This window comes from Misgurnus anguillicaudatus, chromosome 2 (genome assembly GCF_027580225.2).
Source record: "Misgurnus anguillicaudatus chromosome 2, ASM2758022v2, whole genome shotgun sequence".
NCBI lineage: Eukaryota > Metazoa > Chordata > Actinopteri > Cypriniformes > Cobitidae > Misgurnus > Misgurnus anguillicaudatus.
Window position 1 is genome coordinate 29,349,143 of NC_073338.2, and position 270,178 is coordinate 29,619,320.

General features: G+C 37.9%; 2 protein-coding genes and 1 long non-coding RNA gene across 6 annotated transcripts; 2 read left to right on the forward strand and 1 right to left on the reverse strand.

The window, feature by feature from the left end:
• The first annotated feature begins 37,118 nt into the window (after positions 1-37,118).
• On the forward strand, positions 37,119-38,702 carry LOC129442389 (uncharacterized). Its single transcript, XR_008643844.2, has 2 exons — positions 37,119-37,570; positions 37,713-38,702. It is a non-coding gene; the product is annotated as an uncharacterized lncRNA (long non-coding RNA).
• An 11,216-nt stretch (positions 38,703-49,918) lies between these two features.
• Positions 49,919-211,058, forward strand: dpydb (dihydropyrimidine dehydrogenase b). Of its 3 annotated transcripts, XM_073876471.1 has the most exons (24): positions 50,139-50,198; positions 50,229-50,290; positions 65,868-65,978; positions 71,761-71,843; positions 86,927-87,014; positions 87,226-87,387; positions 92,578-92,774; positions 93,821-93,902; positions 96,889-96,976; positions 106,820-106,927; positions 107,137-107,306; positions 117,847-118,057; positions 125,461-125,645; positions 127,473-127,688; positions 143,918-144,082; positions 147,115-147,183; positions 158,976-159,059; positions 168,540-168,662; positions 169,058-169,175; positions 177,466-177,608; positions 189,149-189,328; positions 203,925-204,074; positions 205,755-205,895; positions 206,239-211,058. In XM_073876471.1, the coding sequence occupies exons 2-24, from the start codon at positions 50,252-50,254 to the stop codon at positions 206,401-206,403; spliced, it is 3,078 nt and encodes a 1,025-aa protein (XP_073732572.1). In that variant the 5' UTR covers positions 50,139-50,198; positions 50,229-50,251; the 3' UTR covers positions 206,404-211,058. The 3 variants fall into 3 exon arrangements, with proteins under 3 accessions (XP_073732578.1, XP_073732566.1, XP_073732572.1); XM_073876477.1 differs by lacking the exons at positions 50,139-50,198; positions 50,229-50,290 and adding an exon at positions 49,919-49,943; XM_073876465.1 differs by having other exon boundaries at positions 50,131-50,290; positions 168,540-168,669; positions 169,065-169,175.
• Positions 211,059-224,299: 13,241 nt separating this feature from the next.
• Positions 224,300-238,680, reverse strand: ptbp2b (polypyrimidine tract binding protein 2b). 2 transcript variants are annotated; one of them, XM_073876478.1, is made up of 15 exons: positions 238,550-238,680; positions 237,901-237,931; positions 237,631-237,695; positions 235,881-236,049; positions 235,638-235,781; positions 234,800-234,961; positions 234,609-234,719; positions 234,109-234,307; positions 233,704-233,763; positions 232,934-233,049; positions 228,529-228,562; positions 227,906-227,998; positions 227,596-227,815; positions 226,475-226,549; positions 224,300-226,374 (listed from the first exon to the last, which is right to left on the reverse strand). In XM_073876478.1, the coding sequence occupies exons 1-15, from the start codon at positions 238,555-238,557 to the stop codon at positions 226,245-226,247; spliced, it is 1,617 nt and encodes a 538-aa protein (XP_073732579.1). In that variant the 5' UTR covers positions 238,558-238,680; the 3' UTR covers positions 224,300-226,244. The 2 variants fall into 2 exon arrangements, with proteins under 2 accessions (XP_073732579.1, XP_073732580.1); XM_073876479.1 differs by lacking the exon at positions 233,704-233,763.
• Between the last annotated feature and the right edge of the window lie 31,498 nt (positions 238,681-270,178).

Sequence of the window (270,178 nt, forward strand, 5' to 3'; positions counted from 1 at the left end):
ATTTTAGCGGTATCTAGTGATGAAGCTGCAAATTGCAACCAACGGCTCAGTCAACTGCTCACCTCCTGCTTTTGAAACACATAGAGAAGCTACGGTAGCCACCACCGGAAAAACATGTCATCGTTGGAGACAACTTAGTAAAAAAGTTTGTCTGTTAAGGGCTTCTGTAGAAACATGGCTGCACAAAATGGCGGCTTCCATGTAAGGGGACCCTTTGTGTATGTAGATAAAACGTCTCATTCTAAGATAATAAAAACATAACGGTTCATTATGAAAGGTCTTTATGCACCCCTGATAATTTAGTTTTGTATATTATTTTGCATTTATTTCAAAAGATCCTTCTAAAAATTACACACTGCACCTTTAAAATTCTTTGTTGTTGTTGTTGTTGTTATAAACACAGAAAAAAAACATATCATGTGGTTATATAATATTATAAACTTAATCAAAAGACAAATCAAAATGAGTATAACATTTATATCAAAAGGGTATAACAATTAATCTTTAAAATAATCTTACACTTAATTTCTTCAGTTTACATATGTACACTCATTTCACTTGATCTATGCATTTGCCTCCCTCTGTTGGAAATAAAGTGTATTACAATAATAAATAGGGCAGTAGGGAACAGGTTCTCTGTCTGTATTCTTTAACACCTTAAAGGTAAAGCATCTGTTTAAATGTGTGGAAAACAAAGGCTCGATATATTAATATGGCATTGTTTTATACATTATCAAGCTGTTGGCAATGTACAGTAGGCTAGTCAAAATAATATTTAACCTGATGTGTGCTTACATGACGGCCAAAGATACATTGTTGTGATTTTATCCACTTGATATATTTATTTATTTTAATTCTAATTTAACTGAAAAAGGCCAAACAGGGTAAACAACATTTAAAGTGGCATATTTTAAGGAAATATTCAGTCTGTAACAGGGTAAAACACTCGGGTTATAGTCACTATATCTGTTGTTGTGAAGTCAGTTGAAGTTAAGGTCAAAACGTATCACGAGTCAAAAGGTCAGTTCTGAGTGTGCTGCAGTAGAAAGTTTACTGTGCATGAAAAACAAACATTGCAAAAAAATTTTCATTTACTGCTTATATACAGTTATGTTCAAAATGATTTAAAATGCCCCTAAAATGGGTGTTTCCGCAAGACAGCAACCCCAAACACACAAGCAAGAGGGCAAAATCTTGGTTCCAGACAAAAAGGACTGAGGTTATTAAGTGGCCAGCTCAATCCCCTGATCTCTAGCCCATTAAAAACTTGTGGGGTGACATTAAAAATGCAGTTTCTGGTGCAAAACCTAAAAATTGTACACTGCTATTATTTTGAACATACCTGTAAGCACCAATAAGGATCCTTTGATGTTTTATTAGTTTATTTTCAAACATTCATTCAAAATTGAAAGCATTCAACTATTTAAATTTTTAAAAGAGAAACTATAGACCAGTTCAAATGATGTAAACAACGCTGGTCCAAAAACACTTCCTGTTACAGTTTGTGACAGTTATTTTTTGATTTTACATATATTATTATCTTTAAGATGTTTGTTTAACTTCAGTTAATTCAGGTTTATATGTTCTGTTGGTTTATTTTATCCCAACGTTTATCTAGTGTTAAAAAACGGAAACAGGAAGTGCTTCTGGACCAGTGTTGTTTACATCTCTTGAACTGGTCTATACACTCACTTAAAGGATTATTAGGAACACCATACCAATACTGTGTTTGACCCCCTTTCGCCTTCAGAACTGCCTTAATTCTACGTGGCATTGATTCAACAAGGTGCTGAAAGCATTTCTTAGAAATGTACTTGGCCCATATTGATAGGAGATTTGTGGAATGCACATCCAGGGCATGAAGCTCCCGTTCCACCACATCCCAAAGATGCTCTATTGGGTTGAGATCTGGTGACTGTGGGGGCCATTTTAGTGCAGTGAACTCATTGTCATGTTCAAGAAACCAATTTGAAATGATTCGAGCTTTGTGACATGGTGCATTATCCTGCTGGAAGTAGCCATCAGAGGATGGGTACAGGGTGGTCATAAAGGGATGGACATGGTCAGAGACAATGCTCAGGTAGGCCGTGGCATTTAAACGATGCCCAATTGGCACTAAGGGGCCTAAAGTGTCCCAAGAAAACATCCCCCACACCATTACACCATTGCATTAATGAGATTAATAATCCTTTAGGTGAGTGTAGTTAATTTTTCAACGAGGCAGCTAAAGTGCTAAATATTTAAATGTATGAAACATGGCTGCTTAAACTTTCAAACATTCAATTTACAGATGAATGGAAAATTAATAATTATACGATAAAAGAAAAAGAGACATCCACTGCTGTGTGTAAAAGTATAGTGTATTATTTCATACAGTACGATAGTCAGCCATGAAAAGGCAGCTGGTGAATTATTGTTCTCTGTTATATTAACAAAAGTGAGACTTATTGCAGGAACAGTCAGCCTGGAGCAACCTGAGATTAAATGTCTCATATACATCACAATGACAGAACAGCAGTAAAAACTCATCAATTACTCTTACATGAGATCAAATCTGTAACCTTTCAGTTATTACTTCAGATCCCTAACCAATAAACTACCACATACCAACCAAGAAACAAGGTCAAGCCAGAGACATTTATCTGGCCCTTGCGACGATTGACCTCACCATCTCAAACATAGCCTAATGCATTATAAATGTTACAATTTCTCAAGTGCTGGTGTGCCTACAGTACTGACTCACATCACTAGTTTGGTAGAAATCGCAACTGCGAAAGACTGTTTCTTGAAGTCAGAAAAGTGCAGATTATTACAAACAAAATTTCGCCAATTGGGTCATTCTACAAAAAAGGTGGAAATGCTTGTCCCTTGCTTTTGCAGACCCCTTAATCATTTAATTTGACCCAATAATCCCATAATGATATATTTAATAAATATAGACTGTCCTTAACATGATGAGAGAGTTTATTTATGTATTTTTCTTTTTTTCCTTTTTTAAACTTTTTTTTTAAATGTCTGGTCCTGAAAATTGCCCTGTCCCTCTGATCATACATGGAAGTTAAACTGTGTACTTATTATTTAAAACCATGTTTTTTATAAAACAAATCTAATTTAAATTTACCTTTAACCCTGTATGAATTTACTACAACACTGAAATGGTAAAAATACACTATTAATATGAATAATATCAAATAATTATTTGTCCCCCAAATTTATGTCATTGGTGTTACTCTACCCAAAGCACCTTTATTTTGAAACAATGCATCAGCTCTTTGAAGTTTTTCATGGGGCAAGAGGTCAGTGGAAGAAGTGCAGTGGAGGAAGGCAAAAGGTTTTTGAGATGTCTTACCTTATTTGTCTAAAATATCATGATATATCTAAGATTTGAGAGAAGATTTTTTGGATGTCATTAGTGTTATTCTTTTTTTATAGCTGGAGTGTTAAGATCTTTACATAAAAATACATTATACTGAATAAGTATGTGATTATTACATCTCTGATGAAATAGCACATGGTTAATGGCAGCCATTTTGTTAAAATGTTTGTTTTTTCTGTAAATTGTCATTGGTGTTACCGTCATTGGTGTTACCGTCTTCTCTAATGAGTACTTCCTAAGCACTATTCCTTTAACTGACCAACATAAAAGCATACAAACAAAACAAGATGGAAAAAAGTTTATAAGTTTTATCATATTCATTATCTATTATTATATTCTCATTTTGTCAGGTATTGAAGATACAACGTCATGGATTCTTTATTAAAATGTATTAAAAATTAAACATAGATTAAGCTTCCCGTTTTGCGGATTCATAGATTTGACAAGTTAATTAATGCTAGTTTTGGGTGTTTTGAAAGAAGTTCATTTAAGCAGATTTCCATCACCCGAATTCCACCTTTTCTGTAGAATGACCCAATTATGATAGACACCAATTTCAGTAAGACCAGAATTAAGATTAAATTAAGATCAGATGAGTTTATATTTATTTGAACTTAAATTAAAAAAAGAGTCGCATTAAAAGGCAGAGATGGTGCATTGGTTTTCAAATTTCTTCGAAAGGGAGCAACCATTTTTAAAGAAATGCATTTTGCCAATGGCTGCCTATAATGAGGCTGAAATTGAAAAGGTTTTTGTTGGATGGCTGCTTTTAAAATGTTCTAGCTGTCTGTAATTCACTTTGATCAAGACGTACTGCAGCTCTTTTAAATAGACTCTGATGTGGCAGTTTCTAGGACTGCACAGCTAATTAGGTTGAAATATAGAAAGAAAAGTGAACTCCATGCCGACGTGATTCTTAAGATTCACAACATAAAAGCAAACATTTGAATGGGAATTCATTGATAATTATGACGATTAAGAGTACATTTTCATCTAAACATATACAGACAAAACTTTTCTATAATGATATGTTTATAATATTATAGGTTTCATTCTTATATAATCACTGTAAAACATTTGCTGTAATTATGCAGCTGGTTGCAGTAATTAGTACAGTAACTTACTGTAGAAGATAAAGACTGAAAATGTTTCATGTACATTTATCTTTAAACAAACTGTTGCCAGTAAATAACATAAATGTAAAATCTACAGTAAGTTACTGGCAGCTACACTGTAAAAAAATTCCGTAGAAATTACAGTGTTATTGCAGCTGGGTTGCCGGTAACTTACCGTAGATTTAAATTTATGTTATTTACTGGCAACATTTTGTTCTAAGTTAAATTAACATTGAGCCTTTACAAGTCTTTGTCTTTACAGAGTAAAACTAAAAAAACAGCATCAAGCAAAACATTCTGGGAAACAAAATCTGAAGCAAAAAAACAGAAAAAGGTTGATGATGATTACTGGTTTCCAGAATGCTTTGCATGAGGCTGTTATGGTATAGTTTTATTCTGTAAAGATAAAGACTTGTTATGTTTTCAAATTTATTTAACTTTGAACAAACTCTTGCCAGTAAATAAAATACATTTAAATCTACGGTAAATTACTGGCAACCCAGCTGCAATAACATTGTAATTTCTACAGAATTTTTTTTACAGTAATATGATATAATATGTGTCTACTGATATGTTTGTGATGTGTTTTTATATTTTCTGCTGTTGTGATTTAACAAATGCTTTTACACCAACAGATGTCACTGTTGCCTGCTGTAATGTATTTGTGTGTGAAAGACAACTGGCAACCTTACATCAAGACGTTGAGAGCATTTTGCAAGAAGCTGTGTATTACAGCAACCGCTTGTCACATCTCCACATTCTCTAATGCAATTGAAGACAGGCAGACAGACAGACAGACAGGCAGACAGATGTAATCCTATCACATAATCATACTCAAAGAGCATTATACTTTTAGGAAATAGTTTTGATTTTTGATATTTTGCACACACACACTTTAAAAAATATGCAGCATTTTTGTCAAATCAATCAAGTTACTTTAACTTAAAATTTAATTTAAACAATTTAAACTTGAATTTATCAGTTATGTCAACTTTTTTGAGCCAAAACTTAAAATAATATGTTCCTTTTTTTACAGTGCAGCAGTAAACTCCTCTATCAGATGCATCTAGACTAATTCCTGTACTTTGAATAACCTTTTGTTGATCTGTAATTGGTCACGGTGAAAGATCCACACAGAAGGTCATTCTTTTGTTTAGACCGCCCAGATCGTCTTCACCTGATTTTCTTGTTGTCGATTCCTCCATTTCGCCGTTATACAGATATCCAGCACGTAACCTTCTGTTTCATATGCATTTATAATATGTAATCCCAGGAAGCGTCCTTAAAGGTCACGTCTTAAACTGACTAGATTATAGTCCCGCATGAAAAAGAGCACTAGAAAGGTCATCACAAGCCAACCATAACTCTTAAGACACTTTCGATAGATTTTCTCTTTGATTAATTTAACCATTATCTGCTCGCGACCAACGGCTGCTATGCATAAATATGCATTAACCCTGATGAATGCATCGGAGGAGGAAGGAATGAAGGCTGTGACGTAAATAAATTCACATTTCTGTCATGACCTCTCATCGCATTGATCCGAACCGTTATCCCGACATAAATTGTCGGAAGTCAAACCCTGAGGGGGGTCTAATGCGTTTAGAATGGATGGACGTCGTCTTGCCGTACGACTCGGGGACAAGATGTTACGAATGCGCAGGAGAGAAAATATTAAGACGAATGTTTCCTGGGACGCCACCTAGCACATGCCAATAGCGAGAAGGAGAACCATGCATCCTGATCCCAATTGAACCTGGCGGCACTGTCCCGTCCCTGGAGTGAGTCAGGCTCCGTACTCGGCCCTGCTTCATCACTGCCAGTCTTTAATCAGATCAACACTAACCTCCCCCTCAACAACAGCCTCCATACATCAGTTCCTTTCACGTGGCATTTCCGTCCATTTGCTTCATTAGTGTGGCCAGAGCAGACGGTCTGTTTAGAGCCTGAAACACATCGAGGTGAATGGGTGCGTAGGGATGGGTCACGACGATGGACATTCAACAGCTTATATTTGTATACATCGTCAAACCTGTACCTGTTACACTGTTGCCCAAATAAATATTTGGCTCATATTTAAAGACTTGTGTCGTGCTTCACATGCTCTGGAAAAAAATAAAGTGTCAGAATGAATTTGGGTAGGCTGGGTATTCACTACAGAATCCTCTTCTCATCTCCTTCCTCCTAGCTATTTTCACCATCTTTCCTTTTCCTTTTTTTCTCTCTCGTCTTCTCTCACATATCTCTCAGTTCATTTCCTGTGAACACATTCTCCTAATCCTCAGCGCGCTCTCGGCTCCTGCATGCTATCAGACAGTTCACGGGAGTCACATTCGCTCCAACACACACCGGCCGGGCCGCCTCTCCTCTGTCTGCCGTTACTATAGCAACCTGGCCAGAGCTGCGTTACAGGGGCTGCAGTGCCACTGCCAGCGCACTAAATGACTCCGATGTACAATTTGAAATTGATCGAGTTCCCTGGCACTTTGATTTGCCAGGTCTAAATTACAGGCCGTCTTTGGCTGTAGCACCTCACAGGTTAAAGAGCCCCAGCTTTAGAGTGCACACGGTGGTTCACCATGAATTTTGAGCCATGCGCTCACATGCAGGTGGATCGAATCAACAGATATGCTATGCACATCTATCAATGGGATAAAAATTAAATGCAGATTTTACGTTTTTAATACTTCTTAAATACTTTTTTTAAAGCTTAAATAAATAACTAATGCCTCAGATAATTAATTAAATCTATGTGTTTTTCCCGGTGTCTTTGGATATTCTTGTCTGTTTTAATGAAGCGCTTTCAGTTTGCTGGTTAATTAAGAGACATATTGAATTGTGATCAGGTCTATAAATATAGAGATACTGTCATAACAGTAATGAGTTATTATGTCTTTATAGATTTTCCTTACAAATAAGTTCAACAGAGTGGGTGTTTCACATACCAAAAATACTTGCGTCAAATTAGTCCTGACAGCAGAATCTAACCAGTAATGGTTTTCTTTTTTCAGCACAATGAAAACAGCTTGCCCTCTCTTGAAAGGTGTGCAGGAATAATGAATTAAATGTAACTTGAATGTGTTGTGTGCTGTTTTCAAACCCACCAGTTAATTTTGTCCTAATTGTGTTTGGCAATTAGACAACGATGGTTTGCTTTTAAATAAATAGATTATAACATGTTCTGTAATGTTTAACTTTAAAACTTTGGAGCAAAACTTTATTGTTTTACTTAAACACAGACAAAGAAATCAGGAAAGCTATAATGATGCACACTTGTCTTTGTGCGGTCAGTAACATTTTTTAAATAGTCTTAATATGTGCCATTAGATATGCCAATATTAAGCATTTTTATGGTCAACGGTCATTTCCAAACCGAATTGGAGTAAAATAGTTTTATTCAAAAATACAAGCAATTTATTTTAAAGCATGCAAGTACACAGTCACCTCTCAAACTGCTCACAAGAAGTGTTAGATTGAGTTAAAGGTATAGCAGAAGATTTTCGTTTTCCGGGTGGATCACCTCTGTTATTGGTCATCCCAGATGTCAATCATTCTGATGATATGTTGACGTATAACCGTCGTACGTGCTCGCCTCTAGGTTCGCTTTCTGCACATGCGCACTTTCACGTGTATGTGTGTTGTGCTACGGTTTCAACCATTCATTGAAGCTCGCGTTCTCGCTTTGTTTTTTTTTTCAAAATGTCTGAGGGTCGCAAGAGAAAAAGTGTCTACGAATTGTATGACAAGAAGAGAAAGGACTATAAAGAAAGAAACAAGACCAGAGTGTTTATGGGAGACTATTTTACACGCTGGCCGCTGGTGTGAGCTAAAAGGACAGGTTGGGCTTCCCACGCGAAGTTTCTACTGGAAAGGTACATTTTGTCATGCTATTTGGAGAAATCCTTTTAAAATCACTGCTAGTAAAAGTTGATAAGCTATGATTAGCGATGCTAGCCCTGGCACGAGTCACGAACCGCACAGACACGGTAAACATGCCGACAGCAACTTGTAAACAGAGCGAAGAGAAGAACTAGGCTATTTTTTTAAATATGGAGGGGCGGTTCTTTTAAATAATTCGGGAAAATCTTCCGCTATACCTTTAAACTACCTACCCTATCTCACGGAAAGTCGTGTTATAGTAAAAAAGAAAAATTTATTTATTTATTCGTACTATTGACATGATTTTCCGCTGTTCTCATGCCCCTGGTCTGGAGCATGTCTTTTTCGTGTCACCCAGCATGAATTTCTATAAAAAAAATTTCATGTCTGTGGCAAGAATTTCTTTATCGTGTCATTTTATATTTCTTTCCTCATAGTTTTTTCCTATTTTTAAATCATTGTCGCTTGGGGTTAGGGTTAGATTCAGGGTTTGTGTTAGGATGTAATTTTATGCATTCGTTTTTACGTCTTTCTTCTTCTTTTAAAACTAACTCCCCTGGAGTTGGGGTTAGGGGATGTCGCAGAAAGTGCTCTTAACCCTAACCCCAAGCGTCAATGGTAAAAAAAAATCGGAAAAAAACAAAGTATAAAATGACATGATAAAGAAAGTGACCACAGACACGAAAAACTGTATATAGAAATTTGTGCTGGGTGACACAAAAAAGACATTTGTGCTCCAGCGGCACGAAAAACACAGAAAATCGTGTCAATAACACAAATACATTGATCAAATATTTTGTGACTATAACACCAATTTTCGTGAGATTGGGTTGTAAACTACACATAAATGTTCAGATACACACACAGTTATGTTATTATTAACAGTTCTCAACACTGTTAGACTTAACTGTAATTTCTACAGTTACTTACCACAAAATGCCCAGTTAAATGCCATGTTATTTTCCAGTTCATTACATTTAATATGCATTGCATTATTGGTATTAACATTTAATTTACAGTGATTTACTGTATGTTTTGAATTTGCGGTAGACTGCTTTAAAACAACAGCCGCAGTGCTACTGTAGTTGAATAAAACAGTGTTATAAAAGCATATAAAATGGAAAAATAAAATATATCTCTGAAATGAAATACATTTGATTTGTTATGCTTTTAGCAGTAAAGCAAAGTTCAAAATGTGAATTGTTTTTCAGCAGTGTAAATAATTTAGCGAGAATTGTAGATAGAAACAAGAAAGGGATTATGGATAAATGCTTGACCGTCAGATCTGAATTGGACCTCAAGACTTCAAAACACTAGTGATGCCAAGATTTCGTTCCTCTGAGTGTCGGGAGAATGACAGAAGAGGCTACTTGGGGAGTGTAGCTAGGAACTTTTATTAAGTGGCACTGTGGTAGTGTTACAGACCTACAACACGGGTGATCTGGGTTTGATTCCCCTTCAAGGCAATATATTTTTTAAAACTAGGTTAAAGTAAGGGTATTATACTGTAAAATGGAACTGCGGTAAAGGCATCATACTGTAAAAACATGTACAGTTATGGTACTATAATGGGGCAAATACAGTAACTCACTGGCAAAACTTTGCCAATGTGTTACCACATATACACAATAAAAAGTCTAACAGTGTTGGTTTCATGTCTTTCTTCCGCTTTTAAAACTATTCTCACCTGGAGTTGGGGTTAGAGGTGGGGTTTGGGGATGTTGCAGAAAGTGCTTCTAACCCTAACCCCAAGCAACAATGGTAAAAAAAATAGGAAAAAACTATGAGAAAACAAAGCATAAAATGACACGATAAAGAAAATCGTGCCACAGACACGAAAAACTGTTAATAGAAATTTGTGCTGGGTGACACGAAAAAGACATTTGTACTCCAGTGGCACAAAAAACAGAAAATACACTGAAAAAAAATTCCGTACAATTTATAATGTTATTGCAGCTGGGTTGTCTGTAATTTACCGTAGATTAAAATTTATGTTATTTACTGGCAAGAGTTTGTTCAAAGTTAAATAAATTTTAAATATTAACAAGTCTTTATGTTTACAGAATAAAACTATACAATAACATATTTATACAGACATAAATCAGATCAAAATATTGGTTATCTACTTGATCTTTAATGATCGGTAGGTGCAAAAGTGTACTTTTTGAAAGGCTACCGCCCCAGGTAGGAACCATTTTTGATCATTTTCTGACAGTGTAGCATATTTTAAGTTTTGAGGGGTGAAAGTGGGTAAAAAAATTCCGTAGAAATTTGCAGCTGGGTTGCCGGTAACTTACCGTAGATTTAAATTTATGTTATTACTGGCAACATTTTGTTTAAAGTTAAATGAACATTAAACATTTACAAGTCTTTGTCTTTACAGAATAAAACTAGAAAAACAGCATCAAGCAAAACATTCTGGGAAACAAAATCTAACAAAAAACAGAAAAAGGTTGATGATGATTTCTGGTTCCCAGAATGCTTTGCATAAGGCTGTTATTGTATAGTTTTATTCTGTAAAGATAAAGACTTGTTAAAATTTAAATTTATTCAACTTTGAACAAACTCTTGCCAGTACATAACATACACTGTAAAAACATTCTGTAGAAATTACAGTATTACTGGGTATTACTGGCAACTAGCTGCCAGTAACTTACTGTAGATTTTACATTTATGTTAATTACTGGCAACATTTTGTTCAAAGTTAAATGAACATTAAACATTTTCAGACTTTATCTTCTACAGTAAGTTACTGGCAACCAGCTGCATAATTACAGCAAATATTTTACAGTTTACATTTAAATCTACGGTAATTTACCGGCAACCCAGCTGCAATTCCATTGCAATTTCTACTGATTTTTTTTGCAGTGAAGTCTGACCCAAGTGTGGATTAATGTATCACTGAATTTGACAAAAATGACCAGATAAATTTCATCTAATCTGAACAGTTGTCAGAGTTTTCTTTAAGACCCTTTTGGCAAGTAACAGGCAAGAAACAAGATGGAGAGGAAGTTAGCAAAATGGTTGAAATTCCTTAAAGCACCTTCAGGAACCCCAGGTCTCCCATTAAACTCTGTAACTCAAGTCAGTTTTGATTCTCCACAACTCTGCCATGTTCCTGTCTATCCTAAAAGAAATTTAATTAGCACACCCTCTTCTTTTACAGTAAATGTAAAGGACCACGAGGAATAGAATAAGTGTGTGTGTGGCATACAGATGTGCAAAGGAGGATGAGAGTGAAAGAGTAAGAATTTCAATAATTGGCTTATGGCAACTCCACAGTTCACCCTTACAAACTCTCCCATTATTTTCTGACCCCTCACCAGCTTCAACTCCCACACCTCCCATTTCATCAATCTCTTCTCTCATGCACTCTTTTGCACTTTGTTTCCATGTTGTTTTTATTATCGGCAGACAGGAGAAATGGTGCTGCCTGTGGATTGTGCGAGATCCCAGCTCAGGTCCAGATGTATGGATGACAGGAATTACGCTCGCAAAACGTGCATGGCATGGGACCTACATGTAAACACAAATATTGTTGAGTGAGAAGGGGTGGGAGGCAGCCGGGGGTGTTGAGTGGGATGCATCCTGGTAGCTTCAGTCTTTAATGAGGCCTTTGTGAGCAAACGGCAGTTTGGATGGATTTCATTGCCTCCTTCCCTCAAAGGTATTGATTTAAACTCGGCCTACAATTAGCATACACAAGGGACCGCTGCTAACAAAGACTGGCAGGATGTGAAAGCCAAAATAATGGTTGGCTACAAGCACACAGTCATAATTTTTTACAGTCTAAGCTTCTCTGCTTAGATCAGCTTGTTCACACCGCTAAAAAGCTGCTATGCCTTTATCAACACCCCGTTACAGTTTATGCTATATCGTGTCGCATTGTGTTTGGTTATAGTTACACATAATTACACAAGTTTGCCCTGATACAGCTCGTGGTGGATTATAACACAAAATAAGAGCGATAACAAGTCTGGAAAAAAGTCCAAACTTTGTTATTATGCACAGACCACATTGTTGTTTCATCTCCTCATTTTTATGTTTGTTATTGATAATTGCTCAGCAAGAGCATATTTTATGTATACATTTATACTGTTGTTTATGTATACATACCCCATAAAAAAGAAGGATATCACAGATGAGATCTTAATAAGCCATACTCAATATTACACTTACATTTTATTTAAAATGTATTTAAAATTTTAGGCAACCATGTTGAAACATTATTTGGGTCATTTTAACCCACCAATGTGTTCTGTCCAACAGTGACCCAGCCCTGGGTTAAAAACAACCCAGCATTTTTTAACTCAAACATTACTCATCAAATGAAAAAATATACATCTACATACATTTTACAGCTTCATACTCTCAATTTTAGAAAGCTTGGAGACTTTCGGCAACACAAGGAAGTTGAGAACAGTTCAACTGTATGCAAATGGCGGCCAACTTTCGGGAGTAACTTCCAATGACAGTGAAGCAGTGGTGGAGGTCCTGTCATGTTACTAGGTCAACCAAAATTAGGAACAACTTCTAACAATCTCATTGAAAAAGATGGGCGACACACAGCGAAAAAGTTGCTGGTGATGTGCACCCATAGCAAATTGATACTTAAAGCAATACAACTCCAAAACATCTCCTGAGCTATAAAGGATGAACTTCTGATCAACAAAATTATGCTCTGGGAAAGCATATTTTGGACATAAAAGTAGGTGTTGTACAGTATGTAACCATGACAACAATCAATACTTAAAGCAACACTATGTAGTTTTTTTACCTTTAAATAATGTCTCTAAAATTATTTCAGTGATAGAACAACTTTTAACTGGATAAATTGTACTGTTGCTGCAACCTGAGCAGCCTTCTAGCTGCTACAAGCACACTCTGAAAGTGACGGTGGATGGTAGGAAACACAGCCCCGCCCCTCCCCCTGCCTGCAGAAGAGTGTCTGATACCAGGCACTGTCGAGCTTTTCAACCACATGGGGGAGCTGTAAGTCATTTTTACATGGAAACTACATAGTGTTGCTTTAATGTAGTGGTCATTATAAACGGTTATATCACACTCATACACATTCCACGCATTATGCATCTGACCCAATGTTAAAGGAACAGTATGTAGGATTGTGGCCAAAACTGATACTGCAATCACAAATCTTGTGGCTAAAAATGGTACTGCAATCACACAACTGGTGGCCAATACACAATATGACAACATAAACATCAGTTGAGGGCTGCAACTCCAGTTTTTAAATGACAATATCCTGGCCAGACCACTGTTGTCAGTGATATTTGTATTTGAAATGAAAATGATTTCTTAAAGGATTAGTCTATTTTCTTAAAAGAAAAATCCAGATAATTTACTCACCACCATGTCATCCAAAATGTTGATATCTTTCTCTGTTAAATCAAGAAAAAATTATGTTTTTCGAGGAAAACACTGCGGGATTTTTCTCATTTTAATGGACCTTAATGGACACCAACACTTAATACTTAACTCAACACTTTTTCAACGAAGTTTCAAAGGACTATAAGCGATCCCGGGCGAGGCATAGGGGTCTTGTCTAGCGGGGCGATTGTCATTTTTTACAAGAAAAATAAAAAATATACACTTTTAAACCACAATTTCCCGCCTAGATCCGGTCCTCAAAGCGCAGCGCGACCTTACGCAATACGTCATGACGTCAAGAGGTCACAGAGGACAAACGCGAGACTCCGCCCCAGTGTTTACAAGTGTGTTGAAAGAGGACCGTTCCGACGTTGTTGTATGTCAACTGATACTGATTAATGTCTTTGTGTCAGTTTATTGTTTAAAATGGTCCGCAAATGTGCGTTTTATATATGTAACACGTGACCTCTCTACGTCACTACGCATTTATGTGAGGTCGCGCTGGACCAAAAGTTGTGGTTTAAAAGTGCATATTTTTTATTTTTCTTGTCAAAAATGACAATCGTTTTGCTAGATAAGACTCTTATGCCTCGTTTGGGATTGTTTATAGTCCTTTGAAACTCCATTGAAAAAACTGTTAAGTGTTGAGTTAAGTATTAAGTGTTGGGCTCTATTAAAGTCCATTAAAATGAGAAAAATCCTGCAATGTTTTCCTAAAAACATAATTTCTTCTCGACTGAACAAAGAAAGACATCAACATTTTGGATGACATGGTGGTGAGTAAATTATCTGGATTTTTCTTTTAAGAAAATGGAATATTCCTTTAATGTCTAGTGACATATCAGATCCATTTTATGATTAATTGATATAAATTTCTTACATACTGTTCCTTTAACTTTTGGTCTGTTTTTTTTGGCTAAACTTAACAAATTCCGTTTTGTTTTGATAAAGATGAAAAGAGGAGAGGGGAGATGGCTATCATGGATCAATGTGCTGTTCAAAGAGAGGTTTGGCAGCCAGGCAAGAATTCAAGGATCTTTAGCTAACATTCAATTCAATTTACGTATAAATTCAATTTACACAGTAACATTAGCTCAGTATAGTAGTTGATACGCTTTAGTTATGATTTGAAATAAGTTAATTTTACTTGTTATCAGAAATAATCTACTCTAAAGAGATTCTTTGCAGAAGCCTACCAAAAGTTAAGTTTGGGCCACAAAAGCTGTAAGTTTTGCTACTGAAACCGTATATGCATTTGACAGCACAATTATGTGATGCTTCAGATAAAGCATTCTATAGACCGTTTCATCAGACGCATAAACATTGCCGTGGTTAAGCGCCCGAAATGAACTTCTGGTTTGTGCTTGTTTATCAGTCTGGCTAGTTACTAAACTGACCTCTCGAACAAATACTTTGTGAAAAATACAAATATTTTGCTTTTCAAAAGACAAGGGGAGACTGTGAGCTGTGTGGATTTGGCAGCCAGGAAAGAATTTAAGGATTTGTAGCTTGAATACATTATTTTTACACATTAACATTAGCTCAGTGTAAGGGTTGATATACGCTTTAGCTATGATTTGAACTAAGGTAATTTATCAAATATAATCTACTAATCTACTATATAATCTACTGTTAGCGGCCCCTACGCTAATAGGATTTTGTTTCTCTCCGTCTCATCCTCGAACCCGAGGACATTGAGACAAACAGACCCAGTTCTGGCTGCTGTGGAGGTCAACACACCACTGATGTACTGGCCGCCCTTTAACGTGATGCCCAGCCGATGCCTGACCAACAACCACCGACGGAACACATTTAATCTCCTTATCCGTTTCTATCCTATATATATATATATATATATATATATATATATATATATATATACAGTCGATATATATATATCTCCCAAGGGGCTTTTTCCCTCCTAGGACTTTTTTCCCTCCTAGGCTTAAAAAGTCTGGGACGTTTTTCTCCTAGGGGGTTTTCAACCCTGGGGAGTCAGCCGATATTAGCTTAAGTAAGCACCATCTTCTATACGTTACATTATTAACACGCTCGCTTGTAAAGTTTATTCATATCCGCCACATTTTGCCACTTATGTTGTCTGTCGATTTTTCGGTGTTTTCCCCTGCTTCTATTAATGTAAAGCTGCTTTGAAACAATTACCAATTGTGAAAAGCGCTATATAAATAAAATTTAATTGAATAAAAAAAATCGTAAAAAAAACAGTAAAATTCCAGCAGCTAGGGTGCCGGAAAAATACAGTAAAATAACGGGCACAATAAATTACAGAAACTTTCTGTTATACAAATTTTTTTTCTGTAATTTTATAGAGGGACATTGTTGTTACTGATGCGGACGTTTAACGGAAGTTATGTTTGGTCCACAAAAGCCATTTGTGTTTACTTGTGTTTCTTGCTACAATAGTTGCTAATTTCTTGCTATTGCTAGTTTCTTAAATTACAAAAATGAGTTATCATTCATCAGACATCTACTGAGTGGCTATTTGCTATTATTTAAATTGAATATTTAATAGTACATAAAGTAGTGTACCTTGGAAGAGCTTGCTGTGTTTCTGCACCTTAATTCACTCAAAAATAAGCTAGGTGGTCCCCTTTAAAAAGTACATCTTTGTGTCTAAGAGTGCATATTAGTACCTCAAAGGTACACAAGAACCAAATATATACTGTATACACACATCTGTATATACATTTAATGGTACAAATTAGGACTTACCCTCTCAGTGACAGCTTTTGTACCATTGTTTTTGGGGAGTGTAGAGCATTGTGTTACTGTATAAGCACACCGGTCATGGGTATGATTCACACAAACATACTGACAAAATACACCCTTTGTTCCTCCGGATACAAGCATTTATCCTATTCAAAATGCAGAAAGCGTTCGTTTTGCTTTAATTTTTAAACTTTTAATGTAGCTATTATTTATTCAGCTATAGAATCTGCATATTTAGGCACGCAAAACAATAGCAGTCCATGCTGTTACACAAACCAACATAAATCCTACAATACACAAATGCCGTTGTATATTGGAAGTGTGTGCTGTAGAAATAAAATCTTTATAATAATAGTCTGAAATGCCAACACAATGCAAAGTGAACAGGAAGAACTGATTTGTCAGACACAGATGTGACAGCTTTTAGAAATGAGTATAGGAACAAGCTTTAGTCAGTCAGTAGCATGAGTCACCTGAATAAAGTCATAAATTCTGACTGGTTCTCTCGTATCTGATGTGAAACCCCATTGTCTTCTCATGGGTATATGAGAACAAACAAATAGAAATAAATAAATAAACGACACACAATACAACAAACAACCCACAGCTATTTAGAAATGTGACAGAACAGCTGTGGTGCCTGCTTCGCCTCAACGCCTCGGCCCGTTAATAAAATACGCTGGATAAATATTTAATCCCCTGTTGAAACAAAACAACCTGTGCTTTTTATTTGTCCTGCATCTGCGCATGAAATGCATGCAGCCGCCTGTGGTTGTGCATTCAGAGGAGAACAGGTTTCCCTGAACATTTGACAAAGACACGCAGGGAAAAATCTCATCCCACGGGGTAGGGAACGGCACGCTTGATACGCTTTCTTGAATTACGCACCTCACAAGATTTCCGTCTTTTTCAATCAAACTCTTTCATCTCCATCTGTCCCGACACTGATCATGACCTGATTTTTACACAGCGTTGGGACTCTGTGATCTCATTCCCAACAAGCACTCTTTATGTTAACACCAGGGAAGAGGATGTTATTGATTTGTCTCTCAAATGGATTTTGGCGTTAACGTGCTGGGCGCGCGACTTCCCAGGGATTTTGATTCTGCTGTCAAGACCCGCTTGGTGGAGGGGTTCGGTGGTAAGTTTAGGACCTGTTTTGGGCCTCAGGTCAGGAAGGTTCAAAGCCTTGACTTACAGTTCTTAGGTCACAGCACGGATCACAGGCTGCCGGGAGAGTGGCGTCACTCATTAAAGCCTTTACTTTAATGCAGTCTCTCATCCCAATTAACCACCACCCTGTTTAGAGCAATTAGTTAAGCTATTAGCACTCCGCTCGTGACTGCGAGCATGGAAATGAGATGAAACGGCGCTGCATTATTTATGAGGCGAGAGCAAGAAAAGCGCCTCAAACGGGCCTTTGGCTCGCTCTCTTCTCTTGGCCCTCTCAGCGGTTTAGCTCTTCCACACCATTGCCTCCGCTGGAATATGAACCTCTTTAGCAATTCCACTTTACAGTAGAAAACTACTGCACACTTCCAAAGCCCCCTCATGTTTAATGTATCACTCCATACTGCAGGCAGACCCTAAACAATACAACTGCCATCTTTAAAATCAAGGACGTACTGTAACCAAATAGTCAAGGCTAATGGGAAACAACAACAGTTAAATAATTCCAATTTGGCGTGCATATGATACGCCAGTCCTCCCCATTCACTTAAACTGCGCATCTTTTTTTGTCGTTTTATTTATTGGTTTCTGAATTTTTTTCTTTTTTTTAACAATTTTCGCTTGGGTTTAGGGTTAGATTTGAGATTTGCTTAAAGCTCACTTAACACACGCTGTTTCTGCATTTCTGATGTTAATCTGGAGTACCTATAGAGTAGTATTACATCCTTTATATCTCCGAAGAGTCTTAGTCTTTAGTTTAATCAGATTTATAAAAGAAAGATTATCTTTAGCGAATCTTTCCGAAAACGTAAGAAAAAATGAAAAAGAAGGAGTTGCTACCCCGGGAGGAGCGGTTACGGGTCCTCCAACACTATTTAACTTATGATTCACTACATGTTCGTGTCATTTATATAATATGTACGTGCCTATTTCCAACATAAGACCGAAGTCTTACTTACCGCATGCAACTTATGACCCGGTTGGGACTTTTCAATAAAATCCAGCGCATCAAACACACAAGCAAAACTCCGCTGCTACCCCGGATAATAAACTATATCCATTGTTTCCATAAGGCTGGCTTTCTTCTCCTTACATCCAAAAACACACTTCATCTTTCGTGCCATTGTTGAGTTTTGAAATGAAACAAAGTTGTCGCTTGATATGATGTTTGTAAGTTCTATCATCTCCCGCTGATTGACGGGTGGGCGGGGTTTTCTGGGGGAAGTGCCCATAAAAAGAAGTGATACGTATAGTAACCCCTGAAACGTCAGCTGGACCCGTAATCGAAAAAAACTTTCCGCAACTTGTACAAACCCCTGGCGAAGTGCATTCGGCACAGAAATACTCTGTAACGCGCCCAACTGTTTTTTTGACACTTTCCTACGTTAAGCATGAGGAAACAACTCTATAACTGTGTTAATAAGTCAGAATGCATGAAATACCATTGAACCACCCCTTTAAGGAGGTTATGTAATATACAGGTTTCTCCATGTTTTGTCTATTTTTAAGCCATTATCGCTTGGAGTTGAGGTTAGAACTGGGGTTTGGGTTAGGATGTCATTTTTATGTAACAAAAATTTGTTCTAACCCTAAACCCAAGCGGCAATGGTAAAAAAAGAACAAAAGTTGAGAAACCAATAAATAAAACGTCAAAAAACTATGCGCCGTTTAAGTGAATAAGGAGGACTGACGTATCATATGTATTGCACGCTTTTCATACTTCGTGGTATTTATACGCAACTCCATGAGACTGGGTTGCAATAAGGTGCTCATTTACATTTAAACTGATTGTCTTGAGAGATAAAATAGGGTCTAAATGTCTGAAAACACTAGTAAAAATGTGTCTATTTAGTATTTTTCTAAATCACATCAAATGTTCTTATTAACAATGTTCCTGTTTTTCATGTATAATTGTTCCTGTAACTCAATTGGTAAAGTACAATTGCATTAACAGCACAAATGGGTTCGATCCCCAGGGAACACACTGAAAATGTATACCTTGTAATGCTCTGTAAGTTACTTTGGATAAAAGCGTCTGCCTGATGCATAATGTAAATGCAATTAAATCATTTGTGAATGAGTAAGTGTGTGCAGATCCAACACTATGATTATCCTTGTCTCAGACTAAAATGCATGTTTGAGATGCCTTAATTTAAAAATATCTTGCATTGACATATCTTAACATATCAGTGCCATTGTTTAATCTCAAGACGCACACCAGTGTTGGGTTTTTTTTGTAAGTATGTTTGTAAAAACTAATGTTCTCTAATATAACTGTGGCCTAGATCTGGATTAATCCAAACCCTGTCTGCCCCTTATTTTAAACTCTTTTGGAGGATCTATTGTTCAGGGGTCCATATCTACTGCATACTCTGTGCACCCCACTAAAGGCGCTTTTCCACTGCATAGTGCCCCACGGTTTGATTTGGGTCAGGTCGGGTCAGCTGACCCCACTTTGGCTTGGTTAGCTTTTCCATTGAGTTTTGTAACACTTCGGAGTGGGAGGGATTATAGGAGTGTCGTTACATATTTGCGCTACCTACTGCTGTGACATCATACAAGTGAGAGCGCCGTTGTACATTCCCATACATTTATTTATTTCTCAGTCTGCCACAAAATTAAAATTGACCACCACAAACAGATGTTTACACATCGCGTTTATCACTACCTCTGTCTCACATGACAGTTTCTGTACAAACATCTGTGGCGTCAGTCGACGCGCCCCGCTGAGCATCATTTAAGTTTGCATTTAAGCATATAGTATATGTTGCCATGCGCATCGCGAATGTGCCGCCACAAACTGCAAGTCTGGAAAAAAACTGTTATGGTGTTCCTGATTCTCAACCTGTGGATGTTTTTCACCGCTAAAAGGGAGTTTGGGAACTTACAGCAAAGGACAGATGACAACATGTTTACTCGAGACAGCGCAAGCTAGAATGAAGGTAAAGCTAATCTTTTACATTATAGTTACGATTCTCTCAGACCAATCAGTGATCTACAGTGTTTTCGTGTCATGTTTTGGTATCAGCTTGGCTTGCTTGAAACCCCAACCGAGGTAGTACTAAAAAAAGTATCAGGTACTACGTACTGCACCCAGTGGAAAAGTCCCCAAAGTAAGCTGACCCGACACAAACCAAACCGTGGTCATATACATACAGTACACTCATTGAACCCAACAAGAGAGGGTACATCACTAAGTTAAGTTTTAAATGACAGCTTTGATAGAAAAGGTTATATAAAACTTAACGCTTGCTTAAACTGAGATATTTCAGACATACGGTACAAACCAGACTTTATATTCTTACACCCGCACACATGAAACTGCCCACTCATCGCTCACTGCCTGGCAGAAAACTATCAGAGGAGAGGTTTCTCCAATAACCGCTCCTCATTTACACAATGGAGTTCGCAAACATTCTCTGATCTTCATCATGCGCTTGTTTGAAAGTCCCAGCGTGACCTTTCTGTCGAAAGAAAGAACCTACCCCGCTGGTATATAGCTTCAGGACTATAGACTAATCTCACATAATTGATTCACTCTAAAGTCAAACACTGAACACACCTGCTCAGAAGTGCTTGTCCTTTCTGGACCCTCATGTCAATCATTTAGACTATACCGATCCCCCATCCATTTGCCTTTCCAGCACCTCGCAACAGGGAATGATGGTGACTGTTTCTTGTCCTAGTGTCTGTTGAGTTTCCAAATATACCCATGCTGCCATGAAGGAGAGAGAGAGAGAGAGAGAGAGAGAGAGAGACGGAGCCTCCCCCGAAACATTTGGAAGTCCATCTGTGAGGAGAGTTAAAAAAATCGGTGTTCTCTCTGTTCATCACTGGGCCTATCAGAAATTTCCATTACAGAGAGCTATGACTTCCATGCCAGCTGGAGTCGTATCTACCAAGCCCAACGTTTTTTCCTCCCAAAACTCCTTTTTCCTGTCTTTCTCTCTTGCTGTCTTTCTCTCCTTTTTTACAGCTTCATAAGAGAAGGCTGACGTTTTGATGCCGGACTTTGATTCTCTTTCAAACTCTCTCACTCTCTCATCCTCTCTCGCTGTCTCTGTGTCTCTCTCTGCCTGGTTTTATCTTGCTCCCTGCAGGCAATGCGTTGCAGTCCACCATGCTCGGCAGGGGCTGCTGGAGCGCTGGGGTATTTGAAGAACATTAATGATTCTAAACAGCCAGAGGAGCTGCCAGGAGTGGCCGACGCTTCGCGGTGCCTGGGTAGAAGCCAATATATGTGCTATATGTATAGAAAACATAAAACCGTCTTGGCAAGTCATCTACTGCCCAGCCACGGAGCGGGGCGACCTGCTGAGTGGAGCAAGACTAGAGCCATGGGCTTTAAAAACAGGCCCACTTGCTCAACCGACTCCATTTGCTCTGATCAAAATGGTTTTAGTTGGATGGACGCGTCTTTAAGAAGAACTGCAGGGCTTAGCTTGTGGAAGAAAGGCAAAAGTCAGCCGAAACCCGGTGTATGGTGGCGCTGACTGGATAATTATTATAGTGCTGTGTTGAGTATGCTGTATGAGTAATGATTCAAATGTGTTGGAAAATGGTCATCAATTATTCATAGAGGTGCTGTTTCTGGAAAATGGTACAAACTATTTTTTGTATTATATAGTTTTCATGAGCATGCAGAAAGATAGAACATGAACAGCGAGTGTATACTTTTTATAGAGGGAGATAGGTGTAGATCGCGGTGAAGTCTGGTCATGGATTAATTTAGCAGGCCACACAGCTCACTCATAAAACACTTTCCCAAAAAGAAAACTGATCCATGCAATCAGATTTAAAAGTCTATATTCAAATCAATAATAAATATGTTTGTATTCTGTTTCTCCGTCCAGTAGATTGATTGTAGGCTTTGAACAGGTACAAACAAGATAAACACTTTCAAAAAAAGGTACAAAAGCCATTCAAAAAATAAAATTTGTACCTAGAATGTGTCTATTAATGTGCTTATAACATAAACTCACCTAAAGGATTACACCTGTTCAATTTCTCATTAATGCAATTATCTAATCAACCAATCACATGGCAGTTGCTTTAATGCAGTAAGGGTGTGGTCAGAATCTGCTCAGTTACTGGGAATTTCACATACAACCATTTCTAGGGTTTACAAAGAATGGTGTGAAAAGGGAAAAACATCCAGTATGTGGCAGTCCTGTGGGTGAAAATGCCTTGTTGATGCTAGAGGTCAGAGGAGAATGGGCCGACCGATTCAAGCTGATAGAAGAGCAACTTTGACTGAAATGCAACCAAGGTATGCAGCAAGCATTTGTGAAGCCACAACATGCACAACCTTGAGGCGGATGGACTACAACAGCAGAAGACCCCGCCGGGTACCACTCATCTCCACTACAAATAGGAAAAAAAGTCTACAATTTGCACAAGCTCACCAAAATTGGACAGTTGAAGACTGGAAAAATGTTCCCTGGTCTGATGAGTCTCGATTTCTGTTGAGACATTCAGATGGTAGAGTCAGAATTTGGCGTAAACAGAATGAGAACATAGATCCATCATGCCTTGTTGCCACTGTGCAGGCTGGTGATGGTGGTGTAATTGTGTGGGGGATGTTTTCTTGGCACACTTTATGCCCCTTAGTGCCAATTGGGTATCGTTTAAATGCCACAACCTACCTCAGCATTGTTTCTGACCATGTCCATCCCTTTATGACCACCATACCCATCCTCTGATGGCTACTTCCAGCAGGATAATAAATGTCACAAAGCTCGAATCATTTCAAATTGGTTTCTTGAACATGACAATGAGTTCACTGTACTAAAATGGCCCCCACATTCACCAGATCTCAACCCTATATAGGATCTTTGGGATGTGGTGGAACGGGAGTTTCGTGCCCTGAATGTGCATCCAACAAATCTCCATCAACTGCAAGATGCTATCCTATCAATATGGGCCAACATTTCTAAAGAATGCTTTCAGCACCTTGTTGAATCAATGCCACGTAGAATTAAGGCAGTTCTGAAGGCAAAAGGGGGTCAAACACAGTATTAGTATGCTGTTCCTAATAATAAATAAATAAATCCCTTTTCTTGGACTACAACAAACACACGGATTGAATGCAACAGTTTACTACCTGGGATTGGTGACGTGAACAAGACCAACTTTATCTTAATTCCTCCCGCTTCTGACATGCAGCCTGTAAATTAACTCCTGTTAGAATTGCATTGTGACCGAATCTTTCAAACATGGTAAGGAGCATCACATTTCCGGCTGACACCAGAGGTATTCAGGCTGTGATTGATGCATATATTAGCTGGCTAATAAGGGACACAGCGCTTTTCAGATCGATGAGCTTTGTACAAAATCAATGCATTTGAGGAAGGCAGGATATCTGGAGCTACAAAAATGTATGATATGTTGAAAATAATGTGTTTTTACCATAAACAGCGCAAACACATAGTATTATATCAAATACACAAAATAACATTGTTTTTTAGCAATGAAATAGCTGCACTTTAAGCATAATTTACTTGTCTTTCTGACCCTCAATTGTAAATATGTTACAGAGTCTCATAAGGTTGCAAGAATTAATAATACATCACAAATAACAAATAATAATACAATTATGTAGTTTTTGATCCGAAAGTCAATCTATGATTAGCTCTTCATTTTGGCTGCACAAACTTGCAGGTGAGGCAATGAGACAGGTCTGGTGTGACCACACTATTTCTGGAGCAACTAAACGCATTGAGATAATCATGAATATGCCATTGCGAATTCTATTCAACACATAACTCTTACATTATTAAAGGTATAAAATGTATCCTGCAATGCTGGCACTTTGTTTCTCTATCTATAAATAGCTATCGGACTTCCCTGGGACATTCAGACAGAGGCATTAAAACACAAATCAGTGAGCATGGAGACGGCTAATGATCGACCCAGCAGATCTATGAGCAGCAGGGGAAAATTCCTCATTATAAGCTATATGCTGTCTAACTGCTCCCACCGGATAACAGCACTCTCCTTTACCATACTGCTGTGCCCACTGACCACTCGCTGGATACATGTCTGTTTCAAATGACATTCTTCAGTTAAGAATGACAAGGCCTATATTTTCTAAAATGTTAAAAAAGGAATATTTCAATCTAAATAATTCCACATTCATCTCATGTTGTTTCTTACCTGTCCTCGGTCCTCTGTGGAACACCAAAGCAGCTCTACAACATACAGTACAGTTCATACATTGAAAGTAGATGGAGAATAGAGGCTGTCAAGATCTATAAAAGATATAAAGGATAATGAAACCATTATAAACAATGTCTATACAATTTGCGCACTGTATTCCTAGAGTTTTGCTAATATATCGCTATTGTTTCCCAGTGGGATATGGGATGAAACCATACCGTCTATATCACTATGGTCTGATATGACCCTCCTTCTTTCCAAAAAGGGTGCATGTTGTGCAGATTTATATTTTCAAATAGGGAGAAAAAACTTAAATTTTATTTTCATCATACCCTATTTTAATAAAGGTGATTGATCTCACATTAGGCTTTGACTTGCATGTAAACATTTATTTGTGTGTCACCATTCATCAAAATTACATAAATTTTGGCCCTAATTCCTATGTAATACTGTAGATTTCAGTGAGGTGCCTTTTTATTTTTTACTTTTTGCTTTAAGTTCACCATTTATTTAGCTTGAACATTCTTCTAGTATAACTAGTTTCTTTTGTGTCAAACTGTATGGGTTCGCAATGACAAGAAAGTGAGTAAATAAAGACAGAAGTTTTATTTTTGGGTGAACTATTTCTTTGAATGATGCCCAAGAGCGTATGATGATGAGGATGATGAAAATATGACAAACCTGTGTCACAAAGAGAGAAACGTACAGTTAAAATAAAGAAACTTAGCGGTTACCCTGGATTACATCACAACTAGGAGGTCTACTCAACGCCCATATTAAAAAGCACACATTAAAAATCCTCTGTTATTTCATTTTGTCTCTCAGGAATTACACCAAGTAAACAATCAATTTAGTTGGGTTGCAATAAAGGTTGACTCTTAATCAAAAGATAAAGCAATACGAGTCCGTCGATACGTTCGCGCGCAAGACGGTCTCCGGCACGAAGTAGCAAAGGCAGGTCTCGGAGATTAGCGCTGACCTTTGCCGCTTTGACATTCGACTATTTGACTTAATTAATAGCGAGCGGCTCCCCCGCACACAATCCGTCATGTGTGTACTGTCGTCGGGCAGGTTAGCAGGTTAGCCTGACTCCGCTGTCATCAAGTGGGCTAGCATGGGAACAGGATCTGACAAGATAATCAGCGTGAAGCTTAGCCGCAGAACCTGCAGGGAGGTGTGAGGGGAAGTGTCTCAAAGTGGCATTCATTACCGAGTAAAGAACTGAAACATCCAGGAATCCTACTGCTGTTCTTGAGATAACCGTAGTTGAGGTGGACCTCGCGCATCGGAGCACTGAAAACCAGCCTTGCTCCAGATGTTTTGCCTCAGTTTGGGAATCCACAAAGAGAAAAATATTTTACTGGACGCTTTAAAGAACTAAATTGCAAACTAAAGCGATGACTGAGACCCAATTATTATCACATAAAGATAGGATGCTTCATTAACTAGGCACATGCTGTTAAACATCCACTTTTAGCCTCTAGCTTTGCAATGGAAAGTCACCTACATACAAACAGAACCTGAATTTAAAGTCTAGTTTGGCATTTCCCCCTGCTGTTTCTGTTTTGAAATGTTGTTTAGGAGTAAAAGACAGAGCATGCTAGTGTGATGAGGGTGTTAAATGCTTGTTAAATAATATTTACAAAAGCAAACAAATCAAAAGATATTGCAAAAAATACTTTGACAGATCCTACAAAACAATAGATGTTTCTGCTCAACTGAATTAGGATATTTTTGGTACTGTAGGGAGGGCAACATAGCAGTCCTGGCTTACTTTATAGTAAAAACAAAATGTGACCCTGCCTGTAAGTAATTTTTGTAGATTTACTGTTTTCTACATAAAATGATTCTACGTAATGTAAAGAACATCCTGTGAAAATATAACCTTGATATCTTTAACATTGACTGAGTAAGATTATGTCAAAGATTGAAATCATAGGGAAAGTGAGTGAAATCAAACTTTGATGCTTGTTAGCTCATTTGATTTGGAAACTTTAGCCTGTTTTTTACAGACGGAGTCATACTGTGCAAAAGTCTTCTTAGACCACCATGCCAGAATTAGATTTGTTGTTTTTGCAAAGTATCATATATAATTGTTTCTCAATCTCTTTAAATACATCCAGAAAATACAGGAAATGTCTATATAGGGCCTATTATAAAAAACTGTATAAAAATGTAAACTGATGTGTCAAGTTTTTAGGGTAAACTCCCCTTTCACTTGAGCAAAGGCGGGAAGCTGCAGGATCTCTTAGACCTAAATGGAATTAAATCCTAATTTCTCATTTTAAAGAAATTAATATTTTTACTTCATTCTGCTCAAAAATTCGCAGGATGTGTTTAGTGCCAAGAGAGGTCACACTAAACACAGATGATGCGTAAAGACAACATTTAGTCCTGAAAATTTATTTATTTATTTTTTGCACATATTTCCTGTATTTTCTGTTTGTATCTTAATAAAATAGATAGAAAAATAAATATGGATGGACATTAAAACTTCTAAAACAACAAGTCTGGTGGTGGTGCCCTAAGACTTTTGCACAGTACTATAGACGGTTTCAGCAGTAACGACATAAACAAGCGGCTGTAGCGTTCCGCACGTAACTTCCGGTAAACTCCGCTAAGAATAAATAACAACAAAGTACTTTAAACGTAGTTTATTCATATAACAAGCAAAAAAACAACACATAGATTACCTAGGAAACAAAAACATTTGTTATTTTCGACGAGGCATTTGTTCAAGAGATCAGTTTAGCAACTAGTCAGACCATCAAAAAAACGAAACCGGAAGTAAAGTTCGGATCCAGACGTGTATCACAAGGGTCCGATGAAACCGTCTATATATAAACTTGATATCTTTAATATTGAGTGAGTAAGCTCATGCCAAAAACTGAAATCAATGTGAAATCAATTAGTCGAACTTTAATGCTCCCAATCTCTGAATTACGAGACTTTAGCCTGGATTTCACAGACAGGGTCACGGATTTTCTTTTCTTTATGCATGTCATTGGTCTTATTGTGAACAATTGATTGATGCGTTATATATTTTTGACTTCATAGTTTGCTGTTATTACTATTAACTTAAAGGGGAAATATTATGCAAATCGGACTTTTTCCATGTTTAAGTGCTATAATTTGGTCCCCAGTGCTTCTATCAACCTACAAAAATGGGGGGGGGGAAACAACCCAGTACCTTAGTTTTGGTTCTCTTCAAGCATGTGAAAAATAGCTCATTGAAATTTGGCTCCCCTTGTGATGTCAGAAGGGGACTTAGTGCAGAGAGAATCAGAGAGAGAGATAGAGAGAGAGATTAAATAAATAAAACAGCACAATTGAGTTTAAATTTCAACAAACCTCCACCATTATCGTGATCAATGTTTGCATTTCATTAGCTCGTTTGTATTTTAAAGGACACACCCAAAACCGGCACATTTTTGCTCACACCTACAAACTAGCAATTTTACAAACTAGCAATTTTAACATGCTATAATAAATTACTTATGGGGTATTTTGAGCTTACACTTCACATATGTACTCTGGGGACACTAAAGATTTCTTTGACATCTTAAAAAAGTCTTGTGAAATATCCCGTTTAAGAATTAACTTGTGATAACTTGTGCACTGCAGTTCAGCCAGTTACATTCAGCTCTGTCTTCATTCCAGTATGCAACACCTGCTTTTCATAAACCTTTTAACAACCAGCAAAGTCAGGTCTCACTCTACACTTTTTACTTTTTCAATAAGCTGTAAACTTGTAAGTACATCACAGTATGGAAATCTGTTCATGCTGACTTCAAAGCAAAAGGGTACATACAGTACACTTTTAAAAATGCTGGGTTATTTTCAACCCACTATTGGGTCAAAAAGGGACGAGCTCAGCCCGCTGGGTTGTTTCAACCTGAAATGCTGGGTTGTTTCAACCCGAAATGCTGGGTTGTTTCAACCCAAAAATGCTGGGTTGTTTCAACCCAAAAATGCTGGTTTATTTTAACCCATTGTTGGGTTAAATTAGCCTGGGTTTCCCCATGCTGCCTTGCGTGCAAATTTATTCACGCTGCAAGTCTAGCATGGAAACTATGGACCAATTTTTCCCCTGAAATAGGGAACCATTCACAGAACGGGGAGGGGGAAACAAGACGATGATGACGTCTATGCGACACACCGAAGCAGTTTTGTTTATCCAACATGGCAGCAGAAGCAAAGTTACTTTTCGATGCAGCCTTAGATAGTGCTCGAAGTATGTTTTGAACGCAAGTTTATTTAAAAAAAATAGCAACTTTTGGCGTTAAACAATTTCATATCCAAGAAGGATGTTTGGATATGGCAAGACATGTTAGCCACAGAGTTAGGACCAACCTGCTAGGCATCGTCGTCGACGAAGTACAATTAACTTATAAATGGTAAGTGGTATTTATTAATATAATATTGTCATTATGCCTGAACTGTGGTTGCCACTAAAATGTGTTGCTTTTTAATATCAATATACAGCTACCGGTTTAGTTGCATAGCTTTCATCTGTGTGCACACGTACCCGATAAAAGTTGTTGACGTTTGAATTGATGTTGCTCTACATACGTCATCTGGTATAATTGAAACGATTGGCTATGAGCTACCTACAGACCCATTTGATAGACATTGGTAGCGCCCAAAAAACGTCTCTGGGCATTCGTAAACCACGCCTCAAATACGAGAAAATGAGCATGTGGTTCCCAGACCACGTCTCATTCTCTATGAGACTGGTCTGGTGTTAGCCAGGCTAGGGTCAAATATAAATACAAACGTTAATTTCAACCCAGATCGCTTTTTGATCCAGCGATGGGTTGAAAATAACCCTGCATTTTTTAGAGTGTACCAACAGAATCAGGATTTTCTATCTATTATTTGTATATTTTTCATTATTAATTGAGCAAAGTCCAAATAAGGATTTTTCATTTTAGACATTTGGATCCTGTTTCAAAAGACTCAGAGGCAGAGAGAAGTAAAAGAAACTATCTTCTCATAGCCAGTGAACTCAGTCATTAACTTTTATCGCAGGCTCCAAGTGACCAGACCACAGCAGTAATTGCTCTTGCCAGAACCGGCAACAAATCAGCAAGCAACCAGCAGCTGCTTCCAGGTCAATAATTTCTATTCAGGTCTAAATGAGCTTTTTCTTTACTTATCGGTATTCCTGTCCACCAGACCCCTCCCCACATCCTACTGGGGTCGATTGGCCAGTCAATCTCACGGGAAATCTGCACGTAATGGAGGGTTATGTAACATTTGCAGGACACCGTGTCCATAAAGCATTATTTGATTCGAGTCTTTTGGTGCTTTCTCTAAATGCCAGTGGGTGGCAGGGGCAGACGTATGATGGCGAGCTGGAGACGGGGGTAGACGTGTTTGGGCTCGGCTCTTTCATCACAGTCAGGTTTTGCAGTCTTTCTCAAATTTGACTTATTTGTACTCCACAGCTTCATCCATAAAACTCTGTTCCCCTTCATTGACACCAAAGTAGTTGCTTTGAGCATACCAAACAATGAATATCATTTGGACTTACCACTAATATTACTACATACTGTATACATTATAAGTATATACATTCACACGTATTCTGCTCCACACATTCAATAATTTATTATTACCTGGATGGGAGTCACTACTTTACAGCTCAATTTATAAGCAATACATCATATGCATTTACATGGTAAAAGAATGGATTACAATCTCAATTTACATTAATCTGTAATGAAATGGAAACAATAAACCAATTTAAAAGCAAATGTTAAGTTCAAAACAAGATTTCTGAGATACATGACATGCTCTCAAGATTGGAAAAGGGAAATGAAAAGAAAGAGCATTCCGTTTCTTTTCTTTTCTTTTTTTTCAAAAGACACTGTCATAATCAAACACTGCACGAGTTGTTGATAATAGAATATGTGGCTGAGTATGTGTGAAGTAAAGGCACGGCAGCCAGCCACTCGGGGCCAAAAGCAACATGATCCCAGTGTAATGAGAATGTGTCAACAACCCGTCAGCCACGGTCCAACACACACGCAGACGCACACACACGTACAAATACACACGCTGTTGTGTGTGTACACCTCACGCTGGAGTGGACATCCAATCAAGAGCTCATATGTTTTGCATGATTTCATGCACAGTCCCCCTGTCAGGCAGGGATTCGGCTGCAGTTGGCCTTGTCTGCCACAATTCAAATGGCCTGTGAGATTGTTGACTGCTGAATGATGTGGAGATGTACTGTTGTGCTGTCATGCATGCTGAATGCCATTGTCTGACAGTGGAGGGGGTCTATCAGACACAATATGGAGATGAGAGATTTGCAAGATTATGCTATTCTCTTCAGTCAAAAGCCACTCAATCCTGCATTACTGGATCAGAAACAGTGGTGACTTCTAAGCATATGAGACCTGCACATAAGACCTCCAGTTTAATGATGTTTAAAAATGAGCATAACAGGAAATGTAAGCAATGTATTAGACATGCACCTTTAATAGGTATATAAAGATAAAAGCAAATTTTTCTACTATTGGACATCGAACGATTGCTTAAAAACGATTATCGAAGCAGATTATATCCTGGCAATCAAAAAGAGCGGGAAAATGCATCGGACCTCATGCTGTGGGATTACCTGGAATTGGGTGACAATGACAACAGAATTGTAGTTTGTGTGCACTCCGCATCTAGGTTTTCACAACATTATAATTTGAAACAAGGAGTAGTTCTGTTGAGACATTTAAAATTTGGCGTAAACAGAATGAGAACATGAATCCATCATGCCTTGTTACGACTGCGCAGGCTGCTGGTGGTGGAGTAATGGTGTGGGGGATGTTTTTTTGGCACACTTGAGGCCCCTTAGTGCCAATTGGACATTGTTTAAATGCCACAGTCTACCTGAGCATTGTTTCTGACCATGTACATCCCTTTATGACCACCATGTACCCATCCTCTGATGGCTACTTCCATAATGCACCATGTCACAAAGCTCGAATCATTTCAAATTAGTTTCTTGAACATGACAATGAGTTCACTGTACTATAATGGCCCCCACAGTCACCAGATCTCAACCCAATAGAGCATCTTTGGGATGTGGTGGAACGGGAGCTTCCTGCCCTGGATGTGCATCCCACAAATCTCCATCAACTGCAAGATGCTATCCTATCAATACGGGCCAACATTTCTAAAGAATGCTCTCAGCACCTTGTTGAATCAATGCCACGTAGAATTAAGGCAGTTCTGAAGGCGAAAGGGGGTCAAACACAATATAAGTATGGTGTTCCTAATAATTCTTTAGGTGAGTGAATATATATTGGCCGATAACGATTTAAACAAACAACTATTGGCCGATACCGATACTAATATTAAACACTTGTATACAATACTATACAATTGGCCTATTAGCTCTTTTTTGCATTAAATTATTTTACTGAACATGGATTGGATCTATTTAACATTCAACTGACCAATATAATAATAAGAGGGGCACAAAGTAAGATAAAATTTGGGGGATTTTTTATCTTTTTCCGAGATTTTGAAAAAAGCCCAGACCGCAGACATTTTCTGAAATAACGTTACTCTTACTCTGACTGCATGGCTCACGTGAATGAGCAACTCTCACGTGATTAACTACGTGATTTACAATTTTTTCCCCCATCACACATCTGACAAAGTATAATTTGTACAGAACATTTTGGGTAGTATTTAATTATTTGATAATTATTATTTTTTTAAATGCTCCCTTACGAAAATGAACCATGTGGGGGGTTTTTGTGGTAAAAGTGTAGTAACCATGGTTAAAATTGTCAGATAGATATCGGTGCCCGATACATATCGCTGTCTGATACATATCGCTGTCCGATACATCAGTGCATTACTGCAATATTACCATGAGATTAGACATTGTTTATCTTTTGCTATCCTGCACAATTATGTAATTGGTTGCATTTTAATATTTGCATTTAACATTGTTTTCTTCCCTGCAAGTTGGCCTCTTAGTCAAAACCGACCTGAGACCCACCAAGTGCGAACCAGGGGCGTAGCTAGACTTTTACTTTTGGGGGGTCCCATCTTAAAATGAGGGGGCAATAGCTTAAAACCTATAAATAAAACGGCTTAACGCGCCTTTGCACACCAGCTGCCATTGTCACCGAATATTAATGAACTCTCATGCGAAGATGACAGCATAAGTTACGCACAACAACACATGACATAAGCTAATCCAATCAAGTTTGAAAACAGCTGCATTTTACAGTGCAGCATTTTGATTGGTCAATCTATCAATCAGACTAAGAAATCAACATTTTCTTATTTTATTTTAAGCAATTGGAAATCTGAGGGGGCGGATATGTAAATGAGGGGGCCAAGGCCCACCCAGGCCCCCTCGTGGCTACGCCCCTGGTGCGAACCACTGAACTTCAATATATGAAACACATACAAACTTACACATACATTCTTAAAGCAGCCCGGCCTTGGCATACACCACTAGCAGCACTCTGAACTTGCAAATAATTAGCATTTGAGAGTAGCCAATTAGCATATGAGATCTGGGGGAGGGCCTGAAAAAAGATAACCGCTCCCTGATTGAGTCTAATCTGACAACATGGGCCAATCCCGTCATCTGTTGGTGCGTGGGTGTGTGCATTTGCATCCCGGGCCACTTGCGGGTTCAGCCATCTTGGGAAACCTTTCTACTGTACTGTATATTGTTAAACTGCTGACACCATTTAAATTCTATCAGCTGTCTACTTTTAGTCCAGAATGTGCTAAACTGCAGTATTGGAGAATGCTGTATCTGTGAACAACACGGGGAGTAACAATCACTAGGCAATCCATTTTCCTTGTACCACAATAATGCTGAAGTTGGAAAAGCTATTTTTTGTTGTTGTAGATATTGATACACATCCTTGCCTACAGGTATAGTTGAAGATTGTTTGTATTCACAAGGAGTCTGAGGTTTGTAACAACACTGCTGAAGAAGTCTGGTGTTAAGGAGAAAACATTCAATATATTTTGCACTATATTGATTGAAAAGATTTGTGTCTCAAGGAGTGCAAGTAAATGTTGACTATGACTGAAACCACTGCTTGAAAAACAGCTTAATGTACATTTAAAAGTGAGTATACTTCAGAATGAGATTATATCAGATTGAGTATTGTTTCTTGATATCTTTACATTCAAAGTACTGAGCTGGTATAATACAGAACTACAAAAGGTCAAATAGTAAAGCCCAGTGCAAAAAGTGCCTGACATTTGTCACAAAGCAAACTTATAAATGAGGATTCTTCAGATTCACACAGGAAGTCTGATTCAGATCCAGTTAATGTGTCTTTGACGCCCATATGGATTTTTACACTAGCTGTGGCCGTCAGCGTCTTTATAAATGGCGTTTATAAATAGTTGGCTCATAAAATCAATTACATGCAAGATACATACTCTAAAAATGAATGAACTTGGCCTTTTATTGCCAATATGGTTTGCCATTCCATTAGGCATCTAAATCATCACTATATAGTTAAAGTCTATAGTATAATAACACTAAATCAACATTTCAATATGGTTTGATTGTCAAGCAGGCAGGGAAATAATATATTCTTTGTCCATAATGGTAATTATGGCTATGTGAGGCTTTTGAATAATATATCAACTTCAAGGAGTGGCTCTGGAATATATAAACTAAACAAAGGAACCAACAGAGGGCAGTATGTAGTCACAAAATGGGGTCAATCACATAGCTGCCTTTGTCTAAGCTAAAAGGTATGCCTATTTTTTCCCCTATATATATCAAATAAATTGCCATTTCTAAATTGTGTACTTTCAGTTTGATGATATATCTGGATTCTGTATAAAAACACCTGCTAACATTCATCTCTGATAGGAGTTAGGATTTGTATTTTTAATCTTTCAGTAAGACACAGATTATGACATAAATATTCCAATGGTCCATTTCAGTGAATGTGTTTGTCTTGAGATAAGACAAAAACACACATTTTACTAATTTATGTGACATGGTGTGGTTTTTAGGAAATGGCTCTTATAAATCCGATAGACGTCAAACTCCGTCTGTAATAGTCAATGGCTATAACAGACCCAGTCAGATCACATTAACTATTTTGTTTCTACAATATTCGATTTATGCTTAAATAAAAACTTTATTATTTAGAGTTTAGCACACTTGCAAAATACTTCAGTTTGCAATATTTAGTCATTTCATGTATAGATTTATTAAAAAGTTGCTTTAATATAGAATCAGAGTATCACTAAAGCCTACACACACCTGTACAAAGCGCAATATTCTCATACACAGAAATGAAATGCTTAAATCATTTCCACAATGAACTAAATGATTGTTTAGTAGTAGTGAAGTCATGCATGGAAATGATGGCAGCGCAATGATGCTTTCTAAACAGTTGTAACGGTGGTCCCAGAGGACCGAGCCACACTCCAATAAGATGTCATGAAGACTAGACATCGAGAAGCGGGCGTCTGATCTTCCTCAATTAATCCACCATTAGATGCCTGAGACTCATGCTGCCTTTGCTTACTGGGTTGAAGCTCAAATCTAATTAGTCTCTGCCTCTGTTTCTCTATGTCCATCCCTCTTTAGATTGAAAGACGAACATATCATTCCTTGCTCAGCCCTGTGGTTGGGTATTTTAGGTGATCCTCTCTCTCTCTCTCTCTCGCTCGCCCTTTCTCTCTCTCCCTCAGTATCTTATCCTTACAGCCACACACTCACTCTCAGTCTCTCTCCATCTCTCCCACCCACTCTCTCTCTCTCACTCTGTATTTCCTCTAACTCCCTCTCTCTTCTCATCCTCCTGTGACTTAGTTTGCTGTGAGTAACAACTGGCAGACCTCTCTTCTCCTCTTTCCCAGCGAGGTGGCAAGCGTGTCCCACACCTGCTCTCACTGGGAGGGGATCCTGCGCGTCCGTGGCTGGTGGAAGCTGACGGCACATGGTCACACGATCGGCGGCACAACAACCTGAAGGAAAGAGGCTCAGCAGCCTGAGCCTCCCCCGTCACCGGCTCACGGTTCGCAGCGAGGCAGGGAACGAATCGGGCAGCTTTGTGCTCAGTGGGAGCTGCTGTGTAGTGCAAGAGATCTCTAGGGTAAGCCTTCTTCAGTGGAGTAAGGATTTGTGCCTGTCTTTTTTTCTCCCTGCCACTATTTTGTTCTTTTTGTGACTCCGTCACAATATCGTGGGGGAAAAGATTTGTTGCCGTGGGTATTGTGTGAGCTGATTGTCACTGATGTGCTGCAGATTTGTGTAATCGCGCTACAATCGGGGCGGTGGATATTTTCTGCTGGATTTGTCAACTGTGTTTGCCGTATTAACATATTCATGGGATTTCTGCTCCTTCAATTAAATGGCAATCACTGGCAGGCAGAAGGAGCCCTGTGTCAGTGAGCCGCTGTAATGATGTGTGAGTGGAATGAAGAGGAGCTTCGCAAGAAAAGAAAAGCTTTTTTGTCTTTCTCCCTCTCTGTCCGCGTTTTGTCTCTTCTCTTTTCTTTCGTTTGTCCTCTCTTTGTCCGCCTCATCATGTTCTGTTGTTTTATTTGTTCTCAAATGCCACCGAATGGAGAGAAAAGTCATGAAAGGATTGGGACGGCCGCTCTTACTCCCTGTTGATGCACCTGCTGCAGGAAAATGTTTTTTTTTTATTGGAGACCAAGCTGAAGATGAGTCTCTGCGTGTTCGGCCAGATGAATGTGTGGTCCATAGCAGATCCACCATGGGGACCAGGGATGGAAAGGGTTATGTGGATGCTTTGGGGGGCATGGGAGGGTGGTCTTATTAGATTTGGCAGGGCTGTCTAAATAAGATAAGCAGAGTTTGTTCTTGCCCCTCAGAAACAGGTGTACCGTGATATCACGCTATCCTTAACATCTGGAGAATTGTTTTACTGCTGTTATACTGCCTGTCTTGTTTCGTGTAAGAATTCAACATCTTTTAAGCATCAGTGGATGGGTGTGTCTGAGCAGGTTTGTGTTAAAAGCATGTACGATAGTCCACGTTTGCTCTCTGTGTTTTTCAATATACTGTTTATGGCGTTATTTTTCAAAATGCAGCTTATTGTGTCATAGTGAATCAACATTATTCACTGCTTGATGTCGTAATTACATAAAAATTACATACTGTATCACACATTTGTCATAGAGTCTTTTTTTATAAAAAGCACAGGCTCATGCAATAGCGAAGAGAATGTAAATTTATGGCGTCTCATGAGTTCGAAAGTGTATGAATGAATTCCACAAGGCTTGAAAAGCACGTTTTGGTGTCCATCCTCTTCCACTTCAATTTGGGTGCTGCTGCACCCCTCGGAAAATGAGAGCCATAATAACAGTCATTGTTTCCCGTTTCTGACAGCCATCATTGCATTCCCTTTTTTCCCCCAAACGATCTGTAATTTGCTTCCCGCTGCTAATGGATTTTCTGTATGACTCCTCTCTCTCTCTCTCTCTCTCTCTTTCTCTCTGAATGTGTGTGATGAGCATGTGAGACTTTGAAGGTGACAGTAGTTGACTATTAATGTGGTGTGCGTTGTTAAATCTACGAAGGAGATGTTTATAAAAGCCTTTGAAAAGCTGAACAAGACTTCTCACATGTTCTCGGTTAACGTAAACGGTGCTAATTTCTATCCTATGCGTTCTCCCCAGATCTCGCTTGGATAGCAATTGGAGAGGCGGAGCTGCCCCAGGGGCCGGGCTGGACCATAAACAGAACATGAGATCCATGAGCATCCTTTCCCAGGTAAGATGATCCCTCACCATCTGCCTCGCCACATAACTAGTTAAACCCGGAAAGGGAAGCATTTTACATGCAATATCCTCCCCTACCGCCAATATCTCCCTCTCCTGCTACAAATGCAAAGTGTGTTCATTTCTGTCTGCAGATGCAACCTTTGACGGGGGCCTTGCGTTGTGGTAAAGGGCATCTTCAATCAATTACCCTAGAGAAAACTCTGGTTTGGGCTATGCCACTGTGGATGGCTGAAAGTCAGGCAGACCCCCTGTTTTCTAAGACTCTCTTCGGTGACGGGTATTCTTGGGTGGATAATACGGCTCTCGTTGTTATTGCTTAAGAATACGCGTAGTTGAGGAGAGTCATTTTCGACCGTCTGCGGTGAGATAACCTCCACTGGTCCAAAACCTTCTGGCTGAGGGCCTCCTTTGTTACAGTGGCTAAAACGAAAGACTCTATTGTGCTCCTTTTATTTAGTGACTAGACAGCTAATCATTTTCACTGTGGTTTTCTTGATTTCTGTGCTGTATCGTCATTAGTTTTAACTGCAACAGGAGACAGAAAGTTCTCGCTTGTCAGAGCAAAAGAACGCCATTTTTTTTTCTTTGTGCCAAAGCGACCATTTATGTGCCGAGTAGTATTTTGCATTTTACACAATTTATTTTGTATAGGTGTATGTGTGTGAGGGGAGGTGGGAGGTTGAGGGGAGCCGGCGTTTATTTTCGCTCTCCTCGGGGAGTGTTTTAGTGTACACATGCCTGCTTGCCTGGCTGATAGGAATGCATTTACTGCTCTTTATTGTTAGTCGTGAGGACCAGCGGGGCCCCGGACTGCATGGGGTGTTCACACAGATTGATTTTGAGATGGCATTAGTCGTACAGTTTTTACCATTCAGCTGACAGCAATTGGAAGCAAAATGTCCACGGAATCTAAAGAGGCTTTGCCGTAATAGGGGAGGGGCTTTAGGACTAATCACAAAAGCATCAGAATAGATTCAATGGCCGAACAGATTCTTTTTCTTCCACCACGTAGCATTGATGGACAATTCTGATTGTACTGTGGACAGTTTCTTAGATAAAACAACACATAAAATATATTTTCTCTCTCTGATAAAGGCACACATAGAAAGAATAATGTTTTTTAGAAAAGAAGTAATAACTTTTTAATGATGTGCTCATAAAAGTCTCTGTTAGCTTATGTGGGTGAAAGCCATAAGGGCCTATGTTGTGTAAAGTTGGTTAGAGGCTGAAAATACATTTTTTAAGTAATCATATGCCTCTTAAATCTTACTTATAATTGCTATTTATCAGAGAAAAAATGTTTTTATTAAACACAGTAAGAGGCATCTGTTGATTGTATAGTATTTAACAAAACTCCATAAACAACTGAATAGATTAACACATTTTTACAAATTTTTTCATCAAATTTTTCTCAGGCCTTTTTTTACATTATATTTAAAAAGAGACACTAAAACTTAAAATCAATTGACCACATTCTCTGCCCAGAAAAAAACATGTTTTCAAGTAAATAATCTATGGGTTGAAGATTACTTGAAGAGCATTTTTGCTATTAGCATTTATTTTTATCAGACACTGCCAACATTATTATTTTTTTAATAACCCGAAGACGAAATTAAGCAGATTTCAAGCAAAAGTATTTGATAAACATACAATATGTGCGCATTCGGTTAATATCATTATCTCAATTTTGACGCAGGTGGCTGTTAGCGGATTTTGCATCCGAGCTACTCAATTGTTATTCACAATTGTACTTAATTTTCCTGCATTGTTTCTTTTATTTTTTACTGTAAAAAGGCCTGCAAGACAGAGGCAAAATGCAAATCGCGCTTTTCTGTTTTAGTCATTTTAATTACACAGCTTGTGACAATAACTAGAGGCTTTATGAAATTAAGAACCATTCATGAAAAGTCCCCAGCATCAAAAACAAAACATATTATGTTATTATATATCCTAGTGATACATTGCTAATTTAACATATCACTAGTTTGGATTATGAAAGACCTTTATTATATCATATTATATATTATACATCTGTGTAAATTTTGTAATGAGTTCTTTTATTCTTATTATTTCCCAGATTTCACTGTATTGTCATTCTTTGTCACAGACACCTTTAGCGTAATATATGTAATATAATTTACACAAAATCAACATATTTATTGATTTGAATGCTTCCTTATTTTCCTTAACACTGAATGTGCCTTTTTATCATCTTTTTAAGTCATGCTGTAACCAATCTGAAGCCCTAAATAAACACTATATTAAAAAAATCCAAAACATTGTTATCGGTTTGTCACAACTTGCGTGAGCTAACTTTGCCATTTCTCTGCTTAATAGCTGTGCTAATAGCTTTCACACACCTGTATCCATGCAGGTGTTTCCCTTTCCATGATTATCTCACCCTCCCACTGTGCTCATTTCGGCTTTCGAAAAAAACATTAAATAACCCATGGAAATCTCACCAGGTTTACCAAATAATGGCTTCTTTTGGTGTGTTCTCTTGCGTAGACACACATTAGTGAAGGTGTTTATGTATTTTGGAGCAAGGATGGTTTAAAGATGCATTTTTTTAACTGTATTTAGCTTCATAACTTGCATGCTGGTATTAACAATAACCAGGTACCTTTTGTGTGTCTCACTAAATGACACTTAGAGCAAACTATATATTTGTGTGTGTAACATACACCTTTAGTGAGAAAACTGGATTAAGCATTCCATTTCAACAGCAGGTTGGTGGGAAAAACTTGTGCTATGGGGGAAAAGCCCTTTAAAATGCAACTCTTTGATCAAAATGCTACTTACAAATGTTACATATTTTGTTTATGAGATACTGCACACTTGATACTCGAGCTGGCAAATGCTGATTTGCTTTAAAGGAATTTTCTGAAATAAGCCGACAGATTCTTGTATGTTACGCGCTACCCAGACTCCTGTGCGGGAGAACAGGATCTAGACTAAACACACATTAGCACACACTCCAAAGACTTTGCATACCTGGCTGAGCTTGAAGCTCCGCTATCAGCTCATCCATATGATATGAATACGCAGTTCATGTGTGCATGTAAAATAAAGATCCTGTGAACTTCTCCTCAACTAGTTCATCCGATATGTCAAAAGAAGCAAAAACCATATAAGGTTAAAAGCACTCCATAACAAATCCCATTTGTTTTATCTTAAACAAATACCAAGACACAAGGCCTCATGACCATTTGCTATTAGTGCAACTAATGTGTTCAAGAAAATCGTCTTGCACTGTTGTGGCAAACGAAAGCTCTCAACAGGGCCGTGTAGGCTTCATGGTCAAGTGGCTACACTTAAACATCCGAAAAGGCTCCAAAATAGTGTTATGCTCATCTCCATCTCTTTCCATCCACCTCACTCTCTTCCCCTTCCCCCATCCCGCTTTGCTCTCGTATAAGCTCTGACCTTTTGATACATAATCATCTCCTGGGGGTTGCACACAGAGCCTTTGTTTACTCCATCATCAGGACCACCTTCAGACAAGACCCCCTCCCTCTCCCCCAGCCCTCCTCTCCCCTCTCCACGCAGGTCATATCTTTAATTATTCTGTGATAATTAGTCCAGCAGGGCATTTTCATCTGCATTGATATATGTGCGGTTCAGGGTAGGATGCTTGCTTTGTGAGTTTAAGAGCACGCTGAGGTGATCGGTATGCACGCCATCTGCCCCCCAATTGCCTTCGACAATTTCGCAGTGGAATAAATGGAGGCCTATCGGCACAAAACAAAATAAGCAAATCAATTATCTGCACTGCTGCAGCTCTTTTACTGAGCAATACACATTTTGCATGTAGCCGTTGTTTTCTGTAAGAAACAACCTGTCAGGCATTTGCTTAACTGATGTGAGATTGAGGATATTAAAGGCACAGTGACTAATTTCCATGCCACTAGTTTAACCATATGACACGTCCTAAATAATAATGATTGACAGGTTTGGTCAAACACATGCCACTGTGTAAGGATGCTCAAACATACAGTCCAGTGTTGTGATAAATCCATGTTTCCAGGAATGGGAGACTTTTAACATCCACACAGATTACACGCTTCACCTTAAACATTTAGTGTTTAAGCGTTCGCAACATGCCACCTTTGCTAATTAAATAGCCGCGAGCCCAGCCGCTTGTGACATGTAGCTATTTTAATCGTGTTGTGTCAAAACAAAATCACAATTGAGATGTTGGACAAAATCAACAAGTTTTTCTAAAGACTAGGTGCGTGTTAAGTCAAAGTGTGAAATAAAACAGACTCCGAGAGGCAGTTCAGTCAGCCAGCTTTGTTTCATCCCGAGCAAGATTGACACCAACGGGAATTCCAGATCAACAGTTGCCAGATTTGTGTGCTTAGAGCTGACACATTGACACACATAGCAGTACATCTCTCTGTTAAACAAATGGCTCGTTGAGCCGCGGCTGACTCCGAGATCAAATAAAAGCTTGCCTAAATCCTCTCAAGAAGGACAAACTGCTTTTCTGTCAGAAATAGGAGCGACTGTTGTATTTGCCGCTAATCAACTTTCACACTTCATACTCATTTCGAGAGCCAAGCGTGCAGAACGCACCGTAGCTCCTCATCCCTTGAAAACCACACAAGCGCATTTGTTGCTATCACAACGCGGTTTCGGATGGGGCTCGGCCAGCTGTTGTTTGTCCAGATGCGCACGCCCTGCTCTTTTCTCACTTGCGCTTTATCACGTCGACTGCCAGTTAGGAAAGTTTTGCAGATTGGTGTCGAACAGAACGCTAAAGCTTGGCTTGTTCCTAGATCAGTTTTCATGATACATCTAACTCTCACAGGATTGGCCAGAACCCTGCGGAGAGAGTCTGTGCTGTTACAGCCATCTGGCATGCAATGGGTCAGCACTGCTTCCCTGCCCTCTGTTTAAATACCGCTCAGAGTTGTTTCACAGATATTTACGCCGTGCTTGCCAGTTGCTCGTCGTTTTTTTACTATGCTATAGCGCAGTTTAGGACTACAGGTTCTGCTTATCGGCAACATGACCTGAATTAGTTCGCTAATTTGGCTCATTTGTCATTAAGGTGACATTTTTATCCAAAGCGATTTACAGTGGGCACAGTCCCTTTGGAGCAACCTGAGGTTAAGTGCCTTGCTCGAGGGCACACCGGTGATAGTTCACTTCTTTAATATATATTCCCTGGCAACCATTCAAATCTTTCACTCCTTGTGGGATTTGAACCTACAACCTTTTGATTACTTGCCCAGATATTTAACCATTAGGCTACACCTTTGGGGAAAATTAGCAGAACGTTGTATATTCTAGGAGTTTAATGAAAGGGGCACAATTTGCAGCAAAATTTATAAAGGAGGAAGATTTGTTCTTAAGGCACAGTGCATTTATAGACAGTTAGTAGATTAGATGCAGGATTTTGTAGCGATGGGGACCAGACCGCCTATGCTGAGTCCAAGTCAAGACCGAGTCTGTTGGTTTTCAAATACAGTCGAGTTCGAGTCAAGACCGAGTCTTTGAGGAAGCAAGTCTGAGTCGAGATGAGTCCTTTAGGAGTCGAGACTGAGTTGAGACCAAGACCATAAAAACATGTCAGTTTTCATATTCCTGATTTAATAATCAACAGTTAGGCCTACTGACTAAGCTAGATTGGGAATTGTTTAGAGGAGCAGTCTTAAAGGGACAGTAAGTAGGATTTTAAGTGTTTTATTAATCAAAATCAATGTCTTTATTCATGAATATGTCCTCGTTGGTGTCAAATGACCTTTGCCAGTGATCTGACTTTTCTTTGTAAGCTTAGAATTTCTTCTCTTTACTTACATTGAACGGGTAAGACCAAGGAGGCTTCCATATCGTCCCGCCCTATTGATAAACTATAATAGCAGAGAGGTACAAAAAGCACTAGCCTAACAATGCGTTTCCAAAACGCAATTTCATTCCGAAACACGTGAACTAGCTGAAACGGACAAGGAGGTCAGTGGTTACATAACAGCTACCGTAGTTGCAACACGTATTTGGAAAGGCGAGGTGCTGGAGAGCACTGTTCATTTGAATGCAAAATACAATTTCACCCCTAGATGGGGGTAAATCCTACACATTGCCCATTTAACGTCTCAATATGGACTATGCTTTTACTATCAATAAAAAAAAATCCCTACCACATGCATTATCTTCTTCCTATTTTTCTAGAGATAAATAAATGGCTCTGATGGCAGTATCTTTGCATCACATGGGATGTCATTTTCAAATAATGCCGGTCAACATCGCATTTTATTATTATTATTATGTGTTGTGTGTTTTTTTTATATGAACACTCGGTCTGAAATTACAAGTCCTCCTCCTGACACTGTGGTCCGAGACCGAGTCTTTGAAGGAACAAGTCCGAGACGAGTCAGAGAAAGCAGAAATCGGTCTCCAGACCGGTCTCGGACTCGAGTACTACAGTACATCACTAGGCTTTTGAATTGAAATACTGCACAGCAAAGCAACGCAGCTGTTTAGTCAATTCATTCTCATATGTTACGAATATTTTCATCACAGCAGATAGTTAATGGGCAGACACAGCACCACAAGGCTACACAGTGGAACATACTATGATCCTTGTAATTTATATTTATGCATTTGGCAGACACTTTTATTCTGTGTGCTCCCTAGAAATCGAACCCATGAACTTGGTGTTGCTAGCAGAATGCTTGGTCACTTAAGATGCAGAAACTTGATCACATGTGACCTATTGTATAGTACATAAAATCCTATATAAAGAACATGAAAATATAACTTTCATATCTTCAATGTGAAATCAAAATTGGATGCGCCTAATTTCATTATTAGATAATGAGTCTGGATTTTAGACAGGGTCACATACACTTCAAAAACTCCTCCAACAAATCCAACGAGACCTATACATTGAGCAAGCACTGACGTATTTGTTGTTAAAGTAACCCAAAGGTCAGCCTCAGCTCGATCCCCCCAATCCAGGTAGAGCTGCCGGCAAAGCTGTCCAACACCTCGCATTTTCTCAGCGCCCCCCAAATCCTTGACTGGCAGTCAAAACAGCCCTGAGCAGAATCAGAGGTGTAGCTGACCGCCTCTCATTCGTGCTTTGCAAACCGTTCCTTCAAGTTGCCTCTAATCCTCTGCTAGCCTGGCTTACCGCGTTGCAAACTCACAGCAGCAGTGTTTTTAATCCAGATGCTGTCTGACAGAACAGAACGCAGGACTGAAGTTCAGGCTCTGCTTAGTTGGTCAAAATAAGGCCATGGCGAAAACCGCTTCAGATATCAACCAAACAGTGCTGAGTTTGGAGGCATCTAATGACAAACAAACACTTCATGGGTGACGGTTACTGAACCTGCCTTTATCACTCAACACACTTTTCTCTGCAGTTCGATTTAAAAAATAAATAAATAAAATTGTAAAGAGGATTGGTTGATGTAGTACAATTTTACATTTCATTAGATGTTGATAGATAATACATCAGCATTGTTTTGTTATTTAATATAATCAGTAAGAAGTTACTTGTTCTCATTCCACGGCATGTAAACTCCTGATATCTTTTTATTTCTCCACTAAAAATGCGCAATGTTGAATTCTTACTTTATGATTCAGACCTCTGTGGAACAGTGGAGTGAAAATGAAAGACTCTAAATGTTTAATACTCCACCAACAACAGAGAATAGGAAGTTAATATAAAATGCCATGCATTTCAAACCTCAACGTTTCATTCGATCTGAATTTTCATAGAGCTGTCATTTATATGAATTACTGTATCAATTAATTGAAATGACTGTGAAAGTGTGGTTCCTCCTGGAACAATATTGCAGTATATTTCTCTGTTGTTTCATCATATCAGAAATAGTTATGGTTTCCAATATTCTTTTTGTTCTGGATGTCTGCCAAGTTCTACACAGGCGAGGTTGCCAGACGGCAGGCATTTTCAAACCAGAATCCTGAGACCTACTGAGTTCAGCAAGAAACGCTTGATATTTGTAATTTTTTAACACATGGATGCAGAATTAAGAAGTGAACGATGACTAAAAACGCTATGATTTCCTCATAAAATATGTAGTGTTGGAAAAAAGAAAGCATCTCTGGCAACAAAGTCCATGCTGTAAACTGATGAAATAGCTGTAATTTTTCACACAGGACGTTTCCTTATGTTACCCTTTTCAGAGACATCAACTGTTCGTGTGACAAACACTATTTACAGAGGTTTTCCGAGGTGCTCAACAAGAAAAACGAAAGCAAAAGGAAAAAGAAAGAAAGGGAAAGTGAAGGAAGCTCTGCTTTTTTCTCCTCCTCTCCGTTACTGACACTGTCACAGGAGGTAGCCTGTTAAACGCAGGAAACCGTTTGGTGTGTTTCTCTTTCTCTGACTGCCACACAACGCTGTTTGTCGTTCCCTTTTGAACCGTTGCCTAGCGGATCAAAGCATGCATGAAAGTGTGCAGGTTAGTTAAAACCAGAGATGTGTTGAAGCACATTCCATATGCATGCGCACGCAGAGCTTGCTCACTAAGGATAGCAGCGCTCTGATGATAAAGCAGCTTGGCTGTGTGAAAGGCATGCGAGACTGTAAATGAAAGAGACCTACTGATTCTGAAGATATCGGAAGCATTTTGAGCCAACAAGGAGGTGAAAAATGACATAAATGTTATAATTAGCATTAGACTAATGTATCAACCACACAGATTAATGAGATTATCGCCATACTCAGAAAAAATTATTACCAACAACAACACTGTTAATGAATAATGCATTTTATGTTTATATTCTGTGTGAATATTATGTAACAAATTTAGCAATTCTTCAATTTTTGTGCCACATGCATTATAGTTATGCTATGACACTGTCTATATATATGGGTGACAAATGTAACAGATCTTCATTTGACTCTAAACTTACACTGACTTAGAGTATATGTAGCCTCTTAATATCAGTTTAAAGGCCTGATACAGATTTGTTTTGCAACAGGTCAGTCAAATGTGCCTGTAGACCGACAGCAGCTCTTTTCACAAACGTCTAATCAAGCTGCCTTCCTTCGCTTTGAAAATGAAATGACACTTATCTGATGTCAGTTCTGTTACTGCCCAAGGACTGAGATCATTTCTCTTTCAGCACACAAGCGCTGTGTGACGAGAATCAATCAAACGCTGATTCACCGAATTGGCCGACACGGAGGAGAGGAAAAATTCACTGGAACCAAGTGTGTCATCTGTTGCCAGACTCTGTATGCATGATGACAGCGCGCTGTGCTGGATTCTGGTACATGTAGTGTATATGCCAGAGCACCGAATCTGTACGACTACAGCTGGTTGATTATAATGATATTCTGACCCCTGCTGATTCTAGAGGATCCACAATCCCTCTGATCAGTAAGACGCCTCGGGCTTATCAGCTCTCAGCATGAGGAGGCTGCTGTCCCGAACATAAATATTAGATTTGAAAAATATAGGGCGAATATAAATCTAAGAGAGGGCAAACAGAAAATACTTTTTGGGAGCTGTGTTTATTTTAGGCATTATATTTCTCCGTTATTGATATTTGTATGACAAACAAAGAGGCTTCCTGAAAAACGCACGCACTTCTAGATTTTTAATGAGTGACAAAACTAATTGCCTGGTGATAAAGACTAGCATTGTTTTGAATGATTATAATGAGGGACAAAAATAATTGTCTTGGTGTAAAGCATAACACTGTGTTGAAGGATAAGTAGACGCTGCAAAAAACACTTGAGGTGCAAACACACACACACAACGCATAGAAGCACATACATACACCCGGAGGCAGACACACACACACACACACACACACACACACACACACACACACACACACACACACACACACACACACACACACACACCACTGAGAAGCTCAGCTCCACTGTTGCAGATTTGAAAAATAAAGCTTCTCAGCAGTCGGCAGGTGTTTGAACATCAAGCCCTGCTCACGTTCGGCCTGCTGTGTTGCACTGGAGAGAAACCCACTCTGACTGCAAAGACGAGAAAGATGCAAGCAGGCAGGAGGAATAAACACTGCTGAATGAAAGGTGAAATGACCTATTTCTACACGTGACTGCTGTGGTGTCTACATAGAAAGAAGAAAACAAACCTTTTTTTTGTCTGAGGGAGGACTAAATCTAAATACAGGTCTAATAAGCTCTTGCGCTGTTTTTAATTCCCTTTCATATAACTGATGTACTACCATAAAATAGCATCTAAAATACATCTGTTGGAATTATTAAATGTTTGTAATAAATGTTTTATTTTGTTAACTGGTTTGTGTTATAATTTACTGTACACTAACAGTGGTTAGACATGTCTCGTGAGGATATGAGATAAGTATTAAATGTAAATTTGACAAGCCTTATTTATTTTAATTTGAGGTGCACCATGTTTAATTTCAACACACAACTTTTAATTGTTTAATTGATACCACACTTCAATAATGCACAAAGCTATGGCTCTCAGACTTAATAAAAAGGTCATCAAACTTTTTGGATAAGCCACTCCCCTAAAACATTTTACCGTGTCACTCATACCATTCCACATTGAAGCAGCCTGAATTTTAACATCCATCTCAAAGGCAGAATATTCTGATTTGCAGTAAAATGTAAATTTAGCAGACTATTTAATCCAAAACAATAGATATAAATAAAAATAATATAACCAAACAATTATGAAAATATTAAGAATAAAAGTGACACTATCACTATATAGACTGTGCACCATCTTGTGCCATTTTTAATATGTCTCATTAGAATTATGTCACGTGGTAGGGAGAATATGTCTAAGGGGCGGTTTCTCGGACAGGGATTAGACTAGTCCTAGACTAAAATAAATGTAAGAGCTGTCCAAACTGAAAACAACTTGCACTGACATATCTTAAAATACATCAATGCCCTTTGTTTTGCCTCAAAATGCACACAAGTAATGTTTTTAAGGCATGTTTGTTGAAACTAGCTGTATTCCCTAATTAAACTAAGGCCTAGATCCTGTTTTAAGCTAATCCCTGTCCGGGAAACTAGCCCTAAATGTGTACTCTTATTAGAAACAAAATAAATTTGCTTACCTTTTAAGCCAAATAATGGCTCTTGCAATGTAACATCGGGGACTTTATAAACGTCATCATATATGAAGATAACAAAAACAGTGCAACATGGGCACAATTCCCAAAAAAGATTCATCCTCAGAGTATTTTCTTATCAGGAAACATGTTTTAAAATGTGTTTAAAAGATTTAAAAGAGCTGTCTGGTGTTTGGTGGTGACGACGTGATTTCGAGAGACTCTGGTGTAGTTTGCATGTTTTCTAAACGTCTACATTTCAAAAGTCTTAATTTAAATAAAAGTTAAATTAATCTGTGAAGAGTATCTTGTTGGTCAAAAGGTTTAATTGTTTTAAACTTTTTTTTGAACAAAAAGCTTATTTTTTTGCGATAATCCAAAAGCCTATAGGGGAAATAAATGGGAGTATTTAATTTCCGGGCTGGCCTACAAAAGGTTATTAAAACCTGCTGCTAAGGATTTAAGTGTGCAGACGTCTTTATTTTCATTTTCACGGGCTGGCCTACAAAAATACGCCATTCCTGTGGAACTCTATGGGTGAATTCCAATCGAATTTATCTTCCCTATGCCCTGCGAAGATCACAACTCTTGATGTGTAAACTCATGTGTAGACAAACTTGATATGTCTCATACTGTGGCCGATTAAAATATACTTAGCAAATAAAGCTGTGGAAAAACAACGTAATTTCTTTTCATTTGGAGCAACTGTATGTGGGTCATCCCCTTCTTGAAGTTCCCTTCAAGTGCGTAAAAACGCCGTTTTGATTTCCCCCATAGATATGTAAAAAGGCTAGATGTCTCGCCCGCGCTGCTGGCCAATTGAGTGGAAGGTCCGCATTTTGGCGGCCATCTTACCACAGGACGCTCGGTCCCTCGTAGCATTGAGTTTTAATGATGCAGGTACTTTTAAATGACCACAACTTGCTTAATTTTTTACCGATTTTCAAACGGTTTGGTTTGTTATAAACTTCAAAGATGTACCTATGATACTGCATACTTATACTAAAAATAAAAAATAAATTCATGAAACATGTTAAAGCATCCGGAATTATAGCCACGTTAATAACGTTTGTAAAAAAAACAAACCGTTTGAAAATCGGTAGAAAATTCAGCAAGTTATGGTCATTTAAAAGTACCTGCAGCATTAAACTTAATGCTACGAGTGAGCGAGCTGCCTGAGGTAAGATGGCCGCTGTAAGACATCTAGCCTTTACATATCTATGATTTCTCCGACAACTTCATGCACGCTTAAGTTACCTTTGACCCAGCGAACTTCAACCGTCTCGGAATCTACCATTTTATGAAACCAGGTACAGTATTTCTATTATTCGTGTCAATTGGACAAACCATTGAGGTAAAAAGATAATATAAATGTGAGAACTGTCTGTTTAAGAATAACTACGCTTTAATACACAGTTCACATTTTGTTGCCGAAGTTATTCAACTTTAGTAAGAAAATGGACTAGTCTTGTTTTGTAGGCGCGCTCACTAAAGTTCTACGCGCGTGCATGATCTAACATTACTGTCTGTCACAAGCGATCTGTAACTGACCAGTGATCGGATCATAATATACCAAGTACACCCAGGGGCTTCTCTAATATACTGCAGATCGGACATAATGGCTACAATGCTAAGCAAAGAAGTGCAGGATATCGAGGTAACGTTAACCCACAGGCACAGTGCAACTGAGCTTTGTCTTTAAAGTGTTTTTCTTTAATAACACTTTTTTACACATCAGATAAAGATATTTGTTTGGATGACAACACTTTGAAACTTTTCCACTGTGGTTAAAGAAACATATAGAGGAAGTAAAATAACTTAAAGCACATTTTTCTTTACTTTTTTATACTTTATATAACATGTCTAATTTACGTCAACTAAGAGCCACAGGTTATTGCACAGCATTATAGTATTGCTTTACGTAAACTTCCAAGCGTCTGCTTTTAAATGAGACCAAACCTATGCTTTTATTGCAAAGGCATTATGAACGTCAACCTAAAAACGGGAGGTTATACTGATGGTACTGCTGAAAATATATTTATGAAAGAATAACGTTAGTTGAATTATAGTTTTGCTTTCGCGATGATGTCTTGACGTCACATTTATTATTGCGCAAGCCAGATGTTTTTTTTTTGCGCAAGCCAGATGTGCTCGTGCTCGCTCCACTGATAGCGGATGCTTTCGCAGAGTAGTTAGTCAGAAAGAAACAGAAACTAAAGAGAATGAGTGAGGCAGAGCAATGCGCATGTACGTCCGAGAAGAACCTTGACGTTGTTTTAGTACCAAAAAGAGGATCTTATTCTGGATCTTATCCCTTCCAAAAGGGTTTTTAGCACGGTTGCAGAGGTGTAAAGAGTACCTGAAAGCCACACTTGAGTAAAAGTACAGATACCTTACTGTAAAAATTACTCCACTACAAGTTACAAGTCACCAATTTAAATACGACTTGAGTAAAAGTCTTAAAGTAACCCAATTTATAAGTACTTAAGTATTTTACTCGTACTGAATGTTTGCTCAAAGATGCACCAGTCCTCAACCAAAGAGATATTGTAGGTCAGTGAAAAACAAGAAAGTTTATTTGTGAGGTTTTACTTCCTAATATAGAAAAGAAATCCTCAAACACCTCAAAAATTTGATCTGGCAGAACAAACACAGATTAAACATTTGTCATAGTCTTTTGACTAAAATTTAATTTAGTTTTAGTCATATTTTTGCCCTCTGAATTGATTTAGTTTTAGTCTTATTTTTATTCAACTAAATGCCATGAGATTTTAGTCTAGAAATCTACATTGAATTTAATTTAAACCCATTTAGTTTTAGTCTAGTGTCATTGTGTACTTGAATGTGCCATGCTGACAAATATATAGCCTTACTTTGTGATATAAATATGGTAACACTTTACAATAAGGTTCATTAGTTAACATTAGTTAGCTACATTAGTTAACATGAACTAATAATGAACTGCACTTATACAGCATTTATTAATCTTTGTTAATGTTAATTTTAACAATTACTAATACTTTATTAAAATCTTGTTAACATTAGTTAATGCACTCTGAACTAACATGAACAAACAATTAAAGCTTAAATTTTTATTAACTAACATTAACAAAGATTAATAAATAATGTAACAAATGTATTGCTCATGGTTTGTTCAAGTTAGTTAATACATTAACTAATGTTAACTAATGAATCTTATTGTAAAGTGTTATCAAATATTCTTTTATAGGCCAATCCTAAAAAAGTTATAATCTAAATATTTCAAAAATTCCAGTTTTAGAGTCCAGTAGGTTGTTACAGTTAAAATACAGTAACAGAAATTTGATAATGCATATTAAAGCCGCTCTATGCATTTTCAGCGTTTTTGTCAAACAGCGACCCCTAGAGTCGCTGGAGAATACTGTCGTAATATCCCACTCTAGTACTCCGAAGATAATGACCAGGTAATATTTCACAATTTCATACGAATATTAGGCTACTGCATAGTCTACTAAACTACAGATGATGGTAATAGGATAATAAGAAGTTTATTCCAAGTGTAGAGTTCATATAATAATAAAGTACTGCGTTTGCTAGCATATAACGTTTTTACATGATTGCAGCTAAATCATAAGTAAATTGTGCATGTTTAAACTATTTACAACCTCAAGGCTTATTTATGTCCTGATAATTATGTGAGATATTGACAACTGTTGTCATGATAATCGCATGACATACTACAAGCAAGCGCAAAAACATACAACATAGACCGCAAACAAGTTTACAAATGAGAGATTTACTTACTAGTCCATTAACAAGATCGCCAGATCAGCATCCCATCCAGTGCTGTCTTTTATAGTGCGGTCAGATTCTCTTTTCCTTTTCCTACTCTCTTCCGAACGCGCTTTCTTAACTTTTAAATAGTTTAGCCTCACGTCTCAAATTCGCGCATGCAGTTGTTGTTATAGGCTTGATCGACTTCATGCAGCGCTGCAAGAACCGACAGCCGGATGATGTCAAACTGCCGTCTCGGATCATTCTCGCGGTACTTTGACGTCATACGGCTGTCGGTTCTTGCAGCGCCACACAAAGTCAAACAAGCCTAACGTATGTGACGTCGTTGCCGTAAAGCAAGTCGTGATTCTCGCGAGATTTGTTAGGGGCGAGCTTCAACAGGAGGATGATTCGCACTACTATGACTTTGTTTACCACCGAAATAACTTTGAAGCTGTAATATTAAGGTAAAATAACTGCATAGTGTGTCTTTAAAAATGTGAAGTTGTTCATTTGAAAGATTAATTGAAAACAAATGTAGTAGACGTAACACCACTATCTCACATTAAGTGCACTACATTTCTTCAGTCATGCATCCCTTTTTACAGTAAATACATTACAGCATACTTGATTAAATGTGAGGACAGTGAAATTGTACACTTATTATCCATCTTATAACGTACTTAAGTTAATCAGTACAGAACATTGATGGTTTATTTTGGCTCATATAAGTTATATCAAGTTATGTACCAGCTCAGGTTAGCTGATAAAGTAGCATCAGCATATAAAACATTTGTGTTTGCCTTTTGAGTTGCGGGATGACCCTCCTGCAATCGCGCTTCACTTTTGTTTTGATTGTAGCATCACAAGTTTAACAAAGGGTCCCTTGACATAATCAAATGTGATATGCATCCATATGTCTGCTCTTTATCTCTTCTCTCAGACCAGACGCAAACTTTTCTCTACAGTTTATGACATATGCAGCACGCAGATGTTCCGCTACGGTGGCTCAACGCAAGCCATTCAGCGTTTGACATCAAAGTACCGCGAGACCAGACTTCTTCATTTGCATTTGATTCGCTCTCGCAGTACTTTGATTTCATACGATTGCCCTGCGTAGCGCCACATTAAGTACCTGTATGTGTGCGTCTAACCTCGCGACCACAGATTCTATCCATCACCCTCTGACACTTTCGTCTCGTTTTTATTCGTTGACGAATAAACAATGTAGCGAGTAACAGTAAGTGTTATTTCAAATGTAGTGGAGTAAAGAGTACAAATACCCAATCAAAAATGTAATTGAGTATAGAGTAAAAGTTGCTTATATTTTTGATACTCAGTACAAGTACAAAGTAGCCCAAAAAATACTTAAGTACAGTAACGAAGTACATTTACTTAAGTTCTTTACACCTCTGCACAGGGGGAAACATTGGCTGTGTCCAAATAACCACACTAGCTGTCTTTGCACTTGACCACTTGACTGCTTACATTACGTTTTCCTGCATTTGACCCAATGGGTGTGCAGATTAAGCATACATGTAGATTTATTCACCCGATGGACGTTTACGCCGCCAGCGAGAGCGTCAAAAAACGCTCGAATGCATTCTCTGGAATCCTCTCAAGCGGAGGTTTCCGCCTTCCGATTGGTTGACGCCGGAAGTGTCCGCCTTGCGATTGGTTGCCGCCAAACGTTTCCGCCTTGCGATTGGTTGCTGCCGAACCGCGTCATAGCTCATTACCATAAAGTCATGTTAATTCATGCCTACTTAAAATGTATATTTTTGTTTTTTTTTCTTTAAATAAAATGAATACACAATCACTCTACAATTAACATTAACTGAATTTTAAGATTATTTACACTGAAACTTTCAGAAGCATAATTCTTTGCACCTGTAAAAACAAATGTTAAACTAATGTTCAGTGGTTGTACATCTTTAAAATGAATAAAGTTCTTGAGAATCGTGAGGGAATCGTGATCTTTATTTTAAGCAAAAGAATCGTGATTCTCGTTTTATACAGAATCGTGCATACATACAGTATTGCAATTTCTTTTCCAGTTTTGAAAGTGACAAGTCTAGTATGGAACACATACTCAAAATGTGACCTCTGCATTTAACCCATCCTAGTGAGTAGGGGAGCGGGGCACAACCTTTTTTGGCTTTGGCTCTATCATTCAAAACATATTTAGTTAGATTAATCTTTTTTACACTATCAACACACACATGTCTGCTACAAATGAACACTTCAAGTTTGTTTGTGGGACCTGCTGTTATCGTTCAATTACACCGAAAGTGCCAGAGGTGCAAACGTTACAACTTACCCCATAGGTGGGGTTAAGGGAATATTCCATTTTCTTAAAAGAAAAATCCAGATAATTTACTCACCACCATGTCATCCAAAATGTTGATGTCTTTCTTTGTTCAGTCGAGAAGAGGTTGTGTTTTTTGAGGGGGACATTGCAGGATTTTTCTCATTTTAATGGACTTTGATTGAGCCCAACATTTAATACTTAACTCAACACTTAACGGTTTTTTTCAGCGGAGTTTCAAAGGACTATAAACGATCCCAAACGAGGCATAAGGGTCTTATCTAGCTAAACGATTGTCATTTTTGACAAGAAAAATAAAAAAGATCCACTTTTTAAGCACAACTTCTCGTCTAGATCCGGTCGTGATGTGCCAGCGCGACCCCACGCAATACATCATGACGTCACAGAGGACGAACGCGAAACTTCGCCTCAGTGTTTACAAGTGTTGAGAAAGAGGACCGTTCCTACGGTGTTGTATGTCAACTGATACTGATTAATGTCTTTGTGTCAGTTTATTGTTTACAATGGTCCGCAAATTTGCGTTTTATATATGTAACATGTGACCTCCCTATGTCACTACGTATTTACGTTAGGTCGCGCTGGACCGGATCTAGACGAAAAGTTGTGGTTTAAAAGTGTATATTTTTTATTTTTCTTGTCAAAAATGACAATCGTTTCGCTAGATAAGACCCTTATGCCTCGTTTGGGATCGTTTATAGTCCTTTGAAACTCAGTTGAAAAAAACTGTTACGTGTTAAGTATTAAATGTTGGGCTCTATTAAAGTCCATTAAAATGAGAAAAATCCTGCAATGTTTTCCTCAAAAAACAAAATTTATTCTCGACTGAACAAAGAAAGACATCAACATTTTGGATGACATGGTGGTGAGTAAATTATCTGGATTTTTTTTTTTAGAAAATGGAATATTCCTTTAATTGTAACAAGCAGAGGGTTTGTTGTAACACCAGCTAGAACATTTTGTTTAAACACATATAATTCAATAAAAATTTGTCTTTATACTAAAGGAGGGTATTGTTTATATATCTGTCTATAATAGATAGATATCCACACATGCATCCTTGTATAATACAACCATCCTTGTATTATGCATCAATGCATATAAATAGATTTTTTTTAAAGAGCTGCACAATTAAGACAAAAATGTCATAATTGTCAGTTATTTCCCCTGATATTGTATTAAGTTATCATTTTGATAAATAGTATTTACATTGTTTTCATTTCATTGTCACTGTAACACTGTGTCACAATTAACCCCGCTGTGTAAAAATGTTACTAGGAGTTGTTGACATGTTTTAAAATAGTGTTATGTTTTTTTAGGTAACAAGACAGTGATTAAAATAATATAAAGTTGCATTTGGTGACTTACACACTCAACTCAGAAATAAAAAAAAACATCTTTCATGCCTCCAAAAAACTCTTTTGGTTACGAAAACACATAGACACTTTTTACAAATTTACAGGAGATCATGTTCTGATAGTAAGAGAAAAAGATCAAAAGCACAGATTGCTTGGCACCTGTATAAATGTGTAAAGTAGCCGTGTTACAATTAACCCTGCGTTAGTTTGTGCCCCGCTCACCTCTTGTGAGTGAATACACACACTGCAAGTGTTGAATAAACACACACGCCTTGATCAAGGGCACTTTTGCAAATTCATGTGTGAAATTTAAGGACAAGTTATAAATCCACCCGAATGTTTGGTGAATAAAAAAGGTAAAATCAATGGCATAACATTTTTTAGATTGATATATGGCCAATTTTAAGTTTACTTTCATGCACATGCATCATATATATTTTGTAAAGTTATTTGACACAGGGGCGTCAGACTGGGGGTAAAACCAGTGCTGATTACCAAAGGAAGAGAGGGACCTTAAAAAGTCTGAAATATATTATGGGGGTGAGGCATGGGGGCCCATCAGGCCTGCCTATGCATAGGGCCCGAGTTCTTGTGCAACGCCCCTGATTAGACATAATACCTAGACATAAGCCTTTTCATTACGTTTTTTGATTATCACAAAAAAAGAGTCTGCTTTCAAATGAAATAAAATTATGCTTTAAGTGCAAATGCTTCATTAACTGTACTTATTGTAGTTTGGGTATGACATTTCTTGGGGTTTTTAAAAAGCAGTCTAACAAGTTAGAATGGCCTTGTCTGCAGCTTTGTGGGTATTTCAGAACCTTGGACAGGGACCCACATTGAGTAAGTGTACTCACATTAGCTGTTTTACACAATACTGATGAACTTAGTGAACTTGGTTAAAATTATACAGTGTCAATTTAAATATGATTTCTACTACCAGATAAACAAGTGTATAGTCATATATAAGACACATTGACTCCATATTGTGCACTATGCCTTAAGAAGACTAGGTTTTGTATATAACCAGGGATATTGTTTTACGCAAGGTGCAGACATTAAACTACTGAGCAACTTTTCATTTCAACAGCAGGACTTAGTGGCAAGAAAAACAACTGTTAAATCATGTTTTGTTCTTATCAAGCGCACTTAAAAAAGCAGGTTCCTAATTAAGTGGTTACATTAGCTTAGGAGAAAAAAACAGGGGCACACACTTTGTTCGAAAGATTTTAAACACGTCATGTCCTTGAATTAAAACCAATTAACTGAATTAAGTCGAATCACAACACAGTGAGTAATAATCAAATTTCCATTCAGTCACCAAATGCGTCGGAGTGAAATAAATCTTCGATTCAAATGGAACCTAGAGCACTACCGTGATTTTCAGCGTTAGGCTTTGCTAGCCATGTTTGATCTGGCATTACCAAATACTATCCATCAACCATACTTGTAAATGGTAAACCTAAAAGGGAAGCCTTTTTTTATGAAGTCTTGGTATGCACGGCACACACTGGATGACATCTCTGCTCAGGTGAGATAAAGCTTTCTCTTTTAAGTTGAGCAGATATGGGCATTGACTTTCATAGAGAAAATAGAACTGTTACTGACGACTCTCATTAGCATTTCTATTCATAAGTGTTATGACTATGGCAACGTGACCTTGGCGTGCAGAGTGCACTTAAAATGCGCTCTAAACGACTCCTGTCTGCCACTGAAAATACCTCACTAAATGTCATAATAATGGCTGTCCGTGGGGCAATTAAATTGGCCATTCATTTTGGCAATGCTGTCAGACGTCTCATTTTAATATCCTGCTTTTCCGAGAGCGCTAAACGTGTGCCTTTGTGTGTGCTCACGGATTCATTAAAAAATCCTCCGGGACGGCCATCAGCGTTCGTTAAAAACCAGATTAATGTGGCCGCTTACACAAAGGGCTACGGCTTTTTATGGAAGGCCCCGAACCCCAACAATGACCACTTCCTGATAGCGAGTCAAGTACCGTGATAGAAAAATTGTCGACTTAAAAGCCAAAATTGCAATATGAACGTTATGAAAGCCCCATTAGCTGACAGACATCCATATCATGGGTGTCAGAGTTAGGTGCTGTACCTAGTGGAGCTTTCATCTGTGCAGTTTAAAATATGTCCTTTTTCAATTCATGAGGAAAGTTGTGAATATTTATTATAATCACGGTAATGGTCTGTGATTACATGTAGTGGTTGCCAAGACATTGGCCTCGGAGTACGACATATGTTACTGATGTAAGGATTATATAAAAGGTTACATGCAGTGCCATTGCACAAGGGAGATAAACCAATATAGTGCGATATAGTATTCTTGTTTTAAACTGATTATTTAATCTTGCAGCAGGTGGTCTGCTTTCCTTTCCGATGACGTAATATTGCAGGTTCTCCAGTGTGTTTACAAAGGTTGATAAAAACACTATTTTACAATTACGTTATTGACCATTTTAACATTTATTTTAAGCCTAGAAATAGTATTGTGTAAGAAACCGACATTGATAATGACTCTTCACCTTTGGTTAAACTTTCAACCACAGTCGGGTTCATGGCCCTAAGTCAATGATTATCCCAGGTTTAAGTAAGCAGTATTAAGAAATACGCTGTCCTTGGAAAGCATGGCAGGCAGGCTGCTTTTCTTTCTATTGCAAATATTTTGTCAACTTGTTTCAGACTGTTAAAAGTGATATCATGCACTTGATACCTTAAAGGCTTGTATTTGATTTAACCCATGAAGTTAGTGTTGTTGTGCTGCATCCTAATTTATTCATTAATAAACTTTGTGTGTAAATATAAACGCTTGTATAGAGGACTGGGAGTGCAAAAATTATAAATATATAAATAAATAAATACATGTACAAATAAATATATAAAACAAACATAAATAAATAAATACAAAAATAAATATGCAGAGAAATATAAAAAACAAACATAAATGAGTATTGCAACTTTGATTTCTATATTTTTGTGTTAAAATATTTTTTTATTTCTTATTAATATTATTTCCGTATTATACATTTTTATTTAATCTTTTATTAATTTCCACATTTATGTATTTATTTATGTTTTTATATGAACATTTAATCATTTTTTTACATTTATTTTATTTATACATTTCCGTGTCTAATATCTGTTAGTGGTAAGCCATAGCAATGGATCATAGAGTGGCAATGCTTGTGTAGACACGTGTTCTGAGGCCACAACAGTCACATCTTTTGCTCTTACAAAATGACACGCAAGGGAAGAGCGTGGATATGATTTGGAGTGTAGTGCAAGTGAAATGAATGTTGAGAGAGGTGGGCGAAATGGCAAAAATCACAGTTTAAGTAATTTAATATCACTGTTTCTGTATTTACAGGATAAGCATGCATATTCTTTACCCCGGACATCACGTTATAAATATCCGTTCGGGATTCTTGCACACATTAACCGCATCTTTAACAGGTCTGTGACTGTTGTGGGCTCAGAAGCATTGCCACTCTGTGCTCCATTGCTATGGCTGAAGAAAAACACGCCCCCTCCTCATTTACATATTAGACACGGAAATGTATAAATAAATACGTGTGGAAATAAATAAATGTATAAATAAATACATGTGGAAATGAATAAATGTGGAAATAAATACATTTAAAAAAATAATTAAATGTTCACATAAATACATAAATAAATACATAAATGTGGACATTAATAAAAGACTAAATAAAAATGTATAATTAAATACAAAAATAAATAAATGTTTTAAAAATACTTTAATACAAAAATAAAGAAATCAAAGTTGCAATACTCATTTATGTTTGTTTTTTATATTTCTCTGCATATTTACTTTTGTATTTATTTATGTTTGTTTTATATATTTGTTTGTACATGTATTTATTTATTTATAATTTTTGCACTCCCAGTCCTCCATTCGCTCGAAGCAAAATCTGTATTTACTGCAGTCTCATATGACGTGTTAATGTATAATTACATATTATATATTATACAGTAGCCTACTATCAGGCTGATACTGTGTTAAATGTGTACTCATTCACAAAGTATGGGAACACAGTTGTTACGAAGCGTTGTGGGCCACTAACAGAGGACTTATATTTATGCAGATGCTCATACTCTCCTGTGTGAATGAACCCCAGCTCTGTTTCAATTATAACGGACTGAAGCTTCAGGAGGCCTTTAGCTGAGCAAGATGATGTTGATGCCAAATGATCTGTATTGCTCTCCATAATTATGTTACAGGACTAAATGATATTCTGGGATTGTGCTGAACATTGCTGGGCTGCTGGAGCGCCAAGGCTTCATTTCAGCTATGGAAGATCAATTCGTGTATTGATTTCAAGCAAAAAGACTAGGCAAGAATCTCTGTAGATTGTGTTTAACCATTCCGCCTTAAGGAGGGAGGGGCTGTGTTATGAAAGATGAAGTGTGCTTTGGAAACGGGTCAAGTTGCTTACATCTTTGCAAAATGCTTACATATGAATTTGCTTGTTTTTTAGTTATTATTAATTGTAGAATACGACATACCGCACTGATGGGTGGGGGGGTGTAAGTAACATTATTTCTTATGATCATTTGATCATATTCACTGTTCTTTGTTTTTGGATATAAAGCAAATTTTGCTTACTTTGGCAGGAAAAGCCAGTATTGATTTGTTGTCTCAATGGATCAGTATGACCAGCAGAGAGTGATAAAGCCAGTCTCCAGAATTCTACCTGTGGAAATGGAATACACAGCACATCAGATGCTGCTCGTAATGCCCGCTGTAACCTTTCTGTCATGTCCTCCCCTCCCGACCATAGGCTGGTGTCTTTTAATCAAATGTATACATTCGCTCTTCAGTATGTTCTTCTGCTGTGATTTTATTGTATTGAATCCCACAGCTTATTTTAATAGGTCTCCTGACCTGAAGCTGTGATATTTTGAGAAAAGAAAGCTAGTTCACAGTTAAATCTTGATTATTTTTTACACTTTAGTTTAGTTTTTATTTAAGCCAACAAAGCAAAGTCCCCTCTTTAACTTGAGGACAGACAGAGTTCAATTGAAAAAAGGCTTACTGTACAGTATCTCTAGTAAACTACACTTGACAACATTTGAAGTGGGTCAAAACCTTTCCTAAAAGTTGTCTTAAAACCAATACCCAGCCTTTCCACTGCACACGATAAATAAGGGCAGATAAACCAGAAGTTATTCATTTCCTATATGGAGGGTTGCAAAGGGGCTGTGTGAGGTGCCGACCGTCTGCAGATACGTAATTTTCAAATCCGTTTGGATCAGTTAATTTTTTTTACTTGTGCGACTACAACGCATGCGATATGCTGACAGCTTACACTGTATTTCAGTGTATTCCAATCAAAACACTGCAAGGTGAAAATTATTTAATCCTTTTTGTTTAACTTTATCAGTAACACTTGAATCCTTTAAATTAAACTATTGATTACTGATTAGTAATACATTATTAATTTAATATGTAATATATATAGGCCTACGTTATTGGCAGTCTTTGTCATATATGCATAGCTGTTTATTGTTTCATTCATTTGCATTTATTTATTTATTGTGCAGTGGAAAGGCAGCTTTACGGATTACCTTATGACCTATAGAAGAGAATACAAAAACAGCCACAAGTAGACATGTTCCGATACCCTTTTTCTCTAACCAATTTCAAAACCTGGGCTCAGGGAATCGGCCAATACAGAATACTGATTCGATACCTGGGTGTTTCTATCTATCTATCTATCTATCTATCTATCTATCTATCTATCTATCTATCTATCTATCTATCTATCTATATATCTATCTATCTATCTATCTATCTATCTATCTATCTATCTATCTATCTATCTATCTATCTATCTATCTATTAGTGTTGGGGTCCATTAAAGTCCATTAAAATGAGAAAAATACTGGAATGTTTTCTTTTTCGAAAAGATTCGCTTCACGTTTGGATGGAAACCCAGCTAGTGTTAGTTTATTGCTGTGTTAGTAGTAATAAATCCACACAATAAGTACAGAATGCACACATCTCTGTGTATTACATTTGACACAACATTTGTTTTATTTTAACACAAAATGACACATAATGTGTTAAAAGCATAACACAAAAAAGTGTTAAAAATTAACACATCCTTTCTTAGTGTACAAAAGCAGAAAAAAGGTGCAACAGTAACTTATACTCAATCAAGTCCTTTTAAAACACTAAGTGCAGCCACAATGTAGTGAAATAAGAGACTTGAGTAATAGAGCAGAGCTCATTCATCTTTGCCATATAGCCTTTATGTAGCCATCGTGTTCTTCTGGTGACATGTCTTTAAATGCTATATTAAGTTACTTGTTTTTAAAGTTGCTAATACTTGTGCCACCCATCAAATCGCAGCATGGCATATTAGAAATGTTGCCGTTTCATTGGCTGAAATTATGCCAAACAGCTGACATACTGCTATTTCTTCTTCACTGCATGCTCTAAACAGTGATTGCTTGTGGCAACACAGCACAACTTTCCGTGTTTGCGTTCTGCGCCGCGAAGAAGAAACAAGTTCCAATTTGCAATGTTAAGCTTTGCTAGCGGGTATACCTTGTCCCGTTTAAGAAAATGGTATCGGATCGATACATGGGTTCAATTCCGATGCCAATTTTTTTCTGGTATCGGCGGCATTTCCGATACAAGTATCGGAATCGGAACAACCCTGACAATATGCTGACTGTAAAAGCAGGCACATCTTTATTCCACTAAAAGCCCATCTGACATGAAATAGACTATCATTTCCATCTAGAGCTTGTTTAACAGTCACAGAGGGGATTTAGAGGAGATATCGATTTCTTCTTATATAGATCTCTTCTCCTTATGGATGTGTTTTCCCTTACACAGTATTGATAATTGGCAAAGGGGCACAATGTTTTTACATTGCTTACAAAAACAGGCTTCACTCGGAAATGATTCAGTAACTAAATGTACTAGACATTTTGTTTCTTTATGTACAGACTCTGATTAAGTGCACTTTTTATTAATACTTTTTTGTTTTCCGTTTTTGGCACGATTCGAAATGTGCGTCACTCCGAGGTTGTCATCCATAGATTTTCCAATCTGTTCATCTGCGGCTGGTCAAACACGGCCTAACTCTCTCATTATGACTCCTGCTTCACAGACTGAGCCTATTATAGCAAATAAACACTAGCTTGACTGACGCAGTTATCAGCAGAGTCCCAGAAAGAGAATAATACAATACCTTTGCGAACCTGATTTTTTCAGTCTCATCTTTGAACCATTTTTAAGATTTTTTCTAAAACTGTATGCAAGTGGTAAACTAATATAATAACATCATATAGCAATAGCCAAACTATTGAGCTAGGTGCACCACTTATGTTTGTATCTTATTCACTATCTGCCTGCAATTCATGCAAATCAGGTACTGGAATGCAGTGGTGTTGCAATTGCTGTACAGTCCCAATTAAGTTTGGCAGATAGGTATTTTCAGTGGTAGTCTAAAAAAGGTGCTACTGTACGTAAAATCCTAGAGAACTGGAAATTAAAACAGTGCTGACAGGATGTGCAAATAAACTATGCTATCACTTTAGTTTCCAACCTTTTTTTCTTAGGAAAACAAATAAAAACTTAAGTTTCTAGAAAATGGTTCAAGGATGATGCACAGTTTAACACAGTTTAAAAGATTTACCAATAATTTACCCTTCCTGCTCCATCTCACTATGTTTGCCGTCAAACTTATGATTTACAAGTAATTTGAAATGTTTTGTTGCATAAAATGGCAAAATGTGATTGGAATTTGTTTTGGAAACAGCGGCATACTGTACACACAATTGTGTCACACTATGTTTACATGCACACAATTTTGTCAGTCGCACTGAATTTAATCCGATTGAAGGTTACGACAATAAAGTTTACATGCATCCTAAACATTGCAATCTAATTAAAATGTTTGTTTACATATACTGTACATTCTATATGATCCAAACCAAACGTCTCCACAAGTCATAGATATGTACACTAGATGTCACCTTGGCTACGGCAGTTCATTGGAACGAATGCGTCAAATAGAGACGCCATCTTGAAACAGGAGAGCCCTGCATCAGTGTCATTAGGCAGTGGTGTGACGGAAATAAAATCACCATAAATCGTCATGAATGCGATTTTCTTGGTCAGTCAGACATGTACACATGCGATGGTTTCAACAGTCAGACATGTATTTAGCATTGAGACCAGAAAAAATGAAAGTTTTGATATTTTGAAAATCTACTTTTTTGCTAGTAGCCCTAACATCCATACGCAGCACAAAAGTCCAGCATCTTCCACGAATTCGAAATACAGTCGGAGATAGCAGTGTTAACCAGCTACTTCCAATGACAAGACCCATGTTCCAAGATGGCGGCGGTTTTGACGCATGCTTAGAACCCCAAGGCGACATCTATTGTATATATCTATGTGCGCAAGCGCCCAGTGAGGGTTGCCAGATTTGCATATCATAACCATCAAAATGAACATTCAAAACTAGCTCAAAAGCATCCCCATTACTCTTCATAGCCCAAATACCAATAACTAATGAACAAAATCCTTTCTTCTTTAACCCGCAGGAATAAAACAACCCGTGGAGACAGTTTAAACAGTAGCTCAAATCTAAAAAGCAAAGGACTTGAAAAATCTCGAAAAAAGCAGAGGACTTGGCAACGCCACCCAGCACACAGCATCTATCATCGAGTTCACGCTTTATCTCTGGATTAATGTACAAAGTTCTTCTTGTTATAGGAAGTTTTCAGATATAGGCAATGAAAACAAATTTCAAAAGGCACAAAGGCTATTTTATTGCTTTATGTAGCCTAATCTTATGAAAGTACATGAATGCTGCAAAAATGCTACAGCGCATGACTCCTTGCCATTGCCTTGCTATTGCATATTTCTGTGATTATGAACTGTATTAATTGTACCAATGTTCACATGCAGTCACTACGGCATCATGGCAGAACTTTTTTTAAGCGTCCTCTTTTTAAGGTAAAGCAAAAGTGATTATAGATGTTGCATATGGGGATGAAATACCAAAGTGGCTAATTTCAATTTACTTCTGGCCTTTGTCAAATAGTGTTTCAGCACAACGACATAATGGTGGACATGGTATTCTTTTACACTACGAAGAGCGTGAAATTGGTATTAGTTTGATGGTAATGATGACCTCTCTCTCTCTCTTGTTCTCGGCTACCTTAGTAAACTGCCCGTTAATTGTGTTTGCCATTAAAAGAACTAGTTGCACTGGTTCCTGCCTCCAGCTCTCTGATTTGGTAGGGTGCATGTGCATGGCTGAAAAAAATGGTCTCAACATGGCTCTCAAGTTATGTTTGCGTGACATTCAGTAAATGCATTATTTTTTTGCTCTTATGTTCTTTATACTGTAGAAGTAGTTTAGAATAGTGTGAAGTGAATGTGTTCAGAAATCACAGTGGCTTAAAAAAATATTTGGAAAAATACACTTTCTGATTGCCACTCATAGAGAGGCACATCTATTACACCCATGATTACTTTGCCTTGCTTAAAAAAAAAGGTCTAGTCTAGTCTCATTTATTTGTAGATGCCACTTCGATTGGATAATATTGTATGTAATGCATTTTACGTGTGTGGCTTAAATGTGCAAATAGGCCATAGTTTTGCCTTTCTTCTGCTGTTTGTTTATTTCATTTGTATTTCATTCATTTAAAAAATTTTATGCATCTTTACATGATGTTTTTGCACCGATTGATCCCTTGATGATTTAACAATCTTGTTTGCTTTAAATTGTGCTTCAGAACATTCTTGCCTTGAACCCGAGGGTGAAGACCCACGCGGATCTCCATTCCACCGCCTCAAAGAAGAAGGAAAAGAAGTACTGGAAGAGAAACCCAGAGAGCAGTTGCAATGTGAGTCTACAGCCTCTTGTAGCCTACTGTAAAAATAACTCTCACTTTTCCAAAGCATCACATATACCGGTGCTTTATGCCTCGCATTAAATATTAAAGAAACAGCCAAAGTGAAGAAAAACCCTTGTCACGTCATACCGAGCTGGTACGTCTTTCCTTGTTTGTGGAACTTTTACTGCTGCTGATGTGGTACAATCACAGCGCTCTTCTCAACGTCTCAGCACAGTGAAAATTAGATCTTAAAGAAAAATAACGGCGTGAGATGTTGAGGCTTGTTCTCTGCTTCTAGAAACTGTAGCCCTTGCGGCTTCTATCTTCTGTGAACAAACTTCCTCCCGGTTTACAGCTGATAACGAGAACTCTTTGATAATAGTTTATGGTGTGGAGATTCAGTGATTATGCTGGTGATGGCTGTGATCATATTACCCTGATGAGCAATAATAGAGCAGACGATTATAATTCTATAATTAGTTCCATTCGCCTAGTTTGTCCAATTATTGTAGAGATTCAAATTTTGACTCCTGCCCTTTTGCTTACAATATATCAATGAGTAATTGTGTTGCACTCATCAGAAAACTACAGCAAAAGCCTGGAGACATTATGAAAATGCATCATAAGCAGATGCCCCCCAATTCCCCAAGTGGATTAAACATTTCACATTTCCTCTCAGTTATGATCATATCCTGTGAGTCCTATGAGTCAAGGCTCATAAGCATATTCAAATGTTCATTTTAAGTGCTTTTTCGCCATGTGGCGACTGTGTTGATGAAATACCAAATCTTGTTTCCAGAGCTTGCATATTAATTAGCTGCTTAAATTATAGGCTACTACCAATTCCCAGAACTAAGCGTTTTGTCTAATTAATAATAATAAAGCCCCAAGATGTTGGATTAGACTAATCCTTTGCAGGGAAAAATGCTACACATAATTTCAAGTGAAAATGTCAATGGTTATCCCAGTACCAACAATGCCTCAGTGTAATTGGAAATGTAATTATGTTTCATTTTACCACACAGATGAGTTTTAATACCGCACAGAAGCCCCGAGATTAGTCTTGTGTGACACACAGTGGACACAGGTCAAGTATTTTTGCATTTGCAATGAAAATACAGAGTTGTCAACAACACAGCAGCCTCTTATCATACATGTAGGGGGGTGGAATGAAAACCACCAGGGCACGTTGTCACAGGAAGTCATTGGGCCCTATTTTAACGATAGAAACGCATGGTCTTAAAAGCAGGACGCACAGTCTAAAAGGACATGTCCGAATGCACTTTTGCTAATTTAACAATGGGAAAAATGGCTTGTGCGCCTAGCGCATAGTCTAAAATGGTTGTTCATATTCTCGTAATGAGTAATGGGTGTGTTTTGGGCATAACGTGCAATAAACCAATTAGAGTCTTATCTCCCAACCCTTTTAAAGCCAGTTGCGCTCACGCAACATTTAGATGGCGGAATTTGTAAACTGAAAAACGAGTGGAAGAAGAAAATTGTTCATATTTAAAACGTTTGTGTGCTGTTGCGCATCCATGTATGTGATAAGCAAACTCAGTCATCTCGTTTATAGGCACATATTACTAACGCGCTCATTACATAACAAAAACAGTATTGCACCATTGATTATAGACTTACCGTATTTTTCGGTCTATAAGGTCTATAAGCGTTTTTTCATAACTTGGCTGGTGCTGCGTCTTACAGTCAGGTGCGCCTTGTAAGTCAGTATAAATTAATTTTGACATTTATGAGGCAAGAGACAACATTACCGTCTACAGCCGCAAGATTTTGCCACATGCTGCTTCTGTATTTATGTAATTTAATGGATTCAGTGATGCAGAATGACGAGTATGCAAACTTCACACTAGTTGGCTTGTTCATCTTGTTAATTTAGACTATTCAACCTTCCAGATAAGTTCTGCATGCTAGGTTTATCGTTTAAATAATTGATAATATTACTTTAACCTACAGACATCTATTCAGCCTGCTGTTCTGTCTGCTATTGTTTAGTTGAATAACTTGCCTTTCCAGAATAAATGTCTGTTCTTCGGCTTGGATTTTGTGAAATAATTTCCTAAATAAACGCGACGTATCCACTGTGACCTATATATGTTATTTCGTCTTAATGACACATTTTTAAAAGATGAGGCTTATACTCCGGTGCGGCTTATAGTTCAGAAAGTACGATAAGACTAGGTTTTAGTGCAAATGCATTTGCTATCTAAACAGCGTGACGCTGGACGTGAAAATGATAACTGCGCCCTAACAAAAAACACTTGCGCAATACGCTGCATTGCACCGGGTGTATGGTAGGCCCAAATATGTGTTCAATGAATTGTTTTTTTTTCAGAGCAAAATAAAGATATGTGTCTGCATAGAAATTTAGTGTGACAACATGCCCCAAACTGACATTTATGAAAGATACAATAGTCCTGACAACGTAGTTCAAACTTTTAGCTAAAGAAATAGGTTTGCCAATAACCTTTGCCTGTAGGATTCACTAAAAGTATTATAATTTCTATTTACAAAGTGTTTCAAACAAAGCAACATTAAATCATAACTAGAGAAAACATAATAATTGGGCCTTTGACTCAAACCCTTATAGTCATACTATATGTGGCCTATATAGATCTCTAAAAAATTGGAAATGTAATCTATCTGTCAAGTCAAAATTACATGTCAGTCTGAACATTGTGAATTTACCATACAATATTTTGTGAATGCATTTGAATATAAAATGAAAAGCAAAACCTTCACATGGCAGCCAGGGTATTATTATAAGGCAGCATTTTATTAATTTAAACCAGGCTTTGTAACACAGACTATATATTGCTTATATAGTCTCTTCTAAACCTGTATCTTTGTTGCCAAATAAAGATAAGAATTCAGGGAAGGGTCATGAAGGACTCTTGAAGAATATCAGATGGCTCACTGGATTGGTTTCATCTTCAGCACCCATCTGTGTAATAATAAAATGTAGTAACTCTGCCTCATGCCATAAATTAACTCGGTGTGTGGAAATCGAGTTAGTCTCAATCTCAATCATGTTGTGATTTTATTCTCCTGGAGCTTCCATCCTATATATGTGCAGGGAAATTTCCTGGCTGCTCATCCCTCTGAATTTCATTAAGTAGCTTAAGTCAGTTTGCACAATAGCTTCTGCGAAACTGAATTAGCTTATAGAATAAAGGAGCCAGCTTAAACAGCTTGAACTTTGCCTCTTAAAACGGGAGGGGCTGGGGGGAATCCTTTTTAATGCCTCTCTGATAATGTCAACCGTGTCATGTTACAGTGTTAAATGGCACCAATTAATCCTTCCGATTTAAAGAAGAAACTCCTAAATCTTTAAAAGCAGGATAATCTCTGAACAGTATATTAGGTCTACTCAATGGTATAATCCTTCTATACAGCACTTTTTAAAATCTACAGCTTGCAGGATATTCCTAAGGTGCCTCAGGATTTATAACCATTTTGTGACCTTAAAGACAACTTTTTAGGTTGAGGTATTTTTAAATAATGTCAAAATGCTGCTACCAAGTGCATCTACAAACACAAATGACACAATTATTTATCATGATGAAAGTACAAATGGTTTATGCATTTGAATGCATGGTTTGATAAAAAAAAAGTATACCCAAGTGTGCTGCACTGTAATTGCTTCAGATTAGAGATGAAACTGTTTTCACATCACGGTTATAGTGACAAAAATCACCACGGTTATCAATATTATCATGGTTTTGTGAACAATTTTTAAAGATATAAAAAAGTACTGATGCAAACCAAATAAATCAATTTTACTTGTAAGTGCACTTTTGTTTCCATAAACATCACATAAATAGCATTAACATTAACCATGGCACATTTGGGGTCGTGAGATAAATGTTCATCTAGTTCAGATGAAACGCAAGTGAGTAAATCAGATTTTTATATGAACACAGGACAAATAATCAAGTCATCTGTCTGCGTATGTTGTAAGAAATCATGTGTACTTTATGACCCAGGAGTAAGCTGCAGGACACCTGCGCTCAGACCAACGTGGAAGAATCAAACAGAGTAGAAAAGAGCTCATCAGATCACATCATTTAAAGAGCACCTATTGTCCGATTCATGTTTTTACATTTCCTTTGGTGTGAAAGTGTGTATTAGTACATGTTAACGATATTCAAAAGGTAAATACCCCAAAGTAAACAATGACGGCAAGTTATCGTCTCCAGCGTAAATCTCTTTTCTTGGAATACAACAAACACACGGATTGTAGGCAACAGTTTACTTCCTGGTAGAGGTCTTCACGGGTCCACTTAGATCCGAAAACCCGAGGTCCGACCCGAGACCCGATCGGGTTCGGGTCTAAACGTTTCACATGTGCCTCGGACACGGGTCGGGTACAATAATAGCGGCATCAGGTCTCGGGTAACTTAAAAATGAATGTGTTTTTTTCTGAACGGACCCGAGAAGACCCGAACTCTCTCGTCTGTGTGCGTCAATGTCCTTTTCAAACCTCACATCTGTTTGCCAAGAGCGCTTGCGACATTGTGTGGTTGTCGGAAGGTTCATTTTCATTGAGACAAACATGTCAGTCAATTATAAATGTACATTTTAGCGGTTACTTTGGTGTCGTCGTCAGATAACAAAGTAAAACGAATGGAGCAGCTCACCAAATTGGTTGCAAGGCCACCGGAGTTTCTTTCTGTCTTACTGCTGCGCGTGGGTCTGCAGAATGCACACACGTCAGTGCCGTTTACATCCGGTTCCAGTCGAGTTAAAAAAAAAATTTCACTAGTTCGGGTCGGACTCGGGTCTAATTTTCTCGGGTTTGTCTCGGGTCGGGTCTTTCTTTAAAATTTTTTTATTTATGCACGTCGGGTTCGGGTATGAAGTGATTCGGGTCATTTCGGGTCGGGTACATTTCTTTGGACCCGAGAAGACCTCTACTTCCTGGGATTGGTTATGTAGACAAGAACGACATAGTAACTCCATAACTCCTGTTAGCATTGAAGTGTGCGCGAATCTTTTAAACATGGTAAGGAGCGTCACATTTTGGATGCCAGAGGTATTCAGGCCAATCACAACGTACAGGTTAGCTGGCCAATCGGAGACACAGAGCTTTTTAAATCTGTGCATTTCAGAAAGAGAGTGAAATCTGGAGCTACAAAAACGTTTTTTTTTTTTTAACCAACCATGCAAGCACATATCAAATACACAAAATAACGTCGTTTTTTAGCAATGAAATAGGTGCACTTTAATGGAAAATGAATAGAAAAGATGGATCTGTCTAAAAAATATTTTTTAACGTGTCAGTACAACTAGATTTTCCTAAATGTGAAAATGTATTGAATTTTTGTCATCACAAACACATGGGAGCAGACGTGAATGAATGTGTTTGTCTTGCGTTATTGCTTAAATTGGTTGATGCTGGACAGGTGTTTTCAAGCCTTGAAACTGACACGATTTAACGGTAATTAAAAAATGACACGGTAATACTAACCATTGGACATTTTTAGTGTGGTTAACCATTAAACCGGTAATCGCTACATCTTTAGATAAATGATCTGCCAAATCCATTAATTTAACTGTAGAGATTTACCACCTCTTAAAAGCCATAGTTTGCACACTGACAGGTGTTTAACTATATGAAATATATGGTATTATATTATACATGGCACTGTTGCAAATATCTACTAATTTAATAAAATATTTGTGTAATCAAACTTTTATCTATAGAACTATTATGCAACTATGTGTCACATTTTGTCATAAAAATTTGTCTCTTTGTGTTTAAATCTCGCAGTCTTGCATGGATTTGGAGAACAACTTTGATGACATCAAGCACACGACTTTGAGCGAGCGTGGGGCACTTCGGGAAGCGCTGAGGTAAGCACTGTCTCCATGGCAACAGTCCGAGTCACCGCTAGGAGGAGTTTTGGGTGGGCAGCCGGAGGAATGCGTGTGCGCGGCGTTTCGTGAGGTTAGGACGGGTTGCATCGTAAGTCATTCTTCATTATTGAGGGAACGGATGAGTGTAGAAGCAGCACTCGGCTCTGCTTTTCTGAGGGATTAATTTGTTGGAGGGAAGCCTCCCTCTGGGCTTTGCCTTGACTCTTCAACCCTGCAGGAGATGCTAAGGCTCAGTGCACAGTGAAAAATGTAAATGTTTAATTTGTTAGTTGAAAATGCTTTTGGGGATCCCAAGACAACATTAGAATGCTTGATCATGAGGACGTCTGGTCTTGAGGCTTAGGTTCTTTAAATAAAGAATAGTCTTAAATGCAATGCAAACGATAAAGACTGACATCTTGTGAATAAAAAGACTATCAAGCTCTGGACTAAAATATATCAAGGTTGTGAATCCATAAAACAGCAAATGATATTACATCTACTTAAATTAATCAGATTTTTGCTGAGAAAAACACAGTGCAAGATTATCAAGGACTACATCATTGTAGCATTGTAGCTTTAGAAGTCTTTATATTGCTTGCTTTGTTTCCATATCTTTCTACATGTACTGGCTAGCGTTCCACAGCTGTTCATTACGCAACTGATTTTGTCAATCTGTATATTTGAGGGCTAACTTGACACAGCGCACGTCCTTGTATTCCATTCGCACATGTTTTTTTTTTTTTTATGTTGATCTGTGTACACGTGACGCTGCTGGCAGTTGCGTTAACTTCGCCTTGCGGATTTTCAGCATCTTGCATCATGAGTGTTTTTTAAGACGGCAAGTTAAAAGTAATTTAGATTTAATAAATGTGCTAAGTTCGGTTTAATGCTGCTCCATCTGCTCTCGATAAGCGGGGTCTGATAAAGCTCACAAATACATAAATTACTACATGTATGACAATCAGACCATCACCCTATCGTTGGTCTAATAATCACATCTGATATGTTTTGCAAACGTCTGCCTTCTCAATATAATGATCCGTTTAAATCTGTTTTGAAATGGCACCTCTGACCGCTACCCAAAATCACTAACATGACTTAATTCTGCATGCCATAGAATATGCATGAGCACAGCATTGCATCTGTTGATCATGAATAAAAAAGAAAACCCAAAACAGCAGTGAAAATCACGAGTTAGGTTAAAAGAAAGAGAGCCGGAGAGTTATTACAGACATTAATGCAAAATTCGGTCCTGCAGAGGTTTGATTTTAATCCTGCTCTAAACGAAACTCCCCCGCCGTGCTGGGTGGCAGATCTGATGAAAGATTTACGTTTTATAACTGCTAATAATGCCGGACATGAAAGTCTTAGCAGCGTGCTCGACTCTGGTGTTCATCACAGGAGGCAGCTGGCTGATTTGCCCTGTTTGTTGGGAACCAGAGGAAGGCTCGGCTCTGGATCCCTAGTGTCATGACACAGCCAGAAAGTTGACTCCTCATTAAGAACTACACTGATTGGTTCATGTAGTGCGTTTAATACCTTACAAGTCTCCAAGATGATGCAATATAGATTCAGTAAGCATATTTTGATGACACACCTTCATGATGGTTAATTGAAACATTTGCAGCATTGAGTCTATTGTGATAAATCAAAGAAAACTGTGCTTTTCCAGTGATATTTTTTGATTAAACGCGAGATTAGGCAGCTTCGTTGTGTATATGGGAATAAATTGCTTGACAGCTCATGGTCACTTTTTTGTATATAACTGTATTGTGCTTCTTGTGTTTTACATAAGAAAATCATATGAGGGTGATCGAATCTCCAAGCTAGTTACCATGCTCCTGACATGTTCTGTTAACAGATTGTTTTAAAAAAATAAAAGCGGATCTCACTCATTGTTATAAAAGACTCATGCAACTTTTACGGCTTGTGTTACAGGGCACTGGTCTCTCCAAATTCAATTTCAAACACTGCTTGCATTTTGGTCACAAGAGAATTTCAGTACTAACTCCCCTACACCATGGCTGGGGAATATATTAGACTATCAAGATAATTGTGTTAAAGATATCAAATTGCAGAATATCGTGAATGTATTATATTGTTGAAAATTAAGATTTATGTGCTAAAAATGGCACTAGTAGGTTAATGTGGCAAAAATTTCACCCCGCCCCCTTTATGTCTCACAAGTAGCTCAAAACGTACAATATTCGCAACAGTAAGCAACAAAGGTGTGGAAAGAGACTTTTGAGCTCTTGTTATCTTTTTGATCACCTCAAACTGCTTTAACATGTTCATTTAAAGGGGCCATGGTACAAGACTTTTTTAAGATGTCAAATAAATCTTTGGTGTCCCCAGAGTACATATGTGAAGTTTTAGCTCAAAATATCATATAAATAATTTATTATAGCATGTTAAAATTGCCACTTTGTAGGTGTGTGCAAAAATGTGGCGTTTCGTGTCCTTTAAAATGCAAATGAGCTGATGAAATTCAAACACTGATCACAATGATGGTGGTTTGTTGCAATTAAAATTCAATTGTGCTTTTCTCTGCACTAAATGGCATTGCTGTGGTTGGATAGTGCAAATTAAGGGGTGGTATTATTATAATAAGAGCTCCTTATGACATCATAAATTTCAACGACCTATTTTTTCATGTGCTTGCAGAGAATGGTTTACCAAAACTAAGTTACTGGGTTGACCTTTTTCACATTTTCTGGGTTGATAGAAGCACTGGGGACCCAATTATAGCACTTAAACATGGAAAAAGTCAGATTTTCATGCCATGGCCCCTTTAATATAAAGTTGTAAGTGCCTATTTTTCCACTGTGTTTTTAGAGTAAACATTTAGGATGTTTTATCCAAGTCTGCTTTTTAAATGTTTCAAAATTGAGAACTATCAGGGTTCCCACGGGTCCTTGAAATCTTTGAAAGTTTGTGAATCTGGGGAAAAAATTCAAGGCACTGGGAAGTTTTTGAAAATATACATACATAGATACAGGTCATTGAATGTGCTTGAATCTATTTTATCCAATAAGTTTTCTGGAAAGAAAATCTGTATTATTCCCTGTGTAGTGTAGGATAATATCATTAAAATTCTAGACTGTTCACTTTAAATGCTTACATCTTCTGTATGCGAATGTTGATTCATTCCAAAATGCTTTTTGCATAGATGTGTTTGACACATGAAAACGTCTCTGGTTACGTATGTAACTAGGGATGTCCCGATCCGATCACGTGATCGGAAATTGGCCCCGATCACGTGGTTTCAGACTCGATCGGAATCGGACGTTACCTCCCGATCAGGACTCGGATACATATGCAGGGTTTAAAATCCATTAAGGTCTCGCTCTGCTCCACACCAGTGTACGCGCTGCGCTGGTGCGTGTGAACTGATGAGAAGAGAATAGGCTTGTTCGACTTCATGTAGCAGCGCAACAACCGGCAGCCGGATGACGTCTAAGTTCCGCGAGAGCGATTTAAAAGCAAACTCCTCCGTATGATTTCGCGGATCACTCTCGCGGTAGTTTGACGTCACCCGGCTGTCGATTGTTGAGGCGCCGCATGAAGTTGAACAAGCCTATTGACATGCTTTCAAATTCATTCATAGGCTTCGCACTCGTGCGTGCAAGGAACCCACGACAAAACCAGGTTTTTACCGCTCATTTAAACGACGCGTTGATCGTTTTTGTCACCATGTGCTCAGACGCAGCTCCGCGTCTCACTCAGAACCTCAAGAACGCGCATTCGCGCAGGATACTGTAGAGATGTGAGATAGAGGTAAGAATGGTGCCCACGTCGAGAAAACTAAGTCTAGAAACAAAGTATTAAAGTATGTCTAGCCATGTCACTCATCTCATTACAATATGTTAACTTGATAACTGGATACAACTGATTGTATAGTTTAATAAAATAATGTATTTTGATTATACAGATTAATTACGACCTAACTGTAGGTATAACTGCTGACCAGCTTAGGGAATCTCTATGGCTAATTTATAAGATATATTGCTGAATCAGTATGTTGTTTTTCTTGTTAATTGAGTCTGGGTAGCCTATCTTATGCCTAGAATTATTCAAGGAGGTTGATTCTTATAACTTCCTTCAAAGTTTGATCAATTGTGCATAATGACATGTGCAACAAATGCATATAGGGTGTCAGACTCATAGATTTGCATAATTTAAAGTTCAGCTTTTAAAGTTTGGGTCAACATGTGGCACAGCTTTAAAACTGAAACTTATAAAATCCTATCAGAGGTCCAAAATGTCATTGAAACACACCAGTGGCTTTGCTGTCGTCAGGGTTAAACATGTTACCCCTCGAACCCTCCCTCCGAACAGAGCATCCCCACAAAACAAATCCCAATTTAACCCCTGTACATATACTATATATTTTCATTATTTTTGAACACATCTGTAGTTATGCGCTGGCACAGAGTTAGACTCTTTTGACTTCACACAGAAACAGCAATGTGTGCGGCATGACATAAGGAACATCCTGGTTCTGTTTTTTTTGCTCTTATTTATTCTTTTTTTATATATTATAGAAGTATCGGATCGGGACTCGGTATCGGCAGATACTCAAAATCAAATGACTCGGACTCGAGGGCAAAAAAACCTGATCGGGACATCCCTATATGTAACTGTTGAAAGGTACAAGACGCTGCGTCTCCCTTGCCATACTTCCTGCGTCCCTGTAACTGTGTCTTTGGCAATATTTCAGATAGCGATATACTTCCTAGTTCCGCGTCACCCTGTTTTTGTCGTTAAGACTCACAATTGGCTGAATTTGATATACACATTCAGGCGCACTTACCCCTGGAAGCGTCCCCAAAGTGTCACCGCAGTGACGCAGAGCGATTTCCCTTGAAAGGAAACTGTAACAATGTATCTTAAATGGTAACACAATGTAACCTTGCTTTCACTTGAAATGTGTCCCTTCACATTTAGTCCTTGAATTTAAGGATATTGGACCTGGACAGTCCTTGAAAGATCCTTGAATTTGAAGTTAACTAAGGTGTGGGAACCCTGAACTATACTATATCAAATTTTAGGCACTGTATATTGCCTAGCCCTGCCTTATGCTGAGTTTACACCAACCGCGTTTTGGGCGTCAAAATCGCGTCTACCGAGCCTAGTTTGCCGCTTGAACACTTTGAATGCATTCGCGCGTGTAGAGCAGAGTAGACGCGCGGAAAAAGCAAGCATTTGACGCGCGTCCGAGGCAAAATCCGCTTCTTGTGGGAGGGGCAACTGCTATGCGGTTGTCTGTTTGCAAGATAACTGATGTTGATTGTGCATTTATCGAGAGAGTTACCGGTTTGTATGTGGTAACCTTACTATAGCTTTTTTGAAAAGCGCATTGCTTCCATTGAAAACATATGCCGGCCGACAGCGAAAGCGCTTTGGTGTGCACGCTACCTAAGAGTTAAGAATTGGTACTTTCCAGCATAAAAACGAGGATCTCAAAGTTGACAGGTGCTTTCAGCCTCTCTTGTCAAATGGTTTTTCACACACGTCAGATGACTAAAGTCAAGTAACATGTTGTGTTGTTAAACTGATGAGCTGTAATGAGGAATAGCTCCTCTTATTATCCTCTGCACCACCACACCCTTGACAGAAGCCTTTTTTCCTGTCTTCACTTTGACACAGCAGCCACAGTATATAAAGGTGGATTGATCATTAAAACCGTTTTCTCATCCCATCTGTCCCAGCACCTAGTCTAAAAGCAGGTTCCTTTGATTCAGAGCCAAGCTTAATTGGTAGTATCTAAAATAGTTTAAGTAATTAAGATGACAGAGCCGGCCTGCGTGAGGACAGTATCCCTATGTCCTTTCTGAGAGGTCTGGCACCTCTCTAGGGTCCTCATTATGACTCGGTCCACACAAGTTACATGTCCTAGCAAGTGTGGAATTTGACGGGTATCTCTCCAAGATGACCTCCCACACACATGATAAATTCATCATCTCTACAGAAGAGCGTTTGGGATTAAGTTTGTAGTGGTGGGAGGCGTGAGGTGGTTTGACAGCATTCGCTAAAGCCCACGTTGGTTTTGAGATGAGCTAACATTGTTCGTATCACTATCGTGTTTTGTTGCACTGATGCCTGCGTGGTGTGTTTTTGCACTTGAGCAACAGTTTATTTCAGAATTGTGGGATGGTTAAAGTAAAAGCCAATGTAGATTGATGTCTCACAGGAAGATTGTTGCACGGGATCTGTTTTTGCCTCTGTGTCTGTAATGAGAGGGAAGAATGGTGTAAGACAGGTTTACAAGAAGGGTGAAGGAGCTGGAAAAAGGCTTTGTTTGTAAGCTCTGTGCAGCTCTGTGCTCAGTCAAGGGTCATCCTTACGTTTGTTCTTTCTGCATGTCTTGCACTGAAATAATGCTGCACAATGAGCATATCATTTGCTGCACTGTTTTTTTTGTGATGACACTTCTAATTGTATTTAATGTAAATTGGACTAATTATAGATTGACACTTGTTTGCAAGAAAAAAAAGAAATAAAAGAAGTAAAACAGCTCTGTTTGCCTGAAGAAATTCACACTCAATTCAGTTTCAATTCAATTTTATTTATATAGCGCTTTTCACAATTGGTAATTGTTTCAAAGGAGCTTTACATTAATTGAAGCAGGGGAAAACACAGAAAAAATCGACAGACAACATAAGTGGCAAAATGTGGCGGATATGAATAAACTTTACAAGCGAGCGTGTTAATAATGTAACGTATAGAAGATGGTGCTAAGTTAAGCCAGTGTCTGCTGACTCCCTGGTGTTGGAAAACCCCCCCTAATAACCTTACAACTTTTTTTAAACCTAGGAAGAGAAAGTCCTAGGAGGGAAAAAACCTATATATATCTCCCAAGGGGTTTATATATTATCTCCCAAGGATTTTTTCCCTCCTAGGACTTTTTTTCCTAGGTGTTCAGCTCTATTTTTTTTACATTTTTGATAAAAAAAAGAAAAAGTATTGCAATGTATCGCAACATGCAACGCATCGTATTGTATCGTGATACGTATCGTATCATGACCCATGTATATGGAGGCCCTTGCCAATACCCAGCCCTAGGGATATGGCCAAAAAAATTATCTTTTTTTTTCTGTATCAGTCGATATTATAATGAATAATGACAAGTCTTTATTCCTGTCAAATTTAAAGGCAGATTTTTGCTCCTGAATGAAAGTTGTAAAAACCAGACAGTTAATTATGTTTTTAAATTACTTTTTATTCAGAACATTACAAATACTTTACAAACAAGTGATAAATTGAGGTAGAACACAAATTACAATATTACTAGTAAAATCAATATCACAATGTCATCTTAACACCCATGCTGCATTAAAAATGCTGCATTCCTTCTTTTGTGCACAGCATTTAGTTTGGCAATTACAAGCTGCACAGCTAATAAATGAATAACTTGCCCCATCGTAACTACATGCAGTCCTGTCTCCATTTTCCAAGTGTGCCTTGTTTCGTTTACTGTTGGTTAATAGGTTACTTATACCACCGTCATTCGCTCGAACAACTTGATGGAAACGCACCTAATTCAAATTTGCTTGTTTTTCTTTTTTTGCAAATTTTGAAAAGATTTGCTTCATATTTGGATGGAAACCCAGCAACTGTCCCACATTTTTCTTACTCCACTCCTCCCAAGTTTAACTGACACTGTGATTGTAAACCAAGACCGCGTGTGATACATTATAAAATGGATTCACTTTAATTCCTTGCATTTCATTTTTAATTTACATTGTTGTAATGTACAAATAAAAATATGTTACATTTTAGAAAATGTTTCAGTGTATAGCGTATAGCGCAGACAATTTGGTACAAATTCAGAAATACGAGAGAATACACTGTTGCTGTTACACAGAGTTACGACTACAGCACACGTGCACGTCTTTTCTGTCAGAAACATCTGACTGTTGACGTTTACACAAAAAAGAAAGTACACGGAGGAACGCAGAGTTAAAATACTTTTATGCGACAGAGAGAGAGAGAGAGGCGCTGCACTCTGAGAGAGAGGGGAGGGAGGTGCACTGAATGCTCGCTACAATGAATTAAGCTGTTTAAAATAGTAAAATAAAAATATAAATGGGAATCATGAAAAATCAATTTGTGGCATCCAGTGTTGAATCTGTGGAGGTCCGCCAAAGATAAATCAATGTGTGGGAAACACTGTGTTTAATTAGAAATATGAACATCTGCATCAATGACGTTTATCCTTTTTCCTTATCTCACGTGGCATGACGGGCCAAATAAAAGGTCATTGCGGGCCAGCTTTGGCCCTAGTTTGGGCACCTCTGACCTTTACACCTGCAGATTTGCCGCCTTTCTTCCCAATATTTTACTGTATGATAAGAGAGCGGCTTTTAAACCAGTAGTACACGCTTCATTGATTTTAAATGCGCACAATAGTTTTATTATGGATTGCTTAAGAAGCAGCATGCAGTCTTTTTTGTGCAACACTACTTTAACTTCTTACTTGACTCGCCCTTTGATGCAGTTTAGGTTAGGACATCTGCGATAAAATGCACGTTCATACTAAACTCATTGAAAAAAGGATGAGAAAGATGCGTACATACGTATCTTATGAGATTAAGGCATAAGGTCAAGTATACTCCTTAACTTTCGTTCTTAAATGTACTCCGCGGGTCACATGCATTCCTTCCGTATCACTACCCTCAAAATTGCATCGAATCATTATGGAATGTGCTGTATCGATGTGCGCATCATCGGAAGTATGTATCGTTGCATCTATATTTTTAACACAGTACTACAGATTGCATTGTTTTTAAAGGCGAAGTCCATGATCTCTGAAAGCCAATGTTGATATTTGAAATCACCGTAACAAACACGCCCCTACCCCAGTAGAATCTGAACCTTCTTTTGATAGACCCACCCCATATATACGCAACGCAGGGAACGGTGTCGATTAGTAGACACGCCCCTTACTGCTGATTGGCTACAAGTGTGTTTTGGTAGGGGCGGCAGTGGCTCAGTGGTTCATGTAGGTTGACTACAAATCGGAAGGTTGGTGGTTCAATCCCCGGGTCCACCTGACCAAGTGTCGAGGTGTCCTTGACCAAGACACCTAACCCCAGCTGCTCCCGACGAGCTGGATGGCGCCTTGCATGGCTGACACCGCCGTCAGTGTATGAATGTGTGAGTGAATGGGTGAATGTGAGGCAATATTGTAAAGCGCTTTGGATGGCTTTGGGTCTATGAAAGTGCTATATAAATGCAGTCCATTTACCATAGTCAGCCCAACTCCCTTTTCCAAAGTGTTTTTCAAAAATCACGCACCTCGCCTTTAAAGGAAAACACCACCATTTTTCAATATTTTCCTATGTTCTTACATCAACTTAGATAAATTAATACATACCTATCTTTTTTCAATGCGTGCACTTTTGGTCTTTGTGCGGCGCCTCGTGGATGTGTTGGCATTTAGCCTATCCCCATTCATTCCTATGGCTCCAAACAGGGATGAATTTAGAAGCCACCAAACACTTCCATGTTTTCCCTATTTAAAGACTGTTATATGAGTAGTTACACGAGTAAGTATGGTGGCACAAAATAAAACTTTTGTTAGCTAACGATGCTAATTCAAGAAGCACTGTACAAAGATTAAAAGTGCACGCATTGAAAAAAGATCGGTATGTATTAATTTATCTAAGTTGAGGTAAGAACATAGTAAAATATTCAAAAATGGTGGTGTTTCCTTTAACATGCTGGCTAACATATTGTTTTATATTTTTCTGTGTATAACTTTTTGATTCTCATAACCAATACTAAGTTTTCCACATTTAAAAAATGTAACATTTATAATCTTCTATTAAAATATACTTTCTTTATTAGTGTCTCATTACAGTATGTATGATTAATAAAAACTTGCTTATGCATCATTGCTTCTCTTTATTTTAGCAAAACATGCTATGGTTTTGATCGTTTCTAATGTTTTTAAAGGCCTTGTTTTTTTCAACGAAATGTTCAAATATGTGTTAAATTGTCAGCGAAAGGTTAAAAATGAATGACCTTAATCATATCTGACCTTACAATTTTCTTAATAAATGAAAAGGAAATGGAAAGGATGTTGACCAATTTTTTTGTTTTCATAAGAAATACCCATATTTATTTATTTATGCATCATTTATTGGCACACACTATCGTATTTTTCTTAGTAATTTCCCTCCTTATTATCTTAAGAGATGTGTGAAATAAGTTCAGTCCCTTGACTATGTATTTTGTTCATTCATACAAGCTGTGTTAATAGACATTACACAAGACAACGCTACTTAATCAGGATCATTAGGATTATTGATGGGATTCTCTGTTTAAAATCATTAACAGAGATTCCCAGATGCACCGAACTCCACGTGAGCCAATGATTAGAACGTACATTTCCTCTGCATCAGTCATATACGACCTCTCTCCAATAAAATGAGCACACGATGCTTTGACACCACGGCAACATGGGGTATTACTGCTAACATCGTGCTCGAGCAGAATGTATATTCCAGAGGCCATGTTTAGCCTGACCTCCCATTGTGGCTCGTTTACCTGCGGGTGCTTCGACCAGGTAACACGCGCAAATAAATAATGGAACAAGCTGCTGAATTTAAGAGTGCAGGGGTCAGAGCTTTGTGCTACTGTTGTGTTCATACAACAAAAAATGCCCAATTTCCAATTCAAAATGTGCCACCGCACCTCCGGCAAGGAGGTGTGTACGTGCACAAATAAGTCATTGTTTTACATCAGCAAAACAGACAGCATAATGAGACTGTTCGGCATTATGTGGGAAAAACAAATATTTGAAGGCGTAAATGTTGCGATTAAAATGATTTTATTTAGATGGCGGTATCACCCAGATCCCAAACGCTGCTTCTAACACAATACCAGGCAACAATGATAAGCATCCAACACCTTACGTGCTCGTGTTATTGACTATACAAGAATAATTCTAATTTCAAGAGCATCAAATGCATATTTATGTCACTAAATTGCATTTTTGAGGCCAAAGCTTTTCATTTCTCAAGTACTGCATTAGTTTAGGATTATGTTTGTCCTTGATGTCAAATAGTACAGATAGTCTTTCATAATGTGATTCAATTAACTCTTTTTGCTAGTCATGTCAATATACCATGGCTTTGTGATACATTTTGCCTTTTTTCTTATAAGCCACAGATTTGATTGTCTGCAGGGTTTAGCCAGACTTCAAGGAGAGTCTTTTATTGTAGATGCATACCGCCCTGATATCCCACGAGTCACTAGAGCTCTTGAAAAAAATGCAATCACTTCTGCATTACTTTCCGTTGACATATGCCAAGGCGCGTCTGCACCTGGTCAGTCAGATAATCTCAAAACAAGTGGCAGTCCATCACTGACCAGAGCGCCGGGAGTGTGACCTATTCCACATTGTTGCATTTTATGTGTCAAATGAAACAGAAACCAGCCTCACCTACATTCCCAGCAGTTCCTCCAAATGGAATGTGCCGCATGCATTTTGCTCCTCCATGAATATTTAATTTGGTAGAGCCAAATTATTCTATGTATAATTCAAAGCAGGCATGTTGTTGTCTACCAGTTTGGAGTTCCCTGGTCATTATGAAGTCAGCAGTAGTTATAAGAGGTATCAGTCTTCACCACCGTCTGCGCAGACATGTCTAGGACAAAACTAGCATCACTCAGGCATTTGTTCTCATCCCCCCTTTATCAAACCACACAAAGGGCAAATCCATTATGTACTGATGCACACCATCAGCTATGCTAGTAGTATATTTGACTTGCTTTACTGTCCCTTGGAGTGAATAAACGTATGATATTTGCCTCAAAAGAATGCGAAAAGGTTTTTATTGATGCTGCCATATGCAAAACAATTATTATGTGCTAGTTAATAAAATCATAAACTATATTTTGAGTTAAAATAATTCAGAAAAAAATGTTCGGAATGAAATCTACTATTTTTTGTTTTAAAGGGACACTCCACTTTTTTTGAAAATATGCTTATTTTCCAGCTCCCCTAGAGTTAAACATTTGATTCTTACCGTTTTGGAATCCATTCAGCTGATCTCCAAGTCTGGCGCTAGGACTTTTAGCATAGCTTAGCATAATCCATTGAATCTGATTAGATCATTAGCATTGCGCTAAAAAATAACCAAAGGGTTTTGGTATTTTTCCTATTTAAAACTTGACTTATTTGTAGTTACATTGTGTACTAAGACCGACAGAAATTTAAAAGTTGCGATTTTCTAGGCCGATAAGGCTACAGTAGGAACTATACTCTCATTCTTGCATAATAATCAAGGACTTTGCTGCCGTAACATGGCTGCAGCAGGCGCAATGATATTACGCAGCGCCTGAAAGTAGTCCCCTGCCATTGAAAGTTATTAAGGGGACTATTTTCGGCTGCTGCGTAATTTTTTTTTAATACCTTTGGTCTCCAATATTAGTGGGACGGTACTGTATGTGCAAATTTCGCTGTTTTAAGTTTTAGTTCTGTACTAAAGTCAAGTAGATATACTTAATTTGTAGACATACTTAAATAATCATATTGTGGGGCTAACCTTACATTTTTAATACCTGCAGTAGGGCTGCACGATTAATCGTTTTTTAAACCGAAATCGCGATGTGAATGGATGCGATTTTCGAATCGCAAGAGCTGCGATTATTTCGATTCAAAACTATTAAATATAACAATCATCTAGTACGCAGTTTTTGACAGTTCGCTTCATGCGCATTTTAGGTTTGATGCAGTTTAAACCAATAGAGGGCATTAACACTGAGGTGCTGACTACACGTCAGATAACACCATTTGGAAAACATGAGCGCAAGCAGCAGTTCAACTCCTCAACAAAGTGTACGGCTATGATTTCCGCTATGCGGAAAACACGGACAGAATCGCGAAATGCATACAAATGTAATTAACTGCACAACGCGGAATGTCATGAAGTTGGCAGATTTTGGATTCAGCCATTTTTAAAACTTATTATAACTCATTAACCGGCAAATGAAAGGACAGAAATGCGCGAAAACATTTCCCTTTTGTGTAATGTTGGACTTAAAGAAAGGTGTATATACGTCCGTTTCTCGTCATGCATCGCAAACAATGACAAGCGCCTCATCAGACTATAAGCAGGTTTCATTAAAGCCCGGAACACAGCAGACGAAAGAGGTACATTATACTTTCTTGCACGCGCACATCTGCACCGCTTTATTTACAGGCACGAGGGTTCATGAAGCGCGCACACAGAGAGCAGTCAGCACACGCGTGATCACTAAACTTAAGTTTTCTTTCTTGTCTAAGTGAACATAAACAGCTGCAGTATATTGAAGCAGAGCAGTTTTAAAGCTGTCTTGTGTCTTAAAGTGACAGTAACCTGGTGCTTTCTGTGTCAGAAATGTTTATTACACACCAAAAATAAAAAAACAAGCTTCTGCAGCTCCACATTTAAAATCCTACAGTGAGGACTGTGCAGTGTTTTATTTGTATTTTTTGCTTATGTTAAATCATAGATTCTAATAACTAATATATTTACATTTATTACAGATGCCTGAAAAGTAAAACAAGATGAGTATAGCCTTTTGATTAAAAGAAAAAACTAAACATTTGCTTGTCAGAAGCATTGTTGTAGTGACAGCCAAAATACTTTGGCCTATATGTTATTTTAAATAAAACTTTTAATACATTTTTGTTAAATTTTATTTTTTTTAATGTTCTTAGATTAAAAAAAAAAAGTGTGTCTGCAGAAGAGCAAAGTCCTGCAGACAACTTGGTACAATGTTTAAGAGGTTTTAAATAAACAGTTGCACAGCATCTTTCTTTGGTGCTATTAAAACCACCACAACAAACCTGGATGTAGCTCTTTTATTATTTACTAATGAATCACACTTTAAACCGCGCATCGCAATTTTGAGCAGAAAAATTGCAATTAGATTTTTTCTCCGAATCGTGCAGGCCTAACCTGCAGTATAGAAAACAGCCCATCGCATCAATTGACATCGCCATACTGTCAATCCCACAATCCACCTCATGAGCGTGGCACTCAACTTTGATACAATTGAACTGAAAATGCTTGCTGACCTTCTCTCAAAGTAGAAATATACAACAAAGCCTTGTACATACAATAAAGCCTTGTTTATATATTTCCCCAGCATATCACAAGCTTCTGTTGACTGAACACAAATCCACACAATTTTTTTATTGCTGTGTTTATACTTGTGTTCACTATTATGTTCTCTAAAACAGCAAGGGACTGTCCCAGTAGTACACAGTAGTGTTGGCCGATATTACACATAGTGAGATTGTCCTGTCATCAGCCTGGTTTTCAAACTGGGGGCCCCAAGATTGTGCCTGGGGGGCTTCAGTTTTATGACATTTTATAAAATACATTAATTTATCATAAATTCTGTGTAATTAAACTTCAGAAAAAGGCTACTAACCAACAGCACTACATTGTATAATTAAATATGTTTTCATTAATTAAAATTGTAAAGTTTGAGAAGCACTGTGTTAGATCACCGATTCACGGTAGTATCAGGGGACAGGGCAGTCGTTTATTTATTTATTTATTTGTTCTTTTTTTACTCATTTATGACAAGCCACTGCATAACTATTACAGCCAAACATGCCAGCTATCGGTCATATGTCTGACTATCGTCGATAGATGATAGTATCGTCTTTGGCCACAACCCTATAGTACACACAGACATAATATTTGGCAGGCGCCATGAGTTTACGCGTCGCTCTCTTGCTTTCTATCCAGCTGGTTTTTTTTTACGCAAAAAGATGTCCTATGTAAACTGCTTCTCCTGTTCTTGGTAATTGTGGTTTGGTCAAATGTCGACTCTTACAAACATGAAGGTAGCTATCAAAGCTTTAATTGGCCTAATGGCAAAAATTCAATATGGAATTTACAAGTTGGTCAAGGTCTTGCATTACTTAAAATCATTATCACACATAATAATCGCACTAGATTAATGTTTTATTACCATTTTAAAGAGTGATGAAACTTGCCATGCATACACCGTAACTGTGAGGATATCAACTACCAACAAACTGATGGTATTGCGTTGCTTCTTTACAGATGTCTGAAATGTGCAGATGCTCCTTGTCAGAAAAGCTGTCCTACCAATTTGGACATCAAATCCTTCATCACCAGCATTTCCAACAAGGTAAAACCAATTACTATGCTAGAACTCACTCGCACAGCAGCAATGGTGAACGCACTTTATTGATGTTGGCTTAAGTGATAATCTTATAATCCTTTGTGTATTATATTTCTCAGTTAGTTAACCACAAGCATTTATACAGTGCATAGCTTTATTCTGGGAGGTAAAAACTTATTGTCCATGTTTATCGTTGGCTGTCTTTTGTGTATTGTAGAACTACTATGGTGCTGCAAAGGCAATCCTTTCAGACAATCCTCTGGGTTTGACCTGTGGCATGGTGTGTCCCACCTCTGATCTGTGTGTAGGGGGCTGTAACCTCTATGCCTCTGAGGAAGGACCCATCAATATTGGTGGTCTCCAGCAGTTTGCTACTGAGGTAAGGTGATCTAAAGTTCTCACCAGTGTCTTCACTGTTTATTGGTAAATGGTCTTTGTGAATGTAGTTGGTCTTTTATTAACTTGCTAACATAAAATTGATTGTGTTATTAATGATAATCTTTCAACCTCATCAAAACTGCAAAAAAAAAGGTCAAGTTGAAAGCATATTTTTAGAATTTATAGTCGGGGAGCCAAAGTCTCAAAAATGGGTTGAACCTGACATGGTCTGCCATACTTTTTATTTGTGTTTTTTCTGTTAACTTTGACCCCAAGAACCATTAATTGGAGGGTCTGCTCTTCCGGAAATATCGCGGAAAAAATTTGTGGACATTTTAATGGATGCACCCTTTATTTTTTATCAGAAAATTGTGAAAAAAAAATTTTTTTTCTCAAATCCTTAGTGGGTTTGGTAAGCTGTAAATAAATGCATTCCAGATACACAGAACACATGTGCTGACAACATCCAATGAAAAAATTATTCTTAAAACACATTTGCGCATAATTTTGCATCAATTTAATGCAAAAAAGTAGGTGTTTTCTTACTTTTTTCCAATATTTTCATCTTTACTTCATTGGCAATCAACTATTCCCCCAAGTTATGACATCAGTCAATATGCCATTCTTGTCACCAAACAGTATATAAAAATCCAACCAAAATCAATGGATCTGTGATGATTTCACTACTAGTTGGCCATCAACAGGCTCACAACCTTAATAGAATTTTTGGCTACTTTCAAAATTCCGAAAGACATACTGGATAACATGATTGTTAATGTCCACATTATTAAACATCATGGTCTTGGGATCTTTTTAATTTCAACATAACCCTGTTCTCCCAATGGAAATGTGTCACACAATAAATATAATACAGCGAAATGACTTTAATTATTTTATTGCCCCAGATAACATCTTTTACAACTTTAAAGAGACACTTCACCCGTTTGCATTGAGCTTTGTATCTTTAGAAACCCAATCATGTTTTTGAATGGTCATGCATCATTTTCAGTTTCCCTGAGAGGGGAGAAATACAGATTTCAGTGTTGCACTTCCTTCTTTCAATGATGTAAAAATCGTCATTTTGCGTCATTGAAAGAAGGAATTGCTATATCTTTGTCGAGGGTGTAAGACTACAAACACTCTGTCCTCATATTTCCAGGGGGGGGCTATGTATGGGACCCACACACGCTACAGACCTATTTTTTCATTGGATGTTTTCAGCACATGTGTTCTGTGTATCTGGAATGCATTTATTGACAGCTTCCCAACCCACTGAGGATTTGAGGAAAAAAATAATTTTTCACAATTTATTATTATTATTATTATTTTATTATTATTTTATTATTTTCTGATAAAAATAAAGGGTGCATACACTAAAATGGACAAAAAAATCGCGATATTTCCGGCAGAGCATACCCTCCAATTATTGGTTCTTGGGGTCAAAGTTAATAGAAAAAAACACAAATAAAAAGTATGGCAGACCATATCAAGTTCAACCCATTTTATTGAGCTTTTGAGACTTTGGCTCCCCGACTATTAATGATGTAATGATTTTATCAGTGGTTTAATGGTTCAGATGTTATCCTTGCTGGCATTCTTTCTGCTGTTATGTACTTTGTACACAGTCTTACAATCTCAGCTCAGTGCTCATATCCAACTATTACCAATAGAGATGCTCCGATCAGCATTTTTGGGGCCGATTACTGATCACCAAGATCTTGATCTGCCGATCGCCGATCAGTGCTGATCACAGAATGGCAGTGGAATGGGAATCTTTTATCTATAATCTAGCAGAGTTTGCACCATTTGTAGAAATGAAACTAACTGTAAATTAGGTATATTGTTGTTTTAATAGAGTTTTTTTTTCTCACAATTTTCTGATAAAAATAAAGGGTGCATACACTAAAATGGCCAAAAAAAATTCTCGATATTTCCGGCAGAGCAGACCCTCCAATTATTGGTTCTTGGGGTCAAAGTTAACAGAAAAAACACAAATAAAAAGTATGGCAAACCATGTCAGGTTCAACCCATTTTATTAATGATGTAATGATTTTATCAGTGGTTTAATGGTTCAGATGTTATCCTTGCTGGCATTCTTTCTGCTGTTATGTACTTTGTACACAGTCTTACAATCTCAGCCCAGTGCTCATATCCAACTATTACCAGGCTCTTATTTTTCTGAGAAAAGTCAGTAGGAGGGGGTTTTATTCAGAGGTGTAAATCAAGAAACGCGCTCAAGGAGAAAAATGTCAACTTTTGATATTGTGTTTTGTTTTCTATTATTTTTTTCTGTTTGAAGTAGGAATGGGACGATAAATGCCAATATACACTAGGGGTGGGCGATAAGACCAAAATGTGGAAGATCTGTGTTTGCGTGACTTGAACGCTCCTCACACACAGAAAGAGCGTACGCATATCTGTTGTTTGTGTTTCAATGGCTTAAAATAACTTTTAAACGTTTTAAAACTGCAGTGCTTAAATACATGTACAAACCAGAGGTGTAAAGAGTGCTGAAAGCCATACTTGAGTAAAAGTACAGATACCTTACTGTAAAAATTACTCCGCTACAAGTTACAAGTCACCAATTTATATACGACTTGAGTAAAAGTATTAAAGTAACCCAATTTAAAAATACTTAAGTATTTTTACTCGTACTGAATGTTGGCTCAAAGATGTACTAGTCCTCAACATAACGAGATATTGTAGGTCAGTGAAAAACAAGAAAGTTTATTTATGATGTTTTACTTCCTAATATACAAAAGAAACCAAACACCACAATATTTCGACATGGCAGAACAAACACAGATTAAACATAGTCATAGTCTTGTGACTAAAATTTAATTTAGTTTTAGTCATCTGAATTGATTTTGTTTTAGTCTAGTTTTATTCAACTAAATGCCATGAGATTTTAGTTGACGTAATCTACATTAAATTAAATTGTGTACTTGAATGTGCCATGCTGACAAATATGTAGCCTAACTGTTGTGATATTATAAATATTCTTATATAGGCCTATCCTAAAAAAGTTATAATCTTAATATTTCAAAAATTCCAGTACTAGAGTCCTGTAGGTTGTTACAGTTAATATACAGTAACAAAAATATGAATCATATTAAAAACGTGAAGTTGTTCATTTGAAAGATTAATTGAAAACACATGTAGTAGACGTAACACCACTATCTCACATTAAGTGCACTACATTTCTTCAGTCATGCATCCCTCTTTACAGTAAATACATTACATACTTGATTAAATGTGAGGACAGTGAAATTGTACACTTATTATCAATCTTATAATGTACTTTGTACTTTACTCAGGCAATCAGTACAGGACATCGCTGGTTTATATTGGCTTATATAGTAAGTTATATCAAGTTATGTACCAGCTCAGGTTAGCTGATAAAGTAGTACTCAAGTACTTTACACCTCTGGTACAAACGTTATGTTTCTGCGACCGTGCGCACAGGAGCGTGACGTGGGCGCATAACCTCGATAGAGACCATAGTCCAAAATCTCTACAGGTTGACAAATTTCTACAGGTAAATCATGTCTACCGGTTTTTCACCCACCCCTAATATACACTAATAAAACCTGGCCGATAACGATTCTGAATCGCACCGCCGATATTATGCACAGCTATTTCATGTACTACAGCTTTTGATCAGTAAGTCAATCTGAAATCACTGTTAGTTTGAGTTATTTATAACACTCGTCAAACATAATCATTATACATATTCTTTATTATCATGAAAATACCTGAAAAGGCTTGAAGAACAGCAATATAAATATATGCCATTTTCTGGAGATGCTAATGGTTCTTCTTCGGCCCATTTTGAGTTTCTGCACAAGAGCGCCCTCTGGCTTTTGGATGTAGCGGCATTTCACCGTAATTTATTAAAGAGCAACTATCCTCCGATTCATGGTTTTACATTTCCTTTGGTGTGTAAGTGTGTATTAGTACATGTTAATGATATGCAAAAGGTACAAACCAAAAGGTAAATGATCATGCGAGTTATTGTTTCCAACGTAAATCTCTTTTCTTGGACTACAACAAACACACAGAGTGTAGGCAACAGTTTACTTTCTGGGATTGGTGATGTAGACAAGACCGACATTATCATAATTTCTCCCGCTTTTACTCACAGCCTCTAAGTTAACTCCTGTTGGCATTGCATTGTGAGCAAATCTTTCAAACATGGTAAGGAGCGTAATATTTCTGTCTGACCTCAGAGCTATTCAGGCCAATCACAACGTACAGATTAGCTGGCCAATCGGGGATCTTTTTAAATCGAGTTTTGTACAAAAACAATGCGTTTGAGGGAGGCAGGATATCTGAAGCTACAAAAATGTACGGTATGCGGAAAATAATGGCTTTTTTAACCATAAACCACGCAAACACACTGTATTATACCAAATACACAAAATAACGTTGTTTTTTAAGAACCATAAAAAGCATCATCTGCCAATTTATCAGTCCATCCCTAGTTTGAAGTAAAGCAAAAAATAAGGACGAAATTTTTCCAATTTGTCTACCTAAGCCTTTTTTTGCTTTTAGCTTTTGTGGCCTTATTTGTTGGTCTGTAATTATTTGTGTGATTCTCCCTCCATTATTACCCCTTTGAAAAATAATAATTCATAAATGGTCCTAAGAGTCCTAAAGAAGAAGCCCAACTCAACCATCCCTTCAGCTCCTTCCCCCTTCACTCATCACTGCGGAGATCTTCTCAAATCTGAAAGGCCCGGGTTGATTCGATAACTCACGGACAGGGCTATAAGCGACTCCTTGCCTCCTTTCCTCAGTATGAGCTCTCCAGCACACACAGACCACTGCCTGTATTAGTATAAAGTAGGAAACTGTACTGTAAATCACATTATATTCCCAGGGAGGCTTCTGGTAAACATTGAGTTGAGATGAGGTGATGCAAACTAGGCCTGAAAGGCTTTCTGGAGCCGAATAAGAGAGGACAGAGAATAAGGCAATCACAGCGTAATGTTGTTTCATCAGGCCTAAGCGGACCCCTGCTTTTACTGTAAAAAAGCTCTGGGGAGACCAACTCTGAACTCTAATTTGCACACTGATTCCTTATAAATATTCCAAAAGTAACAGTGAGGGAAATAAGATTAACGTATGAACGTGTAGTTCACTGCAGAAAACGGAGGGTTGTTTGCTGAGCTTCCTGTGCTTTCCTCAGGTCTTCAGTATGATGGGCATTCCTCAGATCAGGAATCCAGATTTACCTCCAGCAGAAGAGATGCCAGAGAGCTACCACACAAAGATCGCTCTTATCGGCTGCGGTCCTGCTAGCATAAGCTGTGCGTCCTTCCTGGCGAGACTGGGCTACGACAATATCACCATCTTTGAGAAAAAGGAGTACATTGGTGGCCTCAGGTATTTTTCTCTGTTTATTCAGCTTCTTTAATCCACAATTAGATTAGGAGACATTTGCTACAAATGTCAAGGGTCATTTTAGTTCACTTTTTTTACAGACAATTACAGTATTTACAGATTACAAGTGAAATGCAAAATACAAATACATAGACCAACAAAACATACATAACAACCAGTACGGTGTGTGTGTGTGTGTGTGTGTGTGTGTGTGTGTGTGTGTGTGTGTGTGTGTAACTGTAAATGTAATTGGATTTAAGATTGGAATATTTTTGAATAAAGGAGCATAAGTACAACAAACATAATTAGAGGTAAATATAAAAAATTAAAAGGATAAAGAGGGTAATAATAGCAATAATAATAATAATAATAATAATAATGAAAAAAATATATTAATATGAAATGACAGATATCAATAATAGTAATGATAAACAAATTAACAAAAATACTAATTTCATCCAAACTTAGGGGAGGGTGAAGGATCAGGAAGAAGATAAAAAATAAATCATATAAATAATAAGTAATAGTAGTAGCAATAATAATATTAATTAAAAAAAATAATAGTAATATTGATAATGGTGATCTTAATATTTTCCAATAATAGTAATGATAATAGTAGTTGTAATAGGGATGATGATAGTAATAATATTAATATTAATAATAGTATTGACAATGGTATTAATAATGGTATATTAATGATAATATTAATGCAGATCATAATAAGGTGTCATAAAACTGCCTTAGCTTTTCTTTTTTAAGTTAATTGTTTAAAGAATAACATTTTTGGTGAGCTATCCCTTTAAGATAACAGACTCAAACTGACACAAGTGGTTAAGCGATGCTATGTCAGGCTGGTCGAGATGCTTAAACAATGTTATGGCACTCACGCAGTGTTTACTCGCTTCACCTTTAGAAAGTCTTGTGGGTGCCCCTGCTGGGGTCCAGCATCCAAAACAGGGTTGTAATGGTCTTTTCGGTTGAAGTCTAATCAATATAATGCCACAGTGAAATGTTGTTTTCATGTGTGTTTATCTGTCTGTTTTTTTCAGCACTTCTGAAATCCCTCAGTTCCGTTTGCCCTATGAAGTGGTGCAGTTTGAGATCGATCTGATGAAAGATCTTGGCGTGAAGGTACCAATAAGGGCGGGATAATGTCAAATCTACCATCCAAATGTCACTGACATTAATAACCATGCAGGAGAAAAGCACGCTAACAAAACACAATTAAAAGCCACATTAGCAAGGCAAGTGGCTAAGACATCCATCTGTCCATTGCCTGAGAGCTGCGATGGTGAGAAATGGCAATCAATAGTCCTCATCCAGATCACCTGACCATGATTAATTTGATTTTAGTCTTGAGAGAGAAAGTGGAATGGGGGAGGGAAAAGGTTTCGGAAAATTTGATGAAGGTTGGTTAAGGGTAGATAAGGGGAACGGTGACTCCCATAAGCTGACCTTTACATCAACACTTTATTCATTTTCAGCAAAGAATTGTTAGATTTCATAACCTCAATTGTTTTAATAGTACTGTTAAGAAAACACTGGTATTGTTTCAAAACCTAGTGGGTTCCCTTACTGCCTACTGTACATATAGTCTTATATTCAGACAGTATCCTAAGGGACATGGAGGCAATCTTGGTCATAATAACTAATTGATTTTGAAGGTTCTGCATCGGCACCATAAAATACATGTAGCGGTCCTCCTCTTGCATAATACACTGAAGAAGCAACTTATTGTTAATTTCAGGACCATTCAATAGAAACACACTAAGCATAAAAATTCATAATAGATTAAAATAAAAACTATAATGTTATTATTAAAAAAAATGTTGTTTGTCTAAAGTATTAAATGAATTATTCAGTTATCTATCTTGCTTTGCTTGCCATTTTTTTTATCCCACTGAGCTCATGGCAAACAATGTGGAATTGTCTTTTTCGCAAACGATAGATGGATTTCAGCCTTACAATTTGGCTAAATGAGGTGTCTTAAAGGCAGCATATAAGTTGTCTACCTTTTGGAATAGCGCTCACACCCTAACCTACACATGTGGTGCAATACAGTAGTTCCAAAAGTGACGTTCAACTCTGTTTATTCTTATATTATTTTTTAAAATGCATAAAAATGTGTATGCCTGTTGCATTGCTGTATTTGGAGTATAGACTAAAGCTCTGCTTTGAGAGAATTTAAGGAGGCTTGGCAAAAAAAAATACATCCAGCACATGTGTGAAGGTTTTAAAGACATAGCCCAGGACAAAATATTACCACAAAAGAGCATCAATAAGTATAAGTAGGGGATAATGTATAAGCAGCCGGTTGAACATTATCCTGCTTATTACATGGCTATTTACCTCATAAGTAAGGTAATGAACATTGAATATTGACATTTTTAACAAATACAGACCTTCTGCGAGGAAAACCCATTTACTTTTGGTTTTTAGATAAGACGAGGTGTTAAAATGTCACGAACACACTATATAATGTCATATATGTTGTTTAAATGCATATTTATACTTAAATTTTGTGCAATATTAAACTGGACCCGTTAAAATAATTTGAAGAGTTTGGTTCCAAAACGCAATAAATCCATTTTGACTAATTTCGGTAAAACGTGTATTCTATACGAAGAATACCAAAAGTATTTTCTATATATTATATTAACATTCAAAAATCCATAATTCAAATCCATAATTTGATTTTCAAAGATTTATTGTAAAAAAAAATCTGCAAAATGCAATAAATCAATGACTTTTCTTAAAATAAAATAAAAAAACTATTAAATCAATATATAAATGTACATTAATCCTTACCATGTTATATTCAGTTGACTAGTGGTATACACTGATTAAAAACATTTAATGGCATTAATCAAAACACTTACTTTGTCATATTAATAACACTGTCATTGCTGCTATCATCCTTGGGACGTCGTCGCTGAACTTTTTTGACAGCGATCAGCTGTTAAATGTTTTTGTCCTGCTCGATTATCGTTGACTCCGAGTAAAAAATGGAAAGTTTTCATAAATTCCCCTGGAGTCAATGTGTTAGCATGACAGAAGCATTATGCTGTCGTGTCAGAACAAGCAACAGCTGGCATTTTTCCGTCTCCCGAGTGCCCCTAACGTAAGTTGTTCGATCTTACGTGTCTTTTCCGCCACAGAAAACCACCACGTTTATCAATGCCATCAAAAGTATTATTTTGTTTTTGTTTGTTTGTTGATCACAAAGTACAAAGTAGATATGGAAAACTAGGATTCTGCGTGTATTCAATGCGCCGCCATTTTTGTTTACAATGAGTGGAATGGTGCGCTGTGATTGGTTGAGCGGATTTAATGCATTCTGCAGAGAAGGAGGATTGGCATTTATCTCGGTTTGGGAAAAAAGGGAGAAAAGATAACAGAATAACATGGCGGATATCGGATTTTGCGTAAAATTAAGAATTTTACTTTTTAATACCGACCTGATACAATACTGATTTTGGCGTTTATTGTGTTTTGGAACGAAACTCTATTTGCAGCTTCCATGTTACAGTGTGTTATTAGTTTTGAGCAGTTGTTATCGGGGAATAACAATGTTGCAACTGGCCAATAAGAATCAAGCATTCCAATTATATTTTGATAGTGTAGTCTGACCTGAAAGGAATATTAAAAGTAAATATTGTACAACCCCCCAACAAACACTTTTGACACTACTGTAACATATTGCCAGCTTGATTTTACTTGATTTTGGAATAGAGCACATTGAATATACTACACTGTACCATATACCGTAACCCGGAAACCCACCTCACTCTTCTTACACTGTTTATTTGCCCCTCATGCCGATTCTCCCCTCGCTTATTTCCCAATAATCTCCTTTAAGTTCACGGCCTGTAGCCTGTTTGTCATTTGTACCCCAACATATAGCAGCACATGTGACCACAGAATTACTCAGTTTGAACTAATGTAGCATAACTATAGACTGCCATCACAAAGGTTTTGGGATGATTGATGTAATTATGTTCTGAAATTCACAGCAGTGTAGAATAATTGACGCTAACATCCTCTTTATGCGAATAATAATTTTGACAGATGGATGCAGCTGAGACAGATGCAGTGTGAATGGTGTTTTTCCTCACAGGTTGTTCTTGAGAAGGGACTCGGGCAAAAAGGGATGACTGTGACCTCATTGAAGGAGGAAGGCTTCCAGGTGGTCTTCATTGGCATTGGTCAGTATCTCTCTAGAGCCTCCTTTTGCTTTTTTGTGTGTTTGTATTTGACCAAAACAGTATGCATGCTCTGTAGATGGACAAACTAGTTTTTGTTTGCATAAGAATACGTTTTTTCCTCAACAGTGGCCACTCGGCCAAGTTAATCGCTTTTTTAATCTCTGGAGACAGACATAACCAATGTCCTCTTTTCCTTGGTTTCAACCATATAATGCCTTTTATTTCATTGTCTGATTTTTTTTCAGCCTTTTATCTCCCGTGGTCTGTCTTTTTCTGCTTTTTGCCATCCTTTCAGTGTCCTCACTGTGTCTTAAATACACACACCTGCCCTCCCTTCAAATGTCACATTCATTTTATCCTTTGTGCTTGATCGTTCATACTTAACCTTAATGCTTTGGCAGCTCATGGTGTTCGTAGTTTCTCATAGTTCACACTTTGCTTATATTTTTATTAAAGTAAGGAAATATCGTGTGCATTGGTGTATTGATTTGATTTGTGTAATTCAAACATTCTTCGAAGGTGACTGTGTACTTTGCGTCTTTCTTTTCTTTATAATTAAAAGGAAGTCATATAATTTATTATGTTTGAATAAGCACTACTTTTTGGTAGCTAAAACTCATTGTTATTGAGCCGGGCGAGTCGGAACAGCACTGGGATTTCTTTTTCTCATAAAGCAATGGCAATAAGCTAGAAATCATAAAGGAAATGATTACATTTGCGCCTCTGTGATATTTTTTTACCACTTCTCTCATGTTCTCTCTAATGTCAGCCTCTATAGTGATTGACATGCAAATGTGTACCTTTGCCTTTCAGAGAGAGAAACGGTTGAGAAACACAGATAAGGATATTCCTTTTTGGCCTGTTACATTCGGCGACATGTCCCATGATCACCCCTTTTATGGCATTTTATCATGTGATTGCCATGTTGTACGTTCTTCGTCTCAGTAATGGCTATCATCAAAATATGCATTTTGAACCATTTCCCTTAAAAAAAGGTTTTCTGTTTACACCCACCGTGAAATTGTTCACAATGGAGGCATCTATGAACAGAATACTTTAACGTTAAAAGCAGTCTCTTGGTTCATCTGAAACATTTTAAAAGAGATCGTAGAATAAAAACTAGACATTATAGGTAGGCACATTTTTATGTTCGGTACTAATGAATCTGATGTTGAGGAGAAAAAATACATTTTTACTGCATATGGCATTTATACTGTTATTATTCAGCCAATGTTTTCCCAGTAATTGCTGATGAATTCAGAAGGATTCTGTTACGAACAGCAGATGGTATATTGGATATCAATAAGCTGTGCTTTACATTTATAGCAGAACAAAAAAAAATGTTACTTTTTATTGTAGTTTATTATTTGGTGTTGCTGGTAGTCACTACCAGTTTGAACTGGAATAAAAAATGCTAAAACTTCTTAATCATAAGTTAACCGCACATCTGACCTCAAAGTTGGTGCTCTGCGTAGGTTTAGCCTAAATGAGGAACACAATAGGAGAACAAAACAACAGAGTTGTCTTCTCAATAGTGGGTATTTCATCGAAACTTGAAGTGAATCTTTTCAAGTTTGCAAAAAAAGAAAAACGAAGAAATGCAAAATCTGTGCATTTCCATCAAGTTGTTCAAGTGAATGACAGTGGGATTGGTATCCCATGGCACTTTTCCAGATTAGCTTTACTAATTTAGTGCTAGCTTGCGCTGTCTCAAGCAAACATGTTGTCATCTGTGCTCTGCTATAAGTTCCCGAACTACCTTTTAGTGATGAAAAACATCCACAGGGTGAGAATCAGGAACACCATACCAATTCTTTTCCAGACTTGCAGTTTGTGGCGGCACAATGATGGCCGCATAAATGCTTAACCCAAAATAATGAAAAAAAAAACGTTGAAAAAAGTTTCACCTTTCATATGTTGTTGTAAGAGTCCTCTAATTTCAATCATACTTTTCAAACATACATTTCAAAGGATTCGACAGAATCCACAGCATTCCACAGAATTTACACAATACTGTCTGTAGAGCTTATTGTCCTTTATTTATAATGCTAATATCACCAGTACCCCCACCCCACATTCCAAAACATTATCACCTGGCCCTCATGCAGCAAACAGATATTTGAGCAAACAAAGCCCAGACAAGAAAACAGAACCAGCTAAGGATATTTTTAAATCATAAGATACACATAGTTTCAAATATTGCTACATAAAGACTTTTAAATTCTCAAATAATTAATTTCCTAAAAACGTATTTAATATTCTCAAAACTTTGATTAAAACTCAAAATATATCAAAGATATTTAAAATCAATAATATATGTTGTTAGTACCAAAACAATGATTAAAAAAGTAGATTTTAAATAGTTTAGAAGTACAGGGTAAAAACTTTTTTGTGAATTAAGGGATTTTTATTTGAAATTTGCCGTTTCCATAACTTGATTCTTATCCGATATTTTAAAATGCACATAAAACCGTTGTGAAGGAAACCCAGCTATTGTTTCACATCGTAATTGATTGTAATATTTTTGAACTACTTTACTTACCATCAGGTCTCATAAAAGCCCTAAAAAGACAAGAGGGCATTTTCTAGATCTGTGCTTTTACTCAGAGGTTACTTGTAAAAAAGACACTGGTATAGAGTTTTGACATTGTCACATTTTAATAATCAAAATATTAAGGGGAATTTATACCACTGAGAGAAACCCTAACAGAATAACTTTTATAATGTGCATGACTGTAGGTATAACATACAATATCTTTAAAAGACAGATGTCTATTTAGGGTCAAATGAGGCCTGGTGCATGAAGGATTGGTCTTAAATGACAAGGGTTTAAAGAGGAATAACTGCCAGCCCTTTCTCTTAACGTCTTTGTGAACGTTTATGTGAATAGGTCTTATTCATTAATCATATCATTAACAACAGCTTCACGCAGGTGTGTATGTAGATAAATTTGTTTTGGCCTTTTTTCTAATGTTGATGAATGTGGCTTATTCTAAATGAGGATGCATATGCCTGCAGTTAGTAATTACCATAATACACTCTAATAATATATTCATAACTTAAAGAAATAGTTCACCCCAAAATTAAAATCCTTTCATCATTTACTCAACCTCATGTTGTTGAACACAAAAGAAGATATTTGGATAAATGATTTAGTTTACAGCAACCATTGACTTCCATAGTAGGAAAAATGTGTGGTTACCAACATGAGGGTGAGTAAATGATGAAAGAATTTTCAATTTTGGGTGAACTATATCTTTAATGCAAGAACTTAATCTCAACTGTTTGTACCATCTAAAGAAGCTATTCTTACAATATATATATATATATATATATACAGTAGCACATAATACTTTTCATTTTAATTTTTCATAATACTTTACATTTTATGCAAATCATGGACCAAATTGCTGAAATAAGAATTTTGTAATCAAATGTATATATTAGGAGCATTCGGACTCAACATTAACACAAGGAGCCTGTTTTTTAGTTATGTGGTATGTTTGTTGTAAATTTGAGCTTGTTTGTAAAATAATCGAAGTACAAAGTTACAGATGAATCATCATGATATCTGTGTGTAATCATTTTAAGACAGGTTCATACAGTATGTCCGTATGCATGGTGAGTAAACAAGACTCATTTTTATCTGTTAAATGCAGAGGCATTCAGACGAACTTTGGCATTTGCTATTGTGAATAGATTCCTAGCTACAGAAATGAAAACTCGCAGTACACCTCGGGAAACCACAAGAGCATTGAATTGAATAAACTCTGTCATTGTACTTACCTTATGTAGAAAATGGTTTCTTTTTTAGTGAATGCTTGCGGTTCCTAATGTATTACAGTCATACGGGAGCAGACGAGTATTAAGTTCATAGATTTGATCTGTGTGAAACAGCAGTGTCAAATGACGCTATGAAACAGCTGCTTTTAGCCAGATCCAGTTAGCCATTTTAGCCAAACAAAATGAACCCTTCAGCCTTAAAACATGGTGAATTTAGTTATTATACTTATGGTAGCTTTGTGGGTTGTTATATATGAACTAGCGGTGGACGAAGATTAATTGCGATTTTAGTAATATACAAACAGAAAATACAGGAAATATGTAAAAAAAAAAAATTATTTTCAGGACTAAATGTCTTCTTTAGGCTTCATCAGTGTTTAGTGTGACCTCTTTTTGCACTAAACACATCTTGAGCTTTTTTGAGGAGACTGAAGTCCTGAAGTCATTCAATTAGAATAAAAAATTTGGATTTAATTTTATTTAGGTTTAAAAGATCCTGCAGTTTCCTGCTATTGCTCAAGTGGAAAAAACTTGACACATCAGTTTACATTTTTATCCAGTTTTTAATACTATATACACATTTCCTATATTTTCTGGATGTATTCTATTAAAGAGACTGAGAAACAGTTATTTATGATCACTATAACATTGCATAAACAACAAATCTAATTCTGGCATGGTGGCCTAAGACTTTTGCACAGTACTGTGTGTGTATATATATACAGAATAAAAATGTATAAAAATTAGGGCTGTCAAAAGATTAATTGCGATTAATCACATCCAAAATAAAAGTTTGTGTTAACATAACGTGTGTGTGGTGTGTATAATTATTATTTATATATAAAAACACACACAGTCATGTATATATTTAAGAAATAATGGTTATATTTATATATTAAATCTTTATATTTCTATAATATAAATTATATAAATGTACATAATAAATGCAAATATTTCTTAAATATATACATGGTGTATTTATATATACATTATATTTACACACAGTACACACACATATGTTATGTAAAAACAAACTTTTATTTTGGATGCGATTAATCGCGATTAATCTTTTGACAGCCCTAATAAAAATATTAATGTTATGAAATGTATACATGTGTGCGTTTGTGTTTAAATATACTTATACCACGGAGCTATTAAATGCTTTATTTTGGTTGAGAACCTGACCTGTGAAATGTCTTAAAATAACCACCAGAGCAATGTTTGTGGCAACCGTGGTATAAGCAGAATAATTGACTCCAGTACTTTTAATTATGTAAGGAATGATTGACGACGGGACACTGTGTGTGTGCATTATTTTTAAATATTTTAAATTATTTACAATGTTGTATTGTATCGTAAATAATTAAAAGTACGGGAGGCGATTATTCTGCTTATACCATAGTTACCACAGAAAATGCTCTGGTAGTTATTTTAAAGGATAATTCCGGTATTTAACACTTTGAGTCTCATTTCTGGTTTGTTTTGGATGAACTACAGTGATGGACACAGAAATTTTGACAATGGGTCGTGTCTTGAGTTTTTGACTCGTTTAGAAGCGTCTCTTGACTGCTTCAGAATGGAAGTCAATGGCCATGCACAAACATGTCATTAAAACAACACTTAACGTTCATTTTCAAAACTGTGCTACTCACCGAGTGGTTCGTGGTGTTCGTTGATGATTAAAAACAAGTTGTGTAGCGAAATACAGTTTCTGTCGTGTTTTATTTGGCATTTTGTAAAATTCCATTGACTTCTCTTGGAAGACTGTTTGCTCGCTGATATATCACTCCGCCGCCGGGAAACAGAAAAGGGTCTGTTTGTTTTTACATGTGGTTGTAGTTTTTTCGCTCGGTTTCTCTCAGAAGAAATATTTCCCATATTTGTAGGGCTGGACCAGAATATTCGAATATTCGTTCCGTGGGTTGACATTCGATTTTCGGTTTTGAGATTCGAATATATATATAAATATTTTACAGCGTTAATGCAGAGCTTTTGCCAAGCAGGAAGTGCGCTCACACTCCCGCTCTATAGGTGGCGCAGAGAGACCAACATCCATAGCCAACAGCCACCAAACGGCACCAGTGTGGAAGAGATCGCCTTGAACGTAAAGCGCGCTTCCTGCTTTGGCATTTACGCTAATAGTGTTGTAAATAACGTTCAGTTTCTTGCAAAAACTGATTGATTTGCTTCACAAGACGTCAATATGTCACACGGAGTTATGGGGGATTACTGTTGTATTGGATATATATGCTTTAGCTCTTAAAGTGTGCGGATCTGTTGACTTGCATGACGGAGCACCGGGGTTTCTGCAAAATATCTTCTTTATTGTTCTGCCGATGAAAAAACACATTGGATGGTGTAACTGTTATTAAAAGTATGCTACTGTTTTATTACTACGTTCATTCATGCTTCAGACTGAAATATAGAGCGGAAGTATATACGCGGTTGTGAGGTATCTGAAAAAATAGTTCCACTATAGCAAATAACACGGATTGAAATCATACATTGCGCCAATATATTTGTTTTTAATTATCAATGAACACCACGAACCACTCGGTGAGTAGTACAGTTTTAAAAATGAACGTTTAGTGTTGTAATGACATGTTTGTGCATGGCCATTGACTTCCATTCTGAAGCAGTCAAGAGACGCTTCTAAATGAGTCGAAAAGTCAAGACTCGACCCATTGTCAAAATGTCTGTGTCCATCACTGTAGTTCATCCAAAACAAACCAGAAATGAGACTCAAAGTGTTAAATACCGGAATTATCCTTTAAGACATTACACAGGTCAGGTGTGTGTTTTACAGAAAAATAATCAACACCCGTGAAAAATTTCTCAACCAATCAGAACAAAGCATTACCACCTCGAATGTACATTATTTTCAAATAGTTTAACGGCCTTTCGTTAATAATTTATTACATAATAATTACACTTAAAACACACTTGTATATTATGCAAAATGCACTTTTATTTTGTATGCGATTAATCGCAATTATTCTTTGCCCAACAATATGAGCCTTCTTTTCTGATTGTTTCTTAGCTCGATGTGATGAGATCACGTGCTGATTTATATTTACAGTGTTATTTTTTGCAGACACTTTCAGAAATGTACCAACAACTATAGCATCTACTTAACAGGTAGTTACGTCAAAGCTCACTATAGCTGTATTAAAACAAGCAGATTAAAGGTGTGAATATGCGCTAAAGGTGGCATTTTATTCTAGTGGTGAAGTTGTTAGTAAACACACCCAGATGTTTTGATATTTTGGGAAAAAAACTTTCCACTGGGAAACAGACATGCGTAAGTGACATAAAGTAAGCAGATGATGAAAGAAAGTAATTTTCAAATTTAAGTAATTGATCTGTGAGCAGTATGCAACTTGAATCAACTGACCATATGTAGACAGATGTGAATGTGTGACTTTTGTAAGACTTTTTTAATCTGCTTTTTAATTATCCAAAAATATATCCAGATAAACAACTGAGGGATGTCTTCTATGTGCATGCTGCTTTTGCTGTTTCTGCAATGTTCTCTTACGCTATATCGTGCCATAGGGTTTGCCACAATGTGTTAATCTGAGCTTCACATTAAGACACATGGGGTTTGGGTTATTTTAACATTTTATACTACACTTACAAAATTAAATCTAAAGTCATTGATACATGATTTGATTTGTGCTTCCGTAGTGCACAAAGCTTTAGTGTTCACTCGAACAGTGATGATGGGCATAATTAGATAGAGATTGATAGCCTCCATCTTGCAGCACATCCTTGGGGTGCGTGCCAGGCGTAATAGACAAATCTGAAGTGACAGGGGGTTAAGTATCACTTAGATCCATTTGTGTTTGCCCTTTGTCTTATCGACACACTTCTTAAGGAAGCTGCCTGCCATCCAGTTCATTATTATAAGTTACATGTTTTGGGGAGAACATAATTTCATTAGATCATCAATTTATATTTAATGACTAAAATGCTTTTATGCTCTCCATATGTAGACGCTTGCTGCAAATGTTAGTCATCAAAATTTTTTATATAAATTGAGCATATTATAAAATGTATGTATAACATACTGTAATACTTTACATTTATTATGACTTACTATGCTTGATGCTCTACAAATACTGCATTGCTCAGTGGAATGACTAGGATCATATGACCCACTCGCCACCCCCACCTTCCCACAACCTACAAGAATAAACTTATTTTTAAGAAAAAATTTTGTTTCTGTGCTCAGTATTGCTATTAAACATCTCAAACAGGTTGCCCTTTCTTACATACTGTACTACAGTACTGTAGCTGAAGCTTAGTGTCTTGGATGGCCAATATACCAATATATACCAAAGATGTCACTGGGACATTAACTTTAATACGTTTAATAGTCCTAATACGTTTTTAGGTACAGATATGGTAGGTAGATTTTTAGGTACATGCTTCCCTACAGCATGTTTATCCTGGAAAAGTCCCATAAAATGGCCAGCGTGGGCCTTCTGTGTACAGTAAATGCAAACACATACTGAGTTTATTATGGGAATGTTTACGGAATGTGTCCTGGCAAAAACAATGTCGTAAGGGATGTGTTCTAGTGAGGACGCGCATGTCATCGCAACAAGAAGTTATCATTCAGCTCTTTGACGGGGGGTTTGAAATGCAGATCAACATTTATGCTGAGTAATGTCTGCAAAAAGGAATGAAGAAGTGTTTTGAAGTCTTGAGGTCAAATTCAAATCTGACGGTTAAGCATTTATCCATAATCCCTTTCTTGTTTCTATCTACAATTCTCAATAAATTATTTACACTGCTAAAAAAACAATTAACATTTTGAAACTTGCTTCACTGCTAAAGCATTACAAATAAACTGTATTTCTTTTCATAGAAATATTTTATTTTTCCATTTTATATGCTTTTATAATACTGTTTTATTCAACTACAGTAGCACTACTGCTGTTGTTTTACAGCAGTCTATCGCAAATTCAAAACATACAGTAAATCACTGTAAATGAAATGTTAATACCCATAATGCAATGTATATTACAGTAATGCGTGGGAAAAAATGTGTTGTTTTTAGTTAGTAGATATAGACAACACTGTAACTAGTTAGCTGTAAGCCTTACCTTTGTGGAGACGTATTTATGCTTCGTAAATTTTCGACACATTTAACCACACTGTTTTATCCATTGTATGCACCACTCACGTTGTGTTTTCGGCTTTGGGAATGGAAAGAACACAACTCCTCCATACAATCTCTCAGGGTAACTTACCTAGTGTCCGATTTACAAACGCCGGGGGCATTAATATTTGTCGGACGTGCTCGCATAGTAACAGTTGCTGTGATGTGTGATTGGGCAATGGTTGTTTTGGGGGAGGGGCCGGCGAAAGGTCCATTTCGGATATTCGGAAATTGCGATAATAAGCAAACTTAAGACGCTGCGGACTTAATTCACCAAGTGCACAATTACAATACATGTCATGTCACATCTTTATGGGATGTGTGTGAATGCATGCACAGATTCCAGAAAATCATTGGCATGGTGTATTTTATGTAATATGTTTGTGAAAAGAGCTTATGAATACATTTGGTACCCATATGTACCTTTAAGGTACTAATATGCACTCTTTAAAATCTCTGAGGCACTAATATAAACTGTTTAGGCGCAAATGTGCCTCCTATAACAAAATGAGTAGACTGATTCTGGTAAAACTTTTGACGGAGCTGCTTCGTGATGTTTGTGACAAAAACGTACATTTGTGTGGCGCAGGTAGAGCTGTGAGGGAGTTAAAGAAAACAAATACCGTACCCCTGCATGCACAAGACTGTGCACCGATGTTTGAATTAAATGATTACATTATGGCACTGGCTTAATAAGATTTTCCTTGAATTCCCTGGGTTGCAATATATTACCAAAACTGCCTACAATTATTTGATATATAATTTGAGTTATTTTGATGTAATAAAGAGAGGTGTTAGATTCAATAATTGTTGCAAATGGCCTCCAAATGTACTTGGCTTCAAGGCTTTAAAACACATTTCGTCTTATTGAGTCATTCTTTATTGGCGGACAGGTCTTCCGCAGGCAAACAGGGACAAGATCTTTGAGGGGTTGACTGTGGAACAGGGATTCTTCACATCAAAGGATTTCCTTCCTTTGGTTGCAAAGGCCAGTAAAATTGGTAAGTGACAGAGTTTTAGGCACTAAAAATATCAGATCTACTCTTAGATCAAAAGAAAGTGTACAATCCACATTACTTCCATCATCTGAATTACTGTACATGCATTTTGTTTCACATAGTCTAATTATTTACTATAGACTTGGATTTGATGCTGGCATGCACTGAATTTTATGTTGTTTCTGTTTTTTTGTGGCGTGTGTCTCTCACAGGCATGTGTAATTGCCGTCACCAGCTGCCAAAGCTACATGGGAATGTGATAGTTTTGGGGGCAGGAGACACAGCATTTGACTGCGCCACCTCTGCTCTCCGTTGTGGAGCTCGACGAGTCTTTGTGGTCTTTAGAAAGGGCTTTACCAACATCCGCGCTGTTCCAGAAGAGGTAAAAAAAATCAGTTCAGCAGCACCTGCAGTCAGTGATAAATTTCCTATTGAAGGCACATCTGTATACCCCATGTCTTCAAGAAGACATTATCTCTTTTGGTCTTTTCAGATTGCATTTAGTTTGTTCCTTTTTTAGAAAGTTTTCATATTTCGCTATTTTTTTTTAACTCCCATTTATAGATAACTCAAACAACAAGAACCTACACTGATTAAATAAAGGACAAAATGATTATAATGAAATCACGATTGTCTTAATAAAAAAACCTCATCCTTACAACATTAATTTACTTTGCAAAAATGTTACCCGGCCTGTGAATACCTACCTTAAAAAAGAATTCTTTATAAAGTAAAGAACATTGGGTGAAAATATCACTTTGATATACTTAACATTGACTGAGTAAAGCCTTGTTAACGATTTAATGAATTTCAGTCTTGGAAAAATAATGTCGAAAAATTAAATTAATTAAATTAAATGAATTTCTTAGTCTTGTAAAATGGGTTTATTTATATGATCTGCATGTCCAAAAAGAAGAAAAAACACAGAAATCATTGTACTGGGCATGCAATACGTGCTTCATGTTCTGATTATCATATTCAGACTCAGATTTCATCATGCACCAGCATCCAAAAACTGATTATATATATATATTTATATATATATTAAAATTTATTTAAAATAGGGTGTATTTAAAATAAGTACAAAATATATGTATGGCTTCCCGGCATGACCTAAATGTTGCTAATGCGATTTATTATTATGATCTGTTTTCAATTGCTAATGATCGAAAAGAGATTTCTGAGATTAATGCTGTAGGAATTATCATGTCTTTCTGTGCCAAAAGTGAACACAGAGACGATCAAAGTCAATGTTTTAGCATGCCCAGTTCAGGTATTTTGTGCAGAGTAATAAACCGTAGTGTCAGTAAAATCATTAATTTCAATAATATGTGCTCCTGTATAGCTCAGTGGTAGAACATTGCTAAACGTACATTGATAAAATGTATATCTTGTAATGCACTGTGCTGTAAGTCGCTTTGGAGAAAAGCGTCTGCCAAATGTGTAAATGTAAATATTTTCATGTTGTATGTACATATTCAATGTAATCTGCATTTACTGCAATAATCCCCAAATTACATATTTTTATGGTCATGAATAATTTGATGCTCTTAATCTCAAAATTAGATTATGCAACCTTTAAAGTTTCACAGGCAGGGTCACAAATATTAAGACCAGTCTGCAGACAATAAGGATGAATATTTGAAGAGTTTGGTTCCAAAACGCGATAAACGCCATTTTTGAAAATAATTAGTTACTGCCAAAATCAGTATTATATCAGGTCAGTAGTTAAAAGTAAATTCTTAATTTTACGCAAAATCCAATATCCGCCGTGTTATTCTGTCATCTTTTCTCCCTTTTTTCCCAAAATGCGATAAACGCCACTGCTCCTTTTTTACAGAATGCAATAAATCCATTTCTGATATTACAGCCCACCAGTCACGCAATGTAAACAAACAATGGCGGATGCGCTGAGTCCACGGAGTCCTAGTTTTCCTCATCTACTTTGTACTTCGTGATCAACAAACAAAACAAAATAATACTTTAATTGCATCGCTAAACCTGTGATGGTTTTCTGTGATGGGAAAGAAACGTAAGCCATCAGCATCTAATATTTTCCCCGAGAGGCACTCGGGAGACGGGTGCTTGTTCTCCCAACAGCATCAAGCTTCTCATGCTAACACATTGACCCCAGAGGATCTTATGAAAAACTTTCCATAATTTTACTCAAAGTCAACGAAAATCGAGCAGGACCAAAAACATTTTACAGCTGATCTCTGTGAAAGACGTTAAGCGAGGACGTCAAGTAACCGCAATGACAGTGATCTTAATATGACAAAGTAGTGTTTTGATTAATGACATTAATGTTTATATTTTTAATTAGTGTGTACAACTAGTCAACTAAATGAATATAACATGGCAAAGATGAATGCACATTTATATAGGCTATTGATTCAATAGATTTATAGCATTTTGAATAAAAACTTGTCATGGATTTATTGCATTTTGTGGAAAAAATTATCCGTTTTTATAATAAATCTTTGAAAATCAACTTATGGATTTGAATTTTTTATGTTTTTATAACCTAAAGATGCTGTGTGAAAGTTTGTAACAGAAAATAGTTGTTTTCATCTTGTCACTTTCTTGGTATAGAAAACACGTTTTTACCAAAATTTGTCAAAATGGATTTATTGCGTTTTGGAACCAAACTCTTCATTTTATCCCACATTTTGTCACAGTTTTAAGTATAAATCTAAACATTGTTTGCACTGTAAAACATTTCTGTAGAAATTACAGTATCACTGGGTATTACTGGCAACTAGCTGCCAGTAACTTACTGTAGATTTTACATTTATGTTATTTACTGGCAACAGTTTGTTCAAAGGTAAATGACCATGAAACATTTTCAGTCTTTATCTTCTACAGTAAGTTACTGGCAACCAGCTGTAAAATTACAGCAAATTTTTTACAGTGTGAATAATCTTTTTTAACCTAAATGACAAATATACTGATTAAGAAAATGTAACAGTAGAGAATAAAAATGTACAGACCCTAAAAGTGCAGTTTACTGTTTTTATAGCACTTTTTTTCCACTTTAAACATTTTCTGTATTTTTTCCATGAAACAACAATTTACCTAACAACACAAGGAAGAACATTATCCATTTCATTCCTAGTTTACTTCCATGGATAAAATTGCAATCATTTTGTGTTGTAGAGGGGGATAAACTGTGGTAATAAGCTGTCGTTATCCATTTTATTTTCTCTTTTAAATTGATCATTGATGTTGCTATTTCTACTCATCTTCATGTATTCTACCATTGACTGCCAGTGTTTCATCTCCGTGTTGACCTTGACAGGCCTTTGTTGTGTCTTCTTTGCTTTGCCAACACGATCTACAGTATAAGAACATTCTTCCTGTAGCTCAGTTGGTAGAGCATTGTGTTAGTAACACCAAAGGTCATGGGTTTGAGCCCCAGGGAACACATACTAATAAAACATGTATACATTGAATGCAATATAAGTCGCTTTGGATAAACGCGTCTGCCTAATGCATAAAATGAAAAACACAAAGAAATACTTTTAAAACTAAGTAATAATCTATTTAGTCATATCTCCTGAGACTAATCCCTTCATTAACCATGAAGTCACCAGAAAATTCCAGTTAGATGCACTTTTTCCATGCAGTCCAACTTCCAACTGGCTGTCCAGTTTTGTAAACCTGCATGTACTGAAGTGTAGATAATCTCACCTCACAGACAGGTGGGACTACAGTACATGTTTTTGAAAATAGTGCAATCGAGTTAAGTTCAGCTAGTGGCACAAAAAATATTTACTTTAACACTAGCATGTGCTGTACCATGTGTGGTACCAAAAATCCCCAAAATGGATTTAATGTATTAAGGAAACTGTGAATTAAAGTCTGTGAGAAGTTATTTTTATTACCCATCTTTTCTCCAGTTGAGACACTAGCCAAGTTTAGAAAGCCATTTCTCAATTATTACGGATATTTTGCAAAATTTTATCTTTTTATGTGGAATAGTTACATGAAATATTAATATTATGACACATTACATTGCAATGGAACCATATTAAAGTTAACTATATATTACACAACAGACAGGGAATAAAAAGAGATAAAAGTCAGATTGGCATAGCTTTATTTAATGGATTAAAATGACATTTAAGCAATTAAAAGTAAAATATCTGATATATTACACTAACTGAACTGAAATTTAGCAAAAGGCAGGATAAGACAAATTAATTTTATTAGTTCGTTCAAAAATCATGCTCTGTGAAAGAGAATTAATGGATAAAAATAAATAGGGTTTCATGCTTAGACTAAGGTTAAAGATTTAAATTTCTCATATTTTAATAGCTCGTATATTTGTTTTTAATTATGCATATTGAATATGCATAATGAATTTACTTGTAACGATTACCCGTCACAATGACTCGCAGTACCTAGATAGCGCTGTGTTACTATTTATCTGGAAATAATAAACCACAAAACATCACCACTGGCCAATCAGAAGCACCATGTCATAAGTAATCAAATGAGCCCCTTTAGTGTGAAACAAGACCCTCCGTTTGCATTGGGGATCACACTGTGAGGGCTTATTTCTGCAATAACAACTGGCTGCATATTATCCCACTTATTACACAACTATTTTCCCTTAAAAGTAAGGTAAGGAACATATAATATTGATTTGAAATATTTGATTTGCTTTTTTACAAATACAGACCTTCTGTAAGGAAAACCTGTTCAGTTTCAGTTTTAAGATGAGACAAGACATTTAAATGTCAGAAACACACTATTTGGTTTATTAATTGATAAATATAATGTCACATGTTATAAAAATCACATATACTAACGCTAGTAATACTACATATTACTTTCCTGTTATTTTATTACCTACCTACTTTACCTATTACTCATTAAAGATAAATAAATTAAAACACCTTTCTTTCAACACATCGTCTCTAAGTCTCTAAATGCAGATAATTTTTAAGGTGCAAGTACATTTTCATATTTTTAATATATTATTTAATGTGAATCTAATGTAAATGTAAAAATAAATAAATAAATGAATAAGTAGACAAATAAATATACATAAATAAATAAATATATATATAGGGCATTATGAATGCATTGTATGGTATTAAAACACTTTGAAAATATTATGAAATGATGAGACTGACATTGTAGAAAAATCACTACTGTATGTACTTAAACACTGTAGTAAGACTATTTTTTGTGGGTAATGTGTAGTCATCTTCTCAATTTGAGTGTGCACTGTTAAGACATAAAGTGCGATCTGCCTATGGGTTAATCGTGGAAAAAGCTCACAGCGAGAGGCAATATCAGTTTTCCAGTTTACTCCCAACACTTCATGAATGCCAATGGAATTCATTTAAATCTTGTATTTCCAGTAGCGTTCACCAATTTGCACTGTATACCTGCCTAGTTTCTAGGTTAGTTGGTGTCAAAGACAATAGGCTATAGAGAATGAAGTGTTTTTCATCGCTATTAACCGCAAGAATTTCCCGTCTCATAGAATAAACCGAGTTCGAGTTGAAAAGGAGTTTATCAGGGAAAAGTAAGAAGAGGTTTTGTAAAGGTGACAATGTTAAACTGTTATGGTGGGCAGCGCTTTATATAATGAGATTTATTTTTCCGTGGAGCTTTTTAGCAAAGTAATTAAGACATATTCTTTTCTCAATGACAACTGTTGCAATGCTGCCATGGAAACAGTGACAAGAAAGTTAAACTTAGAATTGTGTAACTACAGCAACTATTAGCTGTGCATTTGCTCTGTGAGCATTCAAACAGGGTTGTGCTAAATCGCTGTGACCATAAATTAAGCTTCTTCGTAATGGAGGATTTTTTTCTTGGATGGTGGGCGTTAGATTAATTTCTTAATGAAACATTCACATATACATTAAATTTATTTTAAAAGACTCCTTTATCCAAAGCAACTTGGTGCTTTAGGTTCACTTGTGACACCATTGTGATCAACAGATGATACTGTAAGCAGTTTTAAATGTTAACTGAAAAGAAACAAAGCAATGAGAAGTTTTCTCTTTATTAGAAATAGTTCACCTGTTAAAGATACATTTATTGCGATGTAAGATTTTTCCTTTATTTGTTAGTTGTTAAAAGAGCACAAAGTGTTTGGCAAGGTTGTATATCTGTGGAGCTGCAGCATTTTGAATAAACTGCAGAGGTTTGTCTGTATACACTGGGAATCCAGCCAGGAGTGAGTTGCGGTAGTCAGTACAAAAGCACCCTATTGCCCGTGCAGTATCTGAGTCTCTTTTCTGGTAGGACAAGGCCGATCTGCTTGTCTTATTTGTGGTTAAAATGACAGGTTCTTGTCTAGTGACACCAAGGTTCTTGTCTTTCTGTGTGGGTGAGATGACTTTTGAAATGACACGAGCAAAGGTATTTTTGTCAACATGACCAACAGCTCAGTTTTTGCCATTTGAGCTTCAGATGCTATTTAAACAGTATAGGGAAAGACTCCATGGGGTGGTTTCCCGGACAGGGATTAACTTTAACCAGGATTAGGCCTTAGTTTAATTAGTTTTAACAAACATGCTTTACTAAAAACATTACTTGTGTGCATTTTGAGGCAAAACAAAGGGCACTTATGTTTTTTAAGATATGTCATTGTAAGTTGTTTTCAGTTTGGACAGCTTTTACATTTATTTTAGTCTAGGACTAGTCTAATCCTTGTCGGGGAAACCGCCCCCATAAGTTTGTAGTATACAGCATGAGTCTTCAACAGGAGGTCAGGGGCCCCTTGGAGATCGGTGGTGATTTTTTAAAATGAAATTAGACATCAAACAAAAATGCATTAATAAACTAATAATAAACATTAAAACTTGATTAAAGTGAAAAGCATAGAGTTCCCACATTAAAATCTATTCAGTAAAATGACAATGTTATATAGTATGTTATCAATACACTCACCTAAAGGATTATTAGAAACACCTGTTCAATTTCTCATTAATGCAATTATCTAATCAACCAATCACATGACAGTTGCTTTAATGCATTAGGGGTGTGGTCCTGGTCAAGACAATCTCCTGAAATCCAAACTGAATGTCAGAATCGGAAAGAAAGGTGATTTAAGCAATTTTGAGTGTGGCATGGTTGTTGGTGCCAGACGGGCCGGTCTGAGTATTTCACAATCTGCTCAGTTACTGGGATTTTCATGCACAACCATTTCTAGGGTTTACAAAGAATGGTGTAAAAAGGGAAAAACATCCAGTATGCGGCAGTCCTATGGGCGAAAATGCCTTGTTTATGCTAGATGTCAGAGGAGGATGGGCCGACTGATTCAAGCTGATAGAAAAGCAACTTTGATTAAAATAACCACTCATTACAACCGAGGTATGCAGCAAAGCATTTGTGAAGCCACAACACGCACAACCTTGAGGCGGATGGGCTACAACAGCAGAAGACCCCACCGCTACAAATAGGAAAAAGAGGCTACAATTTGCATGAGCTTACCAAAATTGGACAGTTGAAGACTGGAAAAATGTTGCCTGGTCTGATGAGTCTCGATTTCTTTTGAGACATTCAGGTGGTAGAGTCAGAATTTGTCGTGAACAGAATGAGAACATGGATCCATCATGCCTTGTTACCACTGTGCAGGCTGCTGGTGGTGGTGTAATGGATATTTTCTTGGCACACTTTAGGCCCCTTAGTGCCAATTGGGCATTGTTTAAATGCCACGGCCTACCTGAGCATTGTTTCAGACCATGACCCATCCCTTTATGACCACCATGTACCCATCCTCTGATAGCTACTTCCAGCAGGATAATGCACCATGTTACAAAGCTTGAATCATTTCAAATTTTTGAACATGACAATGAGTTCACTGTACTAAAATGGTCCCCACAGTCACCAGATTTCAACCCAATAGAGCATATTTGGAATGTGGTGGAACGGGAGCTTCGTGAACCCTTGGTGTTCATGTTGATTTTGATGTACTGGGTGTCACTTTTCTCCTCTCTATTTATTAATGGGCCCTCTGCATGATAAAGGTTATAGACCTCTGGTATATACAGTATACTTCATACTATACAGTGTTATAAGAAGCTGTGATATGAGATCACACCTTTTCCAGTTGTTGTAGTGTAAAAGAAGAATTAGATTCGTTTTTACATGATATTTAGTAGTTTTTTTCCTGCTGGTAAAAAGCAAACAAGTTTCCATCAGTTAAATTGTTCTTATAGATCTGGTTGAACAAGCTCCAGGGCTTTGCTGAGGAAAAGTGTTGAAGATGTGTAGTTCTGGATGTCTGATGGGTTAAGTGCTTAGGGATGTGACCCGACGTTAAGGAGGTGAGGTGATGGTGGATTTGATGAACGGTGGTAGGTCCCGTGAGATGGAGTTGAGTATGGGCGATGGTATGGGGTTGAAATGGCATGAGGTGTGATATTTGGAGCTTGTGAACCCGGTCTGTGTAGAGACGAGAGAAGCCAGCGGTGTTTGAGAAGGTATTATTGGAGTAGGTTCTGCAGGGAAAGAAAATAATGTATAGATGTCCAGAATCATGTTTTGGTGATTTGGTGAAAACGAGAGTGTTAAGTAGTGAGAAGATGCAGACGTTTTTTTCTTGGGTCTGGGGCAACAATGTCAAGCCTTTTTTAACAAAAGCTTTCCTTGGCCTGCAGAGAATGCTGCAAGCAGTAAAGAGTATGAGGTCACCTGGATATCTGAATTTGTTTGAAGTAAAAAAAATAGGGAGAGTAATACAAAATATCAATGTAGCATCAGAGCTTCTTTAAAGTCATATACATTTATTCATTTGTAATATTCTTTAATCCAAATTGACTTAGTTCCTTGGGAGTCAAACCCACCAGGTGATAATAATGAAGCTAAAAAGTCTAATAATAATAATTTTTCTGTTCTACTCAAAGATGAATGTAATGCATCAGACATCATTTAGAAGCATTATACTGCTGCATACAGGTACATCCAACTTAACCACTTCAGATGCAACAGTGTAAATATGCCATATGTAGCATTGTAGATGGTGTTGTCATTGAGTTGTCAGTTTTACGAAGTTGGCCGAGGAATCAGGTGGTTGATGGATAACTGCAATGCGGAGACATGCGATTCAATGTGGACACAAACAGTATAGTAAAGAGCAGTATGAGAGAAGGGATAAAAGCTTTCTCCTCAAGTGCCTCTTTAGGGAACATCACTGTAATTGTATGCAGCGTGTTGACAGAAGTAGTGATGTGAGAGAGTAAGGGTTGCGAATCTAAGTTAATCTGCTCGGTGCAACTTGCCTGAAAAAGATTAACACGTATAGTGTGTCCTGAGGGTGGAACAAGTCAATGTAAAACTATTGGAAAACGGTCTCCTGCTGTGGAAAAACATCCAGAGAGAGATACTACCCATCCATTAGTGTTAGATTTAAGAGGATAAACACTGAACCTCACTTTAAAGGATTCTTTCAGGCTCAATGTAAATTAAGCTCACAGCATTTGTGGTGTAATGTTGGTTACCACAGATAAAAATGTAGTCTCCTTTTGTTTTTCAAAAATGCAGGTTAAAGTAGGGCACTTACAAATGAAGTACACTGGGGCCAGGTTATACACACTAAATACACCTGGATTTCAAAGTATAGCCACGAGACTGCCTGTGACCATTTAATGCTATTAAGCCACCTAGTTACTTTGCATGATACGCTCAAGGATACTAGGAAAGTAATGTTTACATGTAGCAAACATCACTCATGGGTAATGCGTAACCAGAAGTTCATCCACCTTAAAATATATCCCCACCTTAACACGATTTTTACAACTTTAGGCCACTCAAATAACATTTTTTACTAAATATTTTATGTACTGTACTGTAAGTGCTTTAAAAATTCAAGGGTTTAGCCTATACAATTATGAAATGTTTCATTGTATGTTACTGTTTACATGATTTTATTTAACTCGTTAACTGGCGTTGTCCTGTGAGCGGGACACCTAAGTTTCCTTTAACATTTTTCATGTAAATGTTAATCTATTACAACAAACTATATATTGTTGGAAAGGTCTAATGCAGGGTTCACACCAGACGCGGTAGACGCGGCAAGCGCAACTAATTTACATGTAAAGTCAATGCAAAGACGCAGTTAGGCATCCTGCAGTGCGGTACACCTGGTAAGTGCGGCACGAATAGTGTTGTCGCGTGAAACACGTGAGTTGAAAAATCTGAACTATGGTAGATTTCCACGCCGCGTTAACCAATCAGGACCTTGCTGTAGTAGTGACATGATTACAGGAAGTGAGCGGAGTCTCATCGGAGTCGATTTTCCGCGTGAATGTCTCGAATGACTAGAATTTCACGTGCGGCTTCACGCGCGAATGAAGCGAGTGAACTGAAATGTTCAAGTGTCCAACTACGCGCGAATAGCGCATTTTTGCAGCCTCTACCGCGCCTTGTGGGAATGCACCATAAGAATGTAGTTTTCATATATCAAAACCTTTTAGCAATAATAATATTGCATTTGTGACAAGAGTATGCAGCAAACCAACGCAAACCTCCGTTTTTGATAATTTTATGTATTCAAAATAATAAATAATACTATATTGCATTTTTTATTTATTACAAATAAATGTAAACTGCTATAAAAATATTTTCACCTCCAGAAATTCCTTAAAAAACTTTACAGTGTCTTCTTTAAAACAAGTCCAAAATTAGTCTTATATTGGTTATATTAATTTGAAGCCGTACATCACCTTTTTAACCCCCCACTCAAAAAGGGCTGCGTCAGTGTTAAAAACAAAAACAATGGATCTATCGACGTAAATTGTTTACTGTAATAATCCAAATTCATGCCACAAAGGCTAACAATAGAGCTTAGCTAACAAATCAAATGTTTTCAAAGATGAATAAATTAAGTTTTCATGTGCTCCCATGTGCTACAACAATTAATATTAACAGCTTTAACTTTGATCTCTGTTTTTAAGATGGAAGTGGCTAGAGAGGAAAAGTGCGAGTTCCTGCCCTTCCTTTGCCCCCGTAAGGTAATCATGAAAAATGGGCACGTGGTGGGCCTGCGGTTCTGCCGCACTGAACAGCAAGACAACGGCACCTGGATTGAGGATGAAGAGCAGATCGTCCACCTCAAAGCCGACTTCATCATCAGCGCCTTTGGCTCTTTGCTTCAGGATCCTGCAGGTGAGGTCACAGCTGAGACTGACGGCTCACAAAAGACAAAGCTGCTCTGGCTAGTATTAACAATCTTAAATTTATATAGGCTTATTAATATTTCAAGTCCTTTTGAAACTAAAACTGTGGTGCATTGTTAGAGTAAAAAATAAAACAACGGTTTAAATTCCCATGTTGCTCGGACTGTATTTGTTTGCCAGGGAGTGCAGTCTGAAGATTACTATACATATATTTATTTTAGTCTTTACATCTGCCCTGTGTTATATTGTGTTGCACACTGGACCAACCCCAAAAAAATGGTTTACTCTTTTATTGTTTTTTGCTGTGGTTTAAAAGAAGCATGCTGAACGCGTAACTGTGTACCTGTGGTCCATGCAAAAGATTTCCCCAGCCAGTCATCACAGAAACCAGGCTGTTCTCTGGTCAATAAGCATTCAGCATCGCCCCACTTATCTTTCCTTAGCAGATTTTAGTAGCCGCAGTATGATAAGCATCACTTTGGGGGTGGGGGGGGCTGGAGATGATAAGACCCTCAAAAACCAGAGACTTGTTTCATTATGGGAATCCTTTATCAATCCACCATCACAAATACAACCTTATTTCACCAGATTACCTTTTAAAATATCAACCAAACATTCACATACTTTGTTTGAATCACTCATACTGTGTTGGCATGTGTGTACAGTTAGGTTCCAATATCTTCTGAACCACTATTGAAAATGCTACTATTATTTATTTTGTATGAGTTTTGTAGAGTTCATTCTGTTGTATTAGCTCACCCCACCCCAAGTAGTCTAATTTATTTTATGTCTTAACATTTGTGACCCATGCTGGCAAAATGAACCGGAATGCAAACTGAGCTGCAGGGAAAAGAAAGTATAGGTATCGATTTTGGTCGAAAGTGATGTTTTCATAAAAATAAGTACATTTAAGCCCTCGTCTAGTGATCAGAATGCACTAAATGGTCATTAATCATCTAAAATGATCTTTATTGGTACGTTTATCTGAGAGGTTTACAATTCTAAATGCTTAACCTATTTAAAGATGCATGTACATCGACACGCACGTAACATTTTGGTTTCGGTTTTAAGGAATGCAGGAATGAGAAAATAAAGTGCAGGACTTGCTTAATAATAAAAAAGTTATTAAGAGAGAAAAAGTTCAGCACCTGATTGATGTTAAAAGAGTTATTAAGAGCCATAAGACATGAAAACAATCTTCCTCGTGCTGACTGACAGATCCTTGTGCACACAGACGCGTGAGTGCACAACCCCCATGTATACACATATAGACAGAATTACAGTTTTAAAAATATCTGTTTTGACAAGAATTCACGCAGATAAAATCTGTTATGGCTTAAGGTAATGTTTGGTTAACTGTTGGGAAAAACATCTGATCTGTAACAATATATTTGATCATTCCATTACAGTAGATCTTAAAGGGGATGTCAAATAAGTCTGTGGTGTCCCCAGACTATGTATGTGAGGTTCTAGCTCGAAATACCATGGATCATTTATTATAACCAAGGCTTTGAACCAGAATTTTTTCCCAATTGGTTCGATCCGAACAGAAACAGTATTTTAACATTTCCGGTTTTTGGTTCAACCCTAAAATTGACGTTCCTAAACTGGTTAGAACAAAAAAATAAATAAGTTCCCGAACTGAGTAGGCTTGAGTAGGCTACTTGCTGGTGGCAAGCTTCTCATTTCTCCGATGAGTCAACGACGACCGGAAGTGAACTTCACCGAGTCAAATTACACAGAAATCTTGGCAAAGAACGAAAAAAATTACGGTATTAACTGGTTATCATTATTTTAAATAAACATTTCTGTTTCGGAACATATATTTTTTGAAAGTTTCTGGTTTCGTTTCTGTTCCTTGCAAAACATAAAAAAATGTCTGGTTTTTGTTCTGTAAACTGGTTCAAAGCCTTGATTATAACATGTTAAAATTCCCAAATGAGAAAAAATTCGCTGTTTTGTGTGTGTCCTTTTAAATGCAAATGAGCTGATCTCGCCACTAAATGGCAGTGCTGTGGTTAAATAGTGCAGATTAAGGGGCGGTATTATCCCCTTCTGACATCACAAGGGGAGCCAAATTTCAATGACCTATTTTTATACATGCTTGCAGAGAACAGTTTACCAAAAGTTACTGGGTTGTTCTTTTTCACATTTTCTAGGTTGATAGAAGCACTGGGAACACAATTATAGCACTTAAACATGGAAAAAGTCAGATTTTCGTGATATGTCCCCTTTAAAGCTGTCTGTCTCAATGTCAATCAAAGAATAGAAGAAATAAAAAAGTTAAACATATATTTTTCATATAGTATTTGTGTGTATCAAAATGTATTCGTTTTACCAGTGATTTAAAGTATGGATGCGTTGATTTTGTTTTTAAACCTTAAAAAAGTCTTTAACTTGATTTTCCTCAAAATTTACTTTGCTGACTTTATCAACTTCAAACCGAGGGGCAACCTTCCGATCTCTCTAATGAAGCCAACACGGAAGTGACTTAAACTGCAATTCATCAACTGGCCGCTTGAGGCTGGCTTCAAAAGGGAGTCAATTCCCATAGACTCCCATGTTAAAAATGGCCAACTTTACAGTAGAAAATAATATGTTTACAGCCTGGTACAAAACGTGTTTTTGGCCTATATAGCTAATTTTGCCCTTCATGACAACTGTGAGGGGGGGGTGAATTTTTTTGTAACTCACCCGTTTAGATTATATTAAGACTTAAACTTTTGCATAATTAAGGGCGTTGCCGCTTGAGTGTCGGTTGAACAGCCACTGCTGTCACTAGACTCGCGCTAGGCGGGCGTGGTTTCACCTCAGCTTCACCCATGTCCCGCCTCTTTACCCATTTTCGGTTTTCCGCGAGTAATTCGCGGGGACGCGCGGCCAAGATGGCGACGGCAGGCAAAGCCTACTTTAAGCTTCAAAAGCGATCTTCACAAACCAATGGGTGACGTCACGGACACTACGTCCATATTTTTTTACGGTCTATGCTTCAAACAGGTGACACATTTTTTGGACAGATTTCAACAAATCATACATTTTTTGAAGGTTTTTTATAAATATAAATAACAAATTTATAAAAATGTGCTCATTCTTAACCATTTTGCCAGTATAGGCCACATTTGCCTGTTACATTTTTTTACTTTCTTTATTTCCAGAAATTATTATTTAATTTTGCATATATAAATGGGCTTCAGTGATGTCAGCACCTTCATCGTGTCCGTCCAGCATGAGCTGTCGAAAACTGCACTTTATCCTCAGTTATTGACAGACCCACTGAACATTAACAACTGTATTTAATAGCCTGTTGTGTTTCATGCGAGGACTTAAGCTCCAGTTAAAATATATCTCACGCTAGACATTATACATTATAGCGGGATCACAGGTAGTGGTACATCATGCAGAACTTGTGAGTCATTTTGAGTATTCACACAGATAGCTGTCACAATTGCGCTGTGCTGTGTAATAGTTGCAGTGAGAGTGAAATCTTTTATTTTGGCCAACAACGGATAATGCAATTTTCAGCCAAAAATTTCACAAGACTAACATTTCAGTGCATCCCATACAGTACAAACTCATATGTATATCTTTGTTGGTGTGTGTCTGTTGGCACACCTTAATCCAGCTATTTTTTACCTTCTCAAGTTTTTTACTTAGCGTTTTGTTGTCCCAGTGTTGTTGCTCTCCAGCCGACCTGTCATCCATCCTAAACACTGTAATGTCTCTGAGCAGAGAGTCGTTTCATCACTGACTTGAAGCTCAGAGATAGCAAGCTTATAAATGCCACTCACTCCCCGGACCTTTTCCAAGATATGAATTACTTATCCACTCCAATGGCCAGCGGAGCCGACAGAGGAGAGCTTCGTCGCAGCGTAGAGAATAGAAAAGCTGAGAAAGCGAGAATTTCTCCCCCTGCAATCTTGGGTGGGCAGGCTGGTCTGTGATTAGATCACCGCTGGCCGGCGGGATGGGCAGCTGACTGGCTACTTTTAACACTGTGCCGACCCTTCGCCAGACCCCCTGATGCATGACATTAACTTGTCTGTACCCACATCCTTGGGTTTGAGGAATATTGGAAAGCATTAAGCTGGCATGGTGGCTTCTGATGGGTCAGGATGGTTGACTAGTCAGTGATCTCATTAGTTGATTAGTGAGGTTGAAGTGAACCAGTTGATCTGGATTTTGTCTTTTATACACAAGACCAAGACCAAATTTATAAATGCACATTAGTAGATATACACTAGTTTCCTTTAAATTATTTAAGCAATTATTCTTTTGCCTTTTCTGTCTCGCGCTCATCCATCTGAAGTGACTTCTAAGCTGTTGCATTTTTCCCTGCCAGTGTCTTCCTTACTGTATTTCACACAACAGCATGCGTTTTGTCTTCTAATGGAGCTTGGCAGTGAACGGTTGTATGAGAAGTTACTCCGGAGAGTTCTACTTGATTCTGAGAGGAGGCCATTTCATTTAAGGAGAAGATCTCTGGAGTCCCTTAGATTCGTCACACACCATAGCCCGCGCATGTGAGCATAAGTGTGAGAGAGAGAAATTGAGAGAGAGAAAGATGGTGGGGACAAATGGGGGTGTGAGGATGTTTTTTTTTCCGAAAGTGATGAGAACGGCAGTCTTCATGATCAGTGGAGCGTCATGCGAGGAGAGCCGACGGAGGGACGGGGGATTCATATTAAGAAAAAACAAAAAAGGGAAAATATACTCGACAATAACAGGCACGGAGAAAGCATCAACAAGCCTGTCAGGGTTACGAATTCTTGTGCTTGTCTCATGCAGGCATCTGCACAGACTGTCATGTCTTTATTTTCAGCTTGAATCATATCCAGCAATCACTGAGTTAAGCAAAGACACTGAAACATCACTTAAAAATGTTTGAATGTCATTTTTTGTTATGTAACACTTTATTAAATCTACTGCCAGTTGTTTTGAAGGCAGATAGCACAGGTACACTTTCAAAGCAAAATATTTTGCATATACACAGTATACTCTGTATAGCGCTGTTTTCGCTGTCCTGAAAACGGGCTGATGTCTTCCTTGTTCTATGAAGTTCCTTCTTCAGAAATACGTATCAAGTTCTTATTGTGTAGTTTGTTTAGTGTGTTGTGATTCGACAGAAGCTTAGCTTAGCCAGAGCCGTTACCGTGGGTTCACACCAGCCGCGTTTGAGGTGTCAAATTCACGTCTACCGCGTCTAGTTTGCCGCCTGAACATTTTGAGTTTACTCGCTTCATTTGCGCATTAAAGCTGTCTGTGAAATTCTAGTCATTGAGACATTTGCGCAGAAGACTCGGTTCCTGTCATCATGTCACTGCTAGAGCAAGCTCCTGATTGGTTAACGCGGCGCGTTTTTAAGTCAAAATGTACATTTTTTAACTCGCACGTTTGCCACGGCAATGCTCAATCGAGGTGGAATCACGTCTTCCATGTCAAACGCCTAATTCGCGGCGCGAGTACTCCAGACGAGCGTCAACGTGTCTTGACGTAACATTAAAATCGCTCTTGACGCCTCTATCGCGGCTTGTGTGCAGCATTAGAGCGACTGACGTATTCCTGTGGGCGGAGTTTAGTCAAACACTCTTACTTTGATGTCATTCAACCAGGAAGTTGAGGGCTGTAGTCCAAACCGGCCGTTTGCTGAAGGCTTTAAAAGGGGAATTCTGTTAAAGACAAAACATATCGCCTGGCAGTGGACTTTGAGCTTTATCATTTTACAGGTATTATTTACAGTATGCTATGCTGGGCGGTATGACGGTAACGGAATATACCGTCATACCGCCCAGCCCTATCGGCCGGTATTTAGCCATTTTCTTTTCATTTGGCCAATAGATTTTCCGTTTGGGTCACGTTAGCGCATGCTTCATATGCTTTAAAATCACTCCCGCAGAAGCTCGGTGCTAAATGCCGCCCGGCTTATGCAATGTTGCACAAAGTTAAACACAAAGCCAGCATCTAAAAGACAGTTGCTGCGTCCGAAACGCCTACTTCATACTATATAGTACGCGAAAAGCAGTAGGCGAGGCGAGTAGTAGGTCCGAATACATAGTATTCGAAAAACAGTATGCGATAAGTACCCGGATGACATACAACTTCCAGTTAGATTTTGCAGTGTGCATACGATGGACACTTCACTATCCCATAATGCCACGGGAGAGGAGTTATCCAACGAAGAAGAAGAGGTATTCCCGCTGGAATGACGTGACGTGATGACGACGTATGTCACGTGATGTAGCAACATGGCGGATGTAGTACGTCCGAATCTCATTCATACTACCAAGATTCATATTATACAGTATCTACTGTTTTAACGGCAAGTAAGTAGGTACTCTAATTCAGTACCTACTGTACAGTATGCGGTTTCGGACGCAGCCAGTGAGATAACTATTCATCACTCCCTTCTTAACGTGACATTTTGTTGTGTGTAACACTCCGAGTCCGGCAAACAACAAAGTGTCACTTAAACAGTTCTGTGAGGTCTCATATCCGCAGCCCAGCGGTAACTACAACTGGCGACAACACACTGAAACAAATTTACCTCACAAAAAGTGACAAATTCCACGACCGGCTCTTTCTCAGAAATGTGCGTTGCTGGCGGTAACTTATAAATAAGACACCACACTCAATAACCAGCATCACTCGATGCCCAGCAAGTTGTGTGTTTGTGTGCGTGCGTGCGTGCGCAATTGTCGTGTTTTTGTATTGTTTTTACAGAGACAAAACAGAAGAACCGACACAACACCTTTGTGGTCTAATAATATATTTTTAACTTTAAGAGAGTGAATCAACCTCTTACTGAGTAAAGTAACATAATGTAATTAATTTGTTAATATTAAGGAATTAATTACTGTTTTTGTCATTAATTATACATGTTATTTTAAGCAGTGATTATTTAACCTCCATTACAATTTTAACTTCATTACAAGTTTTTTTTAAATTAAGAGAATATTTCATAAATATGCCAAATCAATGTTTATTTAGTTTCACTAATTGTTTGTATGTTTCTCAGTTAACATAATGATATATTTTAAATATCGGCCAATCTGCCACATTGCTTTCTTCATATCGGCATCGGCCATCATATCGGTCGACCACTACTAAGAATTTTGCACAGCACTATATGTGCATATGCACCGTGTATACTGATCGAAGTATTTTCAGATGAATAAAATCATCATTATTACGATTTGGGATGACAAGAGGATGAAGTAAATAATGAAAATGAGAGTTTTTACTATTTTAGAGTGAACTCGCGCTTTAAGTCTATATAAATGATATACCATTGTAAATACAGTAAGGGTCTTGTCTTAATAATGCGATTCTCATCTAGTCTTTAACACCTTTAATTAGAGTGAACTCTAATCTGTATGACAATGTGTGTTGTTACAGTTAAAAATGCCATGAAACCTGTCAAGCTGAATGAATGGGGGACACCTAAGGTGAACACCGAAACCATGCAGACCAGCGAACCTTGGGTGTTTGCCGGCGGAGACATCGCCGGCTTGGCCAACACCACCGTGGAGTCTGTCAATGATGGCAAACAAGCTTCCTGGCACATCCACAAGTACATCCAGGTGGGCCCTCCACTCAATAAGCCAATCTATCTCATTCTGAAATTGGACGTCTTACACAACATACTTAGTGTTTGGCCACAGTTGTGTGTAGCTGTAAGAGCATGCTTCGCATTATGTGTCGGTGCCAGCAATTTTCAGCATTAGTGTAGCACTTAAAGTTTTGCGCTAACAGTTTTTACAGCGAGGGCATTATTCCACCGGGACTTTTTTCTCGGGGTGACATCTTGAGTACTTTTTGGCTGAGCCGCTCACACAGTAGACGTTTCTTCCTTTGATGTGTTTCAAGCCAAAGACTATTTTCTGTGATTTTGTACTAAAGACTAAGTAGCGACATGTAGAAAAAGGTTCATGTGGAGGTTAATCACTAATGTAACAGTGGCCAGAGGAAGTCACGCTGAAGTGTTTGTTCAGCAGATCCATTTCCCCCCGAAACCATTCGGTAATTTTGGTGTACAGAGAAAGAGCTGTTCAAATATTTGCTAATGGGTTCAGCAGTTCAAGATCACGTAAATCGTTGCAAGATAAGATCGTGTTTTATTGTGGGTGTTAGGGGTTTATGTATGGATTTTCAGCAGAAAGAAATGTTCTGTTGTTCCTGTTGTCTGACTGTAAAGAAAGCTTTACTAAAACACATTGTGTGGAATTGACAGCCGCGTTGGCGAACAGGTGTCGAGTCTATTTTATTTGTGTGTGTGGCTTTTCACAATGCACCTGGTTTACAGGAAATCATACTAAAGCATCCTAATTGTCCTATAGTCTCTGTTGAGCAGTTCATTTAAAACTTCTTTAATGCCTTAATGTCTTTGTCTTCAGTGAGAAAGCGAGTGATGATTTGGCATTGAGTGAAAAACTCAAAAGATGTTAGTAAGGTAGAAAAAAATCTGTGAGAATTCCGGGGACACTGTGCATGAATAAAAAACATTTCTGCCCATATAGCTACTGTATTTTATTATAAATAATATGAATGTTACCGAAAAGTTGTGGTTTAAAAGACCATATTTTTTATTTTTCTTGTCAAAAATGACAATCGTTTCGCTAGATAAGACCCTTATGCCTCGTTTGGGATCGTTTATAGACCTTTGAATGCCGTTGAAAAAAACTGTTAAGTGTTGAGTTAAGTATTAAATGTTGGGCTCTATTAAAGTCCATTAAAATGAGAAAAATCCTGCAATGTTTTCCTCAAAAAACATAATTTCTTCTCGACTGAACAAAGAAAGACATCAACATTTTGGATGACATGGTGGTGAGTAAATTATCTGGATTTAAGAAAATGGAATATTCCTTTAAGGTGAGCGCTTTGGTTGCTGTGATACTTCTGCTTTGTTTATTAATCAATGTATGATGCGCCGGTTGGTTGTTGTGATATTTGTCCCGCCCCTCCTCCACTGTGATTGGATGGCTGGGTGAGAACTAACATTGACGAGATGAGCTTTTCACCCAAAGTTGAATATTTTTCAACTCTCGGCATTCAGCGCTGAGCGCGGAAAAACCGCAGATCGCCGGCTTTCAACATGGAATAAAATGCTAGCTGCTGGCTTTTTTGATAAACAGTGAGCTTCCATTGGAAACAATTGAAAACATACGCCGGCCGTGGGTGTAAAAGCTTTGGTGTGCACGCCCCCTTACTCGGTCAATATTAAAGATAACACAGAGAGTATGTAAGTTGATTTTATGTAGAAAATAGTAAATCTAAAAAAATTATAACTTTAGCTGGGTTTTCACAGGCAGGGTCACATATACTTATTAGCTAGACCAAAGTGAATTTAGGGAAATGCTGTGTGTTTACATGCCAAAATAAGTGTATATATGCATATGTTTTCTCCACAGTCTCTTCATGGTAACACAGTAAGCACCACTCCCAAACTGCCTCTGTTCCACTGCGCCATCGATGCCGTAGACATCAGCGTTGAGATGTGCAAGATTAAGTTCCCTAACCCGTTTGGGCTGGCCAGCGCTCCCCCCACAACCAGCGCAGCCATGATTCGCAGAGCCTTCGAGCAGGGCTGGGGCTTCGCCCTCACCAAGACCTTTGGACTGGACAAGGTATATTTACAGAACACACATGCATGACCATTAGCATATAGCATGCCAAAGGCTTCATACACACGCGCGCGGTAGGATTTGCATGCTGCGTTTGTGTGGGAAGCGTACGATGCATCAAAGTATCCGCTGTGTATGTTCTTTTGTACAATATCTTAGAAACTGAAACCTTGGCAAAAATCCCTGAAAGGTCATACTGTAAGAATATGAAAGCTTCTAACAATAATGTAAGCTTGTGAAACAGCTCAACACACTTAGACACACACATGCACACGCTAACACCAATCATAATGAGCCACATTCTGGTGGCTTAAAAAATGCTGGAAAACCAACAACCCTCATATTAGGCAAACATGCATCTGCCTTGTTAGCAATGTAACATTTGTTCTTGACAGGAGGTAAAAAAAAATGAAACAGGCATGAGTTGTTTATTGAACTCCAGCACAAAATCTTTGTGTTTTAATTTACTTTCTAATTCAAGTGATGGGAAAATTAATCGGTAACATCTGTTTGTTCTGGGCTTACTGGCAGTTCTTGATTAGTGGAGCTAGAAATGGAAATAGAATTAAAAAAGACAGGAGAAGAGAGGCAGAGCACAGGGTTTGAGTCGTATCAGGCATCGCCATGGCAACACTAAGAGGCGTCTGTGTGGCTCTTCGATCGGTGCATCAATTATTTCACAGGGAATTTCAGAAAGCAAATGGCAGCGTTTAAGGAACTTCAAAGAGAAAAGTAGTGAAAGAACCAGAAGCTGAACATTGCAAAGAGAGAATCACTTTTAAATGAACTAGTCTCCTAAATACACTATTCAAGTTGTCACTGGAATATGGTCATTTAGTGCCAGTAATTTCTTAGCCGGATGCTGAGAGCAGTGTGATAAATTAACTTCTTATTAAGTTGATTTTGGAACTTCTGCGTCAGGGAATTTTTTTTCCATTCATGAGCTCGTATTTTTTTGCTGTCAGCCAAGTTCGCAGGTTTCGGTAATGAGGCAGATTTTGCATGAATCACAGGTGGACATTTATGTTAATGCTGTTTCTAGTTTTACAGTTGCTGAGGATGGTTTTTTGCATTTTAGTTTTTACCGGAAATATTAACCCTCGGAAGTCCAACAGGGTTTTGGGGCCCTGCGGAAGTTTTGACCTGCACTGACATTTGTGCTTTTTTCAGTTGCTTGAAAACCAAATAATGACAAAAGTCTTATAATGCGGCTTTCACACAGGATGCGGTGTGCACTGCGCTCGCCGCTGGGTTCAGCGCAGCCAAGCGATGTGCGCTATGCTGGCGAGACCAAAGTAGACAGACTTTGAATTTGCCAACTTGAATTTATATGTGTTTTCATGACACAGCTTTTGTTTCGACGTCTTTATAGGAGTGTAAACTTGTTTTATACAGCTCCGGGAATTTCGACACACACAGTACACGTTTTTTGTCCATTTCACTTGTTTGGATGCCATGTTTCTATTGACCGTGTGGGTAATCGTCACAGATCACAGGGCAAAAGTTTAACTATTTTAAACTTTGACCGTGGCATGAGCGCAAGCTGCGCTCTGCTGTGCTCGTGCTTTGGTCGACGCAACAACAAACCATTTTTTGCGCGGCGCACGCCATTGAAATGAATGGCTTTCAAAGCGCATTACAGCGCACACAGCTTCCTCCTGTGTGAAAGCCGCATAACAATGTGTTCAGCACAAACTTGGGTTACTTTAATATGAGAGCATTTTTTAAATAAAAATGTCTATGCTTGGATTATGAAAATGCTAAAAAAATGTGTCACTGATATAAGGCCACAAGGCACATACTAAACATGTACAGGTTATGGTCATATAATTAGAATATCATCAAAAAGTTGATTTATTTCACTAATTCCATTCAAAAAGTGAAACTTGTATATTATATTTATTCATTACACACAGACTGATATGTTTCAAATGTTTATTTATTTTAATTTTGATGATTATAACTGACAACTAAGGAAAAACATTTGAAATATATTAATTAGTCTTTGTGTAATGAATGAATATAATATACTGTACATTACTTTTTGAATGGAATTAGTGAAATAAATCACAAGACTTTTCAAAACTGGATCTAGTAATCCAGATTTTTTCTTCAAAATGATGTGAAAATTATCCTGCCTACTTATTCACATAAAACGATACATTGACACAAGACACTTTTTGAATTGAACGGTCATATGCGAGAATGCTCCTGAATAATCTGTGATTGACATCTGAGGAAACAAAGACTTCATAATGAGCCACATAATGAGCCTTTCAGGCAGGTATCTGAGAGGGAACTACAAGAAAGAATGGGAGACCTAAAGAAATGTACTTATTTTATTTGTGGTTAATTTAAAATATAGCTAAAATCTAATCCTAACAAATAAGGGTCAAGGCACATTTTGAGAACACTGGCATAGCTGTACATATAACTATATAACCTACCTATATAACCATATAACATAAATATAACCATATTATATATATATATATATATATATATATATATATATATATATATATATATATATATATATATATATATATATGTATATGTATATGTATATATATATATATATATATATATACACAGTCTTGTTCAAAACAACAGCAGCACAATGTGACCAACCAGAACAATCAAGGTTTTTAGTATATTTTTTTATTGCTACGTGGCAAACAAGTTACCAGTAGGTTCAGTAGATTCTCAGAAAACAAACAAGACCCAGCATTCATGATATGCACGCTCTTAAAGCTATGCAATTGGGCAATTAGTTGAATTAGTTGAAAGGGGTGTGTTCAAAAAAATAGCAGTGTGGCATTCAATCACTGAGGTTATCAATTTTGTGAAGAAACAGGTGTGAATCAGGTGGCCCCTATTTAAGGATGAAGCCAACACTTGTTGAACATGCATTTGAAAGCTGAGGAAAATGGGTCGTTCAAGACATTGTTCAGAAGAACAGCGTACTTTGATTAAAAAGTTGATTGGAGAGGGGAAAACCTATAAAGAGGTGCAAAAAATGATAGGCTGTTCAGCTAAAATGATCTCCAATGGTTTAAAATGGAGAGCAAAACCAGAGAGACGTGGAAGAAAACGGAAGACAACCATCAAAATGGATAGAAGAATAACCATAATGGCAAAGGCTCAGCCAATGATCACCTCCAGGATGATCAAAGACAGTCTGGAGTTACCTGTAAGTACTGTGACAGTTAGAAGACGTCTATGTGAAGCTAATCTATTTTCAAGAATCCCCCGCAAAGTCCCTCTGTTAAAAAAAAGCCATGTGCAGAAGAGGTTACAATTTGCCAAAGAACACATCAACTGGCCTAAAGAGAAATGGAGGAACATTTTGTGGACTGATGAGAGTAAAATTGTTCTTTTTGGGTCCAAGGGCCACAGGCAGTTTGTGAGACGACCCCCAAACTCTGAATTCAAGCCACAGTACACAGTGAAGACAGTGAAGCATGGAGGTGCAAGCATCATGATATGGGCATGTTTCTCCTACTATGGTGTTGGGCCTATTTATCGCATACCAGGGATCATGGATCAGTTTGCATATGTTAAAATACTTGAAGAGGGCATGTTGCCCTATGCTGAAGAGGACATGCCCTTGAAATGGTTGTTTCAACAAGACAATGACCCAAAACACACTAGTAAACGGGCAAAGTCTTGGTTCCAAACCAACAAAATTAATGTTATGGAGTGGCCAGCCCAATCTCCAGACCTTAATCCAATTGAGAACTTGTGGGGTGATATCAAAAATGCTGTTTCTGAAGCAAAACCACGAAATGTGAATGAATTGTGGAATGTTGTTAAAGAATCATGGAGTGGAATAACAGCTGAGAGGTGCCACAAGTTGGTTGACTCCATGCCACACAGATGTCAAGCAGTTTTAAAAAACTGTGGTCATACAACTAAATATTAGTTTAGTGATTCACAGGATTGCTAAATCCCAGAAAAAAAAATGTTTGTACAAAATAGTTTTGAGTTTGTACAGTCAAAGGTAGACACTGCTATTTTTTTGAACACACCCCTTTCAACTAATTGCCCAATTGCACAGCCTTAAGAGCGTGCATATCATGAATGCTGGGTCTTGTTTGTTTTCTGAGAATCTACTGAACCTACTGGAAACTTGTTTGCCACGTAGCAATAAAAAATATACTAAAAACCTTGATTATTCTTGTTAGTCACATTGTACTGCTATTATTTTGAACAAGACTGTATATATATATATATAATTTCACAAGTAAACTATGGTTTTACTACAGTAAAAGTATAGCAACCATGTTTAGCAACCAAATTGGCTAAACGCATTTGTATTACCATATGTTTCGTAGAAATATTACAATTAAACTGGTTTCTGTAATAAGACAATGGTAAATTTGTGGTTACTGTGGTTTAGCTGCAAATACTATAGTGAAATCATGGTAAATTTTGTAAAGTATGAGCGTGATCAACTTATCAATACTTAATGTTTGTTTACAGACACGATTACTCTGTCATGTTGTTTGAAAGAAGCACAAAGACAGACGTGAATAAACAATGTTTTAGATTTCAAGTCGAGCCGTTTATAAGAATAGTAACAAAGCGCGTCAAAAATAGATGCCTAAATTGTTTGGGGAGACGTGTGGCGGTGTGTTTGGGGAGGCCTGTGGTCGTGTACGCAAGTAAATAAGGCTTTAGACGTCCGGTTTGCTGTACTCAGAATCGGCACTGAATGCAGAAACTGGATGAGGCCTTGACTGCGGGGTGTGATCTATGCATATGGATCGTCCAAGCTATTTTACTCATTAGGTAATGAAGTAACAAGAGAAAGATTGTACATCTCCTTCTTTTCATACAGTTTACACACAGTGAGAATATTTGTTTTCGATTTTCACTTACAGTAGACATTTCAAGCATTACGTATATATTTATCTTTTGTTTTTCTGACAAGTATACGCTATGTTATAGTTCATTTTGTGACGTGTTTCTGAAGGGACTTCACTGAGGGAGAGAGAACAGAAAGTACATCATGTTTATCTTCTTAATTTTACGAAAAGCACATTATTCTGTTTTTATAACAAAACTAGACACTTTAAAGGGGACATTTCACAAGACTTTTTAATATGTAAAATCTTTGGTGTCTCCAGAGTACATATGTGAAGTTTTAGCTCAAAATACCAAATAGATAATTTATTATAGCGTGTTAAAATTGCCACTTTGTAGGTGTGAGCAAAAATTTCCATTTTGGGTGTGTCTTTGCAAATGCAAATGAGCTGCTCTCTGCACTAAATGGCAGTGCCGTGGTTGGATAGTGCAGATTAAGGGGCGGTATTATCCCCTTCTGACATCACAGGGGGAGCCAAATTTCAATGAGCTAATTTTTCACATGCTTGCAGAGAATGGTTTACCAAACTAAGTTACTGGGTTGATATTTTTCACATTTTATAGGTTGATAAAAGCACTGGTGACCCAATTATAGCACTTAAACATGGAAAAAGTTAGATTTTTATAAAATGTCCCCTTTAAAGTTCTGAATGATGTATAAATCATGTCTGTATGAGAAAAATCAGCAGAGTAGTTTCAATCTCTTTAGCACTGATACGAAAAATCGAGGCATTTTATTACAAGGGTCTTGTTCCCATGTTTTGCATTTGTTTCACTGTTTAATTTGACTGCTAATTTGACCCTAGCTCAGAGTCAGGTGACAGTACATCTAACTCACTTCATTGAATACTTTAACAGAGATTCTTAATACAGAGTTAATAATTCTTTAAATCGTACCCCGCTGCACAGAGATGAGGCTATATTTCAATAAATATAACTCGAATTGCTTTCCACATTGCAGTAGCAACTCTCTCTCTTTCTCTATTCTTTCTCTCTCTCTTATTCTCTCTCCCAGTCAGGATAAAGCAAACTCCTTAGTGTCAACATGTTCTCTGTGGCTCCGTGCAGTGCTGTCATTAGAACATAGGGGACTTCTTTTTAATATCCTGTTCCCCGCGCCGAGTCGCACTAAGATGGGGCCTCCGCCGAGGCCATGCAGCATCGATTGCTTTCAGAAAGCCCTGCGAATGTCAGACTGGATATCTGGATATAAAAATAGTCGCTGGCGTATGTGCGTGGAATGGTTAATTTACCTAGCGCTAACAGGGGCATTGAGCAGGCAGGCGGCACTTTCATTAATTATAATTGATGAGATGCATTGCATATGTAAATGTTTTATTTTCCCCTTCTGTCTCAAAATGCGAGTCCCCAGGGAATTGGCACTACAGTGATTTGGAACGGGGCCCCGGTTAACACGGGCTGGCTTTTTAATGACACTTCTCTCTTGTTCGACATAATCCGAAGGTCTGGGTGATCCTCAGATCTGTACGAGTATCTCACATGGCCCTTTTTTAAGATGCATAACCACAAACCCTTGTTTTAAGTTATGCATTTAAACAGGTGCTTTTTCCTAAGCGACTTGCAGTGCATTCAAGTCACAGGAACGCTTTTTATGTTTCATTTGTAGACTGCACCTTTTTCACAAAACTCATTACACAGGCTAATGATTGGAATTTGAATTTAAGGAATGCTTATTTACATTTTTGTAAAGGTAAATCATCAAATAATGGAGATCAGGGTATATATCTGATACCTTTAGTGTGCTAAAACAACTCAAATAGTGTGTGCAAATAAACAGTGCTGTCAGTAAACTAGATTCATTCCCCCCTGAGCAACACTTGTAGAGCTGTTGGATTCTGGGATTCCTGATGGATCAGAACTGTCAGACCCAATTAGCCTTTTAAGACATCTCTGTGTGAGAGTCTCCTCGCGGTGCGCAGTGTCGCGCCGCACCTTTGTGCCGCCGTTCTGCATGTAGGTAGCTTGAAAGTGTCACATCTGCCAGTCAGAGCGCCAGAGGGCTGAGGGGCCATCGCTCAGTCAGAGCCGCGTTAATTGTACATGAGAATGACTGATGGCTGCTATTGTTCTTTTATGCGAGGTTGATTGCCTGTTACTCATGTTCTTGAGCTCGCACGAGCAGAACCTGAGCCGTCAGATCAGCTGGTTGGAGACGATGTTAATGCCGGCTGATTTTTGATGGAGTTCATTATGCCCCTGCAGAGTCATGATGAATTTTAAAGTTAGCGAGAAAGGGGGTGAGCCGGATTTTCGAGTGCGGGAAATACATTTCCTTTCTACTGACACATTCATCATAACATTGTCTGGGTGGCTCCTGACAAAGCTCCCCAGCTATGCCCACTTTCCCCTCCACTGATTTAGCCGGTTGGTTATGGATCTGGACTGGTGTGCGGAGACAGAACTCGCTCGCTTCCTGCATGAGAAATAAGCCCATCCCCTGCTGTTTAAAACATATTCAATCATTGCCATAGCTCAGACAGGAGCTTATCACACCTAAGCTTTGAAACACACCACTCCAGGCTATGAGACTTAATATCTACTGTAAAAAACTAGGATGGCTGAGTAGATGAGATCCACATCTCCTAATTGGCCTGTAATTGGGTAGCGCTTTATCCAATTACGTTAGCGATTATAAGGGTGGGTGCAAGCGCTGTGTCCTTTCCTGTTCGCTCTTAGGGCTGTTTGGGTTTGACTGACAGATCTGTTTTGTGATTGGCAGATATTTTCATGTAAGGTCTCATAAAAGTTTAACTCAATATGAGAAGTGCTTGTCTGAAAAGCTTTTAATTTAAATAACAGTGTCAAGGTTTAATATAATTTTGGAGGTTGATTTGATTTAATATCCACCTTTTTCTCAAACGCGGAAGTAAGTGATGTGACGTATTTCCTTTCCGGTCCGAGACTTCCGGTTCAATAGCCAGCCGGTAGAAAACAGTGTAGTGGGAGCACGCATAAAACATGATTTTAACAGTTAATATTAACTACACCTGCCATGTATGAACCAGTGTGAGGATGAAATTAAGAAGTGGCTTGATATATGAAGATATATTCAATCATTTCATGTTGTTGATCGGAGGTGACGGGTCTTCAATACGCAAATATAAAAGCACAGAGACATACAAGTATCTTTACAATGGAAAAGTCAGTCGAGTGTTTGTATGGAATTTACCAAGACTTTGTGTTTTTTACTTTTCATGGGATGGTTTAAAACTGTCCCTCTGGTGTGAGGTTTTTTTAAACGGCAATTTTTAATTGACTTGTTTATGGCGACACGTCAAGCTTCACACAGTCCAACACAGTCAGCTGTATCTTTCTAATTCAACACATTGTAAGTTATTTGGACAAACCATAATAAACATATTAAACTACTACATGTATTGAGCATTGTTTTCGTTTCATGAAAATATTATTTCATCGCTTCTTACGCACGAACGTTAGGTGGAGACATGAGCTTATGAAATTATTTGCTTACTTTTTAAAGTATTTCCTTTTTCATTTAAAACATAACAAAAGTACGCGCAAACACATTACGAACTATTATAAACATTAACTAAGCAGATTATGTCGTATATATTCTGTACTGTAATTGCATTTTTGTAATAATATATATAAGCAGAATAAATAAATCAGCTCAATCAGCATATTTTTATTAGCATAATATTGCTTTGTTTTTAAACAATTATTGTAGTATTGTTTTTGGTTGTTTCAATGAAAGGTTTTACTGGATGGATTTGTAAATACAGATCATGAGTGCATGTGCGCCACATACACAGTTCTTGTGCATGGATTGTGGTTAAAACAAATGTTTTGTAGAGATTTACTGCATTTGTATTAGCTATTATGGCAACCCCTAACTGCACAAATTATGTCATCTTCTTGGATTTCATAATAAACATTAAACAGCCAGTCAAAACAGCACACTTGTGTTTTTCGCAATAGACTACCATTAGCTTTAGTGGCTCACCGGAAGTCATAAACCATAAAGCTCAATGATGGCGGCGCCCACATTTACGTCAAGAAACAGGTGGATGCCTTGACTTTCATAGGCTGCGATTTAATTCCTGTACTTTCATTGTATGTTGTAATTTTGTTAACATTTTGACTGCTTATTAAATCTGTTTTTGCAGGTATACAAGTTATGTTTTTGTTTTGTTTGCTTTTTAATCCGTTAGCTCCCATGGCCTTATGGGATAGCGCCTCCAAAGCTATTCAGAGGTGAAATGTGGCATTGTAGGAGCCAAGAAAGTCCTACAGAAAGTCCAGGAGGATTTGTTGTGGGATCCAGTATTATTCATTCAATTAAATTTACATTAAAATACAGCATTTGCTTTGTGTTATTCACTTCAATAACCCATCCAAATATGGGTATAAATATGCAAGGATAGATGAAGGTTGCAGGCTGTAATCTCATCGGAGAGGTCAAAGCTTTGTTTCACTTTCATTGTGGTTTAGTTAGGTAAAATTTGTGTCTCTTTCTAACTAAGGCCTTCAAAAAAAAAACAGGCAGCCTACTCAGTCCCTCACGCCCATGTGGGCCAGCCTGAGACGGCAGGAAATCAATGGTGGCTGGGGACAGACGACTGCTGTCCCGCAATTAATGCCAATTTGTTATGTGCACGTATCTCAGCAGGGAGACGTGGTGTGGGTGTAACTTTCCCGCACTGATCCAGGTACCTTGAGTACACAACTATAGAGAAAAAAGGGTACATAAAGAGGGGGAGAGAGGTGAATTTGGATGGCTTTACATTCAGACGTTTCTATGAATATGAATGATTCTGATGTTTTATTCATATGTCTTGGCATGTTTAGTCACACTGTGCTGTTATTAGCATATACTGTACTGTTTGCAATGGATTGTAATGTACATTTTGTAAGCTGTGAGGGTTTCTTTGTGTAGGCTTAAAGATCTGACATCCTACATCTGGCTAAGCAACATGGAAATATTTAAAGCGATAGTTCATCCACAAATATAAAACCTATTATTGTTTACTTTTTTTACTTAATTTTTCAGTGGTGTTTGTTATCAATAGTGCCTTTAGTTTGTTTACATATTTTAATATTTAATATATATTTATTTTTTTTTAGCCTTTGATGCGACTACATTGTAATTTCAAAGAGAAAGCAAGTATAGCACATGCTCAACAATATCTCATTTTGTGTTTGACATTGAAAAAGCCATGCATGTTTGAAACAAAATGAGGGTAAAAAATAGATAATTCCAACTGATCTGTTTCTTTAAACCAAAAGCAATTTTTATTGATTGTATTTTATTTATTATATTCTCACCAGATGCGGTTTCTGGCATGTGAAGGTCTAACACCTTATGTGGGTGACTCTGTTATGTCCCGTCACCTCTTTTTCTTTACTGTGGATATGGACAGACACTCATTTGCAGTATGTTTTGATCTTTTCACAAAAAGAAAATCTTATATGACAAATCAGTAGCCTTTACCAAGGTGAAAAAGCACCCATAGTTTCAAATCTCAGTGCATGTATATCAATAAGCACCATCCTCTTCTGTGTATTGTTGTTGCGTCCTTGAGTGTGTTTCTTAATTCACTATCGCCCCAGGCATGCTGTAGTATAGCCAGCCCTTAGCTCTGAAACCCTTAGCTTCCTCAGCCTAACCTATTTCATATGCAAGTACAACAAAACACAACGCTGAATAGGATTAAAGATGCAAAAAAAAATTGTTAATAGCACAGTTCTGTTGAGATTGACTTTACTGGTTACTCGTAGTTACTTTAAGGCAAGGCTTTGAACCGGTTCACGGAACGAAAACGAAAACCAGAAACTTTTGATGTTTTGAAAGGAACAGAAACGAAACCAGAAACTTTTAAAAATATCTGTTCCGGAAACCGGTTAATACCGTTATTTTTTTTGTTTTTCAACAAGATTTTTGTACAATACTCGGTGAAGTTCACTTCCGGTCATCGTCGACTCATCGGAGAAATGAGAAGCTTGCCATCAGCAAGTAGCCTACTCAAGCCCAAGTCTCTAATGCTCAATCATAAGAGGTAAATATTGTAGGTTACCAAGTATTTTAAGATGTTTGCTTACTAATTAGTGGTGTAACGGACCGCAGTTGATCCGTGATCCGTACAGATCACGATCCACAGTTCGGCTTGCTTGCGATCCTCGGATTAATACGCAAATTTGAAAGTTGATCATTTGCACATGTTTCAAAGGCTTGCAAATGTTAACACTTAAGTGATTTTAAACAATTTAACCACAAAAAGGCGCTAAAGTGAGCAATTTTCTGTATGCACAGACGCACATGCGGTTGAATGTGTCCAGTCCAACTCCAATCAAACGTGATTATCCCTATGCCCTTCAAAGATCAGAACTCTTGATGTATAAACTTGAGAGATAGTTGCGCTACTGTGTCTCATACTGTAGTAAATACATTTGGTGAATAAAGCACTGAAAAACAACATAATTTGACTGTTTATGCTGCATCTTCTTCCTGAAGTGCCATTGGGAATTCGTCCTCTGTCTTTGTGTGTGTGCGTGTTTAAGTGCACTCAACAAATGTAGGCATGTCAGAATTACAGTTGTGCCACTTACATAATGTAGCCTTTATTAATGTTTGATGACAAGATAGAGACTTAAGGAAAATTTTGTAGACTAATAATTTAAGTTTAATGTCCTAATGATCAGCCTACTTATTTGTATGTCCCACAGCTGACATGGAACGTTATTAACCAATTCGGGAACTTAATTTTTTTGTTCTAACCGGTTCGGGAACTTCAATGTTAAGGTTGAACCGAAAACCGGAAACGTTAAAGTACTGTTTCTGTTCGGAACAAACCAATTGGGGGGAAATCTGGTTCAATGCCCTACTTTTAGGTTCCTAATCAAACCCAATAGGCTTGTATGTTTTCAATATGCATTACTTCTTATTTCTGTATCTGGGGTCTGAGGATATATAAGCAATACAACCTTTGGCTTGAGGATCTTCAAAAGGCTGCTCAAGTTGAAATTTGAATACTCTGTTCGCTTAAGGCTAAGATAAGATTTGATCTATTAATATGACCACAACAGAACATGAAGGTTAAAGAGTATTACCAAACATTACGTGACTCGTTTATGCAAGAAAAGTTTGGCGCGCTAGTTAAACCTGTGTGGGGATGTTAATATGTAGCAGTTTTATAAAGTAGTTGCCAAATGCAGGTGTCGTGTGTGGGAAGTTTGAGTTTGATGACAGAAAAGAAGGCTTTGTAGTGACTTTTTAATCAGTGTACATTGAGCGTGGGAGTTTTAAACCAAACTTTTCATTCCTTTCTCGTTGCAAAGATATTTTTATAAGCCGTGAATCACGTTCAATCACCTTTATGAGACCTTCGTATTAAGACATCTCCTTTCGGCTTTAGCGCTCAACAGCCTGACTTATTAACAGATGAAAATGAGCGCCTCGTCGTTCAAAGAGAAATAAAGAGAAAAGAAAGTTGTAAGTGCATGTTTAATTGTAAAAATAAATTCAAAGCACAAAGATTTAGCGTTTTATTGCTTAAAAGAAGTCAGTTTTATAAGAGGCTACAACAAAATCGTAACATTGCTTTGCTCTGGTGAATGCTGCTTTTATAGGCCTTGGAGAAATACTTCAACTAAGCATTTACCTTTTTGTTAGATTGTTTTTTCGATAGCTAAGATCTTTTTCTCTGTTGTGTATATACTCCTCATTGTGTCTTTTTCGCCTCAGTCACGCCATTGAAATCTGCTCTGAAACGTGAACAAGACTCAAGGATTGAGTCTTTATCTTTTCATTAGTGATCTGTGAAAAGCCATCTGTGACGCTCGGATACCCACTACCTCCATTCTTACACATACACATTCATATGCATGGCAACTCATGTGGTTTTCTGGTAGTGGATGAATCATAATGAATGCAATGATTCTTTCTGTAAGATTTTTGCATACACAATATATAAGATATGGCTTATTCTGTATGTAAGAAGAGAGAGTGAGTATTATATAATCTGTGAATGTGGAAAACATAAGTGTGGTGTTGTAATTGGAGCTTTTGATGAAGTTCCATTGAATCCAGAGGCACACAGCAATATTTAAAAGTTACACAAGGACAGGTCACAGTCATTTTAAAGAACAAAAAACAGACTCGTGAAAGAATCTTTGCTAATTTAAAGGGCAAGTGGTTCGTATAAATAAATGCAATTTAGTGGCCATGACACCTGAAAAGTTTTGAAACGCATTGAAGCTGTGCACTTGCTCAAAAGAAGCAGAATTCATTTGATGGTTTTGTAAAAATCCTGGAACATCCAGGCTGCCTCAGTGGATCGATTTTGAAGGCCTGCTCTGCAGGAACACAAAGGTAAAGAATGAAGATTCATTTTAAAACTTTATTTGCCCATTCGCATTACGATCTAAAAGCAAGAGAGTGGAGCTATCTATGCTACTACATGGAAAAGCAATTGTCAGCATCATTACAATCTACTGTAAGCCATTTACGTGTTTACCACGTCACATCCTGGTAAATAGGTTTGCTGTATATCTAATCTGCAAGCAGCAGCCCTGTATACTCTCCAACATTGTACTTCCAAGAATTGACTTACATAACCCCCAGCCAACGATTTTGTAAGGTGTAATTGTTTTGCGATCTCAAGTCTGCTTAATCTGAAGCACATGCCAGCGTTAACTCAAAGAAAACGTTCAGGTTGAGTTTCTCTGCGCTTCCTCACAGTTAACTGTATGTCAACATAATGATGGCTTAAGCAATTGTGGCCGAATGCCTTTATTGTATCAGTTAAAAATAAACGTTGTGGACTGTTGTAGTGAAAAACTTAAAATACTCAACCAGAGATTTCCTCTGAAGAGAATTACAGTGATGCAGTGGGCGGGGTGTTAGGGCTTCAACTATGCGTAATTACCATGAAAATGCCTCAAGGCCAGCCTATCAGAGAAGCTCGAGTACAGCGCATGATATTTGATTGCTTTCTTATCATATGTGTTTCTTTTTAAGAGAGAAGCTGGCTTTAAAAGAAGGATTACTGGGCTGTACAGGTGCGATAACCCCCCTCCCCAGTTTGCAGAGAACCACACACGCAGCTACTGCTTACCGTTGACCTCTTCTCTGACTAGAGGAGTGTGTGAATTCAATCCAGACTAATGTTTGACAGTTTAACGCATGTTAGTGCATGGATTATTTACTTACTGCTGGATATCCTTCACACATATTACCCAAAATACCATACTTGCTTTCAAAGCGTACACGTAGTAGGTGGATAAGTGTGTATGGCAGCCTGGCATAGTAACCTCAGTGTCATAATTTCGGTCGGATTTTATGTTTATTTTCTTGTTGCGTCACGTTTCAAATACTTGTAAGCCGTACTGTGCAGAGCCTTTTGGAGGGGCAGGTGCTCGAAATTTTCTGATCGCGTTCAGCTCATTTGTGATATGGGGGAGGCCCTCTTGGTCCGTTTGTGAAAAGGGCACCCCCTCTGCAAGTGCCTGCTTGTAAGAACCACTTCCTTTTTTACTTTAGTAGATAATTTCAACTTGACATCAAACCCTATTGCTGGGCACCACCTTGTGCATACAGTGCTTTTGTTACTTTGGGTTCACACCAGACGCGTGTAAGGCGTCAAATTTGTGTCTACCACGCATAGTTGGACGCTTGAACATTTGAGTGTACTCGCTTCATTCGTACGTGAAAGCCGAGCGTGAAATTCTACTCATCGAGACATTCACGCAGAAATTTCGCGTCATGGGAGGGGCTTCTGCGACTCTGCTCGCTTCCTGTAATCACATCACTACTAAAGCAATCTCCTGATTGGTTAACGTGGCACGTTTTTCCGCCAAAGTTCAGACTTTTCAACTCGCGCGTTTCCCACGGCAACACTAAATTCTGCCGCACTAAACGCGTCATTCTCACCGCGAGACCTCTTTGAACATTTTGAATGCACTCGCTTCATTTGTACGTGAAAGCCGAGCGTGAAATTCTACTCATCGAGACATACACGCAGAAATTTCGCGTCATGGGAGGGGCTTCTGTGACTCCGCTTGCTTCCTGTAATCACATCATTACTAGAGCAATCTCCTGATTGGTTAACGTGGCGCGTTTTTCCGCCAAAGTTCAGACTTTTCAACTCGTGCGTTTCCCGCGGCAACACTCAATTCTGCCACGCTAAACGCCTCATTCTCGCCGCAAGACCTCCTTGAACATGTTGAATTCACTCGCTTCATTCGTGCGTGAAATTTTACTCATTGAGACATTTACGGAAAAATTTGGCGCGTTTTTCCGCCACACTGAAAAAAATTATTCATTGAATTTACTCAATTTTTTTAAGGTAAGTGGTTGCAATCAATTTATTTAAGCTATATTTAAACAAAAAAGATTAGTAAAGTAAAATAAAATATAAAACTTTTGTTTAAATGTAGCTTAAATAAATTGATTGCAACCACTTACCTTAAAAAAAATGATTAAATTCAATGAATAATTTTTTTCAGTGCAAAGTTCAGATTTTTCAACTCACGCTTTTCCCGCGACAACGCTTAATTCTACCGTGCCTCATTCGCGCCGCGAGACCTTAACATTAAAATTACTTGCGCTTGACGCCTCTACCGCAGCATTAGGTTTAAAGGCAGATGTTAAAAAATCGTATACATAACCACAAGCAGTAAATTCACCGGCAGATTTGGAAGCTTATCACATACGGTAGTTATTCATGATGGGAAGATCCTCCAGCTTCTTTACAAACCACTTTTGGATGTATCATCTTAATAAAATGTGTGTTTTCTTCCTCCTTTTTAAAAAGGTAACTGGGTGCACTTAGTTTATCTTAATATTTTTAATTGTGTGGCACCTACTTAAAACATGATGTTTAATCAAATTAATTGCTCTTACTAATGGGCCATGATGTGTACCAAATGATTTATCATGTTTTTCTTTTTATTATAAAAATGTTATAAAATATATTTGATTGATAGTTCTATCATGAACACATTTGTAGTATTTGACATATAAAGATTTTTCATGGGAACCTTTAATTTCTTGAATGAGTTAGAAAAATGGCTGACCGCACACTGAATCCAGGAAGACTCAAAAGGTCTAGAAAGTACAACATTTATTTATTAAAGTGCATAGTGCAAAAATGTGACTTAAAAACAGCGAAACCTGAGCGGTCAGACATTTTTCTAACTCATTCTACATACCCTTTTTGGTTCTACGCACCTGAAGAAATATATAGTTAATTGAGAGCGCAACAATTTTTTCCTATACTAACCTTTAATTTCTTCACATTTTATATTCAGCTCCCTGAAAGTGGTCTGCGTGTTCTACCTTAATTGCAGCTTATTTTTAAGTGACAAAAATCTCTCTCCTGCAGGATTTGGTGACCAACGTGTCACCGAGAATTGTGCGTGGGACCACCTCAGGTCACGTTTTCGGCCCCGGCCAGGGCTCCTTCCTGAACATCGAGCTAATTAGCGAGAAAACAGCCGCCTACTGGTGCAAAAGCATGGTTGAACTCAAAGCCGACTTCCCCAAAAATGTAAGTTCACTTCGATTTCTTTTCTTCTTGAAGAAGTTTTCTTATAATGTGATTCATTACTTTTTTGTTTTTCACTTTTTTGTGCATGGGAAAGCCTGTCAGTGTTTTATCAACAGCCATAATTCTTTGTAATAGAGGTGCCGTCTTTTTTCCTGGTTTCTGTCCCTCAGTAATTCCAGTCGCTTTTGCTTGGTGCATGTTAACTGCTTCATGAGTAATTGCGTAATAGAATCTCTCTAATAGAAGATTTTCCGAGGTCTTCATTCTTTTCCGCTGTTCCCTCACAGTCGCTCCGCAGGCAGATGACAATAGCTTTTTGTAGTGTTCTTTTCATTGCAATCAGCCATCTCTTTTCTCTCTAATCATTTGCAATGAGACAGCCCGTTTGAGCACAAAATAACTTCCTCAAGTTTTGTTGTCTGCCTGCTTCGCTCAAGGGTGAGATTAATTTTGGATTACAGGGTGTAATTATGATGCGCAAAATCATTTTTCCTACTAACCTCCTTCACACAGATGTGCGGCTGTCTGGTTTTGTCCAGACTGTCCTGAATCACATTCCTTTGCTCGGTTACAGTCTGCTGCCTGCATAACTTCCTTCCAACTAAGGGGCAGATCACACCAAATGCATTTTAAACGCTTGGAAACGCAAGGTACTTCGCATTGCCTTTTTTGATTGACTTCAAAAAGTGTGGTGCATTTTTATTATATTGCTAGGCAACAACCGATGCAGCTGTCCTGTCAATCAAACATTGATGGGTGAGCGCTTTATTGCTGTTAACTGTCATTAGCAGAAACTTAAAAAAGGCGCTTGCTTTGACCTTGATTGAGAATAACATGTACACAAACAAGTGAGTGCAGTCTCTGGTTGTTCCAAGCAACTGTAAATTGTCACCACAACAAAAGAGACTCCCTTTCCCCTCTTTCAATTGGACAATGGAAAAAATGTGAATGTCGTCAGGTGCTTTTCCGTTCAGAGTGCTCCTACAAAAACACATGGCACAGGAGGCGTCAAAAACACAAGGCATTTGGCGCATATAAACAGTACACATAACCCTGACTTCCCTTTTATGTTAAAGGAATAGTCTACTCATTTTCAATATTAAAATATGTTATTACCTTAACTAAGAACTGTTGATACATCCCTCTATCATCTGTGTGCGTGCACGTAAGCGCTGGAGCGCGCTGCGACGCTTCGATAGCATTTAGCCTAGCCCCATTCATTCAATGGTACCATTTAGAGATAAAGTTAGAAGTGACCAAACACATCAACGTTTTTCCTATTTAAGACGAGTAGTTATACGAGCAAGTTTGGTGGTACAAAATGAAACGTATCGCTTTTCTAAGCGGATTTAAAAGAGGAACTATATTTTATGGCGTAATAGCACTTTTGGGAGTACTTCGACTCGGCGCAGTAACACCCTCCCTCTCCCATTATGAGAGTGAGAAGGGGAGCGGACTTTTCAGGCTAGTCGAAGTACTCCCAAAAGTGCTTTTACGATTTTGGAAACGGCATCTCTCTGTATTTTTCCCTCGCATGTATCTAGTGTGATGAATGTAATATACATGCTGAATAGTTCAGTAAGACTTTCATTGAGAATGCTCATTGATTTTGGGCAGGTCACGGCTATTCAATGCTGCCATTATCTCCATTTACTATTTACAATTCCATTTTCCTCCGGCGCTCCGCGTAAGCTTCTCGTGATCCATGGTGGGCATCGCCTCCTGCGCTGAACGCACTCCGGGGAATGCTGAAGTGTGTGTCAGGGCGAGCTCATCGCACCGTGTGACTGCTTTGTGGTCAAGGGTGATGGGCACATAGTGCCGGATGGAATATATATTCAGAGAAGCGTAATGAATAACAAACCCACCGCAATGATGTCAAATTACACCAGCTCGCACATTTCAGCCCCACAGACGTGTTTGCGTGTGTGAGAGGTTAGCGGATGCCTGCAACTGAAGAATAGACATGATGTTTAGAGAACGAAGATGCTGCGTTCACCGCAACCCCTCCCTCTTCCCTGTTTTTTAATTTCCTCGTATCAGTGGATGATTGACAGTTTCTACAGCGATGAGGGTCCCTAGAGGAGGGCTAGTGTTGCCAGTGTTGGCGGATGGGCTCAGTTACCTTAGCACAGTGTTATTAAAGCGATAACAGGGTGATTCCTATGCTTCTTAGAGACTTCTCTCTCTCTGTGTCTTTTATTTTTCTGTCTCTCTCACCTTTCTCTCTTTCTCCGTATCTCTTTCTTTATTTCTTTGTTTCTCTCTCTCTCCCTTTATTCAGAAGTTTTTCCAAATGCAACATAGAATAAAAGAGGCACCTTGATATTATATTATGTATAGACAAACCCGTAGGCCTATTCTCATACCACTAGTAAAACCTTAACTGTACGCTCATCGCTGTGCCTTGGCCAGTCAGTATGTGCGGTTGAGCGGAGCTCCCTGGGGGTGAGAGGAGGTGGAGTGAGGTTGGGAGGGGTGCTACGTCTTCCAGGCTCCAGCCAGCTTCAGAATAGATGGACTCATAAACTTCAACACATGCTTTGCCCGCCAACCACCAAGCGTTCCTCTGCGCCCTCCGCGTCGATTTGTTTCCCTTAAAACCGTTCTGCGAGGAGAAGACACGCGGCATATATCTCTCCGCTTTATGGCGCGATTACAGTGTCTCCGCATACAGGGAGAGTAATACAGCTAAATCCTGGCCTGCCACAAAGGAGCTGAATAATGCCGTCAGCGTGATGTTTTTATTGTTTTAATAATACGTGCGTGCCACTGGGCGTCTACAAATGCACTGAATTATAAAGCAGCACAGTTTAAGGCGGGTAATAGCTTTTCCAGGGTGCCATTGAGTGCCGGGCTTAAAAAAAGAAATAAATAAATACGAATTAAAAAGTGACGGATTTTGTGCGAGCGCATCAGGTGAAATCGCACTTCATCAGTCATTCTCAATCCCCTTGAGGTCTTGTTCTTGTTTGCTCCCATTCTTACCTCTCTCTCTTTCTTTCTGTCTCTGTTTTTCTCTTTTGGTGTAGATTATCATTGCCAGTATTATGGCTGGGTACAACAAAGCTGATTGGACTGAGCTGGTAAAGATGGCTGAGGTAAGTCATCATTCACTTTGCATTTGTGTGTGTGTGTGTGTGTGTGTGTGTGTGTGTGTGTGTGTGTGTGTGTGTGTGTGTGTGTGTGTGTGTGTGTGTGTGTGTGTGTGTGTGTGTGTGTCAGCAATTTTGTGTTTTTAAAGGAATAGTTCCCCCCAAAAATAAAAATTCTGTCATTATTAAATAATTTTGTTCCAAACTCATATGCTGCTATTTTGTTAAAAATTATCATTTTTTTATTTTAGAATTATTCAATTTTGTTTTAAAGTGACACTCCACTTTTTTGAAAATATGCTAATTTTCCACCTCCCCTAGAGTTAAACATTTGATTTTTACTGTTTTGGAATCCGTTCAGCTGATCTCCGGCCATGGCGCTACCACTTTTAGCATGGCTTAGCACAATCTATTGAATCTGATTAGATCATTAGCATCACGCTAAAAAATAACTAAAGAGTTTCGATATTTTTCCTTTTTAAAACTTGACTCTTCTGTAGTTACATCGTGTACTAAAACCAACGAAAAATTAAAAGTTGTGATTTTTCTAAGCAGATATGTCTAGGAACTATACTCTCATTCTGCTGTAATAATCAAGGACTTTGCTGCCGTAACATGACTGCAGGAGGCGTAGTGATATTACGCACTGCCCGAAAATACTGTGGTCCCCTTGGTAACTTTCAATAGCAGGCACCATGATATGACGCACTGCCCAAAATAGTCCCCTTGGTTACTTTCAAGAGCAGGGAACTGTTTTCTGGCACTGTGCAATATCATTGCGCCTCCTGCAGTCATGTTACAGCAGCAAAGTCCTTGATTATTACGCCAGAATGAGAGTATAGTTCCTAATTTTCCGTCGGTCTTAGTACGTGATGTAACTACAGAAGAGTCAAGTTTTAAATAGGAAAAATATTGAAATATATTCTTTGGTTATTTTTTAGCGTGATGCTAATGGTCTAATCAGATTCAATAGATTATGCTAAGCTATGCTAAAAGTGGTAGCGCCAGACCTGGAGATCAGCTGAATGGATTCCAAAACTGTAAAAATCAAATATTTAACTCTAGGGTAGCTGGAAAATGAACATAATGAGTGTGTGCCTTATATTTCAATGTGTTAATCTCACAGATCTACTCTATAACTTCAGTAGACTTTATGCTGAGGTTATATGGATGTTTTTGGAGCATTACTAACATAATCACTATAAATTGTCTCTGAAAATAGCTGTGTCATAAAATAATGGCATACAGGTTTGAAACAACATTGAGGGTGAGTAAATACAAATAAAGACATTACATTTTCATTTTTTAAGTGAACTATTCCTTTAACACTTCTTTTAACTTTACAGATTAATCAGGCTTACTGAAACTGTAATAAGTAAATCTCTAACAATTATTTAATGTTGTGAAGATCTTATTTCTGGGGATTTCTATTTCATCTACATGTTTGAAAATCTGTTAGTGTGAAGGGTTGTTTTTCTGGCACATCACAAAAAGAAGCATTTGTTTATCACACGTAGCATATCTCAACAGTGTGACAGTCTCGCATCCATATTCATAATGTAAAGCCTCATTGGTTCTGTGGAAAGAGGCTTTTACATTAAATTTGCATTAGATACTGTATCATTGGATTTCAGCCATTCGGGTGACAGAAACCAACTGTGCTCACAAACTGTGAATGAGAAGTCGTAAAAGTTTATAAAGTGTATGCTTGTCATAGGCGTGAAACAAACAGCCTTCCTTTTCATGTCCACGTTGCTCTGTTGCTCGTTCTCCGTGTAGTAGCCGACAAGTTTACACTTGGTCATCATCTGCTCACATTCCATCATTCTGACCATATTAAATTCCAGCAATCTACACAAAAAAGCTTACATTTTATGGTTACATATTTTGCAATTTACACTGTATTCACATTGTCCAGTAGTAACAGGAGTGCCACGGTGTCATCAAAGACGAAGAGCCTTATCTGACAGACCATGTATAGGCTATGGGACCCATATATTAAACATATAAATTAACATTTGCTTTCATTGATGTTGGGTTTTGCTCTACCAAACTGGATGGCGCATCTTTGGAGCCTAGGGCCCCCTCAGGCATATGATAGTCAAGGGTCCCTGGGCACTGGCCGCTTTGGCCTGGTCGGTAATCCATTTCTGCAAACACCGGAACACAAAGGACAAAGTTCATTACATAATTTCTATTTTAGCTGAACTATCCCTTTAAAACTGGCTGGTTTAGAAAATGTAAAAAGTAAAGACCAGCATGCAACTACAAACTGTTCAATCAATATAAATTTAAGTGTACCACCAAACAACCATAATCACAGAAGACGTGCATGTGTGCACGCTCATATTTCCCGACATAGCTGTTTGTATGCATGTAAACAGCCTGCGCTGATTTGGACAGGAGTATGTAAATGTGGACAGGACCCAGCCATCACTATAGCGCTTTCAGCTGCTGATGCTCTAATTGAGGTGTCTACTCTCTCATCCTTTCCAGTTTGGCTCATCGACGCCCTCACATCACACACATACCACACCGTACGCTCGCCAAACCCACACACATGCGTTTACATTGAGGAAACCCAAGAGAAGATTTGTCTTGTGCAGCGAGGAGGTTGGCGTGACCGTGAACTTCGAGAAAAATGAGGAAGACACGTTTGTGAGGGAGTTTAGTGGGAAGTATATAATGAACATCGTGAAAGTTATTTTGTGTTATTGTATTAGTATGACAGCCTCCTTCCTCCTCAACACGCCTGTATCGTGATACACATTACAGAGCGGCACACGGTAACTTGATAATTCTGCTTGTTTGGATTTGACATCAGGCATGTTGTGCTGTGCAAGAAGAGCTATCTGTTAACTTTCTCATTTATTTCACTGGTAGTCGCTAAGCTACCCTTTTTATAAAGGGCACAAAATTACAGTGCCATTCATTTAACTTCACTATTCCTTGCTGGAATGTTTCAAACTCTGTCTGGTCAGCCGCATCCCTCACAACACTTAAAAACATCTTAAAACATTTCTTTTCTGTGACTACTTGATGGGTTGAAAAACAATCTTTTCCCTAAACAGGTTGTGACCCTAAAGAAAGCTGAAACTTTGTAAGCTAAAGTAACTTTAGATAGCACTTTTCGTATTATTGCTTCCCTACTCTCTCAGATAAAAGGTATGAGCTGTCACTGGGACGATACCCTTTTAAAAAGTATATATTTGTAACTAGTTTAAATTTTAGGGTAACACTTTATTTTACAGTGTCTTACATGTAGTAATAACAGTAAATTATGCATTTTTCCCCCTCGAAATTGTGTGGAGGTGGTGCTATTCTCATGCATGCCATGGCTGAACAACACACTTTACAAGTGATGTATTTCAATTAAATTAAGAAAAATTAAGTTTGTATTTCATAAAACATTAATTTAATTAAATAAAACATAGCAGCTAATGTGTTCACAGTTAACAAACAGCACAGTTGTTTAAAATCAAATGAAATATAATATAAGCATTATATTTACTGTTAATTGTGCCTTTGCAGTGTTCTGCAGTCTTTGGTTATAGCTGATGTACACAGTCACTCATACTGTCATTCTTTCCTCTATTCTTGACATGCATTGCTTAATATAATAAAAAGTCTGGTTTAGATCATAATCCTTTGCTTGATCTACTAATTATACTGTTATATAATAATATTTCATAATTTTATGAAACCCTTAATATTTCCCTTCTCCTTTTAACTATTTTAGTCTACTAAACTGAATCAAACTAGCACCTGCTCTGTTAATGCTTTATTATGAGTGCATCACCTCATGCCAGTCAGAACTAAATTATTTTGTAGATAATTAACTAAGCATTAACTTAATCAATAATTCACATTATTTGCACTAACTCTTACTAATAAGTCGTATTGAACACGGAGAGAAGCTCTTTTATGTCCTCTGTTTGCTTTTCATTCATTTATCTCTGATTGATTCGCTAAGCTCTGATTGATTCGCTTAGTGACTGAATCATTTCAGCTATTCATTAAAACTAATCAGTTTTAAAGAATCATTCATTTTCGAGTTATTACTGGTCATGTTGTGTGTTGTGTGAGAGAGCGAACGCGATTGCGATGTTGAACCACCGAACAATTTCATACAGGAAATGAAGTCTGCAGTGATTTACCTGCACAAATATAGCTAATATAGCTCCTCGGAAGGAATTCTTTAAATTGCAGTTGCTCTTGTAAAGTTTAATCAACACCTTGTGGTGCTGATAACGAAACAGCGACACCACAGTGGCATAATGTCACAACTACAGTTACAAATGACAATCCACAGCGTGCAATGATTTCCGTGTTTTTATTTCATGAAGACATATGGCAAAGACATTCATTGAGAGGCTGCATGAAATTTGGTGGAGACGGCCGCTTCCAAATTCTCTATGCAGGAAAAGCCCTGTAATTGACCCTTCGCTAAGCCACGACCGAAAAACGCCACAGGCCAATCGTGGTTTAGCCACCCTAACTAAGTGCGGGGGGTCTGACAAGCTTTCAAGCGAAGGAAACATGCCGAAGCGTTGTGAATACAGATTGTGTACATTTGATACCAGGTATTTTATATAGTTTGTACAGGGTAGTGAATTCTTTTCCCTTCCTGAAACCCAAGTGGAGAAATTTTGGACGTGGATCAAGCAGTGTGGAATTCACAACTAAATATCGACAGGATTAACAAAAATACATACATACGTTTGCTCCAATGTAAGAGCACGCTAATGTTCGCTGGTTAGCTAACTCAGCAGATCATTGCTTGCAAATAATGACGGTTCTTTGTTCATAATGCATATATTTAAACATAAAATAAGATGATTAAAGGCAAGACGGAGGCTGACGGAAATAATTAAACAAATATTTTAGCATTTTGTTAAAAGACGGCCTACCTCTGAGTACCCCAATCCGATTGCGGCTCTCCCGGGCTTAGTTCTAAAAGCGAGAGAATGTTATCATTGCAAAGTGGTCAGGCTGATGTGTTGTGTTTATTCCACTGTTTGATTTATAATTATTAGATTATTTTCACTTACCCTGCTGGGCATGAACAAAGCTGTTACTCAATTTGTGTGTTTTCCATTTAAATGGTCAGCGTATGAGGTAGCTGAGACCTAACGTTATAGGCTTTAGCTTCAATTTTGATCAAATTATTCTCTAATCGGTTGAATATTATGTTGTGGATATATCCCTCGAATGCATACTGCCATCCCTTTTGTTTCGCTCTCTCAGATATTTGACCTGTTTACCAAAAGTGACTAATTATCTCCTTGGGAATGTCTGACACCGGTATATACATACTGTAATAGACTTGCCAGGCGCAAAAGCTTGACAGGCATAGCAACAGTAACCAAGGAGGGCGAGGCTTAGCGAAATGTCAATTACATGCAGTTAAACCAAACCCTAAACCCAACCCCAAGTAGGTACATTACTCAGTACTTAAATGTACAGTGATACTGTAAAATGAAGTGTAACCCAGAGTAGTATACATATACTGGTACCTCAAAGGTACATATCTGTATCTAAATTATACATATTAGGGTGATTCTCACAAAATCCAGACTTCAAAGGTGTCCATCATTGGATTTTTTAAAAAGCCATAGAAGCTAATATTTTATTTGCACATATACGATTAAGGTCTGAACTTACTATAAACATTATTTTTAGAAGATTTAAAAAATATTTCCTATAGAATTATTAAAATTTTTAGATTATCGTTATAAAATGATCATTACCGCAACATGATATTACCTTAAATATATGCATTTACAAACTCATGTTTCAGTAATGAGAACTAAAAAGCTGTGTAGGTACTATGACAAACAAAATTTTAACTTTTATCTGGAGTGAAAAAATAAGAACTGCTTACATGGTAGCCATCTTGAATGTCACAGTCAATTATGTCCCTTCCAACAATTATTTTTTTTAAATGTTGGTTCCTTGAGGGCTTAAACAATGATTGAAACTTGTTGCGGAGGATGAGAAAATTGGTCTTGGACACATATATATTCCTTATTATTGTCTCTACATTTACCAATGATTACCAAATACCACGTTTCTTTACTGTAAGTGTTTATAGTATAACATGCACTGAAGCTTTTTATTTTTAATTTTTTTAATTATAAATATTTCTATGTCAAAGAACCAAAATCCAATCACGGACACATTGCGGTAATGAAAATGTTCCCCTTAAATGTGGAAAAAAAATCTAAATTGGTTTGCATGATGTCATTTGAAATCATGTGCAAAATAGTACATGAAGAGATGTTTGTAACTGTATGCTTCTTATTTTGATACTCTTACTTGACCTTTTTTATCAAAATGTTTCATAACACCTCATACATATAATTTCGCGAGAATAACCCACTAGGACTTTTTCAAAGGGTGCCGTCCCAGTGACAGCTTTTGAACCTCCTTTCTGACAGTGTATGACAAATCGCTTTGCTGTTTTCCTCACTTTTGTCGCTTTGAAAAGAAGCATCTGCTAAATACCTAAATGTCAATGTAATGTAAATGTAAGCTGACACTGTTTTTTATTGAATCACTTGAACCATAGATAACGCATGACAAATTACATCACTGCAGGAAAAGTCAAAATCACAATTCTGATTGGCTGACACAACCAAGACTTCAGAAGTACAGAATAATAACAAAACCCCATTATGTTTATTTGAGACCCCTTATATTAAACATCTACTGGAATGTATTCAAATATTTGTTATTTTAAATAAGCCAAAAACATCAGAAAGTGATGCAGCCTTTGAATGACCATTAATGGAAATATTATTTTTGCAACCAAATCCAGTTACAACATCTAGCAGAAGGGCCTAATTGGCACATGCTAGCCAGCCAAACCTTGACTGTTTGATACTGCTTTTATGAATCATTCTCAAAGGCATAAGAACCACTTTTCTATGGTAACTAAGCCTTACATTTTGTATAGCTGAGCGAAGGGACATTTCTTAACATCTATCATTAATTCATTAAGTAAAAAGAGGGCCCAGCAGAAATGTCCATCAAAGGTGCCTTGATGCAACTGTGAGTTGGATGTGGCCGGGCAGCAGGGCTTTGATCACGCCGGGGCGGTTAGTTGTTGTTAAAGTTCTCGCGTCAGTTCTGATCAGTGTTTGTGCTGAGACCCCTGGCTGTTTAATGGAGCGTATCCAGACATCTTCCACTGACTGTCTCATATACACATACAAACATCATTTACCAGAGCCCACAGGTAAGACATTGTTTAAAACCTGCAGGTCTGTGCGTAAATGCTGAACTTGCTGTAATGTTGAAGATCAAAATCATGCAACTCATCTGGGTTTACAAATGGAAACCAACTACGCATGCAAGAGACTGTTTGTGCTGTCTGGACAAGTGAAACAGTTGGCTTTTGTTTTCGGTTTGAGTGGAGGGCTTTGATGTGATGTACTTTTTTATTATTTCTGGGTAAGAGGTCATCGGCTTTGAAGTTTTGCTGAAGTATGGGGTTACCAAAGGCCATTTTTCATAACACGCAGGTAATGCTCTTGTTTTTCATCTGGCTATTGTTAGCGTTCAAGAAAATACAATTGCTTTGGTTTCGTCATAGATTCTGGTGTGTAACCAGAGCAACATCAGATCAACCCACTGTAAAAAACAATGCAGCATAAAGTTAAAACAACTTGGTTTTGCAAGTCAATTCAACCTACCGGTACTGTTTTTACAGTGCACGAAGAACAAGACTGCAAACACTGATGCTAAGATGCATTTTGCATAAATCTAATCTTTGTTTTGCTCCCTGTTGAGTTTGAAAACAGAAATCAGTACTATCAGTTGCTTTCTAAATTTTGGTTTCCGTGGCCATGCAACTGCATATAAATCAAAAATCACTTCATGAAACGTAACCGTGGACTCGGGAGCAGTGGAAATGTGCTCTTTGACTAATCACTCTTCACCATCTGGCAGTCTGACAAACGGATCTTATTTTGACAGGAGAATCCGAATCTGACAGCGAAGACTACCAACATTCACAACCTTCCATGAATGCATATTCCCAGCTGGTAAAATTTGATAGAGGAAGACTATGGATCTGTAGTCTCAACCTTGGGGGTGGGATAAACGATTATTTTTAAACGATTAATCTAGTGATTATTTTTTCGATGCATTGATTAATCTAGCGATTCATTTTTCCAGTTCGATTCGGTTCTTGATTATCTCCCTATTAATTGATTAATAGCAATTTATACATGTTGACTTGCATATCTGAATGAAAAAAACATAAATTCAAAAATAAAAAATACTAAACGAGTGCAAAGTAATGCATTCTAGATTTATAGATGTATCTATTTCTCTAAAGATTATTAAGATAGATGAGGATTAATTTAGTGCTGAGCAGAGGGTGAATGACAGCGCAGTCTTCTGGGAACAGTGTGTTTTTATATATTTCATGACTGTTTAAAACGCACTTGGCATCACATTCATGATTTTATGGTAAACTTACACATTTTCGCGTCAATCCACGAGCATTTAAACCATAAACAAAGCACTGTCACTTTAATAAAGCATGAACAGCGCAGCAAAATAGAACGGCAGTGTGCATGCTCTATTATCATGGGCGCTAAAAAACACGCACTGCTTACGCACTGCTCACGCTTGCGGTGTGAAACCGGTGTGGAGCCAATTGCATTGCTGCTACTCTTCGGCGCTGCCATTTTGGGTCTGACGAATCGACGTGCATATTTTGTGTCAACGTATTTTTTTGAGCCGACATCATCATGCCCACAGAGTGAGTTTTGGAGTCATCATCTGATGGGTTGAAGTTCTACTGGGGCATCAATTTAACATGTTAACAACCCTAAACTTAAAGGAACAGTATGTAGGATTGTGGCCAAAACTGGTATTGCAATCACAAAACTTGTGGCTAAAACTGGTACTGCAATCACACAACTGGTGGCCAATACACAAAATGAAAACATAAACATCAGTTGAGGGCTCCAACTCCACTTTTTAAATGACAATATCCTGGCCAGTGTTGTCAGTGATAGAAGTATTTGAAATGAAAATGATTTCTTAATGTCTAGTGACATATCAGGGCCATTTTATGATTAATTTATATACATTTCTTACACACTGTTCCTTTAACAAAATGAACTGTTTTTATTTGTTTAAAGGCCAATTCACACTGGTCCAACAACAACCAACTCCAACAACCCCAACATTCTAAAGTCTATTTACTTTGATCCAACATCTGCCAACAGGGGTTTCACACTGACCCAACAGACTCCGACAGTGGCGTTTCTTGGATCAGTGTGAATTGGCCTTTATATGTCAATCAGACTCTTTCATTGGCAACGAAAGCTGCTTTGGAGTCCAGGCCTTCACAAGTCTGAAGATCTGGCTATGCGAGACTAGTTTTTAGTTAGCCATAGCGTATAAATAGACATACATTGAAAAATTGTAATTGTAAAATCAAAACTACACAATTTAAAAAATGCACACATGGGAGTGGAAATCAAGAGGATCCCAAAATAGTTTAAAGGAAAACACCACCGTTTTCAATGTTTTGCTGTGTTCTTACCTCAACTTAGACAAATTAATACATACCTAACTTTTTTCAATGCACGCACTTAATTTTTGTACAGCACGTAATGAATGTGTTTGCATTTATAGCCCCATTCATTCCTTAGGATCCAAACATGGGTGAATTTAGAAGCCACCAAACACTTCCATGTTTTCCCTGTTTAAAGATTGTGACATGAGTAGTTACACGAGTAAGTATGGTGGCACAAAATAAAACTTGGCGATTTTTAAGCAGATAAAAAAGGAGAACTATATTGTATGGCACAAGAACACTTAGTTTCCAGCACTTCAACTTTGGGCGCAGTAATATTGACAGAAGTTTGAGTGAAAGGTGTCAGGAGTGATGATGTTACTGCGCACCGAGGTTCAAGGGTTGCAAACCAAGTGCTCTTCCGCCACACAATGTAGTTCTTATTTTTTATGAACTTAAAAATTCGACACGTTTTATTTTGTGCCACCATACTTACTTTAAATAGTAAGTCTTTACGTCTTTAAATAGGGAAAACACGGAAGTGCTTGATGGCTTCCAAACTCATCTCTGTTTGGATCCTAAGGAATTAATAGGGCTAGGCTAAATGCTAACACAGTCACAACGTGTTGTACAAAGATTAAATGCGCTCATTGAAAAAAGATCGGTATGTATTAATTCTTCTAAACTGAGGGAAGAACATAGTAAAATATTGAAAAACAGTGGTGTTTTCCTTTAAGACATGCTTTTTCGGTGTTAGATAAATTGCCGCAAATACCAGTAAAATAAATTGATAAATAATGTTGCGTGATTCATTTAAATATTCTCTTCTAATAAAGTTTGCACATGAAAACGAAACTCCTAAAAATTCATTTTTTCATTACCTGTCACCAAAAGATGTTTTTTTGCAGTGCAATCTGTTAAGAAATCCAGCCCTTAATCTCTTGAGTAAATAGTTATCATTAGGAAATTATATAAGGAGGATTTGGGTTTTAAACCAAAGTATAGATTCCTGTCCATTGCAAAGTATGTGTATAAAAACAGCTGTTAAATTCACTCCTGTGACAGTTCTTTTGTTATGCAACACTACCCCAGATTTACTTACATTAATGTTTGGTATATATTAATCAATTAAGTGGTCCTGTGGGGAGAATTAAAACCTCAAGTCAGGTGCTGTGCTTAAGCTCTCCATCTTGGATAGTTTATCTGCATTTGATTTGTGAATAAGTTAATATACATTTTAAAAAAGCCACACAATTTAAATTGGCATGACTGATACAGGCATGTTTGTGGGCTGATGTAGATCATTTCAAAATAGTCAAATATTATCTGATAATATTAGCCTATCACTAACCTCAACCTCATCAAATATGAATTAGATGAGATGAATTAGCACTCCAACTGTGAGCTTTGCCTAATTGCCTTACATCAGCCGGATGGAAACAAACACCCATAACAATGCGCCGGTGCCCGGAAGAGTGAAGTCTGTTATTGCACTAGAGACCAACTTCATATCATTCCTCATTATTTGGAAAGAAATGTTCGCAAAGCCGATGTCCTCATTCGTTCGGCCATATAATATACTATGCACCTTAGACATTACCAGCACACCTTGGAGAAGATTTGCACAATTGTGTCTGCCTCGTCTGTCATTTTGTGTCTCTCAAACCCAGCCACATCTCTCTCTCTCTCTCTTTCTTTTTCTCTCCTCTCTAATGGCTGTCAGGCTTTAGGGACGCCATGGCTGTGTGTCTGAAGCAGCAGGTTTGTAGGGTGTGTAGCGCAGAAATCGTTCTGGCTCTTCCCATTTCAGCGAGGTTCAGAACGGCCGCCAGAGCGTAATTGCCTGTTGAATGCTTTCCCACTTTGTGCACCCTGGCTCGCCCGCCCGCCCACTCCCTATCCACCTGTGCTGCCTTTTTTTCAGCTTCTCTTTTTTTATAAGAAAAACTCTGGCAGCTTTGACATGTCAAAGAGTTCTTCTGGGTCTATTTTAAGAACACCATTTTATTCTTTTTGAATGCTGGAAAAATCCTTTGGGTTGTTTCTTTTTTTCTCTTCTGCGCTGTTGCTTTAGGTCTCCTACTGTTTAAAATGTGTCATTTGTGACCTGTTTCTGAAGTCGAAGTGTCTTTTGCATGTAATTGTGTCATATTTCTGTTTTGTTTTGTTGGGGTGTAAATGCAACCTTGTTTTTGCAAATTGAGTCTTTGCACAAGAGGCCAATATAATGGTGGTTTTCTCATTTGTTTTGACTCAACAGGAATCCAAAGCTGACGCTCTTGAACTGAACTTGTCTTGTCCTCATGGTATGGGAGAGAGAGGTATGGGACTGGCATGTGGACAGGTATGACACACTTCATACATATTTTACCAGACTAATATAAGATCTTAACATTAAGAGTAACAACAGTTTAAAGGATTAGTTTCTTTTCTTCAAAAAAAATCCAAATTATTTATGACCATGTCATCCAAAATGTTGATGTCTTTCTTTGTTCAGTCGAGAAAAAACGTTTTTTTGAGGAAAACAGTCCAGGATTTTTCTAATTTCAGTGGACTTTAATGGACCCCAACACTTAACAGTTTTAATGCAGTTTAAAATTGCAGTTTCAACTGAGTTTCAAAGGACTCTAAAACGATCCCAAATGAGGCATAAGGGTCTTATCTAGCGAAACGATTGTCATTTTTGACAAAGAAAATAAAAAATAAGCACTTTCAAACCACAACTTCTCGTCTATCTCCAGTCCTGTGACACGCCAGCGCGACCCCACGCAATTGCGTAATGCAGTAGAAAGGTCACGTGTTACATATATTAAACGCACATTTGCGGACCATTTTAAACAATAAACTGACTCAAAGACATTAATTAGTATCATTGGACATATAACAATGTCGGAACGGTCCTCTTTCTCCACACTTGTAAACACTGGGGCGTAGTTTCACATACGTCATCCATGACCTCCTGACGGGATGACGATTTGCGTGAGGTCGCGGTGGCGCGTCACATGACCGGAGATAGACGAGAAGTTGTGGTTTAAAAGTGCATATTTTTCTTGCCAAAAATGACAATCGTTTCGCTAGATAAGACCCTTATGCCTCGTTTGGGATCGTTTAGAGTCTTTTGAAACTGCAATTTTAAACTGCATTAAAACTGATACGTGTTGGGGTCCATTAAAGTCCATTAAAATACGAAAAATCCTGGAATGTTTTCCTCAGAAAACATTATTTCTTCTCGACTGAACAAAGAAAGACATCAACATTTTGGATGACATGGTGGTGAGTAAATTATCTGCATTTTTTTTTTTTAAAGAAAATTGACTAATCCTTTAAAGCAATTAAAGGGGTTCCATGGTGCATTGTTGGTCTACCCAAAAATGAGTCTTCTGTTTATCTATTGATCATTTACACACCTTTGTGTCTTTTAAAGCTAGTATTGCGTCTGTGAAACAGAAATGAGTTATTTACAACTGAATGTCTGTCCTGTTATGAACTTCCATACCATGAAATTGAATGGCTATCAAGCAGGATTTTCAATGCAAGGTTTGCAAAAAATACCAACTTGCTTATTCGTCTATTTTGATATTGTAAAGGTAGTTTGACTTTAGAAAGTTTGCCTTTGGAAAAACTATTTGTACGTACTTTGGCAAATGTTGAATGCCGCTATAATGGCGTGTTTTTGCTCCTTGACAGCTATGGTCACTATCCACTTTCAAGCTAGTTCCAGTAACAGATCGAAAAATTTGTCCTTTTCTCCACCTTTTATAGAGAAGACAGAATAGGGGTGACAGGAAATAGCATGGATTCAAACACAAGTCACCCAGATAAGGGCCACTTTGGTTCACATTAGAGCCAGACCTCCACCCCCAGGCTGGTCTAAACTGCTCAAAGCTTGTTTTTTTAGTGTTTTTTCCAACCTATCAGCCTCACAAGATATTATAATGCAAAAAAAAAAAAATGCACAGGAGGCATCTAATGGCAAGCGTGTGATCCCCTTCATGTCCTTTCAACTTGTGTGGGGAGCAGGACCTGTTCGCTTTAAACTGGATGCAAACCATTGTGCTTCTACCGGGGCCATAAACGAGCCCTGTGCTTCCATCTCCATGCCTTACACACATACACATAAACACACATATGAAGCTAATCACAGCCTACCGCTTCCCGGCGGCTAACCTCGGTGTGAACTAACGCAAGGCAGTATCATTTAATCACACTGTTTGCAGCACGCTCTCTCTCTCTATAGTTGGCTCTCTTTCTGTCTTTTCTTACTATTTATTCTTGCCTGTTTCTCAGTTTTGATCCGCACCTCATCTGTATGTTTTTCTCTATCTCTCCCCCCTTATACAGTGGGGAACAGGGGGTGGTCTCGTTGATTGTATGAGAATAAGTAGGAAATTGTGCAGCGGTACATAAATGTATGATTGCAGCCACATACTGTTGGGTATTTAATCAGAGAGCATGTCCCTCTCTCTGAACCCTGGAGCGTACCGCACACAAGGCTAATGCGGCCCTATCTGGACGCAGCGCTGTCGGGGGGACAGCAATTTGCATTTTACAAAGACAGAAATCAACTCGCAAAGTTGTAAATATGCTAATGTTAAACAGTTTTTCGCAGTGAGAGAAAATTTTAGAAAAGGTTACATGTGGTCATGGTAAGGTTCTGGGTTAGCTAGAATTTTCTCATATTTTGGCATCTAAAATATTGATTTGTGTTGTAGCTAGAGTTGGATATTGTTACCTATCCATGTTAAAACCGGTTCCAAAAAACAACCGGGGAATCGATATAGCGCGCGCATTTCGATTCTGTTTATCGATTCCTGACTTTTTCAGTCATTCTCACAGTGAGCTTTTAGAAAGTTGTATCTATCTGCCAGGACCTGTGACAAACCTTTTCTCAGTAAGCACATGTGCAGTACATTACATTCGGCACTATGACTGACTGCACCAAATGTTGATTAGACTATTAGTATATTTATAGGAAGATTTGGTGTAAGTGAGGCAATACATCTAATACAGTGTTTCTCAAACTTTTTCAGCCCAAGGACCACTTTATCTTCCAATTTTTTTCTGAGGACCACCTAACAGAATCCCACTCTAACATGTCCCCAAAAAACAACAAAATAGGAAGGATAAGCTAAATTTAAGTTTAATATGCAACTGTTCCAAGTCAAAAACTATGTTCAGAAATTATTATATGAATTTTATTTCATTCGAAAAAGTAAATGTGAAATGAGCCCCAGCTTACAAACTGCACATGTGAAAAAAAGTCCAATTAAACATACTGTAACAGCAACGGGTCCCACTTAATGTCATTCCAAACAGCCATTAGTTTAAAACTTAGGTGGTGGGTATATGAAGTCTATGGTTGTAACTATGGTAACAATAAAATGCTAAAAAAAATGTTCCCCTTAATGTCCAAAATCAATGAAATTACAGGGATTTTACACATGAAGCAAAAACTAGTACATTACAAAACTAATAGATCTATGGATTTTAGCCGCTTTCAGTTGACGCTTGATCCTTCTTTTGACTCCTCTTTGGTTTAGCCACCGATCCATTTTTATGTTATTAAAACAAAATGGCAAGAACTGATATCACAGTTTTGCAAGTGCATTAAAAATCTACTTAAATAAGTGACTAGTAAACACTTGCCTAGTTTAGGTCATCTTTTGGCAGACCACTGGGGGGGGTTTGGCGGACCACACTTTAAGAATTACTGATCTAATATGATAAAATATTTGCTTCAAAACAGCGTTGATCTGAAGGAATGTTTAAATCTCCCAGCCGCGAGTACTCCTACAGTGCACCAGATAACGTCTGCGTCCGAAAGATTTGGCAGCTGACTTAAAGCTCACATAACACCCGCTGTTTCTGCATTTCTGATGTTAATCTGGAGTACCTATAGAGTAGTATTTCATCATTTATATCTCCAAAGAGTCTTTAGTTTAATCAGTTTAATAAACTACTCTAAAAGGACTGTTATAATTTAATAAGTTTACCGGAAATGTGTTCCATGAAAGCTGTTTGTTTATGGTGTTACTCCAGAAACCGTCTATAGTAAATAAATACCTTTTTTTTTTTTCAATTTCAGTACATGGGTATAATTTATTATAGCACCTCAAATTGTTAGAGATTCCTTTATTAACACACACAATACATTATTTTGATTTAATGCTTTACTTGTTGCAGTCATAAGACAGCACACTGTAATACTTGTGGACAGTACAGTGTTTTATAGATGCACAACAGCTGCTACATTTAGCAGTAAATTTGTAGTACCATCACTCCGAGGCATTTATGATTCAGTAGTATGAACTGGATCTGCTCAGGTCTAGCATCAGTCTCAGATGGCCAATACAGAAGAACGGTTAGTCTTTGGATTTGCCAAGGTTCGTGAATGTCACGAAATAATACAATCTTTAAAATATGTAAGAATTTTGTTGAGAGACCATTTGTATCAAGACTCCAGTTTCTTGTTGTTTCACAACGTTTCACTGATAGCATCTGATTGTGGTGGTGTTTTGTTTTATGTTTAGATATTTTTTTAAGTATATTCATCGAAAACCAGGCAGGGGAGATTAAATCAAATCAGAGAAGTTTTTAATAATAATTAATTTCAAATTTATAGTTTTAGTTTTTTTTACTAACATACACTGACATCTTTTAGTTAACAGTGCAAATTTTGTTCACAGTCTGTTAATAATTTATTTACAGATTTAAATCGCTTTAGCTCCGATATTCAATAGTACAGCTACAGGAGCTGTCCATGGTGCTGAAACCAATCATACAGCTTTCTACAGATCTGCAGAGTGGTTTTCTTCCCAGCATGATGTATGTTTATGTAACCTTCTTAAGTGTAAAATTGTCTGTGGTGGACAAGGTATCGTGTCATGGAAAAAACAATTTAAACCATTTTCTACTTTCTGTACTCTGTTTGAGATCAATAAGAGCTTCATACAGTTCTGCACTTGGATTTGTGACATATTCATTGATATGTCGTACCTTTAGTCGTACCGTGTGGGTGTGCCAGTGTTTTAGCGTCTGTCTGGGACAGTATAGTAGCGACTGATCCCTGGCTTGGTTTCAATGCCCTCTCCATGAGATTGATGTATCTCATAAGTGTCGCAAGCCTCAACGGAACCTGTTCTTCCCAGATATAGACGGGGAAGGATTTCAGACACATTAAGCTTAAGGAGTCTCTCGTCCTCCGTTCTAACCACCAGCAAAGCACAAGCCCTGAGCTCCGAGCCTAGAAACCCAAGCTTACAAACACTTGTCAGCCGGAGGCCTTTAATAAGCTGTCATAGGCCTTCCCAGCGCCGCTGAGCTCCCCTCTGTGAGGACATTAAGTTCTTACAAGCAGCATCTGTTTCAGGGCCAGGCACCTGCCTCTGGCCCTAGTGCTCCGCTAATGCTTTTCTACCTTCCCCTGACCACGCTACCCGCTGTTAGCCACTATGTTTTAGCCCTGCCACCGGTGACCTACACTCACAGATGGACTCACATACATTTCAACCTGCAGACATCTGGTGGCCAGCCTCCATTATGCTCCTGGAAATCTTAATGTGCTCTCAATCTTCTCTGCAAGCCTGAAGGTGCTGTTTTTTCTCCCCACTCAAGCATTTCGTTCCTCGGAGCGCTCGGGTCCCTGGTGCAGCTCTCCCCGATCACCCTATCTCCACCTCAACTCCAATTTTCTCTCTCTCTCTTTAGCCTCTGTTTTCTCTCATGCACTTTTTCCCTCATCTTTTGGGTTTTTCTTGCTTCTCTCTGTAGACCATAGAACATTCTGGTTGCTACCCTCTGACAAGATTTAGTGTATGTGTTTATGTCTTGTTTGCCAGCCTCGTTATAAATGCTCGCTGCCCACATCCCTCCCACGGCCCATACTGGTGGCTATTTTCCTCCAATGCACCACATATCATCCCCTCATGTTCTTCAGCACAAAAAGAGAGCAAGCTCGCTCAGATCCATAGACCTCCGTAGTAAAGCATTGTTTGTTTGTCACAATGTGTCAGCGGCCACCGGATCAGCATGTAACATCTGCATTAAAGTTCTGCTGTTCAGACTAGGGCTGTGCAAAAGTACATTTTTTTAATAAATCGACACGAGTTTGGACTGATTTAAACTCTAAAAAATAGTGCTAAATGGCACTAAAAGCTCGTAATCATAGGGGAACAATTTTTTGTTCTATATAGCACCTATAAAGCACCTATGAAGAACCATCCGGGGGTAATATAGCACCACTATAGCACCAGATATGGTTCTATATTGCACAATATGGTTCTACACACGTGCTACACAGGTACTACATAGGTGCTATATAGCACTTAAAATAGTTCCTCTATGATAACCAGTCCTTCCAGAAAAATGAAAGGGATTTTTTTGGGATTGTTGCGGGCAAAGGTCCTTGATCTTGCAGCACATTTTTCTTTAAAAATGCAATGGAATATGCCGGACATTTATGCAATTTTATGCGATGAAATTGCGCGAACTTGCAAAAATTGCGGGAACTTGCAAAAATTGCGGGAACTTGCAAAAACTGCGGGAACTCGCAAATAATGTGGTTGGGGTTTGCTGCTTTTTGATGATGTTCATGTCGCGTAATTACGTCACTACATAACGTTCACATAGCAACAGGGCACATGGCTGCGCTTGTGTGAAGTAAATGCAACATTTTAACTTTCTGCTAAGATATACCGTATTTTTCTGTCTATAAGCCGCGTTTTTATTTCATAACTTGGCTGGTGCTGCGTCTTACAGTCAGGTGTGCCTTGTGAGTCAGTATGAATTAATTTTTACATTTATCAGGCAAGAGACAACATGACCGTCTACAGCCGCGAGAGTCCGCCATATGCTGCTTCTGTATTTATGTAATTCAGTACATTCATTAATGTGGAATGACGAGTATGCAAACTTCATGCTAGTTGGCTTATTCGGTTAATTTACACTTTTCAACCTTCCAGGTAAGTTCTGTATGCTATGGTTTATCGTTTAAAGGCGCTCTAAGCGAATCTGTGCGACGTCACTTGTTGTTGATGTTTGAACTGTTTTCAAACAAACGGAGCGTAGCTAACTCCTCCCCCTCCCTCTCCCTTCCGTGCTTTCATGAACGCACCCAACCCCCACCCCCAAATCCTTCTTGTCGTTTATTGGCTGGAACACTTTGTTATGTTTTGTGGTGCTAGGTTTGGCCACTGTGTTGTTATTGCCATTTGTGAAGCTTGGGCTGTCTACAGAGATCGCGTTTTTTTACAGTTTGATCAGCGCTCAGGTAGCAGGCAGATAGTGAGGAGATGTTTGCTGTATGTAACAAAAAATGTTTTATGGTCTGAAACGCATGAATTCACTTAGAGCACCTTTAAATAACTGATAATATTACTTTAAAGTACAGACATCTATTCAGCCTGCTGTTCTGTCTGCTATTGTTTAGTTGAATAACTTGCCTTTCCAGATTAAATGTCTGTTCTTCGTGTTGGATTTTGTGAAATAATTTTCTAAATAAACGCGACGTATAGTCCACTGTGACTTTTATATATGTTATTTTGTCTTAATGACGCATTTTTGAATGATGCGGCTTATACTAGGGGGCGGCTTACAGTCCTGAAAGTACGGTATGTGACTTTTTGCTACGAAAATGCGGGGATTATTAAATCATGCAAGCCCTGTATATTTTGCGCGTGAATTCTGCAATTTATGCGGCAAAAGTGCGGCGTTTATGAAAAAATGCGGCCCCTGCATAAATATGCGGACTTGGGGTGATTATGCATTGAATCCTGCATTCGCATAATTGCGTTTTTTCTGGAGGGACTGGATTATGAGCCAGTGAACCACTTTTAGTGCTATTTAGCACCGTTTGTTTTTATAGTCTTGACTGAATGGCTAATTGGCTTATCAGTCTTATATAATTAAGTACAAATAGACTATTTTCAGTTTTACGGTACCTCACCGCTGTTGAATGTGTAAGGAATTTATAGAATGGTGGTCTTGCAATGAAAATGCTACAGTGCAGTGCAATTAAAACAGAAATACCGAGAACAAGACCGTTTTTTGAAATGTAAGCCAAAAGCCTTACTAAATTAAGCAGCTAATCTACATAAACTAGTGAGCCTTACTCGATATTCGATAAATGATTGGGCAACTAGCTGACTGTCGTGACCTATCCCTAGTTCAGTATCAAGTCAGAAACAATAGCTCAAGGGTAAGATCCACAAAAAAGTTTCTTCAGCAACAATTACACCGAGAAGCACAGAGGCTGCTTTTCAATCAAACATGATGGGCTAAAACAAGTTAGACAATAAGGCTTTTCCTCATAAGCGCCTCATTTCTGTCTCTTTGTTTTCTTCTTTGTGCTAATCTCTGTCCTTTCACTCACTCTGACACTTTTTTGCCAAAAAAAGGAGAAAAAAACTGCAGTGTTTTATGGGCCCACACATGCTACGAACAAACACGCTCATATTCAGAGGAAAACAGAAATGCCCCGAAGCATCGCATTTCCAACAGATGTCTGAGGAGCCCGGAGCCTGGTACGACAGAGGCACATCACATTTCCATTTGGCACATCTCAGCCATATCTCTGAGTTATGACAGTTTGCGTTACTCTCAAGATGCGCGCCATTCAAATCTCATTCATTATGAATGCCAGTGATTTGGAGGGCTGCCATCACGTTGCTCTCCAGAACCACAGCACCACCAGAGAAGATTCAGCTTTGCTGTAAAACACACTTTATTCTGCTCCAGATGTTGTGAGAGATGCTATTTTCTCATTTTCATTAAATGTATGTTAAATAGATATAAAAATACTATGCTTTTTAGGCGAATTACAGCAGACAGTCAACACCTCTATGATATTAGACTTAGATTAATGGTTTAGACGAAATTATAAATAATAAAATAAAAAATTACTACAAAAAAAGTTATTAGTGTTAGTAGTTATCAGTGTGAAACATATGAGGAATTCCTAATTACGCATTCATGTCTAAATGAAAAATTCTTAGAATGAATACATAGATATGTACCAGGAAATGCTTTCTGAGACCTGCTGTTTTCTTAACATTGTGACCCCTGGAAGGATTGTTAAATTGCTCTGCATCCACTACAAAGATGTAGATGGAATATAGATATTTTTCTGCTGTTTGTTGAATGAAAAGCAAGACTGGGGGAAGGGAGAAGGAAAAGGCAGCAGCAAAAGTGAAACAGCAACAAGAAGGCAGTAATGCGTTTCAGATGACGTGTTCAGACACAACAGCGTTTTCCTCCCTGGTCTCATCTGAGGGAGTTCATGAGGGGATCGCTAAACCATTTGAAGTCTTTGGTGTGTTTCTGAGTGACTGTATGTGAGGAAAAAAGAGAAGAGATTGAAAGAAAACACATTTTGTGCATTGCCTCTGTGCTTGGTGAATATTTAGGACAGCCTTGCTGTTCTGTAATGGCCCATAAGATGGTGGTGCACCTCAAACATCCCAGTTTTGTACCCTTTGTTTGGTTTTACCATTACCAAATATGACAGTGTGTTTTATAGAGACTAAAAAATGGAAATTTCTTATTATTTTAATTCTGTAGTAAAACTGGTAAAACTTCTATACAATAAAAATGAATGAGATCCAGATGCTGTGAAGCACCTGAAAGATCAAAGTAGTTTATTTAACAGCTATATGCTGAGTTTCGTGTGGCCATCCGACAGCTTTTTTCAAGCTTAAACATTTACTTTCATTGTATGGATAAAAATTATGGACTTTCCGCTGTAAATAACTTTCTAAGTGATAAGCCTTTGTAAACCCATGAGGAGCCTGTAATGATTTTTAATGAGTTTACACCCCCACCACTTTAGGACACTGAGCTGGTGCGGAACATCTGCCGCTGGGTCCGAGAGGCCACCTCCATCCCCTTCTTTGCCAAGCTCACGCCCAATGTCACCAACATTGTTGATATCGCCAGAGCCGCACAGGAGGGAGGAGCAGCTTTACCCACCACATACAAACAGAATATAGGAATTTAACTCTCTACACAGAAGCTTCTGTTTACTACTAAAACTTAGTTGGTGAAGGTTGTTTACCCATGTTAGTTTTCTTTGCTTGTTATACTCTCAAAATGCTGGGTTGTTTTATCCCGTGGTAGTGTCAAATATGGACAAACCCACCTATTGGACTAAATTACTGTAACTCACAGGATTTTATTTTATTTATAAACAAGCTTTTGTGTTATAGTATGTGTTTTATGAATAAGCTCCCTGCATCAAAAAATGCAACGTTTGCTATTTTGCTGTGATGACATTTGTTGTAACATTGTTCCTGTAGTTTCATCAGTACAATATAGTTCAAGCTTCTTGATCATCTGTTCTTTGTAGGCGGAGCAAATGGAGTCACAGCCACCAACACTGTTTCTGGACTGATGGGTCTAAAAGCAGATGCCACACCCTGGCCTGGGGTCGGCAGGGGTGCGAGGACTACATACGGCGGTATATCTGGTAAGGTGATGTGTATGTGTGTGTCTGAGTATATACATTTACTGGTTTCATTATTCTGGAGAACATTTAGGGTGCATTTACATCATCCTTAACCAACCAGACCATGTGATTACACCCTTAGTTGCCACATGTCAAAAATGACTTGAGGATATTTTGGGTATTCTTACTAAATGCTCCAAAACTGATTATGTTTTGCTTTAAGTCTAGTATTGTCGGCAGCTTTGTGTGATGGTTAGGTGTAGAGGTGTGGCAAATTATTAGTAATCTTTTACGAAAAAATTGGAAGTTAACATAAATGGTTAATATAGTAAACATACACTCACCTAAACGATTATTAGGAACACCTGTTCAATTTCTCATTAATGCAATTATTTAATCAACCAATCACATGGCAGTTGCTTCAATGCATTTAGGGGTGTGGTCCTGGTCAAGACAATCTCCTGAACTCCAAACTGAATGTCAGAATGGGAAAGAAAGGTGATTTAAGCCATTTTGAGCGTGGCATGGTTGTTGGTGCTAGCCGGGTGGTCTGAGTATTTCACAATCTGCTCAGTTACTGGGATTTTCACGCACAACCATTTCTAGTGTTTACAAAGAATGGTGTGTAAAGGGAAAAACATCTAGTATGCGGCAGTCCTGTGGTGAAAATGCCTTGTTGATGCTTGAGGTCAGAGGAGAATGGGCCGACTGATTCAAGCTGATAGAAGAGCAACTTTGACTGAAATAACCACTTGTTACAACCGAGGTATGCAGCAAAGCATTTGTGAAGCCACAACACGCACAACCTTGAGACGGATGGGCCACAACAGCACAAGACCCCACCGGGTACCTCTCATCTCCACGATCTTTGCACGAGCTCACCAAAATTGGACAGTTGAAGACTGGAAAAATGTTGCCTGGTTTGACGAGTCTCGATTTCTGTTGAGACATTCAGATGGGAGAGTCAGAATTTGCCGTAAACAGAATGAGAACATGGATCCATCATGCCTTGTTACCACTGTGCAGGCTGGTGGTGGTGGTGTAATGGTGTGGGGGATGTTTTCTTGGCACACTTTTTTTTATTATTTAAACTACCAGCTGATGTTATTGCTACAAAGACAGTCTGTGCCCTTAAAACTGCTTTCATTAGAAAACATGAATGTAAATTTATGTCTGTAATCACTAATAAATACAATCTTTGTGGTCACACATTGTTAAACACCTTAAACCACCTTAATTTAGATGTTTCATGTAAATGCTTTGTAGTTTTGGCTATATACACTTCAGTGTGTGTGTGCGCTTGTGCGTGTGTGTTGATGCTTCACCTCCACACTCCTCTCTCCCTTTCTGCCTTAAGCTGAGCTGCCACAGCGTCTGCAAAGGCACGGACAGGGTCAGAAACACAGCCTGCATTAAAAATTAATACCGGCACTATTGAGGCTTTGTTTTATGCAAGCAAAACTGACTGGCTGTCATATTTTTCACTTTTAAAGTCGTGTGGGCCTTACCGTGCAGCTCTCCCATGGGACCCAGCCATGCAGCAATAGCCTAAGATGCTGCCTGAGACCAGCCTATTGATCAGCGGGACCCTAAAGGGCCCGTGTGGCCCCACATATTTTATTTGCTCCCAATACAGTAACTCTCCTCAGACTTTGTGTTTCAGAAGCCCATATCCAGAGCACATAAACCTATGTGCAGATCATCCGGGGGCACATAAATGTGTGCTGGCTTGAGCTCTCTATGGAAGTGCTTGATTCTCTAATGTATTCAGTAATTTAATGTTGAACTCAGCAGCATTGGCCGGATTTAGGGTGATTTGATTTATGGGGCAAGTGGCATAAACTCTGAATGTGGGAGGAAATCAGTCTTTTCTTTGACATGTTTTTTTTTTGCTCAAAACTTTTTAATCAGTTTTTGTATGAGGGTTTTGCATTAGCCACAGATGTTTAATATAGTCAGAGGGGATACGTCTAATCCCCCCCTATTAAAATTATACCTTATTGATTTATTAAGAAATACTAGTTTAGTGTCGATTGTTCCCCACCTAAATTACCTCGTTAGAAAGTCTTTGTTTACATTTACATTTATGCATTCGGCAGATGATTTTATTCGAAGCAACTTGCTTAGGGGGTGTGTATACTAAACGAGGGGCAACATTTCGATCTCTCTGATGAAGCCGATACGTAAGTGATTTAAACTGCAATTCACTGACTGGCCGCTAGAGGCAGGTTTCAAAAGGGAGTCAATTTCCATAGACCCCCATGTTAAAATGCTCAACGTTAGAGCAGAATTTTTTTTACAGCCTGGTACAAAAATTGGTTGCGTCCGTACAGCTAATTTTGCCCTTCATGACAACTGTGAGGTGGGTGATTTTTTTTGTAACTCCTCCGTTTAAATTATATTAAGCCTTAAAGTTCTGCATAATTAGGGGCGTGGTCCAATTAGGCATCGTTTAAATGCCACAGCCTACCTGAGCATTGTTTCTAACCATGTCCATCCCTTTATGACCACCATGTACCCATCCTCTGATGGCTACTTCCAGCAGGATAATGCACCATGTCACAAAGCTCGAATCATTTCAAATTGGTTTCTTAAATATTACAATGAGTTCACTGTACTAAAATGGCCCCCACAGTCACCAGATCTCAACCCAATAGAGCATATTTGGGATGTGGTGGAATGGGAGCTTCATGCCCTGGATGTGCATCCCACAAATCTCCATCAACTGCAAGATGCTATCCTATCAATATTGGCCAAGATTTCTAAAAAATGCTTTTAGCACCTTGTTGAATCAATTCCACGTAGAATTAAGGCAGTTCTGAAGGCGAAAGGGGGTCAAACACAGTATTAGTATGGTGTTCCTAATAATCCTTTAGGTTTGTGTACTTTGTTAAATTGACTTTCAAAAGCAAGTTGTTTTACTTCATGCTGCATTTTTTACAGTGTGTAGTATAGAAGCATTGTAGCTCTTAAATGCAGCATCAAATTTAATCATATCTGATGTGCTTCTTTGCAAATATTATAGTGTGTCCGATCTTAAACGTTGTGTCAGCAGTCTGTTATATGTGCACAGAATTAAGAGGCAGCAAGCTCATTAAACTAATAATGTTTTCTTGTAATTGTGAATCTTGTGTATACATTACTGCCTCCATGTAACATTAACAAGTCTGTCACAGTGTTTGTACTATATAGGGATGCAGTATTATTTGCAGCCTCTGTTTCACCTTAGCACAGTAAAGACAGCTTGTCTGTTCTGTATAGAAAAACACATTGCTATGTTTATAATTATACTGATTTATGAGAAACGATTCGTGCTCCAGATGGAACCAATCCGGGTCCGGATCTGGGCCGTTGTCTGGTAATTGGTGACCTCTGGTCTGTTCATATGGCCACTGTATTTTTGTCTAGTTGGGTATCACACTGTGATTTCATTTAGCTGGCAGTGTGCTTCTCATTTGATGTGTGTTTTAATGATTGGTCATGCTGACCGACTACGCTGTTGTCACAGAGATGTTATTGCATCTCTTTCATTGTGCATGGGAAACCGTGTTCCCCAGACGCCCGGCTGCATTGCCTGCCGTAATTAACAGAGAGCCGCGCCGTCATTCTAGTCTCTTATTTGCTTTTGTTATCTGCTTGGGTCTTTTTGAGGCACAACATATTCGGATGAAGATAGAAATCGTAGAGGATGCTGAGACCCCACGCTCTGCCTTGCGGTGCGTTCAGAATTAATAATCAGAGTGTCTGGCATCGAGAACGGATGCCGCGCACTAACAGATGCCATTGATGGCCTCGTGGAGCTGTCAATCACCCCAGCCCGGGACTGGACTGAGGATGGCGCTCGTCTGTTGCTGTGCTACATCATTTTGGAAGCTGTGATAGGACCTGCTTAGAGTAATGAGGTATTGATAAAAGATACAGAGCACCGCAGGGTTCAGCATAGTCTCTGTTCTAAGCATAAACTGTGCTGTTCGCACAAGTGTAGTACTGTTAACACCAGAGATCTTGTTGAGCAAAGCTCTTGCGATGCAAGTGCCATGGGTTCAACTGGCAGGGAAAGCATGTACTGATGCACACCCAGTTTACACCTGCTTTTGAGTATAGTGCTTATTGTAGATGTACTTTAAATGTGCTGGTTATGTGTGGCTTTAAAATAAATGAACCATCCATTTAAAGATTTGCCGTTTACATGAGCGTTTACATGTGTCTATTAGATATTAAATCTGACTTTTTCCATGTTTAAGTGCTATAATTGGGTCCCCAGTGCTTCTATCAACCTAGAAACTGTGATAAAGAACAACCTCGTAACTTTGTTTTGGTAAGCCATTTTTTGCATGCATTTGTAAAATTAGGTTGTTCAGATTTCGCCTGTATTGTGAGGTAAGTAGCAAGTCCAATTACAATAATACCGCCCCTTAATCTGCACTATCCAACCACGGCACTGCCATTTAGTGCAGAGAGAAAGAGAGAGATTGACAGCACAAATTTGAGTTTCAATTGCAACAAACCACCATCATTGCGACTAGTCTTTGCATTTCATCAACTCATTTGCATTTTAAAGGACACAATATGGGAATTTTAAAAGGAAAACACCACCGTTTTTCAATATTTTACTATGTTTTTACCTTAATTTAGACAAATTAATACATACCTATCTTTTTTCAGTGCGTGCACTTAATCTTTGTACAGCGCCTCGTGAATGTGTTAGCATTTAGCCTAGCCCCATTCATTCCTTAGGATCCAAACAGGTATGAATTTAGAAGCCACCTAACACTTCCATGTTTTCCTTATTTAAAGACTGTTACATGAGTAGTTACATGAGTAAGTATGGTGGCACGAAATAAAACTTTTGTTTGGAACCATAGGAATGAATGGGGCTAGGCTAAATGCTAACACATTCACGAATCACTGTACAAAGATTAAAAGTGCATGCATTGAAAAAAGATAGGTATGGATTAATTCATCTAAGTTGAGGTAAGAACATAGTAAAATATTAAAAAACGATGGTGTTTTCCTTTAACATGTTATAATAAATTATTAAAAAAAACATAAGCACTTTGGGGACACCAAAGACTTATTTTACATTTTTAAAAAATCTCATAACATGACCCCTTTAAAGTATACCTAAGCATATCTAAAATCCACGTAATACAGGTACGTCACAAAAAAAATAACTAAATCTGCTTAAATATTGCATATAATTGGAAGAAACTAATCCACTGATTTATTCACACTTTATTTTCATATAAAGTCATATTTGTAGTCACAAAATTAGAAATCCTTCAAGTGATCATATTAGTTGTCACAGCTCTTCTTAATACTAAGCTTAAACAGGCCCTTATAGATCCCCCACATAGCTCCAAGATACCCATGACCGTCCGAGCTAAGTTTAGCTCTTTGCCTGGCTGCGCCGCTATTGACATGCAGCGAACTCTTGCCGACAACTTCAACACAGGTACTGGTGACAAACAGGCGTGAGCGACCCTGTTTGACAAGGACATGTTAGGGTTGTCAGAGCAACAGGAACTGTCAGCGCGCCTGGTGTGAAAAAAGAACAAAGCGCGGGGAAGGACAGAGCGGGTGCAACAATAACATCACAACAATATCCCCGAACTGAAGCTTTTCTTAAAGGGAAGTGTTCTGCCTCACAACATTATCTGTGTCTGCTGACATCAGCCGACATGTGCTTTGATGCCTTTCAACCTTGTCGCACGAGTTGTGTCCATATTAATGTGATTGTGACATCACTCAGAATACAATAGCCTTTCTTTGAAAGAGCTGTAGTCTAAGCACCATACGCTCCCTTGGTGTCTTACTGAAGCATTAGTTTGTAAATGAGCAACATTTAAAAAAAAGATTTCTATTTGGTTTTCAAGGAATTGAGAGGTGATAGGGCAGAAGACGGACAGTTTGAAAATTAGAAATAATATTATTGTCAAAGCAGTTATTTTGTTAAAAATGCTGATTTAGAAACATTAAAGGACAAGTTCGGTATTTTACACTTAAAGCCCTGTTTTCAGATTGTTTATGATGAAATAGAACGGTTTTGACCGAAACCTCATCATATGCGGCTGGCCCGAGAATTTTTGGGTGTTTCTTGTTTCACCTCCAACCTCTATAATGGCTGTATAGGTGCACTGGAACAATCCTTCCTAAAATGCATTAAACTTTCGTTTACAAAGACGTGAAACTCACTGAGTAGTCAGGGGTGTTCACTGGTGTGCTCACACAAAAATCGCTGCAAAAGATGCTTTCCAACAGGTGTTTTAGCATTCGTTGTAAACTTGTGGACCTATTTTTTCAAACGCCTCACACCCGTATATTCTTCCGTTGAGAGCTTGAATAATAGACACTCCAGCCCAGTTGGTGCCGATAATCCGCCTTTGCCAATTGCAAGAATACAAACAATACCATTTCCGTTCCCGGCGGCGGAGTAATACCGTACCTCACAGCACATCTAATACAAGTCAATGGAGTTGGACAAAAACTACGATAAAATTGTTGGAAAGCATCTTTTGCAGCGATTTTTGTGTGAGCATATCAGTAAACACCCCTGACCACTCTGTGAGTTTCACGTCTTTGTAAATGAAAGTTTAATGCATTTTAGAAAGGATTGTTCCTGTGCACCTATAAACCCATTATAGAGGTGGGAGGTGATGCAATAAACACCCAAAAATTCTCGGGCCAGCATAATATGTTCAAATTTCAGTCAAAACCGTTCTATTTCATCATAAACAATCTGAAAACAGGGCTTTACAGGTAAGTGTAAAATACTGATCCTTAAATTTTTTACATTTTCAAAATTGCTGTGCCTAAATATGCAAACTTTTCTAAAAAAAATGGAAAAAAATTGCGGTTACACTTTATTTTACAGCGTCACTGTTACAGTGTAATTGCATATTTAAGTATTAAGTAATAATAGTCAACAACATGTACTTACTATAGGGTTGGGGTTAGGATTAGGGTTTGGTTTAGGATTAGTTGCATGTAATTATGCATAATAAACTGTTATTACTATAATAATTACATGTAACATGTGTAACAAAGACACCGTAAAATAAAGTGTAACCAAATTTGTTTTTGTGAATGTTTTCTGCATAAAATTATCCTACATAATGCAAAGAACATTCTGTGAAATTATAACCTTGATATCTTTAACATTGACTGAGTAGGGCCATGTGAGAGATTGAAATTAAAATGAAATCAATGATTGAAATCAAACGTTGATGCTCCTGATCTCATTATTAGACTTTTCACAGGGTCACAAATGTTGTTACAATCATGTTTATCAAAAATCCACTTGAAGTTTGTTCAAGGCCATGATAAAATCTCCACTCCAGGACATGAGATGAATGTTTTACCATAAAGAAGTTTCCTTTTTTAGGATTTTACAGTGAGTTAGATGTTTTTAAGTGATTAAGTTACCGTAAAACGCATTTGACTCCCACAGACATTAAAATATGATCTGTTTAGGGCTTCAGCCTTGCGATCCAAGCTGTAGTAAGCCAAAACCCCCAACTCTAAATCACACCTAAATGGCTTTGGTTGCGAGCAAAGTGATGTGTTTTTTATGACATTATTGTCACAACAGACCAGAGATGACAAATTCTGCTTGACGTGCCATCCATTCAGCCAACAGGTGGAAGCGCAGAATAAAGTGAAGGCGGCAGGAAATGCCAGGGGCTTAGGAAAGCGCCCATATGTACATAATTAACCGTGCTGCATGGGGATGCAAAAAATATGTGCCGTGATTCAATTTATCTCCCCAATTTGGGGATTGTGTGGGTGATGAGCATCATTTAGCACACTGGAGTGGGGCTAAAAAGAAAGCTGTCTCGACCGTCAAACGGTGGAAGTGGAGTTCTCAGACGAGCCGGCGAAATTAATGTGGACAAACGTACGGCTGTGATCAATGAATGGGAACCTGCTGGGAAAATGAGGTTAAATGTAATGTGATAAACACTTCCATCTGTCTGGCTGATCAGAAAGTCGCTCAGCTTTCATTAGGGAATCCTGCCATTCGGAGAGAACATGAGAGTAAAAGAGGAAGAGGTGGGGAGCAGGGTGGGTTGTGACAGAGCCTAGGTGATACGAAGGGGCTTAGACACCTGTACACACAATGGGTCTTGTACGCATGCACAAATGTGTGAATTAAATGTTTTCATGGAGAAATAATGATTCATCAATACGCCTTTTCTATTTTAGAACCAACTAAATGCACACAACTCATGTTGACTCATTTTGATGTTTTTATATGTGGTGTTAGTTTGGTTTGTAAAGTCGCAACATTTCCCCTTCTGTATTTGTATAGGCAATGCAATCCGACCGATTGCTCTGCGTGCTGTGTCCGCAATAGCCAAAGCTCTTCCTGGGTTCCCTATCCTGGCGACTGGTGGCATTGACTCAGCAGAGTCTGGATTACAGTTCCTGCATGCTGGAGCATCCGTCCTACAGGTAACCACTAACACACTGACCATCAACTACCACCAGTGTTTACTCATTACAGGGTTAATCCTCCCGGAGCAACATTGGGTTAAAGAACAAGTTCGGTATTTTACACTTAAAGCCCCGCTTTCAGACTGTTCACGATGAAACAGAACGGCCTTGACCGAAATTTCGACATATGAGAATTTTCGGGTGTTTGTTGTTTCACCTCCCACCTCTACAATGGGTGTATAGGTGCACTGGAACAATCCTTTCTAAAATGCATTAAACTTTTGTTTAAAAAGACGTGAAACTCACCGAGTGGTCAGGGGTGTTCACTGATATGCTCACACAAAAATCGATTTTTGTGTAAGCATATCAGCGATTTTTGTGTGAGCATATCAGTGAACACCCCTGACCACTCGGTGAGTTTCACGTCTTTGTAAACGAAAGTTTAATGCATTTTAGGAAGGATTGTTCCAGTGCACCTATACAGCCATTGTAGAGGTTGAGGTGATACAAGAAACACCTGAAAATTCTCGGGCTAGCATCATATGTCCAAATTTCAGTCAAAAGCGTTCTATTTCATCATAAACAATCTGAAAACAGGGATTTAAGTGTAAAATACCGAACTTGTCCTTTAAGTGCTTTGCTCAATAACACAATGAGATATCTTCCTTTGAAGGGTTTGAACCTGTAATCTTTGGGTTACAAGTCTTTAACCGCTACACCCTCTCAGCTTTGTAATAAGAAGCATTGCTTCATGTGTAAACAAGTGAACAAATGATTTATATATTAGTGGTTAATTCCTGTGTCTTTTTAAAGCATGCTGCAACATTTTCGTTTTACACAAGATGCAACATTTCAACGCAAGTTTAACACATCGGTTTAAAAGCATGCATTAAGTAGTCGGTCCTAATCAATCCTTAATAAGAAGCCTACTAACGGCTAACGCACAGCGCCGCTGCAGCCGAGCAGCAACAACAATCTCAAAGCAAATTGCAATTTACAACATGGCTCTGAACAAGTTGTTAGTGCAAATAAACCCATTATCTCAACATGATGCCACAGCCTCCGAAATCTCTTTTTTAAAAAAATAAATCAAAACACTCTCATTATGTGCAGAAATCACATTTCACAAGTGCCTGGGAGTTCTGGGGGGAAAAAGATTGGAATTAAAACATTTTAATCACACCCACATGTAATAGCAGAGTGCTGGTGCGTAGTAATAGGAGAAATTGTAAAGTAGCCAACTCCACAGCACACTAGAGTTGAATCAGTGTCACCAGCGGGTTACGGGAACAACGCAGCTCCATTTCCTGCATGAATTGGATTAGACCGGCGAGCTGCTCTGATGAGCAACATTAACTCCAGATGCAAGTTTGATAGTGAGCATGGAAGTACAACTTTATTTATATAGCCTCTTTAAAAACTTGTTTACAAAGGCCCTTGCAGAATACATACTGTATATATCCCTCCGGTGCACATTATGAGTTAATGCTGCAATATATTTCACCATTACTTTTGTTACAAAAGATAAAATAGCTTTAATCTACAGTATTCCGAACAAGCCTGCTGCATTTTTAAATATTGGTGAGATTTCAAAAGCAGAAGTGCGTATCACAAGATTTAAAGGGGTGGATCAATGGTATTTCAAGCATTCTGAGTTATTAACACAGTTATAGAGTTGTTTCCTCATGCTAACGTAGGCAAAGTGTCAAAAAAGCAGTTGGGCGTGTTACAGAGTATTTCTGTCCCGAATGCACTTCGCCAGGGTTCGTACAAGTTTCTGAAAGTTTTTTTCAATTACGGGTCCAGCTGACGTTTCAGGAATTTTCTATACGTATCACTTCTTTATATGGGCACTTACCCGGTAAACCCTGCCCACCCGTCAATCAGTGCGAGACGCTTGAACTTGCAAACATCTTATCACGCGACACAGCTTTGTTTAATTTAAAAAACTCAACAATGGCATGAAAGAAGAAGTGTGTTTTTGGATGTAAGGAGGAGAAAGCCAGCCTTATGGAAACAATGGATATAGTTTATTATCCGGGGTAGCAGCGGAGTTTTGCGTGTGTGTTTGATGCGCTGGATTTTCCCAACCGGGTCATGAGTTGCATGCGGTAAGTAAGACTTCTGTCTTATGTTGGAAATAGGTGCATGCATATTATATAAATGACACGAACATGTAGTGAATCATAAGTTAAACAGTGTTGTATAGTGTTGCATGACTCGTACTCGCTCTTCCGGCGGTATAACTCCTCCTTCTTAATTTTTTTGTACGTTATTGGAAAGATTCGGTAAAGCTAATCTTTCTTTTATAAATCTGATTAAACTAAAGACTCTTTGGAGATAAAAAGGATGTAATACTACTCTATAGGTACTACAGATTAACATTAGAAATGCAGAAACAGCGTGTGTTACGTGAGCTTTAAAGTCTTGTCATAACGTATGATGTATTTAGATCATATACTGTATATGATAATTCTGTAATATTCAATAGCGAAAGTGGTGTTCAACGAATGTCATTGGCGATTTGTTTGGTCTCTGATGTCACTTCACGACCACCCTACTGCAACAGCATAAGCTGCACAGGTTTACAGTCACGTGCATCTACTCCAAACAAAGACAAAGTCACTTATATTAAATGAAAAAAAGTAAACTTTTATCAACAAACTTTGCGCCGCCGCCAGCGCGCTGTCAATCATCGCACTGTCTCACGTAACTCATGTAACTCCTACTGCTGTGTGCTGCATGCATTATAAACAAGGACACATATCTGCACAGCTTGCGACGTTGCGATGGGGTTGTGGGCAAGTCACATCACAGACCAACCTAATAGATAATGACATTCGTTGAACATTTTTTTCATAATGAAAGATTATTGACAACTAGCGGCACAGTGGGTAGCACTTTACTCAACATACTTTGGTTTCTTCCACAAGCCAAAAACATGCAGGTTAGGTGAGTTGGAGATGTCAAATTTCCCTTAGCCCAAACTTTGTATGAATCAACTTGTATATACAGTACTGTGCAAAAGTCTCAGGCCACCATGCCAGAATTAGATTTGTTGTTTTTGCGATCATATATAATTGTTTCTCAGTCTCTTTAATAGAATACATCCAGACAATACAGGAAATGTGTATATATTATAAAAAAACTGTATAAAAATGTAAACTGATGTGTCAAGTTTTTAGTGTAAACTCCCCTTCCACTTGAGCAATAGCAGGGAACTGCAGGATCTCTTAAATCTAAATAAAATCAAATCCTAATTTCTCATTTTAAAGAAATTAGTATTTTTACTTCATTCTGCTTAAAAACGCTCAAGATGTGTTTAGTGTCAAGAGAGGTCACACTAAACACAGATGATGCCTAAAGATGACATTTAATCCTGAAAATTTAATTTGTTATTTTTGTCTACATATTTCCTGTATTTTCTGTTTGTAACAGAACTTAAAATATTTATCAGTATACAGTAGTTAGTTGCTACTGGTAATAATGCTTTAGCACTTTATTTTAAAGTGTTTTATTATACCTAACATCATAAATGTTTGGTAAGGTGCTGCTCTTACTAATTCAGCTTAAAGTCACTTTTTGTTCACTTTTCCACAAATTCATCTTTTTTGTACTTCTATGATCTTTGGTACTGTATTAAAGCACTGTTATATTCTCGACTCCATATGATTTATCACTTTAGTTTAAATTTTTCATTATTCCCAAGTCACCTTGAAAGCACCCTCTAAATAAATAAATGTAAATTTATGGAAAGCATTCTGTACTGTAACTTTCCAGTTAAAGTTAAAGTTTGTTGTCATCGTTTATATTGCAAAGCGGTGAATTAAACAAAATGATGTTTCTGCAGAAAACATGTGGACATGTAACAAATTGACCACAGGTTATACAGTACACAAGATCATAAACTATGAATAATAAACACAACTGTGTTTTGCAAACAACAAATAGATTATATACATATTGATGTATTTATACGCTTAGAATCATCATCATTTGTTTAATACTGCTCCTAAGTCTTATGTTGGAGTTCCCATATGGCTATTATCATATTTTCTCAGTTTAAACTGTGTTAGGTTAATGATTTGTGAACAAAGATCTATTTATCAAAGATGTAGCAGAAACATTCAACATATGCCTCAGTCCCTATGCACTTTTATTGTATGGAGAAAAACTGCATCGACATTCATCATGTGAAAGGTTTGGCACAACATACAGTATGGATGAGTAAGTGATAACAGAAATCTTATTTTTTGGGTGAACTGTCCCTTTAAGTGTTTGGGTGTGTGTAAAATGTGATTTCTCATTCTTGTACAGTAGAGTCAGCATTTCTGCAGCTGCATTCTCAACTCTTTCCTAAGTGTTTGATGGAGCCAAAACACTATTGCAGCAGTCGAGCCTAAATGTAACAAATGCATGAACGACTTTCTCGCAGAGGAGGACAGAACACCTTAGAGATGTTACAAAGGTGATAATAGGTTGACAAACATCGCTAAACCTGATATATCATTAATTACATTTACACTTATGCATGTGGCAGACACTTGTATCCAAAGTGATTTATAATGCATACGTGCACAAATATATACTTTTTTATCAGTATGTGTGTTCCCTGCGATCAAACCCATGACAGGAACACTCTGTTATCCATTAATTATTATTATTATTGAATGTCAACCTTTACTGTAGATAGCATATGGAATAAGAGAATTTCTCGGTTTGTTATTTTTAAATATCTCTGTCTAGTTGCAGAAAGTTTTGTAACATCCACAAATAATGCTCTTTGTGCAGTCCACCGGTGTGCTAATTGATTTGTGGCCATCTGTTTCAAGTGAAAATAGACTTGTGTATCATCTGCATACTGATGAATGGCGAGATATATTGATTAATTACACCAAGATTATATACATGATATAACAAAGACTCTATTGAGACTAAGGAGACACCACAAGATATCAAATAAAGTCCTGCTTGTTATGTAAAATCTAAATTGGCTGGTCAAGAAGAATCTAATGATCCGCTGTGGTGTGAGATGTAGGGATGCACCAAAAGGAAAATTCTTGGGCGAAGCCAAACAACCAATTTTTTCCCCTAATTATTTTGCCAATTTTTTCACCATTGCACAAGTTATATTTTCAAAATTTCCTTTTTACAATATTTATTTCACATTATTTAATAACATTTTTTTTGGCCAAATAATTTTGGTTGCCGAACATATTGTGCATCAATAGTTAGATGTGTTTTCCATGTCATTCCATTATTCCACTCACACATGAGCCTTTGTTTCGGAATCTGGTGCGTTTTCTCCCTTGGTTCGATTTGTTTAGGCATATGTGAACACAGCAATCGCACTCGTATCCGCATCCGCACCAAAGCAATGGCTTCGATAACCGCCTAAACTAAGGCTATGTTTACATTAATGCGTTTATCCTTTAAAACGCATTACTTTTGCTACGTTTACGCCTTTCATCTACACTACATCGCCGTTTTCGACCCTCATAAACGGATTCGTTCGCAAACGCTGCAGACCCTGTTTTAGTTTGAGAACTCAGACGTTGCACTGAGTGTAAATGAACGAAGACGGAGTCTTATGTAAACAAACAGCTGATGTTAACGTGTCAGCGCATCATTTTCAAAGTAAAAATGATTTTATTCAGGTAAATGGAGGTTTGCAACGGAGGTTTTGCCAAAAATAGTAAACATCTATCAATCAGCTATTATAAACGCTATATCGGATTGTTTTAACATGTATTCTTATAGATAATGTCTGTTTTATATTTATGTTTGAGTATTGTTGGGTTTGAATATTGTTGTAATGTTGTTTATGTTTTGTTTAAATTTAGTTAGCTTATTACAAAAGATAGACTGTAATTTTAAACGCCATATAGGGAGTTGTAAAGGCCAATATGAAGGGAGAATTGTAATGGGTCAGACATTATTTTCGAGTTTAATTTAAGTTTTGTTTTCAACTTTAAAATGAATTTCGTTTCATATAATTTGTCTCTTAATTTTAATCGATGTTTTGTTGATACGTTTTGTGTATATAAATTAATAAAAACAATAAACGCAACGTCATTAATATTTAATGCTAGCGGAGGACGTGCACGGACCTCGCACACTTTTAAAAATTAATGCAATAAGCATTTCTGTAGGCTAAAGCTATACTTCACCTCTTACTATGTTTGATTGAAGTTTGCATTTGCTGAAATTTATTTTTGCTTCAAGTTCATTTAGTACTGTTCACTTGAATTCTTTCTTTTAAAATCATAAAGACCTTTCTGTTTAGTTATAAAATCAACATTACCCTATTAATCATATTAATATGTTGTAGGGGGAGCTGAAGACTTTCCCAAACACATTTTTATAGGTTCAAAAATAGTGTCTGTTGTAGTTGCCAGCAAAGGACCCAGGTATGAATTTTGTCAATATCGCACACCCCTAGGCTGCATAAATGCGCAAAGGTAAGCTATTATTAGAGTAATAAGTTATTTTACACTTTTATGCGCATGCCCAGTTACGTGATTGGTCATGTTTCATGCGTTTATGGTCGTGTATAGTGTGGATGAAGATTCTTTTAAAAATGCCAGTATAAACGAGGATCGTTTTCATTTTAAAATGCCGTTTTAAAACGCAAATGCTCTAATATAAACAGGGCCTAAGTGGTCTCACCCCGACTGGTGCGGTTAACTATGAGTGTGAAAGCAATCCAACCCAACGGACCAACGAACAGGCTATCTTTTTGCTTTATTAATCATGAACATACCTAATAGCCAGGGTTGCACATAACTGGTGCGCAGGTGCGCGATTAAAATAAAAAATGCGCACCAGACACTGCTCTAAAAGGCGCTTTGGCGTACTGCTGAAATTTTGGGTATTGCTCCATGCATCATTGGTAAGATAATTATTACAAACGTGTTAACATTAATGTGTGTTAGCAGAGGTACAACAGTCACTGGCAGATTGGCCAAATTTTAATATTTAAGCACAACAAGACGCGAAACAGATCTCATGTGATCTCTTTACTCACGTGTTGTTTGATACGTTTTGTTTGCGCGCACCTCAAGCGCGAGCTCCATCCACATCTCAAGCTTGCTATTAACTGACAGGCAGCGCGCAAACGCCAACTGAGTTTGTTTTCTTGCACTTGAGCGGACATTTTAAAACTAAATCATCTCAAAATGCCGTGATTATAGTAGAAAAAGTATTTTACACATGAAATAAATACAAGCAATTGAGAAAAAAATGCGTGTGTAACAATGTATTGGATCCATGCATTTAAAGTGACAGTACATCCATTTTTAGAGTATAAACCTGATGCTGTTTTTAATCATAATTTCCTTGTCTTGACTTAATAACTTTTGTAACTTTTAATAAGAATTACACAATATACACAGTAAAGACTATGCAGTATTATCTGATTACTTTATTTAGTTTCTGTACTCTACCTGAAAATTGCAGGCCAGTCTGAAAACATGAACAGCACTGTTTATTTCATTTGTATGTTTGTTCTTTTGTATTTATTTGTGCTATTGCTCATAATCAGATTTTTTTTATTTCTGACCATTTACTTGTCTTTAACAATATTTGAAATGTATATGAGTATATGAGACATTTATAAAGGTAACATGTGTTAAAACAATAACCAGGCACATTTTATTTTATATACATCATCGTGTACCATGTACCAAAGTGATATGGCAAATAGAGTAGTCAGGAGATTAATGATGTTGACAGCATGTAGGATGTCGATGCTATGAAAAGTGTGAGCACCAAGCAACATCTCCAGGTGCTCCTTTGAGAACCAGGCCAAAAAATGTATGTGCACCCCTGCTAATAGCTATTGTTTTATGTTAAATGTATCACTGATAAATGCTGAAAAACCATTGCACATCTACAAGTGTGTGTTGATGTTTCAGGTTTTGGGTTCAGCAGTCTGTCTGTGTTGAAGAAGATAAATCTTTCTTCAGATCATCAAGCAGACTCCATCATTATTAATATAAGTGGTCATATCGTGAGGAATCAAAATTTCCTTGATGTTATGAGATAAAGGGGTTCATTGTTCTCTGAAACCAGACTGTTTTGAAACTCTGTCCCCAATCCAACGAGAACATTTATTAAAACTAAACTGCCCAGTCACGATGAGGAAACAAGAAAAAAGCCACACATTGCTTTATTAATCTGTCACATTTGATGCAGGCGTGGCAAACTGAACGTTTTTGAAGAATGGGTGAATTAAAAGCTATTTTGAATGCGACAGCAAACTTGCTGCCAATGTGTGACTGGACCAAAGAATTGTTGCTCATTTCTCATGTGAAGGGAACATTCTTTTAAGCAATGCAGCAAAAACAAACATTTTTGGTCTATAGGGCCCAGGTAGAGGTGGACAAACATTATAAAAAATACCAACATTTTTATTACTCTCAAGCTCACTGGCAGGAACCATTGAATGTCTGATGATAGTGGAAGTGGATGTTGAGGTTTAGTGTTTGCGGTGCCCATGTCTTCAGTCATATTTAAGTAAAGTGACAACCAGTCTAAGGGGTCGCTGTGGGGTCCACTGTCTGTTGTGGGTACTGTTGTTGTTTTTGTTGCTGTTGTTATCAGAGCTGTCGGATATGCTGTCTGATAAAAGAATCTGAACTCGTCCATTTCAAACAGGTTTCCCTGTACCCAGAACAGGTAGCATTTACCCCTTGGGCAGTGCTTGTAGAGGCTAGTCAGGTATTGCCCTGTATATCATATCCTTAAAAAAAACTATTTAACAGGACAAATGACTAATTCTACTTCCAAATCTAATCCTAAATGGGTGTGCCTCATAAGTCTTGAAAAGTGAAGCCGCTGGCTCTTTGATCGCCCCCTGGTGGCTGGCTGCAGTAGAAGTCATAAACCCGCCCTCTCCATTTAAACGAATGGGACTCTGCTCTAAATAAAAAAATTATTTACACTTCCAATAAAAGTTTTCAAAAGATTTTGTTCCTTTCAAGTAGTTGTTATCACAGTGATATATGTTCAAGTGTTAATTTCTGTGATACGTTTAATTTTAGCTAGTAATTTGATGTTATAGAAACGGGGCGTGTCGTTATAATTGGTGTGGTTGAACTGGTCGCGCAAGCTTTTGGGCGGAAGTTTGATACCGCGGCTCCGCATCTGGCTTCACGGATGATTCCTTCTGTGCATGCATTGGCTCAGAACTGACGTTTTTACGTAACATGGCGGCGGCCATGGTCGGACATTTTTGGCTTCAATTCATTACAATGGAGGGAGGCGACGTTGCATCATCCATCTTTTTTTACAGTCTATGGTCCTAAACTTTTCGGCGTTTGCTGTATCCCTTCTAGACAAAACCTGCTGCAGCTCGCAAAATAAAGCTACAACAATGTCCGCCCCATGAGACTGGCTGTCTTAAATAGAGAAATAATTCCTTACTTGATTCGCGTTGTTCACTCATATATAAATAAATCTCCTAAAATATCATAATATCCCGAGGGGTTTAATTTCATGCGCAAGTAGCTTTAAATCAACAGAACATGATTTCGTCTCTGGTTGATGAAAAAATATGTTTCACTTAAATAATTAGCAGGTTAACAAAACAAATTGATAAGTAGCCTACACTGTAAAAAAATTCTGTAGAAATTTGCAGCTGGGTTGCCGGTAATTTGCTGTGGATTTGAATTTGTGTTATTTGCTGGCAAAATTTTGTTCAAAGTTAAATGAACTTTAAACATTCACAACTCTTTGTCTTTACAGAATAAAACTAGAAAAACAGCATCAAGCAAAACATTCTGCGAAACAAAATCTGAAGCAAAAAACAGAAAAAGGTTGATGATGATTTCTGGTTCCCAGAATGCTTTGAATGAGGCCGTTATTGTATAGTTTTATTCTGTTAAGATAAAGACTTGTTAATATTTAAAATTTATTTTAACTTTGAACAATCTCTTGCAATTAAATAACATAAATTAAAATCTACCGTAATTTACCGGCAACCCAGCTGCAATAACATTGTAATTTCTATGGATTTTTTTACAGTGTAGCCCTTATAAGTTTCGGATTATCAAACAGGACTGTGCATGACTTTGCAATAGGGAACTGTAATGCTAAACATGAGCACGAACTTGCACATAACATCGCCCAAAACTACAATGAAAGATGTGAACGAAGTTATGTAGTAAAACTTATTTTTAAGAAAATATATTTTAGAACAAACATACAAAAAGCAATAGGATATAAATATAAGGAAAAGTAAATTAAGGAAATGGAAAATGATAAAATACATGTTAGTTTATAGTTTATTCTAAATATTATGTACATTTAACCACCATTGGCGCAGAGGAAACACTGTTTAATTATACTTAAAACCAGTTGAAATCACTCTTTAAAATTATGGTGATAAATAATGCCATAGAAGAACCATTTTTGGCTGTATGGTTCCATAAAGAACCTTTGTCATCCGAAGAACCTTTTTGTTTCACCAAAAAAGTCATTTAGACTATAAAAAGGTTATTATGAAATAGTTCTTCAGGAAACAAAACAACATTTTGTTTTAGTGGCATCGCTGTGAAGAACATTTTGTGGCGCCTTTATTTTTAAAGGTGTGGTAAAAAAATCACATCACTTCTTTTCAGAGAATATATCATGAATAAAAGTGTATAACTGTATTATAATACAGGATTGATGCATTGTTTCTCAGGATCGTCATCTTGGGGAAAATTGTAATGGTTATGTTTGAAACACTGTAATGTCAAAGAAAAAAATCCTTCTGTTTACACTTTAAGGAAACAGTTCACCCAAAAATAAATTCTCTCATTATTTTCTCACCATTGTATCATTCCAATCCACATGCTGTTATTTATATACTGTATTTAAAGGTTATCAGTTAATAACTGAAAATAAAACCTGTATGCTGTAATCATGGGTCTTTCACTAAAAGCCTTTTTCACACATACACAGATTCCGGAAAATACACAGATAATGTGTCCTGACATTTGTCCCGGGATTGTTTGATTTTGGTTCATTCACACTGGCAGTAATTTTCTGGAATCTGTTTCCTGAAAAAATCCTGCAGTGACATAATGTGAACTGTAATGTAATTTTAATTGTACACTTGGAGGAATTTATTATTATAAATTTGCCACAGTATTTTATGATGCATTCATAAAACAACACATCATGTTCCACAATCTAAAAAATAATGGGTTATTTTCAACCCAGTGTTGGGTCAAAAATGGACAAACCCAGCTGTTTGATTTAAGTTAACCCAGAAAAATGTAATTTCTGACCCAACACTGGTTTAAAAATAACCCAGCATTTTTAGAGTGCATTATGGCATTGTTCTTGCTTTTGTTCACACAGGATGCATGCATTCCGGGACTGATCCCAGGCTATGTTACTTATTCCGGGATCAATCCTGGGATCAATTCTGGGACATGTTTGAATTCACAGAGAAAACAAAATATACTGTATGTCAAAAATGTATTTTCTGGGATCAACACGCTGTGTAAAAGTGTTTTTAGTCACTGTTGGCATGTCAGTCTGTTTATATATCTGTTCATATTTAACAGGTTTGCAGCGCTATACAGAACCAGGACTTCACGTTGATTGAAGACTACTGTTTAGGCCTAAAGGCACTGCTGTATCTGAAGAGCATAGAAGAGCTGTGCGATTGGGATGGCCAATCTCCTCCCACCGTACGCCACCAGAAGGGCAAACCTGTTCCCCGTGTGGAGGAGCTTGTTGGAAAGGTGAGCTTCTCTGTGGATTGATGCCTTAGGCTAGTCTCGAAAATGAAGCTCTGTGGTGTTTTTCTGGTTAACCTTTAGTGATTTGTGTTGCAATTAAGCAGGCAAAATAAGCCTGATGCTGGAGATAATACTTCTTTGAGGCATGAAGAATGTATAAGGTTGTGAATGTTAGTAACATAGCCCCAAGGATCATGCTAACAGTCGTAGAGTCATTTTCTCGATTGGCACGAAAAAGCTCCGGGCTGCACGAGACCATTCAGTGACCCCGTGACCAATGGTGGCCCTCAGCTAGACTGTGCAGAGGTAAAGTAGATGTATTTGATAGCACAGAGATCTAAATCTAAGCAATGCTTGCCAGATCAATATCAAATAAGGTCGGGGTTTTTCATTTTTTGCTTCAGTGTTGAATTATATTACACACAGAAAGTGCGTCATAAATGTGAGGGTGCTTAAATGTTAGACAATCTAAGCTGTTGTGTTGTTTGAGTAGAATTACCATATATTTATCACAAAATTATTTGAATTGTGATTATGTTTGTTGGTCTCGCATGTCTCTCGCCCCCATTGAAAATTCACACTTAGACAAAGAGATATTTTCCCCACCACTACACCGCATTCACGCACTGCAGATATGAAAACATACAAACATATGCAAATGTTTCTCTCTCCATAAACAGCTTTGTGCTTCAGTAAAAAGTGATGGAGGGGGAAGCAGTGTGAACAGATAAGTGCTATTTCTCCACTACGGCACGATTTGGAAAAACATGAGGGGCGAAATCTCTCTCTCTCTCTCTAATTTAAATGACAACAGGGTCTCTCTAAAGCTCTGTCCAGAAACAAGCATATGGCTGAAACTGCGGGGTAGAGGAGAGTGGGGTAAGCTGTGACACTTCTTAAGTTTCTCTAGCCCTCCACTTGCATTTCGAATCTGCATTCATCCTTTGCAGTAGCAGGTACCTTTTGACCCAGGGGAATAAAGTCTTTAAAGGGGCCATGGGATGAAAATCTGACTTTTTCCATGTTTAAGTGCTATGATTTGGTCCCCAGTGCTTCTATACACCTACAAAATTTGATAAAGATCAACCCAGTAACTTAGTTTCGGTAAACCATTCTCTACAAGGACATGAAAAAATAGGTAGTTGAAATTTGGCTCTCCTTATGATGTCATAAGGAGCTCTTATTATAATAATACCACCCCTTAATCTGGACTATCCAACCACAACACTGCCATTTAGTGCAGAGAAAAGCACAATTGAGTTTTAATTGCAACAAACTACCATCATTGTGATCAGTGTTTAAATTTCATCAGCTCATTTGCATTTTAAAGGACACACCCAAAACGGCACATTTTTGCACACACCTACAAAGTGGCAATTTTAACATGCTATAATAAATTATCTATATGGTATTTTGAGCTAAAACGTCACATATGTTCTCTGGGGACACCAAAGATTTATTTGACATCATAAAAAAGTTTTGAGGCATGGCCCCTTTAAGACATTTATTATGTGACTGTTTTCAACTAAACTTTTATCTTTATTTCACAAGATACCGATTTTTATGAAGTGGTGATTTTGTATGAATTTGTATAAAGTAAATCATACAAAAATGCACTGTTATTAAAAAAAAAACAAGAATAAAGCCCAATTCGAAAGCAGATTGTACTAAACATACAAATAAGATTGTACAAGTTCCCAATAGCCACATTGTAAAATGGTTACGAATTTGTATGAAATTGTGTTGTAAGTTTATCTGTTTATGAAGAGCTCAGATACAAAAGCCACTAAATGCCACATCCATCAAAAATGCAATGTTATTAATTTAATATTATCAGAATGCTCTTGGCGTGTATTATATGCACATCAAATACAAAAAAGCTGCTTAATCCCACCCTCAGGCCATTCAGAAATGCTTGTTTGTTGGCAGAATCCCTTAATCACAAGTCGATTTTTCAGCAAAGTCCTTTAAACTCTTTCCACACCATTGACAAGTTATCTTTCTTACTCTTTCCCCGCCAGCGTTTACAAAAAAAGTTGCCAGTCAGCGCCAGCATTTTTCATGATTTTCTAACACGGTCTCACACCCATGGCGTCAATATTTGACGACACTTGACCATGCGTCAATATGTTGACGCGGAGGGTATACCTTTCGCGTCATTTTTTGACGAACTGGGGACTTCAATACTATTAGGTACGCGAAATTAAACAGTTGTCCCCTGGCATTGGGGTTAGGGAAAGGTTTGGGTAGGGATGTCATTATGTAAATCTAACCCTAAACCGACGCGAAAATGGTAAGAAAATAGGAAAGAGAATGCAACGGACTTAATAGTATCGAAGTCCCCAGCTCGTCGAAAAATGACGCGAAAGGCACACCCTCCGCGCCAACGCACCGACGCACGGTCAAGTGCCGTCAAACACCGACGCCATGGGGTGGGACTGGGTTGGATTTTCACAAAAGGTTAATGCCTTCCAGAAACTGTTCTTTAAATATATAAACATACTATAAATCAAATGAAAGAACAGACCCTCTGCTTTCAAATGTTTCATTTTTACCTTCTTTCCTTCTCTTGTAATCACCTCTCAAATATGAGTAGGTTTTTTAAAAAACACCAAATTTTGAGCAAAAAGCGGAGATAATTTCATTTTCAAGGATTTTTGATACACAGAGTTCTTACTCTTTCACGCGAGGCGTTACTTCCAGGTTGCATAAGTTGCGGAAGAGCAACTGGTGGATAATAGCGGTATTGCGGAAAGCCGGAAATACTCGTCATTGGCAGGGAAGCGTTTTCTCTTAATTAACGAGTTAACTCGTCAATGGCGGGGAAAGACTTAAAGAGAAAACATCTCCCTGCCAAAGACGCGTTTTACGGCAATCCATATTTCCGTGATTATGCACTAGGTGGCTCTCTTCCCCACCTTATAAAACACTAATGCATATAGAGATCTAAATGCAGTAAAAACTCAATATATGTTTTGATCATCGTTCTGAATCTGATCTCTAAAAAAGTTTGTTAGAAAAATGCTATTATCTCAGATTTTTGTTCAAAATTTTGCTTTTTTTTAAGAAACCTACCCATATTTGAGCGGATATAAAAAGAGAACAAATGAGGATAGGAGTAACGTGTTTTTTTTCTTTCATTTGATAGTTTAGATATTTAAAGAATAACATTTTCTTTAAGGCATTGAACTTTTGTGAAGATCATGGGGGGTGATGGTGTTTGCTGGCAACTAACAAATAAGCTCACAGAAGACGAATTGGATGAATGATGACATGAAAAACGACCTTGGATCAAATTCAAACTTGTGTGGGTCCCTTGTGTGTACTTGGACCTGAATTCATACAGTACTGGGCAAAAGTCTTAGGCCACCATGCCACAATTTTTTTAATATTTTATAATTATTTAATAGAATATATCCAGAAAATACAGGAAATGTGTATAAAGTGTGAAAAACTGTATAAAAATGTAAACTTATGTGTCAAGTATTTAGGCTAAACTCTCCTTCCACTTGAGCAATAGCAGGAAACTTCAGGATTTCTTAAACCTAAATAAAATTAAATCCTAATTTCTAACTTTAAAGAATCTAGTCTTTTTACTTCATTCTGCTAAAAAACACTCAAGGTGTGTTTAGTGCCAAGAGAGGTCACACTAAACACTGACAATGCCTAAAGAAGACATTTAGTCCTGAAAATGTGATTTTTTTACTTTTTGTACATATTACCTGTATTTTCTGTTTGTATCTTAATAAAATAGATTGAAAAATAAATATGGATGGACATTTAAACTTCCAAAACAACAAGCCTGGTGGTGGTGGCTTAAGACTTTTGCACAGTTTTGTATAATTTAATATGGCATAGGAGGGCTAGAGGAGAACTGAGATAGATGTAAAATTATTATAGGTCTACTGTTAGCTGTAGGAACTGTAGGCAAAAGTATCTATAACACAGAGCCATAGAAAAGACTTCTCATGAGAAATGTGTTGTTAGTAACACGGCTTGCCCTATGTTGGGTGTAAACTCATAATAAAGCAATAGGCTGAACTTGAACAATTTTCAACATTTTGTAAAAGTATTTATTATAATATTCACTGCATTTGGAAGCACATCTTGTTTCAAAGCATCTGACACCGCACAGCTACCATATGCATGCACACACACACACATATATATTTGCAATGTGTAGGGTGTATTTTTAGACCTAATTATGTTTAGTACAACTGTATATTTAGTGCTGAAAATGTATTGCATATATTTAGTCAAGTAGAATATTTGCATGCTTTGACGTGCATAATGTCATTATTGTGTACTTTGCTTAGTGACAGGCAGTTGTACTGTAAATGATTGGCCCTTTCTAAATCTGTGATCATGTGACCAAAATTGTGCACAGTACAAGTCCTAGCACACACACATGCATACACACCCATACTGGTATCTGACTGTTTGCTGCTGTTCAGAGATGAAGTTAGGACATTGAGAAAAGGTTTCCATTATCTTTGCACCCTGATGAGAGGAGGCACAATGAGAGATGTGTGGTCTTGGCTACTACAGTATTTCTCTGCAAAACAAGAGCAAATTCACTGCCTGGAGCCAATTAAAGTGCAGAGATCAATGCCCACCATGATACCAGCGCTGAGCTCCTTATATTAACATGAGCTCAAGGGATTAATGTTTTGTTGTTTTATTCAGTATTATTTAGTAGCATTGTTTAAGAGGAAACCTGTAAATTGAAAATGTGGTAGGGAATAGAATAGCCAAGCAGTTTAAAGTTTGCTTAACTTTACTCAAGTAATAATGTCAAACTTTAAAGCCACATTTCAGACATTAAAATTAGCTTTTGTGGTAACTTTGTATTTGTGTGAGAAGCAATGTCTTTATATATGCTCTGTTAGCACTGCAAGTCAGACCTTTCACAGGTAATAAAATCATCTGGTGTCACGATCCATGACACTTCAACCTGACAGTTTTCTCACTTTCACTCACATCCATATAACAATAACTGTTTCATTAAATGTCATTTTTTACTAGCTATCCAACAATGTCTCAGTCGGTTTTTTAGGATGTCAAGTGAAGTCTGTTTAGCAGATAACATTTTCAGAAATGAATAATCTGGCGTTATTTACTCTACATGAAGTACATTCGAGCTCCGGCTAGGTCAGGTGGCCTTTCTGTGTGGAGTTTGCATGTTCTCCCTGTGTCAGGGTGGGTTTACTCCGGGTACTCCGTTTTTTTCTCACTTGCCACAAACCTGCAGGTTAGGTGAAATGGAGATCCCATATTGCCTCTCCCCCAATGTGTGTATACACTTACCTAAAGAATTATTAGGAATACCATACTAATACTGTGTTTGACCCCCTTTTGCCCCCTTAAATCTATGTGGCATTGATTCAACAAGGTGCTGAAAGCATTCTTTAGAAATGTTGGCCCATATTGATAGGATAGCATCTTGCAGTTGATGGAGATTTGTGGGATGCACATCCAGGGCACGAAGCTCCCGTTCCATCACATCCCAAAGATGCTCTATTGGATTGAGATCTGGTTACTGTGGGGGCTATTTTAGTACAGTGAACTCATTGTCATGTTCAAGAAACCAATTTGAAATGATTCGAGCTTTGTGACATGGTACATTATCCTGCTGGAAATAGCCATCAGAGGATGGGTACATGGTGGTCATAAAGGGATGGACATGGTCAGAAACAATACTCAGGTAGGCCGTGGCATTTAAACGATGCCCAATTGGCAGTAAGGGGCCTAAAGTGTGCCAAGAAAATATCCCCCACACAGTGGTAACAAGGCATGATGGATCCATGTTCTCATTCTGTTTATGCCAAATTCTGACTCAACAGAAATCGAGACTTATCAGACCAGACAACATGTTTCCAGTCTTCAACTGTCACATTTTGGTAAGCTAGTTGAAATTGTAGCATTTTTTTCCTATTTTTAGTGGAGATGAGTGGTACCCGGTGGGGTCTTCCGCTGTTGTAGCCATCCGCCTCAAGGTTGTGCGTGTTGTGGCTTCACAAATGCTTTGCTGCATACCTCGATTGTAACGAGTGGTTATTTCAGTCAAAATTGCTCTCCTATCAGCTTGACTCAGTCGGCCCATTCTCCTCTGACCTCTAGCATCAACAAGGCATTTTTGCTCACAGGACTGCCGTATACTGGATGTTTTTCACTTTTCACATCGTTCTTTGTAAACCCTAGAAATGGTTGTGCGTGAAAATCCCAGTAACTGAGCAAATTTTGAAATACTGAGACCGTCTGGCACCAATAACCATGCCGCGCTTAAATCACCTTTCTTTCTCATTCTGACATTCAGTTTCGAGTTCAGGAGATTGTCTTGACCAGGACCACACCCCTAAATGCATTAAAGCAACTGCGATGTGATTGGTTGATTAAATAATTGCCTTAATGAAAAATTTAACAGTTGTTCTTAATAATCCTTTAGGTGAGTGTAGATTAACCAGTTCTCATGAAATACATTCATAGATGCTGGAATGGCATTAAGAATAGATAAATAACCATTACATTTACACATAAGGCAGACATGTTTCTCCAAAGCGACTTACAGTCCATTCAAGCTATCGGTGTTCCATGGGAATCAAACCATTGACCGTGCATGCTGCAAACGCAATGCTCTACTGCATGGAAAGCATGGAAAAAAGCTTTTTGTAAAAAGTGACCACTTGAATCCGTTTCTTTTGTATTCCAAGCAAGGAAGAAAGTGACACAAATGTGCAACCGATTTTTAATTTTTGGGTGAACTATTAATTTATAGTGTGATTATCAGACATTACAAAGCAAAGGCAAATATGAGCGCGTTTCTCGTCAAATCCCTTGTCAATCGACATGATGCTACACAACATACGAGGCCGGGCTTTCATTCTTATTCTGGTATAATTTAAATCACTCAGCCCACACTGACATAATGTGTGCTCCTTCCTCCACTGCACTCTTGATTTACAATCCAGAGGGGAGATGGGAGAATTGACAAGCCCTGTGTTTTGGAAAGCTCTGCATCTAATTAGCAGAGGCTTTCTGGTTGCCCGGGACATGAGATTTGGCAGTGCGTGTAGCTCCACTCATTAAAACAGCACTCCTCGTGGAGTGGACCTGGGAAAAAAACTGCTTCCTCTCTCAATTGAAAGAAAGAAAAAGAAATTCCTATTCCACCAACACATTTGTATATCTGTTATTTAACGCTCTCGCTTTTATACACAAGTATTCAACCTGTCTGTTTAGCAGAAGCCCAAATCAAATGTCATTTTCTTTTTCTCTGCGTTTCTTTGTGAAAACTCCCATCGTTAAATTTTTCTTTTCCATTGTTAGAAGTACTGCTTTGTAGACTCTTCTTTGAATCCTTTGAATGATCTTAGAGCAAATTAGCATAAAGCAGATACGCAGTGGCTCGGTGCTAAACAGAAGATAGAGACAGAAAGAGAGAAAGCTTAACTAATAGGGCTGAATGGGGCTGCTGAGAGTCAGACAGACTGCAGTTTGTGTCTCTGGAAGACATGAAGTTCTAATGGGCATCTGGGATTTCCGCTGGTTGCCATTTAAGTACCCGGCACTTACAAGACTGCTGTAGGCAAAATGGTGGTCAGTTGCTTTGTATGTGGTTCTGGTGAGATTTGATAGGGTAATGTTAGCCAGTAAGGCTTTTTCAGGGTGTTTTGCTACTGTTTCACGGCACCTGTGAGGCTTGTAGTAGAACAGGTGTTGGTCCTGTTGTAGGCTGCATACTGAAAGTGATTTTGGAACAGCAGATTTGGTCATATTGTAGGCAACAAAAAAACTTTAATTGACTTTGTTGCTTCAAGCAACTTAACAGATTCAAAACGCATTATGTCTATAGCTTTTGTGAATTATCACAAAAATACATTTATTGTAAAAACAAAATACAAACAGAATCCATTAAACTTAACACTGTGTTTGCGTCATAGACTCCACAGCATGTGGTTGTCTGTTTTATTGTTTGTTTTACTGCATGAGACAGATGGTGTCTATAGATACGAGGACATGCTTAGGAAATATATATTAGACTTAACGTGCATGCACAAAACAACCGAACATACAAAAGTGATTAGCACATGCAAATGTGAAACACTCCATACACTGAAAAACACATACAATTCTGCTGGGTTGTTTTTAACCCAATGCTGGGTAAATATTGGACAGTACATATGTTGGTTTATAAATAAACCTATGCTGGGTTGTCTCAATGCAATGCATGGTTGTTTTAAGTCAATGCCAGGTTGTTTTAACCCAATGCTGGGTAAATTTGGAAAAACACATGTTGGGATTTAAATAAACCTGTGCTGGGTTGTTTCAACACAATGCTGGGTTGTTTCAACTCAATGCTGGATTGTTTTTAACTCAATGCTGGGTAAATATTGGACATAACACATGTTGGGTTATAAATAAACCAATGCTGGGTTGTCTCAATGCAATGCTGGGTTGTCTCAACTCAATGCTGGGTTGTTTTTAACCTAATGCTGAGGAAATATTGAAAAAAACACCTGTTGGGATATAAATAAACTTATGCTGGGTTGTTTCAACGCAAGGCTGGGTTGTTTAAATGAAATGTTGGGTTGTTTCAACTCAATGCTGGGTTGTTTTTAACTCAATGCTGGGTAAATATCGTATGCCAATTTTGTATCGTTTATATTGCATATCGTTTATATTGCCCATCCCTAGGTTATACTGTAAATAAACCCATGCTGGGTTGTTTTATTTGCAATCCTGGGTTGTTTCAACGCAATGCTGGGTTGTTTCAACTCAATGCTGGGTTGTTTTTAATGCTGGGTAAATATTGGACAGAACACATGTTGGGTTATAAATAAATCTATGCTGGGATATGTTGGGTTGTTTCAATGCAATGGTGGGTTATTTGAACACAATGCTTATAGGGCTGGGCGATATATATCGAGGGATTATCATGCATGTTTCATCAGTAAAGCCGGTTCTTTGATTAGAAGTAAATCGCCATCAGCTGCTTTCAGATGGAGCTGCATTTAATACACAGAGTCGTAGTTCACTGACAAGCTGGGCCATATCACATTAATTATCGCAGGCAATACGTCCTCGATAATTAATGCGAAATTGCCTCGATTGTCAGTGAACTACGACTCTGTGTAGTAAATGCCGCTCCATCTGAAAGCAGCTGATGGCGATTTACTTCTAATCAAGGAACTGACTTTACTGATGAAACACACATGATAACCCTGCTGAAAAAACAGCATACCAGCAAGACCAGCATATGTTGTGTTTTGGTGCTGGTTTGCTAGTGAACACCAGCTAAACCAGCATCAGCACCAGCATAAGCACCAGCTAAACCAGCACCAAACCAGCATTAGCACAGCATCCTATGCTGTACCAGCAAGACCAGCATAGGGTTATTGTTTTGCAAAAACATGGGTTATATTAACCCAGCAGTTGGGTTAAAAAACAACCCAGCATTGGGTTAATTTTAGCCCAGCGGTGTGTTTTGTCCAATATTCAGGGTTCCCACAGATCCTTGAAATTCTTGAAAGTTTGTTAATCTGGAAGAAAAAATTCAAGGCCCTGGGAAGTTTTTGAATATAACATAACATAAATACAGGTCATTGAAAGTGCTTGAATCTATTTTATGCAAGAAGTTTTCTGGAAAACATCCATATTATTTCCTCTGTAGTGTAGGATAATATCATAAAAATTCTAGACTTTTTAAGCACACATGCTAAATGGTTTGCTTTAAATGCTTATATCTTCTAAATGAGAATGTAGATACAAACCAAAAAGCTTTTTTGCATAGATGTGTTTGACACATGAAAACGTCTCCAGTTACGTATTTAACGGAACAAGATGCTGCGTCTCCCTTGCCATACCTCCTGAGTCTCTGTAACGCCATCTTTGGCAATATTTCAGATAGCGATATACTTCCTGGCTCCCGTGTCACCCTGTCTTTGTCAATCACCATTGGTTGAATTTGAAATACACATTCAGAAGCACTTTCCCAAATATTTTCAATACAGCATAAATACTGAAAAACAAAATAATTTCTTTCTTACCCATCACCTCAGGTACTCTACAGATTTTTATTTTAAATGTACAATGTGTTTTTGTTCTGATAATATTGGAGAGAAGTAATAAGCGCTGTTGCATGAATTTAAAACAGCTGTACAAGAAAATAAAGAAATCACAGACAATGGTATACTTATTTAAAGAATACTCCACTTTCATAAAAATTATCCTGATAATTTACTTTCCCCCATGTCATCCAAGATGTTGATGTCTTTCTTTGTTCAGTCGAGAAGAAATTAAGTTTTGTGAGAAAACATTCCAGGTTTTTTTCTCTGTATAATGGACTTTAGTGGACCTCAACAGTTTCAATGCAACTTTAAAGGGCTTTAAATGATCCCAGCCGAGGCATAAGGATCTTATCTAGCGATCGTCATTTTGGCAAAAAAAGTACTTTTAAACCACAACTTCTCGTCTTGCACATACAACAACGTAGAAATGGTCTTCATTCTTCACACTTGTAAACAGTGGTAGTTTTGCATACATCATGCATGACCTTTCAATGTGATTACATAATATGTAAGGTAATGCTTGTGCATCACAAGGCTAGTGGAAGACGAGTTTTTTGTGAAAATGGCGATTGTTTCACTAGATTGGGATTGTTTAAAGCCCATTAAGGGGCGGTTCACATTTCGCGTCTAAAACCGTGCAGAAAACGCGGCTGTTGGTTGGTTCTTGTCACATGACCTGCGGTGCGCTTGCGGCATTTTGAAAAGTTGAAATGTTTTTAACTCGATTCATTGCGGACGTGCCTGGAAAAAACAAGCGTGTCGCACCAAGTGCACGTCGTGACCGCATCGCTTCCGTTATGAGCGCGCATACCGCGCGCCTACATTTGAAATAAAAAACTTGAGTGCGCAAAAGAAGCGATATGTGAACCGCCCCTAAAACTGCAATTTTAAATTGCATTGAAACTGTGAACTCTACTACAGTATGGAGAAAAATCCTGGAATGTTTTCCTTAAAGGGCTTGATTTCTTCTCGACTGAACAGGGAGGGACATGAACATTTTGGATGGCATCGCGGTGTGTAAATTATCAGGATTTTTTTTTATGAAAGTGGAATATTCCTTCAAAAATATATAGCATGCATATAAAATAGAATTATAATACATGACATTTTTGCACATTTTATTGTCTTCTTACAAGGATTATAATTTACTAAAACACTGTACTTTTTTTAAGACTATAGGACATTTTAGTCAGGCATCAGACTGAATCAGACCTAACATTTCCAGCGTACATGGGAATGATCCTTGATGTGCACCTATTTCATTGCTAAAAAGCAACGTTAATTTGTGTATTTGGTATAATACAATGGTCTCGTACACACTGCAAACTTTCGGGAGTGACAACCGCATTAAAGGGGGAGTGAATCCCCTAAATGTTCATTTCATGTCTGTACGGAACAAGACTCACTCCCTAAAATGTGATGATTGACACAAAAAACAATAGCAACGTTCTGCTGTCTCGCGTGCCTATCACTTACAGCTTTGACCAAAAATAATAACAGCATTGTGTTTTGCAATAAACCCCCGTCTTGGCGTTGTGTATTTTACGTTTTTGTGAGGCTGCTTCACAGCGCGGAGCGTGTCTTGCAGTGTTGCCAGGTCCTTGTCTTTTTTGTACCTAAATAGCGTTTGGCGCTTAACCATTTATGGCTTTTGGCTCATGAAGCAATCAAGTTTTTGGTGTTAATAAAGTGTGAGGGTGCCGGTCCCAATATTTGATCTTTGAGGTGAAGCATTTACATTTATTTTGGTTTATTATTGGATTTTTTTTTTCACTGTTTTTTTTGTGCAAGATCTGGCAACACTAGTAAGGAGTTAAATCGGTTGTAGAATAAGGTGACCAGACGTCCCCGTTTTCCGGGGACAGTCCCGTTTTTTGGTGTTCTGTCCCCGACTGAAGCTGTCCCCGGAAATGTCCCCGTTTTACAGCATGTCCAAAACAACCAGCAAATACACAGAAAAACCCGCTCAACATAGCGTTTGTAGTACCTAACCAGACCGGAGCAATCATGTAATGATTATTTTTACCAGCAGAGGGGGCCGCAAGCTACTTATTACTAGCGCACGTCACTGATTTAGCGATGAAGAATTTACAACGAGACACATGAGAAAGCATAATTATCATCAATCAAGTTATCATAAGTATGAAAACAGTTAAAGTTATGGGGGCTTAAGGTACTAACTACTCATGTTAAATTAAAATAATAAACCAATGAAGTGAACTGATCACATTATGTTTTTTGATGAGGTATGTCTCTTGTGTAAAAAACGGGAGAAAATTAATTTTTAGGCTACAGAAATTATTCAATTAATTGAATTAGAAACACTGCAAAAATAACTTTCTTATTAATATTTTTCTCTTGTTTTCAGTACAAATATCAAAATTTTTTAAAATCAAGATGCATTTTCTTGATGGGCAAAATGACCTAAGAATATAAGTATAATTTTTAGACCATAATGTTGGTCTTCTCTACATCACCAATCCCAGAAAGTAAACTGTATATACCTTTTGCATATCGTTAACATGTACTAATACACACTTACACACCAAAGCAAATGTTAAATCCTGAATCGAACAATAGTTGCTCTTTAAAAAGAAGAGAACAGGAGTTTAACATGCATAGAGAATTTGTATTAATATCATAACATACATACTGGGGAAAAAATAAAGTCTTTAAGATTGTAGTTGGCTTAAGTCATTCTAATGAAAGCGATGATAACAAAATTTACAAAGCCTTTAGCTAAGCTGATGTCAGCAGTCTCTTAGTAAGCAAGCCACTGGAACGACAGTGGCAAGGAACCAAAAACTCAATTGACAGAGATTAGTGATGGTAAAATACTCTATACAAAATGATGATTAATTACACAAGTATATTATTTATTATTGCAAAGAAATTATTTAATACATTTACTTATTCAAATAATCTAAAATAAATCTTTGAATTGACTGATTATATACAGTACTGTATATACATAATAGAATAGGAACTTGTCACCGTGTTCGAAAGTATCATCATACTGTAGAAAGTTGCTGTGTAATCAAGGTTTCAGCAATGCTTTCACAAGCCAGCTAGTTTTGTCTCAATTTATATTGACTGATGCGCTGTTAATGACATATCTCTGTCTAGCCTGTGTGTTTTTATGTGTATGAGAATGTGTGTGTGTGTGCGTGTTTATCACGCCAGCTCCCGATGGCTTCCACAGCCTGTCTGCTGCAGGGCTGGAACGCTTGATTCATTAGACTGTCAGCCTGTGCCTGGGAGAGTAATGCTTTTATGCAGGATTAGAACAGGGCCACCAGTGTTAGCTCTACAGGGAAATAAATACATGGAGGATGCGCCCCCCCTAAGCTAGCCATTAGTCCAGCAGTCAACACCGCCACCATAGATTTGTTTGTCTGATTCCTCTGATAGGTCCTGGCTTAGCAAAGGCTGCTGCTACTCTCTCTCTCTCTCTGTGTTTGTGTATCTCTCTGGGTGATACTTTCTTTTCCAAAAAAGAAGGAAGGAGTGTGAAGTTTGACATGGACTGCTAATAACCAAGTCCTTGATTTTTTTTTGCTTTGCAGTAGAGTCACTTCTATCTGGCCATGGTGGAAATGAAGGGTTACAGGCGGGTTTCGGATGACAGCTTTGAGGAGATTGTGTGACTCGGAAAGCACTAAACTAATTTAAATGTCTTCTCGTCGGGACGAATGGATTCGCAGCAGGCGTCGTGAAAAATACTTGTTGCGTTTGGAATGGGGCGTCGGTGAAAGGACAAGGGCTGAGAGATAACAAAGAAAAATGTGGAAAGTTTAGTGTTTCATTGAATGATAAATATGCTAATTACTCCTGAAAAAAGTATTGATAAATGAAAGAACATTTATAAAACTGAAAATAATAGTTATTGGAAGAGTGGCCATCAGTCAATTTCCCTCAAATTATCATTTATTACCATTTTAGTGTCAAACCATTAGTTTGACCAGCTAATCCTCGCAATTACCGGTTGTATTATACGATTTCCTAACAGTTCATCGCAGATTCTCTTTATGGCTCCATTAACAGGATGGCTAATTTTGTGGCAAACTTGATTTCTCGTCAGCGTTAGCCGGCATTTCCTGTTGAATGGTCTTTGGAGAGCGAAGGCTCAAGGCTGTTTTATGACCAGCTCTCAGGCTCAGTGCGTCGGTATGGAGGTGTGACTGTGAATATGAATTGTCTCTTTAGCCTTGCTGCTCTGGAGGGTCACGCGTGTGCAGGAGACTTGGAGGCACGGATAGAACTGCAACCACTTTTGTTTTAAATGGATGTGGGCCGCATTTTCATTCGTGTTAAAACAATGCTTTACCTTTATCTTGCCTTGGTATCATTTTGTAATAACCTTTGTTGGAAAGTTATTTTAAAAGTGTATGCTGTCATAAAAGCAAAAGGGGCACAATATATTCTGGGATTTACATGAATTGCAAATCTTACCCAACATGACTTCTTTTAAATGCACCTATTAAATATGCATAAACCAAAAGTGTGTTTCACCTGTTCTTTTTTTTCCAAAGTGCTTGCCCAGCTTTGGGCCATATTTAGAGAAGAAGACTCAAGCCATAGCAACGTGCAAGAAAAACAACATCCAAGACATCTATGATGTGTCCACGGCTGATAATTCTGTTAGAGTTAACATCCCCAAAAAACCCATTCCTAGTGTGCAGGTAAGACTATAGCTGTACTATCACATCACCGTTTAATTTCTATATGGGTCAATGACATGACGTTAATTATTTTGTGTCCGTAATATGGTTCAATTAAATGTAAAAGGGTTAAACTAAATAATTTTGCAGATTACTTGCATACATTCTCTTTTTTGAAGTCTTACATTTCTGGTTTATTTCATTTTGAAAGAATATTTGGGGGATAATTGCAAAAATGGTCAATGTGGTGTAACAGGTCTGTGTCAGTTGGTGTAACTTTTTTTTTTTAAATAAAAATATATACATAACAAATGTGGAATAAAATATAATCATCTAGTTTAGTATATGATTTTTTTATACATACATCTTTATATCATTTATCAGATTATTTAGAAAACAGAGCTGTTTTCTACCGAGCCCCTAAGGTGACATTGAGCAAAAATTAAATAAAGTGAAACTTTCACTATCGCGTGCGCACGTGAAACTATCAGGCACGCACGTGAAACGATCATGAAACCTAAAGTTTCGTTTCATGTGCTCACACGAAACCTTCATGTGCAGAATTTTTTTTAAAGTTTAGTTTTACGTGCCCACGATAAACTTTCCCGCGCGCAAGTGAAACGATCGCGTGCGCACTTGAAACTATCGAGTTTAGTTTTGCATGCGCATGTGAAACTATCGCGTGCGCACGTGAAAGTATCGATAGTTAATGTGCGTGCACGAAAGTTTAACGTGAGCACGTGACACTAAACTTTAAAAAAATATTCTGCACATGAAGGTTTCACGTGATCACATGAGACTAAACTTTAGATTTTTTTACTCATGTCACCTTAGGGGCTCCATAGTTTTCAGCAAATTTCAGGACAAATGTTACGCATTCAAATTTACATTTCTAAATAACTAATAAATTATATTTTTAAACAATTTTTTTTGTTGATGATTATGCTTACATGCCGTGAAGGTGGATAAAATATATTTCTCATTCTTTTGCACAATTGGCAGTTACACAATTTGACATTTTCAGGTCCATTTAGGTGCAAATTTGCATAAAATTAACATAAATAGACTATTTTGCAAGATGTAAACAACACTAGGCCAGAATAACTTCCTGTTTCAGTTTTTTAACACTACATAAATGTTGGTCTAAACACAACCAACAGAACATATAGAACTGAATCAAAAAGTTAAATAATCATCTCTAAGATGTATATGTGAAATAAATTAAACAGTTACAGACTGAAACAGGAAGTGTTTTTGTTGTTTACATCTTGCAAAATGGTCTATACACTATGTGCATTAAAATTAACCTGATGTGTGCTTTTAAAACAAGTTTTTTAAAAGATTTTTTAATTTTTCATCTTGCCAAACCGTTTCTGTCACTGACCCATAAATCTGTTTTCACTATATATAATATTTAGCACAAAGGCTTATGTTAAACTTCAACAGACTGCCCTTGTTTTATCAATAAAGCACATGAAGTGTTTCTGCTTATAACATAAAAAAGCTTTATTCCTTTGGGGTGATTATGCTGTGAGGGGTCTCGAGGAGGAAATGGAGAACACAAACTACCAGTCAGACATCAAACCGATCTGCTTTCGCAGATTTAATTAAGCTAACTTAAGAACAAACCGCCACCTTTCAAACCGTTTCTTTCAGACAACACGACTCGCTGTTTAATCCATTCCTATCCTTTCCCTCAAGGATGTGATTGCCAGAGCGCTGAAGTATATTGGTGCGTACGAAGAGCTGGACAACCAGGATCAAGTGCAGGCCCTCATTGATCCAGAGATGTGTATCAACTGTGGAAAATGCTACATGACCTGCAACGACTCTGGCTACCAGGTGACAACATGGCTATTATATGAACTGTAATCAGTTAAATAGATAAAGGTTTGTTTTTTCGGATTAAATTTGTCACTTTATAATGAAGTTTTCCGCCCATTGAGTTGGTCTCTTACGCTTTCAATACAGATCCAGAGTCTGAAATGAATAAGGTTTGGTATAAGCATTGATGGAGGCCAGCTATTTACCCTAAAGAACGACACTGTTGTGTTAGCCATTGTCATTGTTGTTGGTTTTTGCCGTCCGTGAAAAGCTCTCCCAGGAGTGGGGAAATCCTCCTATGGAGAGTCGATAATTGCTCTAATGTAATAGCTTTTTCCCTCCCCTTTCTCTTCTTTTGCAGGCTATTAAGTTTGACCCTGAGACCCATCTTCCTGTAATCATGGACAGCTGCACCGGCTGTACTCTGTGCCTGAGCGTGTGCCCCATCATCGACTGCATCAAAATGGTTACCAGGACAACGCCGTACGTGCCCAAGAGGGGCCTGCCTGTTAATTCCGTTTGCTAAAGCACACTGTCGCTCCACCTGACCGGAGAGAAAAGAAAGCCATGGGCCGACGTCTCATTCAGAGCATTCGATTGCGCTCGTAATTGCTGTGTGAAAAATTACCTTTATTATGAAAACGAATAATTAGCCGGCAGAAATAATTGCTTTATATTCCCAAACCGGTTATGCTAGAATAATTGTGCTGGCGCGGAAAGAGTTGCATTATTTCAAAACAACAGAGTGCAATGTTGATCCGTCTTTTTCTCTCTCCAAAGATACAGCAACCAAAATCTAAATGGATCGATTGGGAATAATGATTAAGTGCTTGATATAAATAGCAATAAATAGATTATATTCCTCGAAGTATAGTAATTGACAATATTGAAGTTATCATTTTCACTATAGTACTTGTACTTTCCTTTCTGTGACTAAAAATTGGGAAATTAAAGTGTAATAATTTAAAGGCATAGTCAAATCCAGATCATTTGCTCACCACCATGTCATCCGGGGTGTTGATGTCTTTCTTTGTTCAGTCGGGAGGAGGTTGTGTTTTTTGAGGAGGGCATTGCGGGATTTTTCTCATTTTGGTGGACTTTGGTGGACACCAACACTTGGCACTTGACTCAACACGTGGCAGTTTTTTTCAATGGAGTTTCGGGGGACTGTGGACGATCCCGGGCGGGGCATGGGGGTCTTGTCTGGCGAGGCGATTGTCATTTTTGACAATAAAAAAAGATGCACTTTTGAACCACAACTTTTCGTCTAGGTCCGATCCAGCGCGACCTAACGTAAATGCGTAGTGACGTAGGGATGTCACGTGTTACATATATAAAACGCACATTTACGGACCATTTTAAACAATAAACTGACCAAAAGACATTAATTAGTATCATTCCACATACAACAACGTCGGAACGGTCCTCTTTCAACACACTTGTAAACACTGGGGCGGAGTTTCGCGTTCGTCCTCTGTGACCTCTTGACGTCATGACGTATTGTGTGAGGTCACGCTGACGCTCTCAGGACCGGACCTGGACGGGAAGTTGTGGTTTGGAAGTGTATGTTTGTTGTTTTTCTTGTCAAAAATGACAGTCGTTTCGCTGGATGGGACCCTTGTGCCTCGTTTGGGATCGTTTGGAGTCCTTTGAAACTGCGTTGAAGGGGGCTGTTGCGTGTTGAGTTGGGTGTTGGGTGTTGGTGTCCATTGGAGTCCATTGGAATGGGGGGGATTCTGGGATGTTTTCCTCGGGAAACGTGGTTTCTTCTGGACTGATCGGGGAGGGACATCAACATTTTGGATGACATGTTATCTGGATTTTTCTTTTAAGAAAACGGACTATTCCTTTAATAATGAGATTTGGAGCATTAAAGTTAAAATTTTAAGTCATTGATTTTTGGCCTTGGTCGGTATTAAAGAAATCAAGGGTAGATTTTCACACTATGATCTTTACATTATTTAGGACGATTTTATGTAGAAAACAATAAATCACAAATCTCAAGTATAATACTAACAAATTATGTGAATACTCTTATTAGAATATGTAATAATGGCTCATAAAGCATATGTACCCTGTGTAATGATTCATGCTAAATATTTAGACCTAAAGAATTGCTTTCGTATGATCAAATGTAGTTTCAAGTATAATCCATAAATAAATGTAATAATAATAATATAATTGTTCATCTGAATAGTTTTATTTGGCGGATCGTTTTGATGTCTTGAAAAACAGCGTTTGGTTTTGAAAAAGGAACTGAACAAAGACATCACATTATAGCTCCTTTAATGTCACAATTGATTTGTTTTGCAAAACAACGCATTCAATGCAGATAATACGAACACAAGTCTGAAAGATTTATTCCCGCTCTCTGTTATGTTAATATGATGTTCCTATAATTGATACATCTGCAAAACAAACATCTGATCGGGTAGACCGGACCAGTCTGTAGATGGAGTTAATTAAATTGCTATCATTTTCATCTCCAAGATACAAACAGCTCGTTCTCAGAACTGAGATGTTGAAAAACACTGCTTTTGAAAAACAGCAGCCAGACATGTCTTGAGTTATTTCATCATTTGTTACAACAGCGTAATAACAAGAGAAAACCGGGCTTCAATAAATCTAAAGTTTGCACGTGAGCTCCGTTAATTTGGCCACGACTTGACTTGTCGCGTAAAAAAGTTTGCCTGTGAAAAATTAGCAACCAAGCCAGGCAAAAGAAAAAGGTTTAGTAAATGTACTCATTATTGACTTCCAAAGCCTTGTATCACCAACTGAATCATGCCTACCTTTCAAAGAGCATAAAGTTTTGATTTATTTATGCAAGCCTAGACCTTCACTGATTGTTATCAAATTGGACGGTTTTTATTCACCACATGATGCCAATTAAAGGGACATGTTTACACAGCACATCATTAGGTCAACAATGAAGCAAAGCTTGATGGTTATTAGAGTAAGGCATTGGCTAGAGTTTCATTCTGCCTTGCATCAACCTATCATTCATACACCACTGTGCATCAGCCCACTTCCTCTCTCTGATTGCAATTAAGAAATGATGGGCCTGGACCACGGCCAGACGTGCCAGGTTAAATTATTCATAAATGTTAATAAGACAAGCGAGAGCATTCCCTCTTCTTCTCCTCCTGCTCTCCCACCGAAGTGCTGTATTAGAGAAATAATATTGACCTTTCCATCGGAACGCCCACATGTGACATCAGGAAGTTGTTGCTTCTGTCATAATTTACACGTCTTTTTACCAAAGCACGTATAGACTTGCTTTTCCTCGTCTGCAGCCAGAACTGTGAGAACAGAGAAAATACATTTTTGCAACCGTAGAGAAGGTATTCATTATATTCATATTCCAAATATTCATTAGGAGCAATGATGAGATGATTATGTTTCACATTGTTTACATTCACACAGGGCTTTTGTGGAACATACATTTTAACTTGATAAGGTAGAAAGAAATCTTAATTTGAAGCAAAAAAAATATGTTTAACTTTGTTGTAAGGCTGCTCGATTATGGGGAAAATCATAATCCCGATTATTTTTTTTAAACCATAATCCCGGTTATTTAACACGATATCTGACTTCGATGTGCAAGAGAGAGAGGAACCATGATGCAGCTGATTATATTTTAAACAATAGGTAGTTTGCTTTAGCTCGCTTGAAACGCATGAAACGTAACAAACACATAAAGATTTCTACTTTGTTTTCAGACATATGCGAGGGCGCATGCATGTGCAAAAGAGAGAGACGCGGATGCTTATGACGTGCTGGATTGATAACACAAAACGAAATGACATAAACTAAATGCGGCACACTAATCAAATTACCTCGATTGTCTTGTTTTTGCAATTGAAATGTGCAAAAATCGAAATAGAATTGAAAAACGATTAATTGTTGTAGTCAAAACCACCTAATAATAATAATAATAATGGCTTTTATTTATAATGCACTTTACATTTTTAAGAAAATCTCAAAGTGCTACAATAAAATCTCAAAGGTGCTACAAAAGACATATTGAAGAAGGTAATAAAACACACAATTTATACAAACAGTAGTTAATTAAAAGGCGATTAAAAAGTAATTAAACATTAAAAGATTTTTTAAAATTAGACCAAGATATGACCAGTAAGTAATTCAACAGGGCAACAGTTATACATCTAACCACCTTAATGATGTTAACAGGTAAATAAGACAATGCTCTGATAATTAAGTGATATCCCAGCCATTGTGGTCTTGACTGACCTTGAAAAAAAATCTTGATTCTTCTTAGTCTGAGACCGAAACTAGGCTGAGACCTTCAAATTGGTCTCGGGTACCACAACACTGCTTTACCGTGGGTTCACACAAGCCGCGTTTGAGGCGTCAAATTTGCGTGTACCGCGCCTATTTTGCCGTTTGAGTTTACTCGCTTCATTCGCGCGATATTCTAGTCATCGAGACATTCACGTGGAAAATCGCATCATGGGAGGGGCTTCTGCGACTCCACTCGCTTCCTGTAATCACGTCACTATTAGAGCAAGCTCCTGATTGGTTAACGTGGCGCATTTTTCCGCCAAAGTTCAAATTTTTCAACTTCCTCATTTGCCATGGGAACGAGGTGGAATAGCATCTACCTTGCCGCGCTAAACGGCTCATTTGCGCCGCAAGACCTCTAGACGCGCGTCAACGCGTCTTTACATTAACTTAACATTGAAATCAATTGCACTTGACGCCTCTACCGCGGCTGGTGTGAACGCAGCATTAGGCTATGTTTTCACAGCAACGATTGTACTGAAAACATAAGTTTTTTTTCCTTTTTTTTGTATTATTATTTCACATGTACAAACGTTGTCTAAACGATCCACATTTACATGAAAAGGTGAAAATGACAAAAAAAATGCTGTATAATGCATGCCAGGTCAGTGGCTGGCGATGTCTCTTACACTACCATTAAGGGAAGTAATGAAGGAGTAGCTTGCAGTAAGACGCCTTTAAGCATCAATATGATATGTTAGTTCAACTTTTTAACAATACATACACAATCATGTAATCTGCCATTGCTGTGCGTGTACGTGAAAATGTGCATGCTTGTAGACCAAACATGTACTATGCATGCGCTTGACGTCATAGCTTTCACATATTTGCCTTTTTGCTGTTTACATGAAAAGAATAAAGACACTTTATCAAAAACTTGCACTTTGGAACCTGTTTTCATATGTTTTTGCGCTTTCTGGAAACCAAAAATACTAAAAAATTTCCATTTCAGTTAGAAATGTTGTAGTGTTAAAGGTATAGCGGAAATTTTTCTTTTTCCGGGTGGATCATAAAGACTATTGGTCATCCAAGTTGTCAATCATTCGGATGATATGTTTACGTAAGGCCGTCGTACGTGCTCATCCTTAGGTTCGCTTTCTGCGCATGCGCATTTTCAGGTGTATTGTGTGGAGGGCTACGGTTTCAGCAATTCATTGAAGCTCGCGTTCTCACCATGTTTTTTCAAAATGTCTGAGGGTCGCAAGAAAAAAAAGTCTTTACGAATTGTATGGCAAGAAGAGAAAGGCCTCTGAAGAAAGAAACAAGACCAGAGTGTTTTTGGGAGAATATTTCAAACAGTTTGGACAGCGAAGTTTCTTCTCAACAGCTAAAGTTTGGCATGCTATTTGGCAAAATCCATTTAAAATCACTGCTAGTAAAAGTTAATGTAAGCTATGATTAGCGATGCTAGCCCTGGCACAAGTCACGAACTGCGCAGACACGGTAAACATCTCAATGTATGAGCCATACCGGCAGCAACTTGCAACAGAGCGAAGTGAAAAACTAGGCTCGTGCATGCTCTCTCTCGAGCACACATTTAATAGGCGTTCGCTCTCGGGAGCAGATAGAGTGTTGCGCATGTGCATTTTTTTTTAAAAGTGGAGGGGCGGTTCTTTTAAAAAATCGGGAAAATCTTCCACTATACAAACAGTAACTTTCTGATTTCAAACCATCTGCCCGACTGCCTTTTTTAAATTATATTTTGGTTAACTGAAAATAGGAACCTCATTTCAGACTTGAATCTGTAGCAATATTGATATTTAATGCTCTTATAAAGTTTTATTCTCACTATTCTTTCACTAGATCAATAAATCTCAGCTATGAACTCTGTGACCCGCAACACTACACAGTTTGTATGTCTCTCTCTTAATCTAACAGAGTTCACTTAATACAGTAGATCTCTGCCAATGAGTAGATCATTCATTTGAATCAAGTGGATTAAATAGTGAAGGTAAACCTCATTTAAAGGTTCCATGTGGGGTAAAAACATTATAAAATTCAATTTTTATTCCTTGTGAAACCTAGTCACTGTAGTTTCATTTTACTTCAAAATGTAAAGGTTGCTTTTCTTAGATAAAATAAATTTCGATAATGTATGTAGACGACAAATGTGACCTCTTGAAGACGCAACCTTGAGACACAACTAACATATGCACTGTTGGTCCCTGTACCTTTTCAGAAAATACACTTTTGTACCTAAAAGGAACATATTAGTACCTCTAAGGTGCACGCACACCGGACGAGAAGCGCCGCGCCATGAATCTAAAAACAGAATACATTTTGTATGAATGTATGCACACCGGCAGCGCCTATCAGCGGCTGTCAGCTGTGACTCAAGACGCTTCTCAAATCCCTGTCGCGCCACTCACATATTTTAACATTAAATAACATCAAATTTGTCCCAAATCGTTAGTGATTAACATTGGCTGCTAACGTATATTTTGCATTTTGAAGTAGACGCTATCTGACTAAGCTTGAGCTATTTAATGTGCACTTCTGGTGTACAATACCTCAGAGTTGTCCTAGATGCGGCGTGGCGTTTCTCGTCCGGTGTGCGACCCCCTTAAGAGGTACATACTGGTATCTCAAAGACACATATCTGTACCTAAATTGTACATATTAGGACCTTTTTAAAAGGTACGGTCCCTGTGACAAAAAGGTACAACTTTTGTACCTTTTTTTCTAAGAGTGTACTTAAGTTGAGAGTACTTAAGGTATTTCTGCAGTGCTACCACCAATGGCACCAACATTTAACCAGCTTCTAGTGCAATTAAATGACCAAATTTTACCTCGACTGGCATGACAACCCTTGCTTACCGCAGGTATGACCTCTCTCTTGACCGGACTGTATACTCGGCTGCTGTTATCTCTAAAGTTTTAAATGTGAATGTGACTATAATCATTAAAGCTATTAGCATGGTGAGGCAAAAGCGAATTGGAGCCACCAGTGAGTGCCGTATAGAGCTCATGACCTCTGACCTGGACTAATTGGCATTGGCAGGAAGCTGGCAGAGAGCCTTTCATTTCACTCCACTATAAAAGCCTGAAGAGGTGAGAGACAATAACACAGAGCTACAGCGGCCAATGATTAGGTGCTTCACTGCAAGCCCATGATGGGTGGAGTGGAAAAAAAATCAAAAAAACAAAAGCACTCATTGCTTATTTACCTTGGCTTTTCAATTAATTATTCTGTAGTTTGTGTCTGTTTACATGTTGTGTTTCCAGTTTAGTTGTTTATCAAAATTGATATTTTAATTGTGTGCATTTAAATATGACAAACAGGATTTCGTGAGAAACAAATGCATTCAGGATGCAACTATGGCGCTTTTCAGTGTTTTCAATACCGTGGCTCCCTCCCAGTCATAAAGATATAAACTCTTGTTTGCTGCTTTAATTAAATTAGACTGGTGGAGCTAGGATGTCTGTGGAACACTGGCCAATGCTAATCTCATTTCGTCAGCCATTATGCCGCAGCTCGGTCCTGGCCTGCTCTCCCCATACATGCCAGAGTCACATCCAGGCTGATTCTAAAATGCACCTCCCTGCCAAGCCTTGGCACATCCATACAGCTTTAGAGCCTCTGTAAAGCCATTGTGAGTCTGAGCTCCACACCCTCTGAGCACCCTCCCTTCCTTCTTCAGGTAATAGTGAGCTCAAGTCATGTCGGATATATTGTCTGTACAGGTGCTGGTCATATAATTAGAATATCATCAAAAAGTTGATTTATTTCACTAATTCATTAAAAAAGTGAAACGTATATTCACACAGACTGATATATTTCAAATATTTATTTCTTTTAATTTTGATGAATAACTGACCTCTAAGGAAAATCACAAATTCAGTGTCTCAGAAAATTTGAATATTGTGAAATGGTTCAATTTTGAAGACACCTGGTGCCACACTCTAATCAGCTAATTAACTCAAAACACCTGCCAAGGCCTTTAAATGGTCTCTCAGTCTAGTTCTGTAGGCTACACAATCATGGGGAAGACTGCTTACTTGACAGTTGTCCAAAAGACGACTTTGCACAAGGAGTGCAAGACACAAAAGGTTGTTGCAAAAGAGGCTGGCTGTTCACAGAGCTCTGTGTCCAAGCACATTAATAGAGAGGCGAATGGAAGGAAAAGATGTGGTAGAAAAAAGTGTACAAGCGATAGGGATAACCATACCCTGGAGAGGATAGTCAAAACCCATTCAAAAATGTGTGGGGATTCACAAAGATTGGACTGCAGCTGAAGTCAGTGCTTCAAGAACCACTACCCACAGACAAATTTTGCATTTCCTTTGGAAATCAGGGTCCCAGGGTCTGAAGGAAGAGAGGAGAGGCACACAATCCACGTTGCTTGAGGTCCAGTGTAAAGTTTCCACATTCAGTGATGGTTTGGGGTGCCATGTCATCTGCTGGTGTTGGTCCACTGTGTTTTCTGCTACTGACCAACTTTATGGAGATGCAGATTTCATTTTCCAGCAGGACTTGGCACCTGCACACAGTGCCAAAGCTACCAGTACCTGGTTTAAGGACCATGGTATCCCGGTTCTTCATTGGTCAGCAAACTCGCCTGACCTTAAAGGAATATTCCATTTTCTTAAAAGAAAAATCCAGATAATTTACTCACCACCATGTCATCCAAAATGTTGATGTCTTTCTTTGTTCAGTCGAGAAGAAATTATGTTTTTTGAGAAAAACATTGCAGGATTTTTCTAATTTTAATAGACTTGAATAGAGCCCAACATTTAATACTTAACTCAACACTTAACAGTTTTTTTCAACGAAGTTTCAAAGGACTATAAATGATCCCAAACGAGGCATAAGGGTCTTATCTAGCGAAACGATTGTCATTTTAGACAAGAAAAATAAAAAATATGCACTTTTAAACCACAACTTCTCGTCTTATCTCCAGTCCTGTGATCTGGTCCAGCGTGACCTAACGTAAATGCATAGTGATGTAGGGAGGTCACGTGTTACATATATGAAACGCACATTTGCGGACCATTGTAAACAATAAACTGACACAAAGACATTAATTAGTATCATTCGACATAAAACAAAGTTGGAACGGTCCTCTTTCTCAACACTTGTAAACACTGGGGCGGAGGTTCGCGTTCGTCCTCTGTGACCTCTTGACGTCATGACGTATTGCGTGGGGTCACGCTGGCACATCACGACCATTAAACTGGCACATCACGACTATTAAAGTCCATTAAAATGAGAAAAATCCTGCAATGTTTTCCAAAAAAAAACATAATTTCTTCTCGACTGAACAAAGAAAGACATCAACATTTTGGATGACATGGTGGTGAGTAAATTATCTGGATTTTTTTAAAGAAAATGGACTATTGTGAAGAGAAGACGCGATATGCCAGACCCAACAATGCATAAGAGCTGAAGGCCACTATCAGAGCAACCTGGGCTGTTATTGAAACAACACATTTTGTGTTACTTTTAACCCAACTTCAACACAAAATGACAACCCAAATACACTTTTTGAATGGAATTAGTGAAATAAATAAACTTTCCGACGATACACCAATTATATGACCAGCACCTGTACAAGTTGAGCAGACATAAATATAGTCGTTGCATTGCTTGGTAAATTGAGTCTACATTCCCACCCTATTGGGGTGGGCAAGACTGCCCCAAAGGCAGTGCCACAGTTCTTTTACTATGAATGGTGAAAAGCAATACTTACTATGGCCGTTCCAGTTACAGAGATCCCGCCTTTCAATATAAAGAACCAATGGTCGACCTTCTGACTGATTAGGAGATACCGCATGGAAATCACTGATGCTCGTGTGGTTGCATCTTGCATAATGTGAAATGAATCTCAAGCCGAGTAGAGTGCCTTATGAGCAATCTAAAAAACTTTGGGATCTGGCGGTGTTAATTTGGGAGGTGCGTTGAACCAATCAGGGGTAACAAAAACCACAACAGACTTTTAGTGCATAATATAATACAGCCAAAAGTATCTGTGATGTCGTCCTCACATCAACTGAAAGTAACTTTATATAGCACTTTTCATTTTATTGCCTTCCAGACAAACTGCATTGTTGTTTTCCTCACATTTGTAAGTGGCTATGGATAAATGCGTCTGCTGAATGTCTACATGTAAATCTTTACAGATATTTGGCCTGTTCACAAAGCTCTTTTCCTAGCCTGTCTTTAATTGTTTTCTTTTGTTTAATGCAGCCTATTGTGGAAACAAACATTTATGAAAATTGCCAAGTTTTTACTTTAGTCTACTCTAAAAAATGCTGGGTTGTTTTTAATGTTGAAAATAACTCACCATTTTTATAGCATTTAAAATAAAATCATTGTAACCAATGTATAATTTTCTCACTATAGGAATAGTTTAACCATGATATTAGTGGTTACACTATAGTAATACAAATCAGTCTGTCAAAAAAACATGGTTATTACACCTCCATTATAATAAAATAATTGCTGTGTCTGAAAGCTAGGCAGCTGACTTGTTGTGGCTATGAAGGCAGGAGAAGGAAGTAGATTTAAGTGATTCTGAGTTTCACATATGCATCAAATTAATACAAAATTAGAAAAAATACATAGAAACCTACAGTAGAGTCACTGAAGACATCAAAATCTCCCTCTCTGCTTAACTGCTGGCTGGGCGCAGGTCATGCTTTCTCTGCACCGAGAATGGCCGAAAGCAGATGTTAAATGATGTTCCCTTGACAAATGCTGTGATAGATGGTAATGGAGGTGATTACTTTAAAGGGGGATAAAATGGTCTCTAAGCTACAGCCTATTGGTAGTGCAAAGCAGCAAGCATGTCTCTTTAAGCCTGGATTTTAGAGGATCCATTGGATTTTTGAGTTCACGGAGGTAGAGAAGATCCGACGGCAATCCTTACTTACCATCGATCTTTACTTTTACAATGGCTATGAAATAGATTTTATAGTACTGTCAAAATGAGCCAAAAATGAGGGATGGGGGAATCATCTGTTGATCAGGTTAAACTTGATTTTATTCTTTAGCAGTCAGCGCTTAAAGTTTATTGTCAAATATAAGTAGATCTTTAATCAGATCTCCATCGAATCGCAGGTTTTCAGCTGATCATTTTTATCATCACACCTAAATGAAGCCTACACGGAGGAGGATAAAGCTACAATAACACAGAAAGATAGAGAGAGAGAGCACAGCATGCAGCAGACTAACAGTTATTTCATCTCTCTTTCTCTCTCCTTCTTATAAGACTCAGTCAAAATTTTATTCAGTTTTTCACCTCAAGCATTACTGGGTTGCCAATAGTTCTGGTTTAGTTTTCTAGCATTTATTTTTTGATAATCCAAGCCAACACCTCTGCCTGTATTTGTTTGTTATTTTGCATCATGTTTTTTGTTTTACTGTTCTCTCTATATATAGTTTTAAAGGTACTTGTCAAATTAAAACTCTGCAAGATGGAGGAGTCAAGAGCAGTTTTTCAGTAGTGGCCAAAAGTGATGTGGTTGCTTTTAATGACTCCGCAGGTTTGATTTAACCATGAACATATGACACATATTTTTTTTACTTGGTAAGCTTTGTGCATGTGTTGTGTTGAATATTTTTGCCATGCCTCCTTAAACGATTAGTCAATTTTCTTAAAAAAAAAATCCAGATAATTTACTCACCACCATGTCATCCAAAATATTGATGTCTTTCTTTGTTCAGTTGAGAAGAAATTATGTTTTTTTGAAGAAAACATTCCAGGATTTTTCTCATTTTAATGGACTTTAATAGAGCCCAACACTTAATACTTAACTCAACACTTAACAGTTTTTTTTCAACGGAGTTTCAAAGGACTATAAACGATCCCAAACAAGGCATAAGGGTCTTATCTAGCAAAACAAGTGTCATTTTTGACAAGAAAAATAAAAAATATGCACTTTTAAACTACAACTTCTCGTCTAGGTCTGGTCCTGTGATACGCCACCGCGACCTAACGTAAATGCGTAGTGACGTAGGGAGGTCACGTGTTACATATATGAAACGCACATTTGAGGACCATTGTAAACAATAAACTGACACAAAGACATTAATTAGTATCATTCCACATACAGCAACGTCGGAACGGTCCTCTTTCTCCACACTTGTAAACACTGAAGCGGAGTTTTGCCGTTCATCCTCTGTGACCTCTTGACGTCATGATGTATTGTGTGAGGTCACGCTGGCGTATCACAGGACCGGATCTAGACGAGAAGTTGTGCTTTAAAAGTGCATATTTTTTATTTTTCTTGTCAAAAATGACAATCGTTTTGCTAGATAAGACCCTTATGCCTCGTTTGGGATCGTTTATAGTCCTTTGAAACTCTGTTGAAAAAAACTGTTAAGTGTTGAGTTAAGTATTAAGTGTTGGCCTCAAAAAACACAATTTCTCCTTGACTGAATAAAGAAAGACATCAACATTTTGGATGACATGGTGGTGAGTAAATTATCTGGATTTTTCTTTTAAGAAAATGGACTATTCCTTTAATGGACACCAACACGTAACAGTTTCAATGCAGTTTAAAATTGCCAAGAAAAAAAAATATGCACTTTTAAACCACAACTTCTCGTCTATCTCCAGTCCTGTGACGCGCCAGAGTGACCTCACGTAATTGCGTAATGACGTCGAAAGGTCACGTGTTACATATATGAAACGCACATTTACGGACCATTTTAAACAATAAACTGACACAAAGACATTAATTAGTATCATTCCACATACAACAACTTCGGAACGGTCCTCCTTCTCCACACTTGTAAACACTGGGGCGTAGTTTTGCATTCGTCATCCGTGACCTCTTGAGTGAGGTCACGCTGGCGCGTCACAGGACCGAAAGTTGTGGTTTAAAAGTGCATATTTGTTATTTTTCTTGTCAAAAATGACAATCGTTTCGCTAGATAAGACCCTTATGCCTCGTTTGAGATCGTTTAGAGTACTTTCAAACTGCCATTTTAACTGTTAAGTGTTGGGGCCCATTAAAGTCCATTAAAATGAGAAAAATCCTTGAATGTTTTCCTCAAAAAACATAATTTCTTCTCGACTTAACAAAGAAAGATATCAACATTTTGGATGACATGGTGGTGAGTAAATTATCTGGATTTGTTTTTTTTTTTTAAGAAAATTGACTAATCCTTTAAATGTATTGCAGAGCTGAACTACACTTTATATCCAAGCTGAAATACACGACATGCATGCAAAACTTTAACACTTTTTAACAACATCTTTGAATAAACGGTGAATATGTCTGCCTTTTGGGGCTGTGAGGTGTTGGCCACTATACTGTATGTATCTATTTGTGCCTCGGTAAATGTTGTTTTTTGTGAAAAGATGATATATATATATATATATATATATATATATATATATATATATATATATATATATATATTCTGGGCCATTCCTGCAGTAAAACAAACATTTTTAAAAAGAAAAATAGTTTTTTGGACTTAAGTCATATAAATGAAATGATGACACTGTCTGCTTTACTGTGTACTACACTAGCTAACAATACAACCCATTGCCTGAAAATAAGATTAAGCTGTCACTTAGAAAGAAAAATAATCCTCCAACGCATCTCCCCTTTTCTTTGTGAATCAGGGTAGATGGATTGATAGTGAGATATCATTTTATATCATCCGACAGACCAAATCTGCCTGACTTATTCTTAAATGAATTTTAAAGTTGTCCTACTGGAGCCATTCAATGCACATGCAGGTATACTTCCGAGTGCATGATGTATGTTTCAATAAGCAAAAAACTCTCTGTTGTATAATTCAGTGATTTTTATAGTGACAGTGGTGTGAGCTCTTGTTCTGCAGCAATTAACCTCTTAAGTTCTTAAAACTGAATGGAAGAAAGCCATCATGTCATTTGCATATAGATAACAGCCGTTTGATTTGGGAAGTCACTGCATTATACCATGATCTGGAAGATTTGGCTGTGAATAAACCTTTTTCTTCCTCACCGCTTATTTTTGCAGTTCTAGATATGTCAGTGTGGGTAAAAAAAGATGTCATTTGGAAGGCCAGCCAGTCAGATTTCCACTGAGCTCCTGAGCTGTGAATGTAATGCAGGTGATGCCATGTTCTGTCCTCGCTGACTGAGCGCTTCTGTCGTAACCAAAATGTGCTGCTGCCATCAACTGTGAGACATAACTCAATGTTAACTTCAATGTTTTACGCTACATAGGTTAACTGTGCTGTACATACATAAAGGTATAGAAGCAAATGCATGAAATGAAGATATAGGTCTTAGTTTTTTACCAACTGATATGGCCCAATATAGAGACAGGGGGTAAAACTATTAAACGGACACGTCTAACATAACAGTAAGTGATTAAAGGCAAAATAAAGTAATATATGGAAAACGACCGCCGATAAATGTAATATATGGCGAACCATGCAGTCTGTTGACATTTGGGTCATAATTACGCTATGCTAATTAAATCTGCCGAGTATCAGAGAGCTGTTTAATAATTCAAACCAAGTGCAACCTCTAATACCAATGGCAATTTCCCAAAGTAAAGACAGTGGAATGATCATACTTGTTTCTCTTAAATATTTAATTCTCATTGGGAAATCTTTTTGACACCCTGACCTACAAAGACTAAGAAGGGCAGGACAATGACACTATTTCTGTGCTTACAGTGCTAAAACTGCTCTTAACCGCCATATGAAAGTGTGTTCTGTTACACTGCTGTTAGCACCGCATGAATTTACACTTAGATTTATGCTATATTTATATCCGATTTTAAAGAAAAACAGATCATTTGGCACAAGTCTTCTGACTTTTCTGTTTTGAGCAATAAAGCTTGTTCACAAATGCAAGATTTTTCATTGCTGTTCTTGATTCAGAGGAAAAACAGCAGTCCTCTTTTCCAAGCATGAGGAGTATTAAAGGCTAAAGTGGAGTTACATGGCCTTGTAACAACACAAAAGTTGTCTTGGATTGCTCAAAGGATCTAGAATAACACTATACACTGTCAAAACCAAATGGTCTTTAGCTGTCTCTGGTACTCTTTCAAAAAGTACACATTTGTACATGCAGAGTGCATATACCTCAGAGGTACAAAATGTATACATATCTATACCTAAATGGTACATAGGACCTTCTTAAAAGAGTACTGCCCCAGTAACAGCTTGGGACCATTTTCTGACCATTTTTTTCTGATAGTATAACAAGATCCCAAAGAATCAGGAATAAGGGTTCACACATAACTGCATATTTTAATGTTTTATTCTAAAATTTATATTAGAAAATGTTCCAATATGCAGTAAAAAAAAATTGCTGTTGTGGCCAATAATATTGGCAGACTTGCACTTAACACAACTATTGCTGTCTTAAAGGGACATTCAACTTTAAAAAAATATATATACTCATTTTCCAGCTCCCCTAGAGTTAAACATTTGATTTTTACCATTTTGGAATCAATTCAGTTGATCTCCAGGTTTGGCACTACCACTTTTAGCATAGCTTAGCATAATCCAATGAATCTGATTAGACCATTAGCATCATGCTAAAAAATAACCAAAGAGTTTTGATATTTTTCTTATTTAAAACTTGACTCTTCTGTAGTTACATCGTGTACTAAGACAGACGAAAAATTAAAAGTTGCGATTTTCTAGGCCGATATGGTTAGGACTATACTCTTTGGTAATTTTTAGCACAATGCTAATTGTCTAATCAGATTTAATGCATTATGCTAAGCTGGGTCATTCTACAAAAAAAGGTGGAAATGCTTGTCCCTTGCTTTTGCAGACCCCTTAATCGTTTAATTTGACTCAATAATCCCATAATAATATATATTTAATAAATATAGACTGTCCTTGTATGAATTTACTACAACACTGAAATGGTAAAAAACACACTAAATATGAATAATATCAAATAAATATTTGTCCCCCAAATTTATGTCATTGGTGTTACCATACCCAAAGCACCTTTATTTTGAAACAATGCATCAGCTCTTTGAAGTTTTTCTTGGGTCAAGAGGTCAGTGGAAGAAGTGTAGTGGAAGAAGGCAAAAGGTTTGTGAGATGTCTTACCTTATTTGTCTAAAATATCATGATATATCTAAGAATTTTGAGATAAGATTTTTTGGATGTCATTAGTGTTACTCTTTTTTATAGCTGGAGTGTTAAGATCTTTACATAAAAATACATTATACTGAATAAGTATGTGATTATTACATCTCTGATGAAACAGCACATGGCTAATGGCAGCCATTTTGTTAAAATGTTTGATTTTTCTGTAAATTGTCATTGGTGTTACCGTCATTGGTGTTACCGTCTTCTCTAATGAGTACTTCCTAAGCACTATTCCTTTAACTGACCAACATAAAAGCATACAAACAAAACAAGATGGAAAAATTTTTAAGTTTATAAGTTTTATCATATTCATTATCTATTATTATATTCTCATTTTGTCAGGTATTGAAGATACAACGTCATGGATTCTTTATTAAAATGTATTAAAAATTAAACATAGATTAAGCTCCCCGTTTTGCGGATTCATTGACAAGTAAATTAATGCTATTATAGAAGTTTTGGGTGTTTTGAAAGAAGTTCATTTAAGCAGATTTCCATCACCCGAATTCCACCTTTTCTGTAGAATGACCCAACTATGCTAAAAGTGGCACCGCCAGACCCGGAGATCAACTGAATGGATTTCAAAACGGTAAAAATCAAATGTTTAACTCTAGGGGAGCTGGACAATGGGCATATTTTCAAAAAAACTGGAATGTCCCTTTAAAAATATTAGTATCATCTAAAGCACATGCACATGTATTACAAAAAGTTCGTTTTTATTTTGAATGCTGTATGTTCTTTCTAAATAATAAAAAATGCCATTGAAACTATTACGATGTAAATGTGGTAGCACAGCTTGCAATATTCCAGTCATGGATGAGGTCCAAAGATACTGATATGCCAAAATACAGACAGTTTGGCAGTCTTTGTCCAAACTGAATACAGCTTTCCAGCTATGAAAGCTGAGCTCTCCACAGGTACTTACTTAGTATTCTCCAGTTTGACCTCTTGTAAGAGTTTTAATAAGTTGACTTACTATATTTTAAATCTTAAAAGGGGACATTTCACAAGATTCTTTTATGATGTAAAATAAATCTTTGTTGTATCCAGAGTACATATGTGAAGTTCTAGTTCAAAATATGATATAGGTATAAATATAGGTGTGAGCAAAAATGTGCTGTTTAAATGCAAATGAGCTGATCTCTGCAGTTAATGGCAGTGCCGTGGTTGGATAGTGTAGATTAAGGGGCGGTATTATCCCCCTCTGACATCACAAGAGGAGCAAAATTTCAATGACCTATTTTTTTCACATGCTTGCAGAGAATGATTTACCAAAACTAAGTTGCTGGGTTGTTCTTTTTTTTACATTTTCTAGGTTGATAGAAGCACTGGGGACCCAATTATAGCACTTAAACATGGAAAAACTCAGATTTTCATGATATGTCCCCTTTAAATACATTTGTATTCAGATTTCAGCAAACAGCCAAAAACAAATCTTCATGTCTGACCATGAAAAAGGCACTCCACTCTATAAAAATATTTTCTTTTCCTATAAAGGACAAATGAAGATCTAAATTAGTTTGATTCTTCGAAAGGATTTTCCTTTTATATTAACAAAAAATCTTGCACCTCGTGTCTTTTCTTAAATTTGCCATTGAGATCTCTTCTCTGCTATTCCAATGTACAATCAAGTTGCTTTAACTGCCACATCCTAAGAGGTTGGCTTAAGTATGCAACTTTCCTCAGTGGAGCCACCTTTAATCCTTTATTGCATGCACTAATCTGTCTGCTTAACAACCCTCTCCAAGATGCTTGATAATGGGGATGTGATAAAGGCACATTGGTACCAAGTTCATATAGGAAGAGTGATCCGTGGATAAGCATGAGAATATACAGAATGACTAGAGACAGATGACAATAGAGTGGACAATTTACAGAGTGCGAGTGCAAACAGAAAGGTAATTTGTTTTACTGTCTGGCTTAAAAGGTATACGTTTATATTAAGGCAAGTAGTTCTTAACCCAATCTGGAAAGAGTGCATCAGAAAACGAAGCCAAGTGAGATACAGAGGACAGTAGAGGAAGAGAAAGAGACAGCAGAGAGGCAGAGGTGAATGCAGAGTGAGAAGAGTTTATTCAGCATGCTACAGTGTAAAAGCACTACACCACACAGGGACCGTCAAGCACAATCTTGGTAGGAAAATGAACTTTTAATTGTGCCACTTCTTTACATTCCTAAAGATGTAAAAACTAAATTCATGTAAAAAATTTACAATATGTCCCCCCTTTTTCCCAGGCCAAACCACTTTTTTCAAACAAATGATACAAAGAGGTCATCAATGAGCGATTTTCTTTAAATAACCAAGATCAAAAACAATTAAGGATCCTTTAAGTGATGTCTGTTTTCTAATTGATAAAAATATTCCCGAGGCTGAATAAAAGTTTTGTACAATGTAGAATAAAGAAAGACTAAAGGCACATTTACTTTGGTCCCAACAGTCCCTACAATAATGACATCACAACGTTAAACATGGTCAATCTGACACATGCAACTGCCAAGATCCATCAGCACATGCTCTGATAACAAACTGGATTTTCACTTTAAAAATGGGTAAAACAATTCACTTAAGCAAAGCCGAGTGAAAAATATTAAAGCAGATACTATGTATTACACACTATGCTCCCCACTGTCATTGTTTAATCACAGAATTTAATCACAAAAAATACCTTGGGTGCCTCACTACACAAAAAAATCACTATGGCCCCGAATAAACTAAAAATATACAAAGGAAATTTACAACTTGGAGCATATCCCATCAAAAACATTTTAAGATATTGGGCAAGATTTCACGCCATCACTTTGAAAACAACACAATCCAGGTGATTATTAGGGTAACATTTCCTTTATCATCTCACATGTCATATACCAATGTGGGTGAGTCTCACGAAATCAGACTTATGAGGTGTCATAAAACATTTTGATAAAAAAAGTAAATGCTATCAAAATAAGCAGCATACAGTTAAAAACATCTCTTCATGTACTATGTTGCTCATGATTTCAAATGACATCATACAAACCATTTTTTTTTTCACATTTAAGGGGAAATTTTTCATTACCGCAACGTGTCCATGACTGGATTTGGGTTCTTTGACATGGAAATATTTATCATTAATAAAATCTAAAAAATAAAAAGCTTCAGTGCATGTTATACTATAAACATTTACAGTAAAGAAACATGTGGTATTTGGTGATCATTGTTCAATGTAGAGACAATAAGAAGAAATATAAATATGTCCAAGAAAAATTTTCTCATCCTCCGCAACAATTTTCAATTATTGTTTAGGCCGTCATAGAACTAACATTTTCAAAAAATACGTGTTGGAAGGGACATAATTGACTGTGACACTCAAGATGGCTACCAGGTAAGCAGTTCTTATTTTTTCTCTCCAGATAAAAGTTACAATTTTGTTTGTCATAGTACCTAGACAACTTTTTAGTTCTCATTACCAAAACACGAGTTTGTAAATGCATATATTTAATGTAATATCATGTTGCGATAATGATCATTTTTTATAATGATAATCTAAAAAATTTTAATACTTTTATAGGAAATTGTTTTAAATCCTCTAAAAATAATAGTTATAGTACAGACCTTAATCTTATATGTGCAAAAAAATTGGCTTCAAGGGCTTTTAAAAAAAATCTGATGCTGAACACCTAAGTCTGGATTTCGTGAGAATCACCCATGTGCCTCAACGTCTATAATCTGTAACCACGGGAGCGAAACAAATGACACTATTTGCTAAGTAAGGCACATTTTTGTCAATCCTTTCTTGAAAAGAAATCAGCCTTTTTGGAAAAAAAAAACAAAAACAAACAACAACAGCTGGAAAAACACAAAGTAAAACAAATAGTTGAAGCAAATACAGAGCAAATGTTCTCTTCAACAGCCGTGCTCGTTTAAGTTTTTGATATGGTATTAAGGAATGATGGTAAAAATAAATTTAACTTGATCTTCACGGGAAAATAAAAGGAAAGACAGCACCAGATGATCTTCAGATGGTAGACTTTGAGAAGGACACTCTCAGGCGATGGCCACGACCCATATCGTAGTTGTGAAGGTCGATGAGTGCTTGAATTGCCTCCTCCACTGTGGCCATCTGTAGCAAAGCCATTTTGCGATCTCTGCAATTAAAAAACAAATGGGATTGTGAACACAATGGATTAGATTTGGTATAAATAATAGCTGATAAGACATTCAACAAGAAAAGGGGAGGGCTCTTACTGAAAAAACTTGAACGCTTTCACTGTTCCGCCAGAGTTTGAGAAGAGCAGTCGTAAGTCGTCCTCTGTCACACTTTCACTAGAAGCGAAAAAAAGTAGTTTTTAGTATTTTTTCACATGTTGTCATGATACATGAACAGATAAAACAAAATCTGACTTTTACGGTACATTCACACACAGTTGTGTAAATCTCATGCTGCGTTCACACGAGCAATAGTAGATGCATCAAGCACAAGTGATTTCAATGTTAAGTCAATGGGAAGATGGTTTAAACGCGTGTCTGGAGGTCTTGCGGCGCAAATGAGACATTAAGCGCAGTAGACGTGATTCCGCCTAATTCGTGCGTCTACATATTTTGTACGAAAGGTGCGAATTGAGCGTTGCCGCGGCAAACGGGCGAGTTGAAAAATGTGGACTTTGGCGGCGTGTTAACCAATCAGGAGCTTGCTCTAGTAGTGACGTGATTACAGAAAGCGAGCGAAGTCGCGGAAGCCCCTCCCATGACGTGAATTTTCGTGTGAATGACTGGATGACTAGAATTTCATGTGCGAATGACGCGAGTAAACTCAAAATGTCCAAGCGGCAAACTAGACACGGTAGACCTGATTTTGACGCCTCAAACGCAGGTGGTGTGTACCCACGGTCAGAGTGTCAGCGTTAATGTCTCTCATTTACTTTGAATGGGTGACATCATGCCGAACTGAATTGTGAATCCGTCGGCCTCATGTCACTGGTGTTGCTCGTGGCAGAAGTTGAACATTTCTCAACTTTTCAAGCACAAATGCAGGCGTCAGTCAATCAGATCGACTTATGCAAATAACCTAGTGCAAGACGCTAGCCAATTACGTTTATGCAAGACCAGAGGAGCATAAAAGTGGAGGAGAGATTAATCACTGCGGTGGGTAACACTAGAGCTACACCAGCAATCGCTATCCTAACCAAACCGGCACACATTAGCTGTCAATCCACTGGGATTGGCTGTTGTCACTATGACAACACTGACATATACCATTAACCAAAGATAGCATTACTCATTTTACCAAAAGTTCATTGTGCAAGTTTATTTGGTGTTCTCAGTAAAGTGTAGCAAAATATAGTTCAAAAACAGTTTTCACTGCATACTCAGGGATGTTGGAGAGATGAAGTGTAGCTGAAGGGGGGAAGATGTTTTGGAAATTTTTTGATCCTGGCTTCTTGAAGCGATGCAGAGGAGAACTGGTAAAGTCTTTGGTTAGACCCTGATCATCTAAACCCTCTCTAGGCAGCTGTACCGTCTGGTGCTTGGAAAGGGTCACACGAATGATCTTGCCATACATCTTCTGCCCATTCAAGTGGCTCATGGCTGGACCAAAAACAACAAAAATCTTTTTTGTTAGCCCTGCTCAAATGCAATCATAAAATGTTAGAAATGATCATAATTTGTCAACATTACCTAACTGGGCCTGGTTTCCATCGGACATCTGTATGAGGGCGCTGTCCTTCTTGTTGTAAAGGATCTTCACACGCTGCACGTCACCATAGACACCTTTTGTTAAGCAAGAGGCAGATGGAAGAGGGAGGGAAGGAGGGAGGAGAGGAGTGAACCAGGAAGGACAAGTTAGTGTTTCAGAAGCTCCGGTTCTGACATGAAAGGTGAAGCTGATGTACAAATCTTCCAAATTATCTACACCAAAGAGTCCAAAACAGTGCTTCTAACAGACAAAACTTATTTCGATACGCCCTCCAAAAAACAAGCTCATGTCATATGGCAAAGTTAAAAAACAAAAGCCTACATGCAAAATAATCAACCATGCATTAATATATGCAGTACATGAAGAGAGACAGATAGAGCAAGATAGAGACAGAGGCATCAAAATGCCAAGAAAAATCAAATATAATCTATTCTATTTGAAATTTGGCATGTACCTAAAAAATTCAAACAGAAAAACTACTAGTTACACTAGTGCCAGATTATTAACTAACCCTTAGAAATCACAAATAAAAGAGAAAAACTTAAAATCAAATAAACAAACAATAGATCAACAAAAAAGAGGTAGATTGCTAACGATAACATACCGAAGAGGGTAAACAGACTTTGGGGCGTAACCATCTTTAGAAGGAGAGAAGAGCAAGCAGCGTAAGACAGGAAGAGAGAAGAGTCGAGGTAGAGCGGAGATGAACAGATCATCCATAACGGAGGGTGGTTTCCCGTAGAATGGTGAGGTGGTCATGGAGCATGGGTCAAGGCAGTTAATTGGGGCAAGTTGGTCCGAGGAGGAACATTTGTTTTGGTTCAGGCACAAAGCATGAATGGATGGAGGGCGGGGAGATGGGGAAAGGGATCAGAGGGGGCAAACCAATCACAAAGGTGTAAAAAAGGCAACAAAAATAGGAGGGAGAGAGAGAGAGAGAGAGAGAGAAAGAGAGATAGAGAGAGATATTGGAAGCAGCGTGGGATAAAACAAAAAAGTAAAAAAAAAAAGTTGGAGGGGGGACAAAAATAATATACAGGTCAGTACACAGGAAATGCAGGAGTTTGGTCAGAAAATGGCAGGGTTCTCTTTATCTGTTTCTTCCCCCGACCTTGTTTAACTGTGCCAAGCATAGTCACCCGAGACCGAATGTGGGCAGGGCACATTTACTCAGACTAAATGCAGCACAGAAGTGGTGAAAGGAGCACAAAGCATGCAGGAAAGCGTTAGTATGAGAAAGCGGTAACTAAACGGCCTATAGCTGTAAAGCCGCAGGGCCATGCAGCGGGTAGGCATGAAAACCACCTTGCAGAGTTATGGCATCGATAGAGAGCACGTCATGTTGAAAACTCCACAAACCCACAAGTGTTTGGGAAAACAAAAACCATGATGGGGAAATTACTGGGACACTTTAAAAAGACATAGAAAACATAGTGAGAGAGAGTTGTGAGAGAAATGAGAGAGGCGGGTGGGGCTACCAGGTTTCATACCAACTTTGAATAGCTTAGAGAGAGGCATTGGAGCATCAGGAGAGGAAGAGAGAGATACAGCTTAGAGAGAAAAGACAGTTAGATATTACTTCCAGACAGAGCACTCAAGAAAAGGTGCAAGAAAGAGAGAGATGGGAGAGAGAAAGAGAGAGAGAGAGAGGAGAGACAGTGATCAAAATTTGCACAGAATGCACAGAGGAGAGACTGCAGAGAGACCCTCCATTTTGACGAGAACCTTACTGAGAATGCTTTCAGTATATTTCACCAAGTATATAAGTAGGAATAGAGAAAGAGAGCTACAGGTTGTAATTCATTAACTACTTTGAATATAAGCTAACTGTAAATATACTGAAATAACACTGAACATAACATATGAATACACAAAGGATGAAAATGAGACACAGGTCAATCTGAGGTAAAGTCATCATTGTTCATTGTGTTTGATTAAAAATATTTTCTTATCATTACCACTTTAAGCGGTTAAATTTAAATGAAATAAAACCGAGTATGAGAGGATTCTCCTCTATGAACTTTAAGGGACCCTCATATTTTTTTTAGCATCAGCTCCATTCAGTAAGACAGCAAAGTCAAAATAGAAATGTAATTTAGGAACCGTTTACACAAAGTTTTCAACCGAAACGGTAAGGTTTTTATGCGGCTTGGCTGTTTATTTACACTATAATAGCATCGCAAAAACGCAAACTTTTGAAAACGGGTTTCAAAGTGCAAGTTTTTAAAAACAACGCCATGTTGTCTTCTGTTGTAAACTATGCTAAGGCAAATCTGTGATAATGTTGACGTCATGCGCATGTGTTAATTCAGTCTGTACGCATATTACACGAGTATAACCAAACAAACAATGGCAGACTACAGGACTATGTTTGTGCTGCTAAAGGCACAATTAAATAAAAAAACAGATTTTTTTGGAATATTGCAGTATTTTTTTAAATTCATGTGCTCTCCTAAAGAAACACTCTACTTCTTTTTTTAAAAAATATGCTCATTTTTCAGCTCCCCTAGAGTTAAACATTTGATCTTCACCATCTCGGAATCCATTCAGCCGATCTCCGGGTCTATCGCTACAACTTTTAGCATAGCTTAGCATAATCCATTGAATCTGATTAGACCTTTAGCATCGCCCAAAAAAATAACCAAGGAGATTAGATATTTTTCCTATTTAAAACTTGATTCTTCTGTAGTTACATCGTGTACTAAGACCGACAGAAAATTAAAAGTTGCGATTTTCTAGGTAAATATGGAACTATACTCTCATTCTGGCATAATAATCAAGGAATTTGCTGCCGTAACACGGCTGCAGGAGGAGCAATGATATTACGCAGTGCCCAAAAATATTCCCCTGCCATTGAAAGTTACTAAATTGACTTTTTCGGCTACTACGTAATATCATTAATTTTCTGTCGGTCCTAGCACACGATGCAACTACAGAAGAGTCAAGCTTTAAACAGGAAAAATAACTCTTTATTTTGCGCAATGCTAATAGTCCAACCAGACCCAATGGACCGCGCCAAGCCATGCCGAAAGTGGCAGCACCAGACCCAGAGATCGACCAAATGGACTCAAAAACTGCAAAAATCAAATGTCCAACTGCAGAGGAGATGGAAAATGAGCATACCTTCAAAAAAAAGCGAAGTGTCCCTTTAATCTTTAATCAAAAATGCTAATCTCCACCCCTCCTTGAAACAATCTAGCTTTACTTCCATCATGAGGAATGACTCAATGGTGGGACCAAGAAACAAAATCACTGTTATAAGCAGTTAGCAACATGACCCAACTTTAAACGATCCAATCAGTTCTCAATGGACAAATACAAGTCCGCCCTACCTTTTTTCTTATTTCAGAAGCTGTTTCACTCGGATATCCTTCACAACGGGGAAAATAAGACAATTGCTACTTCCATTTCATTGTGACTTTAAGAGTGCTTTCACATATACGCTGTTTAGGTCAGCCCAAATGACGTGTCGCTACGAGTACGGTTCGTTTGGGTCAGTTTGAACACAACAGCCGCACTCGGGTGCGCACTAAACGGTCGCTCCGAGAGTGCTCTAAAGAGGTGGTCTCGGAGCGGCTGTCGCCGAACTCTGGCGCGACCCACCTGTGGTGTGAACACTGCTGGACCTCGGGCCGAACCAAATACAGGAAGTTCTCCACATGTTTGAGCAACTGGGCTTCCGTTGTGACGTGAGCCGGGTGTTATATTGTGGGTTTACAAGAAACAAGCCAATCCTGGTCCGTTGCAGAGATTCGCTGTCTCCTTTACGTTTCAGCTGATGATTTTATAAATGCATAGCTGTCCTCCACACACAAATAGTGACATTACGGGCTTTTTAGCACACGGCTCCGTGAGAAAGGCTTTAATAGAACAGCTACGCAATTTTGCGTTAAAGCAAAGAAACTTTTATCTCCACATCTTGATAGCTGCGCTCTCCCTGCCAGGCTGGTTGTTGTGGATACGTGGGGGTGGTCATGAGACGTAAGAGCTGTAAGAGACCAATGACAGCGCTGACCGTTGTCACATGGTGTACGGTGCGGCATTTCTAGTACAGTAAAAAAATGTGTGAGAACACGGACCGCACTAACTGAAAAATGATACAATGTATTTTGGTGCGCTTTGAGGCCGCACCACGGTGCGCACCAACATATGTGAAAACACCCTAAGGTACTGAGTTTACTTTATAATCTAGGTTCTCTTGTAGTAAAAAACCAACCTACCTCATCGTCCATCTAAACAAAACTGTTCAACCCTTTTGCCGTCTTGATTGTTTGTATTTTTCGCTCTGTAGAATAATACGTATGTACGCATGTGTGTAGTGTTACTTTGCAAAGTAACATCGGCATCTACTGGCCTGGCACGCATAAAGGATTACTTTGTGTTGTTGTAGTGTACATAAAATTGTTAATTTATCAAATTATTTGGTCTGGCTATCACCTGGAAATACATTTCTCAAATGTTTCAAAAACGCAAAACTGTTTTCTCTACATTTTTGTTGTGTAAATCTCAAAATTAGAAATTCACAGACAGGGTCACATTCTCTTGATGATGTTTATTAAGTAGTGGTTTTTATCTTTAGACACTTCCCATCTAAACAGGGTGCCGCGATGGCCAATACAATGTGATATTAGTAATACAATATTTGCATAATACATTTATAAGTCTGTCTTTGGTTTTGGAACTGACATTAGTCAGAACTTCAAATGCCATCTACAAAGTATTTTTTTAAATTAAATCATAAAATGTTTGGTCTGGCTCATTTATCTAGTATGTAAAAAAACTATCATGTGTAAAGACACTCTGAGAAGATCACCTAAACTTCATGTTTAGACTGCTAAACTTCATGAAGATGATGTTAAAAAAACACAGAGGGCCCTATCAAACTAAAAAATTATGAGGTCCAAACATTTATGAACATAGTGTACCGGTGACCTGACTAAGACAATGAAAAGACAGTAAACAGAGAGAGCAGGGTGCATTTGCAGGGTGCATTACAGGGGTGTACTGACCTCCTCATTGAGATTGCTGACCAGGAGCACACCGCCAGGTCCCGAATGTCCCGACAGCACCACCCTCCCGGCTGCTGCCGCCGCCGCTGCAGCCGCGCTCAGAGGGCTGATGGCACCTGCAGAGGAAAATAAAAAAGAAGAGAGGAAGACCCGTGTGAGCCACACAGCTCAAAAGCACGACAGCTCAGCATCTCAGCCGAATCTGCCCTCTGGCCATGCAGTCTACCTGTCTGCACCAAGCACATCCAGCTACCCAGCCAAACACCACACACCTCTGGCAAACCCGCATCCCTGAGTCAATATCTGCCGTTAGGTAGATCGCTATCTGTGTGGATTTCACACAGACTGGCACTCCGGAGCAATATCCGAAAACAAAATTGCTTTTTGGGCCCCTTCTGCATGCTGTAGTTATCCGCTCAATAGGCCATTCTGCTTTAGCTTGAGGGAACTCATGTTTGGCAGTTTGGATTGCCAGTCTGTCTGAAATATGGGCTCCTAATTAGTGTGCGTGTCAATCTATTACGTCAGGCTCATAATGCAGAATGGAAGGGCTTATTGTTGCAGCTTCAGATTAATGCTTTGACAAATAGAGACACTGTTTATGAATCCTGCATGTCAAGTCAGGACAAATGGTTGGGGTGGTTTCAACATAAAAGCCCTGCAAATTCTGACAGCACTGGAAAAGTCACTGTCCTTCAGAGGGAAAAGTGCATACAACTAGGGTTAGAAAACAAAAGAGCAAAAATAAAGTGAATGGAAGCAATAGGTACCTAGAGAAGATGGAAACCCTCCACCACTAGAGTAGGAAGTTACCATTCCAGAGGGAGTACCTAAGGAGAATGTGCACAGTCAAAGTCTTACGGGATCAATCACAAAGTGGGGGCCGTGGAGGCAGCAAAATCTTAAAGCATCGTGTTTGAATGGCACATCAATTAAACGCGATTGAGATTCAGGCACCACTGACCCATTTTCCACAAAGAGCCATAAAAGTCTCATGAAACATAATAGAACTGAAGCATTCACACCCCTACACTGCTCTGAAACTGAAGCTATGCAGGCAGAAGACAGTGATGTGTGTCAGCGAAATGACAGGGAAAGATGGGTCTTAAAGGTGAGACTGGAAATGTTTTTATGAGTGGGACACATGAAAGCGTATTTTACGCATCAAGCCCTACCGAGAAGGGAGGTGGAGTCTTTGCTGAGAGCGGCAGCCACAGACGGGTCCACGGGTGGTTGGCCGTCTCCTGCGGGCAGCTCGGGCCGGGTATAATCCCGGCTTTTGTCGTTGTTGTATTTTACATTTAGGTTGACCAGCTTGGAGAAGTCAATGCGCAAAGTGCAGCAGGAGTTGTATATGTTCTGGCCATCCAAGGACTTCGTAGTGGAAAAAAAGACGACAAAGCAAGAAGACATGACAAAAGCGAATTATAATAAGAATAATTACAGCGCATAATGTAGGGCCCTAGCTAAAAGCAATAAAATGGTCCTCTACAAGTAATGACAACTGCAGTCATTTCATCACATAAATGAAAGAAAGGTACTAAAGCAACATATGATTGGATCATAATTTGCCTGTGGTCATAACCATCGCATTAAAAATCTCATAACAGTGCTTTGGCACATTATTACGCATTTATGGAGTTTGCAGTGGTTTCGATTCTCCTCGTTCACTTACCAGTTTAGCCTGCTGGGCATTCACTGGATCGCTGAACTGCAGAAGAGCCTGGAACTGGTTATTTTTGGTAAATGTGATTATCTTCATGACAGTCCCAAATTTGGAGAAAATCTAAAAGAAATCAGTACAAACTTGTTAACTGAGTTTGGTTTTATTTTAAAATGCACTATATTCCAGATGGATGCACTGACCTGCTGGAGGACGTCCAGGGTTACTGGGTAGAACATGTTGTCGATGATTATTCGCAGCACTGGACTGGGGGCAGGCGTTAACACGCTCTCGCCCGCCGTGTCTGAGCTTGGAGACCCACCCTCCTGGACCGCTGACACTGCCTGCAGCACCGCCTGAGCCCGCTTAAGGAGGAAACACGGGAAAAGATCAGAATTGGAGCAAAGCCAAGAGTGTCACCTTATATTTGAGATTATACACACACCTAAAGGATTATTAGGAACACCATACTAATACTGTGTTTGACTACCTTTCACCAGCAGAACTGCCTTAATTCCACGTGGCATTGATTCAATAAGGTGCTGAAAGCATTCTTTAGAAATGTTGGCCCATATTGATAGGATAGCATCTTGCAGTTGATGGAGATTTGTGGGATGCACATTAAGGGCAGGAAGCTCCAGTTCCACCACATCCCAAAGATGCTCTATTGGGTTGAGATCTGGTGACTGTGGGGGCTATTTTAGTACAGTGAACTCATTGTCATGTTCAAGAAACCAATTTGAAATGATTCGAGCTTTGTGACATGGTGCATTATTCTGCTGGAAGTAGTCATCAGAGAATGGGTACATGATGGTTATAAAACGATGGACATGGTCAGAAACAATGCTCAGGTAGGCCATGGCATTTAAACGATGCCCATTTGGCACTAAGGGGCCTAAAGTGTACCAAGAAAAGATCCCCCACACCATTACACCATTGCATTAATGAGAAACTGAACAGGTGTTCCTAATAATCCTTTAGGTGAGTGTATATATGCGCTATCTATGAACTATTAAAACAAGCATGAATGTGCTTTCTAACCTGGTTGAGAGCACTGTCCGTCTTGAGCTCTTTGTGATTGGAGTACTGAATGAACACTGGGACATTACGCACTTGTGGTGTAACTGCCGTGTAGTAGTTTACCATAGTAATAGCTGCTTCCTCTGTTCCAAGTTCCAAAAATGCCTAATTTTAGTATTGAGTACAAAATACAGTATGGATGAGCAAAACCATAATTTAAACGGAAAATCACAAACTCACACTAAGAGGGGCTGCCACACATACCTGGTTTTTGCCTTTAAGCATCAGAATATTGGTGACCTTTCCAAAGGGCAAACCCAGGGCAATGACCTCAGTTTCGGAAACCTCATTTGGAAGTTTTCGGATATGAATAACTCTAGACGGTGGGCTATCCATGCTGTCCTCCACCCTCAGTTTCTTACTGTCACTTCCATTAGCTGTCAAAAAAACAACAACAACAACATGAAATCAGACGCATTTCAAATGGTTTGGAAATTAGTAAGTATGGTGGCACAAAATAAAACGTGGCAATTTTTTAAGCGGATAAAAAAACCTGTATTGTATTGCGAAAGAGCACTTAGTTTGCAGCACTTCGACCTCGGCGCGTTTCATTTTTATCCGCTTAAAAAAATCGCCACTTTTTTATTGTTTTTAATTTACTTTATTTTGTTCCACCATACTTACTTGTGTAACTAATCATGTAACAGTCTTTAAATAGGGCAAAACATGGAAGTGTTTGGTGGCTTCTAAATTCATCCCTGTTTGGATCCTAAGGAATGAATGGGCTAGGCTAAATGCTAAAACATTCACGACAAGCTGTACAAAGATTAAGTGCACGCATTGAAGAAAGATAGGTATGTGTTGATTTGTCTGGGTTGAGGTAAGAACATAGTAAAATATAAAAAAACTGTGTTGTTTTCCTTTAAATGGATAGTTGAAAATAATGTCATTGATGACTCACCCTCATATTGTTCCAAACTCGTAAGACCTCTGTTCATCTTCAAACACAGTTTAAGATATTTTATATTTAGTCCAAGGGTGCCGCACAAGCCCTGAAAAGTGAATCCAAAACATCTCGATCTCCCCCCAGTGAGTGGTCCTAGTATAGGTAATAAACCCCGCCTTCCCCATGTTATTCAATGGGACTTGCGACCACATAAACAATATAATTACACTTCAATTATCTTTTTTCCGAAGCTGGTTTCTGTTATTTGTAGTTTTTATCACGCTGGTGTAAATTCAAGTGTTTGTTTTTAAAATAAGTTTTTAGTTAGTTATTTAATGCAAAAAAAACGGTGGTGTCACGTCATGATTGACAGCTGTGATATGCGTTTACTTTGAGAGCGATGGCGAGGCCTTGTTTTCGCGGCTTTACTTCCTGCTCACTACTGCGCAGGACTGGTCCCGAAAACTCTACTGCACAGACTCAAGAGCCAAGATGTCAGCGCCGTATCGGGACACTGGCGGCTTCACTTTTCACCAATGGAAAAGAGTGAACGGGCGTCATCCATCTTTTTTTACAGTCTCTGATTTAGTCCGAAAGCTTTCTGACCCTCCATTGAAATTCTAGTAACGGTATACTGTCCATGCCCAAAAAGGTAATAAAAACATCATCAAAAAAGTTGTCCATGTGACATTGGTGAGCCAATTAGCCTTGAAGCATCGAAAATACATTTTGGTCTAAAAATAACAAAAATTACGACTTTATTCAAGCATTGTCTTTTCTTCCGCGTCTGTTGTGAAGTGCATTTGCGAGACTAAAGTCACGTGACTTGTGGGCCTGTTTTTATTTTGTTTCGTTTTTTTGTGCGCCCAGGTTTCTTTTACAGTCTGAGGGAGACACACGCTGTAAGTTTGAAAAAAAAACTTTGCAAACATCTTAAACTGTGTTCCGAAGATGAATGGGGGTCTTACAAGTTTGGAACGACATGAGGGTGAGTCATTAATGACATTATTTTCATTTTTGGGGGAACTATCCCTTTAAGAGAATAAATTGACTTGCTTTTGAAATCTCTTAGCAGTGACTGAAGAGTTTGGACTGTTGTAGAGACTGCCAGACAGCAATTCATCTGAGCTTCTCTAGGAAGACACATGTACACGCAAATTCAGTAAATCTTCACATGATTCAAATGTAGACATGAATGAAGGATGAGTGTTATCAATCATTAACATAACAGAGATCTTCATGGGATAATATGGGTCCTGGGGGGTTTCGTCCATGAATGTGCGCCATAATTTTATCAAATAAATTAACAACGAAAACTAAAGAGGATTAAAAACTTACCTTTACACCAACTGCAACATCGCTTGCAATGCTAGTGGAGAAAATATTAAAATGCAGATTAATGTGCCGCCTGTTAAAGCTTACACTAGTGAATAACTCTCAGTACACACAATTCTCAATTAACGTTACAATAATTAAGGTAACCAGCAATATATTATAATTATGAACTGTAGGACACTCATATTTACTTAAAAAGCCCCAAACCAAATTTCAGACAAAACATTTAATGGTGTACACTTTATACTCTCTATGCTCGTGGATGGTGGAGTGACCGTTATATTTCCAACAAAGGGAATCTCACGAGCCCGCAGGCTTAGCAGCACGCGTAGCAACAGCAGCGTTAGCTGCACAGCTAATCTACCACAGAAAGAATTAATATTACATGTTACTCTTATCCATATAATGTTAAATAACACATATGTTGACATAACATTACTTTATATGTTGTTTCGTTATTCGGTATATACATATCACGTGTGTTCTTAGGTAAACCATAATCTGCGAAGCTAACGCGCACTTGTTATTATAAGCCGATGCATCACCGGTCTGCACGCACGGCCTTGCACGAGACGTTTATTTCAAAACGAGCTTACACTACTCTCAAAATAATACCATGTTTTTGCGTATTTTGTAAACAATGCATGCTTACCCGTCCATTGCAGGAAAGCGGTCTCCACGGCGTGATACGGATTGCAGGAGCAGAGAAGCTTTCAACACACACACACGTAACTATGCAAAATGGAGGAGAGCAGCGGAATCACCCGAACACGACCGATACACAGCCGAACCCATAAGACGCTCCGAGCATAATAATGCTGTCTGATTGTAACATATAAACGTGATTATGACTATTGTTGGAAGACCTAAATATCTTTATTTAAGACATATTTTTTGTATATTGTGTTATTTTATGATATTATATAGCATATGCCATACATAAGACATAATTTTGTAAAAACTAAAGAATGTTAATATAAAACATCAATAAATCAATGTGTTTATAGATGTCATATGACTTAGACCTAACATAATGAATGACGAATTGTCAGGTCTTTCTACAATAGTGCTAATAATTATGTTTGTAATAATGCAAAATTAAAATATTTGCCTTCATATGGCTTCTATTTTGCCAGGACGTCTTATGTGTGGTGCAACCATATTTTTTCTTATTTTTATTTTGTACTGTAGTGAAACGAGCTATGTTTTGTGTATATGGATTAACCTTTAAGATCAATTAATCATTAAAATAAGCGTGGGCACCTCAATGTTTCAAAGGTGCACCGTTCTGTTTTGCTCAACAGCTCAGTGACCCTTTAAACGACGGTGAAGATTGCGGTGAGATCATCACACTTCACCGTTCTGAGAGCCCACGGGGAAAATACAATCATACGGTGCACAGAGGGGTCCAGTCGGCTCCAACTGACCACAGATGAAAAGATGTTTACTTCACATTTCTTCACCAAATGTAACAGCTTGGCCTGAGCATCATTATATACCCTGTATTGATTTCCAATACTCGGCACATGTGACTGTTGCCTCCAGGGCCTTGGTCACCAAGTGAATTGGGAGCTTGCAGTCCTTTGTCACTGAATCAGATTATTGATGAGAGAATTGGGCCTTCAGGCTATAGTGTTTCATATAACCTTTACCTAACCCTCCTCCCAGCTTGTCCAGCGCTAGTTTGGCCGCCCGTCTGTGGAACATTGCCAATACCTTGCAGGTGTCCACTGTTTCTGTGAACCTTGCAGAAACTAAGCAGAGCTAATGCTAATGTTAAGAGGTCACAGCGTGAATATACATGACTCTGTGGTTACCGTAAGGTTTGCTGCAAGGTTCATTCTTCCATAGTTACCTGATATAGCATTTCCTTAATTATTCAAACAGCGCTGCGCATCTCATTTAGTTTGAACTCAGGTGAACTGTTCGATACAATGCACCCACTGACCCCGCTGTAATGACTACAATCTGTTTGCCACTGTTGGTTAAAGCCTTTTACAGCTTTCTCATAAGGCCTGTATGGACCCAGAGGACTAAGGGTAATAACGCTACAAACAGGAACATAAAGTGGGAAAATAGGACTTTTTCTCAAGCCTTGTCGTTGTGTAACAGTCTTTTTTTGTCAATATTCATTTCATATTAATAGAGAATGCTTCTTACCCCCGCCCTTCAAATAGTTAAAGAGCACCTATTGCCCGATTCACGTTTTTACATTTCCTTTGGTGTGTAAGTGTATTGGTTTCTACATGTTTTTCTTCCGCTTTTCAAACTATTCTTGCCTGGAGTTGGAGTTAGAGTTGGGGTTTGGGTTAGGATGTCTAAAAATGTAACAGAAAGTGATTTTTACCCCAAGCGACAATGGTATGAAAATAGGAAAAAACTATGATAAAACAATACATAAAATGAAACAAAAAAGAAAGTCATGCAACGGACACGAAAAAGTATTTATAAAAATTTGTGCGAGTGTCACGAAAAAGACATTTGTGCTCAAGGCACGTGAAAAAGCTGAATTTCGTGCCATGGACACGAATAAATTTATCAAATTTTGCGTGAATATAACACAACTTTACGTGAGATCAGTATGTACCAAATACACAAAATAACGTTGTTTTTTAGGAATGAAATAGGTGCACTTTAATATTAGGTGTACAAATTTTGGACCGTGACCTTGACCCTTTTTGCTCATAGCCTTTATTTCTTTATTTTCCATTTGGATCTATAGATCGTTTCATCGGACGCACGAGCGAAAAAAATCGCACGCGTTTTTAATGGTCTGACTATTTGCTAAACTGAACTCGTGAACAAATACCTCGTCGAAAATAACGAATGCTTTAGTTTCCAAGGTAATCTAAGTGTTTTTTTGTCTTGTTATATGAATAAACTATGTTTAAAGTACTTTGTTGTATTTATTCTTAGCGGAGTTTGCCGGAAGTTACGTGTTGACCACGGACGCTGCTTGTTTATGTTGTTACTGCTGAAACCGTCTTTTTCTGGTAATTTCTAAGGTACTTAATACATCTTATTTGTGCTTCGGCTTTGTAAAAACAATCCAGCTGTATATGATCAGCTCTGATGTGAAAAATATTGATAATTTGTTGGATCAGTTATAACTTGCTTTTTTACTTTTTAGAAACTTGACAAGGACTTAGTACTCTGCATGTAAGCGATGCACAGTTCGTTTCAACTTGCGATTCAAATTATATCAAGTCAGGAAATTACTTATAGATGTTAATTAAAGATCTCATTAGTATGTTCAATAAAAGCTTAATAGTTCACTTTAAAGATTAAGTTAGATTCAGTGCTGTCATTCTTCCACGCCCCATACCGAATCAGTTCTCACAGTTCTGCTTAAATTAATCAATCCTTTATTCCAATTAGAGGATGCAGCCCCTTTGTTCTCTCTCTGTCTTTCTTTCTTTGTTGGCCCCAAAAATCCAAGACCAGAAAACCACCTACTGTTGTTTATGGTTAGCTCAGACACCTTTTTTCTGACATGGTATCAGTTGAGAAAAGCAAGTGCGATTACCAGGTGAATACACAGATATTACACTCACAGTCTTGTTTAGCTGAGTGGCCTTTGGGAGTGACGACTTGTGATTTCAGACGTGTCTCTTGAAATGTCAGGGCACTTCACATTTCCGCCCTGCTTCCTTCAGCGGGCCGCCACCTCATCTTGCAGACAGGACAGTAGTGTTCAGATTTCCTCTGTTGGCCTGCCATGCACACGACCTCCTTCGCTCTTCTATAATAGTCTATGTCCACTATGCTACTTTTCTTGATGGATGAAGGTTTACATACAGCACACAGCAGCTGAGGAAATATGGTCGCTTTTTCTTTTGTTTGGTATGTTGTCAGATACAAAACAAAAATCCACCGTAACAACATTCGTGGTCATACAGCGAGTGAAATGAGCACTGTTGATTTAAACGGTAAGCATTTTCTGCACATAGCCTAAATTAGGAGAACGGCTGGAGAGGGGTTTGCCGTCCTCTTATACAAATGCGAGTGATTTTCGAGCTGTAATGATTATATTGTAATGACTGCTGCTGCCTTTCCAGAAATCAATTCATTCTTCCGGGGATGAGAAGTTCAACAGGGCTGTGCATTTGATTTGAAAGCTTTTAGTGCCATTTTCTCTTCGCAATGTTTTACATTTTTAAAAGTTCACAGTAAGTTTCTGGAAGAATCTGAGCTGGGATACAAACAATGTTAGTGAGTTTCTTATACAATAAACAAAAGATTTTTAAACGAGCAGGGGGTTTTAGATATCCAACCAAAAATCTCTTTCTAACTATATTATATGGCTGTAGTAACAAACTTGAACATATTAGATTCATTTTATCTGAGAAAACCACGCCAATTTATCCCAACTTACATTAATTTATATGACTGCTGTGTCCCACAATTTAATATCCTTAAAGGAATATTCAATTTTCTTAAAAGAAAAATCCAGATAATTTACTCACCACCATGTCATCCAAAATGTTGATGTCTTTCTTTGTTCAGTCGAGAAGAAATTATGTTTTTTGAGGAAAACATTGCAGGATTTTTTTCATTTTAATGGACTTTAATAGACACCAACAATTAACACTTAACTCAACACGTAACAGTTTTTTTCAACAGAGTTTCAAAGGACTATAAACAATCCCAAACGAGGCATAAGGGTCTTATCTAGCAAAACGATTTTTGACAAGAAAAATAACAAATATACACTTTTAAACCACAACTTCTCGTCGAGATCCGGTCGTGATGCGCCAGCGTGACCCCACGCAATACGTCATGATGTCAAGAGGTCACAGAAGACGAACGAGAAACCCCGCCCCAGTGTTTACAAGTGTGGAGAAAGAGGACCGTTCCTACGTTGTTGTATGTCAACTGATACTAATGTCTTTGTGTCAGTTTATTGTTTACAATGGTCCGCAAATGTGCGTTTTATATATGTAACACGTGACCTCCCTACGTCACTACACTCTAAAAAAACAAACGGTGCTATATAGCACCAAGGCTGTTGATTTGAATCGTGACCATGGAGGAGCCGTTTTTGGTGCCGTGTGGCACCGGTGAGGCACCTGTGTAGAACCATATAGGTGCCATATGGCACCACTATAGCACCACATTTGGTTCTACATAGCACTATATGGTGCTTCACCGGTGCTTCACCGGTGCTATATGGCACTAAAAACGGTTCTTCTATGATTACGAGCAAAGAACCACTTTTGGTGCTATATAGCACCGTTTGTTTTTAGAGTGTATGCATTTACGTTAGGTCGCACTGGACCGGATCTCGACGAGAAGTTGTGCTTTAAAAGTGTATATTTGTTATTTTTCTTGTCAAAAATGACAATCGTTTTGCTAGATAAGACCCTTATGCCTCGTTTGGGATTGTTTATAGTCCTTTGAAACTCCGTTGAAAAAAACTGTTACATGTTGAGTTAAGTGTTAATTGTTGGGGTCTATTAAAGTCCATTAAAATGAGAAAAATCCTGCAATGTTTTCCTCAAAAAACATAATTTCTTCTCGACTGAACAAAGAAAGACATCAACATTTTGGATGACATGGTGGTGAGTAAATTATCTGGATTTTTCTTTTAAGAAAATGGAATATTCCTTTAAGGCTCACTTGCGTGTTCATGATATTTTTAGTCCAGATTGTCTTAGTTGTGTCTTGTGGCCTCTGTTCAAATGACAAAATGATGAATTTAACAGCCTGTTTTTGACAAACACTTTCTTGCATGTTTTTTTTTAAAGTTAGGTGAGGCGTGTCTTGTCTCATAATTTACAACATGTAAACACGTCTTTATCTCCATAGGTGCGTGACACGGAGGCAGTTTCCATGGAGACATTCGGCTAAAAAAATGTCGTACAAATAAATCTCATTAACCTCTTCACCTCTGCCTAAGTCTCTGGAGAATGGTTCTTCACAAACAGAAGCCTGGTTTCTTCATTCTGCCACAAAGATTCATTTTAAGCACATTGTAACCTGACAAGGTGTCACACGGGGCAAGTGTAGAGAGGCAGGCAGCTTTACCACACACGTGAACTGTGCTCACCGGCATATGATGCCTAATGGACGTGGACTCGATTTAATGACTTCCCGTCTGTGCTTGTTTAAAAAAGAGGCATTTACAAGCTGTCATCCACTGAAAGACTTTGAATTAATGTTATGTTGGAACAAATGCTTAAAACAAAAAAATCTTTTTTTTTGTTTGTTTCTAAACTGCTGTAGGCTTACTTATCACACTTATTGTTAAAAACAGCATTAGATTAAGTAAACTACCAGCTCACGTCTCAAACAAATACATTCATTAAAACCATAAAGCTGTGCACAATATAATGATTCAGACACACAGTACGCTATAGGGAATAATAGATACAAATGTTACGCTTACTCGGAGTGCACGAGTAATGAATTATATATATATATATATATATATATATAAAGATTTGCTGTATTTGCATGCATGCTTGTGCACACATACCCTTGTGGCCCCCACACAAAAAAAGCCAGGTCACCGGTACACCCCTGAGGGACGGGGGGTGGCATTGGGGGGTAGATGCTTGTTATCCTGTTGTGGGAGACAGAGTGTGACAGCCCCTTAATCCAGCCAGCTTTGTGCCAGTGCCCCCGACACCATGCTAAATTGTGTTTGCTTGAGGAAGCTCTCAGAAGCATCCAGTCTCCGCCACATCTGTGACCTTCCTGACACTTATAGAGCAAACACCACAGAGACCGCGCTGATGGGAAGCTCTGCCGTCTCTAACGTGGCCGGAGGCTCTTTTGTCATAATTCGCCCATTGATAGCATATGACGTTCCATCTTCCACTTGAGTTGGCAAAGCGCTGAACTCAATTCCCCTTCCAAGAGGGCCGGCACTGTGGATCTGATGTTTCCACGGTGTGATTACGTGCGAGAGCACCTACCATGGGAGTCTGTGGGGCAAAACGCGAAACAAAGAAGCTGACAGACTGCTTAGAGAGGGGAACATATCTGGGAAGGAAGGTTATTTTAGACTTGTGCATTTCCATGGAGAATATATTCCCCCAGAGCGAAACTTTAGCTTGTGTGTGTGTGTGTGTGTGTGTGTGTGTGTGTGTGTGTGCATTCATTTTTGTGTTTAATGTTCATGAGAGAGAAAGCTACTGAAGATCGATATTTCCTCTTGGTTCTGCTGGAAGGTTATTATGCATGGCGTTTCTCAATTTTTTTTAGTTAAGCTCTTAAAAACCAAACCACAAATAAGTTGCTTAAATTTATATTATAAAAAATAAATTTTAGCATTACACTGTAAAAATGCTGGGCTGTTTTCGACCCATTGGTTGGGTCAGAAAGGGGCAAACCCACGCACGATATGCAAAGGACATACATTAACGATGGCGCGAGTTAACGTTTCCAACGTAAATATCTTTTCTTGGACTAAAACAAACACACGGATTGTAGGCAACAGTTTACTTCCTGTGCCTGTTGACGTACACAAGACCGACATTATCATAATTTCTTCCGCTTGGACTCATAGCCTGTAAATCAACTTTTGTCAGCATTGCATTGTGATCGAATCTTTCAAACATGGCAAGGGGTGTCACATTTCTGGCTGACATCAGAGGTATTCAGGCCAATCACAACATACAGATTAGCTGGTCGATCAGGGACACAAAGATTTCAAAATGACATGTACAAAATGAATGCGTTTGAGGAAAGCAGTATATCTGGAGCTACAAAAATGTACAATATGTGGAAAATAATGCGTTTTTTAACCATAAACCACGCAAACACATTGTACTTTACCAAATACACAAAATAAAGTTTTTAGCAATGAAATAGGCGGCCGGTGACTTCTTTTTTGCGAGGGCGCTCAATGCGAAGTTTGTCACAACATGTATGTAGCCCGTCATGTGTGTGGTTCGTAATCTCAAAACGTGTGCTCTGCGCGCCGAGCGATCCCATGTGCATCACGTGTCTTGTCAAAATAAGTGCCTGCTGCAGACGCATCTAAAGGGTTTATGATAAAAGATACGCTCGCGTTTGCCAGATACTCACAAAATCTAATGCGTAAGAGTTTACTGTTAAGGGAGTGTCTTGCGTGTATTTTGTGAACGTGAGCGTCTCTTTTATCATAAACAGTTTTGATGCGTGTGCAGCAGGCACTTATTTACAAAACACGTGATGCACATGGTTCACATGACGCAACAAACACATATTTTGAAAACACAAGCAACACACATGACACTCCAAACACTTATTTTGAATTTGCGCCTCTGGGATGAGAAGTCACGAGCCGCCATTGGAAATAAGTGCGTTTTAAACCCATTTTTGGGTCCAAAAGGAACAAATGTTTCCCAAAATACTGGGTTGTAGCAACCCATGGTTGGGTGAAATACAGTATTTACGTTTGTATGATTGTTTATAGTCAATACTGGACAGAGCACACTGCTGGGTTAAAAATGACCCAATGCTCGGTTGTTGTAACCCAATTGCTGGGTTGTTTTTACTCAACTATTGGTTGAAACAACCCAGCACTTTTTAGAGGGCAGATAAGTGGGTGATTCTCACGAAACCATTGAAACACCACGGCACTAATGATTTTAGCTTTAAAATGTGTAATATAGTAACATTAAAAAGCATCAGAATTAACACAATACTGTGTTCTACCTTGCACAATGTGTGATTTCAACATAAGAATTTATAATTGTAAATTTTATCTCATTTTCTGCTGAAATTCTCATTACCGGCTGTGTTTGAACATGCGTTATGTTGTAATTTAATCAAATTAACACAAAAATATTAAGAAAAAAAATAAATGGATGTTTTGCTAGACTATTTTAGATGACAGAAAAAATATTTACTGAATATTCATGTATAATAATAATGAAGAAAAATTTGGAAAATGATGTCCATGCCTGATGTTCTCATCCTCCGCAACACTTTTTGAGAACAGTTTAAGCACACATACAGAATTTTAATAAAGTTTGATTTTGAGTGACCAAGCACATGGACCAGTTACTTCAAGATGGCTACCAGGTAAGTTCATTTTTTAGAGTTAATTTGAAATATTGTCTTGTCAGAATGCTTACACGACATTTTGATTATCATTACCGCAACAGATGCTTATTAAATGTTAATTTAATTAATAGAAGCATAATACTTTGATTTTAAATGCATGTGCAGAATCTCCAAATTATGTTCTTTCAGGTTTGTAATGTCATTTTGAAAATATGTCAGTGTTGATGTTTTCTGACTGTTGCGGTAATGAGATTTTTTAGGACTAATTTTTTTAATTCTGTTACAAAAAGTGTTAAATGATAAGTAAAAGTTTTTAAATTAATGTTCCCATTTACTCCAGACTTTGTTTTTCAATGTCTGGTGGGAAAAAAAGTAAATTTAAGCAATTTTTACATTTTCATGCTTGACATTTTTAAAACCAAGTTTTCGTGAGAATCACCCAAGTACATATTTGACCCAACCATGGGTTTAAACTAACTCAATGTTTTTACAGTGTACCAAAAATATTATTGACATTGGACTTCCTATTGAAACAGTTGTTGCAAAACAAACATTTCATGTGACTTTACCAAAGCAAAGTACCCCTGGTTAGGAATCACTGGTCTAGCAGAAGACTTTGGTGAAGAAGTCTTATATACATGCATGATCCGAGTACAAAAAAATAAAGGTGCTAAATAGGATGCTTCGCACAGAAGAACCATTGTTGGTTCCCTAAATAACATTTAAATTACACTTTCATTTGTAAGAGCATAGAGAGACTGTAAGTCTGAGTGGAAAAACATGCTGTACAGTGAGAGCTTGTCTCCTGCAGGTTGGTTTTTACCACAGCTTTCACAGTGCCGCAGCCCGCAGGCATGGGAGAGAACCCAGACTCGCAACACCTGCAAACAGCCACACGAGCACCGCAGGGTCTGCGTAGATGCAGTGAGACATCTGGGAACTAATGAAGCCACAGATGAGCTAAATGTTAATTAAAGTTCCTGTAATAAAAATCCATATGGTGGCCTACTGATTAGCACATTGAAAATACACTCGGTGTGTTTCTATAAACCGGTACAAGGATGTAACTGTGTGTTTCTGTTTGCAGAAGCACAGGAGCCATTTGAGAAAGTCTTTAGTACTTGATGCCGTGTAGGGGGGTTTATATATCCTCATAAAACTTTTTAATGTTCATATTTCTTCATAAAACATCAATGTACTTTAGGAGGATAACATTTATTCTTGCCTGGAACAGCAGGAATGTTGCTCTATGCCATCTTTGTTTGTATTTTGGGTTCATTCATTTTTTATTATAGAATAATGCATACTGTAGACAAAAATAAATGACTGTAGATAAAATAAGTATAGTTCAGGACTACTGACTGGATCTAGTATACAGAGATCTATAAATGTTTCGTAATGGCGTTCACTCTGCTCCTTTGTGGTCACATTATGATGTAAATCAATTTTTAAATGGAGTGCCGATGTTCATATGGAGGTTTATTTCACCAGCTGATGCTGACAACAAAACCCAGACGAACCACAGGTGTAATAGCATCCAGCTGGATAAAATACTTTCTTTTGGTGCTCTGTTAATACTTCCATATTCAGGGTTCCCACACCTTAGTTAACTTCAACTTCAAGGACCTTTCAAGGACTTTCCAGGTCCAATACCCTCAAATTCAAGGACTAAATGTGGGGACACATTTCAACTGAGAGTAAAGTTACATCGTGTTACCTTTAAAGATACATTGTTACAGTTTCCTTTCGAGGGAACTCGCGCTGCATCACTGCGGTGACACTTTGGGGACGCCTCCAGGGGTAAATGTGTCTGAATGCATATATCAAATTCAACTAATGGTGAGGCTTAACGACAAAGACGGTGACGCAGGAGCCAGGAAGTATATCGCTATATGAAATATTGCCAAAGACGGCGTTACAGGGGCGCAGGAAGTATGCAAAGGGAGACGCAGCGTCTCGTTCCCTTCTCAGGGAACAACTGTTACATACGTAACCCGAGACGTTTTCATGTGTCAAACACAACTATGCAAAAAAGCATTTTGGTTGAATCAACATTCGCAGAAGATATAAGCATTTAAAGCCAACAGTTTAGCATGTGTAATAAAAAAGCTAGAAATTTTATATTATCATCCTACACTACACAGGGAATAATGTGGATTTTTTTCTTGCATGAAATAGATTCAAGCACTTTCAATGACCTGTATCTATGTATTTTCAAAAACTTCCCAGGGACTTGAATTTTTTCCCATAGATTCACAAACTTTCAAGGATCTGTGGGAACCCTGCATATCATACAAGATCCAACGATTTTGTTAATGATGTTTCTGTTTGTTTGTGTAAGCTATTTGCCTTGAAAGAAGCTAAGCAACTAAATAACACATTTGTAGGGGCTATTTGCCAAATGTGATATAATGTGACTTTGTCCCCGTTGGTTATATCTAAATAAAAAAAAAACGTGCTAAATATGAACTTTAAAAATATCTTGCATCCAATCAAACTTACCTTATAATGGCTTGATGTGCCCCCACTATGAACAGTTCAAATGAAATCCATTTATTACAAATATACTGACAGATGGCAACTGATTTAATCTTTTTCACCCCAGAATCCACGGCAGTCTCAGGTTCTCACAGAGGCAATCATACGCAGTGAGGGATGGGATAATTGCCATTGATGGCAGCCAATCTTCCAGAGATAGGCCTCATAGTTTCACGAATAGCACAAACTGACTTCATGGTCAATGGCTCAGCCAAAGTTTTACAATCCACCTGCCTATAGAAGATAATTAAAAAGTCTATAAATGATGTGCCACTCCAAAACATGTGTGTATAGTGGCATTACTATACTATATAGGCTACTATTCTGTATTATATTTAAATGACTGTACATATTCAAACAAGAACTTTCTTGCAGGCTTTTAGCATCCAGTAAAGTTTCAAAATGATAGTGTTGTGGCACACTAATAATTATAAACTCAAGTCAAAATTGGACCTCAGAGTCCTTAAGTGTTGTTAAAATGAAAGAAGTTTCAGTTGACAGCTGTTTATCCCTGTTAGTTATGTTCTCACATGGACCCCCGGAGAGGTGTCAGTAAGGAATGGTGTCATTTCTCCTAACCGAGCAGAAATGACTCATTAAAAGCCGATGACATGATAGTGATGAGTGCAAGGCAATGGTCCACTCTCTGCTGAGTTGCAGTCATTAGCAGGGAGGTTGGGCAGGCTGAGGAATGAGGTCACTGTGTTCTAGGGTTGAGCAAAGCAGAAGGAGCAGAGACACTCTGGCCAGGATCATAATGAGCACATGCAATGGCTCTGTGTGCAGCCTTTCACCCTCACCCTGACACACACACACACAAACTGAGGGATCTGAAACAATATTTTATGTGGTGGTATCTGAAAAAGTATTAGAAGTATAGGAGCAATATAACTCGATAGTATAAGCATTTGCATGGATTTGTGGGCAGTAAAATCAAGCCCATTGTACAAAACACAGAAGACAACACGTAGACAATGTGTTTGCTGGACATGATACACTTTAAAAATGGCTGGGTTATTTTTGACCCATAATGGGTAAATATTGTACAGAACACATGCTGGGTTAAAATTGACCCAATGCTGGGTTAAAAATAACCCAATGCTGGGCTGTTGTTATGCAACAGTGGGGTATAATTACCTAGCAGTTGGGTTAAAACAACCCAGCATTGGGCCAACTTTGGCCCGGTGGTGTGTTCTGTCCAATATTTGCCCATTATTCATCAAAAATAACCCAGACATTTTTAGAGTGTATTGCACCTATATACTGACCAAAATATTTTTAATAAAAAGGCAGAAAGTCCATGAAAAATCTATTTAGTATCTGATTCTGGGCACTCAAAAGTTGACACACTGAGAGACGTGATTTAAAAGCAAGCAAACATAAAATCTTTCTGTTCTTGACAGGGCATATACAAACAAAATTATATCCACAGTGTTCTTTTTCTAATAAAAACATGTGTCTTAAGTTTATGTATAGATAAGAGTCAAAAAACAGGTAACCAGGTAACAGTAACCTCAATTAACCTACCTAAGTCTGTGTCATTAATGTTAATCAAACAACCCAAGACAAAGAGAAGTTCACCATTTTCGCGTGGGTTTGGGGTTAGAACGATTTTCTGTAACATAAAATGACATCCCAAACCCAACTTTAACCCTAATGTCAGGTGACAATTGTTTAAAAATCTGGAAAAAAATTGTATAAACCAATAGTTAAAGTCACATCCTAACCCAAACTCCAAATCTTACCCCAAACCCATGCAAAAATGGTTTAAAAATAGGAAAAACAATTGAGTAACCAATAAGTCCATCTGACACGGAAAAGAAAGTCTGTTGTACGGATACGAAAAAATGCGGAGATCCGTGACAATGACACGGATAAATGAGCAAAATATTCCATGACTATAACACGGAACTTTGTGAGATCATGTTGCAAACTCTGTTAGACCGTTTTATCGGACGCATATGCGGTGATGCGATACTCGTCTGGTCCGACCTTTACTTCCGGTTTCAGTTTTTTAATGGTCTGACTATTTGCTAAACTGAACTCTTGAACAAATACCTCACTGAAAATAACAAATGTTTTGGTAGGTAACCTATGTGTTGTTGTTTTTTTGCTTGTTATATAAATAAACTAAAGTACTTTGTTGTATTTATTCTTAGCGGAGTTTACCGGAAGTTACGTATAGACCATGGACGCAGCTTGTTTATGGTGTTACTGATAAAACCACCTTAAGTCAGAACAAGCTTGTATGATGTTGGAATTGAAGTATATATGTGGGGTTTTGAGCATATGGTGTCCTCATTCAATGCTAAATTTTAAACAGGGATATGAAAAGTGGTATTTTTATACTATAAGGCCCTATTCGGACGGTAATTGTTTGTCATGAGGATGTCTGTAAAAGTTATTTGCATGCCTCCTCCACAATAAAACTCAAGCATTCGGATGAAGATACATTTGCGGTGGATGTGTGAGTTTATAATTCGAAACAGCTGGGACTGCGCTGCACGTGTGATCAATTACATGATCATTCGCGTGACCCGGATACTTGATTAAATGTATATGGAATACATGTAATTGAATGCATTTGAAAATTGCATTTAGCACTTGCTGCTAATTGACATTTTAAACGATTTTAAATAAATTATTCTCGCTATGGAGCCATGATGAAACTTTGTTCCCATATATTTTTCATCATTTCAGTGATAAAGGTGTCAATGTTAATGCACACAAAGAAAGCCACTTCACTGATGCAGAATAAACACAAAGCCCATGACCATACAGTGCTTTAGTGCAAAATGACTTTTGCATCGATCCCCTTTTATAAACTCAAAGATGTGAATTCACACGACCTTGGTGTTCATCAAAATATTGTAGGTAATTCTGGCCGGGGATTACGCGGGTGGTCAGAGAAAAACACTGACATTCTGGATTCAGAGGCAATAAAATCACAAACTACCCCTTGTAAATTATGAAAATACCCCACGATAAACAATTACAGTCCGAATAGGGCTTAACACATCATTTCATAATATATCATATTTTTCCTTAAACAAAAAAAACATATAAATGCTTAGGCAGTTCAAAGACAATAATATCAGATACTCTAAAACCAGAACTTTCATGAACCCCATATTAAACCAACAGTGCTGCTGACTGGCATTTCTGGATGAAACCAAAAACCTGCAGATAAAAGATCTCTTTAATTTAAATGAACTGATTTACAACATTGCATCCTAGCCTGATACAATTACACAACCACTAATAAGTTGCATGACCGGCTGATCAATCTGAACGAGGATTTTGTTTTTAGCCTTATTCATGTCTGATAAAGGCTAACGATTTTCTTTACTCGTCAAATGACCACCTGATTAAAATCCAGCAGCACTGTCAGAGAAAATAATGTTCATTACTGACCCAGAATGTTGTGATGATTAAAGCAATGATGTTGTGACCTGGCATTCAGTTAATTTTCAACATTGTGCAGATCTGCTTATGTCAATCAGGATGGGCTGAAGTGGATACGTGGTCACAGGGGAACATTTCAAAATCATAATGCTTTTGTCTGATATGAGTAATTACACAAGAGAGATAGCAATTAAAGAATGTTATCTCCCTTCTCTGGTTTCCTTCCTCTTCTTCAATCACATTTAATTGAAGTCAAGAGGTTTGGAAAGGAAGGTAAGAAAAATGAGAGAAAGGGGGTTAAGTGATTTTCCAGATGAGTTTTATGAATTAGGAGTTTAATAACAGAATTGATTTCAAAGTGTATATTTCCTTTCTTTCTCTTCTTTTGTGTTTTGCTTTATTTCAGGTGTAGTACTTGTCACTACTGGAATTTAACAGGTGCTGGGGTATCCCACTGTGAGCTGATTGCCTATGAATGTAAAATTTTTTGTAAAATCCATGAGCTATTCATATTGCCACATCAGGTCCATTTAGGTCTACTATTTTGATTTATTTTTTATTCATAAAGCCATGCAGTAGCAACGTCAAAAATGGAAGTTTAATTCCGGGTGAATGCATAACAAAATGCATAAAAGCATATGCCACAAAGCATAAATGTAAAATAAAATAAAAATAAGAATGAAATGTATGACATCATTACCGCCAGTGTGTGTTATGGAAAGCAGAAAAAGTACTGTTGAGTGGCATTGACAGAATCGCAGTACATTCTCCAAAACCACTGGAAAGGTCAAAGAGCTCATGCCGCTGAGACACTGATCTAAGCTGAAGCCCCACAAGGTATACCGCAGGTGCACGTCATTCCCTATTTTCCACTCAACTCTACCTTTATCTAGGTTGACCATCTCTTTCTCTCTCTCTCCTTTTAACTACTAGAACCTTTAAAGAAGTCCCAAGGTACTTGAAAGACAAAAGAACTTCAATAATTTGAGAACAGCTTGTCATTGGGAATTGTGTAAAGAGTTGTTTAAATGTAGAAACGTTCCTGAGACAATTATTTTAAATTTCCAGGGAGCATCTGTCAGTATTGAGGTTGAGTTTTCTTACATTACTTGTCGAAATGCATTGAATTTCTCACTGTGAAATCACAGTAAAAGTGTCTTCCGTACCCTTTCAGCAAAATGAATTCCTCTGAGGCAATTTTTAAAAAATTGATTCATAACCTTGGACGCAGCCTTATGCTTTTATACTAAAGATAGTGAATTCAAGCTTTCAAATGCACTTTTTGAATAAAATAACTGCTTGGCAAATAAGGCATCTGTTTAATACCTAATTGTTTTACCTGCAGGCTGGATTTCTTAAAAGGGTTTTAAAGTGTTATGCGTAATTTTTTTCTATGTTAAAATACATTTTCTTCTTTCTGCAGAACGTGTAAACATTATGGCTATGTGGTGCTACAGTTGGAAAAAGCATGGTGATCAGACCAACATAGCAACATTGGCCCGGTCCCAAATGTTGCTCTAAGCCTTTTAGCAGTCCTCCCCCACTTTACAAAGTTAGATTTCACAGCTTATATCAGTGGATCTTTTTGACTTGAAGAACTGCTGATTGTCCACAACAATATCTGAAGGCTGCCAAACTCTCAGTTTCATACACAAATATTTCCAAAATATTCTAGAAGTTGAAAGATGTATATTTGTTATTAAATAACCATATACACTCACCTAAAGGATTATAAGGAACACATGTTCAATTTCTATTAATGCAATTATGTAATCAACCAATCACATGGCAGTTGCTTCAATGCATTTATAGGTGTCGTTCTGGTCAAGACAATCTTCTGAACTCCAAACTGAATGTCAGAATGGGAAAGAAAGGCAGTTTTGAGCGTGTAATGGTTGTTGGTGCCAGATGGGGCGGTCTGAGTATTTCACAATCTGCTCAGTTACTGGGATTTTCATGCACAACAATTTCTAGGGTAAACAAAGAATGATGTGAAAAGGAAAAACATCCAGTATGCGGCAGTCCTGTGAGCAAAATGCCTTGTTGATGCTACAGGTCAGAGGAGAATGGGCCGACTGATTCAAGCTGATAGAAGAGCAACTTTGACTGAAATTACCACTCATTACACCCAAGGTATGCAGCAAAGCATTTGTGAAGCCACAACACGCCCAACCTTGAGGGGCTACAACAGCAGAAGACCCCACCGGGTACCACTCATCTCCACTACAAATATGAAAAAGAGGCTACAGCGATTTCTGTTGAGACATTCAGATGGTAGAATCAGAATTTGGCGTAAACAGAATGAGAACATAGATCCATCATGCCTTGTTACCACTGTGCAGGCTGCTGGTGGTGGTGGTGTAATTGTGTGGGGGATGTTTTCTTGGCACACTTTAGGCCCCTTAGTGCCAGTTTGGCATCATTTAAATGCCACGGCCTACCTGAGCATAGTTTCGACCATGTCCATCCCTTTATGACCACGATGTACCCATCCTCTGATGACTACTTCCAGCAGGATAATGCACCATGTCACAAAGCTTGAATCATTTCAAATTCTTGAACATGACAATGAGTTCACTGTACTAAAATGGCTCCCAACAGTCACCAGATCTCAACCCAATAGAGCATCTTTGGGATGTGGTGGAACGGGAGCTTCGTGCCCTTTTGTGGGGTGTTCCCAGTCTGCAGTGCCAGACTAGTCAGTAACTATCAAAAGTGGTCCAAGGAAGGGAAAGCGGTGAACCGGCGATAGGGTCATGGGCTGCCAAGGCTCATTGATGCACGTGGGGAGCGAAGGCTGGCACGTGTGATCTGATCCAATAGACAAGCTGAAATAGCTGGAAAGGTGAATGCTGGTTCTGATAGAAAGGTCTCCTGGAGTCCATGCCTCAATCTAGAGGTTGAAAGATGTATATTTCTTACAAAATAACCATTAGGGCTTCCAATACATTTCAGTTTAGTCTAATATTGATTAGTTTTGCAGCCATTGATATTTGTTGTGCTGTCACTTTAAGACCTACATGTAATGCATGGATCCAATATACTGTTACACATTCGTTTTCTCTCTGATTTATTCATTCAACAGACTTAATTTACGAAGATAATCATGGCATTTTTTAATAATTTTGTGTAAATATGTTTGTTTAAGCACAAAGAAACACGAACCAGTATTTGCGCACTGTCTGAAGCTTTGAGATGCAGCTTGCCAGGCGCGGCAATCTTTACTTTCAATCAGGCAATTGGGTAAAACAATTGAAAGTGGGGGCAAGTCACATTATGTATGTTTTTCTCCAATAAACACATTGGTAGGCACCCCTAGAAACTCTTATCAGCAAAATATCTTCATAGTATTTTCCCATTCATATTTACATTTTTTAATGCGTGACTAACATGAAACTCTTTGCCATGACTTTGTGGAGTAACATAAAGGCCAAATTACTTAATTACCTGTCACAAGGGGGAAATCAAAGAATAAAGTTCTCGTGCAGCAAAAGATTGTTGTGCCTCACAAATTAAAAATGGCTAAAACATTGAAATTTCCAATTTCCACTATCAGGAAAAAGTTCACAAATAAACTGTAGATGTTACAAATCTGTCTGGAAAATGATGTGTGTACTGAATTGTGAGAAAATTGTTTGATTGGCTAAAAACTCTCCAAGGACCACAGCTGAAAAATTGCAGAAATGAGTTTCTAGCTGGTTCAGGTTATGGTCAGATTAAACAAAAAAGTTTTTGGCAGCAATTATACAAGATGGGTTCGGTACAAACAAGGATCAAATGTAACCCATGTCCACAGTTTCCTGATGGATAAGTCATTGCCTCTGTTAAAATTGACCTTTATATATATATATATATATATATATATATATTTATAGACCCATATTATAATAGGATCTAAAACAAACTAACATAAAAATAGAAGGTTCTGCCATGGTTATCTGAACTGAAGAGGAGAAAGGTTCTGGGAATTTGAAGGATCTGAAGAGATTTGGTATGGAAGAATGATCTCTCATCTCTTGTCAGGTGTTCTCCAAACTCATCAGACTTGATACAAGAAAATGCAGAGCTATTATCTTGGCAAAAAACTTTTAAAAAGTATTGAATAAAAGGGTGTCATTAATTGTGGCCACTGTGCTGGAAAAAAAAACGTGTATTTCATAATGAGATTTTTATATATATGAAGTTTGCTGAAGTATGTGGTAATGAGATGATATGATTTTTTTTCTTAAAAATATCCCAAACAATTTGTCATGGTAGATGCTGTACATGTTATAAGATATAGCCTATATACACTCACCTAAAGAATTATTAGGAACACCTGTTTTCTTGGCACACTTTAGGCCCCTTAGTGCCAATTGCGCATCGTTTAAATGCCACGGCCTACCTGAGCATTGTTTCTGACCATGTCCATACTTTATGACCACCATGTACCCATCCTCTGATGGCTACTTCCAGCAGGATAATGCACCATGTCACAAAGCTCAAATCATTTCAAATTGGCTTCTTGAACATGACAATGAGTTCACTGTACTAAAATGGCCCCCACAGTCACCAGATCTCAACCCAATAGAGCATCTTTGTGATGTGGTGGAACAGGAGCTTCGTGCCCTGGATGTGTATCCCACAAATCTCCATCAACCGCAAGATGCTATCCTATCAGTATGGGCCAACATTTCTAAAGAATGCTTTCAGCACCTTGTGGAATCAATGACATGTAGAATTAAGGCAGTTCTGAAGGCGAAAGGGGGTCAAACACAGTATTAGTATGGTGTTCCTAATAATCCTTTAGGTGAGTGTACATTTGCACTGTTAATCGATCTTTTAGTAAAAAAATCACAAAACTTGAACTATTCATTAAAGTAAAAGAATTACAGAAGGCATAGGATAACATTACTGATGAATTTCTGAGGAATTAAATTGACCCTATGCCAGAATGATATACTATATAAGCTGGAAATACCAAATATTAAAGTTAAAAAAGGATTAAGGGATAGTTGTTTTAGAGAAATAAAATGTTTTCAGATCTGTGAGGGGTTCTAATAATTTTATCCATGACTTCATATACACACCCATTGGCTTGTATGGAACGCTAATGGGAAAACTTTAAATGTCAAATGGGGCATCCTACAGTTTCATTGACTTTATATACCTGTCCAAGTGAAGGCCATCCTATTCCGCAATTCCATTTGGTGACATTAATGGTGCAAAAATGACACACTTGAGATTTTCTATAAAAGCAAAATGATAAAGATATGCTGCCATAAACCCAATAAAAGGTTTTCATTGAATAAAAAAATGTATAAAAGTGTATTTACGTACAATAATCCTATAAATCCTTCACTCGTGTCATTCATCTGTGGCTTATTTCCTGCTTAATTTTTATCCCCACTCCCATCCGTAAACAGAGGAGAATCGCCTGAGGCAAATAACTGGTTTATATCAGTATTCAGCGTCTGTGGGAGAATAGAGCTCATCTTCATTCTGTCTCTCAGAGAGCTCATTGTCCTGTTGATCCTCAGATCAGCTCCCTCATGCTGGTCTGGAGTCAGTCAGAGTCCTACTATTGCTTCGGTTTAGGTCATAACTGTCTCCCGCAGACAGGAGTGACAGCATCCCGAAATAGAAACCAGTCCTGGAGATTCTGCCGTCAATTGGGCAGAAAATAGGAGATGACAGTGGAGGCCGCCCTGCCTGCTGAAATAGATCGGCTCCCCGATGGCTTTAATGTCATTATTACCTCTCAGATGCACTGTGCAAAACGCATCAGCCGGCTTAGAAACGCCACAGTGCGTTACAGAGCAGGTAGTACATGCACACTGCTGCGTGATGGCTTTGACAGGCGAGTCCAGGGAGCCAGATGGTCCTGCACCGGATTCTAACAATATTAGACTTTGCTTTATTACTCTCTCATTGTATTGGATATGAGTCCCCTAACTTTCCTTTAAGCTGGGGATACACCTAAGGACTTGCAACAACATTCGAAGACTGGACACAACACACTTAAGGATTGTTTCTTGTGACTAAAGCAGATTTTAATCTTCCCAACGGTCAGACAGTCAGAAAGGAGCAAAAACTTTGCACTACACAACACATTTAATGGTGGTCACGACTGGACATTCTGCATTGCCTTCTTGTTTCAATGTCATGCATGCAAAATAAAGGTTCAATAAATTGGTAAAGAAATACTATTTGTGTTGTCTGCCTCTAAATGCAGTTTAAAATTAACCTCCTAAGACCTGGCATCACATTTTTTGTTGTTTGCACCATAATACTCAATTCTGTGTAACTGGAACCTGTTGTACACAAACATGGACAATTGCAGTGCTTCAAGTTCAAAGAAAAATATTTGGTTATTATATTTATTGGTTCTTCCTAACCCTAAATAGCTGGAAGAAATCAGAAAAAAACAAACCAAAGCTCGGGTCTTAGAAGGTAAAAGGGGCCATTTGAAATGTCCGCCAAAAAAAATCAATTCATACTCCACACTCCAAAAAGATGGGGGCAGTATACCTCCAGAAAGTGAGTTGGTCTACCCTAGAGTATCCATCGAGAAACGAGTGACAGCCCCTCCTCCGATCCAAGCCTACTGTCTATGCTCCGCCCACACCTTCATAACGACCCCGAGCCAACTGATCTGAGTGCACTCCTAACAGAGGACGTTTTGACTCCAGAATGAGGAACGTTGGTTGATGTCAAGTGACTTTGAAACGGGAGCTATAATGATCTTTTATTTATATTTCCCCAGTGAACAATGACCCAAACAACCACAAGTAATATGTTGTACGTTGTAATATATTTCAGGCAGCTGTTTGAATCATGGAAAGCGTGAATAAAGTGGCCAGTTCTAAATAGGACCCACTGTATTCTGCCCGCCTGATGCTAATTTAGCACATAGACAGTAAAAGAAATGGACACAGCGGCCCCATTGGATTCAACGGAGACAAGTGAAGTCAATTAGAAGCACTCACTTCCTGGGTGTCGAGCGTACTGCGCAGACTCAAACTGAGCTTATTGACGTAGATGTCACGTGAGCAACCTGTCTGACAATTGTAAGTCTTCTAATAGCCGTGCCACGGGAAATCTGAATCACCCACCGAATCTTGCAGAAACGGCGAGCGTGAACAGGAGCAAATTTTGGTTAGTATTCTGATTAATAATCTCCCTTGACTTTATGCCTTCACGTCCACCCGATTGCCTCATAGTCAGTAAAAGATTGCCTGTGAGCTTCTCTCCCAGTCCATACGGTAATTTCTCTACTGTGCGACAGAGAGTTGCAGGTTATGACGCAATCGTTAGCCTATTTTAACAAAAATTGCTTCTACTGGGCCATAATGTATAAGATACATGGTAATGGAGCCTTTTATACATTTTCGTGTTTCTTTAGAAATCATTAATGGACAAATCGAGTCTTTAAACACCTCAGATGTAAAGTTATTCGCTGTCAAAGTGAAGCCAAAATGTATGGGAGTCAATGGGATGCTAACAGCAGATGGGTGTTCGCTAAGCAATGGTGGCGTCCAGGGAAGCTTCAATAAAATATGAAACCCTGCCCCCCTGATTTAGCAGCATATATCAAGTTTGACTTTCATTAGCAACTAAGTAAGTTATCATAAGTCACCAAAAAAAAACATTCCGTCTCATTAACATTGCAATGTTTTCCGCTAAGTTTTGTGCGTCCATTTGGTGTTCATTATCATCAAAGACATTTCAAGCTTCTTAGCTAATGTTACATTTTAGCATCAGCTTGGTAGATAATGGGTGAAAACCGGATCGGATAACAGCTAAGGATGCGCGATAATTTGCATGCGATAGTCATTGCGCTTCTCGTCAGTGAAGCTAGTTTCTTGATTAAAAGTGAATCGCCATCAGCTGCTTTCAGATGGAGCCACATTTATTGCACAAAGCCGTAGTACATGTACAAGCTAGGTTATCGCAAGGCTTATTATAAGTGAACTTCTAGCGAAATACTAACAGCATCTTACTTACCAATCGAAAAGAAATGTTGTCATTTCGGAGTCGAACCTCATTTCTTTCATGTCCATTAGTTGTCACCAGCGATGAAAAGCAGTGCCAGTATTTACTCTGGTTCGGATCCTTTAATTATCAGATTTTATTTATGATTCCGGGCGCGTTTTTTCCCTGCAGCAAATGGTTGTGGTAGTGGTTAATGTCTCTTGCTTCAGCCATTCTTCCGCTCTCTTCCCTGAACTGAAATGCGTCCGAAAACCCTATTGCAAGGCAGGAAGGCATCAAGGCATGTCCGAATCCGTGGCTGTCCGAATTGCATTTCTCTGATCTGCCTTCATGCCTCTTAAGTCATTGCCTCATGAGGCAGCGAGGCAACAAGTCAGCTGCCTTAGCTTTCGGACGCAGCGGTAGTAGTGGGCTGTACTTCCCACATGTGCGACTTATTCGTGTATTGCAGTTTGGCTAGCGGTTATGTACGTGGCCCGCATACCGCCTCCCATGGTCGAAACTGGTATTACGACACCTGTCGGGCTGTAGCTAGTAATTTAGCATGCTAATTCAGATTGATATCTCTGCAGCACTATACCTTGTCATTTTTTAATGACACCTTTGCCCTTATTTTTTCTCATTCTTTTGATGCGTGTAGCTCCTTTTTAAAAATCTTTTCTTACAAATGGCCCCTTTAATGTAATAAAAATTATCAACAAAAAATAGCCTACAAAGAGCCTCAATAAACTTGATTATTTAACAACATTCACAACGCTTCTTAAAAAATTGTAAGGGTTTATAAAGCGTATGTGCCACGGAAGAGCAGAGTGCCTCTATTGTTAACAGACCAGAGAGCTGAATTTACCCCAAAATTGCTTGTTTCTCCTCAGTGGAAATATGTAAAACAACATGATAAACATATGTGGACTGGACTGCTGGAGTATGTTCTTTTCCTCACCATCTGCTTTATTATTGGGGTTTTCCATCTGTTTTATTAAAAAGTTTTTGTTCGCTGTACGTGAGTTTGAAATTGTTTAGTTTTGTGCTTTTTTACTCACCCATTGGATATTTTCACATACTTTCAACGCAGAACCACAAGATAAAACATAAGTTTGTTGTGGATATACAGTGGCAAGAAAAAGTATGTGAACCTTTTGGAATTTCATAGTTTTCTGAATAAATTTGTAATAAATTGTGATCTGATCTTCATCAAGGGTATTGACAAACATTATGGGGCGGTTTCCCGGATAGGGATTAGCTTAATCCAGGACTAGGCCCTTTGTTTTGCATCAAAATGCACTTAAGTAATGTTTTTAGTAAGGTATGTTTGTTCAAACTAGTTATATTTCCCAATTAAACTAAGGACTAGTCCTGGTTTAAGCTAATCCCTGTCCAGGAAACCATCCCTTAATGATTTTATCTTGTGACTAACAAAGACTAAGGCCTAGTCCAAACGGACACAGGTATTTTCCTCCAAAAAATCCCGTCCACACATGCTTGGCCTTGCAAAACAAAAACACGCTATCAAGCGCTGTCAAGAGCATGCCACACCAGCAGGTGGCGATATAACCCAAATCGTAAAGCCACCTTGGCCAATCAGAAACCTAACAAAAGTGACGTCGCAAGGCAAAAAACCCGGTTTTACTGTCTACACGACAACACTGCAACCAGCGTTTCTTAAAATACTCATCCTTGCAGGGGTTTTCAAAAATGTTTGGTTTCAGTGCCCTGATACTGCGTTTTTGTGTGGACGAACGTCCATACCGTGTAAAAAAGTCACGGTTATAAAAATACCCGTGTCTGTGTGGACTAGGCCTAAGCACAACTGGAAAAGACTGGGCATGATCAGTTGATATGACCAAATTACATTCATAATCTTTGCGAAAATCCTTCGCTGTGTCCCCAGCTTTACTCTGTACAGCCTAGTACTGTCTAGCTCCAGACATGGAAAGAATATTAACAGACTGTAGATTACTGGAAAACAGCCAAATGGTGTTGTTATATATGTGGGACATAATAAAAAAAGTAAAAAAAGACATAAATCTTGAACATATCGCTCGACAGCTTGTTAACTATGAACTGTAACTGTGTGGAAAAGATCTATGTGACTTTTGCTTTTGGAAGAAAACATAACAGCATATAGGTTGAGATATTTTGGTGAACTGTTCTTTCAGGGTCCCAATGTCAAATCATATGATCCTCGTGACAAAAATAACTTGTGGAAACAGAACAGCTCCTGGCTTTGCCTGAGATCAAAGTGAAATCACACTAGCTGAGGGGTCTTAGGTCTCAGCAAGAGGTTGATGGGCTCCTCAGGAGCTGTGAATGTGAAACTGGCAGGATAGGAAGTCCATGGAGCGCATTGGTGTGATACGCACTCTCCATCACGGGGGAAAAGAGCTTTTCGCAGAGGGGTACTGGGGTGGGGGTCAAATAGAAGATGTGTAACAGATCATCTTAATCTTGCACAAGGACGTTCACATCGTCTTCTTCATCTCTCTTCAAACGTAAAAGTTTACATATTTTTTGAGTTTTTTTAAAGGTCCTGTTTTTCCAACGCTATCTCACGAGAATTCATACATATTTTACGAGTTGGCTAATTCGTATTAATTCATACGACCACATTCGTAAGTTTTTGTACGATTTGCCTTGACCCCTGTGACGTTGGGGTTAGGTGCGGAGTTAGGGGTTGGGTTTCATTGTTGTTTTTTCAAGAGAATCATAAGTTTTTGCACGATTCATTTCGTTCGTTCATTTCGTATGAATTCATATGAATTAGCCAACTCGAAAAATATGTATGAATTCTTGTGAGATCAGGCTGGGTTTTCCTGTGTTTTTGAAGCGTTGATTGTGTTTACAGTGCGCAATATAACATGTGTTCATAAAAAACGCGGTATTTTTCACAATTTACTTACTTATATACTGTTGTTTTCACTTTCTTAAAAACAGGCTTATGTCTTCCTTGTTCTATGAAGTCCCTCCTTCAGAAATACGTAACGAGTTCAGATTGTGTAGCTGGTTTAGTGTGTTGTGATTCGACAGCAGCTTAGCTTAGCAGAGCTGTTTGAGCTTAGCTGCCGACTGACATATTCCTATGGGCGGAGTTTAGTCAAAAACTTTTATGGTACATTCACACAGGGCGTAAGCGTTACCACTTCCTATTTACTTTTAATGGGTTGCGTCATGCGTTGCCGAACTGAATGTGGATCCGTCGGTGTCGCGTCACTGCCGTTGCCCTCGGTAGAAATTGAACATTTCTCAACTTTATAAGCGGCAACGTGTGCGCCAGCCAATCAGATCGCCTTATGCAAATAACCTAGGCAGAGCCAGCCTATTACGTTTATGGAAGACCACGCATGTGTTGCGGCCACGGTGATTGGCTGTTGGCCACGCTTCAGACAAGCCTTCCATCAAGCATTAACGCTTCTTTCTCATGTGAATGTACCGTTATATAGACATCATTCAACTGGGAAGTAGCGGGCTGTTGTCCAAACCGACCGTTCGTTGTAGGCTTTAAAAAGGGAATTCTGTTAAAGAAAATATATCGCCTGGCAGTAAACTTTGAGCTTTATCATTTTACAGGTATTATTTATGCTTTAACAGCAACATTACATAATAATTAAAGTTTGAAAAATGGGATCAGGAAAAAAAGGACCTTTAATCATGCATTGTGGCGACGTAGGAAACTTTTTATGCATTTTTGCTTTTCGTTGAACACAATAGTAGCGATTTAAAGTTCTGAAAATGCCAACTTTTGAAAACTGTATTTAAAAATGATGCCATCATTGTTTCCTTGTAAAGGACAAAAATACAAATATCTGTAAAAACAGTCATGTTATGTGCATGCATGCATTTGTATTACTCAAAAAGTATCGATTGATTATAGTTATCAAGCTGCATAAGAATCTGTATGTGCGCAGGCATATTGTGTTTCTTTACAAAGTAACATTGCCAACTACTGGCCTGGCAAGCACATTACAGCGTTTTTTGTCGTTTTCACGCATCCATGTGAACTAGGATCATTTTGACTGTTGTGTACACAATTTTTTTCAAAAGCGCAAAGAAAAACTTCTGTTTTTCGTACAATTGTAGTTGTGTAAACATGCCCCATAAAGAACTCGCACAAAGCTGGAGCAACCTTCAACTATGAATGGTTTTCATCCATGCTGCATGTGAACCTTAAGGCTTTTAAAAGGCATTATGTGTGGGATCATGCCTCTCTGGTCTACAGAATTATGTAAGAAGATAAACATATCCCCAACTTGCTTGTAGGATTTTCATGTTGGGATGGAAAGAACCTATTTAGAATTCACAGAGACTGCGAGTGTGGCGCTCCCCTAAATCCACTTTGACAATCCATGAAAATGTGATTTGCAGGCAAAGTCAAATCCTGAATTATTAGCTTGTCCGGTCTAGAATGATGAAGAGAGTGCAAATCATAAAATGAATAATTGATTTTTTTCTCTTTTTGCTGTTAAACTGGCAAAAGATCTCAGTATTGTTGATGTTCAATATGCAGCAGTGGATGAAAGCACACTTATTATAGCGGTGTTTGTGTAAAACGGGCGGGCAGGACAATAAACGACTGGAGCAAAAAGAGTTCAAGACCCAATGGCCATAGTCTGAACTCTAGAGAATGTAGCTTGCATGTTTTGGTGTCATCAAATGCCAGTGATGTCTCTCTCTCTCCTCTCTTTTATATCAGACACAGCCAGATCTAGTTAGGAGCTTCACAGGAAGTAGCCAATATTTTTACTCCTTTCAATTTGGTTTTTCAAGTAGACAGATTCCTCGTCTTTTCTCTGATTCAAGACGGATCTCTGCGTATGTCTAACAGCTCTGCAGGCTGAATGCGGATGCCAATCAAAGAAAGCTCTCTGTGAATGAGATGAGCACATAAAAAATTGCCGACGACAAGATGTCATTAGCATTCCGGCTGTAAAATTGGGAATATAAAAGCAGAGTTCGCTGTAAGACCCTTTTCCGCACCGTATTGATCTGATTTTATTGACCACATGACTCTCAATGGTACTGCATTTCCACAGTCTTGTCACATTCAACCGTTTTGACTCGTATTGATGCCATTGCTTGCAGCAAGTTTACAGAGAGGCTAAACTGCCAAGGAAAAAGAGCTCTCCAACTCTCCGCTTTCCTGAAAGCCTTATCTAATGATCTTTCTCTCCCAAACACACCACTCGCAATCGATATGTTTGTCTGGATTGACAAGAGAGAGCGCGCACCAAGTGCGACAGTTTAGAGGTAGATGCCTCAAAGAGCTCAAGGTCTCTTTGCCATGGCTGACACCGAGGTATACACATGCTTTCATTCTCTGCCGTCTATGGCTTCTGTTGCTCACTGTGTCATCATCAGACCAAGGCAGTTCAGCACAGCGGTACACAATGTCTAAGAACTCACTGCGGTAGACGGCAGGTGACATTGACCTTCTCATTCTCATATGGACAAAAATACTCATATTAGTGGTTATCCTACAGTCCCTCCAGAAAAACGCGATTATGCGATCACATGATTCAATGCATAATCAGCCAAAGTTCGCATATTTATGCGGGGCCGCATTTTTTCAAATATGCGGGACTTGCATGATTTCATAATCCACGCATTTTCATAGCAAAAAGTCACATATATCTTAGCAGAAAGTTGAAAAATGTTGCATTTACTTTACACAAGCGCAGCCATGTTCCCTGTTGCTATGGCAACGTTATGAAGTGACGTAATTACGCGACATGAACATCATTGTAAAGCTGCAAACCCCAACAGCAGTTTTTGCAAGTTCCCGCAATTTTTGCTAGTTTCCGCAATTTCAACGCATAAAATTGCATAATTATAAAACGGCAGTTCTGGTCCTTCATTCTAATTGGTTAAAACACGTTTTAAGCTGTGATAAAATACCCCGGTAACCCCACGGTTCAGACCGCATTACCAAAGTATCACTGCGCCACTGTTGCTACGTACTGATTTATGAAAATAAACACCACAGTCTTTAATCATATTTTCATTTTCTACAATTGCAAAATTAATGGCAATATCCAGATAAATGTCAATAAATATTGTTGAGTCATCTCGTCAATAAAGAGAAAACGCTTTCCTGAGGAGTTCTTTAACCTCAAATTCATAGGTCTGCTATTATCCACAAGGTGGCGAGCTTACCCAACTTAAACACTGACGCATTCACTCAACACTAAAAACACTGTGTAAGTTTTGGTCATGGCTCTGAATCTGATCTGAAATTATCTCAGATTTTAGCTGGAAAATTGAAAGGTGATAAGAGAACAAATGAAGGTAGGATGAAACGTTTTTTTTTTTTAAGTGAAGCGTCTGTTCTTTCATTTGATATATTTTATGTTTATTTAAAGAAGATAATTTTTCTGGAAGCCATGAAACTAAAACTGGGTGGGAACTTTTTTTAAAAAACGCTGACGGGGAAAGAGTTAAGCATGCTTCCAAGCATTTTGATCATCAGTTCAACAGTTGTTAATGTTAATGTATATTTTAGATGAATGTTGATTTATGAAAATACACACTACTGTTGCAGCCACACTTGATTCTGAGGAACTACTTTGTTTGGCGGAAGAGTAAAATTTGTACTAATATAATTACAACTTATTTATGTTTTGTTTTATCAAATCCTGCTATAAATATGAAATAACCATTTTATAAAAGCAATAAGCCTCGCGAAGCAGTGGGGTTACAGTGCATTTTATAACAGCTAAGGGGGTTTTAGGCACAACGCGAATGCACTGGTAACCCACCACTTCTTGGGGTTTATTGATTTAATATCCCACCAATTCCATCACATTTTTTTTTTAAGAAAACCTGCCGCAAGATTAAGGATTTTTGCTCGCAACAATCACAAAAAAAAATGTTCCTGGAAGGACTGACCTACAAAAAGAGTAGTTGCTTTGCTATGACATTTTTGTTGTGGTTGATAATGAAAGTGAGCATAATATAAAACAAAAATTTATAAAAGAAATGAAAAGTAAAGAAATGCATTAATCGCAGTTTGATATTTTTGTTCATAATTTTTTTTAGTTAAATGCTGCTGAGAGCCTTTAAATGCAATATGATGTCATTTTAATAAAGATATGTCATGTAAGAGGGCTTTTTTCACTTTAGATTGTAATTTCTATTTCAAAAAAATGTATTCTTTTCAAATCAGTGTCAATAAACAGCAGGTTCCCACAGTGACAACTTACCCCATAGTGTGAAAATAAGTCTCTCTCTAGGGTGTTCAATGAACTGTATCTTCTCCCAGGCTTATAAACGGTGGAACTGCTCAAAATCGTTTTTGTAGTCAGGACTTCAAGGTAGCGTCCAGACCGAAATTGACTTTTTAAAACAGCTCCACCCCGAGAAATATTCAGTGAAGGAGAAAGTGTGCCAACTAGCCCCATTCCCCCTTATTCAGAAGCAACGACCAATAAAACACAGCAATAATTGCTATGACAACATAACAGCACACAAATTAAGATGAAATCATACTTGATAAACAAATCTTGTGTGCGCCATACTGTCCGTGCCATCAGAAAATCTCCCAGTGGGTGTTTACGTCGCTCTGTACGACTTTCCGACAAACGGCTCCTCAAAGGCGGCTGACAGTGACCGTTTCCAATCGTTTTTCACATTCATTTTTATTTCTTCCTCCATCTCGGTCTCTTTGCCCCGCAAGCCTCCCACAGCTTGTTAAATCACAACATGTCACGCTGCTTGATTGCAACAGTCAAGATCTAACATATGCCACCTGTGGGTGTGCTTTAAAGCCTGTAAATTATATTAAGCCTATAAAAAAGATCAGCTATCACAGGCCCGTGATGGACTGAAATAATTACGGCGGGTCTCGCTTTGACTGTAAAGCTCACATAAGACAAAGAGGCAGAGGGGAAGAATGATCGAATAAAAATGTGTGCGTACCCTAAGGAGACGGCGGCCGTGATTCATTGTTCCAGCCCCCCGTAAGGAGACAGACGCTGCTTGTCGCGCTACCATAAACAATGGCTATTATATCATACAAGCTATTATAGCATAAAATATGTAGAAACTGACACAGATTTGTTGAACGTCTTAAACTGTCCTGTTTGCGCATGCGCCATGATCAATTCTGTCTAACTGAGAGCCATTCATATAGGAGTAATTTTAGTTACAAATCACTGCTCTCTCGCTCTCTCTCACTCTCTCAGGTGTGAGTGTTCCAGTGGCGACATGATTTAAGGGTCAGTTCAGCTAATTAACTCTCAAACCACAGATTTTATTACCCACAATGCTGCTGCCCTGATCAGTGTCTCACATTCACACATGTAGCCTGGACTGCCATTGCGGAGGTGTGCTGGTCATTGAAAGATGATAAAAGTATATCTATGTTAAGCAGCTTTAGTTTAAAACACCAGGTTACGTATATGAATTAGCATCTTCTCGCACAAACATTTATTTATCTGTATGTTTATTTTTAAAAAGTTTTATATTGTTACCAAATCAAAGACATATTGTGTTTATGCTGTATGTGAATTTAGAAGAGAAGCCACTAAAATAGAAAGGTTTACATCTTTAAACTATCAGAGGATCATGCTGTGATTTGATTTAGTGTACCTAATAAATAAAGTGTATAAGCATTCATTATAAGCAGTCATTATAGAAAGGAGCTATCAATGTTTATTGATGTTCATGTGGATAAACAAAGCTAGTTTGTGATTGAAATAATTAGAATCACTTTATTGAGTAAGGTTGTATTTGTTAACAATTAGTTAATGCATGAACTAACAATGAACAATACTCTACAGCATTTATTAATTATAGTTCATGTTAATTTTAGCATTTACTAATACATTTAACATTAATTGCACCATGAACTAACATGAATAAATGTCTTGACATTAACTAACATTAAAGGGGACATTTCACAAGACTTTTTTAAGATGTCAAATAAGTCTTCGGTGCCCCAAGTTCTAGCTCAAAATATATAGATAATTTATTACAGCATGTTAAAATTGCCACTTTGTACGTTTGATAAAAAGTGTGCCGTTTTTGGGTGTGTCCCTTTAAATACAAATAATTTCTGATCTCTGCACTGAATGGCAGTGCCGTGGTTGGATAGTGCAGATTAAGGGACAGTATTATCCCCTTCTGACATCACAGGGGGAGCCCAATATCAATGACCTATTTTTTCACATGCTTGCAGAGAATGGTTTACCAAAACTAAGTTACTAGGTTGATCTTTATCACATTTTCTAGGTTGATAGAAGCACTGGGGACACAATTATAGCACTTAAACATGGAAAAAGTCAGATTTTCGTGATGTGATGAAAAACTATATTGTTCATAGTTTGTTCATGTTAAAGAGACACTCCACTTTTTTTTTAAATATCCTCACTTTCCA

Coding starts and splice junctions, on each gene's coding strand:
- dpydb (XM_073876465.1), top strand. CDS start 50,252: ATGGCTACAATGCTAAGCAAAGAAGTGCAGGATATCGAG. Junction 96,977..106,819: donor GGTGGTCTTCATTGGCATTG/GTCAGTATCTCT, acceptor ATTGGCGGACAG/GTCTTCCGCAGGCAAACAGG. Junction 125,646..127,472: donor ACATCCACAAGTACATCCAG/GTGGGCCCTCCA, acceptor TTTTCTCCACAG/TCTCTTCATGGTAACACAGT.
- ptbp2b (XM_073876478.1), bottom strand. Junction 228,563..232,933: donor TCAGCAATCTCAATGAGGAG/GTCAGTACACCC, acceptor CTCCTTCTAAAG/ATGGTTACGCCCCAAAGTCT. Junction 227,999..228,528: donor AAGTCTGTTTACCCTCTTCG/GTATGTTATCGT, acceptor GCTTAACAAAAG/GTGTCTATGGTGACGTGCAG.